At 39.3% G+C, this 288,358-nt stretch overlaps 5 protein-coding genes and 1 pseudogene across 5 annotated transcripts; 2 read left to right on the top strand and 4 right to left on the bottom strand.

The window, feature by feature from the left end:
* Positions 1-5,693: 5,693 nt before the first annotated feature.
* Neu3 (neuraminidase 3) lies at positions 5,694-25,610 on the bottom strand. Its single transcript, XM_027942686.2, has 4 exons — positions 25,535-25,610; positions 20,275-20,486; positions 14,446-14,658; positions 5,694-6,901 (listed from the first exon to the last, which is right to left on the bottom strand). The coding sequence occupies exons 2-4, from the start codon at positions 20,479-20,481 to the stop codon at positions 6,575-6,577; spliced, it is 747 nt and encodes a 248-aa protein (XP_027798487.2). The 5' UTR covers positions 20,482-20,486; positions 25,535-25,610; the 3' UTR covers positions 5,694-6,574.
* A 34,312-nt stretch (positions 25,611-59,922) lies between these two features.
* Positions 59,923-92,582, bottom strand: Spcs2 (signal peptidase complex subunit 2). Its single transcript, XM_071616485.1, has 5 exons — positions 92,447-92,582; positions 71,552-71,635; positions 70,675-70,834; positions 67,710-67,845; positions 59,923-63,373 (listed from the first exon to the last, which is right to left on the bottom strand). Exons 1-5 carry the CDS (start codon positions 92,558-92,560, stop codon positions 63,187-63,189), a joined length of 681 nt encoding a protein of 226 aa, XP_071472586.1. The 5' UTR covers positions 92,561-92,582; the 3' UTR covers positions 59,923-63,186.
* A 3,003-nt stretch (positions 92,583-95,585) lies between these two features.
* On the top strand, positions 95,586-158,221 carry Xrra1 (X-ray radiation resistance associated 1). The gene is made up of 18 exons (XM_027942746.2): positions 95,586-95,650; positions 100,894-100,991; positions 106,657-106,841; positions 109,818-109,889; positions 111,571-111,643; positions 114,764-114,861; positions 119,983-120,116; positions 134,571-134,699; positions 135,411-135,628; positions 142,517-142,557; positions 146,295-146,420; positions 149,211-149,304; positions 150,013-150,128; positions 153,002-153,343; positions 156,022-156,220; positions 156,939-157,054; positions 157,238-157,343; positions 157,718-158,221. The coding sequence occupies exons 2-18, from the start codon at positions 100,898-100,900 to the stop codon at positions 157,969-157,971; spliced, it is 2,397 nt and encodes a 798-aa protein (XP_027798547.2). The 5' UTR covers positions 95,586-95,650; positions 100,894-100,897; the 3' UTR covers positions 157,972-158,221.
* Positions 158,222-158,481: 260 nt separating this feature from the next.
* On the bottom strand, positions 158,482-271,240 carry Rnf169 (ring finger protein 169). The gene is made up of 6 exons (XM_027942565.2): positions 270,752-271,240; positions 218,687-218,760; positions 193,615-193,761; positions 184,475-184,593; positions 168,238-168,337; positions 158,482-167,790 (listed from the first exon to the last, which is right to left on the bottom strand). The coding sequence occupies exons 1-6, from the start codon at positions 271,233-271,235 to the stop codon at positions 166,627-166,629; spliced, it is 2,088 nt and encodes a 695-aa protein (XP_027798366.1). The 5' UTR covers positions 271,236-271,240; the 3' UTR covers positions 158,482-166,626.
* Positions 173,049-174,306, bottom strand: LOC114098369 (peroxiredoxin-1-like; annotated as a pseudogene).
* Positions 197,014-198,673, top strand: LOC114098534 (protein AF1q-like). The gene is made up of 2 exons (XM_027942787.1): positions 197,014-197,034; positions 198,404-198,673. Exons 1-2 carry the CDS (start codon positions 197,014-197,016, stop codon positions 198,671-198,673), a joined length of 291 nt encoding a protein of 96 aa, XP_027798588.1.
* Positions 271,241-288,358: the final 17,118 nt, after the last annotated feature.

The raw sequence follows: 288,358 nt of genomic DNA, 5'->3' as shown, positions 1-288,358 counted from the left end.
ATTAATAATGAAGCCAGGGGCTGGAGCTATACCTCAATGGTGGAGCACTTGCCTAACATGTGTGAGGCACTGGGTTTGATCCTTAGTACCACATAAAAAATGAAACAAATTAAATAAAGGCAGCCTGTCCATCTACAAATACAAAAAATAATAATAATAATAATAAAAGAATGAAGCCAGGCATGGTGGTGCACACCTGTGATTTAAGCAGCTCAGGAGACTGAGGCAGGAGGATGGTGAGTTGAAAGCCAGCTTCAGCAACTTAGCAAGACTGTAAGCTACTCAGCAAGATCCTATCTGCAAATAAAATATTTAAAAGGGATGGAAATATGGCTCAGTGGCTAAGTACCCCTGGTTTCAATCCTCGGTACCAAAAAAAAAAAAAAAAAAAAAAAAGAATGATACACAGATTTAACAAAAATCATGGAGGAGGCATGTGAATGAGAGAAGCTTGAGAACCCCTGCAATAATGGCCACACAATGCTTGCCTTCAGGAATTATTCTGTGCTCCACCCTCCTCCACTTGCTATAGAGGAGAATATGAGTCCCTTCAGATAGAAGGGGCCCTCCTGCTGAAAGCAGGCACACTGATTTAACACAAGGGTTGGGGTCACCTCAGAGCCCTTTGTAACCATCCCCAGGCTTGTTACAGGCAGGCCCCATGCTTGGTGCTGGGGACAAGGAGCTCCAATGGCAGTGCCTACCTCCAGGAGCCCCATCTTCTCCCTTCTGAATTAAACCCTGTCATGCTTAAGCAAGGTATCTGTCCAGATGTTTGCTTGACAGGATGTCAAGTAAGGTTGACAGGAGGTCTTCTATATGTGGAACTGGAATAACAACCCAAAGCTGAGGACAAAAGGCCTTAAGACCCCATCCGTAGAGAGGCATGAAGGAGTGTCACATAGTACACTTAGGAGGGAAGGGGAGAAGTCAGGCCTTGTGAGGAGTGCTGGTTCAAACCGTGAAGTTATTGCCATGATGGAGAGTGGGAAGCATTCCTCACAGAAATTGGTCATACCTGCCAGAAGGGGGAACTTGTCCCCATATCGAGGCAGAAAGTTTGCTGAACCAGGAACTCACAGGCCACCCTGGGGTATAACAGAGACTGTATAGAAGTTTCTAGTAAAGAGATATGAGAGGAGGAATTCACTGAGTGGCTCCATTTCATCCAGCAGTGATCAAAGGGAGCAAGGTAAGGAATTCCAAGAATTTAGATGACTCTCCTCCCAGTTCTTCCTAGCCATAGGCAGGCATGGAACACCACAGCAAATCCCATGCCTCTATACAAAGAGGCACATAAGTAAGAGGGGAAGGATCAGTGCGGCTCTTCCATGGCCCCAGACCAGCTAAGGGTGACTCTACATGAATGAGGGGTTGGGCCTTGGGTGTCTGGCAGAATCAAATGAAAACTCAGCTGCCCAACTCTGAGCAGGGACTTGGCAACAGAGTGGGCAAAGGGGAAACTGAACACTGTGCCAGGAAAATCAGCTCTGGGCCATCTGAAGCTCAACAGACCCACTAGTCTCAGATGGCAGCATAAGTAGATCCCATGCTCATGTGCACACACAAAACTTCTCTGGAAAGCCAGTGTTCTTCTTGGGACACCAATTTCCCCTTGGGGATAACAGAGTTAATACACGATGCCTCCAGGCAGTTTTGAAAACCTAGGCAGAGATGGATCTTCTTTTACCCACCATACACAGGCAGATTCTGTTGCCTGTGGCCTGAAGGGATTTAGGGAAAGATTGCCACCTAGTGGTTAATATTGACAGTCCCCTGGACAGAGCAGTACACAACTCATACAGATGACTCAAATTTTAGACTTTTGTCCTGCTATATCCAGATGGTCTTACAGATAACATCATCTGATTTTTAGAAACAAATTCAGACCTAATATCCTTTATCAAAAAAGAAGAATATCATAAGTTCTTTACTCTGTACCCAGTCCAGATGACCCTTTGAAGCCTGAGGGCAGGTTACCCGCCACTTGCCACTTACCAGAAACTCCCCATCACTCCTATCACTTTTTCACATAGGCACCTGCATCCAACAAGTCACACAGTGTTCATACTCTGTGCTAGGTTCTAGGTTTGGCTTGGTGACATAAAACGGACACATTTCACACAGCTGGTCAGTGTTGTTGGTCAGTACTGTGTTAAAGGGAACATGGGAGATCAGAGCAGAGCCTATCTCAATCTGGGGATAGGGCAGGCTCTTCAGTGAATGTGACCTTAAAGTTGTCTACATGAGAGAAAAACAGAGGGTTTTGTTGTTTCGTGTGTGTGTGTGTGTGTGTGTGTGTGTGTGTGTGTCTGTTGTTTCAAAGAAGAGAAATAGCTTTTCAGGCAAAGGGAGGCACACAGAGATATAAACAATATGGCCTGTTAAGGAATATCTGACTACACATATGGAGGACTGTTGTGGAGATGGGGTAGCTAGATTGGATCCTAAACACTAAGCTAAAGGCTTTATCCTATTGTTAAAGAAGGCATTAAGTATGGAGAATGGACTGGAAGGAACAGGAAGCTGGAGAGGCCATGAGGTAACTGATATGGCAGTCCAAACATGATGTGACAGGGCCATAATCTTCACATCTTCAGGTCCCCCCTTGGCCAGAAGCCAGATTTTCTCAGTGGGTCACTGTGGTTCCCTCAGATACAGAAGAGATCCCTCTTAGCCCCACACTCAGTTACAGACTCTGCTTCCAAGACCCTTAGCCTCACTCGGCTATGAGAGTGGGAAAGGCAGGGAGGGAGAACAAGCTCCTCTGGACTCTCACCCATGCGCATCACATAGATGGATTACAAGCTCTCACGGCAACAATGAGGTTAGTGCTGCTGTGCCCACCTTACAGAGGAGAAAAGGCAGGCTCAGAGTTCACTACATTGCCCAAGTTCTTACTCAGCTGGTTGTTTTTTGTTTTTTGAGAGAGAGAGAGAGAGAAGAGAGAATTTTATTTTAAAGTTCTCAGCAGACACAACATCTTTGTTGTATGGGGTGCTGAGGATCGAACCCGGGCCGCACGCAAGCTGGGCGAGCGCGCTACGGCTTGAGCCACATCCCCAGCCCCTCAGCTGATTTTAAAAAGCAGGGCTGGGAGGATGAGAAGAAAAGCAAGGAAGGGAGAGATAAAAAAGGAAAATCTAAACCTAGAATTAGAACTAAGACCCTTTACCTCTACCCCAGGCTGCTTCTTCATTCCCAGCATAATTTTTTCTATCTAGTAACGTTCAACTCAATAACTTCAATAAATAACATTTTACTAAATGCCATTTGTTTTCCTTCTTCCCTCCCACTTTTGTCATAGAAAATATATTTTATTAATGTCTGCCCTCTAACCAGAAATCCCATAGTTTCTTTTAAAGAGATCCAGAGTCCTCATTCAAGAGGATCTATATTTAAATGCAGGGCAGGTGTATTGTGGCCCTGAGTGAGGGTAACTCAGCCTGACTCACAGATCCAGGTCAACTTCTCTTAGATATCACAAGGAGGGGAGCCAGGCTTTGGACCCAGAATCCTCCAAAGAAGCCAGACATCATGGATTTCCCAGCCCAGAGTTCTCTGGCAGCAGTGATTAGTCCTAACTTAGCTACTCAAGACCAGGGTTTCTATGGCCCACTCGGTGCTACACAGAAAACGATGAACCTCTAAACAGTAGCAGCCTTAGTACTCTTGGCTGGATTTCAGGCTCTTCTTGCCCCTTGGCCAGGCACTTTTGAATGCCATCAAAAGCAGCAGCCTTGCCCTAACACTGGCACTGACCTGAGCTCCTGAATCTAGAATCTACCTGTTCCTAGCTGGCAGGATCAGCCCTAGCCCCACAGTAGGGGTGCATTAGCTTTTGACTCTGGATCCTTATCAGGCCCACGGAGCCCAGGAGGTCTATGAGGATTTGTCCCAACTCCTGATTCTGGACCTGTGTCCTCCCACTGGAACTCCTGGAGCACTGGGACACCCACTGGCCTAGAAAGCAAACAAGGATTCCCTACCCTCAAGTCCCTTTCTTTCTCACATAAAGCTCTGGCCTCCAGGGTCATCTTCCCCTTTAGGTCTTCTCTCACTGATAATTATTGCCATTACCAACTGGCCTTTGGAAACCCCACTGTTCATTTTCAGGGCTCCAGATGAGCTCAGCAACCATTCCTTAATGTCAGCTACATAGTAGATGTAGGACTGTAGTGTTCAAATCAGGCTTTCAGGCAGGGTTTCTTTCTGAGTAACAGCAAAGAGAATGGTAAGTGCAAGGGTTACTGAAATGCAAAGTAGATCTTCCTCAGTTCCAGCCTGGGGTCCTCTTAGTGGCACCTACCTGAATCCAGGGTTCACTTTAACTTGAGATGCTGGGGATCATCCTCTGGATCACTTTGATTCCAGGAAGTCTCAAATCAAAACAAGTGAGTCAAAAAGGGCAGGAGTGTCCCATCCTGTCTAAGACCTACCTTTGAGTTCTGAATTTTGTAGGATCTCTACTTCTCCAAGTGATGAAAATGGAACAGCCATTCAACAAATATCTATTGAGTCCTACTACATTAGCAGAATAAGATGATGAACAAATGGACTTAGTCTCCTCTCCTTAAAGCTCATACCAGCCAACAGGCCAAATTCTATATCCTAAAACCATCCTTCAATTTTAATACAGAAGTCTGAGCTTTTAAACCAGGCACACAGAGTAGCAGGAAGGGCACCATTCCCTTTTGTCAATTTCCCAATGCCTTGACCCCAGAGAAACTTGAGTCTAGAGTCCCCGAGTGGAGAGAGCTAGTATCAAAAGGCAGTCAGGAGGACCTCTGCCTTGTGGCCACACACAATGTAACCACTGAGAGGGAATATAACAGTCCAGACCTTACATAGTGTCAGGTTATTGTCTGATAGGAATCTTGTAACCCATCCTCGATTCCTGAGTCTCAGACTTGACTCACAAATCCATGGAGTTCAGCAATCTTTAGCTTGGCAATTCTCTAGACGACTCACATGCCCTGACCCTTATTCTCCCTTTTTGCAGGCATATAAAACCCCTTTTCACAGAACTGAGTCCTCAGCAGCTCAACTAACTCAAGGTCTCTTTGTCTACCACCTACACAGTCCTTGGCTGAGTCCTGGGGCCATGTAAACCTGTCTTACACATGGAAAAGCACCTTGTGCCCAACAGGCCCAAGTCTGTGTCCAAACTATAGTATCACTTTTATAATCTCCATGAGATTAGGTAGGAATATTAGTAGGAAACCCAGGCAATTGCCAAGTCATAGGAAAGCTGACTTTCTAACCCAGCAAGAATACAGCTGACTGGCAGGCTAGGGACTTAAGTTAGACACCTATTTGGGAAATGGAGCTTGGTTTCACATGAACATTCAAGTAACAGACACTGTTCCTCCTACCTCATGGGGAGAATGAGTAGAAGTTAGGTGAGGGAATAGATGGAGAGGTAAGCATTGCAACTGAATTCTATTCAAAGAGTGGTCCGTTGGCACGCAGCATCAGCATTCCTTGATAGCTCATTATAAGTGCAAATCCTCAGGCCCTACCCCAGATCTACTGAATTAGATTCTTGGGGAAGGAAACTTGAGGATGGGGGGCTGAGAATCTTTTTTTTTTTTAATCTACCCAGGTGATTCATAAGCAAGAATAAGTTTGAAAAGTACTGCTAATTACACTTAGTTCAGGCTGCTATAACAAAAATGCCTTAGGCTAGATAATTCATAAACAACAGAAGTTTATTTCTCACAGTTCTAGAGGCTAGAAAGTTCAAGATCAAGGCCAGCAGATTTTGTGACTGAAGATTTAGCAAAGACTTGCTTTCTGCCTCACAGCTTGCACCCTGTAACTGCATCCTCACATGGACAAAGGGGCTAATAAGCTTCTTTAGGCTTTTTATGAGGGCCCCAGTCCCTTTCTTGAGGACAAGCCCTCATGACTTAATTACTCCCTAAAGGCCCGTTTTCTTAATATCATCACCTTGTTAAATTTCAACATATGAATTAAGGGAGACACAAGCATTTAGCTCTAGCACCCACTGTGCACATGTGATGGGCTAATATAATTACTACAGGAAAAAACAAAAGTCCCAGAAGCTTCCATTCTCTGGACACCTACTATGTACCAGATACTTTTAAACTTTTATCTAAGTTTTAATATTGTATCACTTGATCCTCACAACACTATGAGGGACTTTTATTACCCTGGTTTTTATAGATGAAGAAACTATAAAGATACTTGCCCATTTAACCTTTTCAATGCTCAGTTTCCTCATTTGTAGCTTGGGGACAATGATGCCTTGCTTTTTTTTTGTTGTTGTTATTACAAAGATGAGAGAATATGGAGGACTATTCACCTTGCTTGGGAGCTCAGACCTAGCTACCGGGTACAGCTCAAGAGACTGGCCCACAGTGGGGAAAGACTGAGGCAGCACTGCTAGCTAAAGCCAAACACAAAAATCTATTTCCAAATTGTGGCTCAGAGAGCTGCCCAGTGCCTGCAGGCCCCTGGGCTTCCCATTGGCACTAAGTCGGCTTCACCTGTTATCAAGTTCTATGTTTACCCCTTCAGGGAATCCATGCTCTCATTTCTGGTTCCATTCCTAGTTGATGACAACAAAATCTATGTTTAGAATGACTCTGGATTTTGAAAAGGCAGCTGCTCTAAAGGTTGGGGACACTGGGATATGATTCCAGTAGATCTGGGCTTCCAAGGAGAAAAAGAAATGCATTTCTCTTGGATAAAACAAAAAAGGATGACTTTGGTTTGAGCACACAGTGAGACCCACTGCTCCAGGGACCATCACCTTCAGCTTCTTACCAGCTGCTAAATGCCCACCATGCTCCAAGGACTTAGGCAACACCACTCTCCTCATATCAACTTGTGAAGTAAGCATCATCCCACTTCTGCCTCTTCTTTGCTGAATGACCTAGACAGAGGTTTGGAATCAGTTCTGTCTTCATTACTTACTGGGTGTGTAACACTGAAATATATTTCTCTCTCTAAAGAGTTAACAAGAGAATATATAACTCAAAGCATGCAGTAGGCACTTTACAAATGTTATTCTCCTTGCACCTTTCTTTCCTATAATACGCTGGCCTTCTAGTAGGCACACAGGACAGATGAGGCAGACCAAGTCCCTTTCTGACTACTTGTGGCCTCTTCCATACCTAGATTAGGTAATTCCTTATAGTAAGGAAGCAAAAGATACAGGGAAAAGTCAGAAGGTTGGTCAAAACCATCAGGCCTGCAGTTTCCTCAAGGGATGGCTGTCAGCCTTTCAGTGCCCTCCTCAGTGGGCCCTGCCACCCTCTCTCCTCTGTAATTCATTCTTAGCACTCAAACATCACATGCTGCCAGTGCTGAGGGTCATGAAGACCAAAGGTCAGATAAAGGCAATTTATCTTCCCATTTATATAACATAAATTTCAGAATTTACTGGCCTAGCAAGCGCACACAATCCCTGGTGAGGCAGGAGGACATGGATGTGCTCATGCTAAAGTTGAATAAACTGCTTTCCAGAGAGAGCCAGTAACTCAGACAAAGCCATACAGCAGGTTAGTGGCTAACTCTAGAACAAGGATCCTAAGCTTCCTGTTCCTCCAAGTAAGGTCCTCTGCAGTCTATCCCAATGTCTCTCTTGGTAACGTACCTTTTACATAATACTGTCAAACTTTAGTAGACTGTATTGACAGCTAATTACTTACGGCTTATATTTCATCTGCAGGTAGTGACTAACAGGTCATGGTACCAAGTAATCAAATTTTCAGTGAGAATGGATATTTAAATTCTTTGGGTTGCAAGTTATATATATCCAACTCACAGTAGCTTAAAAAATAAAATAAAGGTCAGGGGGTCTTTGGTTCTCACAACAGTGAAGAGCCCAAGTGGATGGCATCAGGATGCTTCCTGACTCTATTCTGTTTCTAATGCATGCAGGCATTTTTCCACTGGTCAAGGATATTTGTCTGTGGTTCTAGCCAACAACTTACCAGTTCAATGTGCCTATTGGACAGCTTGTCTAAAATGGCAGGTATTCTTTTTCTTTGGTACTGCTATTACTAAATCCCTAGGAAGGTGAGAGTAGAGAGACCCTAATAAAGTTACTAAAAGCCTGGGGAGGTTTAAAAATTCGAACTCTCAAAATGTAAATCCATGGCATCAACTCTTGTACTCCATTTTGGTATAAGGGTATATTTTATGGTAACTGGATTAGTTATATTTTACCTATATTTATAGTGCTTGAACTTTTCAAAAAGGATCAGCTCTAAGCCAGGTGCAATGGTGCACACCTGTAATCCCAGCAACTCAGAAAGCTGAGACAGGAAGGTTGCAAGTTCAAAGCCAGCCTCAGCAATGGTGAGGCACTAAACAACTCAGTGAGACTCTGACTCTAAAATACAAAATAGGACTAGGGATGTGGCTCAGTGGTTGAGTGCCCCTGAATTCAATCCTCAGTATCAAAAAAAAAAAGGATCAGGTCTACTTAATTTATAATTGGTATTTATATTTAAGGCAGTTTTAATCAAATTTATTACTGTATAAATATTTTAAAGGTTTTAATATTTTGATATGAGTTCAATAATGTTCACTACTAAAGTTTACATAGCAGACTTGAGTATTCCTCTCAAGCCCCAAAGCCCTTCAGACATTAAGCCATCTAATAAAACATGTAAAAATAAAACAGAGCACCAGATTTTTAAATGATTATATAAGTAATTACTGTAAACTACTTTAAGAGGTAAATTATAAGGGAAAAATAAAACAAGGGGGACAAATGAATGTCAGTAGAGGGGGCAGAGAGAGAAGAGGGGAGGGGAGGGGAGGAGAGGGGGGATAGTAGAGGATAGGAAAGGCAGCAGAACACAACAGACACTAGTATGGCAATATGTAAATCAATGGATGTGTAACTGATGTGATTCTGCAATCTGTATATGGGGTAAAAATGGGAGCTCATAACCCACTTGAATCAAAGTGTGAAATATGATTTATCAAGAACTATGTAATGTTTTGAACAGCCAACAATAAAAAAATTTAAAAAAAAAAGAGGTAAATTAGTAGTTCTCCAAACTTTATTTGTTTGATCATATAGGACTCTCAGTATTATAGCAAAAGATTTGCCCATTTGAAGCCTTTTCAAAAGTGAATTTAACCGACTGATCTGACAGAACACAAGAAGTTGTGCTAAAATATATGGCCAAATCCAGTAGTGCCTTATAAGCATCCCAATGGAACTAACAGAAATTCGGTTAAAATCAGAAGTTAAAACTAAAGCCCATTCATTACGTTTAGGTAAACATTTGTGGGCTTTTCAACTACAGCTTGATAATAACTTTAAAGTGTTTTGAAATACATAAGACATGCAGTGATGAGCACTGGATCTGGGGTCATTGTGACCCTGTACACCCTGAATCCTCTATTTAAATAGCCTGCTATTGAGTTAGTCTTGATAGCCCCTGCCCTGCTTCCCTTCACAGTCAACTATGTTCAAATGGCAATGTGTAAAGGCACAATGGATTGTTATTATTAAGGTTTTCTAAAAGTAAAAGTTCTTGTGAAAAGAACTGCCTCAAATTCATTTTTGAAGTTGGGAATAGATAGTAGGATGATCATCATCTCAGTTTCCTTAACCAAAAAACAGTGGTCAACAAAATTAAGCTTTTTACTCTTTAAGAGTGGTGGTAGTTTTATGATACAAGGAGTATTTTTGGTACTTGGCATCATAAAGCCAAGACCACTCAGAACATGCTGAGTCTCAGCATCTTCCTTGGAGTCCTAGAAAAGTGGCAATTACAGAAAATCTAATCGGGGACAGAGGGGAAATACCTGTGAAATGAGAACCCTGAATCATAGCTTGGGTTTAGGCTTGGGCTATAATTTGGAGAACATCTGGCAGGACCAAGCCAAAGAAAAGCCCATTCCCAGGAAATACTATGACTAACATGGAAGCAGGCCAGGGCAGAGAACATTCATTTAGGGTGAGCATTCAGCAGGTTTTGAATATTGTGCAACTATAGAGAGACATAATATCCTCCTTGTAGCAGAACTCCCTCTGGGCCTCCTTAGTTAGTTCCAGAAGGCCGACTCATTCATTCACTTAGCCTGTCTTTTCTACTGTCCACTCTTTTCCAGACCCTATACTGGGTTCAGAGGACAAAGAAAGCAATCAAACAGTCCTTACTTTCAAGGAATTCCAAATGTAGTAGAAAAAGTATGTATTTATAGATAAGTCATTTCATATATATTTTTTCAAGGTAAAAAGGACAGAGAGTAGTCAGACAGACTTGGATCTCAGAAGTCTCCAGCCTAGCAGAGGCCTAGAGAAGTATATACAGAGCAGCCTGTGGAAGAATCAAAACGAAACTCAAGAGTACAGCCTCTGACAGCACAGAGATGAATGACATGACATCTCTTCCAATAATGCAGTAGGGACACTTATAGCCTACTGGGGAAGACAGCAGCCAGATCCAGATGGAGATATCAATCCTACAGCCTTGGGTTGACCCCTATGGGTCCTTTGGATTACCCAACAGGCAAAATGAAAAGTTTCTTATCTCTGGCTATAGTCACAAACATCTTTGGCCACCTGAGGGGAAACTGGTCACCAGGAAAAACAGGTACAAACAAAGCACAAAACAACAAGGACCTGAGATAAATATTAAAGAGCTGAGGAGTTAAGGAACATGAGTAGGATCAACAGTTTGAATGGGTGGGCAGTTGATCTGGGTGCACACCTAGTGGTAGGTCATGTATGCTGGATGCATCCATTCTCCAAGGAACAGGACGGTGGGCTTTGGAGGGCAAAGGATAATTTGGTCCCAAGAGGTACACTTCTGCTTTCCTCTTTTCTTCACAGCTGTCACCACTTTCCCTATCTTTTCCACTCTACCATCCAAAGTGTAGCTGAAATGAGCTTACTTAGGGTAGGTCCCAGGGCCCTAAAGGCCTTGGGTGATTGGCACCAGCACTGGAGTGCCTATAGCTGTATTTATTGTTCACTTAGCATGGCCAAGTTAAGTTAGCTTGGTATAGGGCTAGGTTGACCCTCCTCTCAGGCTAAGCTGCAGGCCTGTGCAGGGTTCTCTCCCTTCCCATGGGTTTCAGGAAACATCCCCAGCCTTTTGTCATTTCTTCTTCACAGCAGCTACCACCTACACCATCTCTCCAGCCCAGGCTTCACAACTGGGCCACATTCTCTCCCTTCCTAAAGGTGACAGACTCATATCTGCTGATCTTTTTCTTCACAGCTGCCATCACCCACTCTAGGCCTCATTCTGGATTTCCTCATTCCTTAAGTAAGCACATAAGCCCTTTTCCAGTTAAAAGTTTCACTGCTAGCCATTAAGGAGAACAAATGAGGTAAGGGAGGAGTACAGGGTGAGGGGCAATTAAGAGATGGATATCTTATGAATACTGATGTTACACAGCTTTGGCCCATGCTGGCACATGACCAAGATCCCTTCCTTGACTCCTTTAGACAATCCTAAAGAAGTCTGGATGTTCTTATCCCTGGTTTAGAATTAGCCATCCTTCCAGTCCCTATCTAGTTGGGGGTGTAGTGCTCAGGAAAGCTTTGCTGAGCAAGTCATTTCTACCTCTTAGGAGGAGGTAGAAATGCTTTTTTAACTCTCCTCTTCCTCAATTCCTCCCTATACCACCAACCCTGCCCACCCCTAGGCCCCTGCCACCCTTCACTTGGCCAGCTTGACAAAGGTCTTCCCTGATAGTGGGCTTCATATAAGGAAGAAAAGGGAAGTATTAATGTATTATTTTTAATCCCCAACTGGAAGGTCCTGCATGTCAGGCTGTTTAAACTTTAGTAAGCAATGGGAGCCACAAATGATTTTGAACCAAGAAATGACAACAGAAGTACCTTGCATTATGCAGAGCCACTCAAGAAATATTTAAATAAATGTACACACAAATGGATGAAGATCATAACTGTACTAAGAAGATTACTTTGGCAAATGTATGCAAGGCTAAGTGGATTTTTAAAATCCATTCAAAGTTACAGTCTTAAGCAATATGCTCAAGTATGACATTCTTTACCTGCCTTGTATAACTACAACTCTAGCCTCCTAGCTGCATCCCATAACTAGGCTTACTCTTCATGATCATTACCTAGCACCAAAAAATATTTAGCTTGAGTTTAAGGCATTATCCTCCTTAAATAGGGAGAAAGATAGAGACAAAAAATAAATCTCATGGTAAATTTTCTGTCATAAAATAACAGCCTATTAGGGAAACAATCTAAGATAGAAGCAATCATTGTAATATCATGTGAGATACCCATGACTGACTAAGTAAGTTCAGCCCCAAAAGTCTTAGATGGAGAGTCATCCCCACTTCAAAAGTAGCAATTCCAATAGGTCCAAACAACTAGGCCTGATTTAGAGGTTTACAGCCCATGACCTTCTAATGGGTGAGGACCTTCCCCAATGATAAAGGAGAGGCTGTGCCACAAAAACATTCTGAATAAAACCAACTTGGGGAAAACCCAGCCGCCTGGACAAGCCCTTGGACAGAGGACTCCAGGTATACTGAAGATGCAATTAAAACAATGACATCAGGAGTTACCATCATCCCAATTTAGAGCCCAGTATCTACCAACTATCCACCATCAGCAAATTTTTCTCAAATCTAATTCCTTTTCTAGCTCCATAAACTGTGAGCTCCTTGAAGGGACCATAGGAAGTTTTGTCCATTTTTTTGTTTTGTTTTTAGAGATATGGTCTCTCTATATTGCCCAAATTGGCCTTGAACTCCTGAGTTCAAGGGGTCCTCCTGTCTCAGCCTCCTGAGTAGCTGGGACATAGATGTATACCAACATGCCTGGTTTGTCCAGTGTTCTAATATCCTAAACCTATGTCCTTTTCCCAACAGGAATCACTCTGATGGGAAAATTAACATCAGGCTCATTTTCATCAAGATAATGATATCAGAAGCAGAAAGCACCATCATCAAGGGCTGCTGGTTTCTCATTTTTCTCCCAGGAAATGTTTTCTGGATAAGGAAGGGAAGGTTGAGCAGAGCTGCAAAGCTGGAGAAAGTAGGCAACCTCATGATTCTGCTGTCTTGCTCAATTCCTCTAAGATGGACAGCCTGCAAAGCTTGGAGCATGATTAGAAGGGTAAGGGTGTTTTGTTATTAAATATGAAAAACAAATCCAGGTCTTTCTTCTTGCCTCGACCCCTGTGTGTAACCTTATAAGATGATTAGGGAAGAGTCATTTGAAAAGAAAGTCCTCTGGTGCCCATTCTGAGCAGAATCCTTATGCAACCAGGACTTGCTAATCATGGAACATATAGGTTCTCTGCTTCTCCCAGTAATGGGAAGACAGGAGATCACAGAATCAATTCTCTCATTTTACAGATGGACACCTGAGGCCCAGAAAGTTCAGGTAACAAGTCCAATATTCTAAAACCGGCCAATTCAGTGATCTTTTGACTGCAGGAGCTATGGAGAATTTTTCATTTTGCTCTTTGGAGAAGAAATGAAAAAAAGGCAGAGAGCACAATATTAAGGGTTTGATTCTCTGTATACCTCAGTAACCTCTGTTATCCTGGCTGTGGCTGCCATTCTCTTCTATGGAAAAGTCAGTGAATTATTTGTCTTGAATTGGCTCAGGTTCCTACCAGGAATGGTGCAGATCCCCTATATGCAGCTCAGGATCTCTTGGTCTGAAAACAGACGGAAGGCTATTTGCTCACATTCACACTGGGTCCCACACTCAAACAAACATCCAAACAAGCCCTCCTCCTCCACAGCGGCCAGATCAGAGTAGCCACAGGGCCCGCAGTGCAAGATCCAAGGGTGAGACCAGTGGTCAATCTCCAAGGGGTTCTGGTTGAGGTAGATGCCCAGGTCAACTCTTCGTTTCTTACTAGTTGGGTGTGAGTATAAGAGCCATGTTTCTGATGCTGTTCCAGCACCTTCCTCCAGCCTCAGTGAATTGTCCAGCAGAGGGCTCTCCTGAATGGTAGGAGCATCTTTGCCACCTGTGTGCTGGCATCTAAGTGTGTTCTCCAGGGGCCGAAAACTCACTACACTGCCTTGGCAGCCATGTGGGGGCTCACAGAGCTGTGGGCTCAGGGTCTGTCTCTGAAAACATTCACCATGATCAGTGCTGAGAGCCTCTGCCCGGTACCTGTTTGGTGTCCGGGCACTGCAATAGAGCATAGGATGAGCAGCCTTCCTGGTCACCTCTGCCACTTGGCACTCCACTGTCACCAAAGGTCTAATGAGCTTACCATGATGCCATGTCACCCCGAAGTCATCACTGTAGATCATCAGGGAATGAGGCCTTGTTTTACATGGTAGTGTGAAACAAAGGCACCGACAAGGGAAATAGTAGGCATATGCAGGGATGACCAGCCTCCCTGATTGCAGCTGGATGCCATGCCCTGGGCCCACAGCAAATGTGGCCCAGTGCTTCAACTCTGAGCCGATGACATCTTCAGTCAAGTCCCTCACCTCACTCCACGAGCATCCAGCATCCTGACTGCAGACAAAGCAGAGGCGAGCAGCATTCTTGCCTGACATAATCTGTTGACGTTCGGTGACATGGTTCCGCACACAGATGAAGAACAGATACACACAGCCACTCTTTTGCTCCCACACAGGACAGGGGTTCATGGTCCGATGCCCAGGTAAACTGGCTTCCACCAGTGGCTTCAGGGGTCCCCACTAGTCAAGAGGAAAGGAGAGACAGGGGGAGTAAAATGCTAATGTAAGATATGAGGCTCATTAAAAGCATTGGTACTTTTCATAAACAGAAAAATAAATAATACTGAAATGTACAAAATTATTCTTTTTTTGTAGTACCAAACATTGAATCCATAGTCTCATGCATGCCAGGAAAATGCTCTACCACTGAGCCACATCCCCAGCCCTAAAATCTACAAAATTCTAAAGGCCCAAGTAGTCCCCAAATTCTCAAGTACTGTAGGATGACCTATAAAGTTGGAAAAAGACATGGCTAGATATCATAAATGTGGTCCCTTCTGTCTGAAATGCTGTTCCTTGCTTTCTCTGGATTTCCAAATCATCCTCCAATATCCAACTCAAAAGTCACCTCCTTTGTGAAGCATTCCCTGTAAGTTACAGAAATTATAAAACATTGCACATTTTTTGTAACTGTCTCCCTGCCTAGATTATGAGACATGTGAGGGTAGAAACCAAATTGCACTAATTTTGTTAAGTCTAGTGCCTGGCACATGACAGTAACTAAATAAAATTTTACAAAAAAGAAAGGCAAAAAAGGAAGGAGAATTGCAAAGAGAAGGAAAGAAGAGGGGAGAGAAAAAGAAAAGGAAGGAAAAAAGAGAAAAGGAAGAAAAGCAAGGCTAGGTGTAGTGGCACTCACCTATAATCCTAGCTACCTGGGAGGTTGAGCAGTAGGATCCCAGGTTTGAGGCCAACCTCAATTAATATAGCAAATTCTATCTCAAAATAAAAACAAATAAATAAAAGGGCTGGGGATATAGCTCAGTGGTAGAGTTCCTGGGTTCAATCCTCAGTACCATAAATAAACAAACAAATAAATAAATAAATAAGGGGGCTGGGGTTATAGCTCAGCAGTAGAGCGCTTGCTTCACACATGTGAGGCACTGGGTTCGATCCTCAGCACCACATAAAAATAAATAAAGTAAATATATTTGAAAAAAATATACTCTAACATAAAACTATAATTAAAAAATAATAAAAGTAAATAAGAAAGGAAGGAAGGAAAAAAGGAAGAAGAAAACAAGCAAAGCAAAGCCAGGCAGGAAAACAGAGAAGTTTTAGATGAATATAGGGAAATTTAAGACAAATTTTTTTTTTCCTTCCTGTGCTACCCTGGGGAGGCAATTCACAACAGCTTTATTAAAAGCTCAAGCACAAAATCAGAGATATCTCATTCTAACCCTGCTTGCATTGCCATTGTGAGACATTGGGTGAGCTTCTCAGTCTTATTTTCCCTCAATCTCTTTACCAACTAAATGAAGAATTTAAAAACATCTACGCAGAGGAGTATTATAAGGATACAATGAGATAATGCCTAATCAGACATATCACAAAGAAAGGCCTAATCTCCTTAATATATTTTTAAAATAATGCTATAAGTTTGTAGGAAATTTTTCAGAACCCTAATAAAAATGGGCTAAGGACAAGCTAATACAACTGAAAGAAAGAGGGAAAAAACTAAAGAATGTTCAATCTCACACACAAAAAAGAAATATAAATTAAAATTAAACTGACACAATATTTTCATATCACAAAATCATATGGCAAAAACCATACAGTTTGATAATATTCTATTGGTAAGAATATGAAGAAATAGACACCTTCATGTGTGTAATCATTAACTATCCAAGATAAAAAATAAATTCTCAAAAAATTTAATTTCTGCATGAATGGGCAAAGTTCAGCTCAGAATCTCAGTCATACTGGACCATAAGAGTTTTCTAGAGCTACTCCCATCCCACAGAGGGATCTACTCTAAGACTCCTGGATTAAAAACCCTTCCTTGAACTAGGTTAGAGACAGAAAACTCAGGATTTCTTGGGCAGCCCCTTCTGTTATCAGAATACCTTGCACACTCTAACCAACTCAAAGGTAAGGGATAAAGTCAACTTAATCATTGAGCAGCTGGGGAGTCAAAGAAGCTCAGTCATCCTTGTTGGCTAAGAAAAGAAAATGATTTGGGCCAGATATGTCTAATGCACAGTTGATACAAAAGTAGAAGAAACTGTAAACAAAGGACTGAAACTTTAGAATCCAAAATGATCTAAACCAACTGGAGCAATGGAGACATAACAAACAAGCTAAGGCTTGACAGATAAAACAGGTTGTGAGCTCAAGGACTGGGATAAGAAACCTGATTAAAGAATAGATGTAGGGGCTGGGGATGTGGCTCAAGCGGTAGCATGCTCGCCTGGCACGCGTGCGGCCCGGGTTTGATCCTCAGAACCACATACAAACAAAGATGTTGTGTCCGCCGAAAACTAAAAAATAAATATTAAAACAAAATTCTCTCTCTCTCTCTCTCTCTCTCTCTCTCTCTCTCTCTCTCTCTCTCTCCCTCCCTCTTTCTTCTTCTTCTTCTTCTTCTTCTTCTCTCTCTCTCTCTCTTTTAAAAAAAAAGAATAGATGGAATGGCTGAAAAGCATATAAAAAGATACTTACTGGAAAAACTGGAAAAAGGAAAAGAAAGGTGGGGGGTTTCCTATAAAAATTGAAGGAAGAGTAGAAGGGAAGAAAGGGATGGGGAGGGAGGAGGGATGGAAAAAGGGGGAATATTGGGGAATGACATTGGCCAAATTATATTGTTATATTGTGTACCTCATTACGTACAACTATAATGCACCAATAAAAAAGTGGGGGAAAAAAAGATGCTCACATCACTAACCATTAGGGAAACAAATTATATCCACACTATGGGGTTGTGGCATAGTGGTAAAGCATTTGCCTAGAAAGCACGAGGCCCTGACACAAAACAAACAACAACAACAAAAAAAAAACAATGAGATCTCATCTCACACCCATAAGAATGGCTACTATAAAAAAATAAGTTTGGGCAAGGGTGTGAAGAAACCAAAACACTTTTACACCATTGGTGGGAATATAAAATATTGTGGCCAATATGAAAAACAGTAGTTACTTCCTCAGAAAATTAAATATAGAATTATTTTATGTTCTAGCAATTCCCTTATGGAAATATATCCCCCCCCCCCAAAAAAAAACAGAGTCTCAAAGAGCTATCTGCACACCCTTACTCAATGTAATGTTATTTATAACAGCCAATAGGTGGAACAACTCAATGTCCTTCAACAAATGAATGGATAAGCAAAATTATACTACAATGGTATTTTATTCAGCCTTAAATACAAAGAAAATTCTGACATGGATGAACTCTGAGGACATTATTATACTAAATAAAATAAACCATCACAAAAAAATGAGCATTGTATGATTCCACTTATGTGGAGGTATTTGTAATAGCCTAATTTTTAGAAATAGAAAGTACAGTAGTGGTTGTCAGTGGCTGGGGAGAAGGAGAAGTGGGGAGTGTTTAATAGATACAGAGTCTCAGTTTTGAAAGATAAAAAAAGTTCTAGAGATTAGCTGTACAGTGTTAATAAAATTAACACTAAAATGGTTAAGATGTAAGTTTTACATTAGATATCTCTTACCACAATTAAAAAATGAAAAAAAGGAAAGAAAAAGACTTAAGAAGTTTCAGCTGACCATCTATTCAATATTAGTCAACTGTGTCATGCAGCTGTCAAAACAGTAGATGCTATTTCACCTTAGGCTGCATTAAAGGATTCAAGGTAAGACAGACATGAGTAGACAGCCTTCCTCATTGCTGAGCTGACCAGTCTATATTGAAGTTTAACTTCAATTCTGAATACTACACTTTTGAAAACAGACACTGACATCTCAGACCAGATCCCAAAGTCAGTAAGAGACCAGAAATCAAACTAGGACCACTGCCTAAAGAGCCACTAAAAGAAAGAAAGCTGCTTATCCCAGAAAACAGAAGACTCAAAGGGCATGAACATAGCTTCCAGGTACTTCAAAGAGTAAGCTCTCTACCAAAGGGACTTTATCTATATTATGTATAGATACTGACCGCTCTAGAAGGCAGAACAAGATCGATGAATAATTATAGAAAGGTAGAGATTACCTCATTTAAAAGAAAATTTAAGTTGCCACAGGATTAGAGTCTTCATTTAAAGAGTTATGCAAGCAGGCCCTTTCTGGGAAATAACTAGTGTTGTTCTTGTTGTATAATTTGTATCATCAGTTACATCCTACAGATGATGAAACAGTATTTAAGGTCAGACAGCCAATAAATGTAGGTCTTTACTAACTCCAAAGAAACAACTTTACCCACTAAGCTATTATAGTTATCAGTGGAATACATATTTCCAGATTGGAAAAGACATTGAGATAATGATTTTTCTAACTTCAAGACTCTTTGGTTAAGTAAAACAGAAGATGAAAGTAAATAAAATAAGAGAGAAGAGTTAAAATGGACAAATTTTGTGAATGTATTTGACTACTGGGCAGTGAGGTTATATAACAGATAAAGTTTGATTACAAAAAATGCTTAACAGTTCTCTGGCTTTGATAAGAAAGCAGACAACATGACCACAGGTCATGGCTGTCCGAAAGAAAATTAAATAGCTAGATATCCACATTCTGCTGGGATGCAGAAGTAGGCCTCTTTGGAGGCCAGTTATTCAAGAAAGGAGCCTTATCCTGGGGAGCCATGAAGATAACTCAAGGTTTCAGGGATTGGAAATGTGAGTCAATGACACCAAAAGCAAGAATATGGTTGTTGGCAAGGCCCATTTTAAACACAATAACATTTGCACTGTAACAAAAGAAGATATCTGCTATAAATCTGAAGGTTTAATGGTAAGATTTCAGATATCTGTAGGTAGAAAAGTAGGGTAGGTTAGGGAGATTAAAGTACCTATTATGGGCAGAGACACAGCCATACATTTTTTAAACAAGACTCTCAAAGCCATTGCCTTCTCTGATCCTCACTTCAGCCACTCTGGGAGTAAGGAAGGCAACAAGAAGAAATATGGGGTCTGAAATAACTTCGGGGCTTCCATGCCTAAGAGCAGCAATTATTCTTTCTTCCCTATATTTTTGGTATAAATGTGCTACTTAAGGGCAAGGGTTCCAGCTTCAATTATACCACTTATTACATGTGTGCCCAAAGCAAGTTGCTTTAATTCTCAGGCCCAGTTTCCTCCTATGAAATGAGAAGAATAATACATACCTCACATTAAGCATTTAGCAAAAGTAATAATATGGCTAATATTGTTATTTACTAACTGTGGTCTCAAGTAAGTCCAATAGCAAAATTGGACTAATACTGTTTACTTCCTTGGGTGATTTATACAAATTACTGGAAATAGAAATGAAAAGCTCACCATATGTTAGCTGAATCTGAATGAGCCATGGAGGCCTCTGGAGTTGAGACTCAGTTTGAAGCCTCCTCCTACCACTATATTATAGCTGCTTGGCCTTTAGCAAAAGGCAACCTCTCTGAGGCTCAGTTTCCTTATAGGTGAACCATGACTGACAACAGTACCTAGGACACAGAATAGCTGTGAAGATCAAATGTGTCCCTGGCACACAAAAAACACTCAGTTGAGAGACACTATTTTCACTGTTTCTCCCTCCTCAGCTCCCCACACAGGGTTTTTCTAGCATTGATGGGAAAAGGCACAAATCCCAAAGTGCACTGAGATCTGTGGAGAGAAAATAAGGCCCAGGCCTAGATCTGGGATGAGTCACCTGTACTGAGTGCCCAGTCCTCAACCCTCGCCTCAGCACCAGGTAGAGTGCATCCACATCCCTGCTTGTTGAACGCCTCTCTGCAAAGGCCAGGAACGTGCAGGTGGGGGGCACATAGAGCAGGGCCGGGATCCGGTAGGTAATCCCTTTCTTGTCTTCCTGCTGGAACAGAGGGTTGTTGAAGGAGGATGATGTCACTTCTTCCATGATCTCTGTAAGGACAGGAAGCAGCTCAATGTGTGTGTCCATACATAGATGCTAGCCTATATGTAAGTTTTCTTTCATTCCATTGCTGGTGGGCACAGGGAAGACACAGATGAACTGAAATGTTTATTTTTTCATACAAAAGTAACACCATGGTCTCAAAACACAAAATAAGCAATATGCTTGCTCTGACGTATCTGTTCTCAAAACTCTGTAGGAATCCTATGTAGCCTATGTCAAGAGTGTCTCTCCCCAGAGACATTCTGCATTTATTCTGCTCAGAATCCAGGGGTCTTAACAGCCTGGGATGGTTTTTAATGTCAATTTCTTGGTGCAGGGTTTCTAGAGTATTGGGTAACAAATATAAACCCAAATCCATTTGAGTGAATGTCTGTGATTAATAATTCTATTGAGAAATTTTCTCCCTGTACTGGAGCCTAAGATAAAAGGCGATCTTCTCTTCCCCCTTTTTTCCCCTTCTCATTTTTATTGGCACATTGTAATTATATATAATAGCAGGATGCACTGTGACATATTCATGTATGCACATAATTTGATCAGTTTCATTCCCTCATACCTCCCCTTACCCTAACCTCCTTCTTCCCAATTTCATTCTTCAACCCTATTGGTCTCTCTTCTTTTTTCTTTTTTTAATTTTTCTTTTTTTAATTTGTCCTTTTTAGATATACCTTCTATTTTCACAAAATCCATTTTTTCCTTTTTTTTCTCTCGCTCCCACATATGAGAGACAACATATTAAAACAGAGAGCTCCTGAATTTCTTCATGCTGAGGATAAAAACTTCCTCATACAAAGAACAGATGCCAAGAAAACTATTACTGATAAAATATCTAGCTAAGCATAGACTAGCTAAAATCTACATATGCATTGCCAAGAAAACTATCACTGATAAAATATCTAGCTAAGCATAGACTAGCTAAAAATCTACATATGCATATCACTTAGATTTTATTCTTTAATTTGTTTTATTTAGTTATACATGACAGCAGAATGAGTTTATGCACTTTGATATATCATACATAGATGGGATATAATTTCATTTTTCTGAGTGTATATGTTACAGAATCATATTGGTCACGTAGTTACATATATACATACAGTAATAATGTCTGTTTCATTCTATTATCTTTCCTATCCCCATGTGAATTAGCATCCACATACTGGAGAAAACATTCGGCCTTTGGTTAGAGAGCCTACAGACTGGGAGAAAATCTTTACCACATGCACCTCCGATAAAGCATCAATCTCTAGGATATATAAAGAACTCAAAAAACTTTACACCAAAAATATAAATAACCCAATCAATAAATGGGCTTAGGAACTGAACAGACACTTCACAGAAGAAGAAATACAACTGGTCAAGAAATATATGAAAAAGTGTTAAACATCTCTAGCAATTAGAGAAATGCAAATCAAAACTACTCTAAGATTTCATCTCACTCTTGTCAGAATGGCAATCATCAAGAATACAGGCAACAATAAATGTTGGCAAGGATGTGGTGAAAAAGGTACACTCATACATTGCTGGTGGGACTGCAAATTGGTGTAACCACTATGGAAAGCAGTATGGAGATTCCTCAGAAACTGGGAATGGAACCATCATTTGACCCAGCTATCCCACTTCTTGGTTTATACCCAAAGGACTTAAAATCAGCATACTACAATGACACAGCCACAACAATGTTTATAGCAGTTTAATTCACAATAGCTAGACTATGGAACCAACCTAGGTGTCCCTCAATAGATGAATGAATAAAGAAAATGTGGTATACATACTCAATGGAATATTACTCAGCTTTAAAGAAGAGTGAAATTATGGCATTTGCAAGTAAATGACTGGAGGTAGAAAATATCTTGCTAAGCAAAATAAGCCAATCACTTAGCTTTTGTTTCTATAAATTGTATTCATTTCTGTAGTGGATTTACCTCGTTATCTGTAGAATCCAGAGAGCAACATTCTAGCTGATTTTCCCCATTTTGATCAAACTGCATAAAATTCATTTTTTCTTTGTACATCCATTGCCTATTTCTTATGCAGGCAGGTGGCCAACAGGGATCCAGGCAGTTTCCTTGGTTTGGCTGCCAGTAACAATACAATCCTTGACTTTGAGTCTGGTTTATTTCACTTAACAAGATGCTCTCCAGCTCCATCCATTTTTCTGTGAATGACATAATTTGTTTTTCTTTATGGCTGAATAGAATTTCATTTGGTACATATACCACATTTTCTTTGTCCATCTGTTGACAGATACCTAGGCTGATTCCAATTGTGAATTGTGTTGCTATAAACATAGGTATGCATGTATCTCTATAATATGCTGACTTTAATTCTTTGAATAAACACCAAAGAGAGGTAAAGCTGGGTCACACAGTGGTTCTAGTCCTAGTCTTTTGAGGAATCTCCATATTGATTTTCGACTGTATTTTAGAGGTAAATGGCAATCTTCTTTGTTATCAAAGAAGCCGGGAGATTTTTCCCTAGTTCACCCTATCAGAGGGTGTACACCCAACAGTGTGGGCCAAGTAACCTCCTGCCTCATATAGTTAACATGCTCTGCCTGGAGCTCTTTTTCTGATAGCCACAGAGCTCATTCTCTTATCTCCTTCAGCTCTATTTAAACATCATCCAACCAGTGAGGACTTCCCTGACAACTTCCTTGTCTTCTCTGTCCCTTTTTCCTGCTCTTTTCTCCATTTCTTACCCTCTGATCGCTCATATATTATACTTGTTCAGTACATACTACAGAAGAGAAGATCCAAAAAGAGCAAAGATATATCTATTTTATTCACTGTTATACCTTCATACCTAGAACCAGCCCTGGTACATTATATGTTGAATGAACAAATGAGTGAAGTGGATGTTAGAAGAGAAGGAGAAGGGCAGAGCGAGTGGACCTGAAAAGCCTACAGGCAACAGAAAACAGCAAAGAGACTTTCAGTAGTACAGTAGGATATAAAGATAGAATGCAAATGCTATGAGCAGTGATGGGGCTGAAGAGGTCAGCAGACTCCTGATCCTGGGAGGCTCTGATACCTATTAAGGTGTTTAATCCCACAGATAGGGAGCCACTCTAGAGCTTCTGGCAAAGGAATGGTGTGATTATTTTAAACCAATCTCTCAGGCAGCTTTCTGAGCAATGAACTGTAAGACAAAGTAGTACTGCTTTTAGCGACAGTCCTCTAGTCAATTTGGAAAAATTTCCAATAGTGCATGAATGATTCATTTAGTCACTTGATTTTAACTTAGGAACTATGGGTCACTATCATGGGGAGTAGGGGAGATGGCCTCATTGAGTCAAAAGAAAATCTACCCCCCCTCCAATCTTGGGCTTTCAACAGTATAATCAAAAAACCGGCCAAGGTAGAGTGTCTTCTTTATGTACCTCTCTCCCCCAGTTCAGGCCCTCCTGCCAGGGAGGGTCAAGCTTTCTTCTGAGTGAGCCAGGCTGGTGTAATGGTTAAAAAACTATTTGAACCAAGAGGACTACATACCCTTGGGCATGTTACTTAATTTCTATGCTTCTCTTTGCTTCAGAATCCATGTTACCTGTCAGCAGTCTCACAAATCTCATGTTTACTGAGTCTTCTGATTTATACCATTTTCTTTTATATGTGATTTAATCTCATGTTTTGTCCATCATAGCTCTAGGAACAATAGGTTACTGTGTGTGTGTGTGTGTGTGTGTGTATCTATCTCCATATCCCATACAGGTCATTCAAATATAGGTACCATATAGCCTACTGCTATTCCATCTAGGTTTGTGTGTATATATATATATATATATATATATATATATATATATATAGTCATGATGTTCACCCAACAAAACTGCCTAATGATGCATTCCTTCGTAGGTATTGCCATCATTCCATGATGCATGACTGCAATAACAACAATTATAATTCCCCTTCTTAAGAGCATTTAAATCCTTCTTCATTTCTGGGAGAGATACTTCAAAATCTTAGAAGTTAATTCTTTAATAATGAGTTATATCTAAGTATTAATCATTTAGCCAACATGACTATTAACATCTAAAAAGGAATTCTCAAGGTGATAAAAATGAAGCACTGGATGAGCATGGAGTGTGATAGAAGAACTAGGAAAAGGAAAGGGAGAGGAAGTGGAGAGATGACCAAAGGAAAAGCATTTGTCATGTGACTCGATTCATGTCCCACCTCCACTTGGTACTGTGACCTAGTGCTGGTTACTGAATCTCTCTAGGCCTTAGATTCCTTGTTTGTAAGATGTGGATAGTACCTACTTAAGACAAACCATATAAAGAACCACTCAAAAGTGACTTTCAAACTTTAAAGCACTATACAAATAGAAGTCTTACTACAAATTCAGATGTCTTTACAATTTCACTTGTGGGTTATCACTATAACAATTAGCTATTATCAATAATTTTTTATTTATTATTATATTGATCACGTTAGCAGTGTTAATACAGATAGTCTGGCATGGACATCTATTTCATACAATGTGCTTGGAACTAAGGATGGAGAAGAATCTGCCACAGGAATGCTTTGGAACTGTTCATTTTAGCAAAGAATTCAAATTAATGTCTGCCATAGAATCCTCTTCCTATGAAATGCTCCCTGCTCTTTTACTGAGAAAGAGTACAGTGAGGAATAACAATAAAGTCTGACCTGGCTTTGGGGGTGGGGGGAGCTTATATAAGGACACTCAGTAGCAAAACATGGACCAAGCTCCAGATCTCCTAAATTCCAGCTCACGACTGTTTGTGCCGCCCACAGATACCTCTGTAGTTAGAGGGGTTTTCCTTGTCTCAGTTCTCCTTCATCTCCACAACGCTCATCTAAGGTTGAAGTTTGGCTTCAGTGGGAAGAAAACAAAAATAGCCAAGAATGCTCTCTGATTGTCAGGTCCTAACCAACCGCATGGCTCTAACCCAACATTTCCCAAAGGCTGGATTTCCAAAGCGCAGATGGTGCCTTGGCATCTGACCCTACAGTGACAGGGCCCCACTTTCCTGTGGGATGGAGTGGCTTTCCTGTCTTCCAACCTCGCTCACCTGCACGGGACCCAGGCTCCTCGGTGGCTCTCGAGGCTGAGCTGGGCTCGAGGGGCTCTTCCACGGGACACAGGGCAGGCCCTCAGGTCTGGACACCGAAGCCCGGGAGAATGGCTGGCACCAGGGGTGGGGAGACGGTGAAGGAGAAGGAGAAAGTGAGAACCTGGAGACAACCCCGAGAAGCGAAGAGCGAGGTGCTGGCCGGAAAGAGGACACCGGAGACACACACACACACAGACCCGGGACGGAAAGACGCTCCGGGGAGCTAGCAGCCGCAGTCCCCAGCCAGCCTGCTGGCGGTTGGACTGGCAGTTGGCATCAGCCCCCGCGGGGCGGCCCCAGCCTCGGCCACGCCCCTCTTCTCCACCCCCTCACCGCGCAGTCTCGGTCGTCCCTCCTCCTTTCAGTCCCGCATTCCCACGCTGGTGTCTATTGGTTGGACTTTTGGGAAGTCTCACCGCTTAAAACTTCCCTGGACAGCCTGAAAGTGGAGCAAAGGTTCCAGGCTTCAGCATAAACTGCAACAAAGACGGGGGACCAAAGCGTAGGGCACTCCTTGCAAAAAATACATGTAAAAAGATACAATAATACAATATATACATGTCTGTATAAATACATTTGCATACTTGCATTTGACATGGAACATTAAGTTCATTCTCTTGTTTCAGTCATGGAAACTAAGGACACCCTCCCCTAAGATGAAAAAGACCTCTCCAAGGTCAGTTTTAGTTGGAGCCAAGTAAAACATAATGGCAAATGCTAAAAAAGGGATAGACTGCTAACTTAGAGGATGTCAGAATTTTAAACTTCTGTAAGTTTGAATTCATGATGCAGAGAAAATACAGGACGTGCCTGGAATTTCCTCTGGTGCCATAAAGAACTCACAAAAGGGTGGGGTTTTGCCAAAAGAACACAAAAGCCAATCTGATGTGTTTTTCTTCTAAAGGGGGTGGGGTGGGGGGCACTAGAATCAGAGACCAACCCAGTCAGTACCATTGAGCTCCAAAATACTATTTCCACATAAAAGGAACTGGGATTCCATTGGGAGAAATGGCTGGTTCAGATTTGGGAAAGAAAATGCACTAGATTAACCTACCTTTTGTCTTGCCAGAAAGCAAAGAAGCCATAAACTGCTACTGAGATCATTTCACAAGAGTCAACCTGAAAGTGATCCCACTGGCTAAATACTGAAAAAATTGAGCATCTAAAAGGATGACTGGATAATATTAAATGATAAATTTCATGAGTTCATCTTGACATGGAGAATAAAGTCTCTGGTCACCTCAAAGGTTGCTAAGGAAAGAATCGAGCGTTTATTCCAAGCCCTTTCTTATACAAACCATATTTCAGTTGATGGGGAAATTTTTTTATAAAACAAACAACTGATGAGTGCCAAAAGAATGATAGAACGCCTTCACTTTGCAGCCTCTAATGAAATAATGAATCTAGACAATAATTATCAGTGGATGTTAACACCATTAGATGAAAAGTTTGGTACAAAATTTTATAATAGATCAGGTCAAAAACACCAGAACACATTGAATAATTATAACATCACAATGAAAGGCAAGAAGATATTATATGACAGTAAAAACTACACAACCTCCTCTGAAATCTTCTTGCCAAAAAAAATCAATGAATTGGGTGAAAAACAAATGACGCCATCCTGATGCAAGTAATCAGATCTACCACCTGGTAATTTCTACAGGAAAAATGACATTGTTTCTCAACAAATGACAAGGGAAAAAGGAGGGGACTGTTATAGATTAAAATTTAGGGGCTGGGATGTGGCTCAAGCGGTAGCGCGCTCGCCTGACATGCGTCCGGCCCGGGTTCGATCCTCAGCACCACATAAAAACAAAGATGTTGTGTCCGCCGATAACTAAAAAAAAATAAAATATTAACATTCTCTCTCTGTCTCTCCCTCTCTCACTCTCTCTCTCTTTAAAAAAAAAAGATTAAAATTTAAAATGTTATGATTTAGATATGAGGTGTCCTCCAAAAGCTCACATATGATATGATGCTAGAATTTTCAGAGGTAAAAATGATTGGGTTATGAGAATCTTAACATAGTGGATTAATCCACTGATATAGATTAACTGGGCAGTTAACTGTAAGCAAGTAGGATGTGGCTGAAGAGGAAGGTCACTGGGGGTGTAACTTTAGGGTTTATATTTGGTCCCTGGTGAACAGAGCTCTCTCTCTGCTCCTGGTTGCCATGTCCAGACCTGCTTTCCTCTACCATACCTTCCTGTCATGATGTTCTGTCTCACTTTGGGCCCAGAGCTATGGAATCAGCCAACCATGGATTAAACCTCTGAAACTGTGAGTCAAAATAAACTTTTTCTTTTCTATGTTGTTCTTTTCAGTTTTTTGTTTGTTTTGTTTTGTTTTGTTTTTGTTCACAGCAATGAAAAATTGACTAAAATAGAAACCAACTAAAAGAAAAACTGAACCTTGTTTGGATCCTAATTTGAATAAATCAACTCTAAAAAGACATTGAGACAATTTTACCATTGACCAGACTTTAGGATATATTCAGGAATTGCTAATATTTTTAGGAGTAATAATGGTAACATAGTGATGTTTTAAGAAAATCTTCCCAAGTACCAACAAGTCCCCAGTTTCCAGATCTTAATTTCTAACATTGTTCTTTTTAAAAAGGAACCAGGTTCCCTTGGGGAAATAATTGATTCCCAAGCTGGAACAGGGAAAAAGACTAGGTGTGGAACATTACATGGTTCCATAAAGTATGAAAGAACTCAAAAAGGACATGACTTTCTCACACAGGAGCCAACTCAAAGGATCTCCTAATGGCCAAAGCTAGAACCAGTTAGGTGAGAAAATATTGGTAGTATTAGAATATAACCCATAGACTAAAATAAAAGCTGAGTCTATAACAATATGAATAATAGAATAAATAAATTTGGGAGAAAGCTTTGCTCTTTCTTATAGAATTTCAAATAATAAAAATAGAAAATTATCATTAGTTTCCCTCTAAAGGCTTACAAGAAGACTTTATTTGCCCTAACAAGATGACACAGAAAATATAATTGCATTTATAAAATACCAAAATAACTCAGACATTTTTCAGTGCTTCATTCTGAGTCTGAGGCTCTGCCACCAGGATGGGTTGATTCTACTTTCCTTTGTGTGATGGACGTGGGGACACACTTCCCAAATCCTTCCTCAATGAAGGTCTGTGGCCACCACACCTGAGATATGCTGTTAGGAGTGTTGACATGCTGTTAGGAGTGTTGTCAGAATCGTCAGCTGTCACATCTTCCAGGGATCTGCTTACAGCTGCTTCATCCAAGGTCACGTCCTTTTCCAGGTGGGCCCACACCCAATATTGCATAATCAACTCTGGGGCATGAAGGTCTGGTTTTTCTGGCCCAAGTTAGCTCCAGAGCAACCCATGAAGTCAGTTAAGATTGTCATTGGGGCCAGGTGTGGTGGTACATGCCTGTAATTACAGCCCCTCAGAAGGCTGAGGCAGGAGGATTGCAAGTTTGAGACTAGCCTGTGCAACTTAGCAAGACCCTGTCTCAAAAACAAAATTAAGGGGCTGGGGTTGTGGCTCAGTGTAGAGTTCTTGCCTAGTACCTGTGAGGCACTGGGTTTGATCCTCAGCACCACATAAAAAAAATAACTAAAGTTTAAAAATAAAAGAGGAACTCTGGGGAATTTAAAAAATTTAGGTTAAATAAAAAGGAATGGGAGTGTATCTCAGTGGCACAGCACCCCTGGATTCAATCCCCACCACAACACACACACACACAAATTGTCATTAGGCCAGCACATCTCAATTCCCTCTGTCCCTCTACTACCTTGCTTGCCTGTCCCTCACTTCCACAAATGATATCCTGGCCCACTACCACCAATGAATGGGTACGTAATAAAATGTCCAAATCTTTCCTGCTGAGTCCTCCAAGTTCTTTCTTTGGAATTGAAAAGCAATACACTGGGACATTTGCAGTCCTGGGATTGAAAAATTGGCATAATGGGTAGGATTCCAAAGAGAAACTTGTCAAGTTGACTTCAGAGTTGTGAAAGCGCATGGAGTCTGCGAGGGAACTCCGGGAGCCACTTAGGCTCAGCTCCAGGGAGTATAGGAAGAGTTAGGAACTAGAAAAAGGCTCATTTTGAACAGGTTGACGGCAAGGATGTGCTGTCAAGGCATTTAGAACAGACAACTGTCTACAGGTCATGGCTTGCCATTAGGCTAAACTGAGTGAAATCACAGGCCCAGAGTCCAGGGAAGGGCATTGGTGACTAGTGAAAACTGGGACCTTCAGTGGAACCCACTCAGGGAATCCAGTATTGCCAGTCATTCAGAAGTGGCAGTAGAGGGCAAAACAATAGTGGAAGCTAGACCTGTAATGGTTCAAAAGTTAAAGACCCAGCAGAAGCAGGCTGAGGTTTGAATCCAGATCTGCTCCTTGCTCCACAGAGAGATTTACATTACCCCATGAGACCATATACTCCTGCAGAGCTGGTAGAACTGGGGTCCAAGTTTAGGCAAAAAATGAAAGGAAGTGTACCTGCATGGCTGCTCCACCTGTGGAACACTGGAGCAGATGGCATATGTTGAATGGTACAGAATTGTCTAAGATGGCTTCAGTAACTGCTCACTCTGCTTTATGTCAGTGGCACATCAGGGACGCTGATTGAAGAGTAGGGGTCATTACTAGCTTAGCTTCTTCTTGCCACTCACAATATGTGGCCAAATTCAGGAGCTATTTCTATGCTTTATGGGCCTCAATGGAAGAATCACAGAGCTATTTGTGAGAACTGGGAATGAAATATGCTATTTATGTGCAGCCTTTCCCAGGACCAGACAGTGTGGCTTTTACTGCCAGAATGAAGGATGCAGTGTCACATGCAGCCCTGCCATCCAGTTATGGTGCCCTCATGTCAATACTATCTATCCCTGTTAGTAGGGCAGCCCTCCAGCAAGTAGCATGTGATAAAGCAGATCTAGGAAAGACAGAAAGATTGTGACAGAAAGTAGGAGTCCATAAAACCCAGCCAAAATTGGCACCTCACGGAGTCTCCAATAGACAGATGTAGGTAGAATTACTATCAGCAGGAGTAGATGAAAGGAAAATAGACAACCTAATCCCACCCTGGTACAGTTGTGAAAACAATTGCCACAGGACAAGGTTCCAGCCTTTACCTCTCAATAAGGAGACACAAGGGGAGGCAATCAGAAAGGTAGAATGGATTCCTACTGTAAAAAAGAGACAGACACAAGCTTCTCCTATTAGGAGATGTAATGAAAGCAGAGCCCTTGACTACTCCTGAGAAGTCTTTGAGCCCTTGCGTATGAATGACTATGGAAAAGGTCAAGATTCAGGGACCCAAGCCATGTCTTTGGACTGGAGGCTATATATAAAACTGGCAATACTTTGGTCTTCCAAAAATTTAGAGAGTGGGGCTGGGGTTGTGGCTCAAGCGGTAGCGTGCTTGCCTGACATGCGTGCGACCCAGGTTCGATCCTCAGCACCACATACAAACAAAGATGTTGTGTCTGCCGAAAACTAAAAAATATTTTAAAAATTCTCTCTCTCTCTCTTAAAAAAAAATTAGAGAGCATCAATGAACATTGGAGCTAAGTGAACATTGACATATGGTAATCCTGATAAATTCTCAGGCAGGTTAACTGCTGTTGATGGATACAGGTGGTAAACAGTGAGAGTCCAAGCCAAAATGCTGACTCTGCAGCTTGGACACGGGTCACCCACCCTCTATCAGTGTTCCTGAATATATAATAGGTGTTGATAGCTTGTGGGGTAAATGCCTGCAAGCCACCATAGGGAAGTTCCATTTAAGCATATGTCAGCTGTAAAGCCAATATTGAGAGGGCATGCTGAATAACCCCTCGAGGTTTTACCTGTGATCCTGCCAAATTGTCGCACTAAACAATCAATATCCACTGGCTGGTAACTATCAGAGACATCAGAGCCCATATACAAATTGGCTAAAGTAAACATAATTTACCCAATCCACAGCTCTTTTAACTCTCCTCTGTGGCCAATAAGAAAGTAGGATGGGGGTTGGGGCTGTAGCTCAGTCGCTAGAGCAGTTGCCTAGCCATGTGTAAGGCATTTGGTTAGTTTCTTAGCACCACATAAAAATGTAACAAAATAAAGGCATGATGTCCGTCTACAACTACAAAAAAAATTTTTTTAAAAAAGTAGGATAGAACTTGGCTTTATGACGGCAGGGTGTAGAAAATTAAATAAGGTGATCCCTCCACTTTATGCAGCTGTTCCCAATATAGTCAATATTCTAGAAGAGGTAGTACACAATTGGGAACATATCACTGCGTGCTGGATTGTGCTACCCTTCTTTATCATAGATAAAGTTCTTGAGAGTAAAACCTCATTTGCCTTCATATAGGAAGGCCCACAATGGATGTTTTCAGTGTTACTTCAGGATATTTCCATTCCCCCATCTTGTGTCCTGGTATGATAACAAACCTTCACTAGTGAAAATGTTCACATAATGATCATATCTGATCCTTTTTCAGTGCTCACCAAGGCTACCCCCATTCTTTGACTCATTTGCAAAGACGGACCATAAACCTTGACAAAGTTCAGGGCCATAGCTAATTGGTGAAGCCCTAAGCAACTCAGCAAGACCCTGTCTCTCTATAAAATACAAAAAAAGGCTGGGGATATGGCTCAGTGGTTAAGTGTCCCTGGGTTCAATCCCTGATACAAAAGGAAAAAAAATTCTTGGATATTGACTGGTCAAGTAAGACAAAAGTTATATACCTCAGGTTGTAATAAAGTTCAGGCATTTCCACTTCCCAATACAGTAAGGCAAACATATGTGACTGCATGACCAATATAATTCAGCAACCTGTACACTCAGAAAAATGAGAAATTATATCCCATCTGATTCAAATGTACGATATGTCAAGATCATTGTACTGTCATGTGTAACTAATTAAAACAAGTTAAAAAAATAAAAGAATTTGTGGGACTACTGGGTTACTGGAGGGCTTTGATCCTTCATTTGGCTCAGTTATTACAACCCCTATTGTCGTGAACCTGCTATGTCATTAACATAACAACCAAACACTTTTGTCTTTCCACAATGTCAGAGTTTACTAAATAACAGTAAGCTCACAGGCTATCTATCCCACTTTCATCAGCAGCGGTTCACTGAATACTTGTGGATAACCTGGTAATGATAAACTGGGCAAACCCAAGTCCTTTTGTTCTAATCTTTCTAATATCTATAACATTCAAGACACACATACTTCACACAATGGTATCTAAATAGGTCACAGGAAGTTTAAGAAAGGGTTCAAGCGACCACAAGGTTACAGAGTACAGGCAAAAAGAGAAATACAAAAAGTCACTATACGTGGTCAGATAAGGATTTTAATAAACCAGTTTCACAGAGTTGTCCAAAGCAAAGGGTTTAGATGGATGACAGTTTTACAGTGTCAGTTTGGTGCGTCAGCTGGGAATGGCTATATGTGGTCATCACAGGGAGGAGAATGAAGATTGATGAGGATAGGAAATCAGAGATTTGTCACTATGGTGATTTTACTGAGCAAGGCTCATGAAGAGTGACCAGGTGATTAAGATGGGGCTCAAGATGCCACCATATTCAGTCTCAAGGGGATCCTCCTTTTATGGGTCTTGAGTGAGTGGTTCTCATCTGGTGAGGTTTTATAAGCTCCCGTGTCTGGTGTTCCTGATATGATTTGGGACGTCCACTTGTCAGGGTGCTCCTTGATTTAGTTTGATACATTGGCATGTGTAAGTTATCACTACTTATGGTAGTGCCAGGAGGATGGTGGCTGTTTACTGTACAAACAGTTCTACCTTGGCACATGTACTAAAAGGGAGTAACTCAGGTTTTGGCATAGCCTGAAAACTGCTTTATTCTACACATCAAAGAGTAATTCAGAGCAGAGCCTGGCCTGCTCTCAACACCTATATATAATTTGTGTAGAGGGTACAGTATGGAACTGGACTTACCAGCATACTTAGGCATTTAATAAAGCCAAATGAACAATAAAACAGGCACAAGCCCTTGGGACACTAGTCACATCAAAATCTACTGAGCTTACCATTTATGTAACTCCAGATAGCTTTTATGGATTAAGGTACATAAGACCCCATTGGATTTTGGTCACAGTTATGGAAGGGCACAGAGGAATGTTAAAGCTTAGAAAACAACTGTGTGCCACTTATGCTCTCCTTCTTTCCATAGAGTCCATCACCAGGGAAGCAGAATTCAAGGTTGTGACCACAACAGTGGTCAAGGCCCTACAATCAGGGATAGCTCAGGTAGCACCCGCTATGAAATGGGGTGAATACCTTCAACAATAAAGAATAGACAATACTTCACCTCTCAGCTTAGAACTCTGACAGTTCCTGGGACCAGTCACCTATGTAGCAAAAAAAGATGACATGCCAGAAAACATACCTTTACTCCCTTCACCTGTATAAGAAGGCCATCCTCCAATACCCCCAGAGTCAACCTGGTACACTGTTGGATCAGGAAAATGTAACCCCCCCCAGAGTGGAGAGCTGTAACCTATCACCCAGGGACCGAGGCTCTAATTGACAAAGGACAAGGACACAGCAGCCAGTGGGATGGATTGTGAACAGTATGGATGGTTCTTGCTCAGGAAAGTGGGCCATTAACTCTCTGCACTGACAGCTGGGCCGTACTTAGAGAACGCACAAAGTGGCAACAATGGCAGATGATTGATGGCAGGCCTCTGTAGGGAAAGCTGCTATGGGAGAATATATGGTGTTGTAGTCAAACCAAATTTGTCACAATGTACCATGTGACTGTTTGTTGCCCTTTCCAATTTCCAGGATATGATGAAGCTGACCAACTGAAAAGGTAAGCTGCTAGGAGACCCCTGCAGAAAAAATTGCCAATTGTCTACATGGTAAATTAAAGCACTTAGGTCAAAAGATTATGTGGATAACTGTGACACGCTGAGGGTGGCCCATAAATATATCTGATGTTGTTGCTGTCTACCAGAACTGTCTTGCCTGCTCTCAGCACTACCCACGACAAATGAATGGCCACTAAGGGGCAGATGATGTCCCTCTTCAACAATGGCAGATAGACTATATTGGCCTTTTCCCATCATCAGAAGGGGCCAAAGCAGTGGTTTGCCTTTTGAATACAGCCTTAGTTGCTCTGAGGCTTATTTTTAAAAGGACATGTGTTAAGAGCCACAGCCGAAGGGGCCCCAGCAAACTTCCAGCTGCCAGCAAACTTCCAGCTGCCGGCTGATGATTGGCTCACAGCAGCCCCAGCAACATCTAGCTGATTGGCTCCTCTGCGGTGATGCTCATTGGAGATGATCATTGAGCTGTTTCCCCGCCCTTTCAGACTGCCAGCTGATGATTGGCTCACAGTGGCCCCAGCAACATCTAGCTGATTGGCTCCTCTGCGGTGATGCTCATTGGGCTGCTTCCCTGCCCTTTCAGACCACGGAGCTGCTCATTGGGGGACTTTTTTGGCTCCACCCACGCGACCCAGCCAATCGGCCTCAAGAGCAGGAGGATGGGAGGAGGTGGTGAGGCTTGTGGTTGAGAGAGAGGCTTGTGGGAAGCTGGTGGTGGCAGTTGGGGCTCTGAGGGTTTTTCCTGAGGAGCTGTTTTGTTTGGCGTGTGTGGTTCTAAAAATAAAGTTAGTTTCTTTGGACAAGTGGCTCCTGATTGTGCCCAGCCAGACTGCGGCATTTGGTGGCTCACATGGGGAACGACTGAGGGTAAGTGATAAGGTAAAATGCTTGCCTCTGAGGGCAGGGCGAGAGGATGGGGAGCCATTTTAAGATTCCTCTTTTGTTTTGCTTCACTTTTGTTTTAAGTTGCCTGTCCCTGGAGATGAGTGAGACAGAAGAAAAACCGCTCACATCTGAGGAAAAACTATTTGCATCTGAGGAACAGATAGGGAGAAAGGCTATAATGATTTTTTGTTGTTCCATTTTTATTTCATTCTATCTCGGTTTTGTTTGGTGTTATCTTGTTGGGTTGTATTATAGTAGAAATATGGGATCAGAAATTAGTATAAAAAACAAACCGAAAGAGTGTTAAGTAAATTGTTAGAGGAAGGAGGCATCCCAGTAAAATCAAGAGCAGTCAGGGCATACGTTGATACAATACAAAAATGTAGCCCATGGCTTTTTAAGGAGGAGTTGTTAAATATATCACAATGGAACCATCATGGTGAAGATTTAAAAAGAATAGAAAAGAAAAGCCCAGGGACTCTGCCAGTTGGCACATTGCCATTGTGGACGTTTGTATCTTGTTTGCTTAGTCCAAAGCCTTCAATTCAGACAATGGTAGAGGAAGGAGAAGACATATTGATTCAAGTAAAAGAGAAGGTCTCTCGAGCTAGTCAGAGGAAAAGATTCAAGCAAAAGAGAAGGTCTCTTGAACTACTCAGACAGAGGAAAAAATTCAAGTAAAAGAGAAGGCCTCTCAAGCGAGTCAGACAGAGAAAGAAAGTGTAAAACAGAAAAAGCCATCAGGGGGAAAGTTACAACAGGAGACTGCTACTAACACCTTTCTATCACCAGAGGACGTAAGTGTCCAACTAACAAGGCCACCTCCATATGCTGGGAGGCCCCCAACCCCCGCAGTTGATAGTTGGGATCCTGAGACAAGATCTCAAATATTAACATGCCCTGTATTTGAGGCAGGAGGGCAGCGAGTTTACCATGCTTTAAATTTCAAAACAGTGAAGCAGCTAAAAGAGGCTGTAACAACCTATGGTCCTCAAGCACCCTTCACTGTAAGCATGGTCGAATCCATTAACAACTTGAACATGACGCCAGCAGATTGGGCTAATATGTGTAAAGCTGTGCTAAATGGAGGACAATACCTGTTATGGAAGGTTGCCAGTGAGGAATTTTGCAAGGAGACGGCTAGGTGAAATGCAGCAGCTGGTTATCCTCAGAGAAATCTAGATATGTTGTTAGGAAAGGGACCTTATGAGGATCAGCAGCAACAAATTGCATATGATCCTGGTGTATACGCACAAATTGCTGTAGATGCAATTAAGGCATGGAAGACTTTACAAGGACATGGAGGTTTACAAGGTCAATTATCTAAGGTAATACAAGGAGCTAATGAACCTTATGCTGAATTTGTAGATAGGCTTATTCAAACAGCTACCAGAGTTTTTGGGAATACAGAACAAGCAATGCCATTACTAAGACAACTGGCTTATGAGCAAGCGAATCGTTGGTGCAGAGATATCATTAGACCATGGAAACATGAAGATTTAAACACATATATTAAATTATGTAGAGACATTAATGAACAACAGCAAGTCGTGGCAGCTGCAGTAAAACAGGCTTTAGATTCTGGAGACATTAATGAATAAGGGCAAATTGTGGCAGCTGCAGTAAAACAGGCTTTAGATGCCAGGCCAAGAACATGCTACAATTGTGAACAAACAGGACATTTTAAAAGGAATTGCCCCATAGGAGGAGGGTTTAACAAAACTAGGTAGCAAAGGAGTAGAATACCAGGTATTTGCCCATGATGCTGTAGAGGGAGACATTGGGCTAATGAATGCCGTTCTCAAACCACCATAGAGGGTACTCCATTATCAAAAAACGAACAAGGACCAGGTGTTTATCAATGATATCATGGAGAAAGGCATCAGGCTCCATTGCCAAAAAATGGACAGGGGGGCCCAATGCTCCGGGGCCCAAAACCACAAATATACGGAGCACTGGAGGAACCCAGCAACCCCATCAGGGTAGTGCCCAGGACACATTGTCCATCAGATCCCTCATCAGACAAACCAGAGGGAGCGAAGGGTTGGACATCTGCGCCTCCGCCAGAGCAGTACTAACTCCAGAGATGGGAGTTCAAATCATTCCCACAGGGGTAAAAGGACCTCTTCCCAAAGGAACAGTAGGCTTATTATTGGGACGCAGCTCTTCTACTCTAAAAGGACTTATGATAAGTCCTGGGGTAATTGATCCCGATTATGAAGGTGAAATAAAAATTATACCAGTTCTCCAAAGGGTATATCAGTAATTTCACCAGGAGATAGAATAGCACAGTTACTAATAATACCCAGCCTACATGATAAATTTTCCAGTCGTACTGTAGAAAGAGGTTCCAAGGGATTAGGCTCCACAGGTGTAGATTGGGCTATGCTTTCTTTAAATTTAGATTCTCGCCCAATGCTAAAACTAAATATTCAAGGACATGAATTTAATGGGCTACTGGATACAGGTGCACACCTTAGCATCATCTCTCGTCAAGAATGGCCAAAACACTGGCCATTACAACAAGCCACTCAAACGCTTCGAGGCCTAGGAGTGGCAACTAATCCCCATAGAAGTGCAATGGTATTAGATTGGAAGGATCCTGAAGGATGTGAAGGAACTATACAGCCATATGTATTGGATCATCTTCCCGTAAATTTATGGGGAAGAGATGTCCTAGATCAATTAGGTTTGACATTAACAAATAACATCAACCAAAATGCACCCACTATTATGACTAGACAAGGTTTTAGGAAACGAAAAAGATTAGAAAAACAAGAACAAGATATAGCAGCACCAATAAAAATAGATCAAGGAACAGACAGACATGGGTTGGATTTTCAGAAAGGGCCACTGAGACATAAAAATTACTTGGAAATCAGAAAGACCAGTATGGGTTCCTCAGTGGCCCCTGACTAAAGAAAAGATACAAGCAGCCCATGACCTGGTCAAACAACAATTAGCGGAAGGACATATACAACCTTCTGTATCTCCCCATAATACTCCCATTTTTGTCATCAAAAAGAAATCTGGTAAATGGAGATTATTGCAAGATTTAAGAGCCATTAATAATGAGATGGTTATTATGGGACCTGCTCAATCAGGGATTCCTCAATTGTCTGCTTTGCCAAAAACCTGGTATGTTTTAGTTACAGATATTAAAGATTTTTTTTTCAATTCCAATTCATCCTGAAGATAGTCCACGTTTTGCATTTACTATCCCTGCACTGAATCATGAAGGCCCTGATCAGAGATATGAATGGAAAGTACTCCCTCAAGGGATGGCGAACAGCCCAACTATGTGTCAAATTTATGTTAACAAAGCAATCCAGCCACTTAGAAATCAAAATCCTGAACTACAAATATTTCACTATATGGATGATGTATTATTAGCACACAAAGCTAAAAACACATTGCTAGAATGTTATGCCACACTTACAAATTTATTAAAAAATTATAATCTAGAGATAGCAATAGATAAAGTACAATTAAATTTTCCAATTAATTATTTAGGAGTTCTATTATCCTCAACCATGGTCCGTCCACCAAAAATTCAAATACGAGTAGATCAACTCAAATCACTTAACGACTTTCAAAAGTTATTAGGAGACATAAATTGGATAAGGCCTTATCTAGGTATACCAACAGGAGAGTTGGGACCTTTATTTGATATCCTAAAAGGTCTATCAGATCCAAATACACCCAGCATGTTAACGCCTGAAGCAAGAAAGGCATTAAAAATCATTGAAACATATATGGAAAATATGCATTTGGATAGAATTGATATAAGTTTGCCTTTATTATTTATTGTACTACCAACAAAAAATATTCCTACAGGAGTATTTTGGCAAGAAGGTCCATTATTGTGGATACATTTATCTTATTCTCCTAACACTATTCTTACTAGGTATCCTGAGGCTGTAGGACAATTAATACTCAAAGGAATAAAAGCAGCAAAGGGAGTGTTTGGAATTTCTCCCAATAAAATTATTACTCCATATACTATGAATCAAATTGATGAGTTAGCTAATGAGTTAAATACTTGGGCAATAATCATGTGCAAATCTAATGTTTCATTTGATAACCACTTACCATCTAATCCTTTATCGTCTTTTTGGTCATCGCATCTTGTAATTTTTCCAAAAATGACAAGAAAAACACCTATCATGAATGCTCCAAATATATTCACTGATGGATCAAATAATGGTACAACAGCAATAGTTACACCTGATCAAACTTTTACATTTTTAGTACCCAAACAATCAGCTCAAAAGGTAGAGTTTAATGCAGTATTACAAGCTTTTGTGATGTTTAAAGATTCTGTATTTAATTTATTTTCCGATAGTCAGTATATAGTTAACGCTATAGTATCCCTTGAAGATGCTGGTAGGATTTCCCCTTCCTCTACTGTTTTCTCTTTGCTTTCCACTATACAAAGTCTAATCTGGGACAGAAAAGATCCATTCTTTATAGGACATATCAGGGCACATACAGGATTGCCTGGAGCCCTTAGTTTGGGCAATGATTTAGCAGATAAAACTACACATGACATACATATTTTCTCTACACTAGAAGAAGCTATAAATTTTCATAAAAAGTTGCATGTCAATGCTAATACTTTACAAAAGCATTTTAAAATAACTAAGGAACAAGCTAGACAAATAATAAAACAATGTCAAAATTGTGTGACCTTTTTATCACAAGTTAATCTTGGAGTCAATCCTAGAGGATTGATACCTAACCATATTTGGCAGATGGACGTCACACACTTGCCAGAATTTGGAAAATTAAAATATTTGCATGTTACAGTTGATACTTCTTCCGGATTTTTGATGGGCTCCCTTCATGCCGGAGAAAAAACTAAAGATATTATAGCTCATTGCTTACAAAATTTTGCCACTGTGGGCGTTCCAAAACAGTTAAAAACAGATAATGCCCCTGGTTATACTTCTACCTCTTTTAAACAAGTTTGCTCATCATTTGGCATTACTCATATAGCAGGAATCCCATACAATCCACAGGGACAAGGCATAGTTGAAAGAGCTCATCAAACTATTAAAATGTACTTATTAAAGCAAAAAGACGGAATTGGGAAGGGGTATATATTCCCCAAAGATAAACTTAAAATAACCCTTTTTACTCTAAACTTTTAAAATTTGGATTCATCAGGACTTAGTGCTGCGGAAAGGCATATGTGTCCCAAAAATGTGCATAAGCCCAAGGTACTTTGGAAGGATATTCTAACAGGACAATGGAAAGGTCCTGACCCAGTAATTGTCTGGAGTCGGGGGTCTGTTTGTGTGTTTTCACAGGGAGAACAGCAGCCGATTTGGATTCCAGAGAGATTAACCAAGGTCCTGACCCAGTGATTGTCTGGAGTCGGGGGCCTGTTTGTGTGTTTCCACAGGGAGAACAGCAGCCGATTTGGATTCCAGAGAGATTAACTAAAGTGATTTCTACAGACCAAAAAGAAGATGATTTGACTCAAGTCCATAACAGCTGATATCCAAAACTCCAGTTTGGCTATCCTTACATCTGCGATAGAACCAGGATGCTTTTTTCAATATCTATTTTATTATTGCCCTTTCCCACATTCTATTTTGTTTTTTGAGCTCAAACAGACCTAGGTTAATGTTTTGCTGATCAGTTCTATTTTTTGACTATAGAGTTTTTAAACATTGCAATGGAGATTTCACCTATAAAAAGTTATAAGGCCTTTACTATTAGGTTATGTGTGGTATGTATTATATTATGTGTGCAGACTTGTGTTTTGTGTTATATGTTTGAATGTACGTATGTCCATATATCATATATGATGAGCGCTCATGAAAAAATGGATCCAAATATATATATTTTTTTATTCACGTGATTTAAATGGTTTAATTTAAATTGGGTAAACAACTGTTGAGGATTGTTTTAATATGTGAACAAAAAAGGAGGTTAACAGATCTGTTTGTTTACTTTCACCTTTCCTTTTCATTATATTTAATAATTCTCTTAAAGATAATGTAAATTGTTAAGAAAATTGTTTTCTTTTAGTGCCTTCTGGAATGTTACATAATTTTTTCTTTAGCCATTATTGCCAGAATTCCTATCTTCATCCCAGTGCTGGTAAAGTCAAAGATAAAACCAACCTACAGCTTCTGCAATAGCCATCATTGAACTGCTTGCAGAACTTGCCTGGACACATTGTGAACTCACCTGTATGCATTGTGAACTATCTGTTGGTGCAGTGACTTGTGGTAGTGTTGGGGTATTTTTGCTGATGATGTCATCGGTGGTACAATTTTTCCGAAAGGAGCCGTCAATTGGCTTGGTGTATCTTCCTCCCTTCTGCTTGTCATGATCGTTCAGCTAAAATTTGGGGGCCAACAGAGGTGAGGCAAAGAACCTCACCCCCCCGCTGGTACAAAGACCTCTCCACAGGTGTGGTTGTATACTGGACCGGTAGTCAGTGATGGGTAAGATCCAATTGCAATGGTACCAACCTAACAGGTAAGGACCATATGTACTATTGGGCAACCTAAGGCAGGCACGGTCCCTAAGCCACATGCTTGTTGTTTAAACAGAGAGGGGGAGATGTTGAGAGCCACAGCCAAAGGGGCCCCAGCAAACTTCCAGCTGCCAGCAAACTTCCAGCTGCCGGCTGATGATTGGCTCACAGCAGCCCCAGCAACATCTAGCTGATTGGCTCCTCTGCGGTGATGCTCATTGGGCTGTTTCCCTGCCCTTTCAGACCACGGAGCTGCTCATTGGGGGACTTTTTTGGCTCCGCCCACACGACCCAGCCAATCGGCCTCAAGAGCAGGAGGATGGGGGGAGGTGGTGAGGCTTGTGGTTGAGATAGAGGCTTGTGGGAAGCCGGTGGTGGCAGTTGGGGCTCTGAGGGTTTTTCCTGAGGAGCTGTTTTGTTTGGCTGTGTGGTTCTAAAAATAAAGTTAGTTTCTTTGGACAAGTGGCTCCTGATTGTGCCCAGCCAGACTGCAGCAGACATGTTTGTTTTTTTTTTCTCTCTTCTCCCCTCGCCATCTCCCCAACAAGATTAGGGATATGGTGTTTTCTTCCCTTAGTTATCTTTTTCTTGAACACACCCACCACAGGAAGGAGATATTTGCCAGAGGATCTAAGAAGTGAATATCTAACACACCATCAGGGCACCCTGTGACCCCCTACCAGAGCACACCTGGAATGCAACCCTTGAAGAGCTTCTTTAAAAGCCCTCTGATTTCCTTGATGGATGGAACCACAGAATCTGGGACTGGAGCACACTCCCTGTGTTTCTCCTTTGCTAGCAAAGCAATAAACCTTCGTTTTCCTTTTTTCTCAAAACCATGTCTTCATTATTAAATTGGCATGACTTGGCATTGGGGACAAGGGCCAAGCATTCAGTAACAAAATTGGCACCCAGATGGGACCTGAGAGCAGCCCCCACTCTGGCTTTCTTGGGCAGGCCTGGCACTCCAAGCAAGTGCACTTCTCTGCTGAGGATGTAAGGCAAATTTTTAAAAAATATTTTTAGTTATAGTTGGACACAATAGCTTTATTTCTCTATTTTTATGTGGTGCTGAGGATCAAACCTAGTACCTCGCGCAAAGTGAGCGCTCTACTGCTGAGCCACAACCCAGCCCCCCACCCCACCCTCCACCCCAAGGCAAAATTTTTGAAAGCTGACTGCAGGAAAGTTAGAAGACAGTGTTGCCTTGGGTCAAACCAGCGGAGCTATCCCTGTGAGTAAACGGAGGGACTGAGGAACTGTCCCAGCAGCTGCCAAAATCCCTTTTGCTTCAGGGAATTCCTACCTTCCTTCCCTGCATGGTATGGATTGCTCCATCTTGTTCTGCTTTGAGAAAATGTAAAGTCAATGCAGTGAAGTCACAACACCTTGGCCAATCTGTAAGCTCCCCAGATGTGCACACCGAGACGGTTGATTTTACACATCTGGTTCCCCTTGTAGGAGCATGTGGTCCCTCTCCGTGAAGACATCTGTGGCATCACTGTTAAATGGGAGTTGGGAACTTGGGGAGATTTTCCCCTATGTGGTCTGTCTGTTTTAAAGGTTCCTATCTGTCAGCCATAATTTGGGGAATCCTCTCTATTTGTCTGCCTCTATGTTTTTTTTAATTTGTATCTGTTTCTGGCCTTTTAAGATGTGAGCAATTCTGTGTTGATCCTATAGATTGTTTCTTGGTGAAGATCCTGTGGAATGGGCCACCTGTGGATATAAACCTGTCTAAAAAAAATATGATGTTTTACTGTAACAATCTGGTCTTTGAATGGCTTTCTGAATTGTTATACAATCTTGCAGTTGGAGTTGATCTGTCAGATAAAATAAGTGAAAGATTCTGCATGTACAGGCATGTATGCAATTACATTATGAGTCTAAACAGTCAAACACTAAATTGGATGCAAAAAAGTTGCTGCCTCTAATGTGCAAGTATAAAATCCTCACCAAAAAAGGATTTAAAAAATTTTTTTTAATGATTTCAATTCAGTGCTGACTGTCCAAGTATTGCTTCTCAGCCTGGCCCAAGGCTGCTGCAGTCTGGCTGGGCACAAATCACGAGCCACTCAAGCAGGAACAAACTTTATTTCCAAACTCCACCAGCACCCTCCCCAGGAACTCTCCCGAACGCCACCCACGAGTCTCCTCTAGGAACATACCACACACCAATCGGAACTCCCACCACCGGAACTTCACCAACCAACGCGAACTCTTCAGGAATCCCCGCAAGAGCTCAACCAGAACTCAACGGGAACTCTGTGAGAAACTCAAAAGTCATCATCTTAATGGCTCACTGGCATCACCTCTCAACCACTACTTCTGGCAAAAATGCCATGCATCATCCTGACTCGGCTGTGGCCCTCAACATCTTCCCCCTTCTGTTTAATTAAACAATAAGCAATGTGGCTTAGGGACCGTGCCTGTCTTAGGTTGTCCAATACAACATATGGTTGTTACCCTTCATCGGATGAGCTGACCTCAAGGCGTCAGCCTCCTGTCTTAGGTTGGTACCATTGCAATTGGATCTTACCTGTCACTGACTATCAGTCCAGCATATAGCCATACTTGTGGATAGGCCTATGCACCAGTGGGGGGTGAGGTTCTTTGCCTCACCTCTGTTGGCCCCCAAATTTGGCCTTTGCACCAGTGGGGGGTGAGGTTCTTTGCCTCACCTCTGTTGGCCCCCAAATTTGGCCTTGGTGCCAGTGGGGGGGTGAGGTTCTTTGCCTCGCCTCTGTTGGCCCCCAAATTTAGACCATCACTAGCAGAAGGGAGGAGGATGCAAAAATGCCATGACACCAAGCCAAATGATGGCTCTTTTTGGAAAAATTGTACCACCGATGACACCATTTGCAAAGATACACCAGCACTACCACAATTTGCTGCACCAACAGATAGTTCCCAATACATACAAGTGATACCTAGTCCAGGCAAGTTCTGCAAGCAGTTCAAAGCAGAGGAATCCATCAATATGTCCATTTCCTCCCAAAGTAAATCGACTCCTTGATTGAGCATTACTTGTTGAGTTATTATTCATTGATGCATCAGTTTATACAGTTTGTTATAATAGCTATCGTAGAAGCTGTAGTTTGGTTTTATCTTTGTCTTCACCAGCACTGAGATGAAGATAGGAATTCTGGCAATGATGGCTAAAAAATATATATATATGTAACATTCCAACAGGTACTAAGAAAAACAATTTTCTGAACAATTTACATTATCCTGAACAGAATTATTAAATATAATGAAAAGGAAAGGTGAAAGTTAACCTCCTTTTTTGTTCACATATTAAAACAATCCTCAACAGCTGTTTACCCAATTTAAATTAAACCATTTAAATCACGTGAATAAAAAACATATTTGGATCCATTTTTTCATGAGCACTCCTCATATATGATATATGACATACGCACATACAGACATACAACACAAAACACAAGTGTGCACACATAACACAATACATACAACACATGATATAATAGAAAGGCCTTGTAGCATTTCACAGGTGAAATCTCCATTGCAACGTTTAAAAACTCCACAGTCAAAAAATAGAACTGATCAGCAAAACATTAACCTAGGTCTCTATGAGCTCAAACAATAAAATAGAACTTCATGATGTGGGAAAAGGCAATAATAAAATAGATATTGAAAAAAGCATCCTGGTTACCACCTGGGTTTGACTCTTCTTTGGATATCCCATCCTTTTTCCTGTAACTTGCATATGTGTCTGAAGGTATTCCCACAAGCAAGCCTCAAGGTTTTTTACATTTGAAATAGGCCTTAATGGTGTTGATTATTCATTAGCCTCCAGGTGTGGGAGAATCACTGTCGCAGATGTAAGAATAGCCAAGCTGGAGCTCTGGATATCAGCTGTTATGGATTTGAGTCAAATCATCTTCTTTTTGGTCTGTAGAAATCGCTTTGGTTAGTCTCTCTGGAATCCAAATCGGCGGCTGTTCTCCCTGTGGAAACACACAAACAGAACCCCAACTCCAGACAATCACTGGGTCAGGACCTTTCCATTGTCCTATTAGAATATCCTTCCAAAGTACCTTGGGCTTTTATGTACATTTTTTGGATACATATGCCTTTCCGCAGCACTAAGCCCTGATGAATCCAAATTTTAAAGGTTTAGAGTAAAAAGGGTTATTTTAAGTTTATCTTTGGGGGATATATACCCTTTTCCAATTCCCTCTTTTTGCTTTAATAAATACATTTTAATAGTTTGATGAGCTCTTTCAACTATGCCTTGTCCCTGTGGATTGTATGGAATTCCTGTTATGTGAGTAATGCCAAATGATGAGCAAAATTGTTTAAAAGAGGTAGAGGTATAGCCAGGGGCATTATCTGTTTTTAACTGTTTTGGAACGCACACAGTGGCAAAATTTTGTAAGCAATGAGCTATAATATCTTTAGTTTTTTCTCTGGCTTGAAGGGAACCCATCAAAAATCCGGAAGAAGTATCAACTGTAACATGCAAATATTTTAATTTTCCAAATTCTGGCAAGTGTGTGATGTCCATCTGCCAAATATGGTTAGGTATCAGTCCTCTAGGATTGACTCCAAGATTAATTTGTGGTAAAAAGGTCACACAATTTTGACATTGTTTTATTATTTGTCTAGCTTGTTCCTTAGTTATTTTTAAACGCTTTTGTAAAGTATTAGCATTGACATGGAACCTTTTATGAAAATTTGTAGCTTCTCCTAGTGTAGAGAAAATATGTATGTCATGTGTAGTTCTATCTACTAAATCATTGCCCAAACTAAGGGCTCCAAGCAATCCTGTATGTGCTCTGATATGTCCTATAAAGAATGGATCTTTTCTGTCCCAGATTAGACTTTGTATAGTGGAAAACAAAAACAGTAGAGGAGGGCTGGGGATGTGGCTCAAGTGGTAGCGCGCTGGCCTGGCATGCATGCGGCCCGGGTTCGATCCTCAACACCACATACAAACAAAGATGTTGTGTCCGCCAAAAACTAAAAAATAAATATTAAAAAAAAAAAAAAAAAACAGTAGAGGAAGGGGAAATCCTACCAGCATCTTCAAGGGATACTATAGCATTAACTATATACTGACTATCAGAAAATAAATTAAATACAGAATCTTTAAACATCACAAAAGCTTGTAATACTGCATTAAGCGCTACCTTTTGAGCTGATTGTTTGGGTACTAAAAATGTAAAAGTTTGATCAGGTGTAACTATTGCTGCTGTACCATTATTTGACCCATCAGTGAATATATTTGGAGCATTCATGATAGGTGTTTTTCTTGTCATTTTTGGAAAAACTACAGGATGAGAAGACCAAAAAGATAATAAAGGGGGCTGGGGATGTGGCTCAAGCGGTAGCGTGCTCACCTGGCATGTGTGCAGCCCGGGTTCGAGCCTCAGCACCACATACAAACAAAGATGTTGTGTCTGCCGATAACTAAAAAATAAATATTAAAATTCTCTCTCTCTCTCTCTCTCTCTCTCTCTCTCTCTCTCTCTCTCTCTCTCTCTCTCACTCTATCTTAAAAAGAAAAGATAATAAAGGATTAGATGGTAAGTGATTATCAAATGAAACATTAGATTTGCACATGATTATTGCCCAAGTATTTAACTCATTAGCTAACTCATCAATTTGATCCATAGTATATGGAGTAATAATTTTATTGGGAGAAATTCCAAACACTCCCTTTGCTGCTTTTATTCCTTTGAGTATTAATTGTCCTACAGCCTCAGGATACCTAGTAAGAATAATGTTAGGAGAATAAGATAAATGTATCCACAATAATGGACCTTCTTGCCAAAACACTCCTGAAGGAATATTTTTTTGTTGGTATTACAATAAATAATAAAGGCAAACTTATATCAATTCTATCCAAATGCATATTTTCCATATATGTTTCAATAATTTTTAATGCCTTTCTTGCTTCAGGCATTAACATTTGGGGTGCATTTGGATCCAATGGATCTTTTAGGATATCAAATAAAGGTCCCAACTCTTCTGTTGGTATGCCTAGATAAGGCCTTATCCAATTTATGTCTCCTAATAACTTTTGAAAGTCGTTAAGTGATTTGAGTTGATCTACTCGTATTTGAATTTTTGGTGGACAGACCATGGTTGAGGATAATAGAACTCCTAAATAATTAATTGGAAAATTTAATTGTACTTTATCTATTGCTATCTCTAGATTAAAATTTTTTAATAAGTTTGTAAGTGTGGCATAACATTCTAGCAATGAGTTTTTGTCTTTGTGTGCTAACAATACATCATCCATATAGTGAAATATTTGAAGTTCAGGATTTTGATTTCTAAGTGGCTGGATTTCTTTGTTAACATAAATTCGACACATAGTTGGGCTGTTAGCCATCTCTTGAGGGAGTACTTTCCATTCATATCTCCGATCAGGACCTTCATGATTCAGTGCAGGGATAGTAAATGCAAAACGTGGACTATCCTCAGGATGAATTGGAATTGAAAAAAAAACAATCTTTAATATCTATAGCTAAAACATACCAGGTTTTTGGCAAAGCAGACAATTGGGGAATACATCTCTTGAACCAAGGCATATTATAACTTGGCTCCAACATGTTGTCACTATTCTAACCAGAAATTGGCACAAATGCTACTGTGTGTCAGGGTTATAGCCAATTTTCTTAATGTAGGTACTAACTTCCTTAATGATTTCCTTGTATCTCTTCTGACAGTAGGATGGCTCCATGGAATCCATTTTGTTAACACCAACAATTAGTTGTTTCACACCTAGTGTGTAGGCCAGAAGGGCATGCTTACAGGTCTGTCCATTCTTGGAGATAGATACCAGGTCAAATTCATCAACACCAGTGGCAATAATCAGTACAGCACAGCCAGCCTGAGATGTGCCTCTAATCATGTATTTGATAAAGTCTGTGTGTCCTGGGGCATCAATGATAGTCACTTAATACTTGCTAGTTTCAAATTTCTATAGGGAGATGTCAATGGTGATACCACACTCACACTCAGATTTCAGTTTATCCAAGACCCGGCATTCTTGAAGAAACCCTTTCCCATCTCAGCAGCTTCTGCCTGTGTTCTGGCAGCAAACCCATTGCAAAAAAAAGAAAGAAAACATTGATTGCCCTTCTGGTAAGAAGCTAGAAGATGGTCCTAAATTCTTGAAATCTGGTGATGCTGCCATTGTTGATATGATTCCAGGAAAGCCCATATGTGTTAATTTTTTTTTAAAGACAGAGAAAGAATATTTTAATATTTATTTTTTAGTTTTTGGTGGACACAACATCTTTGTCGAACCCGGGCCGCACGCATGCCAGGTGAGCACGCTACTGCTTGAGCCACATCCCCAGCCCAAGCCCATGTGTGTTGAGAGCTTCTTTGACTATCCTCAGGGTCATTTTGCAGTTCATGATATGAGAGCATAAGAGGGTCTCCTTGGCAGCTGTATCTGGAGTCTGGATGTTGCTCTTTTTTAGCCCATGAATGAAGGTTCAAGACGTGAGAAACCACTAGGGGGTTTTGAATTAAAGAGACATTCTAATTACCTTTAAACCAGCTCCAGGACGGCTCCTCCTAGCTCCAGTCTCCAGCCACCTATTATGGTAACGAGGTTTACTGAAGAGGCCCATGAGCGAGAGAGAACACTCCAGGGAGTGGACTTTTATTGAAGAAAAAAAAAAAATTCTGGGGAAAATCCCATCCAATGAAGATTAAGGGGGGCAGCATCCCAAGGTCAGGGGCGATGATTGGGTCTCTGGGGCAGTGGCCAGACACACCTCTGCATGGACAAGCCCTCGGACCTGAAAAAGGTGGAGAAAGCTCTGACACAGCTGTGCCTAAGAACCTCTCGCCCAGCCAGGGAGGTAACTCAAATCACATGCAAGGATGGCCTCCCACACTCTTTAAAGACATTTAATAAAATCTTGTACAAAAAAAAAAAAATGAAGGGCTAATTGTTGGAATCTATGCTGTACAAATGTTGAGAAGGTACCAAAGCTATCGTATTGGCTCATGACTTTCTATTTGGCTGTGTGCTTTTAGTCCTTACGTCTGAATTTTTTGTAACTTCCATTTGGGTTCATCCCCATTTCCATTTTCCCACCACTTTGGGACAGAGGAGTGAACTGGAATGCTTAACCTCACAGAGTTGCCTTTACATTTGAAAAAACAAACAAACAAACAAACGTATCTGGGGCCCATCACACTCATTGTCTGATGATTAATAGCCTTTATTTATTTATTTATCGCTGTTGATGGACCTTTATTTATTTTTATGTGATGCTGAGAATCGAACCCAATGCTTCACACATGCTAGGCAAGTGCTCTACCACTGAACCACAACCCAACCCTAACTAGGTTATCTTAATGGAGGTGGGAGATGAAAGCTGCCAGACACAAAGAACAGGTCAATGGGTTCCAATACTATTAAATTACGACCCAGTGATAAAAAATTCTCTCCCCTTTTAAGACCTGACAGGATTTCCCATTCAGATAGGGGACACTTCTGGGCATAGCCCTGCCTGTTGCACATAGAGCTAAAAGACAGGGGCCTCCAAGAGTCCACACATATGCAAATGCTTGTGTCATGGCCCTGCTGATATCTGCAGAGAGAAGTCCCTAATAATCTCTGTATGGTCAATGTGACCTTCATTGGACAGAGGGCCCTAGATACATACTTATATAAAGAGAGAGCCTCTGGGTACAACTAACAGTGGGGGACCCACTTAAAGTTGATGATGATAAGGGAGACTGGCCAAACAACAATACCCTATGCTCCAACCCCTTGAGTGCAAAAATGGAAGGAAAAAAGAGATTAATGCTCAGTTTTTATTATATGCCAGACTGTGATCCCTCTTCTGGGATAAAATTTGTTGGGTAAATTAAATGTATAGATAACGTTCTCACCCAAAAAGCAACAACTTCATTTGCAAGTGCCTCTCAGGAAAAGAAAAGAGAACCTGCTCTGTCATAAGCCTTCTAGAAGTGAGTAAAGTCATTTTAGGCCAAAGGGACCTTGAGAAAGGTGATCAATGTTATCTTAACCAATATTTGTTTTAGGAGGAAATAGCTTGCCCTTGGGGCGAGTGGGTGCACATTAAGAAAAAGGCATTAATTCTCTTCTGGACAGTTGTTTAAAATGTGAATGGAGTCAGCTTTGTCATATATCTTCTGTGTAGTAGAGCTATAAAATATTTATTAAAGTGTGATGTCCATTGCTTTTAGGATTTTTCTTTGTCAGAGAAACAGATAACTTAAAATTTTGACCAGGCTTGATTTTCATGAATAACCTAAACATATGTAAATATATATATATATCTGAAATGAAATATGTTTGTCTGAGCCTTATCTAAATGTTCTGTAAAAGTTTATAATGTGAAAGTTTATATAGGCTTAACCAATAAGTGTTATCTTTTATAAGTTGCATCTGGCATAAAAGGGCCAACTTCCATTTGAAAAACTGGCTTATGGGGCTGGGGTTATGGCTCAGTGGTAGAGCGCTCACCTAGTGTGGGTGAGGCACTGGGTTCGCTCTCAGCACCACATAAAAATAAATAAATAAAAATAATGTGGGAGGCCAACCTTATGGGTGACTGAGTTACACTCCCCAGCTGGGTGCTGAGGCGCTCAGTCACAGAAATGGGTGTGTCTTGCTACAGCCCCATGGGTGAAGTTATGCTCACCTGTTCCTTTGTAATATAACCCCTTGCCCTGTTTAGGATAGAATCTTCCATGGAAGTGCCTTGTGTGTGTCCCCTCCTCTTACTGTGCCCTTGGGTGTGGCCTACCCAGGGGTCAGTCAACCTGCTGACAGTGGACATCATGAAGATAGACTCAGCCCCCTGAAACCTGACCCCTTGCCTCATTTGAATAGCTTCTCCTCAATAAAAGGGGTCAGCGTGTGTGCTCTCTCTCTCTCTCTCTCTCTCTCTCTCTCTCTCTTTCTGCGGACCCTTAAGGTCAGAGGAGCCGTCACAGCAACCCCAAAGAAAAAGGTATTTGTGTCTCTTGTGTGGTTATTTCGTGCAGCCCAGTTAGCCCAGTTTAACTAGAGTGACCCCTGAGCCTTTTAGTTGCGAGAACAGAAACCCTGCAATTGGCGTCCAACGTGGGCCGAAAGGTCTTTAAGCCGCCGGAGACAAAAGCGACAAATGCTGGCTCCTAAGGGGACTCCAATTTAAATATTAAAGAAAGTTAGTGAAGTTGAAAGTTCTCTCCAGAAGTTAAGCATGCTTAGGATTGCAGAGTATTGTGGGCAGAATTGTAGAAAGTAAGTGAATTAGACAAAAGGAAAATCTGTGACGTTAAAATTTTTAATATTGGGTATAATTGTAGAGACTCTAAATAAATATAGTTATTAAGATGATTGATGGGCTATGTTGTTGAGTTGAGTCCTCTCCATGGAAAGCACGCTTTTGTGGATTTTTTATACTTGTTTTTATAAATCTTTATAAAAGATTTTTTGGGGGCTAGGATTGTTGCTCAGCAGTAGAGTGCTTGCCTAGCATGGGCGGAACCTGAGTTTGCTGATCCTAGGGTAAATGCTGGCGTGGAGGCCACGGGGGCATTATCTATCAAGGAGACAGAGAGCCCTCTTGGGGACGATGCCAGGCACACTCCACATCACCCTGTTTGGCCCCGGAGAATGGCTGGTTAGCCAGTGACGGGTAAGATTCCTCAAGGGAGGGACAACCTAAGACAGGCACAGTCGCAGAGGGGCCATCAGGAGAAAATTTGGGGGCCAACAGAGGTGAGGCAAAGAACCTCATCCCCCCACTGGTGCAAAGGCCTAATTCTTCTCCCCTTCTGAGAGAGGTCTCCTGCCCCATGGTTGCTTTGCTCCCCACATCCAGCTCAGATCAGATCCCTAGTGACAGAAACCTAGTCAACAATGACTGCCTGCTCACCACAGCAGGAAACAAATGCAGCTACAGGAATGGGCCATGTCTGGATGCTTTTCTCTTTCTTGGTTCTCATTTTTTTTTATGCTCTTTCTTTTCCTTTCTTTTCTCATCAGGGTTCTCCTTTGACAATAAAATTAATAGAAGAGGAGAAAATGTTAGAAAAGCCTTCAATTGCAACTAACAGCTACGAGCATATAGAGTTTACTCACAGTGTGGTTACACTAGGCAGAAGATGATTGGCTTATGGATATTATCTTGCTTATGTAGATTGACAGGCACGCCCCACTCAAACCCTATCCCTATAATAGTTGTGTACATTCCAAAAAGAAACTGAGCTACTGGACATTGACTTGAGGTTTGTCACCAGCCAGTTATCACCAGCTTTCGGGACTGAGGTAGCCAAATAGCGGAGCAACAAATTGACCACACCAGTGACAGAAACTTATGCTAGACAGCAGATAGAAAACCCAAGCCAGCCAATTATGCTGGACTTTAGTGACTAAGACTACATTTACCTTTATGGACAATTGTTGGAAAGATTATTAAAATGAATTTTTCCAAGGGTATTTGTATTACTGACAGACCTAATTAACTCCTTAAATATGAGAGTGAAGAGAAAAAATGATAAATATCCTGTAGCCTATAAGAATACAACTCATTGCCTCATTAATTATTGCCAGCTAATATTTCAGAACTATAATATGCTGAAGTTAATATTCAGGCTTTGAAGCAGGTATATGTCTATTAACCAGACCTAGACAAACTACTGGTCTCATAATCCCTAAAGTGACTACTTTAAATATTATTCCTTGCTTGTTCAATTTTGGCCTTTGTAGCTATGTCTTAAAACTTACAATGTATGGATTTTCTTAATGTTTGACTTAAATTACATCCAACTTCCTTCATGGTCAGATAAGTGCTGATGGAAGGATGAGAACTAAGTAATGATGTTCTAGAAGACAATGTAATGAATAATGTGCTTGAGCCCTTTGCTCTATGGTTTATGGAGAGGCCTAAATGCCATGGCAATGAAAATGTCTGTTACTATGGCCAAAAACAATGCGTCCCAATAAAATTGGGAAAAGATTAAAAATCTTCTGATGAGTGTTTGGCAAGGTAATAATAATCCAGATTATTGTGTTGACTGTTATGAAGATAATATGTTTTCTACTAATTCTTTTTGTGTTTCAATAGCAGATTGTGATGACCTTGGACCAAGAGCCAAGTGACTGAAAGAAAAGTTCCCAGTTACATTCTTTTTTTTATATATTAAGAAAAATAAAGGCATTGTGTCGACTTACAACTACAAAAATTTTTAAAAAATTTTTAAAAACTGGCTTATAGGGGCTGAGGATGTGGCTCAAGCGGTAGCGCGCTTGCCTGGCATGCGCGAGGCACTGGGTTCGATCCTCAACACCACATAAAAATAAAATAAAGATGTTGTGTCTACCGAAAAACTAAAAAATAAATATTAAAAAATTTTCTGTCTTTTAAAAAAACTGGCTTATATCTGTCTGCTTTAACTAAGTCTAGTGCTGATCATTAATACTGTTCCCTAAATGTATAAGAAATTTAAAGCTATCCTTGATTTTTTCTAGTACTGCTAAACTCTGCAACCCTGTTATTATCTGTGGATTCTAAATTTTACTGTGAATATTAAACCTGGTTGGTATGGGGATATCTGTGTAATCACGTTTTAAAATATAAACCTTGGACGAGGACTTTACCAAGCTGGTATTCTCCAAACTAAAATTGTCTGTAATGATAATTTTAGATTTATAGAAACAGCAAATTTAATTGGGGATTTATTTACTCATTAATATTCTGTAACTGGACCTATTATCAATAAGATGTACGTACAATTTTATATCACTTTTTACACTAGGATGGAAATTTAAATGTATTTTTTGAAAGATAATGAGAGTTTGATTTGTTTAAAGGTTAATATTATGAAACATGGAAACATTTGTCACTTTCCCACAAAAAGAAGTTAAAAGTTCTCTTAGCTTTTTTCTGATTCATGTTCCAGATATAATGTTATATTGTGTTATTGCAAAATAAACAGGAGAGAGCTAGGGTTGCAGCTCAAAGGTAGAATGCTTGCCTAGCACATGTGAGGCACTGGGTATGATATGCAGCACCATGTAAAAACAAACAAACAAATAAATAAAGGTATTGTGTCCATCTACAACTAAAAATATTTTAAAAATAATCAGGAGATATGACTAAGTAAGATTTGGAATTATGAAAAATTATGTTTCTTTGATCATAAACTGAATATGTTTTTGCTCTTGTTAATTTCATTTTAGGTTCCTTATGAACTTTAACCATTATGTGTTTGTGCCTTACAAAGGTGTAACTTCTAATATATAACACCTGAGTTAATTTGAGATAATAACCATCACCTATAGACAGACAGGATGTAAGGCTAACTCCCCATACTAATACAGACCCAAATTAAATAAAAGGGGTAAATGACTGTAAAGTTCTAGACTAAAGTTAAAACCCTGTACTTTTACTTTAATAGTACAAACTGGTAAAACTGGCTTGTTGGATGTTTAAGACCAAAACTTGGAGATTAAAGTTAAGGAAGTAAAAAGGTCAAGAGGGGAAATGGCCAATATTTGGCTCTTACTCTCTGAGTCATGAACCTAGGAAATAAGGCGACTTCTCTAAGGGCTTTACAACTCTGGGCCACATGCCCTTCTGATGATGGGGATCACGGAGACGCTGGAGAAAAGAAAGCTGTCTAGCACTCATTCTGCAAAAGAGGAATGTCATTGGAAAAGGGACACATCCCTGATGCTTCCAAGGGAAGCCACATGGTCAGCAAGACCCTTGCCCTATTCTGACAAATGGCACTAAAGAAGCTAAGAGGCTGCTCTCAAGTTCTCCATGAGTGACCCCCTGAGGGAACTCAGCTGTCTCTCTTTTTTTTTATGTACCTTAATTTTATTTATTTATTTATATGTGGTGCTGAGGATCAAATCCAGGGCCTCACAATGCTAGGCAAGCACTCTGCTGCTGAGCCACAACCCCAGCCCCCTCAGCTGACTCTTAACAATAGATAGGAACTAGGTCAATTTGATCAGCTTAATCTTAAACACTTGGCAAAAATAGTTATAACCAAAACACAGCCATCTGTGGACATTTAAAATAAAGACAATAGTTATTCTAATGAAACTTAAGATGTACACTTGTATTAGCCCCACCAAGAGTAAGAAAAGCTGGAGACTGTTAAGAAAGAGGTTTTAGGGACCGGGGTTGTGGCTCAGTGGTACGGCATTTGCCTAGCATGCGTGAGGCACTGGGTTCAATGCCTGGCAACATGTAAAAATAAAATAAAGGTATTATGTCCATCTAAAAAAATTATTTAAAAAAAAAGGGGTTTATGGGAGTGCCTAATATTTAACTATCACAAAGAGACTCTTAGAGACAGCTTGTCCTGGCTGAAATACTAGTTGCTTTTGTATTAATTGTTTAAAACAAAGTAATGCTTTCCTGTCTTGTTTATTGTTGTCCTAGCATGAACTTTGCCCTATGTATAAAGGTGATGCTAACTATTAGTTCTTGGTATATTAGGTATACTCATGTTCAGTCACCTGCCAACTGCTACCATGGACCACTGTGATGCTGAATACCCCTAACTGTCCATTTCCCACCTGACAGAAAATAAGAACTTTGGGTTGTTGAGAGCCACAGTTTAGTCAGAATGAAGCCTGGCATTTTTGCCAGAGGGAATAGTTGAAAGGTGACGCTGCTCCGGGATTAGGGCGGCTCCAGGATTAGGGCGGATCCTGCTGCCTCGGGCGCCCTCTACTTTGGAGTTCCCAGTTGAGTTCTCGCGGGGTTCTGAGAGAATTGGCGCGCGGAGCCAGTGGAGGCAGTGTGTTCCCGGGAAGTGTGTGTAGAGTGCCGGTGAGAGTTCGGGAATAAAGGTTGCTGTTTGAACCTACAAGGCTGGTGGCGGCTCCGTTATTTTGTGCCCAGACAGACTGCGGCATTGGGTCAGCTGCCCTGCAACTTCACCCTCTTTCAGCAGGAAGCAGCTTGGAGATTTCATCACCCATTTTTCCATAGAAATGGAATGTAAAAATTGACAATGAAGAAATATATCAGTAGTTCACCTTTTGAATACAGTCCTGGTTGCTCTAAGGCTTATTTTTTAAAGGACTTTTTTTTTCTTTCTCACTTCTCTCCTCTCCACCTCCTCAACAAGATTAGGGAGATGGTGTTATCTTTTCTTTCCCTAGTTATCTTTTCCTTGAAAACACCCACCTCAGGAAGGAGATATCTGCCAGAGGATCTAAGAAGTGAATGTGTAACACGCCATAAGGGCACCCTTGGGACTACCTACCAGAGCACACCTGGAATGCAACCCTTGAAGAGCTTTTTAAAAGCCCTCTGTTTTCCCTAATGGGCAGAACTACAGCATCTGGGACTGGAGCTCTCTGTTTCTCCTCGTCTAGCAAAGCAATAAACTGTCTTTTCCCTTTTTTTCTCAAAACCATGTCCTCATTATTAAATTGACATGACTTGGCATTGGGGACAAGAACTGAGATTTTGATAACAGTTTGATGCAAGTCTTCTCCAGCAAAAGAGCCAATCAGAAAACAACTACTAAGGGACTGATCTTGCTGAGTTCCATGTATGGCATAACCACAGGTAATGGAGTGAACAAGGAACTCATTTCTTGGGCCATCACATACAATAGTGGGCTTAAGACCATGAGATATTATGGATTTTCCATGCCTTGCAATCCAACAGGAGCTGGATTCATTTAAAGAATGAATGGCTGCTGAAACAAGTGTTAAGGACTGAGAATGACTATGCAGGGATGGCTGTTCATCTGCCTGAGGCACAGAGGACACTAAATGAGAAACTCAGACATCAGTAGCCTATAGTTATGTTTATTATCTCACCCAAGACTACCAGCATTAACATAATAAATAAAGGACACTTCCGCTGAACATTTTTTTAAACCAGCCTGGGGCACAAGGAACAATTTACTGCTGCCAACTCCTTGAGACATCACATCATAGACAAGAAGTCATTAGTTGGCCATTGACTGTACACCCCCAGTACAGTATGCCTTATTGACTCCTTGCAGGGAGGGAATATCTAGATTTACAAGTAAAGCCTACTGTATTGGGAACCTGGCCCTCACAAGTATAGGTGATGTTACCTTAGGGTGTCATCACTAAGGAACACTTTGTATCAGTTTATGGCATTTATATATTCCCCCTGAAGAGCAAACAAATAGAATGGTATGGTACACTTGCCTTGGCAAGCCTATTGTGCAGGCTGCTTTACTAATAAAAGATCATACAATATCCTATGTACTGCTTCATAGAGCTGATCTGCCATTATTTTTGTCTATTAGACATTTGTCCAAATGTTAGCAACAAGTAACCTATTCCTGAATTGGGCAACAGAAGTTGCACATCATACCAATTAGATTGATTATTGGTTCTACAGAGAACTCCCGGTGACTGCGGTGCAAAGACTTCCCTGGGTAGTTTGAACTAGAAATGAGATGGAATGGACTTGGATAAAACAGAACTGGACTAAAACAAGATCTCTTACCTTATGCCACGTGTTTAAACAAATTAATACTTTCTTAATTACCTGAGCATGCTTGCTGGTAGGTTCTTGCTCTTTGTACTTCTGTTGTAAGATGTGGATAAAATGTGCCTCCAGAGCCCTGTCCTTGTGAAAGACATGGGATGGTCTGGGATTGTGAGGGATACGAAGGGGCTTCCAAGGGTAAACACTAATTGGTGCCTATCAAAGCTTGCAATGAAATAAGATCTCTAAAAGAATGTGATAAGAAAATGGAAAGGTAGAGCTGGCCATTTTCCTTCTCTCCAATCTTTAAGAAAGGATCTAAACAATGACTCTGATTGTAAAGTAAAAGAATATATCATAAAATATCTGAAGAATCCACCTGTGCAGTGGGCATGCAACCTATCCTGTATATTCCCCCTGCTTGTAGGCATAAGATGAAAATGCAACTGAAAATGCTGAGGAAATCATATCCACCAGCGGTACTGATCCAGTGTCTCATAGGAATTTGAGCATCTGGTCACACCAGCTTCCTCAAGTCTGATAATCTTCATTCAAATATTTTGTATCCTGGCCCACTGCCACCAAGGAGTAATAAAATGTCCAAAACCTTTTCATTGTGTTCTCCAAGTTCTTTCACTGGAATTGGTAAACAGTATTCTGGGATGTTTGCAGCCCTGGGGTTGCAAACACTAAAACTGAAGGCTCAAACCTATTAAAGTTCTGCAACAATCTGCCTGTTGTTTTCATACTAAAGATCACAACTTAGGTTGAAAGCGAGGAAAATCCCCAGTGGGCAGGAAGTGAAACAAACAGGAAACAAGAAATGATAAGGGCTGAAGCCACAGATGTCTAGAGACATTGCTGGTCCCTTAAAAGTAAAACAACTTTGTCAGTCTCTTATAGATTATTCTTATATTTTAACAACCATTTTACTATCCTGAAATGAAATTCATAAATAAGAGTCTACCAGGGCTGGGGATGTGGCTCAAGTGGTAACGTATTCGCCTAGCATGCGTGAGGCACTGGGTTCGATTCTCAGCATCACATAAAAATAAAATAAAGATATTGTGTCCACATGAAACTAAAAAAAAAAATAAGAGTCTACCTATATATTTTATCAAAGAAATAACAGTAACAAATGGGGAATAAGTGTCAATTATGATAATATACAATTCAATTTCAAAATGTAAATTCTTCACCATGACTACATTAGAAACATGATACTGTCAGATGTTTGCATCTAAACAGAATCACCATGAATTTGACAACTATAAATGCAACTGAAAATGCTGAAGAAATCATATCCACCAGTGGTACTGATCCAGTGTCTCTCAGGAATTTGAGCATCTTGATCACACCAGCTTCCTCAAGTCTGATAATCTTGATTCAAATATTTTTGTACAACTCTCCAGCAAAATTGAGATCCAGTTCCTCATAGTGGTAAATTTGCTTGATAATGTTCCCTTTATTGACCACCTTCTCTTCCCTCTCACTTTTTCACTTCCTTATGGGGCTCCCTGCATATCTCATAGACAAGATACCATTCTTGTTAATAAAATTTTCAGAGGTTATAAAGGGTCTAGAATTTTATCCTACTTGCAAGCTAGTTAGACTGCTGTTCTTTCATGATATTAGCAGAAGACATGAGACTCCTGGATCAGACAAAAAAAAAACTTTATTACTTATAGTACAATAAGAAACATGAACATAATGTTTGTGCCAGTTCCCCATGACTCCCATTCCCAAAAGTGCCACAGATGGGCCTAGATGGATTCCTCTACGGGCAGACCCTGATGTTGTAGACTCAACCCTTTTATAGTAAACAGTGCAAAACCCTGCTCACAAAGTAGTTTACTGCCAACAGAATACAGAGGAATGGCCTAGGAAGACAGTGACACATGTTGCTTTCATACAAAGCAAGAATCTTCAGGGACATTCAGGGCTCATGCATTACCTTTCCCAGTTCCTTTTTCTCCAGGTCACATAATCCAGTATTTGGTGACCAAATACTACTCACTCCTCATCAGTGATTTCCCAGAAAAGTCTGTTTCAGAAAAATCTCCCTGTAAGGCCCAAAGCTCCTTCATGTCAACCAAGATCCACTGCCAAAAATTCTGAGGCCTTTACTATTGTGTCTGCGATAGACCGTAGGAAGCTGGCTGTAAGATAGCTCAAAGTTGCCATTCTTTCTTACATACCTAGTTTCTTCCCTTCTTCTTATGCTCATGTAAGTGCATGTCTGCATCTGTCTTTTTCTCTCTATATATATATGTAACTAGTTAAAATGGGGCAGAAATGAGGCTGGTTGCCAGATTAATCAGGAAGTCCTCCTAACCAGAGGAGTTAAAAACAAATAACAACAAAAAGGGGCATCTTTTGAGCAGTTATCTTTGATAGTTTTCTGTTGTTGCGATAAAATACCTGATAAGTCAAACTTAAAGAAGGAAATATTTATTTTGGCTCAGTTTCAGAGGTTTTAGTTCATGGTCACTTGACACTGTGGCTTTAGGTCTGTGGCAAGGCAGAAAACCATGGGAAGGGAACGGAGGGAGCAAACTTCTTCACAAGTTGGGGGCAGGGTCCAGTATCCCCTCCAATTAATCACAAAGTAGTTTACTACCAACAGAATACAGAGGAATGGCCTCTGTAATAGCCTAAAAAAATAGCCTAACTTCCTGCCAGTACGCGCCACCTCCTAAAAGTTCCACCACCTTCCAATAATAGTACTACAGTTTGGGGAGCAAGCCTTCAACACATGAGCCTTCAGCGAACATTTCAGATCCAAATCAGAGCAATCTCTCAAGTTATTTCCCACTATTCAGCCAGTAACCAGTTCTCTAATTCCTCATTAACATGCAATGTTAAATTTAAGCATTCAAAACATCAGTCTGATAAGTGGACCATAGAAAAGAATATCAAGAAAATCCACGGTATTAAAAAAAGTTTATAAGAATCTATGTTGATTTTTAAGGTAGCATGGACATCAGAGGAGTTACCTGCACATAATGTTCTTTCAGCTGGGTTTTCTATTTAATAGCAGAGAAGATTGTTAATGGGGACAGGATATATTCTATAAAATCAGTGACACTGCAGCTTTCCCAGATGATTTCCATCAAGGAGACAACGGGATGTATAATGTGGTTAGTCTGGGTGGATATAAGGTAGAGTTGGTGAGAGGGCTGTAACCGGAGAAGGAACTCAGTTCAAAAGAAATACAACTTTGGGGCTGGGGATGTGGCTCAAGTGGTAGCGCGCTCGCCTGGCATGCGTCCGGCCCGGGTTCGATCCTCAGCACCACATACAAACAAAGATGTTGTGTCCGCCGAAAATTAAAATAAAAATATTTTTTAAAAAAAAAAAACAACAACTTTGTGTGTATGCAAACAGACCTTGCACCTTTTATTTCCCAAGGTTTTTCTGAAGCAGAAAATACTGTTTCTAAAAAATAAATAAAAATATTACAAACACTAAATAAGCATTAGCAACTGAAATTTGTAAATAATAAAAAACACTGGTGACCTTCTCCTTAGTGGTACTAAGTGTAGTTGGAACTGCACTTTTATAAAGCTGGAGGAACAATATTCCTAAAGGTCACAGGATCTAGGCAAGGCTGAACTCTTCTCGAACTAGGCTGCAGAAATACTGCAAAAAAATTTGTTTGTGTATGTGTGTATGATGGAGAATCAAACCCAGGACCTCACACATGCTAGGCAAGTGCTCTAGCACCGAGTCTTTTTATTTTGTGACAGAGTCTCACTAAATGGCCCAGGTTGATCTCAGATTTGCCATCCTCCTGCCTTAGCATCCCAAGTAGCTGGGATTACAGGCATGCATCAATGCTCCCTGGTGATGCTCTTTTGTTGCGTAGAAACACAAACTCTGGTGCTACAATGGGATCTATTAAGTGATGTGTGACAAATAATTCAAGTTTTATGTCTCAGCTTCCTCATCTATAAAACAGAGATAATAAAAGTACCTACCTCTTAGAAGTACCGTGGGCTTTAGTGAGTTAATACATGTAAGGTACTTGGAACACTTCCTGGGACCAAGTAATGAGTGTTCTTATTATTCTTACCAGAGAGCTACGAGTTTCTCAGTTATGGGTTTTCAGGGCTCTATGAATAGTTAAACAGCCTGGAAATGAAAAAAACCTACAGTAGTAGAGAAACTAATAACACTTGCTGCTCTGTTCCTTCCATCAAGACTATGACTCATTTTTTCACATCTTCTTTCCTTTTATTGAAAAAAAAATTTAGAAAATGGCAATTAATAAAGGTCGCAAACAAATCAACAGGGATATACTATGGAAAACAGACAATATAAAATTAAAAATGCCACTGGCTTCTTCAATTGATTAAGAACACAAAATGTGTTTTTAACAGGCAGGTCTTTTTAGACAAATTTAAAAGCTATATTTTGTGGGTTTTTGGAGTTTCCCCAAGTCAGATATATACACACCCACAAAAATGGTGTGTGAGGAAAGCTGTCATACACAAGAAGTTGTATCCTGAATTCTTTAGGAAACAGTTGTTGAAACAGAAATTAACATGAAGTCAGCAACAGGTTAACAATTTTTTAAAATTGAGTCTTCAAATGCTGCATGGCACAAAGCTATACTATAGAAAGTACTACTACGTACAAAAAAAAAAGTTTTATACAGCTTTCAGCAAGAATGCTTTTCCAAAGCAAGTCAAAACAACACAATCAGCAGACCAAGGAAGCTACAGCTAGAAATAAGAGCTACAACTTCTTGTATCTGTGCTAGAAAATCCTATTTTTCCAGAAGAGACTAAAATTTCAGGACAAAAAAAAGGGACATTTTAAACATTTCTTACTTTACCCATTTTAAGTTCTGTTTCTTCCCCCACCCATCCAGTAATTCAGCATGATCCAGCAGAAAGAGGGCTGCTTTTAGAATTGGCTATTTTATTTTTCTTTCTGTGGCAAGACTGTCATGGAGCCTGGATATTTCAGGCTCGTATGCATCCATGACCAGTGTCCCGCTGTGGTCAAAAAACTTGGCGATAGACTTAGTGAATTCGGCTTCCCGCTGCTGCTTTGTTCTCCCACTGATGAAGGTCAGTTTCAGTGTATATTTGTCATCAAACCTAAGCATCAGGGCAAAAGACAGAATATCAAAAACAAACACATTTTAGAAGATATTATAAAATATTATGCATACTGCTAAGTGTGATGGTAGTATTCTCCTAAAGTTATCTGTGGATGACTGATTATGATATCCAGGATTTGTTTCAAAATATTTCAGTAAGAGAAAAAAATGCTACATGCTTATGTCACAAGACTGGAAAATGCAGACAGTTACAGCAACTGGGAAATAAGCACATGGGAATTGTGTTATTTTGACTTTTCTGCATATTTAAAAACATGTATAATAAAAAGCTTTAAAATTGAAGAGAAAGGGAAAAACAAACAAGAGCACAGATGCAACCAGTAATAATACAGGCACCAAGTATTTCTGAAAGAACAAGGTGGGCACTGGTGATACAGGGAACATGCAAATACTTTATACTTGGGCCCAAAACTATTCTGGGAAAGCCTTCTCAAACCCTCATCTGGGTTACATGTGTCTCCTTCTTCTTCCACAGCACCATCAATTAATATTCAATTCAAATACTAACCCTTCTTCTTCCATCAATTAATATTCAATTCAAATACTAAATGCCTATGATATTCAGTTTTAAAGATAGCTTCCATGCTTTCAACAAAATTATCTGTACTGCAATGAGTTTGTGTATTTGTGTTTTTCACTAGATTGGGAGATTCCTGAGGGCAAGGATTTTTGTCTTAACTGCTTACTATCATCAGCATGGCACTTGGGTAGGCAACCACATTTTTCTGAATAAAGAACCCTTGCTATCAAGGAGGCTCCCCAATTCTAGGGTGCTTAGCCCTTGCAATCTGTAAAAATTGAGCTCTAGGCTCTACTGACTCCATACCCACTGCTTTACTTCATGAACTCCAGAGATTCCTGTTATACTTTAAGGTACAGGAAGGTCTTTATTATTTCTACCCATTAAGAGGATTTAATGATACCATTTTCTGGTAGGCTGATACCCCCTCACCACCTGCTTCTGTCCACTTATTAGGGCACATTCAGTGGATTATCATGCAGGTATTATCCTTAGTTGAAGAAATTTCTTATACACCTATTTCTGCATGCTTAAAACAGAAACACTTCCACTTACTTTAAGGATTACTATCATAGTCAGAATGGTACCTACTGTTTGACCATAGCCTCCCAAAGCATAAGTCTTCAATAAGTCGTTGGACATTATCCCAACTTGGATAATGACTAGTGAAGGCTCTTGAACTATTTTAATCGCCTCAAAAGATTTTTCTCAAGCTCTATTCACTTGTTGTTAACTGAATCACAGTAATTTTTTGACTTCTGGGCCCTGTTTTATTAGCAGTTACATTCCTTTGATGGCAGGACATGATCTGATGAATTGTAACCTGATGCATCTTAGAAATAGCTATCCTTAACTCAAACATTTATTGAGCACCACACCTAGTTTTAGATACTAAAAATATACAGCAATGAACAATATATATAAACCTCTGCCTTTTGGGGATTTTCATTATAGTGTGTGTGAGGGGACCAAAAAAAAAAAAAAAAATGTTCTTTTAAATATAACAGGGCAGGAAGCTTCACTAGGCAAATGTTTGAGCAGAGCCCAAAGAAGGCAAGAGAATGAACTATCAGAGAAATTGATATCCCATGCAGAGGAAGCTACAAGTGCAAAGGCCCTTAGGCAGAACATATCTGGAATAAAGAGTAGAAAAGGGTCTTGATGAACAGAATGAAGTGGGAGACAATGACAACCATTGATGAGGGGTACAGACAATAGATACATATTAACTTCTAAACCACCGTTAGAAACTTAGCTTTTTCTCTACATAAGAGTTTTGAGCTGAAGACTGAGGTGATCTGACGTTTTAGATGGATCAGTATGACTAGTTCAAGTACATTTCAGTCATTCACACAATAAAGCTTTCTATACATCTAAACTGTGCCAGGCCCTAAGCTAGCTCTGAGGACCTAGAGTTGAGACAATCCCTGCCTTGGCTTAAGTATCTAGTATGTAGTGAATGGTAAAGGGGCTCACACTGCGAAGGAAGAGGGCCTACGAGGAGACAAAGATAAGCAATATAGTTCCAAATGACCAGGGTAACAGAGATAAGCGTAAGACGCTCAAGAATACCTAGGTGTACCTAACCCAGACTAAGCTATGTCAGGGAAGACTCCTTAGGAGGATAACAAATAGGAGGCAGGTGACAGATAATCAACCCAGAGAAAACAATCTTGATTGAAGGCACAGGGTCAACTGGAAAACTCAGCAAATTAAAAACTCCATGATACTGCTAGAGTAAAAATACATGTTTTGAGAGGGGCACAAAAAGATATCATGAAGGACAGATGCTGAAAGACTGCACATGCTAATGGAGTTCAGGGTATTTAATAAATGTGCTGAGAAGCAAGTAAACTGCAGAATTCTTACACAAGTCACAAAGCTTGTATAAATCTGAATACGGCAAATGGTGGTCTGTGAAACCTTTCACTACCATTCCATACGGCAGTTATGGAACAAGATGTCAGAACCAGGAACTATTAAACCACTAGAAGAAGAGTTGGGAGGACAGAAGAATTTCTCCACCAACAATATGGCAACTGGCAAAAATGAGAAGGGAGTACAGAAAAATCAGAACCTTTATATAGTGCTAGTGGGACTGTAAAATGGTGCAGTTACTTTGTTAAACAGGTTGGCAAGTCCTCCAACAGTTAAAGAGTTACTATACGATTCAGTAATTCCTCTCCAACAGAAATGAAAGCATATCCACACAAAAATCTGTACACAGATGTTTATAGCAGAATATTCACGATAGCCCAAAGATGATGACAACCTAAATGTCACCATTAATTGATGAACGGGTAAACAAAATGTGATATATCTTTGCAATGGGATATTATTCAACCTTTAAAAAAGCAATGAAGTACTGAAGAAGGCTACAATGTGGCTAAACCTTGAAAACATTATGCTAAATGAAAGAAACCAGTCACAAAAGGCCACACAGGCTATACATTCTAAAATTTAATTCACATTAGATGTTCATAGAAAACATTTACATAGTAAGTAAGTAATTGGATATTGCTTAAGGTTGGGGGGAAATGGGGAAATAGGAGGTAATAGCTAAAATTTATAGGATTTTGTTTGAGGTAATGAAAATGTTCTAGGGTTGACTATGGTAATGATTGCAAATAACCGTAAATACACTATAAACTAATAAAGTGTACACTTTGGGTGAACTGTATGGTTGGTGAAGTATATCTCAATAAGGCTGTTAAAAAAAAAAAAACATGTCAGAATAAAAATAATGAAATCAAGATGTTGCCAGATTCTAAAATTATGCAACTCTTCTTCAGTGGCCTGGGAAGAAGTTCAGATTCACAACAGCTGAGTAAAAAAAGAGCTAGAAGCCCTGCTCCAAGGATAAGCAAGAACTCAGCTATAACATCAGAATGAAGGTCTGCTCCCCTTCTTCATAGACATCTTCACAAATCAGCAATGAAAGAGAGCATTTATTTGGTGCTGATGCTATGTTATCTTCATATATGTGAATAATTGTAACTTCAGGACCTACTTTTAGGAAGTATACCATGTATTTTTAGTTAATGACAAAGGCATGACTTCTGGACTTAAACCAGGTCTGGAATGCCTACTCTAAAACTTCTGGATTACATGATGCTAGAAGAATTAATGTAACCTTTGGACCTGTGTTCTTATCTATAAACATATGTTCTAAAGTCTATTTAGCACAATACCTGAAAAACAATAAATGTTTAATAGACATTTGCTATTATTATAACTGCTATCATATCTTCCCAACAACTCTAAAGAGTCCTTTTTGACTTCACTAAAGGCACATCGTTTATATGATTTATCAAAAGTCATACATTGAGAAACAGACTGAGCTGGCATATGGATTCCATTCTGGGTACTTACATGGACTCTGGACTGTATTTTACAAAGTCATACAGAGCAATGTTCCAGAGGTTCTTGACAGCATTTAGTGTGTAGTCAGGATCATAGAAGGCACAAAAACTAAACAGAGGTTTTTCCAAAGATAACTGATCTCATACCTTTGTCATTTGTTAACTTGTCACAAAGGATAACATTCTTTATCCTTTCACTAAAGTACTTTCTTAGAAAGTTTATCCTCAGAGGATTTCTGTGATAACCCAATCTCAGAACTGCAATGTTAGAAAAAACCTTTTAGATCATTCACATCCCTTTCTTCATTTTACATCACCAGCACTATGCATGATCTGCATAGAACACACATACAATATTTGTTGTTAATAATGACGACACCATGGGGCAAATACAACACCAGGATTTAAGAATTTATAAGGATAGTCATTACCTTTTGAGACTGGAGGACAGTTGCCAAATATCATCAGGATCCATACCAGTAGGATCTTTCCTGTGAGCCACAAGAAAGATGCTCTTCTCCTTATATGAGGTATAAATGGTCAGAATCCCCATCATCACGAAATAGGTTCAAATAAAGTTAAGGGGAAAATACACAAACAAAAGAGAAGTAACCCAAACTGACAAGAACACAAAAACTTTCATGATAGTTTAAAAAAAAAAAAAATTTTTTTTTGTAGTTGTAGATGAACAGCATGCCTTCATTTTACTTGTTTATTTTTATGTGGTACTGAGGATCAAACCCAGTGTGCCTTACACATGCCCTGCCACTGAGCTACTACAGTCCCAGCCCCTCATGATAGTCTTAAAGAAGATGGTCGATTTTGCCTTACTGCAAAAACACTTAAATTTTAACTATTTCATTTTCATCCTATGTTTATGTACCAAGAGAAGCAAGGCACTCTCTGATAAATCCTCCAAACATCTCAAAGTCTGTCAAGACTTTGTTATAATTTGTGCTATTTCTGTATTTAAAAAAACACAATAATCACAATGGACTTGACCAGGTTCCACCAATCTCAAAGGTAACTAGAATAAAAGTGACTTCAAATTAGTTACACTGTACAATTACTATTACATTCAGTTAACAGCATTGCCCACCATATCTGACAGGTACTTGCTGTACCTGGCCCAAGAGCTTTGTGTCCATTGTAATTAAAATTTCAAAAATAGGAGTCATGAAAGTATAGTGCAAAGCATATAGACTCTAGAGTGAGGTGATCCTAAGATGTGAATCTTGAAGGCCTTCAACGAACATAACTGTGATAAATTATTTTTTCTTCCCCAAGTATTCTCACCTCTTTTAAAATGGGGATAATAGTGACTTTTTCGAACTGTCATGAGGTTTATACATAAATATATACATATATATTGCATCTAGCACACAGAAGATATTTATAATAGTAGTTACTACTATTATATATAAAACTGACTTGATCTTGCTTTGTTTTAAACTCATATCGAGATCATCATACTGTCATATGTAACTAATTAAAACAAATTAAAAAAAAAGACTGAGCAATAAAAAAAAAACAAAATTCATATAGAGATGATTGATCTGGTTACTAAAAGGGGTCAGGGATCACACAGTGCCAATTCTGGGGACTATCATTTGACACCAATTATAATAATACCATTTTTGATCAAGGCCTGCTTATAATATATGACTTGCTAACTACCTGTGGGGGTAGAACCTTTTAAAATATTTCAGGTAATGGCAACAGTGTTTAATAATTTGTTTGAACTAGTACAATGATAGCACACAGCAGACATACAGTGACTATTAAAAATCATGTAAAGATAGGAGTGGTGGCACATGCCTATAATCCCAGAGGCTCAGGAGACTGAAGCAGAAGGATTACGAGTTCAAAGCCAGCCTCGCAACTTAGTGAGCCCCTAAGGAACTCAGTGAGACCCTGTCTCTAAATAAAATACAAAAAAGGTTTGTGGTCAACGGTTAAGCGCCCATGGATTCACTTACGCAATACAAAAAAAAAAAAAAAAAAAAAGATATAGAGATGCATGTACTAACATGGAAAGATGTCCACTATACTTTTCTTAAGTTAAAAAATAAAGTATAGAACAAATACACAGATGGTTTGGTTTGGGTGAGAGGACCACATTAAAAAAAAAAAGTTTCATGAACATAACTTTTGTAGTAGTAGTAACAGCACAATAAAATTTCTTTGTTTTCAACTTCTGAGAAATAATCAAGCTGGGTAGGTAAGGTCACAACCATAATTCTAAACTTACTATTAAAAAGGAGAGGGGAAATGCTCCTCAACTGACGATGGAATTATGGAAACACTGTTAGGTCAAAAATGCATTTAATATCCCTAACCTACCAAACATCCTAGCTCAGCCTAGTCTACCTTAAACTTGCTCAGAACACTTACGTTAGCCTGCAGCTAGGCAAAATCATCAAACAAAAAGCCCATTTTGTAATAAAATGATGAGTATCTTGGGTAATTTACTGAATACTGTACTGAAACCTTAAAAAAAAAAATACTTTCTTTTTTGCTGTTTGTTTCAGCTATAACTTGAAAAGTCAAAAAATCTTAAGATTGCAGGCTGGGGTTGTAGCTCAGTGGTTAGAGCTCTTGCCTAGCATATGCGAGGCACTGGTTTCAATCCTCAGCACTACATAAAAATAAATAAATAAAATAAAGGTATTGTGTCATCTACAACTAAAAATAATTAAGAAAAAAAGGAAAATCTTAGATTGGACCATTTAAGTTAGCAACTATCTGTATTCCATACCAAGTCAATTATAAAATCTCTCATTTAATTTTCATAATTCTGAATATTAACCATAAGTGAGATAAATTCAGTATCAAAAATTTAATTTCTTATTATCACAAGATTACACACACATAAGATTTCAAATTATATTCTGCAGTTCCCCCCAGGTTCTTAACTCTACTGTAACACAAGTCAAACTTATATCATAGTCAGTAGCTTCCAGTCCAGCCCCACAACTTCAAGGAAACTTGTCTTCTGACTCTCCAAACTCTAATGCTTGTCTAATATTCTGTGTAAGTGGCTTAAAGCAGCCTAGTCTAATGGGGAAAGTTTTGGGCTAGAAGTGAGACAAGCTGGGTCTCATTATTCCTGTATGTACTGCTATTAAGTGCTCATATTACAAATATAAGAATTTCTACATTAATAACTAAAATGAATTACAGATAAAACAACATATTAAGCCTAAAATATCAAAGACGCTAAACAAATGTAAATGCCCACAGCTTATTATTTTAAATTCTAACATAAGCAGATACCAAGAAGGAAAGTTTTTATGGGGAACAGAGAGGAATATTTCTCTGTAATATGTAAAGACTGTTATAAAGCCATATGTAAAGACCGTTAGTAGAAAACAAACCTGATAAGTAAAGGATATGATATGACGCACAGGGCTAAAACTGGCTTGGACTCTGGAAAGGGGTGCATATAATCCCAAATCAAAGCCACTATGGCAAAAAAACAGGAGATGGTACAGATGGTGAGGCGACCGTCAATTAGCCCAAAATTCTCCACATACTTGTACTTTTCCAGAAGTACCTAGTGAGAAGAAAAGGAATCAAGCTTCAGGAATGTTTTCTTCATGCTATGTGCTTTTACTCTTGATTTCTATGAAAAGGTTGTTAAAAATTATATGAATTAACAAAAAGTTCTCTCCAACAGGTATTTTACCATTCTAAACAAAGACAACTTAAGTCATTTATAAAGGATCCTAGGTAAAAAGTCCATTAACTCCTTACAATATATATATTTTTAAATCCTCAACTTTCCCGATAGGATATAGTTAAAACTTTTCTTTTCCCTTTTCAAATGGAGAAATGACTAACCATGGATAAATGACCAATCTTCTCTCAATCTTTTGTGCTCTAAGGGAATTCATCTCAAAAACAATAAATTACCAACTTTTCTGAGCTAGCCAACATTCACATTTAAAAAATTTTTTTTTTAGTTGTTGATGGACATACATACATTTATTTATTTATTTATATGTGGTGCTGAAAATCAAACCCAGTGCCTCACACATGCCAGGCAAGTGCTCTACCACTGAGACACAGCCCCAACCCCAGCCCCAGCCCCAACATTTACATTTTAACATACACCCCCCATCCCCAATTATTCTGTAAGAGTTCTGGAAACTGCTGTATGCCTTATTTTCTAACATTGAAAATTAAGGATACTTCAAGTTAACAGAGTAAAAAGATCTTCAGGAAATGGGCTGTCATCTGTATACATGCTCATGGACCCTCAAGAAAGTACCTTTTTGGCAGAATCATCCAAAGAGTTTTTCACAGCTGATCCATCCCATTTGTCAATTTTTACAGGCTTATCATCAATTTTCCACTGTAAAACAAAGAGAAAAATTGTTCATCAAGAAACCCGACATCTCAATTAAAATAAAACAGGCTGCTTTCTTAAGAGTATCCTCAAGTATACATAACATTTATTCTTTGCCTTTTGATGATGGAGAGCTAAAATACAAAACAAAACAAAAAAAAAGAGGCTGAAGAAGAGGAGACTAGGCCACTAGAATCAGTCGGTACTTCTGACATTCATGTGATGTTAATAGTCTCTAAGCAGAGAAGTCAAAATCTTGTACAAGCCCAGAACCAGAACACTTACACAGGCTAGTCTCTGTGAGCGTGTAATCATATTCTCCATCCCCATTTCACTCAAATGTGAGTAAAGAAAAGAATTCCATTTGTTCATCCTTTCATTCTGTAACCACAAAACTCAGAAAATACATGCAGGAATTTATACACTAAACAGAATGGGCAGGGTTTCCTTTAATAAATACTTCTTTGTCAGGGGTGATAGTACTTGCCTAGCATGTACAAAGCCCTGGGTTCAATTCCCAACACCATCACAAAATATAGACAAAAACAAGTAAAAAATAAACAAACAAAAAACCCCCATTAGTTGTCCACTAACAACTTTTACATTTTAACAGGATGTCTTAATTTTAATTTTACAGCATGTACAGTAATCTAGTGCAATCTGTTAGAGCACTAAATTTTCAATCACAAACCAAGTCCCTGACCCAGTCCCAGCATCAATTAGTTATGTGACTTCGGAGAAACCTGCTTTAATTTCGTTATAAACAGAGGTTTAGAAAAGTTTTCCACATACTGCTTGCTATTCAGAGATAACTGATGTTTCACATGTTGTGAGCAGATGTTCAAAATATTATAAGATCTACAAGTGAATTTAGCTACCTGGACTCAACATCCACTTCTGGAAATTTTTCTATAACTACACACATATGAAATAATATATAAAGCTACTCACTGCAACATTATAATATATAGCTTTATATATTATTTACATATAATATAAATAATATATTTTATATTATATATAAATATACAATACTTATATATAATATAAATATTATATATCTTTTCATAGAAGAAAAAAAAACTAGAAGTAACTCAAGTATTTATCTAAAGGGGGCTGATTAAATCAACTATGGTACATCCAGATATCCTACATGGGAAGAGAGAAGGAAATGGATGAAGAGTGAGCCACTAAAACTTTTAAAAACATGTGAATGTATTATATGGTTAAAAAAAAATCTCAAAATTCAACTGATTAAGTGAATGCAGCTTAAGTGAAACAGAGTGTTTATAAATAATGAGAAATCTTGGATAGATCACATTAGCCAACATTTATTCTTTTTTTTCCATTTTTTTATTAGCAACTCTTACTTAAGATAGAGTAAACAAATATTGTATTTCATAAAAATTCGAAATTGATTTGGCTTCAGAATGGATTAGTTTACTGAAGAACAGAAAACATTTATATCTTATCAACTTTTTAAAATTGGACTGTGATTCTATACACCAGTACACAAAAAGAACTGTTCTATAAAACTTGTTGAGGGGAAAAAAAACCCATGAACTAGAACAGTCATGCTTAAAAGTGATTAAGTCAATCAAAAATTTTCCCTCTGGTGCCTTATAAAAACAAAATTTTTCTTTCAGAACATTACTCATGATAGCATGCTGCAATACTGATTCTTACAACCTGCCAACCTACAAATCATACACAATATCAAATTCTAAAAATACCAATTGAATCATGAATTATAGGGTTTTCTAGCTACATAGCTAGATCACATGCACTCAGTCAAGTAAACCTCATTTTGATATATACAAGCAAAAGAAAAGACCTTGAAAATTCACAATAAAAATTCAAAATAAAATTTATGAAATAAAATCATTTAAAAGTTTTAAGTAGGGCTGGGGTTGTGGCTCAGCAATAGAGTGCTCACCTAGTACGTGCGAGGCGCTGGGTTCAATCCTCAGCACCACATAAAAATAAGTCAGACAGAGAAAAAAATTCAAGTAAAAGAGAAGGCCTCGCGAGCTAGTCAGACAGAGGTAAAAATTCAAGTAAAAGAGAAGGCCTCTCGAGCTAGTCAGACAGAGAAAGAAAGTTTAGAGCAGAAAAAGCCATCAGGGGAAAAGTTACAACAGGAGACTGCTACTAACACCTTTCTATCACCAGAGGGCGTAAGTGTCCAACCAACAACACCATCTCCATATGCTGGGAGGCCCCCAACCCCGGCAGTTAATAGACGGGATCCTGAGACAGGATCTCAAATATTAACATGCCCTGTATTTGAGGCAGGAGGGCAGCGAATTCACAATGCTTTAAATTTCAAAACAGTGAAGCAGCTAAAAGAGGCTGTAACAACCTATGGTCCTCAAGCACCCTTCACTGTAAGCATGGTCGAATTCATTAACAACTTGAATGACGCCAGCAGATTGGGCTAATATGTGTAAAGCTGTGGTAAATGGAGGACAATACCTGTTATGGAAGGTTGACAATGAGGAATTTTGCATGGAGACGGCTAGGCAAAATGCAGCAGCTGGTTATCCTCAGAGAAATCTAGATATGTTGTTAGGAAAGGGACCTTATGAGGATCAGCAGCAACAAATTGCATATGATCCTGGCGTATATGCACAAATTGCTATAGATGCGGTTAGGGCATGGAAGACTTTACAAGGACATGGAGGTTTACGAGGTCAATTATCTAAGGTAATACAAGGAGCTAATGAACCTTATGCTGAATTTGTAGATAGGCTTATTCAAACAGCTACCAGAGTTTTTGAGAATACAGAACAAGCAATGCCATTAATAAAACAACTGGCTTATGAGCAAGCGAATCGTTGGTGCAGAGAAGTCATTAGATCATGGAAACATGAAAATTTAAACACATATATTAAATTATGTAGAGACATTAATGAACAAGGGCAAGTCGTGGCAGCTGCAGTAAAACGGGTTTTAGATGCCAGACCAAGAATATGCTACAATTGTGAACAAACAGGACATTTTAAAAGGAATTGCCCCATAGGAGGAGGGTTTAACAAAACTAGGTATCAAAGGAGTAGAATACCGGGTATTTGCCCACAATGCCGTAGAGGGAGACATTGTGATAATGAATGCCGTTCTCAAACCACCATAGAGGGTACTCCATTATCAAAAAACGAACAAGGACCAGGTGTTTATCCACGATATCGTGGACAAAGCATCAGGCTCTGTTGCCAAAAGAATGGACGGGGGGGGGCCAATGCTCCGGGGCCCAAGACCACAAATATACGGAGCACTGGAGGAACCCAGCAACCCCATCAGGGTAGTGCCAGGACACATTGTCCATTAGATCTCTCATCAGACAAACCAGAGGGAGCGCAGGGTTGGACATCTGCGCCTCCACCAGAGCAGTACTAACTCCAGAGATGGGAGTTCAAATCATTCCCACAGGGGTAAAAGGACCTCTTCCCCAAGGAACAGTAGGCTTATTATTGGGACGCAGTTCTTCTACTCTAAAAGGACTTATGATAAGTCCTGGGGTAATTGATCCCGATTATGAAGGTGAAATAAAAATTATAGCCAGTTCTCCAAAAGGTATATCAGTAATTTCACCAGGAGATAGAATAGCACAGTTACTAATAATACCCAGCCTACATGATAAATTTTCCAGTAGTACTATAGAAAGAGGTTCCAAGGGATTAGGCTCCACAGGTGTAGATTGGGCTATGCTTTCTTTAAATTTAGATTCTCGCCCAATGCTAAAACTAAATATTCAAGGACATGAATTTAATGGGCTACTGGATACAGGTGCACACCTTAGCATCATCTCTCGTCAAGAATGGCCAAAACACTGGCTATTACAACAAGCCACTCAAACGCTTCGAGGCCTAGGAGTGGCGACTAATCCCCATAGAAGTGCAATGGTATTAGATTGGAAGGATCCTGAAGGATGTGAAGGAACTATACAGCCATATGTATTGGATCATCTTCCCGTAAATTTATGGGGAAGAGATGTCCTAGATCAATTAGGTTTGACATTAACAAATAACATCAACCAAAATGCACCCACTATTATGACTAGACAAGGTTTTAGGAAACGAAAAAGATTAGAAAAACAAGAACAAGGTATAGCAGCACCAATACAAATAGATCAAGGAACAGACAGACATGGGTTGGATTTTCAGAAAGGGCCACTGAGACATAAAAATTACTTGGAAATCAGAAAGACCAGTATGGGTTCCTCAGTGGCCCCTGACTAAAGAAAAGATACAAGCAGTCCATGACCTGGTCAAACAACAATTAGCGGAAGGACATATACAACCTTCTGTATCTCCCCATAATACTCCCATTTTTGTCATCAAAAAGAAATCTGGTAAATGGAGATTATTGCAAGATTTAAGAGCCATTAATAATGAGATGGTTATTATGGGACCTGCTCAATCGGGGATTCCTCAATTGTCTGCTTTGCAAAAAACTTGGTATGTTTTAGTTATAGATATTAAAGATTGTTTTTTTTCAATTCCAATTCATCCTGAAGATAGTGCTCGTTTTGCATTTACTATCCCTGCACTGAATCATGAAGGTCCTGATCAGAGATATGAATGGAAAGTACTCCCTCAAGGGATGGCTAACAGCCCAACTATGTGTCAAATTTATGTTAACAAACTAATCCAGCCACTTAGAAATCAAAATCCTGAACTACAAATATTTCACTATATGAATGATGTATTATTAGCACACAAAGATAAAACACATTGCTAGAATGTTATGCCACACTTACAAACTTATTAAAAAATTTTAATCTAGAGATAGCAATAGATAAAGTACAATTAAATTTTCCAATTAATTATTTAGGAGTTCTATTATCCTCAACCATGGTCCGTCCACCAAAAATTCAAATACGAGTAGATCAACTCAAATCACTTAACGACTTTCAAAAGTTATTAGGAGACATAAATTGGATAAGGCCTTATCTAGGTATACCAACAGGAGAGTTGGGACCTTTATTAGATATCCTAAAAGGTCCATCAGATCCAAATGCACCCCAAATGTTAACGCCTGAAGCAAGAAAGGCATTAAAAATCATTGAAACATATATGGAAAATATGCATTTGGATAGAACTGATATAAGTTTGCCTTTATTATTTATTGTACTACCAACAAAAAATATTCCTACAGGAGTATTTTGGCAAGAAGGTCCATTATTATGGAATCATTTATCTTATTCTCCTAACACTATTCTTACTAGGTATCCTGAAGCTGTAGGACAATTAATACTCAAAGGAATAAAAGCAGCAAAGGGAGTGTTTGGAATTTCTCCCAATAAAATTATTACTCCATATACTATGGATCAAATTGATGAGTTAGCTAATGAGTTAAATACTTGGGCAATAATCATGTGCAAATCTAATGTTTCACTTGATAACCACTTACCATCTAATCCTTTATTGTCTTTTTGGTCATCGCATCCTGTAATTTTTCCAAAAATGACAAGAAAAACACCTATCGTGAATGCTCCAAATATATTCACTGATGGGTCAAATAATGGTACAGCAGCAATAGTTACCCCTGATCAAACTTTTACATTTTTAGTACCCAAACAATCAGCTCAAAAGGTAGAGCTTAATGCAGTATTACAAGCTTTTGTGATGTTTAAAGATTCTGTATTTAATTTATTTTCTGATAGTCAGTATATAGTTAATGCTATAGTATCCCTTGAAGATGCTGGTAGGATTTCCCCTTCCTCTACTGTTTTCTCTTTGCTTTCCACTATACAAAGTCTAATCTGGGACAGAAAAGATCCATTCTTTATAGGGCATATCAGGGCACATACAGGATTGCCTGGAGCCCTTAGTTTGGGCAATGCTTTAGCAGATTTAGACATACATGTTTTCTCTACACTAGAAGAAGCTACAAGTTTTCATAAAAAGTTCCATGTCAATGCTAATACTTTACAAAAGCGTTTTAAAATAACTAAGGAACAAGCTAGACAAATAATAAAACAATGTCAAAATTGTGTGACCTTTTTATCACAAGTTAATCTTGGAGTCAATCCTAGAGGACTGATACCTAACCATATTTGGCAGATGGACGTCACACACTTGCCAGAATTTGGAAAATTAAAATATTTGCATGTTACAGTTGATACTTCTTCCGGATTTTTGATGGGCTCCCTTCATGCTGGAGAAAAAAACTAAAGATATTATAGCTCATTGCTTACAAAATTTTGCCACTGTGGGCGTTCCAAAACAGTTAAAAACAGATAATGCCCCTGGTTCTACTTCTACCTCTTTTAAACAATTTTGCTCATCATTTGGCATTACTCATATAACAGGAATCCCATATAATCCACAGGGACAAGGCAGAGTTGAAAGAGCTCATCAAACTATTAAAATGTACTTATTAAAGCAAAAAGAGGGAATTGGGAAGGGGTATATATTCCCCAAAGATAAACTTAAAAAAATAACCCTTTTTACTCTAAACTTTTTAAATTTGGATTCATCAGGACTTAGTGCTGCGGAAAGGCATATGTATCCAAAAAATGTACATAAAAGCCCAAGGTACTTTGGAAGGATATTTTAACAGGACTTGGAAAGGTCCTGACCCAGTAATTGTCTGGAGTCGGAGGTCTGTTTGTGTGTTTCCACAGGGAGAACAACAGCCAATTTGGATTCCAGAGAGATTAACTAAAGCAATTTCTACAGACCAAAAAGAAGATGATTTGGCTCAAATCCATAACAGCTGATATCCAAAACTCCAGTTTGGCTATCCTTACATCTGCGACAGAACCAGGATGCTTTTTTCAATATCTATTTTATTATTGCCCTTTCCCACATTCTATTTTGTTTTTTGAGCTCAAACAGACCTAGGTTCATGTTTTGCTGATCAGTTCTATTTTTTGACTATAGAGTTTTTAAACATTGCAATGGAGATTTCACCTGTAAAAAGTTATAAGGCCTTTACTATTATGTGTTGTATGTATTATGTGTGCACACTTGTGTTTTATGTTGTATGTTTGTATGTACGTATGTCCATATATCATATATGATGAGCGCTCATGAAAAAATGGATCTAAATATATATTTTTTTTATTCAGGTGATTTAAATGGTTTAATTTAAATTGGGTAAACAGCTGTTGAGGGTTGTTTTAATATGTGAACAAAAAAGGAGGTTAACAGATCTGTTTGTTTACTTTCACCTTTCCTTTTCATTATATTTAATAATTCTATTCAAGATAATGTAAATTGTTCAGAAAATTGTTTTCTTTTAGTGCCTTCTGGAATGTTACATAATATTTTTCTTTAGCCATTATTGTCAGAATTCCTACCTTCATCCCAGTGCAGTTGAAGACAAAGATAAAACCAATCTACAGCTTCTGCAATAGCCATCACTGAACTGCTTGCAGAACTTGCCTGGACTATATATCACTTGTATGCATTGTGAATTCACTTGTATGCATTGTGAACTATCTGTTGGTGCAGCGACTTGTGGTAGTGTTGGGGTATTTTTGCTGATGGTGTCATCGGTGGTACAATTTTTCCAAAAGGAGCCATCACTGAACCGCTTGCAGAACTTGCCTGGACTATGTATCATTTGTATGTATTGTGAACTCACCTGTATGCATTGTGAACTATCTGTTGGTGCAGCGACTTGTGGTAGTGTTGGGGTATTTTTGCTGATGGTGTCATTGGTGGTACAATTTTTTCAAAAGGAGCCGTCAATTGGCTTGGTGTATCTTCCTCCCTTCTGCTTGTCATGGTCGTTCAGCTAAAATTTGGGGGCCAATATTGGTGAGGCAAAGAACCTCACCGCCCCCCCCCCCCCCCCCCCCCCCCCCCGGCTGGTACAAAGACCTATCCACAGGTGTGGCTGTATGCTGGACCGGTAGTCAATGATGGGTAAGATCCAATTGCAATGGTACCAACCTAAGACAGGAGGCTGACGCCTTGACGTCAGCTCATCCAATGACAAGTAAGGACCATATGTACTATTGGACAACCTAAGGCAGGCACGGTCCCTAAGCCACATGCTTGTTGTTTAAACAGAGAGGGGGAGATGTTGAGAACCACAGCAGAAGGGGCCCCAGCAAACTTCCAGCTGCCAGCTGATGATTGGCTCACAGCGGCCCCAGCAAACTTCTAGCTGCCAACTGATTGGCTCCTCTGCGGTGATGCTCACTGGGCTGTTTCCCCGCCCTTTCAGACCATGGAGCTGCTCACTGGGGGACTTTTTTTTGGCTCCGCCCATGCGATCCAGCCAATCTGCCTCAAGAGCAGGAGGAGTGGGGGAGGTTGAGAGGCTTGTGGGAAGTTGAGCTTGTGGTGGCAGTTGGGCTCTGAGGGTTTTTCCTGAGGAGCTGTGCTGTGTGGTGAGTGTGTTCTAAAAATAAAGTTCGTTTCTTTTGACAAGTGGCTCCTGAATTGTGCCCAGCCAGACTGCGGCATAAAACAAAGATATTATGTCTGACTACAACCAAAAAAAAAAAAATTGAAAATTAAAAGAAAAATCATATTCTCAAAGAGACCACAGACCCTGTACTGTGTCAACTAAAAGACAATATCATCGCCTGCAGTACATCCCAGAAGAGAAACTTGCCTCTACAATTCATAAGATAATTTCTTAACAATGTTCAGGGATAACATACAGAAACAGGAGTGCTGCAGCACACAGCTGTAATCCCAGCTACTTGGGAGGCTGAGGTAGGAGAATGCCAAGTTCAGAGGCCGCCTCAGCAACTTAGTAAATTCTGTCTCAAAATTTATAAAATTTAAAAGGGTTGGGAATGTAGCTCAGTGGTAGACCACACTTCGGTCTAATCCCCCAGTGCCAGGGAGGAAGGAAGGGAGGGAGGAAGGAAGGGAAGAAGGGAGGGAGGGAGGGAGGGAGGAAGGAAAGAAAGAAAGAAAAGCAGCCATTTCAGCATGTGTTGAAATAGCCTCAGCACTAATTTCACCGTCTGGTACCTGAAAACAAGCAAAACAGTAATATTTCCAGTAAATGGCATAAGTTAAAGAAAGATTATAATTTGATTTCTGAAGAGATGGTAGCATCATCCATTTTGTATGCCTGAAAAACTTAGTCCATTTCAAAGTAAATAAAGAGGGCAGTGACTGACACAAGATGCTTATTTTTCTGATTGTTATTTTCCATCATTCTCAAAACTACTCTTAAGACTAAAATATATGGTATTCTCCATGATCTCTCTGCTGCTATTCAGAGTTATTTTAGAATCTTTTTTCCTCACTCCTGTCTTCCTTCACACTAAGTTAAAACTGCAATAAAAAGGGAAAAACTCAAGTTGGGATTGTGGCTCAGTGGTATAGTGCTTGCCTAGCATGAGTGAGGCACTGGGTTCAATTCTCAGCACCACATATAAATAAACAAAAGTCCACTAACAACTAAAAAATATTTTAAAAAAGGAAAACACTCACATATGACCTCAGAGGATAAATCAGTGGAGGACAATATGCAGAAAAGAGCACAAGAATGAGCCTGCCACCCTTAGAAAGGTCTGTTTGCAAAGTTGGTCTTGGAATGGCATCTGATAACAGTCCCTACAGTAATATAAAATATTCCCCAAATAAGAGTGGCTTGTTGTATATAAACTGTTTATATAAACAATTCAACTATGCCAAACACTTTTCCTTCTGGGAATCTGGCAAACACCAGGCTGAGGGTTGCCTACTTAATCAGCCCTAATAAAAGAAACCCAGACAGAATCCCTAATAAACTTTCGGTGCTGACACTACTTCACAGGTACTGTTGCCATCTCGCTGCTAGAGGAAGTAAGCATGTCCTATGGGACTCCAACAGCAGAGGACTCTGAATCCTGTGCTTGCTTTCCTCTGCATTTCATTTGTGCAGCTTTTCTTCCTTTGCTGATTTTGCTTTGTATTCTTTTGCTGTATTAATCTTTCCTGAGTAGCAGTATGTACTGAGTCCTATTAGTGCTTCTAGCAAATCACCAATCAGGGTGGTCTTGTAAACCTCTGATGGAGACAGTACTGTCCCTGTCCCGTGTCACCTAAAAGACAAATTGGATGTTGTGCTTCATACACAATTCCTCTTCCCTCATTACCTCCAGTATATAATAGATACGTGCATACTGGGCATAACCAATGATCAAATGTATTTACTTAGCCATTATTTGTACCAAGGTGATATGATATATGCACATGGTTTAAGGCCTAAGAGTTCTTAGTTTTTAAACTTAGTTCAAGTTAGTTCTTGCGGGAGGCACGCAAAAAACAAATCAAACCAAACAAAAAACCAACAACTAGCAATCTCTGCTTTGCCATAAGTCCGTAGTCATTTCCTACTTTCCAAAGAGAGACAACTATTCTCATCTCCTATAGTTGATATTGTGGGTTTTACCTCTAATATCCTTTCAAAACATATCGCTGTGGTGCACCACCTGTGAAGCTACTTGAGTGGTCTTTTACTGGGTACCGAGCCATGGGGGACTTAGGTCTCCCCTTGGGGACGATCCCTGGCATTCCCATGTGTAGAATGCCCAAGGCGTGAGATCTCTGCCCTTGCTCTACCAATGGGACAGCCCACTTCCTGCCTTATTTGGCAAAGAACATTCTGTAGAACACCTTTGAAGTTCCTTTGTATAAATAAACCAAACTTGGGCTCCCACTCTCTTTTTCCAGTGTGGAAGCTGGACCCCTAATGACGTAGAGCTGTCCCACCCTTGCTTTTCAAAGTTACTTCCCTGTCTTGTGGTCTTTTCATCACCTTCTTTTTCTCAGCCTTATTTCGCAGCCAGTTCACTCCACATGGAGGAACTGGGATCCAACTGCCTGTGCCAGATGTGGGTGGGATATTGCTACTAAATTTTTCAGTTTTTTGGCATTATATCTACTGATTTCTCACTATGAAAAATGAAATTTAGCCCCTTGCTACACAGTTATTCTTCCTGCCCCTTTCCACCATCTTTTTGATATAGTCATAGATCAATATGGATTTGGTCTTATATAACACCTTAATTTTTGTCAGATCATGAACTCAGAGTTTACAACCATAAATGCTATTAACAAATAAGTCATATAGAATACTAGATTTACTTTTTATTTCCTGCATAGCTTTTTGTTTTATTTTTAGCTAGTTTTTTGTTTTTACCATACAATATATTTATCAACAATTTATTCTTTAATTCTATGCCAATTGTTTTTCCTCTTCTTGGAGAAAATTCTTGGAGACTTCAGACTTGTTTCAATCTAAATGTTGCTGCTCTCCAACCTGCTGCATAACTATCATCCTGGACTCTCCCTTTACTATGACACTGGGGTTTTCCTTAATCTCTCTTAGACTGGATTCCCTTTTCTTATTATATCTTACTCTTTCCTTGGTTCACTATTCCCTTGATTTGGTGAAGCACAAATCTAGTGGTTTCCTTAAAAATGCATAATGGAAATAAAGTATGCATCTGAAAATGTCTCTTCTACCCTCTACACTTGAAAAATAAAAAAAAAAAAATATTTCTCTTTTAAAAAACTGCACATAAATCAAAACTACTCTAAGATTTCATCTCACTCCAGTTAGAATGTCAATTATCAACAATACAAGTATAATTAGTGTTGGCAAGGATGTGGGAAAAAAGGTACACTCATACACTGCTGGTGGGACTGCAAGTTGGTGCAACCCTTATGGAAAGCAGTATGGAGATTCTGCAGCAAACTTGGAATGGAACCATCACATTTGACCTAGCTATCTCACTTCTCCACATATACTCAAAGGACTTAAAATCAGCATACTACAGTGACACAGCCACGCTCAATTCACAATAGCTAAACTATGGAACCAACCTAGATGTCCCTCAACAGATAAATGGGTAAAGAGAATGCGGTTTATATACACAATGGAATATTACTCAGCCTTAAAGAAGAATGAAATGATGGCATTTGCAGGTAAATGGATGGAATACAGATTATCACTTTAAGTGAAATAAGCCAATCCCAAAAAACCAAAGGCTGAATGTTTTCTCTGAAAAGCAGATGCTGATCCTTTGGGGGGTAAGGGTGGTAGGGAAGAATGAAGAAACTCTGGATTGTGCAGAGGGGAGTAAGGGGAAGGTGGGGCTGTGGGGATGGGAAGGACAGTAGAATGAGACAGACATTATTACCCTACATACATGCCTATATATATATAATACGATTACACTGCTGGTGTGACTCTGCACCAGAGGAATGAGAAGTTGTGCTCCATTTGTGTACAATGTGTCAAAACGCATTCTCAAATATCATATATAACTAATCAGAACAAATTTTAAAAAGATAAAACATTCTAACATTTGATAGAACAATGACTAGAATACATTAAAATCTACCATCTATGTATTAACACTGAGTTGCATTTATCCTAATAAAATAATCCCTTTGAAAGATAGTTGTAAAACAACTAATTATTGTCAAACCTGGTAAATAAAGAGAAATAGCCATGTTTAAAAATATTTATTTATTTATTTATTTATTTATGTATTTTTTGCACAGTGGCACACACCTGTAATCCCAGAAGCACAGGAGGCTGAGGCAAGAGGACTGAGTTCAAAGCCAGCCTCTGCAACAGTGAGGCGCTAAGCAACTCAGTGAGACCCTGTTTCTAAAACACACACACACACACACACACACACACTCACAAATAGTGCTTAGTCATTATTTGTGCCAAGGGTGATATATGCACATGGTGTGGCTCTGTGGTCGAGTGACCCTAAGTTCAATCCCCAGTCCCCCCACCCCACAAAAGAATTTCATTTTTGAAGTGCTTGAGAAGGATGTTAAATGCAACCCAGGCTTAAAGGATACATAAATAATACAGGAAGTCATTTTCTGAATTAACTGATTTGGGGATTACTGCTTTCTCCTATTCCCCATGCACCTTTTGGCTTTAAAAGAGTTGGGGGTGGGGGAGACAGACAAAATCTTGGTCATTAGAGCATGCCCAGCAAATTGTCTTGAATTTAACATAACAGCATTTACACTTTCTATTCTTATTTTAATAACAGTGAAAACAGAAGTTCTGTAGTGATATCAAGGACCTCAGTGGACTGTTTCATAAATTTTCTTTGCTTGACATCAGTAGTAAAACTCAACGAATTCCTCAATTCACACAGGAGAGGTGAAGAATGGGGGCAAGAAGGAGTGATCAATGAAAGGACCCCACTCTGACTTAAAGAAATGTGCACGGCTCTAAGAGAAATAAACTTTTCCTCTTCCCTTCTTTGGTCTACCCATTTCAGAAATGGATATAAACTACAAGAGGGAAAAGTAGTAGGAAATGGGGCATATGAGAGAGAGACCATATTCTTCTACACAGTATTATTTACAAGGCTGAACAATTTGAACTTTATTCTGAAGCAGGCGATGGACAGTATCTTAAGCAGGGAAATGACAAAACTTGTTTTTTTTAAAAAGTCATTTAAGTGGCAACCTGGCAGATGGTCTTCAGAGGAGTAACCAACACAGACAAACACATCAGATGGTGCCTGATGTAAGTACAAAACCTGAATGCTCAACAATAGCAGCAGGGGGACAAAAAGGGAATACTTACAATGTAGAACTGGCAAAGCTTAGTGACAGAACAGTTATAAGGAACGTGAAAAAGAAACAGATCACCACCTATTAAGAATTAGGGCTTGGATGACTTGTCTGAGTCATGTGTCATTTTCCAGGAAAAGGAACATAGGAAGAAAAAGGATAACTATCCCTTTCTATATATGGAGCTTGAGATGCTTTAACTTATATTTTTCTTCCTTTTGATCTCATAAGGAGATAATGAAAACTAACTAAAAGTAGTCTCAGAAGCAGAGATTACTATTTTGAGCTATAAATATATATGAATCCCTACCCCCTTCACATGCCCACATTTAACAAGAAAAGATCTGTAGTAGTAAGTTGTTGGCAAGGACTTGCCTCGCACATGTGAGGTCCTGGGTTCGATTCTCAGCACCACATAAAAATAAATAAAAATAAAGATATTGTATCCATCTACAACTAAGAAAAAATTTTTTAAAAGAAAAAAAATGTTAAATTTGGGAAGAAAATGTCTATCTTGAGGATGTGCAGTCACCTAATTTACATCCGAATTCAGAAAATTCATGATAACCCAACAAAGCGATTATAGCTCTAAGCAACACACCAAATCTTCAATTTCAATCTTTTTTTTTTAAATAAAAAAACGGCCAAAAAATAATACAGCAAAGGAAATCACTGGCTTACTAGTGCTTATTAGTAGTTGCATATATGATTATAATTAGTTGGAAGTTAAAATTACCATGTGGCAATTAAATTATGAACATGCACATTAGTGGCAAGTCCAGAGAAACTGACTCAGATTTTTTTCATTTCTCTGCTCTGCCACAAACTATATTAGCAATGACCAGGCTGCTTCTACACCAGCCTGACCGTAACTTAACAAGCCTATACTACTACAGTTCTTTGAGAGCCAGCTCCAGATACTGAATCCAAGGTTTAAACATCTCACTACTGACTCCAGTATATATGAGGTCTAAGACTAAAAATGACTCAAAGTGAAACAACTGCAGTAAGGGTGTGAGATGAGTCCTTATTCTATAGAGGGGGCAGATCATATGTTCCAAGAACGATATGTAATCTGTTCAGAAAAATGTAGCTGTATTGTAAATTCCTTCAAACATTCCTAGTAGGGGGGAAAACCCAACCATTCCTACTGGGAATGTAAAATGGTTGAGCCACAGGGGAAAACACTTTGATAGCTGCTTTCAACACAGTATCTTTAGACTCAGTAATTTTACTCATAGGTTTATTATCAAGAGAATAGAAAACGTATAGCCACACAAATGTCTACAGTACAGTAATCAAAATAGCCAGAAGGTAGAAACAACTCAAAAGTCAGTTGATAAGGGGCTGGGGTTGTAGCTCAGTGGTATAGCGCTTGCCTAGCACATGTGAGGCACTAGGTTCAAGCCTCAGTACCACACAAAAATAAATAAAACAAAGGTATTTTTTAAAAGTCAGTTCATAAATGGGTAAACAAAATGTGGTACATCTGCATAATGCATTATAATTTAACCATAAAAAAAGAATGAAATAATAATATATGATACACTATGCATGAATCCTGAAAACATGCTAAGTGAAAGCAGATAGCCACAAAAGGCCAAATATTTTATAATTCCATTTATATGAAATGCCCAGAATAGACAAATCCCTGGAAATAAACAAACAAAAAAGTTCTGTAGGGGCTGGGAGGTAGAGCTTAGTGGCAAAGTGCTTACCTAGCATGTGTGAGGCCATGTGTTCAATACCCAGCATCACTTAATAAAAAATCAGAACTGGAGCTGGGACTGTGGCTCAGTGGTAGAGCGCTTGCCTAGCAAGTGTGAGGCACTGGGTTCGATTCTCAGCACCACATATAAATAAATAAAACAAAGGTCCATTGACAATTAAAAAAAAAAAAAAAATCAGACCTGTGGCTGCCAGAGGCTGAAGTAAGGAACAAGATATGCTTGCTAGAGTATGGGGTTTCTTTGGGGGGATTATAAAAATATTCTGAGAGCTATGGTTAGTGGCACACACCTATAATCTCAGCTACTCAAGAGACTGAGGCAGTAGGCCCCCAAGTTTGAGGCCTGCCTTGGCAACTTAGCAAGATCCTGTCTCAAATTAAAAATAAAAAGGCAGGGGTGGAGGGTTTAAGGAATTTGGGGAATAGAGCTCCCCTGGGTTCAATCCTCAGTACCTCAAAAATAAATAAATAAATAAATAAATAAAAATATTCTGAAATTAGATAGTAGTAATGGTTGTATAACCTTGTTGAGTATACTAAAACATAAAACAAAAAAAGGTGAACTTTAGCTTCTAGGACACGACTTGCCTTCCTCTCTCACTGAGGTCTGTCTTCTTTATTTGATTTTTGTCTTCTTCCTGATCTATAAATATTGGCAAGCTCCTAAGCTCATCTTAGGTCCTTTTCTCTGCCTATACTCATCCAAAGGTGATACCAAGTGTTAGAGCTTAAGTACCATGTACAAGTGGATAACTTCCACATTTCCAAACTGGACATCTATACATCATTTGCCCTCTCCACTTAAATGTCTAATAACATCAGACTTAATTAAATAGACTTTATTTTGCTGGTACTGGGGATGGAACTCGGGGCCTCAGACACGCTAGGCAAGCACTCTACCATTGAGTTACATCCCCAGACTTTTAAAATGTTTTCTTTTGAGACAAGGTCTCAGTAAGTTGTCCAGACTAGCCTCAAACTTACAGTCCTCCTGTCTCAGCCTCCTGAATAGCTGGGATTGGAGGTGTGTGTCACTGTACCAGGGAGAATCAAATTCTTGATTTCTGCTTATCCCTCAAAAGTGTTTTTCTCCCAGTCTTCCTCATTTCAATAAAAGACATCTCTACTCATCCAGTTTATGGAACAAAAACATGTTATCCTTGATTCTTTTCTCTGCCTTGTATTATACATTCTTACCATCGTTATATATTTTTGGCTGTACATTCAAAATATACCCAGAATCTGACCAGTATTTCTCAACATGAAGGACACTGTTAAAATGCAGAATAAATACAAGATATGTGTGAAAAATGCAATGTCCAGGCCTTGACTCAAGAGGATCTAATTCATGTGAGAAGAGGTCCAGAAATCTGTTATTCCTAACTAATACCCAAGGAAATTTCATGTAATCAGACCTCACACTGTGATGTTTATTTATCTAAGGAAGCTGAAACCCAGAAGAACCAGCGATAAGTGGGAATTATATATATTTGCACACGTGTACTTTTTTCTTGAGTGCTTACTGTGTGCCAAATACTAACTTTTAAGGCAAATATTATTATTATCCCCACTTTACAGGTGAGGCAACTGAGATACAGAGAGATTTATTAACTTGCCCAAGAAGCACATCTGGTAGGTGGCAGAGCCAGAATTCAAAGCTAAACAGATAAGTTTAGCTCCAGAACTTAAGCTCTCAACTAAGATAGAAAATCAGGCTGACAGCTCAGCCAAAGACAGACTCTAAGTATGAGGTTAAAAAAGCCTGGATACAGTTTCAGGAAAGCATAGTTTAACAAATCAACGTTAATAGCCAAAACAATTTATGCAAGCAGCTTTTATTTACAGCTGCCACTCAGAACAAAATGCCTTGATGTATTTTGGGTGAAGCAACTTTGTGCAATGAACTAAGTCAAGTCATTATGTAAAGGGCACTGGAAGACTAGATTTGCATACTTATTTTAAAATCAGGAAACAAGAATTGTTGTGTTCTTAAAAACAGTTTCAGAGGAGCAGAAATTCACGTCTGTTTAAGAGAAAACTAGAAGCATGTGCCTCACTTTATGACAATTCTTTATGGCAAATGAAACTACAGCTGCAGAAATTAAAACCCTCCCCCACAAAATCAAGATACATCAAAATAAAGGACTATTAAAGGTACCAACCTCTTGTTCCCACAAACCAAAAGCTTCTCTATTCACTCCAATCCTGCTCCACTGAAAACAATTTTCGCATGCTCTCTCCCACAGTACCCTCAGTTTTCATACAATTAAATACACCATCCTCTAAGCTGTTTCTGAACACTTAACGTAGTTTTTTTCTCTGCTAAAATCAATGCTATAAGTAGTTACTGTCTTGAGCACTATAGAGAATCCTTCAACGGAAACTGAACAAAAACAAAATGAGTGAAGAAATACAATACAGTATGACATATTAGGTGACAGCTTAATTCCCATGTGCAGTAAGAGTCAGCAAAATTCAGAATTCAATGTAAGGCTGAAATGAAATTTTCCAAGAAAAAGCACTTAAACAGTTCCTGAGTACTCTCTCTCTCTTCTGTCCCTCGCTTCTTGGTTAAAACTTTCAAGTGCTCCTGTGTGAGGCCTTTTTATCTATTTCTACTACTCAAGTTGGGGTTCTCATCACTTTTTATGTAGCCCTTTATAAAGAACACTTATCGATATTATATAATTTAATAAGACTATGTACATCCACAATACTTATTGTGATAAGTTATATATTACTGAACTGGCTTTTAGCATGCTACACAAGAATTCAAACTTACTTTTCTTTCCATGAAATCACTAGTATGGCATAGGTCCTTTGTTAGAAAACTTCTAATTTCTACCTCTCCAAACAATCTGAATAACTTCCTTTAAAATCACTTTATATCAAAGACCATCAACAACTTCTACTCCAACTTCAAGCAAACCATGCCCACCCCAATCTGATTTTACTTGTCACTATAATCCCCTTGGAGAACCTTCCAGTTAACTTACTACCTGAGAAACCTAAGGGACCCTCACATTCTGATCATCTTCACTCAAGGAGACTTTCTTGGCTGATATGCTTTTCCTCTCTCCCTCAAATTAAGGTCTAATCTCCACTCTCAGACCTAAGAGCCCTTCCTCTAGAGCCCTCACCCTTATCAATTAGATCTAAGGATTATTCTCTCTCACTTAAATTTCTGCAAAAGGTATACATTTGAGGCCGGACGCAGCGGTGCATGGCTGTAATCCAGCAGCTCAGGAGGCTGAGATGGGAGGATAGTGAGTTCAAAACCAGCCTGAGCAAAAGCAAGATGCTAAGCAACTCAGTGAGATGGTCTCTAAATAAAATACAAAATAGGGCTGCGGATGTGGCTCAGTGGTCAAGTATCCCAGAGTTCAATCGCCAGTACCAAAAAGAAAGTATACATTTGAATACACCATATACTTCTTAAATATATTTAACATTTTGACTACCTCATCTCTTACATTCAGTTATTTAGTATTCTGTAATAGGATTCTCTCTTTTTTTTGATATCAGGGATTGAATCCATAAGCGCTTGAGCCATATCCTCATCCCTTTTTATTTATTTTGAGAGAGGGTCTTTCAAAGTTGCTTAGGGCCTAACTAAGTTGCTAAGGTTGGCTTTGAACTTGCAATCCTCCTGTCTCAACCTCCCAACCCACTGGGATAACAGGAGTGCACCACAGAAATAGGATTATTGATGTATTTATTCCTCCACCATCACACATCTGTACTGGACACTACAGAAATCAGAGATTATTAATGTATATTGTCACATTTGATTCTCCCAAAACAATCTGTAATGTAGGTGCCAGAGACCTAATATTTCTGATGGAGAAAAGAAACTTAGTGAGATTAACTGGCTTGCCAGTCTTCATATTATTTCCAAGGAGCAGATATACTTCAATCCAGGTTCTTCCAATAACATAATGATGCCATGTAGTACCCAGCTGGCCCTCCAAATCCAGATTAATCAACCATGAAACAAAAACATTCTAAAAAAAAAAAAAAAATCTGTCCTAAACAGGTATACTTCTTTTCTTGTCATTATTTCCTAAAAAATACAGCATAGCAACTATTTACATACCACTTACATTATATACTATAAGTAATCACGGGTAATTTAAAGCATATTAGAGATGTGCAGCTCATATATAAATACCACACCATTTTACCTAAGGGACTTGAGCATCCTCCAGTTATCAAAATCCACAGGGGCTCCTGGAACCAAATCCCAGCACACACAAAGGGACACCTTATTCAGTAATCTCTGCCTCAGCAGAAGGCCCATGCTTAATATTTGATGATACAACTGGAAGGTAGAGGAAGGCTAGTGGGGGGGGGGGGACAATCACCAGCTGTGAGGTACTCAGAATTTGTATATAAAACCGTCCATCAATTCCCAATGCTCTCACATGTCTTGGAAAAATTTACTGTGCAGGCCTCCAGAATGCATTCCTGTCTTTAAGGGTTAAAAGTGTTAGAACCATGTAATTCAAACCTGGATACTCAAAAAAGACAAAAAGATCTGGATCTGAGCCTCTCCACACCATCATGTATTCATTTCTTAAGCACATACTATATATTAGGCACAGGAATATCTGACAGTTGTTGTTCCTAATGAAAGTAAAAAATCTTGTTTACTAGATGAAAGAGACCTTAGGGTACATTTAGGTTAAATCCCTCATTTTGCAGATGAATAAGCGTAGGAAGAGCAAGCGTGTATCAAGGTCACGGAGCTAAACGCAGAACCAATACTAGGATTCTTGTTTCCCTGAAACTATTTCTTCCTGCATACTGTACAAAGACTAAGAAAAGACAACCCAGGAACAGTTCTACCTGCGCCCCCCCCCGCCCCTTTTTTCCCTTAAACCCTTGTTGCTGAGTGTGCGGTTAAAAAAAATAAACAACAATTAAAAAAAAAAAAAAACTGGGCGGGCACAGAAGGAAAGAGGCAAGCAGTAGTATATAGTAGTGCACTCGCTTGCAAACAGGCAAAGAAAAGAGGGCAGAGGGTAAAGAAGACATGAAGGGAAAAATCTTAAGGTTTCCTTTCAGCCCAGCAGGTTAAGTCAACACTCAAATGTTTTCATTAATAGCGTGTAAACATGCCCAGAAACTTTAGCAAAAAGACTGAAGGAGCGTTTGGAATCTGCAGCAGCACACGAGGGTGATGTGGTGAGGAGTTTGGGTTTACCAACTTCGAGTAGATTCCTTAATTTCTTTGGGCTTCAGTTTTCCCCGTCAGTGAAGGGCACTTTGTACGGTGGACACCAGCACAAGGGAAAAGTGATGGCCACGTTGATGTGTGGGAGTAATCAAATTATGAAAAGCTGTGGTGGCCAGCATTAAGGACCAGGGACATTTCTGACAAAGAAGCCCTGAAGAGGTGAAAGTTCGGGCTTAAAGTGGGGAATGTGCGGGCTACAAGCCCGTGTCGGTGGGCTAGACGAGGGTTTTCCTCAAGAGGCCGCAAAAATAAGGGGGCGGGGATGGGAAGGTGGTCTCGCCGCTCCCCAAGCCTCCCCAGGATTTGACTGTCCCCAGGAACCGACTCCTTACCTTATCTAACAAGCCGCTGCGGCTGCTGCCTGTCCCACAGCTAGGGCCACCACCAGCCCCACTACTGCCTCCGCCACCACCACTTCTCCCGCCCTGTGCCGCCGCCGCCGCCATCTTGTCTGCTTCTGCGTCTCCCTCCCCTCCGACTTGTCCGAAGCCGATTGGCTGAATTTGCCGGCGTGACGCGCCGCTCGGAGTCCTTCGGGATCCGTAGTTCGGGGCGAGATGACGCGAGGTTATAAGCGGAAGTGACCGCGGAGCTTGCCGGGACTTGTAGTTAGAAGCTCCGGCCGCCGGTTGCTGCCTACACGGCCAGCCGCGGCGTCGCGGTTACTAAGGAGTAAGGAAGGTAGTGGCAAGCGCCACCGTGGAGCAGCTCCGAGATTTCCGCGAGCCTCGCAGGCTCGCGTCCCGCCTGACCCGGTCGTCGCCTCCGCGGACCCCTCGAAGGCGGAAGCGACGGCGGAGGCAGGTGCGGCTGGAAACTTCATTTGCGTAACTTAGTCTTCCCGCTCCAGATGTGGAGTCTCCAAAGGAGCGAGGGTAGAGCTATCCTTCATCCTTTCCTACCAGTTAGGGCACTTAACCGATTATTCTCTCAAGCGACTGTCATCTTAGCTGTAAGCAATGTTGCATGTAGAATTCACATTTCGGAGTGATAAATGTTTGCCAGGCCATGTTCTACATGCATATACATCCATCCTCTTATTTAGTCCCAGAACCACCCTATCAGATGAAGAAACTAAGGAACTTACCCAAGGCCAGATAGTATGTATCAAAACCCAGTTTGAAGCCAGGTTTTTTGTTGTTGTTGTGTTTTGTTACATAAGAGCTTTTACAATTTTAGGATATAGTCATATTCTAGATTTTAATCAATTATCAATTTGCTTTTCCACAAATATTTATTGAGCACCAATATTACCTGGCATTGAACTAAAGAATACAAAGGGAACAAAATACACCTGGTTGAGCCAGCTTGGTGACACACACCTGTAATTCCAGTGATTCAGGAGGTTGAGGCAGGAGAATCACAAGTAAAGGCCATCCTCAACAACTTAGGGGGACCCTCAGCAACTTGGCAAGAGCTCGTCTCAAAAAAATAAAACAAAAAAGAATTGGAGATGTAGCTCAGTGGTAAAAGGTCCCTGGATTCAATCCACAATACAAAAAAAAAAAAAAAAAAAGAAAGAAAGAAAGAAAAGAAAATCAGTTACTACTCTAGAGACCTAGAGTTATCACACAGTAATATTACATTATACTCTGTTACATTTCATTGTGCCTTTTTTTTTTATCCCTGTCTTAAGTATCCAAATGGAACAAATTCTTAATGAAGTGCTTAATATGGAGCATGCCCTGTTCTAGTCAGTCAGGATACATCCCTGAATAAAATGGACAAAAACCTGTCTTGAAAAAGTTAACATTCATATGAAAATAATGACCACTAAATAATATCAGATTAGATTTCTTCACCTCTGTTGGGAGAGGAAGGCCACTTGGATGGATTCTCCTGTAGCTCTTTGTTGTTGCTGTTCATCTTTTGTAATTTCTCATTTTTTCACATTTATTTCAGTGCAATATAATTGTACATAACAGTGGGATTTGTTTTTACATATTCGTGTATGCATACAATATGAATAATTTGGCCAATATAATTCCCCACTATTTCCCCTTTCCGTCCCCCCATTTCCTTTAGTCTACTGATCTCCCTTAAATTTTCATGAGGTCCCTCCCCACATTTCTTTTCCTTTTTTCTAACTTCCACATATGATGTCATTTCTCATTTTTAAATATCCAACTCTAATGTCACTTGCTCTGTGAAATCTTTCCTGACCTTTGTTTTTCCTTTTTTACGTATAGAATGAAGTGCTCCTATAGCATTTTGTCTGTGGCTCAGTTAAGTACAGTTAACACTCATTTAGACTCCTTTGTAGGCCAAATCTTGTATGAAGTTCTGGGAATAGAGATAAGTAGGACCCAGGCCAGGTTTTGGAAGGACTCAGCCTGAGGTTGGGGGAGAGGAACAGTCAAGGAAGCAGGCTGTTATAATACAGTGTGGCAGAGTCCCATCCTATGGGTCCCATCCTATTCTTCCTTAAGAAGTGGGCCTGAGGCGGTACACTGGCAAACATTTGTCACTCTGAAAATGTGAATGCTACATGCAATATTGCTTATAGCTAAGATGACAGTGTGGCAGAGTCCCATCCTATGGGTCCCATCCTATTCTTTCTTAAGAAGTGGGCCTGAGGTGGTAGCACAGAGAAGGGTCAACCTGAGACCTAGGAGGTACATGAAAGTTGTCTATGAGCCGGACAAAAAAAATAAGCACAGAAGTGTGATGTCCCAAAGAAATGAAACAAGAATATATGTGCAGAAGCAGATGAGAACATTCCTGCCTCTTTGTGTGTGTGCACATATACCTGCACAAGGAAGAGAAAGAGAATATATATTTATGTTTTGAAGACAGGAGGTACTACAGTCAGATTAGCATGTGTTTCAAGTTTGAGATAGAGACTGGAGGTAACTGACTTTAACCAGACAGGCAGCCTCAAGTCAGAAACTTTTGGTTTTCTACCATAAAGTTCACACTTCCCTTAGTATTACTTTCGAGCAAATCTCACCTGGGAGTCATGTCCCCTCTTGGCCCATTAGTTATAGATCTACACCTTCTCACCTAATAGTCCTTATAGGAAATTGGAATTTTTATTAAGTATGTCTGGGTCTGTATGCTTGAGTTTGATTTTCTTTTGCATTATATGCATAGTAGTATCTTTTCCCAGACCAAATCTTATCTTTCAACTTTGACTTCACTATTTTTATCTTATATAAATTTATTTCATTTAAATGATCATGTAAATGATCTCTTCCTTTCCTTTGTGCTTTTTATATCTTATTTAAACAATCCAGCCATACTTCATTGTCATTAAAAACTATCTTTCTATTCCTCTTCCCATCTGTGCCTCTGTCTCTGTCTATATCTATATCCAGCTATTTCTTGGATCTTTTATCTTATGGTTTTTCCCCTAGGCCCTTGCAAGACAAATTTTTGACCAGAAGGCTCACAGTAGGATATAATTTATAACAAAGTTCAAAAATTCTGAATGACAGACTAAGAGGAATTATAATATCTATTTTACAGGTAAAGAAACAGGTCAAGAAACATAAAAAACAAGAAGTCAAAGGGCTGTTCCCAAAGTCAAAGATCAAGTAAGTACTGTGTAGACCTGAAGCCAGGTTCAATATTCTATAAGTTACTGGAAACTTCTCTAGCAGTCATTATCTTTAACATTTCTTGGCCAGTGATTTACTCATTCATTCTTTTCATTTATCTTTCTAGCAGATAGGTGTAGTTGGTCACTAGAGAGATTTCCTGAAAGACAGATTGAATCTGAATCTATTCCTATCCATCCACCTACCCATTAATCTTCCCAACATATTTTTTGTGAGTTCTAGATTCTGCCAGGTACCAGAGTGACATAGGTGAATAAGTAATTAAAGGCCCCATAAACAAGTGGGAAATTGATGAGGGGAGTAAACAATTACAATAAAGTAATAAGTACCATATATACTAGTAGAAGTATGGGATATCATAAGAACACATGAGAAAGGGCTGGGGATGTGGCTTAAGTGGTAGCGCGCTCGCCTGGCATGTGTGCGGCCCGGATTGGATCCTCAGCACCACATACAAAGATGTTGTGTCCACCGAAAACTAAAAAATAAAAATATTAAAATTCTCTCTCTCTCTCTCTCTCCCCCTCTCCTCCCCCCCTCTCTCTTGAAAAAAAAAAAGAACACATGAGAAGAGCTTCCAACCCTTTGCAAGGGAGGTTAGGGATTAGAAATTTTATAGTGCCCCATAGTAAACCAAAGGAAATACCAACCTTTATTCATTTCTTCCATAGGTAGTTATGGAATATGTTATGTGCCAGATACTGTATTAGGGATAGATTATTGAATACCATATATATGTTGTCCTTTCCATTAAGGAGCTTAGAGTCTAATTAGAGAAATCAGTTTTGCATACACCTATGAGTCCCATCCTATTCTTCATTTGGTTCACACATGTCTTTTGTGTACTTTTTATAAACTAGGTTCCAAGGGTGAAGAGAGACCATTGGACATGTTTGGACATGTTTCCAAACTTTGTTTGTAATCCTTGAAGGACCCCCTTGTGAATTTTATTAATCTTATGATATATAAATCTTCCAGTCTATGAAATGTGAACAATAAGTAAACTAAAGAAATAACTCCAGAGCTTAGCAAAAGCACAATTATTTCCCCCTAGAAATGTCAGTGAAAGCTTTATGGAAAGGATGACAACTGAACTGGGTATAGAAATATGCTTTTTTCTATGCATGTTATTCATTATTTCATTTAATTCTTACTACAATTCTCTGAGACACAGAATTTTTATTCTCATCTGAGGTACAAAGAGGTAAAATGATTTTCCCAATTCATTGAACTTAGTCTTGGAAACTAGATTCCAACTTAAGCTTCCTACTGCACCAGTTAACTTTTCATATCAGTCACTTCCAGGAAACTTTTTCTCAGGACACCTTGATTCCACTTTTTCACCCTGCTCCTGCCTTGTACTGAACTAATAATCCCAAATCCTCCATTTCATGATCCTACATTTTTCATATGGCCTCCCTTACCCCAGCCAGGAACTTGCAGATTTCTAAATCTTTGCTATCTCAAATTGTCAGAAGATGACCCACAGCAGATTTGGGAATGGCTAGAACCCTCTAAAGAGAAAACTGTAAGAGCTCAAAGTTTAAGAAACTTAGGTTTTTGAAGGTGGCACTGGTACTGAATGTTAAAAGAAAGGATCAGCCAAGTGGATAAGAAGGAAAAGGATTTTAAGGCTGAACAAACATCAAGAACAAAAACTGTGAAGACCAAATGTGAATGGTGTGCTTTGGATATTGAAAATGACCTCATAGAGGCTGGGGTTGTGGCTCAGGCAGTAGAGCGCTCACCTAGCACATGCAAGGCCCTGGGTTTGATCCTTAGCACCACATAAAAATAAATAAATAAAGATATTGTGTCCAACTAAAAAATAAATATGTAAAAAAAAAAGAAAGAAAGAAAAAGAAAATGACCTCATAAGCCCTAATTGGGCAGGACTGACAGGAACTGAAAAAGTTAGGACTCTGGACACCAGGGAACTTCAAGACTAGGCTCAGAAGGGGGTGTAGCTCCATAGTAGAGTGCTTGCCTAGCTTGCATAAGACCCTGAGCTTAATCCCCAGTATTGGAGGGGCAGGGGGAAGGCTCAGGGATCTGCCCTTCTACCCAGTGGGCACCCAGTCAGAAGACAGTTGCAGTAGTCTAGTTGGATAAGCTGAACGTGGAGATGGAGAAGAGTAGAACATGACAACAGCATAGGAGTCAAAACAGTCACAGCTCAATGACCAGTTAAATGCATGGGATAAAAAAGCCAGGCGCTAGGTCTAGGATGATGTCCAGGCTGCCCTGGATAGTGCCCAAGTGTGCATTTACAGACAAAAGGAAATGTTTGTTACTAAATTTGAAAAGCCAAGTAATGGGAGGTTTTTTTTGTTGTTTTTTTTTTTTTTTAAATAAGACATTGTTTGATTCCCACACTATGAAGACAAAAAACCTTGAATTAGAAAAAACAAAGTGAGTTGAATCTCATTCCCAGATATATTTGGTTTGGCTGCATGTTGTTTCAAATGGCAGATTAGTTGTGGACACTCAAATAATCAAGCGATATCACATAAAAGGCAGATGTCTCTGGAAAAAAATGGGAAGATCTGGTCACATTGACTTATATTTTTGCATGGCGACCATTGGTGCCAGCTGAATAGTAGCTGCTTCTAGGCACTTGCACACTCACTCCCACTTCCCCACTTTCCCTCCCTTCTTCCACATCCAGCTTTCATCACTTTTCTTGTGGCCTGACTAACTCCTCTAAATGTAGGGTTTTGTGAGATCTGACATCAGATTGTTGAGGGGAAGGAGAAAGGGAAGGAAAGGGAAAAGGGAATGAGATTGATCAAGTTATGTCATGTGCATGTACAAATATGGCATAATTAACCTCACTATGATGTATAATTATAACACACTAATAAAACAAACTCACAGACTGTAGCAAAGTTAAATTTTTTCTTAACAAATTTGTTGACTTCAGAATCCTTAAATGACAAATGATAAATATAATTATGTTTGGGGGTATTTACTTCTTTGAAGAATTATTTTTGTATCCAACTCTTTATTTTTTTTAAAGAATTTTTTTAATATTTATTTTTTAGTTTTCGGCAGACACAACATCTTTGTTTGTATGTGGTGCTGAGGATCAAACCCGGGCCGTACGCATGCCAGGCGAGCGTGCTACCACTTGAGCCACATCCCCAGCCCCTGTATCCAACTCTTTAAAGAGAAGAATATTTAATGAAGAAAAGCTTGAGTCAGGCCCTAGAGTCAGAACCATACTCTCTTCTCAACTTCTGTGCATGTACATGTAGGCACATGCATACATAGCAGATAGGAAGTAACAAGTTATTTCCTTTGTGCCCTTTTTATTCTTGAGGTGTAAGGAAATAGGGCAAATGGGATATTTGAAATCTATTCCCCATCACACTGTCCCTGAGGGAGCCTCGCCTCCCTCCCTGCCACCATTGGAGGTACCCCTCCCCTTCCTCCTTCTCCTTCAGGGATGGCTCCAAAGGCCTGCCCATATTTCCCCTATACTCTGAATATTTCCTCCCTTACCACTTCTTCTTCTCAGTCTATAGATGTAGACTGTTAATAACCATCATAATAAAAAATTATCAATATGTGCTAGCTACGTGCAAGTTACTATTCTAAGTCCTTTCACAAGCATTTTCTCGTTTGATCATCAAAATAGCCTTATGAAGTCGGTTTACTTATTGTTTACATTTCAAAGGCATAGGAGAGTTAAGTGACATGCCCAAGGCTACACAGCTAGTTAAGTGGTGTAGCTAGATTCGAACCTGTGTAGTGTGATGCCAGAGTCCATGCTCTATAGTGGTGCTGGCCAGGACAAGGGTGGAGGCAAGTGCTGACATTGCATTTGTCCCCTCTGAGAGAAAGCAAGTGCCTCCTTAAAGGCTCCCAAGGCACCTCGCTCACTTCCCCTGTCTTGCCCTGCTGTTTACCCATCTCTTGACTTTGCCTTCCTTCCCAGCTGACTCTCTTCTCTCTCTCTCAGAGCCAACCTTCTTGGAAAACTTACACTCACTCTGTGCACTTCTTCACCTTCTACTTACTCTTCCATACATAGTAAAAGTCAGACTTTAATTCTATCCTTCCCTAGAAACTGACCTCCTACATCCTCACGGCCTCACCTTACCCAGCTTCTTAGCTCTTCACTTCCTTTCATTTATCTGACTGCTCCCTGCCCACCTTCTACCTTAGGTCCTTCTACTTCTCTAAAAATTTTTTCAGAACCCTCCAGGGACTGCTCCTCCTTAGTGCTCATACTTCCAGTTGGTCTTATTCCTCTTTTTCCTTTCCCTCTCTTCCTTCCTTTTTTTTCTTTTTCTTTTTCTTTCTTTAGTTCTTCAGTTGTCTACATGGGCCCTCCTCAGCTCACCCCGGAGTTGCCATAATCCTCCCCTACCTGCAATCACAGTTGCCAGTCACTTTACTACTATTTTTGTCAGGCCTTTCTTTCTAAAAGCACAGCTTGAGTCATGGCCCTATTCAGCTCAGAAATCATTCATGGCTCTCAGTCACCTACAGGATAAAGCCTGAGCTCCTAGCCTGACATAAATGCCTGTCAGGAGCAGGCACCATCCTTTCTGTCCAGCCTTACTGTCCAAGAGTCCCGAACACACATCCTTGCCCTTCCTGATATTGGTTGTTTCTTTACTGCACACCACCATGCTGTCCATCATATGGCTCTTTCTGTTTGGAATATTTATCTTTCTATCAGTAAACTCAATTCATTCCTCAAATCCTATGTATTTGTTTCAAATCCCATGAACATATCATCTGTTATTATAATATGAGCCCCCTTTTCTCTCAACTCTGTTAAAACATAGAAAAGTTTTAGTGATGACTTAGAATGTGTTAGGCACCTTTCTTACTTGACCCTCTCATATCTCTATTAAGGTAGGATTATCACCCTTGTTTTACAGGTGAGGAAACTGAGGTGCAGAAGGATAAGAGTAACTTGCTCAGACATAATAAGATTAAGACAGAGCTGGGAATCAAACCAGGTCTGTCTGAGCCTAAAGGCAATGCTATTTCTACTATCTGTATTGGGACTGATTTGAGCTGGGAACCCAGGGCCTTGTCTCCCTCTTCATCTAAATGGCCAGGCCATTTCTAAAGCAGGGCAGTGGGCCTCCTGGGCCTCAGAGGGAAGACATGGTGGTGGGCTCATAAGCTACATTGAGGTGAGAGAGCTCTGCTGCCCCTTCTTGCTCTTCTGACTCCTCACTGTCCTTGCCGGCCCTCAGGGAGATGGCCTCCTCTGGAGTCTACAAGCTGGATGAAGGGAAGCCTTACGTCAGCAACTGCTTTCCAGCCAAAAGTCTGCTTCGGATACCGGAGGAAGGTCAGGTGACTCTCAAATTGGTACCTTTTCCTCACATCCGCTCCTGCTTCACACTGCTCCTCATATCATGTCCTCTTTTCTGGCCTTTTTACTCCCTCCTGCCCCTTCCCGCCAGCCTATACCCTCCCATCCATCTTTTTTTTTTTTTTTTTTTAGTATTTTTTAGTTGTCAATGAACTTTCTTTTATTTGTTTTTATGTGGTGCTGAGGATTGAATCCAGTGCCTCACACATACTAGGCAAGTGCTCTACCACTGATCCCCAGTCCCAGCCCCTCCTATCCCATCTTTCCCAGTGAGACTTCTACAGTGTGCATTTAACTACAGTGCCCACTTTTGTTCAATGGCTCTCTTGCCTGACTCCTTTAGCAGGTATTCTGTCATTCCCAGCATAACCTGCCCTTACTGTCTTCTGTGACCCCATTCCCATACCCTATTCCACAGTGCTGCTTTCATGTGGCTTTTTTATTTTCCCTGAATGTTCTAGCCTTCATTCCAATTAGCCAAACTCTTTCCATCCATGAAGCTCCACCCTTCTCCTACTTTTTCCAATAAGTTATCTGACTATCCTAGCCTTCAGTCTTTCTTGTGTGTGTCTTTCTGCCTTTGTCTCTTATTGATGATATTCTACCCAGCTTCTAAATAAAGTGGCTTAAGCTTGACTTCTGCTAAATAGAGTTTCAAATGTTTATATAGTTAAAAGCTCCCCATGGAGCAGGAGCTCTTCTTAACAGTGAGCAGAAACCTGTAGATGGACCATGGTCATATAAATATGAATTATATTTGTTGCTTTGAAAGGGTAGGACAAGAGAAAAGAACATCTTGTTTATGCCAGAGTAGTGACTTGTTAGTCACTATATGTAGAAAGTAGTTCCCTCTTATCTGTGGGGGATATATTCCAAGACCTCAGTAGATACCTGAAACTATGGAAAGCCCAAACCATAGTTTGGTTTATAAAAATTAGATACAGTATGAGATTAACATATTTATTGTTATAATTGTTATACACATCAATTTTAACAATATAGTATACTAAAAGTTGTTTAAAACTTGTGAATTATTTATTTCTGGAATTTTCTATATAATATTTTCAGAGTGCTATTGATTGCCAGTAACTGAAACCACAGAAACCTTAGACAAGGGGAAACAACTTACATAGAATGTTGGAAGAACTTTATTCTCCATTCTTTTCTCCCCACTTCTATTGAATATTTTATTTTTCACATAGGAACCTTCCTTGGCCCCCACTTCCAATGGAGCTTATCAATATGAATTCGTGGTTGCTCTCTCTCTCTCTCTCACACACACACACACACTACAGATGGAGAGTTACAGAAATAAATATAGGCATATATCTGTGTGTGTTGTATGTTTGTCCACTGAGAGCAACAACACCTCAGTAGTAAAGAATGTAACTGTTGCTTAGATCATGGTTTCTAAATATTGTCTGCGCTGAAAGGAACAAGGGATCCTCAGAGAAAACGATGTTTGCAGGGCTGGGGCAGGAAAAAAATACAAGTTGAGCCTGGAACAGCTTGTGATGCCAGAAAATAAAGAAGTACTCAGAAAAATGACAGGAGCAGGTTGAAAGGACACAGGAACCAAACAAGAGAGCTTATGGCCAAAGCTGGAACAATCTGGGCAATGAAATAAATAACGGTAGGAGTGTGTTGTAAACCATAGGATAAATAAATATTCATGAGTCCATACTGATGCAAATAAGTATTTGAATAAGTAAATGGGGGAGAAGGAAAAGCCCTTCCTTACAGTATAATCCAATTAATAAATGTAGAATAAATGAAATAGGAAATCACTATTCAAACATCATAGTAATTTTTTGCAGGTAACAACCATGGATGTTGTCTCAGTCAGGGTTCTCAGAGAATCAGGACTAGTAGGGGAGAGGGGGGGGGAGAGAGAGAGAGAGATGGACAGACGGACAAACAGAGAGAGACAGACAGTTTTTCCCCCTGGAATTGGTGTATGTGATTGAAGGGGCTGAGGGAACCTTTGAGGAAAAGCTAATGCTATAGTTTTGAGTTAAGATTTATTTTTCTTCCAGGAAAACTTGAAGGAGAAACCTCAGCTTTTGCTCATAGGGTCTTTCAATGGATTGAGTGATAGCCACCTCCACTATCAAGTATAGTCTCTTACTAAACACCAAGTGATTGTAATATCAGTTTCACCTACAAAATATCATCATGGCAATACCTAGATTGGTGTTTGACTGAATAACTGTATATTATACCCTAGTGAAGCTGACACATAACTATCGCAAATGATAAAGTAAGTTTGATGAGAAACAGGACATTTGAATAACCTTAATGTATATTAGTTAATTTTGAAGGGAAAGATAGTAACTTCTCAGTAGAGAGACCAGGCAAAGACCACTTTAACTGATCAAAATTAACATCACCAGAAATAGGGTTCAGTGACCTTATGAACTCTCTGAAATGATGCTCTGAGAAAGGCACAACTTTGCTTCTGTGGTGGCTTTGCCAAGTGCAAAGCCTTAATCTAATCTTGGGGAAAAAAACATCAAACAAGTACAAACTGAGAGACATTTTACAAAAATATTTGACAAGTACTCTTCATAAGTGTCAAGATTACACAGGAAAAAGAAAGACTGGGGAATTGTCATGAATTAGACAGACTAAGGAGCCATGACAGCCAAATGCAATGTGAGATCCTGGATTGGACCTTGGAGCTGATGAAGGACATTAGTGAGAAAACTGGCAAAAGTCAAAGAAAGGCTCAGATTAGTAACCAATACTGTACCAATGTTAATTACTTGGTGTTTAGTCATCTTTTACATTGCTATGACCAAAATACCCAACAAGAAAAACTTATAGGAGGAAAAATTTATTTTCATTCATGGTATCAAAGGTTTACAGATGACTGACTCTAATGTTGTGGGTTCAAAGTAAGACAAAACATAATGTAGAAAGGACATGGCAAAGAAAGCTGCTCCCCTCATGACAGCCAGGAAGCAGGGGAAGGGCTGGGGGTGGAAGTGGTCACAGGGAAGATTCCTTCTTCCAGGCCATACCCCACCTGCCTGCAGTTACCACACAGTCCACTCATTTCACCTCTGAATATTCCTGCAGAAACACAGGAGCTTTGGGGGGACATCTTATTTCAAAACCATAACATTCTGCCCCTGCTCCCCCCACTCTCAGTCTATCTCAAAATGCAAATGCATTTAGACCCCAAGAGTCCCACAGGGATTAACAGTATCAGCATTGCCCAAAGCCCAAGTCCAAAGTCTCCTCTGAAACTCAATGTAGATAAGTTCTTTGCCAGAATGTAATACAAATGGCCTCAAGTCCAATTCCCAAGAGAATCCTCATTTCCCTCTGAAACTCCATGAGCAGAGTCTGTATTCCTATTGGCATTTTGGTCTTTTGTACTCCCATAGGAATTGCCCATTAAACTCTGCCTACAACGTGCTGAGGCTTTTCCAGCCTGCATTTCCAAACTTTTCCAAATTCATCCCACAAACCATTTCCAAAGGCTTTTGTACCACATGGTCATGTTAGTCTCAGCATTAGCCCCGCTTCTCAGAATCAATTTCTGTTTGAGTCAGCTCTTTTATTGCTGTGACCAATATACCTGACAAGAATAACAGTAGAGGAAACGTTTATTTTGGCTCATGGTATCAGAGGCCTCAGTCCATAGGTTGCTGATTCCATTGGTCTGGATCCAGGAGGAAGCAGAACATCATGAAAAAAGAGCAGCAGTGGAGGAAAGCTTCTCAGCTCACAGGCAGAGTCAGGAAGCAGAGAGGGTGGGGAAGGAGCCACAGGGAAGATGCCCGGAGTAACCTACCTCTTTCAACCACACCCTGCCTGCCTATAGTTACCACCAGTCCATTCAAACTGGGTGGACTGATTAGGTTATAGTTCACACAGTCCAGCCATTTCACTTCTGAATGGTCCTTCAGAAACACAGAAGCTTTCCGGGGACATCTCATGTCAAAATCTTAGCACTTGGTTTCAGTAACTGTGTTATGGTTATGTAAGATGTAAACATTAGGGAAACTGGGTAAAGCCTGCAAGGGAACACTGTATTATTTTTGAAACTTTTCTGGAAGTCTAAGATTATCTCAAAATGAAAAATTACAGAGGAACAAACAAGTAAAAAAAAAAAAAGACTCTCTCTGGATCCCCTTTCTGCTAGAAGCCACCCCATTACAACCTTTTACTGGGCTTAGGGGACTTTTCATGACTCTGCTGACCTCTCCAGCCTCATTTCTTTTTCCTCATGTTGATCTCCCGACACACTTCAGGCCTTTCCTTTTGGCCACATTGAGAATTTTGGCACCAACTTAAAAGTCTCCAGGAGTCAAGGATATGAGGATAGGGTAAGGGAGAATCAAAGTCCATACCCAGGACTTTAGGGGCAGCTTGTGAAACTGGTTACTTGGACTGCCAGGCCCAGAGTGGCTCACATAAGAAGCAGGATTGGCAACAGTGATCAGATTGGGGAGGGAGCCCCTGAGGCAAGGTAGGGGCTGCTTCAGAAAAGAGCTGGTGTTAGAGGCACCACACTGTTTTCCATAGCTATGCTGTTCTGATCTTTCGTACCTATAGTTATTTCTTATTCTTTTCGTTCTGCCTAGACTGCCTGTTTTTTTTTTTTTTTTTAAATCTCCATTAGTGAACTACTTTCAATTTACTAGATTTTGCTTATGTTCTAGGCTTCCAGAACACCTAATATATTATTGAGTTTTGGGGGGGTCAGGGCTTCTGTTTTATTTATTCATATAACTCCAGCTTCCAAAATAATGTAGATGCCCAGAAAAGTATAAATAGATTATTGTATTGTATTGCTATGTCTCAAGAATTCATTAAGTCACTCATTTAGCAACAATCACAACATGGTAAGCTCTATGCAGGCCTCAGGAATACTGAGATGAAGGAATCAGATTAAGTCCCTGCTGTTACAGAGCTTCCACTCTAGGAGAGAGATGGATACTAATAAGCAATAAATAAAACAATCACAAATTGCAATGAAGGCCATCAGTAAATAAACTGCTAATATAAGAGAAAGCAGGTTTCTGATAGGTGGACTTACCAGTAAACTTCATACTCTTCTTTTTGCACACATAAATTTTTCACTTCTTTTGATAATTAACATTTATTGTTTATTTGCTTGTTTGTTTTAAATGCCAACTGCCCTGTCATTTTCCTATTTTGAGTTCCTTACACAGTCTTTCATGCTGGTCTGGGAAGATGGACACCATTAAGGTCACACATTGGTTTTACCTAAGAGATGACAATGGGGGGAGTAACTGGGATCTGTTTTCCTAAGAGGGGATTGGGAAGACTTTACAGAACAAGAAGTACTTGATCTTGGGTCTCAAAGAAACAGTAGAGTTTGGATATGAAACACATTACGTAAAGAGTTGGGCAGTTTATTCTACCTCTTGTAGTCTAAGCCCTTTCATCTTTGAAAAAGGGCAGTAATATGTCCCTCACTGGGCTTGTGTGCCGGTTAAAGGAGATAAATATGTAAACACCCCTACCCAGCAGTGGTGCAGAGTCTGGTGCATATTATGTAATCAAGAGCTAATTTTTATTTTAGTGTTACAGATAACTGTCTTGTAATTGCACTCACAGCTTTGGAGGAGTGTAACCCTTCTCACTGAACTGATCTTCCCAACAGGACTAGGACACTGGTTAGTGACTCGGAAAGGTAACCTCAAGAAGAAGCCCAAGGGAATGGTTGAGGCACCCACTGAAGGTCAGGAATGCCCAAAGAAGATTTCTTTTGACGGTGTGGGGAAGAAAAGGATTCAGCGGGAAAGTCAAGGGGACGTTCCTGAACATCTCCTGGATCGTGCTTTTCTGGTGAGAGGGCCTCCTTTCCCAGTCATTGTCTTTGGCTTTCATGTCTTGCTGAAGGCTAAGAGCTGACTAGGTATTATTTGAAGCCTGGGCCAGGCTTTATGAAGACAGCAGGGAGGCTGTATGGGAGACGGAGCAGGTAATTTCACATCTGCTTTCTGCAATGCCTCAGTGGAGTTACAAAGAAAGACACATTTTGTAAATCAATATTAATGGCCAGTCCAATACTCAAGGCTCCCTGAGAAGAACTCTCTGGCAGCTACTTTGTTCCTAGATTCTACTTATGGTTCCCAAGAGATGGGTGTGTGCATAGATCAGAGGTTGAAAGAGATTTTGTTGGTTTTGTCTTTCCTCAATTGGGTAATACCAGCTCTTTGCAGAACGTGTGGAATTTGTTTCATTATTTCCATTTCTCATTGAGAATGAGGAGGGATATGTCAAGAGCTTTGTAATGTTTTGAACAACCAATAAAGAAAAAAGAGAGAGAGAGAATGAGGAGGACTGAAACAGCAGTACTGAGGAGGGACAAACACTTTCCATAGTGGTCTTTCCCCTCCTCATATCCAAATACAGTTGGCCCTGCATGTCAATAGTTTCCACATCTACAGATTCAAAACATAAAAACAAAAAACAAAACAAAAATGTTGCCTGTATAGAACATATGCAGATTTTTTTCCTTATCATTATTCCCTAAAAAATACAGTATCAACTATCATCTATCATTTACATTGTACTAGATATTATAAGTAATCTAAAGATGTTTCAAGTATGCAGGAGGATGTGCATACATTATGTATGAATATTGCACCATTTTATATAAGGGACTTTAGCATCCATATGTTTTGGTTTCCAAGGGAGGTCCTGGAACCGATCTGTAGCAGATACTGAGGGACGACTATACATATACGTTTCCACATTTAATCAGTATAGCTTGCTACCTGTGTTGCCACTTTGGGTGGCAGAAGCAACATCAATGCTTTTTAAAGTAATGAGGTATCCACGCTACCTATTGGATAGTTTCACTTGAGTTTTTCACTGGCAATTCATATTGAACTACCACACAATTGTCCTACTCCAAGTCCCAAGAAATTGCTTTTTTCCATTATTTACCATACTATCTCTATTTTGGCACTACTGTCTACTCAAGTTACCAAGCCAGTAACCTAGGGTTTCACTTTATCCTAGCCTCTCCTTCCTATCCAAGTCCTGGCAGTTAATAAGAAGTTATCAGTCTGTGTTTTCATCTCTGCTGTCATTATCCTTAGCTTGATCACCATCATCTATTATTAGGATAATCCAGTAATTTCCTAACTAGTTTGAACCAATTGGAATGCTTTTTTTTCCCATATAAAAACAAGCCAGAGACATTGTTTAGTGTAGACTAATTTACTAGTTTCATAACATCTTCCAAGAATCAGGTTCCTTCCATCTTTCTGCTCTGCCAATCTCAGGACATTGATATGTCCTTTGGCTAATTGACTTCATGGTCCCAAGATGGCTGCAGCAATTCCAGTCATTACATATAGAGGATAATATTCAGAGTAGAGAAGGGATGGTCATTGCTTTATGTCTATTTTTAGAAGTATTTTTCTGGTTACCTACCCCTACACTTAGCAGCCAGTATCTCATTGGCCAGACCTATATCACAGTCATCCATTAGAGGAATGAGACCTCTGTGATTGGCTTAGACAGATTAAAACTTATCCCTTGCAGCTGGGGCTTAAGAACATATCCACTTGGAGAAATGTGAATAACATTGGTGTTTATAATAAGGAAGGAATATAAAAGTGATTACTGGGAAGGTAACAATACCTGCAACAGTGATGTTTCCTGTTCTTTCGTCCTTTCAATGTGTATCAGACTTTTTTCCTTTTCAATGTGTATCAGACTTACCAATTTTTATAAAACTACTATAAGTCCCTGCCAAAAAAAAAAATCTCTGACAGCTTTCTATTGGTTATTGAATAAAACCCACACTCCTTCCCAGAGCCAACATGGACCCACATGATCTAAGGACTGCCTCTCTAACTTTGTTGTGGTTTTCATCCTCTCAAAAGCACCTCACTTTCTCTTGCCCATCCCTACCACCCACTCTCATGGGACCAACTCCTATTTAGCTTTTAAGTCTCAGCTGAATTTTACTTTCTTAAGTAAATATTTCCTCATTTTCAGGCTGAAGTTAGGACCTCCTGTTACTGTCTCCCATAGGATCTTGAATTTTTCCTTTAAAATATTTATCACATTGATAAATGCTTGCTTGCCACTTGGCTTCCCAAGAGATTGTAAGCTCCATGAAGTCATGACATGTTCCTGCTTTTTCTCCATTGTCTTCCCAATACTTAGTTCAGAGACTAAGTATAACAAAGAGGTATCATAATTAACAGAACAAAGGAATGAGGTTCCATTAAACACATATAGAAGTTCCAAAGCTGGGATTTACTTCTAACTCTTTAATTATGTAGTGTGATGTGGTAGGCAACAGAGCATAGTGTTTAAAGATTAGAGATTTGGATTCAAATCATAGATCTATCAATTAGTAGCTGTAGGATCTTAGGCAAGACACTTTACATCTCTTAACCTCATTTAAAAAGGAAGATAATGCTACCTATGTCAAAGGGTTTGGTTAGGATTAGAAGAAAGTTTGTTAATATATTTAGCATAGGATATGGCCCAAAGTAGTGCTAAGTAAATATTTGGTGAATGAATAGATAAATAAAGAATTTTTATAGTAGAGTGCTCGCCTAGCATGTGTGTGGCACTGGGTTTTATATTCAGCACCACATAAAAATAAATAAAGTCATTGTGTCCATCTACAACTTAAGAAAAATATTTTAAAAAATAATGAATGAATGAACAAACTAACAAGCAAATTATGACAGACTATGGGATTTTCCCAATAAGACAACATGGAACAAAAATAGCTTAATTAATTACATTTTATTGTGGCCTCAAGAGCTGACTCTCTGTCCTGTGTCCCAGCTGAAGCACCACCATGTGAGGAAACCATCAGACCTGTGCAGCATCAACGTGAGTGGATTGAAGTTATCCCAGGTAAGGCCAGCAGCAATGATGTTGGGTGAGCCAGATCTGAAGTGGCACTTGCTATTCTAGTTTTATTTGTTATGCCTCCGAAGTCCCTGGGGGCTGAAAATATGGTCATGTGGAAGGAGGGCAGAAAATACCAGCAAAGACTCAATGAATGAAAACAGTACTCAGAAACAAACTTTTTTTTGGGTGGGGGGTACTGAGGATTGAACTTAGGGGCACTCGACCATTGAGCCACATCCCCAGCCCTATTTTGTATTTTATTTAGAGATAGGGTCTCACTGAGTTGCTTAGCACCTCACTATTACTGAGGCTGGCTTTGAACTCGAGATCCACCTGTCTCAGCATCCTAAGCCCCTGGGATCACAGGTGTGCACCATGCATGGCACCCATCCAGAAACAAATTTTTTGTTTGCTATCAATTCAGTATTGTCATTGTCTCATTTGATATGAATTAAAGGAACTTACCTTATGAGTCTGGTTTTTGAGTTTGCCCTGTAGAATTTTGATCCAGTGCAATTCCTTGTATAACACTGAGTTTCCAACACAAGAGCCTGCAATCTGATAGGAGTATGTCATTAGAGAAAACAATTATTAGAGAAACAATTATTGTAATAATGGAAAATTAGAAATACATTAAATGTGCATCCATTGGGAAAGGATAGCTTTTAACATACTCAAATAATGGAACACTATCAAGGAATTTAGATGGATGAACTAGGGCTACATGTATCAACACAAATAATGTCAAAAAAGCCACATGTAGGGCTGGAGATATGGCTCAAGCGGTAGCGTGCTCGCCTGGCATGTGTACGGCCTGGGTTCGATCCTCAGCACCACATACAAATAAAGATGTTGTGTCCGCTGAAAACTAAAAATAAATATTTAAAAAAATTTCTCTCTCTCTCTCTCTCTCTCTTAAAAAAAGCCACATGTATCAATATAAGTCAATCTCAAAAACATATCAGTAAGTGAAAAGGCAGGTTGCAGAACAGATATCTATCATATGATTTACTTAATAGAAAGTTTTAAAACATGAAACAGTAATCCCAGCGGCCTAGGAGGCTGAGGCAAGAGGATTGTGAGTTCAAAGCCAACCTCAGCAACAGCAAAACACTAAGCAACTCAGTGAGACCCTGTCTCTAAATAAAATAGGGATAGGAATATGGATCAGTGGTCGAGTGCCCCTGTGTTCAATCCCTGGTACCAAAAAAAAAAAAAAAAAAGCATGAAAACAACACTATTTATGGTTGCTGAATATACCCCCATATTTGGGTATTTATACATAATACAACAGGAATGGGAATGATGATCATCAATTCAAAATTGCTATTATGGGATTGGGGAGGGAAACTTGGAGGGAGGTTATGATGGTGATAGTCATCCTCTGTAATGGTTTCTATCTTTAAAGAAATTTCAAGCAAAAAATTCATGTTTATTAAAACTGGATAAGATTTACATAGGTCTTTGGAGTATCCGTCACTATGCTTTTCTTACATTTGAAATATTTCAGAATAGAAAAAGCATAGCAGAAAAGCCCTCACAGCCCTTAACACATTGCTGCTCTGTGCTAAGGGTGGCTCTTGTCCCTTTAGGTCTTTGTTCATTCTGACAGCAGCTCTGAAGCTTCAACAAGGTTCCCTTTAGGGAACTAATGTTGTGTTTTTCCTGAAATGTCTTCCTACAGGTGAAGGAAAAGGACTTCAAGCACTTTACTTCTGTGATTTATATCAATGCCTCAGAAAACCTGCTCCCTCTAGGTGAGCTCTTTCTTCTTGAAAACTGTCTCCTACCTCCTGGCTAGCACAGTCAGTCACATGTGTTAAGATTTGTGTCTATCCATCCATGATTGGCCACTTGTCTGTTTTGTGGAATGCAACATTCTGGGTGCGGGGAGAGCACATAGACCTCAAGGGCAGTCCCGTATCGGTACATTTCTCTGTGAGCTGCTGCCTCTCTCTCTCTCTGTAAATGGGGATAATTCCCTTCTTCCTCCCTTTGCAGGCTACCTTGCAGACTGAGATGAGATAGATGTTTCAGCCTGTAAGTGCTCCTAGAGGAACAGAAAGCCTTCTTTCTTAGTTATTTAGCAAATCCACAGTGACCCCTGCTGGTGAGTGCTTGGCCTTTAGAAGGAAGCGAGTTTCTATTCCAATGAACTTGTCTGGTGGGAGACATGGGCTTAAATATAGCCAGAGCAGGATACAGTATAAGCAATGATAGAGGGAATCAGGAAATGCTACACAAGCATATAAGTGGGACTTAACCCAGGCTGGAGAGTTAGGAGGAACTTCCGAGAAGAGGAAGAATGAATTAGGGCTACATGAATTAATACAAATGAACCTAAGACAAACAGAAGGGGAAAAAAAGGAAAGGAAAAAAGAAAGGGCAATAAGAGTGACTTAGGAATTTGAAGACTTAAGAAGGTGGCAGGGACTCTGTCCTCAAGAGCCTTGAGTGACTCGGACTTAATCTAGCAGGTGAAAGACAGTCTTGGTAGACTTTTAAATAGAAAAGCTCTTGGTGGCTGTCAGCAGGGTGGACTACAAGAATAGAAGATGAAGGCCAGGAAACCTGAGAGATGAGACCTGAGCCAGGGTATGGCAAGAGGAGTGAAGGGAATTGAAAGAGAAAGACTCAGGAGGAAGCAGAAATTATAGGACTTGACAGGCAGTGGGAGTGTGAGGGGAAGGAGGGATCAAGGGGATACTCACTAAGATAGCATACTTGGGGGAGGCAGGTTAGGAGGACATAGGATGAGTCCGTTTTGTTGCATTGAGTTTGAAGGGTATTTTAACAAAACACCTAATGAGATCCCAGCCCTTGAGGAGACAGTGTGGTCTCTTGACTTACAAAGTGTGGGCTTAAAGTAAAAAGACCAACAGGCATGTGATTATCAGCAAGGCTGATAATCAAAACAACTCCAAGATGCTATTTTCTGCCCATCATATATTGGCAAAAATGAAAAGGACTCACAACCCATGTTGGTATGGAAATGGATATTTGTATATTCAACAGGTAGAAATATAGTACATTGTCATGACATTCTGGAGGTAGTTTTCCAGTGTCACTCAAAATTATAAGTAGGCATTGCTTTAATGGAATAGTTCAGTTCCAGGAATTTATTCAATAGAATCACTCTTGTGCAAGGAACTTCATTGAAATACCCATAGAGCAGTCATTTATTAGGCCTTACTGAACCTTTTGACTCACAAGCCTATTGTAGGCCACCCTGGACACTAAGCTCACTTAGAAGGCTCAAAATAATGCTACACGGTTGTGTAGTTCTCTGTTGTGGAATCCTTGTGGCCATCCATGAAGCTGTCCCCATGGCCATCCATGAGTCATTCTCGAAGGCCTGCCCCAGGTGTCACTTCAGGTGTGAGACAATGAGACTTTTATTGGGTGGATGCAGGGGTCATCCTGGCTTAGAAACCTCATTACCCCTGGGTGCAGTGGCACACACCTATAATTCCACCTACCCAGGAGGCTGAGGCAGGAGGATCCAAAGTTTGAAACCAGCCTGGGAAACTTCATGAGATCTTGTCTTGGAATAAAAAATTAATAAATAAAAAGGGCTGGAGATGTACCTCAGTGGGAGAGTACCCCTGGATGTAATCTCCAATAGAGGAGAGAAAGAGGGAAAGGGAGAAAGGGAGGGAGCAGGAGAGAGACAGAGAGAAAGCTAGCTAGCTTATTGCCTACAGGAGTCAATATTCCTTGTGATACTCCATAGGCATAGCTAGATGCCCCCCCCCCCAAAGGATATGTTACAGAAGTCACCACATACAGGGAAGCATCTTCTTCAGGTATTTATAGTTTATTCATAGTCTCTCCTGCTTCAGATGCAATATACCAATCTGAAGGCATTTTTACCAAAGCATTATTGCCTAGTAACACAGTTACCATAGCATTTGTTTCACGTTACCAGAGAAACGGGCAGAAAATTAACCCAAGGTCCAGTTCTCATGCAGAGGGGGAAAAGCTTAATTACCTTTTAACCACATAGCCTAAAGCCTATCAATAGGGGAATTACAGAAAATAATTAAAGTATTAGATAGATCTATATATTTTAATGTGGAATAATCTTCACATCGTACTATTAAGGGGAAAAAAACATCAGAATACAATGTGTATGGTATAATTCCATTTTTGTAAAAAGAAGTGTGTGTATTTTTTTTTTGGTAGTTGTAGATGAACAGAATGTCTTTATTTTATTTGTTTCTATTTATGTGGTGATAAGGATCAAACCCAGTACCTCACACATGCTAGGCAAGTGCTCTACCACTGAGCTACACTCCCAGCTTAAGAAGTGTATGTATTTTAATATATGCATGAGAAAAAGTGTGTGTATTATACATGAAAAAGTGGTGTATTATACATGAAACTTTTAATCATTATCTCTGGGTATTGGGATTAAAGGGAGCTTTTGTTTTTCTGTGATGTTTGACTACTTTGGGTAGACATGTTTAACTTCTGTAATCAAATAATAGAGATGGGCTCAGTGGTAGAGCACTTGATTGGCATGCACAGGTCCTGGGTTTGATCCTCAGCACTATAAAAATAGGTAAATAAAAAAAAATTTTAAATGGACTTTGCATTTGGATAGACTTAGATTCAATTCTTGTTTTTTCCATTTACCACCAATTCCATTTCTAGAAAATTATTTATCCTGTCTGAGTCTCCATTTCCTCAGCCATAGAATGGAAGTAGTAATCCCTGTTTTTGAGGGTTGTTAGAGATTTAGAGGTTATATACATAAAGCACCTTCCACAGTGCTGGACCTGATCCAGGGGGAACCCAGTGAATGGTCATTACTAATACATTTCTCCTAAGTCCTTTACAAGCTGCAGATTCTCTCTTTCTTTTCTCCCATGTAGAGGCATTTCACTCATTTCCAGCCTTAAAGGAACTGGAGCTCGCATTTAATGGCATCAAGAGAGTCTACGTGAAATATGGAGACTTTAAGTTATTAGAAGTAAGTTGGAGGTAGGGAGATTTTGGTGTCCACCTATTTCCCTGTAAGGTATGAATATGGGGTTCTCTACTAGTTACAGCTTTGTGAAGAGACTCTCTGGGCCTTTACATCCAGACCTTTACTTCATGGCTGGCTTCCAGAGATGATGGTGGTGATGGTGGGGCTATAGGTGTGGTGGTGATGATAATGGTAGTGGTGATAGCAGTGAGGAAGATGGATGATACCTATGGCCATTAGTATGTGGTCCTAGAAAATAAATGCTAAGGATCATTCATGTTCAAGAGAGTCTGTGCAGTAAAGTGAATTTAAACTGAGTATCATAGGAGGAGGAGTTTGAGGGGAGATCTGGATCCAGCGAGAGTTGAAGAGCCATAGAGGTTAAAAGCTAGGTGCAACGTATTGGGCCAGCTAAAATGGTGATATTATGGACTGATGTCAAAGACCCATCCTGGGCTGAGTGAGCTGGATCATAGTGGCCTGGGGTAGAGCAGTCTGTAGGCCTGGTTCATAGGCCCAGAGATAAGGATGAAACAAAGTAGGACTCCTGTGAGTTCTGCAGCAGACTCTAGACATATGCACATCTGCAACTATTCTCTAAACCCCACATCAAAAATATAGAAAATTTTGTTTCTACTCTTGTTTTTTTTTTTCCTAAATTCAATTCCCATAGTAAGACATTTTTCATGCATGTCATCATACTTCAAGTTAATTGCTTTTCAACTTTCACAGAGTCATGAGGGCCACTTTTCATGAAGGAATTCAATTTTTGTAACTACTGTTGGTCACTGCACATAGAAAATTAAGAGCAAGAGCCAGGATTAGGGCCGGGCACCTGGCCAGGCTCATTCTCACTCACTGAGTGGCCTCTTCCCCACATGCTGACCTCATGATAAAGCATTGCCAGTTCACACCTTAGAAACTGCCTGCATGTCATGATCTTAGTGTTCACCTAGGAATTGGTAATTTCAATGATTTAACCTGAAATCATCAAGGGTCAATTATATACACAAGTCTCACTTACCTTGGTCTTATCAGAGAGAAGGACCTTCCACCTTCCACAAGACTGACTTTTTTCAGTTGATGGCCTTTATATGCCAGAGTTTCTTAAAAGTTTTAACTTCTTGAAATGGCCATCTCCTAAGTTGAATTTTAACCACTGAGTTACATTCGTAGCCCCGCTTTTTTTCCGTTTTATTTTGAGACAGGGTTGTGCTGAGTTGCTGAGACTGGTCTGAAGCTTGCAATTAGCCTCCCAAAGAGCTAGGATTACAGGCATGTGCCACCATGCCTGGCTGCATTCTTAAAGAATGCTATATTGAATGTAATGGTAACTTCTCCCCCATGACTTAAAGCCACATTTAAGATAGCAGTGATTGACTATGTGTTGAGACAGGAGTGGCCCTCAGACTTGTCCTGGAAGTCAAGCTCTGGAAAGTCCAAAAAAATCAAGAGAAAATAAATTTACAACTTATGCAGTTTGGTGCTATGTTAAAAAAAATTCATGGTAGATTTTAGTGTAGAATGGGAAATGGGTCCTAGATGCTCTAAAGATACAGGAAGCTATTTCTAGCACTTTAGGCCTGGGGGCCTATTAAGACTTTTCATTTATGTGTTTTACTTTTTCAGAGAATAGTCACTGAGCTCTTATGTGATGGTTATTATGCCAGGCATCATGCCTTCCTTCATCCCACCATTCCAAACCCTTGTTTGAAGTGCCATTGGCCAGAATGGGGGACACAACCACAGGCTCTGCAACTGGCTAGTTTGGGATCTAATAGTTGCTCATGGTTGAGTTTGTTGGTAACCTACTTTATAGTTTGATAGAATCTGATGAAGATTATTTAGCTAGCAGATCCAACCTTACCCAAGGGTGTTTATTTACGAGAGAGTAGACCAAAGTTAGGGTATAGAATACAAATGAGAAAAGGAAATCTCCAGATTAGTCATTTGTTTTCTTCTCTGTATGATTTGCAAGAGCTCCCCAAGAAAAAAGGATAAACCTGTCATATATCATGAATTTGCAGCTCACAGTAATGAATACTTTGATGTATAATAAAACTTGATGTGACTCAGCAGATACACTAGCCAAGTTAGGAATCTTCTGTCCTTGTTTGTCAGAAAGGCTGCCCAGGAGGAAGAGCCGAGAGTAGATTTCTTGTTTTTTTCAGTTATAGTTGGACACAGTACCTTTATTTCACTTATTTATTTTTATGTGGTGCTGAGGATCGAACCCAGGTCTTCCACGTGTGAGACATGCGCTCTACCGCTGAGCCACAACCCCAGCCCATTCAGGAGTTAATTTAGAAAAACTCAACTTCACCATGATTTGATTCTCTGCTGACATATCTGAAAACAGTGCAGGTGGATCCCTCCCCAAGCAGTGAGAAGACCTTGTTTCTAATCAGTTCTGCCAGTATTTTGACATGCCTTCTTGACCAAGTAACTCACCTTCTCCAGAACTATTCTGTGTCAGCTCTGAAATTCCATGACCTGTGATTTTAAAAATGTTCATTTCTTTGAGCTGCCCTTAATTTCATGGAGAGCAAATTTGGATCCAACATTAAATCACCAAAGCAACTAGAACAGGAGTCCACAAACCTTTTATGTATGAGGCCAGATAGAAAATATTTTAGGTTTTGTGGTCTATGTGGTCATAACTAAGCATACATAGTCATACCTGTCATATCTAGTCAGTTCTGCTGTTGTAGAAGGAAAGCAGACACAGGTGATATGTACACAAAGACCATGGCCATCTTTCAAAAACTTTATTTATGATGCTGAAATTTGAATTTCACATAATTTCTACATGTAACACACGGCTCTTCCTTTATTTTAATTTTTTAAATGTAAAAATCATTCTTAACTTATGCCATGCAAACAGGCATCAGGCTGGATTTGGCTCACAGGTGTTGGCTTGCCAGCTTCTTCTGACCTGGAACACTGATGGAACAGCTCAGCCTGGTTGGAATGGAGAGTGAGACACAGTGTAGTGTAATGACAGAAGTGCCTGGAGAGGTGGCAGAAGAGAGACTGTGGAGAACACTGGAAACCTTGCTAAGGAGCTAAGACCTTATGGATAATAGGGACCCATTGGAGAGTTTTAAGCTGAGGAGTGGCATGGTTAGAACTGTATTTTAGGAAAACTATTCTGACTCTGTTCTAGGAAGAATTAGAGGGAACAAGTGGGAGGGATCTTAAGGCAGTTGATTAAATCCACAGGTCTTAATGACTTCACATATGAGTTATGAGGGAGAGAAATTCCCTCACTTTTACCTGGGCTGATCTGAGCCAGCTTTCCAGGCCTTCCTCCTCTCTTTGCTTCAGCCAAGTGGGAAAGGCCTCTTGGGTGAACCCTCAAATGTTCAATTTGCTGATGAGGGTGCTTGGGGGCTTTCCATGGCCTGATGTATCTTACCGAGCCTTGTCTCATCCTAGTAGCTCCTGTCATACCTCAACCACTGCAGCTCTTAGAGCAAGCCAGGTGGCCTCCTGCTTTATGCTGCTTCCCAATCCAAGTGTCTTTCTGCCCTTTACAATATAGTGAATACCTACTAGTCTCTGATGACAGCTCCGGTGACATCAGTTCTGTGATGCCTGCCCTGATCCCTGATAGACCTGACCATTCTTTCCTTGTGCCCTATGAGTTTGTGTCCAGACATCTGTTCCAGCAGCATTGCTACTTAACAGAAGTGTATGTGTGTGTGTGTGTGTGTGTGTGTGTGTGTGTGTGCATGTGTATAGCTGCTCAAGCCATTTGAGTGCTCCCAGAGCGCAGGGAGTGGTCTGAAGGAAGCCTTCAGCATATAGTTGACTTATGAAGGGATGATGATGACAGCCAACATTAATTAAGCACTTACTATGTGTTAGACTCCAGGATACAGGCTACAACTACTCAAGAACCACTTTTTTCCACTATATAGCTAGGAATCACAGGTTATGAAATTTGTTCAACTCACGTAGACATGACTTAAACCTTGATTTTCAGAGCCAATCAGTCAATTACTACAGCAGAATCAGACCAAACTCAGTGACCTGCAGCATGCGTTATGTCTGACTGACTATGTGACACTGATGAGGCTGATTAGAGACCTTGCTTGTGCTCCAGTTGCATAAGACACTGAAACAGCCCTTTCCATAGGCTTCAATGTGGAGGGTCCATACAGGGATGAGCACAAGAAAAGGGGGTGGAGGGAAGGAAGCCAGCTTGTATAGAAGAGCTAAAGTAAGTATCTGGAGAAGCTCAGGAGAGAGAACAGAGATTGGGCACATGTCATTTATCCTACTTGCCTTTATCTCTGTGGAGAGAAATAGCTTTCTGACAGGCCCCTGGACCCCAGGCAACCATATTATGAATCCAGGTGGCCAGTTAGAAGGCAGTTGATACTGGGGTGACCATTTGGGGACTTTATCTTTATAAAACAGTTAATTTCAGATAATTTTAAGTGTTTATCTACTTTGTGCCAAGTCCTATGCTAGATCACAAGAATACAGTGATCCAGTGGCCTGACCCTTGACTTCAAAGGGTTACTAGTCTACCACTATGTGCCAGACATTATATATGGCACATCCATATGTCTATAGTATAACATATTCCTATTATACAATGTATAATTGTATCATTATTCCCCATACATATATTCAGCTGTCTCAGATGGCCAACTTTGATAAATAACTGGGGCAGTTCAGATAAAACACTCAAAGTCAGGTGAGGAAGAGATGCCATCTAGCTGAGGAATTAGGAAAGTTTTTTTTTTTTTTTAATTTTATTTTACATAAGGAGGCAGTTTTCAGTTGGGGCTGGGGTTTGGATGCATGGAGGTTTCAGTGAAAAGCACAAGCCAGGAGCTGTAGGTGGGATAGGTGGAGCAAGGAACAGGGAGGGATCAATCTGGCCTGCACCATAGGATAAACAAAGGTTTGCAGTCGCAGCTAAGGCTGGAAAAGAGGCTGGGAACTGGCTCTAGTAGGCTTTGAACATTAATCCAGAGATGCTTTTGATCTTGTGGGTGGTAATAGTGCTTTCCAGAAAGGGAAAAAATGTAGCCAGCTCTCACCTCATGTAAGAACATTATGGTCATGCACAGTGCTTCTGTCCCCCCACCTTTTGTCTTCACATGGTAGTTCTTGGACCTTTCCTTCAACAGCCTGACTTCAGAGGCCATCTGTGATCTGGGGATTCTGCCACGCCTCCGTGTCCTGCTCCTCACAGGCAATGGGCTCACCTCCCTGCCACCCAATTTGGCTGTTACCGAACAGTAAGTTCTATATCCTTGAGTCTATCCTGTGTGTTTCCTCAGGAGCCTTTGTCTTGGAAGTGCCAAAAGACAGGCCATAAGTGCTCAAAACAGGGAAGGCCACTTACTGAAGCTCCCAGGAAAGGACTTGGATAGGTTCCTCCTCTTTCCTGTGTAATGTTAAGAGAGACCCAGGTGTTTGGTGAGCTGCTTCCTTTGCCTCTGCTGGTCATTTGTAAACTGTAGATATTATTCTTACCAGACACTTCCCCTTAATGAGCTCCAGCTGAGTAAGTCTATTTACTAGTTTCTAAATAAGCTTTGTATGTTCCTACTTTGCACATTTGTTGAAGACATTCCTTCTGGCTACAATGTACTGGACCTTCCTCTCTTAATAATAACACGTATGAGGTGCTTGCTATGTGCCAGACACTATCCTCAGCACTTTACATATGTTAAACCATTTAATCCTCAGTGACTATAAGGTACGTGTACTATTGTCATCCTCGTTTTTTAGATTTGGAGATTGAAGCACAGACAAGTTAAATGATTTCCCCAAATCTACAAAGTTAGTCAGTGACAGAATCAGGATTTGAGCTAAGTTCATCTGACTCCAGATTCTCTTTTTATTTTTTCAGTATTGGGGATAGAACCCAGAGCCATGTGCATGTTAGGCAATACACTACCACTGTGCTAGATGCCCCCCTTCCAGCCCTTCTCTTATGTAAATTCTGTTCATATTCCAAAGCCCAGCTCAGATTCTCCTACTTTCCTTGCCAGAAGCCTTTTCTGATTGCTTCAGCCCATGCCACTTCCTCCCTTCTCTAAGTATCAAATGAATTCAGTGTTTTCCCAATTAGTCTAGTCCTGAGCATGCTCTTTTGTGATTTATGTTTCATAAATGTATGTGTATATTTAAAAAAAAAAAATTTTGTAGTTGAAGATGGACAGCATGCCTTTATTTTATTTATTTATTTATTTTTTACGTGGTGCTGAGGATCGAACCCAGTACTATACATGTGTAAGGCAAGTGCTCTGCCACTGAGCTACAGCCCTGGCCCATCTGTGTATCTTTATACTAGATAGATGTGTGGATGGTATATATAGCCTCCCCAAGAAGGTTAGGAGTTCTTCAAGGGCAGGGGCTCTGTCTTGCTATCTCTGGTATTCAGCTCCTAGGTACAAATCCAGTGCACACAGTAGCTAGCCAATGAATGCTGATGTTGATAGTGAAAGTCATGTAGTGTTAATATTCATAGCCACAATGGAAAATTTGATGGAGATGATAGTGATAATGGTGGCTAGTTAGTTGCTTAAAGGGGGTTGGGATCATTATATTCGGATTTCATTAATTAGATTCATTCTTTTGTTTTCAAGTGACATGAGTCCAATTCTAACTAGTGTAAACAGAGGGAATTATTGGTTAGTATCTGAAAAGTCCTAAAATGAACCTGCTGAATTCATTTAGTTAGATATGAGTGGACAGAATGTTGTCAGGACTCTATGTACATCTCTTGTCTATTTCTTGGTCATATGTGCAACTTCTTTCCATCTGTCACCTGCTCTCTCACACACATGAACAAGTTTTTGTTTTCCTTTGTGTTGGCTCTATTTTTAAGCAAGCTTTCTCCCTGACAAGACATGTCTCAGTCAGATTCTACCACTCAAGGTATTACAAATAGAGGGATTTCTGCTTTCTTAAGGAGAGAGATAATAATTGATATTTTAATATGAAAAATTCAAACATATATAAAAGTAGAGTTAATAGTAAAATGAATTCCCATGTACCTATCACCCAGTGAGTATCACTTGACAGTTATGAAGTCATAGCCAATCTTGTTTTATCTATGCCCCATCATAACTCAGTCTAGATTATTCTTAAGAAAAATCTGGAATGTATCCAGCCATAAATGAATCCAGCTAAAAATGAATTAATCCATAATTGAATCAGTAGATTAATATAATTTTGTGTATAAATGCTCTAGCAGATGTCCCTAAAAGATAAGGGCTCTTTTAAAAATCACACCCAGTGGGGTTGGGATTATGGCTCAGCAGTAGAGCACTTGCCTTGCACATGTGAGGCCCTGGGTTCGATCCTCAGCACCACATAAAAATAAAGGTATTGTGTTCAACTACAACTAAAAAATAAATATTTTTTTAAAAATCACACCTAGTGAATCTTTATTTAACCTAAAGCATCACCAATGATAAAGGAAGGAGTTGGTTACTTAGTGTTAGAAGATCTGGACAAGCAATTAGAGAAGAGGGGCATGGATGAACAAAAAGAAAGAAGGATTGATACCTAGAGATCAAAAGCCACTAACACTGTTGAATTGGAGCCCACAAGTCTGTACCTGCTGCTGTGCTTCTAGAGAGGTCATTGCTTTAATTCTAGATATACTGAAGATGTGCTGCCTTGACCTCTGCCAACACAGTTGCCACTTCAGTACTACTACTGGGGTCATACAGGAAGAGATGCCTCTCCCCTGCTCTGCCTTCCAGTCTCTCTCCAGTCCCTTTCATTGACAATACCTAACTGGAAACCAATTGGAAAGTCAGTATGGGAAGTGTAGTTAGGGGGTATCTCCATATACATAGCAGAACATAGAGGAAGGGATAATGGCCGAGAGCATATAGTCTGATGACTAGCACCCCTGACCCCCAGGAACCCTAACATCCACTCTCCTTTTCTCCATGTTTAATTTCCACACAACAATAGTAACCACAATGTGCTTTGACCTAACCTAAAGAAACTTTTCCTCTGATACTAAAGACCTCTCTAAAAAGGGATGAGACAAGGTTTCATCAGTTACTGTATTCATCTCTGGATGACATTATGTTCTCTTCCAAAGAAATTTATGGTTATTTTATAACCTAAAAACTAAGTTGCAAAATCAATCACCACTAACAATTTATATATGCAGTATTTACCCACATGCACATACATATGCTTACAATAAAACTAAAAAAGAAGAAATGCATATGAAAATATTCATAGTTATTGCAATAATTTCTTCTTAATTGATCAGGAAACCACAGTGGATATTGGTGAAGCCTTCCATCACCCATTCAATGCTCCTTTGCTTTCACCTACCACCTCAGCTGATTAGGTTTCTTTTACTGGTTTAGTATTCTAAACCTTCACTCCTGAAGGAGTCCTGCTTTTATTGGGTTGCTTATGGCTCTTTACTTTTAGTAAAGGACATGGAATTGAAGGTGAGCACCAGATATTTCCCTAGATTTCAGGTATATATATATTACCTTCCTCAGTGTATAACAACAATCATGTTTACTTTAGGAATATGTATCAATCACCCAGCAAATACAGTAAGCCCTTCTTTGCCTGACTGTTGGTTTAGTGAAATAAGAGACCTAAGTGTCCAGTAACAATCTCAATTTCCAGTTCAGGGAACCATTCTTGTGTCCCTCGGAACTCCTCTCTTGTAAATTAAGACTTTTAAATTAGAAATGCCTTAAGTTGCAGAAATGAGAAGCAAAAATTCTCCAAGTGGATTATTAGATATAATTTTAAGAGGAGCCACTTCCACTTTTGTTAATTAACTCCAAAGTCCTTGCTATGAGAAAAACAGCATCAGTATTGGTTGCTGGTTTATGTGATGCACTATTCTATCTGTCAGGGCCCCAACTTCCCCATTATAGATACCTGGTGTAGTAAATAAATTATCAAAGGCTATTTCACCAGAAGATTCTGGGAAGATGGTGAAGTAGGAAGCACTAGAAATCTGTCTCTTGACCTAAACAACAAATGCATTGGTAGAATCTATCTGATGAAACAATTTTGGGACTCTGGAGTCTACTTAAGGATTACATCTTCCAAAGGAAGCCTTGGACAGCAAACTGAAGATAATTTCAGTTTATAGCTTATCCCCTAAGCCTAGTCACATGGCAGGTAATCATGCATGTATTCTTGAGGTAACTCATGTGCAGCTTGTAGAAACAGATGGAAAGAAACGTCTCTGCTCTCTAATTGTTGTGGATCTATGTTCTGATCATTGATTGCTACTTGTGATCATTAGGTGCAGACACAGGTTGGGCAGCCATTGTGACACACATGCACAGCTGTTGTAAGCCCCTTCTTTCCCAGCTGAAGGCACTTCCAGAGAATTTAAAGAACTGACCAGTTTTCTTTATCCACCTTCATTTGTCCCCTCACCCTTGGGAGCCAGACATTAAAGTCTAAGACAATCAAAAGCAACATCAGGTATGAAATAAAATAGAAAGTTACCACAAACATCGAAGGAAAGGCACAGATTTAGAAGAAACCTAAGACCTTAGGTTTTTACCTTGGAATGATTCTTGGCATGGAAACAGCCTACAACAGTCAGAAACAAAAACAGAAGAGAGCCAATCTTGGTGAAAGGGGAGAATCTGACTTCAGAGTTACCATATTAATAGATTCAAATACCCAGTTTTTAGCAAAAAATCATAAGGCATAGAAATATATAAGAAAGCATAGGACATTCAAAGTAAAATAAATAAACCAACAGGAACTATCCCTCAGATAGGTCAAAATAAGATACCCAAAAAACTAACAGAGGGCATGAAGAAGGTCTACAAGAGGATATACAAACAAAATGGAAGTAACAAGATAGAAAAACTAAAAAGAAATCAAAACTAAATTCTAAAGCTGATTATAATAACTGAAATGAAAAATTCACCATAAAGATTCAAAGGTATATTTGAAAAGACAGAAGAAAGAATCAGTGAATTCAAAGATAATTTATCAAGTCCAAGGAACAAAAAGAAAAAAAGGTTGACTTGAATGGAGAGTAAGGGACATGTGGGACACCATCAAGCAAATCAACCTATTTATTGTGAAAACCCCAGAGGAGGAAAGAGAGAAAAAAGAGCCAAGATATGCTTTAAAGAAATAATGGCCAAAACGTCCTAGGTTTACATGAATAAAAGCATCCATGAAACTGAATGAACTCCAAGTAGGATGAACTCAAAGATATTCTTGTAGAGCCACATTATAATCAAACTGTCAAAAGACAAAGAAAAATCTTGAAAGCAGTGCAAGAGAAGTGACTTGTCACATACAAGGGATTCTCAATAAGACTATCAGCAGATTTTTCATCAAAACTTTGAAGGCCAGAGGCATTAGGCTGATATATTCAAAGGGCAAAAATAAATAAATATTGTCAACTAAGAATACTATAACCAGCAAAACTGTTCTTCAGCAGTGAGGGAGAAATTAAGACATCCTCAGATAAATAAAAGCTAAGAGAAGCTAAGGGAATTCATTACTTTTAGATCTGCTGTGCAGGAAATGCTAAAAGGAGTCCTGCAGATTGGAAGGAAATGACACTAGACAGTAATTCAGACCTATAAGAAACATCATTGTAAGTGAACTAAGACACAGAAAGTCATGTGTAGTTTATCTTCTCTTATATATGGAAACTAGAGGGAAAAAGAAGGATCTCACAAAAATAGAAGGGAGAGGAAAAGATGGATCTTACAAAAATAAAAGGGAGACCAGTAGAGCAAAGGAATGGTAGCAAGGGAAGGGTGGAGAGGAGGGAAAGGGTATGTACAAAGGAATGGAATTAACCAAATTATGTACTGTGAATGTACAAATATATCACAATGATACATATGTATACTTTTATGTATAACTTTTTTCTGTTGGTTTTTTTTTTTTTTTTTTTTTTTTTTGGTGCTGAGGATTGAACCCAGGGCTTTGTGCATGCAAGGCAAGCACTCTACCAACTGAGTTATATCCCAGCCCTATGTATAAATTTAATGCATCAAATTTTCAAAAAGTAAGAATAATCTCAGTAAAGGTAGATACATGGGCAATTTTTAAAACTAGTATTATTGTAACAGCAGTTTGTAATTCCACATTTAAAATATTATGGGCAGAGAAGAACAATCTGTATCCAAAAAAATACACGTGTAATTATTCCATTAAGAAAAAATAATTGCTGCTATTTTTTGAAGGAAGGTATCTATGGCAGTCAATCTTGTACTATTAAGCTGCTCACTATCCCCAAAATAGTGAGCAATGGCTTCTGCTACTGCCAGATTGTGTTTTCAGTAGAGGTGATAACCAGATTAGCTTTGGTGAGGACAAGTGCATAGCCTTTATCTGTACTTCTAAGGTCATTTTTCAGTCCTGAATATCCAGGAGAAAATGAAGTGACATTCATGTAATGGATCACTTTTCTACCTAATCATTGAGAGTCATCTATAGTCATATGGCATATAATTAAATCTTCATATTCTCTATTCATTCTGAGAGTCCATTCATGTAAGTTTTCTCCAGACCTCCCTGTTAGCATTTTTCATTTTTTTCCAAGCTTTCACTATTCAACTAAACCATTATGTCACTGCCCATGAATCAGCACAGATCTGTGCTTCTGGCTATTTCTCCAACCAACAAATATAACAGTCAGATATATACTGCTCTAAGTTTTGCCTACCTGGAGGATTTATCTTACCCTGTCTTTTAGGTTGCTACTGTGTGGGGCTATAATAATTCAGTAGTTCAGTTTTGGTTGATGTCAGCATATCATGCAAAATCATGATAGGTGCCACTGGAATTTGAGTCATATATTCTCAAAACTTTTCCAGACTTGCTGGAGACTGATCTCAAATAATGTTTTCTCTACACACAAAAACAAATAGTATGTAATCTCACCATATGTGAATATGTTAATCTCATAGAAGTTGAGAGTAGAATAGAACAGAGGCTTGGGAGATAAGGGGGATGAAAGGGATAAGGAAAGGTAGACCAATGAGTACTGAGTTATAGGTGGATAGGAGAAGTAAGTTCTGGGTTCTATTTCACAGTAGGGTGATTATAGATCGTAAATGTGTTCTATATGTTCCTGAAAGCCAGAAGATTTGAGGAGATAGCTCTGCTTATCCATATTTAAATATTATGCAATGTATATATGTATCAAAACATCACATGATACCCCATGAATATGTACATTTTTATATGTCCACTGAAAAAAATTTAAAATATTGCTTTCACTTGATAAGGTAGTTCTGTTGCACATTCAATTCATGATGAGTGTCTCAGGTCACATGGTCACTTAGTGTCCCATGGCCAAGTGATTAGTCTGTACCAACATGCAGTTGTAAGCCAGAAACTTTTCAAAAAAGAAAACAATTATCATAATAGCACATAATTTTGCTCAAAAATGATTTATCCTCTTGGTACCTACAAAAGATTCTATTCATAGCATCTTGCCATTTATCATCCAAGCCAGAACATATTTCAGAGGGAAAAAAAGACATTATTGATAACTATTTTGGAACAACAGGTGAAAACTCAAACTGTCCTTGAAAAGCAGACTGTCCTGTACACCTATTTGCTATAGTCCAGTTGGATCAGTAGAGTGGTAATCCCAATGGAGGAGCAACTTGTGCTGCAGTCTGAACCTAATCTTGCTGTGGGTTACAATGAAAACTGATAACCTTACAGGATGCTTAGTAAATGGAACAAAACAACCCAAATGTTTTATGTGAAATCCAAAAATATTTCAGAAGGTGCAGGACTTTGTATTTCACATTGGAGTTATATTCCAATGCAGACACCTGGACACCAAGAAAATTAAACAAGATGGCAGTCCCCTGAATTTGTGTGGGGTTTCTCTCCATCCTGTGCCACATATGTTTCTTACTAAGATATATAGAGTATGTGTGACTTTCCCTGATCACTAGGTTCAATCAGCATGATGGTCTGTAGGATATCAAAATAATCAAGATCCCTGTGTAATAGATTATGATAGTGTTTAAGAGTTGATGTAGCCCTGAGGGAAGAGGACAAAGGTGCCTTTCAGGTGAAAGCAGGGTATTTCTGATAGTTCTTGCTCATTGATAAAGAGAATACATCTGACAGATTCTTAGCTGTATCCCAAGTGCCAAGAACTGTGTTGATTTACTACAGTAAAAAGATTCCAGAGGACAGGGGTTGTGGCTCAGTGGTAGAGTGCTCGCCTAGCACGCACGAGATGCTGGGTTCGATCCTCAGCTCCATATAAAAACAAAATAAAATAAAGGTATTCTGTCCAACTACAACTAAAAACTATTAAAAAAGGTTCCAGGACTGGGGATATAATTCACTGGTAGAGCATTGTCTAGCAAGCATGAAGCTCTAAGTTTGATCCCCAGCAAAAGGGGAAAAAAATCCACTTCTGAAACAGCAGCTAAAATTGGAATTAGTGCATGATTAACCTCATAGAAATCTACAAGTCTTCTGCCAGATGTGGTGGTGCATGCCTGTGATCTCAGCAACTTGGGAGGCTGAGGCAGGAGGATCTCAAGTTCAAAGCCAGCCTTAGCAACTACCAAGAATAAGCAACGTAGCAAGACCCTCTCTCAAATTTTTAAAAAATAAATGAATAAATAAATAAAGGGCTGGGAATGTGGCTCAGTGTTTAAGCACCCCTGGGCTCAATCCCTGGTACCAAAAACCAAAAGTTTGCACAAGTTAAATAAACACTGGGTATTAAACAGGACTATCATAGGAATCACTATCCTTCTATCTTTTTTTATTGATTGATTGATTGATTGATTGTGTGCTAGAGATTGAACCCAGGGCCTCTACCAACTGAGCTATATCCCCAGCCATCTTTCTAATCTTTAGTGCTTATAGTCATCTCTGTAGTTCTCTATGGGCTATAGTATTATTTTTGGTTTACTGTTGGGGAAGAAAAGTCCCTGGGGTTTCAATTGACACTTTCTTCTACCTCTTTCACTTTGTTGGTCAATAAACAAATACAGGTATTCTACCAGTTGTTTAGTATGTCTATTTCAATTACACATTTAGGAACTAACTACAAAGAAGGTTTATGGCTTCACTGGGTCTATTTAGCCTAAGTCTAAACTTCTGTTCTTTTGTCTGACCTTCATCCCCCGCTTTGAGTGATGGACCACCATGCCATTCATATCCCCAGACATTAGTACCAATTTGCAGATATTGTCTAGTAATTTTATAATCCTAGTTTAGCACTGCTCAGTGGAACTTTCTGCAACATTGGAAATGTTCTATACAGACATTGTTCTACGTGGTAGCTACTTGCCACATTGTGTAAAAAGTGGTTAGTGTGAGGGAGGAGCTAAATTTTCAATTTTATTTAAACTTAATTGGTTTAATTTTAATGTAAAAAGGAAAGTGACTGAGAGGCCTCTTCTTGTGGGCAACTTGCATTACTTTTTTCCTCACCAGATTGAGAATTTCTGGTGTTCTACACTAATAACTCCAAGTCCTCTTAATCTCTATAATTAAGTTATAGAGATTGAAATTGTTGGGACTGGGGTTGGGGCTCAGTGGTAGAGCACTCACCTTGCACATGCGAGACCCTGGGTTCGATCCTCAGCACCACATAAAAATATATGAATAAAATAAAGGTATAAAAAAAAAGAAATTGTTTGAAGGTCGCCTTCAGCTTCTGAAAGGACTGCACAGTTTCTAGTGCACACTTCCTCCCAGGGTATGTCCTTCAGTCCCCTGAGAGCATGGCCATTTTATAATGCTTCCATTCTGTGGCATACCTTGGACTTCTGTTTTTGGCCCTTGGACTAGTAAAGTTGTTAGAATCTTTGCTCAACTTCTCAGCCTCTCTGCCACTTCTTGAGACAGCAGACAACCCTAGGGAAAAGTGGCACAAATGTAACACAAACTCCTTTGGATCTCCTCCTTCTTTCAAATCTTGGTCCCATAATTCTTCATAGCTCATTATTTCCCAGGTAATCTTAGAGCATATTACTTTAAAGTATATATTTTGCTTGGTTTTTCTCATTTTTATTCAGGGGAGAGTTAGCCCACATTTTGTAGTCTGTAATATCATAAACCTTTCCATTTATTTTGGCCAGGTGTTTAGGGGCACTCACAAACTAAATTTCTGACTAGTATTTTGGTGATCACTCTGATGATACACATTTGGGCTACAGTTTTGCAAGAGGACCAGTCTCCCCAACTCCCCTTCTCTGTTCACTCTAAGATAGTTTTTCCTAGCTGTGGGTTAAGGGGAATGGATTCAGTTCTGGTTTATGCCATCCTGAGGTTTATTGCTTTAAGATCCCAGATTCATGTTGGTCGTCTCTGATTAGATGCCCTACCATCATTGTGCCCCGGGGCTTTCATTCTTTGGCCCCACTAGACTGTTAAGACACAGTTCAATTTCAGTAGGATCAGCAAATTCCTCTGAGGCCCAGCTGACTTCCTATGCCTTTTTCTCTCTGGCATACTCCTTCCTGCTGTCTTCATATCTCTTACATCTTTTTAAATTTTATTCATTGTTCTAGTTGTTGTCAGTAGGTAGCCTTGTTGCATAAAGTAGGGCAAGTCTCCACCACCCTGAACTTCTATTTCCTTGTGTAAAGATGGGGAGAATAAACATGCTTCTGTCTACACAGAGTATCAACTGAGCTCATTGTGCTTTGAAGGCAGGTTTCATTGTCATTATTTTCTTCACAGCCACCTGTCCTTGCTCAGCATGCTCTGAATTTCTCTTCTTCTGCCAGCCTCTTGTATATTAGTGCTCTGCAGTTTCTACCTTTACCTCTACTTTTTAAAAGTAATTTTTCTCATCCTTTGCAAGTATATGGGTTATTTTTCTACTTCACTTCTGTCTTCTGAACTCTAAGCCCATATTGCCTATTTATACCAGGCTCATCACAAACACCCCACGCCCAAATCTCCTCCTCGTCCCTCCCTGGCCCTAGTGCCTGGCACTGCTCTCTTATCTGCTATGCCATTGTCCAGGCTGGAAACCTGGGAATCCACTTGAGCACTGCCCTCTCTCCCCCCAACATGCATTTCATCACCAGATACTGTGAAATGAACTTCATAAATGTTTCTGGAGCCTGTTCATTTCTGTTATCCTCCTGATTGATCTCAGTCTCTAGCTTCTCATTTCCCAACCCATCCTTCGTCCTATCAGCCAGGGTGAGCTTTCTAAAATGCCCTGTTTAGGGTCCTTCAGCAGCTTCCCAATATCCTAAACTCCATTAACATTGCTCACACAGCTTTTCACGGCCTGCCTCTTTTATCTTCCTTTCTCTTCACTAATTTATGCTAAAAATCATCTGTTCTGAACTCTTTGCAAGTTTCTTGACCTTAAATCATGCTATCATCCTTGTCTGCATGGGTTAAGGGAATCGTATCTGACCCACTCCATCTTTAGACTGCTCTACTCCTTGTTTTGAGCCAAAATCTGCTCTCCCAGTAGGCCTATTGCCTTTCTGCCTTGGACCATGTAAGATTCTTGGGAGTGACCAGTACGGAGTGGAAAGAAATTGTTACCTCCTCTTTTCTAATCATTCTATTCCTAATAATGCCACATAAATGGCATTGGCTTTTTAGCAGCCACATCATGAGTTCTCTTTTATGCAAACAGTCTGTTCTGCTCTGTTTCCTTGTCCTGTGTTTGCATCCTGGATTTTCTGTATCTTTTTTTTTTTTTATTGGTTGTTCAAAACATTACAAAGCTCATGACATATCATCTTTCATACATTTGATTCAAGTGAGTTATGAACTCCCATTTTTACCCCAAATACAAATTGCAGAATCACATCAGTTACACATTCACAATTTTTACATAATGCCGATTTTCTGTATCTTCACATTTATACTGATATTAGAGGTTTCTCAGTTTTATTTTGCTTTCTGCAGTGCTTAGCTCGGTTCATTAAGCCAGATATTTTACCTAATTCAAACTTTTGAGAATGTAAAATAAAAAAAAAAATCCCTTTTGCCATGTACATAGAGGATCTGAGCCCAGAGATGCTCAACACCATCTAGAAGTCATGCAGCAAGCAAAGCAGCAGCAGCACCAGAGCCAGAGCTCAAGGCCCCTGATCCCCATTGCCATGCTTCTTCTCATGTGACTCACAAATTCCCCTTGCTGGATCCAACCACTGGGTATACTCTTAGCTTCTAAAAAAAAAATTATGTTAAATCTGTCACATTTTAATTGGTATTAATTCTGTTTGCTGAGAGAAGGGATAATAAAAATCTTCCCCTCTGAACAACTGGAAATATCAGCTTCTCCACCTGGCAGGCCCTGTCACTTCAAAGAGTCCTTCTTGCGAGAGGCTGCTGCAGGAGAGCCTCTGAAGCCCGCAGCCCCGCTCTTTTAAGACACCTATTTTATAGACAAAAATGAACCTTTCCCATGTTATAACTAGGGCAGAACTTTCAAAAAGCAAGGCAGTGTAACTTATCACAGAGACAAGACAGAGCTAGCATCTCCATCATGAAGTTCAAGAGGAATTTTTTTTTTAATCTTATCTCTTTGCTGTTTCATTGGAGTAAAATAAAGATTGGCCAACTATCATAAATCTACAGAGCTGCTGCACAGTGTTCTGTTCTTGCTCTCAGGCAGAGATTTAAAATTCAGTATTAAAAGTTGGTCCTTCCAGGAAGGGGAAAAGCTCACCTGTGACCTTGAAATACCGTGAACCAAAGGCTCCTGCCTTCCCTGTTGAGTGTTTCTGTCCTTGGACTTCAAGCCTATTTCCCACACTGCTGCCAGGGCTCTTCCTGAATCCTTTTCCGCCCTGCCCCTTTTTTTTGAGTTAGATCTATTATGTTTATCATCTATAGAAGTCAGAAATCTGTTTTACAGAAAGGGAAATTTCTTATAAAAACACTGGGGAATCTCACAGCCATGTATGAGAGACATATTTAGAGAATGTAGGTCCTGAGTACTGTGGAGCAGCCTGGAAGTCCTGTCTCTCAATCTCACATCTGCTCTTTTCTGTAACTTGCCCCGTTTCTCCTCATTGCTGGGATGTGTTTGTACTTCTGAGCCTCATGGTAGGAAAGATACCTGTCTAGCACTTCTAATTATGTTACAGATCCAGCCATAAAGAGGTGATTTTGTCTTCGTTCTTTTTCACAGTGGTTAAGAGCATGGCAGATTCCCTCTCATTCTTTATGGTCTAGCTTAAGTATTGCCTTCCCTGAGCCTTCCCCACCTGCTTCTGTTAAAGCACTTGTCCCACTATGTGTAGCATATCTGTCTCCTCATGAGACTGTAAGCACCCTGAGGGTAATAATATATTATTTTTCTTTTTGTATTCTTAGTACCTGGCTGTACAAATGTATGTTAAAGAGACTCATGAGTGTGAATGAATGGATAAATGAATGAATGATTTCTGTTCCCCTTTATCAGTGAACTCTCTTGATTTCTGTGTGTGTTCCTGTGCTAGGTTTTGAACACTGTCTACCTTTGTTAAACTCTCTCTTATCTAGCCCAGGCAACAGCCACCCCTCCATATCTACACCCTTTAAACCCACATGTGGTTTGAAGATTTGCAACTGTGATAAGTGGACAGCGGGAATGGAAAGAGGCTGGGGTTTGGAGTCAGGGAAAACTAGATTCTAGTTTTCACTCTACCACTTTCTAGCTCTGAGACTTTCAGCATGTCACTCTGAGTTTATGTTTCCTGATCTGAAAAGCAGAAGAATAATATTCATCCTCCCCACCGAGATTCTGTGGTAACACATAACATCTAACACAATGCCAGGAATATAGCAAGCTCTGAAGGAATGTTTGTTTCCCGTCTTCTTCTTGTATTTGTGTTTGTGGCATATATATATATATATATATATATATATATATATATATATATATATATATATATATATATCTGTATGTTTGTGCCTTGTCTCATGTCCATGGGTGTTTTTATCTTGGTGTGTGGACAGGATGGAATCTGGAGGGAGGAATGAAAATGGGATTTGAGTCATCTGCCTGTGTATTTACATCGAGTTACCCAGGCCTCATTCAGCTGGAACACAAGATCACATTAATAGTTGTACCTAAAATGCCATCCCTTCCTGCCTGCCTGTGTAATTCAGGACCTCAGCCTCTTAAATCTCACTCTTAGGTTTTTCTGGAATCCTCTGAGAGTTGAGTTTAAAAAGACACTTCTCATTTACTAACATGTACATTTTATAGAGTCACTCGAGAGGAGATCCTCACTACAGCCAGGCACAGTGTCCTTTATCCAGTCTCCCTTAATCCCACTTGGTGGCAAAGCTGTGGTCCATACCAATACTAAAGTCATTGTCTCCTGGTGCTTATATGGTTACCAGTCCTTGGGGTGACACAGCATTCCCAGGAGTCAGCTCTGAGCCACAACTGTGCAGTGTTCTACCTGCAGGATGCTTCCCACTCCTTGGCCATCCATACCTTGCTGACCCAGGTATCATCCAAGAGCACCACCAGTGCCCCTTACCCTTCCCCAGCCTGGCCTCATGATGTGTGTAAACTTTCTCCACACAGAAGATTTTGTGTACAAGTGGGGCTTGGGAAAGGGGTCAGTGGGGAGGAATCTCACCTGTCTATCTCTACAGGGACCTCTCTTGGGAACTAGAGAAGTCCCCGAGCTGGTTAGTCCTCCCAGGTGACTCCCTGTCCTCCATTTCTTCCTGGGGATGGTAGAGCATGTGTCCCCTACTCTGCTCAGTACCCAAGATCTTTACACTCACAGGGAAGCACCCATAACATCGCTGACAAGCAAGAAGTATATCCTGAGGTTCCCGGCACTGGAGACACTGATGCTGGATGACAACAAACTCTCCAATCCCAATTGCTTTGCCAGCCTGGCAGGGCTCAGGAGGTAAAGCCACAAGCCTGCCTCCTTAGGGCCCACCCTCTCTCACCCCAGCCATGCTCATGCTCTGAGTGCTGTTCTGCAAACCCAATGACCTGGTTTAAGGCCCAGCTCCTCCACTTATCTCTGCTGTGTGGCCATGGGTAAGTGATTTCTCCCCTCTGAGCTTTAGCTCATCATAATATATATATATATATATATATATATATATATATATATATATATGGCATCAGTAAGAACATTTCTGATCATGTGACTGGATGAGAAGCAGCAGAGAGAAAGGAGGGTAGGAGGAGGTATTACCCAAGCCAGCATCCTGACCCAAGAAAGAGAAGGACAACAACATCAAATCAGAAAGAGAAGTTTAACTGCTGAATTCTATGTATTTGGTTGAAGTAAAGAAAAGTCTAGCATTTAAATGGCTAAGTTTTAGATCCTTAAAAATTTCCTTTGGATTCAGGAAATTTTCTGACTTTGTGACAGGACATTTACATATTATCTCATTTAATCTTCACAAGAACCTTGGAAGGTTAGAAGTATTCTCCCCATTTAGAGAGAGGGGTATTGAGACCCAAAGAGGAGAAGTCACTGGCTCAAGGTCACACAAGCGAAGGAGGTATCCAAGATGGATTCCCTGTTCTTTCCCTAAGTTGCTCGGTGCATATTCCTGAGGTGTCATTACTGCTGTGATTCTGTATTCACTTTCCTTAATTGAAGACTGAAGAAGTTAAGCCTGGACCAAAACAGGATTTTCCGGATCCCGTACCTACAGCAGGTTCAGCTCCGTGATGGGTCAGGGGACTGGGTTGGAAGCCATATAAGTCCCCAGAAAGAGTCCCAGTTCACACTGCAGCCCAAATCATGGATCTATGAGCCCTCAGATGAGCATCCGGACTATACCATACTGCCCATGAAAAAGGATGTTGATCGGACAGGTGAGTGATGCCCCTGTTCCAGTCGCTAGCCCCATAATGGGAGTAAATGTCTGGGAGTTTATCCTGAAAGTCTGTGGTTTCCTGGGGAACTGTTGCATTTAAACTGAACTAGTCGATGACTCCCCAACTGGTTCTGTCAGTTAAGGTGCTTTTGAAATCCAATGAAAAGTGAATAATTTCTTTAAAATCTGAAGTAACAAGAACTCAGAAGGAAGGCTTTCCAGAGATGGTTAATTCTATGGTGTGTCAGTGTCCTCATAGAACTCGTACCTTCTCTGCCATCCTCAGCCTGCCCAGTTGTTCTTTCTTTTAGCCTTGTTTCCATTGAGGTCTCAAGGTGGCGACCACAGTCCCAAGAATCACACCCACATAGCAACATTCAAAGGCAACAAAAATAAATGTTACCTGTATTATAAACCAAAATCCCTTTAATGTAGGAATATATTTCTGGATTATATGTTTTGTTCCACTATATTATATGTTATTGCACCACTACCATGCTGTTTGATTTTTTATATCTCTTCTAAATTGAGAACATAATTTACTTTAGGTAAAATACAGAGATATTGTGCAGGGCTTGAATTTTTACATATATCCTTTTTGTACTCCCCATATTACAGTGCAGAACATTTCCAGTGTCCCTTCCAATCAGTACCTCCTCCAAGAATAGCCACCATTCTGGGACTTCTAGCACCATAGATTAATTTTCCCTGATTTGAAATTCATGTATATGGAATTGTATGGCATGTGCTCTTTTATGTCTGATCTATTTCACTCAGTGTTTTGTCTGTGGGATTCATTAATGTTGCTGCATATATAGATAGTACAGTCTTTTTTCATTGTTCTTGTTTATTCCACAATTTAATGACCCTTTTTACTGTTGACAGACATTCTGGTTATTTCTATTTTGGCTATTATGGTAAAGCTGCTGGAGCATCCTCTTCATATCCTTTGGTAGACATAAGCACCAAATTAGTGGGTCATGGACTATAAAAGTATGTTGAGCATTAGTAGATACTGCCAAATGCTTTCCCAAAGTTGTGCTTGTGTTTACTCCCACATTGATCTAAGAGATTTCCAATTATTCCAAATCCTCACAAATGCTTGGTAATTCAGTCTTTGTAATTGTAGCTGTCTTGGTGGCTATATAATAGTATTTTGTTGTGGTTTTAATTTACATCTCAAATAACTAATGATACTGACTACCTTGTCATGTGTTCATTGGTCACTTTGGCACCCTTTCTTGGAATTGACTGTTCAAGGATTTCTATATACATATTGAGTAGTCTGTCTTTTTCATGTTGATTTATTGGGTTGTTTATATATCCTGGACACAAGTTTTTCATAGATGTGTATATTATAAAACTCTTCCAGTGTGTGACTTGTTTTTTCATATTCTTAATGGTGATTGTGTGTGGAGTGGAGGGTCCTGGAAATTGAACCCAGGGGCATTCTACCATTGAATTATACCCCAAACCTTTTTAATTTTTATTTTGAGACAGGATCTTGCTAAGTTGCCAAGGCTGCCCCCAAACTTGCAATCCTCTTGCTTCAACCTCTCAAGTTGGTGGGACTAGGTAGATGCCACCACACCTAAGTTAATAGTGACTTTTAGTGAACATAAGTTTTAATTTTAATGAAGTAAAATTTATCAGTCTTTTATTTTGTGGTTAGTGCTTTTCCTTTCCCATTTGAAGAAGTTTTTTGTTTGTATTTGTTTTTGTTTGTTTGTTTGGTACTAGAGATTGAACCCAGGGGTGCTTAACCATTGAGCAACATTTCTAACCCTTTTCATTTTTTATTTAGAGAGGGTATCCTAAGTTGCTGAAAGCCTTGCTAAATTGCTGAGGCTGGTTTTGAATTTGGGATCCTCCTGCCTCAGCCTCTGGAGCCACTGGGATTACAGGCATGTGCCCACATCTGACTACAAACAAATTTTGATACTTAGTAGTCTTTTAGCTAGATCATTGTCCTTCAGAATTGCTGTGCGTACTATAAGGCTTTTGCATTTTCACATAAATTTTAGAATCAGCTTGTCAGTCCCCATATAAAATGAATTTGATTGAAATTTCACTACCTTATAGGTCCATTTGGAAAGACTCAACATTTTTGCTACCTGGAGTTTTCTAATACATTAAATAACATATCCTAGGAATTTTTAGGTCTTTTCTCAACAATACTTTATATTATTCAATGGTGAGATTGTACATATCTTTAATTAGATTTATTCCTGGGTAGTTGTTTTGTTTATACTGTTGTCATTGATATTACTTTTTTTTAACATTTTATTTCCACTTATTTATTGCTAGTACATAGAAAGACTGAATTGTATCCAGTAACCTTTCTAAATCTATTATTTTTTCTAATCATTTGTAGGTTTTTATGGATTATCTATGTTCACAACCATGATCTCTACAAATTATGATCATTTTATGTCTTCTCTTAATACCTCTATACCTGTTTAATGCCTTATTTTGCTGGTTAAGACTTCCAGTACGATGTTGAATTGAAGTACAGGGCATAGTGGCACAAGCCTGACTTGGGAGGTTGAGGTAGGAGAATCACAAGTTCAAGACCAGCAAGACTCTCAGCAACTTAGTGAGACCCTATCTATAAATAAATAAATAAATAAATGTAGCTCATTGGTAGACCACCCCTGGATTCAGTCCCTGGTATCCCCTGCCTCCAAAAAAATGTCAAATAGAAGTGATGATAATAAATATTAAAGAAATTTTCTTGCATTCCTGGAGAGGTTTTTTTTTTTTTTTATTGTGAATGGGTATTAAATTTTGTCAAATGCTTTTTCTGGGACTGGGGCTTTAGCTCAGTGGTAGAGTACTTGCTTAGCATGTATGAGGTCCTGGTGTTGCTTGACTGCTGATATCAGATGGGCTTTGGGGAGCTGAGAACCAGGTCTCTGAGGACAGAATACTGGCTAGTAGGCAAAATCAGACTGATTTATAAAAGTGAGAAACATGCCAGGTGGACTCAGGTGCTGCTGGGGTAGAAACATGACTCCGCCAGCATTCATAGGAACTGCCAGCAGTCAGGAAGCGCATGGGAAGCAAAGGAGGAAGCCAGCCCTTCCTCTTCTAACTCTGCAGTCTTCCTCTCCAACCACCCTATTGTCAGAGTCTAACAGGAAACCAACTGGCAAAAACCTGGCTTTCAGGTTTTCTAAGCCCCAGCTCCAGCATCCTAAAGCAGAATAGAGAAGAGTTGATTTGCAAGTCAAACTTGGAAATTAATAATTGACATGATTATGTTATTCAATGAGTTCTCCAATAAAATTTTTCAGCCTACTTGGTTTGTTAACTTTGGAAACAGGCATATTAAGTCTCTCACCAGCCAGGCACAGTGGTGTACACTTACAATCCCAGCAACTTGGGAGGCAGAGGAAGGAGGATTACAAGTTCAGAGCCAGCCTCAACAAGATCCTGTCTCAAAATAAAAAATATTTTTTAAAGGGCTGGGGATGCCGGACATGGTAGTACATGCCTGTAATCCCAGCAGCTTGAGAGGCTGAGGCAGGAGGATGGAGAATTCAAAGTCAGCCTCGGCAATTTAGTGAGGCCCTAAACAACTCGGTGAGATCCTGTCTCTAAATAAAATACAAAAAAGGGCCGGGGATATGGCTCAGTGGCTAAGCACCCCTGGATTCACTCCCCAGTCCCAAAAAATGGGAAGGGGGCAGGGGATGTGGCTCAGTGAGCTCCTGAGTTCAATCCCCAGTACCTAAATAAATAAATAAATAAAGTTTCTCACCACTAATATGGATTGTCAATCTCTTTTTGCATTTCTGGCATTTTTTACCATGAAGTTAGTTATCTGTTATTAGGTTTGCAGCTTTTATCTCAGTAGATTGTGCCTTTTAATCACTGTAAAACATCATACCTTATCTTTTTTGGCCTTGACTTGGCTTTTTATTTGATATGAATACCTATGTTAATGTATCTCAAAAACAATATGGCATTGCACACTCAGGGGTACTTTACCATTAAGCTATGTTCCCAGCGCCCCCACCCTCTTTTTTTTTTTTTTTGAGAAGGGTCTGTCTACATTGCCCAGGCTGACCTTGAACTTGCAATCTTCCTGCCTCAGTCTTCCAAATTGCTGGAATTACAGGTGTTCACACCAAATCTGATTCTATTGGTCTTTAGTATATGTTTCTATGTATCTAAGTTTTTTTCTTCTTTTGTGCCTTTTTGTGAGCATTAACTCTTCTTTTAGTTCCATTTTTCCTCAAATTGTTAAAGGTAATACATTTCATTTCTGTATTTTTAGTGGTTATCCTAAGATCCTATTTATATATTCAAACTCACCTTTGTCTGTCAATAACTAGAATCAACCAAAAGTAAGTCTTCCCTTTAATAAGAAGAAAATCTTAATGTGCTTTTTTCTGCTAAACCCCACCCCTGTTACTTCCCATAATGTAATAAACTCTAATAATAATTTAGATTGGTTTTGATTTTTTAATTATATATCAACTATTCTTTAGTTGAGATATTGAACTGTTAGTTTTACTTCTTTCTTACCCCACTGTTTGTATCTCAAAGCTTCCTCTTTGTTAGATTCTTTATTGTGTGTATAACTTAGGTGCAAAGTTGAGTCTTTATGGCTGAATAAAACTCCATTGTGTATATATACTACACTTATCTATTCATCTGTTGATGGACACCTAGGCTGGTTTCATAGTTGGGCTGTTGTGAATTGTGCTGCTATTACAGACATGAGTATGCCTGTGTCACTACAGTATGCTGACTTTAATTCTTTAGGACAAATACTGAGGAGTGGTACAGTTGGGTCATATGGTGTTTTCATGCCTAGTCCTTTTTTTTTTTTTTTTAGTACTGGGGATTGAAATCAGGGGACTCAACCATTGAGCCACATCCCCAGCCCTATTTTGTATTTTATTTAGAGACAGGGTCTCACTGAATTGCTTAGTGAGTTGGATATCCATTGCTGAGGCTGGCTTTGAACACTTAATTCTCCATTCTCAGCCTCCCGAGCCGCTGGGATTATGGGCATGCACCACCATGCCCGGTTCCGTGCCTAGTCTTGTGAGGAATCTCCATATGGATTTTCATAGTGAAACCACACATCTTTGAAAGAATTCTCAAAAATGAAATTATATCCTTTGCAGAAAAATGATTGGAACTATAGACCATATGTTTAGTGAAATAAGTCAAACTCAGAAGGTAAAGGGTCCTATTTTTTTTTTCATATGTGGGAGCTGGAGAGGAAATTAAGGGGAGATCAGTAGAGGAAAAGGACCAGGGGCAGGAAATGGGGAGGGAGAGGGGAAGTGCTGGGGAATGATAGTGTCCAAATTATATTGTTATATTGTGTGCATGTATGAATATGTAGAACAAATCATATCATGCACCAATAAAATAATGTGGGGGGAAAAACAGAAAAAAAATGTGTGGTTTCCTTCATCTTGGAGAAAATCTTTTTATTTCCCTCTTGATATTCTCTATATGGTCTTCCTCTGAAATTCTCTTGAATTCCTTTGGCCTATCATCAGCTACTCTTTTCTCTCATGCTTGAATTTCTTTGCATTTTGTACTGTATTCTGAGAGAGTCCTCAGGTCCATCTTTGACTTTGTGAATTAGCTCTTTAGCTGGGTCTGTTCTTGTATCCAGCATATTTATTCAGTCCTTTATTGCATTACCATATTTTAAATTTATGAAAGTGTTAGTAGATTCACTTCCACAACAACCTACTTTTATCTTAGAAATGAAATAGCTTTTCAAATTTCTCAGAGGATGCTGATTATTCTATTTTAAAGTTTTTACTCTTTTTGTTAAACTATCTGTTGTTTTTTTTCCAGTGCTAATTTCATCTATATTTCATGACTTTGTTCTCAAGGTAAATTTTCATGAAATATTTGGAGATTCTTGATTGTTCCTTTTTTCACATAAGAATCCCCAATCAGAAGCTTAGAATGCAGGTTCTGACATCCAGAGTCACTCTTGACGATTGTGGAAGGGCAGGCTTGCATGTAGGCATGGTGTAGCCCACCTTTCTAGAAGGAGGTGCTCTCTGTTTATCAAGGGATTATTGCTCAGGACCCACACTTGCCACCATGGCCCATCCACCTACAAACTCTCAACTTTGTTCATTGTACAGACCTTTCCCACATGGCTCACAGACCCTCATCTATGGTGGGCTTTGTTTTACTTCTTACTATTTATTTATATGTGACCTTTCTCATTATAATATCATTAATGTGGGGAAGGGGTCCCCTTCACCAGGGTGAAGGCAAGTGACATCTACACAGGACCCAGTCTCAGTGATTATTTGTTAGGGTGAACTCAGCTATTTATTGGCACATCTTAGTCAGATGGTCCTAAGAAATAAATCTTTCCACATCCTCTTCTTTTGGCCTATGCGGCTGACTGTGCTGGCTATCTCTCCTGAATTCACTGACTTAACACATTCTATTTCTACTAAAATGACAAAGAGTATTTTCAAATGCTTTGCCAGGATTTTTATACATATATATTTCTCTCTTCTAAAACAGCTGGTTAGCTTTTTGCTCAGTGTGGACTCTAATAGCTCTGAGGCTAGAAAGAGCTTACATGTTGCAAAGTCAGAAAGAAGGTCAGTGTGGTTGAGATACAGTGATGAGGGCAAGGTAGAATGGTATGAGATGGGAGGCAGGGCGGGGAACGACCTTGTGGGGCCTCCCAGGCCTGGTGAAGTCCTAGTGCAAGGGGACTTATTTCCTGATGGATATCACAGCTTTTCCTTTTCCCATTTAGCACTGGAACTGGTCTAGAGGTTATCCTGCTGATGTAGTGGGGGGCAGATGCAGACCCTGGCCTCTCTGGGAGTCAGTCTGTGCTCTTACCAACCTTCATTCTATTTCTCTTTTGTTTCAGAGGTTGTGTTCTCATCTTACCCAGGATTTTCAACCTCAGAGGTAGGAACTGCCTAATTTATATTTGCATACTTGAGTTAGAACAACATTTCTATTTATTTAATTACAGTCTCACATATGCTAAGTAAGCACTCCTCCACTGAGCTACATCCCTAGGCGAGGAACATTACTTTTAATAGGAAAAAAATGTTAAAAAAATAAAAGGAAATGAAAAAAAATGTTTTTTGGTTCCTGAGAGGCACTTCTATAGGCCATTCGTTGAACAGATGTGTGCTGGGTACCTATTAGGTACGAGGCACCGTGCTGGCCCCTAGAAGGGCAGTAGTGAGCTGAGCAGATAGGCCCTGACCTTGTGGGCCCACAGTCTAGCTTTCGCTGTCCTCAGATGCCATTCAGCATAACATATTAACAGTGGCTGCTTCAAGTGACAAAGCTTGCTGAAGTGCGGCTGCCACCAGCATGAAGCCCAGAAGGTCTCTAACAAGAATCTCCAAGAGCTGGAAAAGTTCTTACCAAATATACCACTACCCGGATCCAATCCTTATTGTCAAAGGCTTGGATGCTTGATTTTTGTCAGCACAGAAAATTGGATTTTCTTTCAGGGCAGATGTTCACAGACCAAGCTCATGGAGACTCATGTATATAAACTAAATATTGATTTGTTCACTTAAAATAAGAAGTACAACTCTACATTTACCCAGCTAGTTCCTTGAGAGGCAGCTCAGTACACTGCCTCCTCACACAGATTAAAAAAAAAGTATGTGAGAGATTGTACCAGTTTCTAGAATAGAAATATTAACTGTTGCTGCATAAGATACCCAAAATTACTGACTTCAAACAATCAATTTGAAGGCACTTATTATTTCTCACAATTATCTAAGTGAGTTGGGTGGTTTTACTGGTTTCACCAGCTCATTCATGCAGCTACATTCAGCAGGCAGCTTAGCGGGGAGCTGGACTCATTCAGGTGGACAGATGACGTGGCTTGGCCTTTCCATGTGGTCTTTTCCTTATAGCATGGTGGCAACTGGGTTTCAGGAGTGCACAAGAAAATTTCAAGATTCTGAAATTCAAAGAATGTCACTTTACCACGTTCTCTTGGCAATATAATAAGATTGCATACAATACAATTCTGACACTGACTGTATCAGAATTAGTACAGAATTAGTAACTGCTCTCACTTTACATACCAGCCACAAATCTGGGGGTCCCCAAGCTGTCCACAGATGAGCTAAATAAAAAGACACATGAAGTGAGATTTAGAAGGGCAAAAATACAGAGCTTCTACACTCTCTCCCATGGAATCAGGACACCTCACCCTCCCAGCACATGGATGTGCTCACCAACCAGGAAGGGCACCTAAGCCTGAGCCAGGGCTTTTATTTATATATGTATATTTCTCTCTTCTAAGACAGCTGGTTAGCTTTCTGCTCAGAATGGACTCTAATAACTCTGAGGCTAGAAAGAGCTTGCATGTTGCAAAGTCAGAAAGAAGGTCAGTGTGGTTGAGATACACTGATGAGGGCGAGGTAGCATGGGATGAGATGGGAGGCGGGGGCGGGGGGACCGACCTTGTGGGGCCTGTTGACTTCATGCTTGAACTCAACCTCCAGCCCCGTTTTCCTTGCAGGTTGTTCTTTCAGGACTGGTTAGCCCCCATCCTGAGTCATCTCATCAAATTCTGGTGTGATAAGTAACAGAGGCATTCCTGTCACTTAGGAAATTCCAAAGGTTCTAGAAACTATGTCCCAGGAACCTGTCACAAAGATCAGACAAATTATTTATATATAGTCACCAGTCAAGGGGGTAGAGATATGGATTCCCCTTTGAATGAGAGGAGCAGCAAAACCACACTGCAAAAAGGTCACGCATCTGGGGATGAGGGGCTTGTGAATGCTGAACTGTCTCCCATGGAAAATGAAAATTGGTAGGATTGTTCAGTGATTAGATCCTAGCTGTCTGGATCTGAGAATCTGGAGGATGAGTTAGATGGTTGCATCAGAGAGGCCCAGGACAGGGCCCTCTCTGTCCTCGGGAGGCCAGTCATGCCCTCATGTCGGGACACTCCGGCTTTTCTTTTTCTGTGCTCTAGTCGGACTTGCCCACCTTCAGCTCACCCAGTTCCCTCTAAGCAGGGAGTCGCATGGAGCTGCCTGCCTTATTACTAGATTCAGGTCTGGGCTGCTTGCCACTTGAAGGCCAATATTCAGGAGAGAAGAGTTGGTAGGAAGGAATCAGGTTTTTTCAGTGGCTGGCACCTCGGAAGATTGGGAGGGGTGTCATCCTCAAAGCTCCATCCCGAGGAACTCTGGGCACAAAGGGCTTTTACAGGGAGGGAAATGAGATCCAGGGAGACAGGGGGCAGAAGGCTGTGTGCTGAGCAGGGTCTTCATCCTCAGGGCCATTTTATTTTTTCCATTAGTCAGAACGTCACAGTGGACCTCAGAGTCTAGGGGCCAGTTCCTATATTTTCTTAAAACAGATATATTATTTTCCTGCAAGTTAAACCTCACAGTAATTTGCATGCTTTGTGTTAGTTGATGTATACAAGTAAAGATTAAGGAGGGGGTGACAAAGGTCACCAGATGTTCTGGGTTCTGTAAATTTAAAGAAAGATTATTTACCAGTTAACATCTTATTAACTTTTTAAGAATTAAGAATTAAGAATTGAGAATGCTGGGGAAAGGCAGGGCATAACACACTCAAAAGGACCAGGGAGAGGAAACAGCCTTGCAGAAGGGCGCAGGGAGGCAGCCACTCTCACATGAGCAGACTGTCACCACAGTCGCTCTCTCAGGGCTTCATGTTGGGATCACCTGGTCAGGGGAGTCATGTACATTTCCAAACAATATCATTAACTTTACTCTTTAGCCCATGACTGATATCTCAATTGTATGGCTTCACAAATTGACTCAGAAGGACAGAAAAATATTTGTCCCACAAACACTTATTGAATGAACAAATGAAAATTGAAAATTTGCCCAAGATTATATAGTGGTTAATGGAGCTCAGGACAGTATTTAGTTCCTCCTAACCTTACCATCAGTATTTAGTTCCTCGTAACCTTATCCTGTAATGTCTTTTGGTCTCATGTAATTCAGGGCATCAGTGAATGAACTGAGTTAGTAGGCATGATTAATCTAGCAGTTTCATTTTTCTGCTTATCAAATAAATATGTTGGCCCTGAGGCAATCTGAGTTGTATGAGAGACCATGCCCTCAGGTGACTCAGATGGACCAGGCCACATTCAGACCCTAAGGCCTGACTCAAGTCATTTAGGATTTAACTGTTGTTTCATCCTTGAATGAAGAACCTCCACTGGGGGTTGGGACTGGCCTGTCAGACAGGTGTCAAGGCTGCTCACTCCTGCTCTCCCTCTCTCTAATAAGAAAAAGGTCCCTTAACAATGCAAGGGGCTTCTCCAAAATATGAGCCCAGCTGCATAGAAAGGCCAATTCAGGATCAACTGCTGTCGTCAGAGGGTGGGTATGAGGCAGAGTGCTGATGAGGTCTGCAGGGGTTCGCTAGTGTCCTGTGGCCCCAGAGAACTCTGAACTGGGTGTTGAGAGTTTTCCACGTGTGATCTCAGAGAACTCAGAGCCAGAATTCTAGGCCCTTGGTGACATCTGCCCTTGTGACCCTAGATGTGTCTATGGCCAAGCCTCTCTAGGAAGGTTGTTCTTTTTACCTCACTCAATAGGAAGGTCTTTGGCCATTGGCAGCCTCTACCTCCTTATCATTAGGGCACTTTGACCTTGACTTTTTTTTTTTCTTCTAAGACAACCAAGGTATGTTCACTTCCACCCATATTCGAGATTCTTCCAGTGAAGTCACTGAAGGCCAGGAACCAGACACTGGCCCCACCCTTCCCGGAGCTGAGGTACCTTAGCCTGGCCTACAACAAGGTGACTCTCTGTTTCTCTACCTGCTTCCTTAGGGGCACAGATGGGAGGTGGGATGGAGAGCATTATGGCCTGAAGACGAATCCTTCCATTCCCTGATTCCTTCAATTCCACAGTCCTTCAATTCCCAGGAATTCTCAAGGTGGGGAAAATAGACAGAGTGCAGCCAGGGCAGGAATCCCTCTATCCAGTCATGGATATGTACTTAGCGCTTCCCAAGTGCCAGGCCCTGAGCTAGGCATTAGGGATACAGCTGTGAAAACAAAGTCTTGACCTCTGATCTTTTGGAGCTTATCAACTGAGGGGAAGATGGGTACTGGACAGTCAGTCATTATAATCATCAACATAAACATGCTTAGTGTTATAAAGAAATTCCCAGTCATATGATGAGGGAGGGCAACCTCATATTTGGCATCAGAGAATTTTCTCAAGGAAAAATGGTGTTTGAGCTAAGATCTGAATCAATAAGTATAGTCAAGTGAAGAGGGTAGGAACAGCAGATATAAATCGCTGGGACAGATGTCACAAATTTTTCCTGTATTTTCCCAATATTCATAGCCTATTTGTTTTTCTGTAAAATTCCACTTATTCATTTATTTGGGGGTACTGGAAATCAAGATTCAGGACCTCGTACATGCTAATCACATGCTCTATCACTCAGGTACATGCCTGGTCCATGTTTTTATTTTAATTTAATTAAAATATTTTCAGGTTTTTCTTGTGATTTTGTCTTTGACCTATGTGTTGTTTAGAAGTCAGTTGTGTAATTTCAACATCTTAGATTTGTTGATTTCTTTGATTTAATTCTCTTGCAGTCAGATAACATAATCTGTAAGATTTCTTTCTTTTGACATCTATTTAAATTGCTTTGTGTTCCTCTTTATGGTGACTGTCCCATATGCATTTAGAAAAACTGTGTCTTGTGCAGTGTGAGGGGAAAACATTGGTAAATGTCAGTCGAGGGGTGGCTGGTGTGGCTCAGATCTTCTGTGCTGAGGAGAGTGTTAAAGTCTCTGATCCTTAGTTTGGCTCTCCTTGCATCTCAGCTCATACCCAGAACCTGCTTCCTCTCTGCCTTTAGTCGCAATAGCCTTCTTTCAATTCCTCAGCCGGATGCGGGCCTCCCACATGCCATTCTTCCTGCCTGTGTTAGAGTAACACTATCTGATGCAACAGACTTAACATCTCCATCATGTAACGCAATAAAAGTTTATCTCTTGCCTTTACAAAGTCCACTGTGGATAATCCTGGTTGGCAGGTTGTGGCCTTCCATATGATTATCCAGAGACCCAAGTCCCTCTGGCCATGGCTGTGTCATCATGTGGGGTCTTAAGAGTCCCCTTCCTGGTCCTGAGTATCTGGTGGGTAGATGGTCGGTGGTGGGAGTGTGGTGAGAAAGCGGAGGCTCTGCGGGAGGTTTGGGTGTGGGCTGTGCCTGACTTGTGCCCACATTGCACTGACCACAGTTGAGTCACATGACCACACGGAGGGGCACCAGAAGCTAGCTGTGGGCTGGGGGCCCAAAAATGGTCTTGATGCAGACGTGTCTCCGTGACGCACTCCATCCTCCACTGCACTCACTAGTGACCTCCGGCCCTCCTTCAGATCTCAGGGTCACCTTATCTTACCCTCTGGCTGGGTCGAATGGCCCTAGCACTTCGTGCCCCTTTCTTTTGCGGCACCATCACAGTAGTCAGGCCACTCTCCTTTGTGTTATTGTTCCTCCCGCACTGGTTTCTCAGTACACAGCGCTCTTTGACGACAGGCTTCCTTGCTGTCTCACTCACTACCAGAACAGTGCTTGGCACACAGTAAGTATTCAGTAAATATATGTTGGTTGAATGAATAAAAATGAACATGAACAAATAAGTTAATTGCCCCGTGGAAATTCAGGGTCATCCAGTGAGGCTCCGGAGGAGTCCAGCTCAGGCGTGCTCTCTTTCCTGCCCTTGGAACCTTAGTACCTTCGATGGGCCCTGCACCCCACCCAGCACCTTGCAGTATGTCCAGGGGCCTGAGAAGCCACTGCTCCACTCCTGGCCCCTCTGATATCCATGGCCCCGTTACTGCTCCCTACTGCTGGTAGATAGCTTCCCTGAGGTAGTCCCCAAGTGTTCCAGTCACTCTGCTCAAAAAGGAGTGTGTAATTTTTGTCTTCAAGGCTGGTTTGGCCAAAAAGAACCTTCTTAGGAGTAGAGCAACCTCTGGGCCCCAGACAGCCATGAGATGTCCCTCATACTGGCTCTGCTTATCTCTTAGTTTGGGTAGATTCCCTGACAGCCTGCCCTCTGCCCTCCCCAGAGCAGTGCCTAGGACTGGCCTCAGGAAAGAAGCCCTTGGGAATGCTATTGACAGGCTGGGTGGGGTGGGGGGTGGGGGGTGGAGGTCTGCCTTGCGGAAGGTGAAATGTCAGGTTGTATACTGAAATCAAAGTCAGTGCCCTCGTCCTTCTGGACTCTGTGAGACAAGTACTCTGTGTGTGTTCTTATTATTTGTCACTGTCATCCCTAAGACTTGTCATGGGCTACATATCTAGTATGTTGAAGAGGGAACATTCATAACTCTCAAACATGAAACAGGGATGGTGGAACTTTGAGACGAAGGGCAAGGTGTTCTGAGCATGAGCGGCTGATAGTGCAAGGACAGGCACTTCCCAGAGTGAGGTCCAAGCACAGCAGTGTCTCCTCCTGACTCCGCCCCCTTCTGTCCCTGCAAAGCAGGGCCTATCCCCTGTATCCCTGGGTGGAGGTGAGGAGCCTGTCCACCTAATGGTCTCTCCTGCATTTGTTACAGATCGCAAGGGAGGATGCCATTCTGCCAGTAGCTCTCTTTCCATCTCTCTGTGAGCTCATCTTTCATAACAACCCTCTGGTGGCCCACACACGAGGTATGAGGCCTGCACACTTGCCCCCAACTCAGTGTTAAGGAGCAGTGGAGGCCAGGCCCGGGCTCTGCTCATTGTTGGGGTGGAGGAGATTCCCAGTGTGTTTGGAAATGGAGAAAATACATAGCTATGCTGCTGTCTACTGGCATATCCAGCAACTGTGTGATGCTGTCATTATTGTCCCCATGGACTTTGGTGGAAACTGAAGCCTAGGAAGGTTCATGATCTGCCCAGAGTCACACAGCAAGAAAGAGTTGGGAATCCAATACTGGAAGATCCCCAGCCCTGCATTAGCTCTCTAAGCTACACCCTGCTTTGCAGAGCAGGTCTGTGTGGCCTCATTTCCTACTTCCCTTCTAGGGAGGGGAGTGGGCCAAACCGCAGTGCTCTCCCCTCCCACAGAACACTGAATGCAGCAGTGCTGTGTCATAGGGGACACCACTGTCCAAGATGTGTCAGCTGGAGACATGCGGTCTTGGGCCTGGAGTGACACCTGGGCATTCCTAATCCTTGCTCCACACTGTTACCCTGGGACTATTCTGTGCCTCAGTTTTCTTAACTACTGAATGGTAATGATATGGTACCTACCTCCTAGATAAGAGAATGAAGTAAATTACATTAACACACATGAAGCAGTTGAACTGCCTGGCACATGGCAGTCCCCAGGAGATGCCAGCTAATAGTCATCTTATTTTCCCATCATGGCACCAGGCGTCCCTCCACTGCTAAAGAGCTTCCTCCAGGAGCGACTGGGGATCCACTTAATTCGAAAGAAGGTAGTAAAGGCTAAGCATCACATTTTGATGCCTCGGAAGGAAACGCGGAAGGTAAGTCTTCCAGGACAGGACCCAGCCCCAGGGGAGGCGTTGCCTGTTTTAATGCCTGCGGACTTGCCTGGCAACAGAACCCCCCCCCCCAATGCCTGAACCCCTCCACTAGATACAGGATTGCCTCCTCCCTGCCCTGCTCTGATGAATAGGATAGAATCAGGAGAGAGAAGACAGTCAAGAAAAAACCCAAAAGGTAGGCAGGAGCCTCAGAGATTATTGAGTTAGTGACTCCCTAGTTTTACAGAAAAAGTAAAGCCCAGAGAAGAAGTGGGGAGGAACCTGCCTTGAAGTTGGAAAACCCAGGGCCTGGCTCCGACACCTCCCACAGCTACCTGATCCTGGGCGACAGTTGCAAACTCAACCTGAAGCCTCCCAGAGTTTCTGAGAGGACTGGATGAAACAACAGACATGAAACCATATTATAGACTCCCCAGACTCATCCCCATGTAGGTCACGTCCCTCCAGCTGCTCCAGGACCAGAGTGCCTCTCCTGCCCACGTCCACTGTCCAGGTCGGCCGCTTCCTCTGCAGGTGGAGCCAGGGCTCTTAGGCTTGCCTTCTAGGGTGCCATGAAGTCAGTCACATCTCTCTTTCATCTGAAGAATCTCAAAAAGTTCTGTGAAATGCTCCTCCCTCCTGAACTTTAGCTTTTATACAGCCAAAAGCTGGACTAGCTTGCTGATTCCCAAAGCTACATACAGTTGGCCCTTGCCCTGCCCCACACCCTTTCTCTGTCCAGCCACGTCTTAGATATCTAAGTCCTGAGAGGACAAGAGCAAGCATTTAAAGTCAGAAACAGACAAATTCCAAGGATTTCCATAATCTTCCCCCAACTCTTGCCTTCTCTAAGGATTTCCTACCTCCCAGCCCATCCACCAGCTGGGAAGGAGGAAGAATCCAAGAGAGCTGAGTGCTGAGTACACAATCCTCTCCCCACTTTACAGAGCACCCAGCCCAGCACTCTGCTGAGCACTTGTACACATGCTGTCGCATGATATTCAGCCCGTAAGGAAAGATTCAGAAAGGTACGCTAAACTACTCGTTAAATGTTAGTACTGGCAGTGGCTAGGGAAGCTGAGGCAAGAGAATTGCAAGAGAACTTAGTGAGGCCCTAAGAAACTTAGTGAGAGACTATCTCAAAATAAAAACAAAAGGATTGGGATATGGCTCAGTGGTAAAGTGCCCCTGGGTTAAATCTCCAGTACCAATAACTAATAGATGATAGATGAATGGATAGATAGATAGTATTGGGATCCAGAGACCTCTCCTCCCATCTAAGGTTCTGAATAGTAGAGTTAGATAAACACAAACTCCAATGGCCAAATGGGAAACAAATCAGTGCTTTATTACTTTGGACAACACCCTGTAGGCTGGACTGCAGACCTGGCTTAGGCTGGGGACCACCTAGGCATACCTGTCTTCCCCACCATGCTAGGCCATCTCCTTGGGCCTAGGCATGGGCAGGTCTGGGGAAAATGGAGAACCTGCTGGGGCAGGCCTGCAGTCCAGAAGTGCTAGTGAGAACAGAAGTGGAAGATGGAACAGCTGCTGTTAATGTCAGGCAGTCCAGCCCAGCACGACGCCAGGCCCAGAGACTGTCAGCCTCTGACCAATTACAGTATCCATTCTTCCTGTAGCCATGGCTGGGAGTAGTAGATAGAGAGTGCACCATCCTACACTCCTCCCCAGTCCAGGAGAGAGAGATGAGTATTTTTTTTTTTTTTTTGACTCTGCATGCCTTAGACTTCATTGAGGTTTTATGTATTTTCAAAAAGAAAAAAAAAATTTCGCACCAGGGATTGAACCCAGGGTGCTGAACTAGATCCCTACCCACCCCAGTCCTTTTTAAAAATTTTTTATTTTAAGACAGAATCTTGCCAAGTTGCTGAGGGTCTTGCTAAGTTGCTGAGGCTGGCCTCCAACTTATGATCCTCCTACCTCAGTCTTCTGAGTCACTGGGATTACAGGTGTGCACCAAGATATTTTCTTTAAAGAGAAATTTATTAAAATGACATCCATCATACTCCTGTCTGTTGAGTAGCCTTGCATACATCATCCCACTTGGGAGGACTCTGAAATTTGGGCAGGGTGGGAACTGTCTCTCCTTCATGGGAGGAAGTGGAAGTACAGAGGGTAGAGCTGTACTCCAGCACCAATGTTCCTGACTTGAGTGCTTGGGATCTTTCCACCACACTACTCAGACTGTAAAGGTATACATATAAGTGCACCAGATACCTTTGAAAAAGAATGTAAACAACCTACCATGTTACAGGAAGGGAGGAGCACAGGGGCCTCAGCTTGGAGTCAGAGGAGGAGAGGACGGTGACAGGCTTTTGCTGGTTAATGAAAGGGAGCAGTTCAACAAGAAGGAAATTATTTTGGTCCTAAGCCCTGCGATAGATTTGCCTTTTGGATCTTTACATAAGGTACACAGGTCTGGTGCTGCCACCTTCCAGAAAATGCAGGCCACCCCTTAAACCCCGCCTGGGACGCCCTGAAGAAAGTCAAGGGCATGGTGGTAAATGTTGATTTGAAGAGTAAGGCTGCTGAGGGCAGGGATGCACGAGGCCTGGAGCCAGGCTGGAATTAACCAAGCTGGCCACTCGTCACTCTGTGACCTTGGCCAAGTCATTTCGCCTCTGTGTTCCAGCTTCCTGATCTATAAAATGAGGATAATTATTCCCTGGGTGGTTTTGAGGTGTACATTTTTGGGCATGCAGCAGATGCCCAATAAGTGTGACCCCCACCACCTCCCTGAGCCCTTACCCCGTGCTCTGGCCACTTGTGTAGTGGCCAGAGGCTGGCGACACTCAGGAGCAGAGACTCCTCACTTGCAGAGCAAATCCAACCCAGTCTTTCTCCCTCGGCAGGTGAAAACCCAAATCCCCAAGGTGCCAAAGCAGCCTCTGGTGCCCCGTCACCAACCTCTGACTACAATCAAGTCTCTCTCAAGGGACACGCCTGAGGCAGAGCTGCCGGAAGAGCTGCACCCCGCCAGTAGCACCTCTCTGAAGGCACAGATAGCCATGGAGGGGCTGGAAGGCCCCAACCTGCCCTGTCGGACTTTTGTGCCTCTGCCTCCCATCTGCTCTGACTCCACTCTGCATAGTGATGACACGAGGTCCCACGTGAGCAATGCAGCCAGCCACCCCAGCCCAAGTCACCTGTCAGAAGAGGACACCAAGAGCACAGAGTCCATCTTCCTGACCCAGGTGCCTGTGTCCAGCTGCCTATTGTCAACAGCACCACAGGCTCCTGCACAGCCCTCAGCTGGCTGGACGGCTGCGGGCAGTGGGGGCAAGCACAGGGGGGACTGGAAACCAGAGGGCAGCACAGTTGGCAGGGCCCCAAGCCTCCTCTGGGAGATCCATTGATCTGAGCCTACTGGTGGGGACACAATTCCACATGTGAAGACCCTGTGGCCCAGACAGTATCTGAGATCTGGCTGGGGAGTGCTGCTGTCCAGTTTTTAGAGAGCTTTGTCCCTACCTCTGCTTCCCTGCTTGAAGTCCTCTCACTTTTGATGCTGCCTCTGGATCCTGGGCAGATGGCCCAGATGTAGGTCCTGCCCTCGAGGCGTTCACAGTCTGATGGGAAAGTTGGACAGGGACAATACCTGTGATCAGTGCTGAGACCTGGGGAGACCCAGGGCTTGGAGCTGGAGGAAGGAGGGATGCCTCTGCCCCAGACAGGAGGGCTTCCTGGAGGGGGGGAAAATGAGCTGAGCTGTGCACACTGAGTGGGAGTTACCAAGCGAAGAGATGGTTAGCAAGGGCATTTTAGGCAGAGGGAATGGCAGGAACAGGGTAGAGAGGAGAGAGATTGGAATGGAAGGGGTAGGAAGCATGAGTGTTCAGTGTCACAGCTGCAGAAGGGGAGTGTGTAGGGGAAGGGAATTACAGGTTGAGCACCCCTGACCCCAAACTGAACTCCATCATGGTCCAAAATTTGAAACTTTCAAGTGTTGACATGACCACAAGTGTAAAATTCCATACTGTGGAACTTCGTTTCATGCATAAAATCATTTAAAATATTGTACCAAGTTGCCTTCAGGCTGTGTATATAAGGTGTTTAAGAAATGTTAATAAATTTTTTGTTTAGACTCAGATTACATCCCCAACATATGTTATTGTGTATACGCAAATATGCCTCAATTCAAAACACTTCCGGCCCCAAGCATTTCAGAGAAGGGATGCTCAACCTGGGTAAGGCTGGAAGAGGTCAGGGTCCCCTTAAACTCTGTTATTATTACATAAATTTCTCTGATCTCCCTGGCTCCAGTCTTGCTCCTCTAATATACCCACTGCCAGATCTTTTCAAGTACATATTGATCCATACATTCATATCTCATTCTCACCTGCCTCTTTCTTTACTCCACACAGGACGTGTAAATTCATTCAGCATAAAAGATTATAATCAAATAGTATTAAAAAAATAAACCACCTAGTTTAGAGGAAAGGAAAATATGGACAGGAAAGGAAATAGTCCAATGATAACCATCACTCAAACATACACTTCCTACCCTGCTCTCATAGTATGGGTATTGCCAAAAGGCAGTTCTGAGCTTCCTAGCAGCCAGAGCAATACAATCACCTGAGTCAACATGTTGTTTAAAAAAAAAGTTTTAACTTTTTCTTTGCCTAATTTCCATGGCTATTTTCTCCAGTTCAATGTTGGGTAGAAGTGTCAGAAGCAGATATCCTTGTCTTCTTGCTGATTTTAGGGAGAAAGCATTCAATTTCTCACCATTAATTAGGACAGTAGATGGCCTTGATTGGGTTTAGGAAGTTTCTTTCTATTTCTAGTTTATTGAATATTTTTTTAATCACAAATTTTGTTTTTGTATGAGTCTATTGAAGTAATCATATGGTGTTTATCTTTTATCCTATTGATACAATGTATTGTATTAATTGATTACCAGACGTTAAGTAACCCTTGCATACCTGGGATAAATCCTGCTTGTCATGGTGTTTAATCCTTTTTACATGTTGCTGAGTTTGATTTGCTAGTATATTTTTGAGGATTTTGGCATTGATATTAATAAGTGATGCTAGCATCTGGTTTATTTTCTTGCGATGTCTTTCTGTAGTCTGGGTTTAAGGGTAATACTGACCTCAGAGTATGAGTTGATGTGTGTTCTCTCTTCTAATTGCTTGGAAGTGTTTGTGAAGGTGTGGTGTTAATTCTTTCAATGTTTGATTTACCAGTGAACCTAGCTTGTGGGAAGTTTTTAAATCATTAATTCAACCTTTTAAGTTGTTATAGGGCTATTCAGATTTCAGCAGGGGGTGTAACTACATCCCCACATCAAGTACAGGTTCTGTCTTATAAGACCAGTGGGGTAGGCTCAGATCCTCCATAGCTTGCTATGGAGTGAAGACAAAGAACATGCAAAGCAAAGTAAATACCCTTGATGTGGGATTGAAAAGTCCTGAGTAGTCTGAGCCCTGCTTACCACTATAGTCTGTCGCTCTCCATTGCTCTCCCACTGGACCCACCTTCTATTCCCCTAAATGCACTGTGATGTGTCCTCCCTCTGCACCTTGACATGCTGCTCCTGGCCTGCTACATTCATCCTTTCTGTCACCTATAGTCCATCCCTTTCCTCAACCTTGCCTGGAGACCCCCCCTTCTGGCTTAAGACTTAGCTCAGGCTAAGGAATTACTTCCTCCAGCGAGCTTCCTGGCTGTGTTACCGCCTCCTCTAGGATCACCCAAAACCACCATTCGCCCTTCTGTTAACAGCGGTTATGAAGCTGTTTGGTCCTCACCTCTTTTCCTATCTTCCTCCTCCACCTGTGTCTTAGTCTTGCCTGTCACACGGGCCCAGCACAACACAGAGCTCGGAAGCATTCAGGGAGTGAGTGAGTGTGTTTTCTTCCTGGCACAGGTGAGTGAGCTGCCTTCCCACATGACCCACAGGGGTGATTTACAAGTGAAGGAGAAAGACCAAAGGAGACCAGCCACGGCACCCAGAGAGGTGAAGAGGACTCGGAGGAAGCTCCCCTCTACCTCCATCCCCAGCAAGTACCATGGCTATGAGGATCTGCTGACAGCTCAGCCGGATTCAGCCTTCATCGAGCCAAAGGGTATGTGAGGGTCGGGGCCTTCTTCACTGCCCAGAGAAGGCATGGCCAAAGCAGGACTGGTGCCGAGCCTTCTTTTCTCAGCCTGGTGCTGTCCTCTGTCTAAATGTCAGAGGCTCCTCAGGGTGTCCTGGCTTGCAGCCCTGCATGTCAGGACCCCTGTCCTTTATTGGGCTTTCACTGGCTCGGGGAAGACACTACTCATTCGGAAATTCCAGCCAGGTAGGCCCAGCTGCTCTGGTAGGAAGTCTTTCCTCAGGAAGGGCTTCAGGAACAAACACCCAGACTGTCAGATTCCTGAGCTTGTCTCAGCCCCCTTAAATTCAAAAATGAACATCCCAAATCCTCCCTGGTTGGTTTGAGGCAAAGGAAGCAGCTCCCTCCCTGAGCCCCTTATTTCAGTCTGCTGTGTTAGAATATCTGTGCTTCTAAAGGAACGGCTCTTGGGTATCAGCCCCCACAGTGTGATGCCTGAGGTTAACGGGGTCCACTGGGGTGGCCTTTCCTCCACACTAATGCAGTGTTTCCATTAGGATCTGTACTCATAGGGGACATATTTACCAACTGAATGATGGAACTTCAGAAGTTGGAACAAGATGAGGGAGGTCTGGGAGTAGAGCTTTCATATTGGGGACTCTTGAGTCCTTTTACCAATGTCTGCTCTGAGGCTGGGGAAGGCAGGAGTCAGGAGCTGTGTCTCTGTCTCCCCCTTTTGCCCTAGGCATCCAGAAGAATGCACAGGCCCTGCAGCACATGTTGAAGCACCCTCTCCTCTGCCACCCCTCCAAGCCCAAGCTGGATACTATTCAGAAACACTGTGTCCCCAAGGAGAAGCGGGTAAACATTCAGCCTACTGAATATGTGCATGACCCTGGAGGACCCCCACAGGCACAGATGTTGCTGTCACTTGGGATCCTCTGAGGCCCCAGTACTCCCTGCCTGGTGCTGTGATAGCATGAGGTGAGGCCAGGAGACCCTGTGCCTGAGCCTGAGATAAGCCTCCTGCCTACCTTCTGGCAGGCTCAGAGGATCCCAATCCCAGCCCAACGGAAGACTCGAGCCCAGATGTTGGACGACATCCTCATTCGCATGCGGGATCCCCGGAACGTTACCGAGGCTCCACTAGGTATGGCTCTCCTCAGCTGCCAGCACCCAGTCAGCAGTTGCTCATCTGCTGGTGTGAGGCGGAGAGCGAGCTTATGTCAGAGCCAGAAGTGCTCTTGGAGGGCATCTGCGCCAACCATTCTGTGTGCAGATGGAGAAACGGAGAAGCGGCGTGAAGCGGGGAGTTTCTCAAAGTCACATAGTGTGACAAGGACCTGAACCAAGGCTTGAGATAGAGTCGGGGGTGGTGGTGGGGGATGCCACTGACTTCCCACTGCCCCAGGCTGCAGAGGCCATTTTCAGTCCCTTTAACCTCCTCTCCCACGCTCTCGTCGGGGCACCCCGGGAATGAGAAGCCGGCGAGCTGGGCACTGATCACTGCTTTTGCCCCCGCAGGCGCGGTGTTGCGCCGGCGCGCAGACCAGCGCCTGGTGAACCAGAAACAGTACCTGGAGGCCAAGAGGCTGCTGAAGGAATACCGCGCGCGCTACCGGCAGCTTGTGCGCGGCTCCCTGCGGAAAGTGTTCCGGGCCACCCCACCGCCCCAGGAACCCCCGGCCCTGCAAGAGAGCCAGCCCAAGTTCGGCCGTTTCCTTGAGTTCATGGATGAGTTCTGCCAGGAATCCACGGCCAGTGACTTAAAAGGCTAGGGCTGCGCACGGGCCCATCCCGAGGGCTCAGCGCTCCGGATTGCCGAGGCTGCTAGGTAGGGCGCAGGCCTGGGGCCTTGACTTGCCTCCAGACCGGGAGCTCGTGGGAACCTCCCGCCTCGGGCCAGGCAGGACCTGATGCCTAGCTCAGCAGTAATAAAGAGTGGGCACATAGAGCAATCGAATGGGTGCCAGGCTTTCTTCCTTGGAAGCCGGCCCAGGGTCACAGCAGTGTGGTCCCACTGGAAAAAATCCGTTGGTTCATGCATCCCAGCAGCTATGATTGGTGCTAGGACAGAAAGTGGGAGTGTTGAAACAGAGCAGCAGCATATGTTAACTCTCGTGTCCACTGCCAATACAAGGCAGAGGGGCCAAAATCAAGGTCTCTAAGGCCAAAAAATATGTGCTTTTTCTGTTGGACAGCTTTTCCCGTTGTGTAGGGGCAGGGTAGAGAAGATTGTGTTCCCTTATTAGATGGCTATGATTACAGAGGTGGGATGAGCCGAGAGGGAGGGTTTACATGGAGTTTCCCAAGGTTCTTTAATCCAAAGCACAAGTTGAAGGCACGAATACAAAAACATGGAGCTATGGCTCCAAAATACACACTGGAGCTATGCAATCACTGGGCTCCTGGTAAAGTAACGCTCTGGCAAGGCACCCTGTGGGTTGCCCCATTCTTGAGGGTACAGAGGAGCATCTGGAGAGGGCCCCCTGGGCTGGATTGCAGGATGCACATCTGGGATAAATGCTGGGTGTAACATAATCCCCTGGGCAATCCTTCCTCCCGGGGATGCCTACGATTCAGACATGGGTAACAGGGGTTTCCAGGACCTGGAAAGCAGTTATAAGGATTAATAGCTTCAGCAAGGCAGATTCCCACAACCTAAACTGCAGCTAAATATTTACATACTATCACACTCAACTGCACAGTCTTAACACAAGTGGCCAACTGTTTACTCTCAGCTGTGGTCATACCCAGATACACTCATCATCATAGCATACTATACAGGTCACGCCAAGTGACCTGCATCTTGCCCATTCACACAAACATCTGAACAGATCTGAATGCAAACACACTGTGACCCACCGCAGTCTTGTACTGGGGCATAGTGCTGACTCATCAGCTTGGATCTCCTGCCCCCAAATCATCCTTCCTCTATTGTTAAGAGAATCCACCCCAACAGTCACACTGTCAACTTCACTGGTTCCACCTGGGCTACTTCCTTCAGTCAGAAATCCCATAAAGTCATAGGCTCTTGGGCCTAAAAGGCCTGTAGGCATGTCTCTGTCACAACACCCATGCCAACAGCTTTTTGCAGTCTCCCCAATAACCAAGCTCCTGTTTGCACATCAAGTGATAGGGAGTTGTGTCCTCCAAAGGGTGACCCTTCTTTCTCAGGAAGGCTGTTGGACAGTTCTAGCACCTGGCTATGCTATCTAAGTCCCTCTGCCTTTTTTTTTTTTTTTTTTTCCCTTGGTCCTGGGGATTGAACCCAGGGGTGCTTAATCAGAGCCAGGTCCCCAGCCCTTTTTTTTTTGTATTTTATCGAGAGAAAGGTCTCACTGAGTTGCTTAGGGCCTTGCTATGTTGCTAAGGCTGGCTTTAAACTCACAATCCTCCTGCCTCAGCCTCACAAGTGGAGGGATTACAGGAATGTGCCTCTGTGCCTGGCAGCCCCTCTTTTTGGCTAAGAGTATATCTGCTTTCTGCCCTCCCAGATCAACCCTTCATTTATATGAGAAAATCCTGAAAAGGTGACACCTAGGTGGGCCAAACAATTAACTTTTTAGTTAAGGACTGTCACCTCTCCTAGACTGTGCTAAATTTTTGATGATCATTCTGAATTCCTGATCTGATTAGCTTCCCCATCTTGGGAGAATTTTGTAGCGAATAGTAGAGAACTGGCTCCTTCTCCCTCACATATACCCAAATGTCATCAAAAGTGTCCCCCAGAAGGGAGCCACCATGCAGTACAGTGACTGCTATCCCTCTAGACCATATGGCAGCTCATATTTTTAACTCATCCTTTCAGCTTCAGCGTGAACTATTTTTCTAGTCACTTGTCCAAGTTGCCAGTGAGCACCATGGGAGTCAGATGTGGCCAAAAGAGAACTAAAGTAGGTACAGATCATGCCTCACATCTCATGTTGCCTCCTAAAGTGGGGGTGCAAAGGGAAAACAGCCTGGTCTCTAGCCCTGCCAGTTCCAGTCCAGAGGAGGGGACACCTATCCCAGAAAGCAACCAGTAACACATTTAAGGCTAGAGGTAGAAGGTGGCAATGCCTTAAGGTGGCAGAAAAACCAATTGGTAGCTTTGGACTGAGATGCTGTCAGGGCTAGTTTTCATGTGTAACTGAAGACCTCCCTGCCTGCCACACCTGGCTATCAAGGAATTAATGAGTGGTGTGTAGAGCATTTGTTACTCGATGGGCCAACAGATATGTGAGTCCTGTTTCCAACTTGTTCATTTTAACCATCCTACTTTTGAAGGTCTTGGCCAGATGATTTTAAAAATCCCTCACATGCTGATTTAATCATGTATGACACCAATTCTTCCAACAGTCTTCCAAATTGGAAGAAATGAAACAGGATACGTTTGTTCACTGTTGGATAAGAAACTGATGAATTCCTGAACAAAGATTCCAAAAATGGGGTATTTTTAAAAATCAGATTTGTAAGTACAGTCCTAATATGACAGTGTCATCCCATACATTCTTTCTTTACTCACACTTTTTCTTGGTGCCTTCATTAGGAGTATGAATGTGAGAATGACAGTAAATTGTAAATTGGTGATAACTACATCATGAGTTACATCCGAAGATATAGTACCATGGAAGTCCCATCCCAGCTCCTAATCTCCCCATCATTGTGAATGGCCAGCACAGAACATTCTAACATAAGGTATCTCCCTTTGCAAAGGCAGCAACAAAAATCAAATAACACGTGGTCTAAGCATAGCCCATGTTTGCCTGAGATTACTCTCCAGAGACAAGACTTTGATTACAACAGAATACTCAATTTCATGAATTTTTTTTACTGTAGTCTTAACTTGGGTCTTGCCTCAAGAATACATACATTGAAAGATGCACTTTGGTACTGTGTAAATAAACAACACATCATCCCACTTGATTCCACGCCATTTTGTTGTGGCAGAAGCATCCCTGATGGGATATGCCCTGTTTGAGTCCTCTGTCTTTGTCAAAATGCTCTTTATGATGAGTTGGAGGGGGAACAGCCAGCAGTAGCAGTCCACAAGGATCCAGGTTCCCTCTCCAATTGTAGACAGCAGGTTGAATAAATTATAATCACTGGACCACCAGGGAGCCACAGCAGGTTGAATAAAACCAATAGACAATGCATTTCCTATTTTTAGGTGGGAGGGGAAAAGGCCCTTAGGGCAATTGTATTTGTACAGTTAAACAGCACAGCAGTTGCAAAAAGAAAACCCATTGGTTGGCATTTAAGATAATAATTTCCCCCCTTTGCATAATACCTACTCTGTTATTCCAACTTTAACTGCTCTGCTGGGAGCTCAGGGTTAGTGATGCCCAGTTTGATTCAGACTTGACTCTGAGGGACAGCTCTATTCCCATCTGGCATTATGGCTTGGTGGATGGGTGGTGCCAACCAGGGAGAAATCTGGCTGCCACCATGTTAATTTGGAACCAGGGTCAATAGCTATTCTTGAGCTCTAACAGCATGATATTTGAAGAGTGCATTGTCTGGGTCTCATTAAATGAAAGGAAAGAAAAATAAACAAGCCTTGACCTTGGCTTTTTCTGGTGTCTTAAGACACAGGAAAAGGTAGGGAGACAGCCTGGCCAGAGTTTGAGGTTGCCTCTCACTAAGAGTTACCACTTTCCAAGCCATTAAGAAAGCATTTACTCAACAAGGGGTGCCCCCTAGAAAGGAAAGGAAAAGAAAATACTGTAATACATAGAGCAGTCTGCACATTCAGTCTTGGCACTTTTCCTTGTCATCCAATATGACTAATCACTAAACTGATGACCTCCGCATATATCTAAGTCTCTTTTCTATAGAACAATTTTCTTCAGAAAGCTACAGTGGATAATAATTGTGCGAAGATGCATTTCTGGATCATCTTCAGAAGAAAATCAGTTCCGCTGCCTCTTTCCCTAGAACCTGTCCCCCACAGGCCTACTTTCTCATCACCACAAGAATTCATAACCAGCTATGCTAGAGCTAAAGACCTGGCCAAAAGATCACTCTATGGGTTGATGGGCTAAAAAAGATCTAAGACCCTAAGGAACTTCTGATTTTGAAAGACAAATGAAGGGCTGGTTAGCTTTTAACCCTTAGTAATTAAAATGACAATCATCCCAATCAAAACATATTACTTCCCAAGATTCCCCATTTACATTACTCAATACACTGTGGGGAAAGTTTTCCCTACCTAGTGTGTATTCAGGAGATATAGGAACATTTTCATTTTAACTGAAAACATCAAAACAAAAAAACTATTATAAAACTTTCCACATCATTGGAGTATCCTCCTCATTCCTGAATTGTGTGTGCAGAGACATCTGTGTGTAATTTTAAGGGTTATTTATTCAGGTCCTAGAAAACTGGAGGATAAAATAGTATACAGGGCACTGAATCCTCATTTGTTAAAGAAAAAAGGGGGTGGGGGGCTTTAACTTGATTTGCATGCCTACTCCAACCACATTTTAGAATTATGATCCACCCCACCCCCACCCCCGCGCTCTCCTGCTGTCCCTCCACTTTAGTGAGAAGCCAGGTAGGAAAAAAAAGAATCCCAAGTTGCCACCAGTTCTTGATGAGAGGTTGGGCTGGGAAGACATTAGGATGTTACTGAAGCGAGGGGTGGGCCACTTTTGACCATATCAGTGATCCACAACCTGCCTCATTTCTTGGCTCCTGAGCTAAAAGCTACTAATGAAGAGAGGCCATTGTTCTGTAATCACAACAAAGATGATTCATTCTCCCCTGGTAAAATTACTTAGGAAATGGAAAGTAGTGTTACAATCAAATTCATGAATCTGACGATCTCTAAAAGTTCAAGGCAGCCTGCTGGGTGCTGAACATCCTAATGAGACCTTTGAAGAGCACTGCTATTAAAAAAAAGAAAAAAAAAAAAAAAGAGCCTTTCATAAGACCATTAACATAGTCTCCAGCCACACACACATTCAAATACATTCCACTGGACATTGAACTCCTCAAGAGCAGAGACTATCCATCATTGTATTTCCAGCACAGGGTTGGCACAAGTTTAAGAGTTCCGGAAGCATCTGTCAAATGAGCAGAAAGGATGAAGAGCACAGCCTTCACCAGACTAGCATAATGGCAGCTTCCCATTTAGGCAATTTGCCAGTTTATAATAAGACAACAATTAATTAAGCAGCTTTTAACCTCCCAGAGGCATTTTTTCCTTTAGGTAAAAAAGAATAGAAACCTACAAGGCATTATTTATGATTAATTCTTCCTCCAGGCAAAAATTTAAAAATTAAAAATTGTAAAAATAAAGGAAGCCACTTAGGAAAGGTTTCCTGGGCAAGCCTCAGCTAAGACTTACCAGTTTTCAAAAAGAAAGAATAAAAGGAAAGGGGCCACAGGCTGGGTACGTAATCCTTTGATCTGTTACCAACCCAACAGACCCAGATGACTTCTACTTGATACAATCAATGGTTGTAGAACATGTTCCCAGTCTTTCCTTCTCTGCAGAAACAGGCTGAGAGCCCTCTTCTGAGGGGGCCACATTTCTTGGATTTCCCGTCAGAATGACACCTACTCTCCCACCTCTCATAACTTACCCTTAATAAGAAAAAACAGAAAGCCTATATATACACAGGAACACATTGGTAGGATGTGGGAAATCTGTATGAGTTGGACTTCAATAGTAAGAACATATGTTTTCTGAAATACTATGTGTCTCATTCAAGTTCATTGCCCGATCATTCTATTCTCCTTCTTTGTCTTTTTCTCTCACTTCTGTTCCCCAAAGAATTCATGTCAACAACTCTATTTGTGACCAACTTCATAGGCAATAAGAAATGAAATTTTTTTCAGAAAAAGTGTTCAGATTTTAGTTTAAGTATGTGAAGCATCTTAAAATACAGATAATACCTTAGTGGTTTTTTTTTTCCTCTTCCAAAGCCAAGCAGATGAAAAATTAATAAGTCTCTTCCTTCCTTAACCTAACCTGCTATGCCTACATTTAAAGGACTACTGTTCAGCAGAAGTGTACAAGGCAGCTGTCATACCATCCTTGGCATCACAGTAGGTGCACGGGGGTGGTCAGAAACTGGGACTGGAATATCCGCCTAACAAGAAATAGCTTTTTACTCTTCATCTGAAGTCTAAACTTGTTGCTACTGCTATGCAAGTTCTTAAAATCAAAATATTAACTTGGGGAAATATTTAAAATATATATTTTTCATCTATTAAAAATATTTATCTTTTTTACCAAAAACAAAAATCAATTCAAACTGAAAATGTTTTTCAAATTATTGGTGCTATAGAAAAAGGTGGGAAGTGGAAAAATAAGTATCTTCACCACTACCAATAAGACTAGCCTTTCCAATAATATTTATGAAGATCAAAGAGGAAATACATCAAATGGCAGTAACTGAAAAGTTTTCTCTATGGGCATTTAGTAAGGTCACCGTCCCTGTCCTCTGCAGACCAGTGCCAGCTCTTTTATTTTGGGCACTAATTAAACAAGTTACACAGGACCTAGAATTGAAAGGGTGTGAATATAAAGTCACGAGATTGATGTATGTTTTTTAAACATACATCTGCACATGTGCGTACATGCAGAATACATACATTCAGGTGAGATGCTCCCCACCAGAGTTGTCACTGAAGAGGTCCCATATATCTCAGTAATGACCATAATGCTTCAGTCATCTCTGGAATTTCTCTTTGGGAACTATTTGGGAACTGTGAGCTGCACAAGAAAATGGCTCTGTTTTTCAGTGGTACCTCATTTATGACTCCAAACCCTATTCATAAATTTTCTTTCCCAGAGGCTTCAAATAGCTTCTGGCTAGTTTCAAACTTAAAATTCTCTTTCCTGTAACTCCAAAAGATTTAGGATCTGTCCTGAGAAGAAAGTACTATAAATTACTTCCTTCAACAGTGAGTCTGATCTGGACCCCATCTTTTGCCTTAGTAGAAGGAGGCTGGAATACATGATCATTAAGGTGCCTTCCAGTTCTTACATTTTGGGAGTGAATCTATGTCTCTAGAAATTTCTAGACTTTGAAGACAGTTTTCAGAAATGTTTCACCAAAGACAACATCATTGGAAAAATTATGCATATGCTGTGGGGGCTAGTCAAAGGAGATATCATATATGGGAATATATAAGCTCTGGAAGGTTTGTTAAAATGCCAGTCATGTGACTATAGTAACAGCTCATACATACACAGGGAATGCCAGCCCATCTGAGATTCCCTAAAATTTTCTTTATCTCTATTCTCAATGAGCCCAGATGGGCAGAAGCACCAAGCACCACCAGGGATGCAAAAGACACATGGTGTCAGCTGCTAAGGAAAATAAACCCCAAAGGTCCATGGGACTGAATTTACCAGCTGAATCCAGCTAGATACCTTGTTTCCACAGTATGGAGTTTCAGCATCATTCTTTACCTGACTTCAGGGAATTTAGGATTTTAGATCAACATTGCAGATAATCACTGGCCATGAGGAAAGTGTTAATGAAGCCTCACTACAGTTGGTCTCACGGGCTGGAACCCCTATGAAAACACAACATGTAAACCGAGGGAAGGAGAGGAAATGGCACATCCTGTCAACTTAATTACTTGCATATGGATTTTTCAATGCTCAATGCGCAGCCTGCTTTTCTTAGGTGCCCCTGGATTGCAGTCTATTTGGACAACCTGTTAGTATAGAATACCCATGAGACTTGTGGTCAGTCTGGGCAATGGCACTTAGTTGTTGAGAGAATATGAACATCTGCACTTCAGTTTCATTATCTGAAAAAAAGGTACCACTTATGAGTTAGGTCTCTTAGAAAGACCAAATTAAGCTGTTTGGAAATGTCAACCATGCAGCATTAATCACATTATTTTTTTAAAAAGAGAACGTAAATTAACTTTTGTAGAAGCACATGCTCAACTGATTTAGGTAGGTAAAGGTACTTGTGGCAAAAGCAAAGAGAAAGAGGGATATAGCAATATCATTTTAGGTCTTCCAAAGTACTACACTGCTCCACTTCTTTGAAAGACATGGAATTAATTTTTATCTGCAAGATTGATTTAAAACAACACCCTGTTGAAAGAAGTCAGGAGGTCTATCAGCTTGAGAAGGTATCTCCTCTTTCCTCTACCATTTCTAACTGTGTCAATTATGCTCCTAAATGAGGCCATTCCAAATCTCACTCCAAGTGGGTGCTGTTAGATTTGGCCCAGAAGCCCTCAGAGGTGGTCACTTCAATGGGGATGATTTGGCGGTGAGGAGTGCTTCTGGTCTGAGTCCCAGAGAAACAGACACAGTTCCCTTGTACTTTGACTACCAAGGCCCTGAACCCTCTCAGAACCATATTAGACAGTGTTTTGCCATAAAAGAAACCCAAATGAGAACACTCAGCTCTTCTGGATAAATGATCAAGGTCAAAGACCTCTTAAAAATAGGTAACACTGTTCATTAAGTGCTACTTGGCCCCAGCCATGCTGCTGGACCGTAGGAGATACTGATCCACGCTTCCTTTTCGACGACTCACAGTCCGCCTCTCACTGTCAAACATGCGTTGCAACTGCAGAGCCAGCTGTCGGTCCTCTTCCTCCTGCTGTAATTTCTGCTCCATCTCTCGCAGTGCTGGGTCTGTTGGGGCCAGACCCACCTCACTGCTGGTTTGTCGCAGTTTCTTAAGGGAGCCATTTTGTTCCAAGTGTTTGGTCTTACAGCGTCTTTTTCGACCTCGCCGCAAGGAAGGAAGTGGCTCTTCACCCAGGCTGTCTACCAGAACACCATTAGCCAGATCAAAATGATTTAATGTCTTCAGCTGTTTCTTTGTTTTGAGGACTCCACCCAAAACATTGTTTTTGGGTAGCAATGAATTAACTGTTGAGATTTTCACGGCTGTGCTTATGTAAGTTTTGTCTAACCTGGTATCTGGGATTGACCCTGACCCCTCAAACTGTTCCCCCTCCAAAGTCCCACTGGCTCCCCCTTTGAGTTCCAGTGGGATCTCAGTGCTCCTTTTACCATCACTGTCCTCTTCAGCTTTTGTTTGGCTAACTGAGGGGAAATACTCAAGGTCAGTGGGAGTGGGTCCAGTCTCCTCAGAGAGTACCTGCCTACTGCGGAGTCTTGTATTTGAATCCAGAAGTGGCTTTTCCTTGCTAGAATGGATAATTTCAGAACTTAGTAAGTCTTCGCCTGTTTCAGATGCCAGGGAAGTTAGAGTGGCCTTTGAAAGGGTCTTTTTAATCTGCCGCTCTTGAAAGATCTGTTCCCACTTTTTGAGGATCCGGGGACTAGCCTCATAAGAAGTCTGCTTCTGCAGGCTTCTGTTTAGGTTGCGAGGTGTTGACTTGATGATGAGGGGACTTAGCACACGGCCATCAGGGAGTCTCTTAGGAGGAGTACATGGTGAGCAAACAATGGGCTTGAAATGGTTCAGTTCTTCAGAGATGCTGTCATTGCTCTCAGGACTGATAGAGCGCTCTGGCTTATGTAGGGAAGCCAAGGAAGAGAGGGAGCTGAAGGGCAGACGCTTTTCGATGGTTAAGTCAGGGGCTGAGAGACAGCGGTTATTTTGAGTGGACAAGAGGACACCAATGATGGGGTTGGAGGCTGGAGTCATAGTTGTGACCTGAAAAATATTTTAAAAATTACATAGACATGTATTTTTTTTTCCACATAATTTCTTCAGGACAGCAGAGAATAGGGACAGAGAAGGAAATAAAAAGAAAAGCAAGGAAGAGTGATGTGAGACCAAGAAAAGGAAAGAGTCTCAATCTGAAGTGCATTCTATTTAGCAGAAACTTCTATGCACTTGGATCAAATAATAACATTAAAAATCTGAAGTAAAGAAACATCTAGAGCTTTTAAAATGCTTCCCTAATGGTTCTGATATCACTCATGTGGCTATTAATTGAAACCTTCTTTCACATCTGTATGTAGAAGTTTCCAACATAACTAATATGCCTGGGACCCATTCCCCATTCTGCCTCTTCTCATAGAAATTGTTTCTTCCACATGCAGAAGATGCTACAGAGAAGGACTAGAGAGCCTCAACAGCCTGTGGCTGTGATTGTACCTTGGCTTTGATGGTTGGAGCTGCTCTGAGTCTGTTCTTCACTCTGTCCTGAGCTGTGTCACTGCAGCTCTGACTCCTCTGCACCTTGGAGTTTAGCTTCCTAAGAAAATAAAGAAAAGACAAAAAGTGAAAATTAGTTCACACTAGTTTAGGAAAAAGATGACAATCTCTTTTGTGCATTCTAAACCACTCACCAAGAAAGACAAATCTCTTGGGCAGCTACAATAGAAAATGAGTTAATTTATTAACAAAACACATTCCAAGAACAAACCTTCAATAGACGAATGGATAAAAAAAAGTGGCATTTATACACAATGGAGTATTACTCTGCATTAAAAAATGACAAAATCATAGAATTTGCAGGGAAATGGATGGCATTAGAGCAGATTATGCTAAGTGAAGCTAGCCAATCCCTAAAAAACAAATGCCAAATGTCTTCTTTGATATAAGGAGAGTAACTAAGAACAGAGTAGGGAGGAAGAGCATGAGAAGAAGATTAACATTAAACAGGGATGAGAGGTGGGAGGGAAAGGGAGAGAGAAGGGAAATTGCATGGAAATGGAAGGAGACCCTCAGGGTTATACAAAAGTACATACAAGAGGAAGTGAGGGGAAAGGGAAAAAAAAAACAAGGGGGAGAAATGAATTACAGTAGATGGGGTAGAGAGAGAAGAGGGGAGGGGAGGGAAGGGGGGATAGTAGAGGATAGGAAAGGCAGCAGAATACAACAGACACTAGTATGGCAATATGTAAATCAATGGATGTGTAACCGATGTGATTCTGCAATCTGTATACGGGGTAAAAATGGGAGTTCATAACCCACTTGAATCAAAGTGTGAAATATGATATGCCAAGAACTATGTAATGTTTTGAACAACCAACAATAAAAATTAAAAAAAAAAAAAGAACAAACCTATCAAAAGAGAAGGAATGCTCCAGAGAGTACATCTTGTTCAAGCTTTTGTTTCCAAATTAGACCCTGCCTAAATGAGGCAAGACCAATGGCTATTTTAGAGACATGTAGGGATACTTTCCTTAACATGCTGCATTCAGCATTAAACCATCTTTACAAAGTTTCTTTTTATTAGACCCAAACCCCTTGTCAAGCAATCTAAATCAGCCATGAAATAAATATTGAAACACTTATAAAAATGCAGAGCAGCACACTGTATTTTTATGTAGGGAGTCAAAATTAAATGTAGTCCCTCCCTTGACCCTTTTACATTGAGTTTTCTAGTGACTTAAGAGACTTTAAGAACACATGATTTTCTTTCTTATTTCCTTCCTTCCTTCCTCTCTTTTTTGTAGCGTTAGGGACTGAACCCCACAGCCTCACACATGTTAGGCAAGGGCTCTCTACGACTGAGCTACATCTCCGGCACTTTTTTGTTTGTTTGTTTTTAAATTCTGAGACAGTCTCTCTAAATCGCCCAGATAGGCTCTCAGATTTGCAATTCTCCTGCCTCAGCTTCCAGTGTAGCTGCAATTACAGGTGTGTACCACCACACCTGGCTAAGAACGGATAATTATTCTCTTATATATTACATCATGACTTTACAATACAAATCAAACTCCACAGTACCTGTATTGAATACTGAAGTCTACAACACTAAATTTTGTATATAGTGTGAGAGTGGGGTCTACCTTCATACCCAGCACTATATATGAATTTTACTCTTAGAATCACTTTTAAATAACTGTCACCTGCCCCACAGACTATAATTGCTTACCTTCTCCAACTCCTCCCTAATATGTCTGCTCATCAAGCTTTTGTCATATACTTACTATATGCCAGGCACTGATGAGCACTATCCAGGCACTGGGAATGCAGAAAATAACAAGTCACAGTCTAAAACTTCAAAGAATCAAAGTTCAGTGGGGCAGATGATTAAATAAGGGAATACAATACAGTAAATGGGCACACACAGAGAAAAAGTATGCTTGAGGGGCAGAAATGGCATAAAAGAGAGGGTTACTAATAACCTATGATGGAGTAAGAACAAAGTTGGAAAAGCCTTTCTGTAGCATGTGCATTCTGTTGGACAAGTGTTTGCTGTAAGTCAAGAGATGATCCCAAAACACAAATTGTCTCCTCAAGTGACTCTATTCAGCTTTGGAATGAATTGCATCTTATGTAGCAAAATATCTGCTTTTAAATTTTTACTATGTCAGGATTAGCTCAGGAAAAAACTTATGAAGGAAGTTAAGGAATAACTCTATATAGAGTTCCTCTCCTCTCTTGCATCTCTAGTCAAAGTCAGCTATACCTACCCACAATGGCTTCTATTCCAACATTTCTGTGATGTTCCTTCCATTCAAAATTCTCCCAACCTATGTCTCATGGCCACATGATATTGTCAAGAGAAAGGGAGGGCCATGCATCACCAAGTTCAACACTTAACCCAACCCAAATGACTAATATGAAAATTGTACTACTAATGGGAGGTACATTTGAAGCAGATGGAAAATTTCAATGTCATCCTATGAAGGCAGCTGCTTAGAAGTCAGCCTGATAGGTATTTCACTTAGAAAAATATTAAAATTCATTTGCATTCCTAGAAGTCACACTAACTGCCAGCTGTGTAAGCAACGAAGAAGTAAACTGGATGACATATTAAAATACTATGGTGAATTGTATATTTCTGGTCAGGAGAAAGGGATATAGAGCTTGAGACAGGCAGCATTATTTTAAACATATGAGTTTTTGGTGTAAATCCCATGGAAAATCACACAATATGAGGAAGAGATTTTCTTATCAATGTAAGAAATATCTTTGTAATTTTTATAATCAGACTGACTGCTGTCCCAGCAGATACTGGGCTTGACTCCATCAAAAAGATGTTCCAGCTGAGGATGGACCTAACCTAAAGTTTCAAATACTCTATAATTAAGAACTAAATTAATATAATTTTTAAGAACTTAATATAATTTATGAGTCTATCTTGTCAAAGGTAAGAAGGTAAAAGCCACTGGTTCCATGTCCAAGCTATTGGGTACACAAATGACAACTAACAGTAGCTGGGAGAACCTGTTCACATGCTTCCTAAACTTCACTATGGTGAAAGAAAAGGCCCAAACTCACACTTATAGTGACCAAGCACACACTGAGGACACCCAAAGAGTTTCAAAAATCTTTTTGGTAAACCTTAGTACAGCATACATTATCACTGTCTCTTCCATTCATTTGGTTAACACACTTTACAGAGCACCAATTCTATACAAAAAAATAGAGGTTGATGAGAAGATAATCTTGACCCAGAGGAGCATGGAATCACTGAAATCTACTACACTATAAGAGCTACAAAAAAGACACAGATAATACATACAGCTAACCTCTCCAGGTATTTTCTCTTCAGAGTTTTATCGAGTTTTAGCTCTTATATTTAGGTCTTTGATCTATCTTGAATTCCTTTTTGTCTATGGTGCAAGGTTGTAGTCCAATTTCATTCTTTTGAATGTTGATATCCAGTTGTCCCAGCACCATATGTGAAAAGACTATTGCTATCCCCCAATGAATGGTCTTGCCACCCTTGCTGAAAATCAATTGACCATAAATATATAATTTATTTACAGACTCAATTTGATTCCATTAATCTATATGTCTACCCTTATTCTAGTATCACACTGTTTTGACTGTTACCACTTTGCAGTAAATTGTGAAATAAAATAGTATGAGTCTTCCACCTTTTTCAAGATCACTTTGCATATTTGGGATCCATGCAAATTTCATACATAAATTTAAGTATTAGTTTACTGATTTCTGAAAAAAAAAAAAAAGCCCATCAGAATTTTAATACACATCACATTGAATCTGTAAAACGTTTTGGGGAGTGCTGCCATCTTGAAAGAATTAAATATACCAATCCATGAACACTGGAGGTCTTTCCCTTCATTTACATCTTACATTCTTTCAACAATGTCTTGTAGTTTTTAATGTTCAAGTCTTGCAACTCCATGGTTAAGCTTATTTGCAAACATTCTACTTTTTTGATACTAAAAATTATATTTTTAATTACAATTTTGGATTGTTCACTGCTAGTGTATAGAAATGCAACTGAGTTTTCTGTGATGCATCCAAGGAACAGGGCCAAATCACAGACCGAAACCTCTGAAACCATAGCACACCCCTATAATCCCAGTAACTCAGAGGCTGAGGAACAAGGATCGCAAATTCAAGGCTAGCCTCAGCAACTTAGCAAGACCCTGCCTCAAAATTAAAAACTAAACAAAGGGGTTAGGGATGTAGCTCCAGAGTAGAGTATCTCTGGGCTCAATCCTCCAGTGGAAGGAAGGATGGACAGAGAGACTGAAGGAAAGAAGGAAGGAAGAGAGAGGTAGAGGTAAGGGGGAGAGAATGAGAAAAGAAGGGGGTAGTGGGGAGGAAAGAAATCTCTGAACCTCTGAAACTATGAGCTCAATAAACCTTTCCTCCTTATATCTCTGCCTCTTAATTGGTGAAGTTATTCAATTTACATTTAACACAATTACTGATAAGGAAGGGCTTCTCCCATTCTGTTATTTTGCATTTTTCTTTTTGTGTTGTGGACCTAACTCAGGGCCTTATACGTACTGGGCAAGTCCTAGCCAATCCCTCATGTCTGTTTGCTATTATACTTTTTTGTTCCTGAATTCCTCCATTAGTGCCTTCTTTTTTGTTAGATTATTTCCTAATGTACCATTTTGATTCTTTTATTACAAATGCTTTTATATTTTCTTGGGAACTATAATTAACATCTTAATTTATAACAATCTATCTTGAATACTAACTTGGTTTCAATAGTACACAAAAACTTTGCTCCTACAGAACTATGCCTTCTTCATGTTATTATTGCCACCAACTTATAAACTGTACCTATCAACACTATAATCACTATTTATGCACATGCAGTTGTCTCCCTGCCCCCCCAGTTCAAATTTACGATAGTACAAAAGATCATTGGGTTGATGCCCCACTACATGAACATCCTACACATCAGATGGCTTGCTCCACAACACAGCTCAAGCTATTCCCACCAATGGAAAAAAATCTGGCCTCCCAATCCCTGTAGGAAAGGCATGTTTTGTTCCCCACTGCATCTTGTGTTTTAAACATGAACAAAGTACAAAAGGGTTTTTTGTTCTCATGGCCACCCACTGCAGCCTGGCACTAAAATAATCTAGCACTCACTTCTGCTTGGAGAAATATTCTTTGCTCTTTTGGTCATCCGGCTTGACTGATATCACTGCTAGGCTTTCAGCTAGCCAGGTACACTTTCTCATATTTGTCAGTGAACTGGAAAGCCTGAGTCTTATCCACAGAGTGGTCCACATGAAGGTCATTTACATTGATCTGCTAAAGAATATCCTTATTATCAATGTCAAAGAGGCACCTGAATGAGATGCATTCATCAGCTTCTAAAAACCCCATAATCTTGAACAAGAGTGCATTTTGTGTCTGATACTATGGGAATATTCATTGGTCTCAGTCCTCCTTGTTTCTTGCTTGGGTGTGTTAAAAGCAGACCAGATGTTAGAGATGAGAATCCACAGAAACAATAATTACTTAAAAGCTGAATTTCTTAAATTCATCTGCCCTATCATTGAAACTAATGATCAGTGGGAGGTATACACAGGTGAAGTCAAGAGTAAAACGATACACCATACTTTGCTCTGTAGTTAGGCTGATATCCTGGGGATGGTGTTGTTGTTTTGGGGATGCTGAGGACTGAAAATGCTAGGCAAATGCTCTACCACTGAGCTACACCTCCAGGGGCTGACATCTTTCTCTTGTTTTCCCCCCTTCCCCCCTCCCCCCCTCCCTCCTTCCTTCCTAGTGGGGGGAGGACTGGAGAACTGGGGACGGAAATGAGGGTGCTTTTACTTCTTTCTATATTTTATTTTGAGACAGATCTCAGTAAATTGCCAAGGTTGGCCTCAAACTTCTGATCCTCCTACCTCAGCCATTCCTGGAATTACAGATGTACACTATCACACCAGTTTGACTGATATCTTTGAACTGACCATCTGGGATAACAGTTGTGACTTTGAAGTTAGGGGTTGGGAGCCCAACTTTGGCATTTCCTAAAAACATCTTGCTACAGGCAGTACTGACACAGAAAGAAAAAAGACATCAAGACCAGCCAATAATAGTATTTTTTTTTTTTTTTAAGTTACATACTGCCAGGTGTAGTGACACATGCCTGTAATCCTAGCAGCTCGGGAGGCTGAAGCAGGAGGATCTCAAGTTTAAAGCCAGCCTCAGCAACAGCGAAGCACTAAGCAACTCAGGGAAACCCTATATCTAAATTAAATACAAAACAGGGCTGGGGATGTGGCTCAGTAGTCGAGTGCCCGAGTTCAATCCCTAGTACAAAAAAGAAAAGAAAGAAAAGAAAAAGAGTTACATGCCAAGAGTAGATTAATATATTTATAATATTTCACTGAAGGATTTCCTTTTGTATTTCTTGTAGGCAAGTCTACTCAAGACAATCTCTCAATTTTTGTTTATTTGGAAATATTTTAATTTTTCCTTAATTTTTTTGGGGGGTCTGGTACTAGGGAATGAGCCCAGGGCCTCACATACACTAGGCAAATGCTCTCCACTAAACTACACCCCCAGCCCTTTTTATTTGTGACAGGATCCTGCTAAGTTGCTCAGGCTGGTCCCAAACTTGCAATATTTCTATTTCAGTCTCCTTAGTAGCTGGAATTAGAAGCATGTGCTACCATATCTAGCTATTTCTTCTTAAATTTGAAAGATAGTTAGTCTGAATACAGAATTCTTGGTTGACATTTTTTTCTTTCAGTCCTTTGAAGATGTCATACCACTGCCTTTTTGCATCCACAGTTTCTGGTGAGAAATCTGCTGTTTAGCTTATTGAAGCTCACTAATATGTGACGATTTGTTTCTCTCTTGCTGTTTCCAGGATTCTGTTTGGCTTTCAACAGTTTGATTATGATGTGTGTTGATGTAAATGTCTTTATCTTATTTTAGGGGTCTTTGAGCTTTTTGGATGTGTAGATCTATGTCTTTTATCAAATCTATAAGTGTTTGGTCATTGTTTCTTCAAGTATTCTTTTGCTTCTTTTTCTCTCTTTTCCTTCTGGGAATCCCATTTTGTGTGTATTGGTATACTTAATGGTATTCCTCAGATTTCTTAAGCTCTGTTCATTTTTATTCATTCATTTTTCTTTCTGTTTCTCAGACCAGACCATCTCAATTGACCTATCTTCATATTTTTTGAACTTTTGCTTGCTCAAATCTACTCTGTCATTGTACTTTTCATGTCCAGAATTTCTATTTGGTTCATTTTTATAGTTTGAAATTCTCTATTGTTCTCAGAGTTTTCTTTAGTTCTTTGTTCATGAGTTCCTTTAGCATTTGAGCATACAATCTAAAGTCTGTATTGGAAAATCAAATACCTGGGCTTCCTTCAGGAAGTGTTTCTATCCATTTTTCGGTCTACATATAAGCCACACATTTTTCTTATCATGCCTCATTATTTTTTGTTTAAAATTTAATATTTTGAATAGTTATGCATTATTTAATGACAGGGGTATAATCTGAGAAATGTATTATTATGCAATTTCATCACTACAAAACATCATGAGTGTGCTTACCCAAATCTAGATGGTTTATAGCCTAATACAAACCTAGGGCTATATGGAAAATACAGTCATACATGTGGTCCATTGTTGACTAAAATGTCAACTGTACATTGCATGACTACATCATAACATGGCAACTATGAAAATCAGACTCTTTCCCCTTCCCTGGGTTTGTTGTTGCTGTATGCTGTTGTTGTTTGCTTGTTTACTAATATTTTAAAAACTGATTTTATAAGATCTACCTTTTAAATGTCAAAATGCCAAGATCTGCATTTTTTTTGCTTAATTAAACATGACTTATTTGCTATCAACTTTTGATTAATTTCAAGAGTCCCACAAAAGTTAATTTTGACTGTTTCTGCCAAAAGGGATAGGCTTCTGGAGTTCTCTATTCTGTCATTTTTGTTAATATCACCAAGCAAAGTATCTTTTTTAAAAAAAATTTTTATGGGGCTGGGGTTGTGGCTCAGCGGTAGAGTGCTTGCCTTGCAAATGTGCAAGACCCTGGGTTCGATCTTCAGCACCACATAAAAAAATAAATAAATGAAATAAAGGTGTTGTTTCCAACTACAACTAAAATAAATATTAAAAAAATTTTATATATATTTTGGTAGTTCGACACAATTCCTTCCTTCCTTCCTTCCTTCCTTCCTTCCTTCCCTCCCTTCCTTCCTTCCACTGAAGATTGAACCAAGGGCCTTGAATGTGCGAGGTAAGCGCTCTACCACTGAGTCATGACCCCAGCCCCACATAGTATCTTTTAAGATACAGATGAGAGAATTATAGGGTAAGAAAGAGGTATTACCATGGCACTGCTCTGAAACCCAAGAAGTACTTCTACAGATATGGGGTTGTGAATTCTAACACTAAAACTCTCTAAAACAATGAATGTACAAACACTGTATAAAACAGAAACATATTTTACAGGTAACATTATCAGTATATTATTTGTAATATTATAACTATTAATACTATTATTGTTGGAGCATTTGGTTAGATACAGAATCTTCAAAATGCTGGCTCAAATAGTCAAGAACAGTAAACTCAACTTTCCTAGGATTCAAAGAGCTCAAATAACAGCCTCACTAAAAACTGAGGGAGGGCCGGAGATATATTTCATTTGGTAGAGTTCTTGCCTTGCATGCACAAGGCCCTGGGTTCAATCCCCAGCACCACACACATAAAAGAACAATAACTACTACTCTGTCATTTGTGTACATTCATTTTGTACCTCCAAACCCAAAATATATTCACAATGAATATATTCAATAAATTTCTTATAAATGAGTAAAAATATGTGCAGAAATGTCTCTCTCCCTTTGGGAAATACTTTTAACATTAATCAGACCCTGTTACCTGTCAGGCACGTTGCTAAGTGTTTTAAATATACTGTACTGCATTTAATCCATACTGAAACTCTATGAGATAGGTATTATCATCCCCAATTTATAGAAAGGAAAATGAGAGACATAATCTTCCCTTTAGTACACACATAACTGAAACAAATATTTAAACCCACAATATCTCTCTGATTCCAAGTCCTGTGTTCTTACTGCCACAGCACACTGACCTAACATTTTACTCTGCTCTGTCATAGAACAGACCAAACACATCTAGGAAAGCTCTTTCTATTTGAACACAAAATGAGTCATAAACAAGAAAAAGCAGCACTGTAGGAAAGTCAACTGGCTTAAAATTTCCACTGCTAAGAGGCCAAGAGGGTTTTCTAAATTTTTTTTTTTTTTTTTTTTTTTGGAGGGGTACCAGGGATTGAACTCAGGGACACTCAACCACTGAGTCACATCCCCAACCCTATTTTGTATTTTATTTAGAGACAGGGTCTCACTGAGTTACTTAGCACCTCGCTTTTTTCTGAGGCTAGTTTTGAACTTACAATCCTCCTGCCTCAGCCTCCTGAGCCATTGGGACTACAGGCATGTGCCACTGTGCCCATTCCAAGATGGTTTTCTGGGATGTCTAGTGAGGCTAAAAAAAAACCCACAATTTCAATAAGTCTGACTTACAAAGAAAAGAGGACTAGTCAGTATAAACAATCATCTGGAAAGCTAGAAGTTTTAGTAGTTATAAAACACTGTTAAAAGGGTTTCAAATGATAATACATGATATAAAATTTGGCTTATGCTCTTGATTGCCTATTTATTACTCTGTCTCTCACATACTTACGCTACATTAGCTTCTTAATCATATCTTGAGGGGACACATACACACAAATGAACGTGTGTTATATTATAGGATTATAACAGAATCTCACCCATTTCTGCCACATACCCAGAAATGGATGAGATTCTGTTATAATCCTTCCCTGTATATATATCATCTGGTTTACCTGCTTTGTCCATATTACCATTTTTTCTTACAAGTGTATAATTTAATGGTTTTTAGTACCTCCATAGACTTATTTTTAAAAAAATTTTTTTAGTTGTAAATGGATACAATACCTTTATTTTATTTATTTTTATGTGGTGCTGTGGATTGAACCCAGTGCCTCACACATACTAGGTAAGTGCTCTGCCACTGAGCTACAATCCCAGCCCCTCCATTGAATTCTTTTAACAATCACAACAATCTTAAAATATTTCCCTGACCTCAAAAAGAAAGCCTATAACCTTTAATTATTGCCCCCAAATTCCCCTCCTCCAACCTTAAGCAATCATTAATCTATTTTATAATTTATATAAATTTGCCTATTCTGGGAATGCACTAATATAGTAGTCCCCCCTTATCCATGGCTTTGCTTTCCAAGGTTTCAATTACAATGTGGTCAACTGCGGTCCAAAAATAATAAATAGAAAATTCCAAGAAAAAACAGTAAGTTTTAAATTGCTGCCATTCTAGTGGCATAACAAAATCTCATGCCCTCCAGCTCCATACCACCTGGGATATGAATTGTCCCATTGGTTAGCATATTCATACTGTATATATTATCCTCCTGTTATGGTTTAGATATTAGGTATTCCCAAAAAAACTTATGGGTGAGATAATATAAGAATGTTTAGAGATGAAATGATACGGTTATAAGAGGTTTAACCTAATCAGTGCATTAATCCCTGGTAGGGATTAATTTGGTGGTGACCTTAGGTAGGTGGAGTGTGACTGGAAGAGGTTGCATGCCTTTGGAGTTTATATTTGTCCTTGTTGACCATAGTTCTTTCTCTGCTTGTTGAATGTCATGTCCTCAGCCACTTTTCTCCACCAAACTCTTCTGCCATGATCTGCCTCACCTCAAGCCCCAAGGAATAAAGCTGGCTATCTATGGACTGAGACCTCTGAAATTGTGAGCTCCAAAATAAATTTTTCCTTCTCTACAATTATTCTTGTCAGGTTTTTAGTCACAGCAGTGAAAGAAGTGACTAAAAAACTTCCTATTAGTCACTTTGTAGCTGTCTCGGTTATCAGATTGACTACTGGGGTAAAACAGCGCTTGTGTTCAGAAAACTGTTATGCACTACCCTAATGCACATCACAATGCCTGTGCCGTTCATCTCATTCTGTATTGTCACGTAAGCATTGCTTCTTCTCACATCATCATGAGAAGAATGAAAGTAAACAGTATAATAAGATGCTTTGAGAGACAGAGACCACATTCACATAACTCTTATTATAGTATATTGCTAATTGTTTATTTTATTGTTATTTTTTGTGAATCTTTTGCTGTATCTAATTTATGCTTTATCATAGGTATGTTATGTATAGAAAAGAAAAACAGCATATATAGCATTCAGTACTATCCACAGTTTTAAGCATCTACTGGGGATCTTGGGATTTATCCCCAGCAGGCAAAGGCAGGGGGTTTACTGCATTCTCCTTGTGGACTGAAAAACTCTGTGTTTTTATAGCTCTATTCCAAAATTCCTAGCATAATGCAAAAGGATTTATTCATACCCTGGCCTCACTCCCTACATCCTTTAAAACTGTGCTCTAAGTCACTGTTAAGGTTTAGATATGAAGTATCTCCCAAAAGCTCATCTATGAGACAATACAAGAATGTTCAGAGGTGAAATGATTAATTAATTGAAAGAATTAACTGGATGGTAACAAACGGGTAGGGTTTGGCTGGAGGAGATGGGTTGCTGGAGGCATGACTTTGGGGTATATAATTTGTTTCTGGTACACAGAATCTCTCTTTCTGCTTCCTAACTGTCATGTTCTGAGCTGCTTTCCTTCGCCACACCCTTCCACCATCATGCTCTGCTTCACCTTGAGCACAGAGCAATGGAGTCCGCTGTCTATGGACTGAGTCCTCTGAAACAGTTGAGTCCCCAAATAAACTTGCCCTCTCTAATTATTCTTATCAGGTCTTTTGGTCACATAAGTGAAAAAAACTGACCAAAACAGTTACCTATAGACATTTTGATTTTGGAGATGACAAGAAAGAAATCACTGAATAAAACCATCAGCTTAGCTTGCAGGTAGGTCATAACAACCTACATTTTACATAAATGAGACAGAAAGTCAACTGATTTTATTCAGGGTCCTGCTGCTACATCTTCCATAACCTCCCCTAGGCTAACATACCTGAGCCCCTTACCAACTCTGGCTTTGCTTGCTTTTATAATTCTACAGATGGTTCTTCAAAATCATACCACTTACACATCTGCTTGTTTTGTGCTACCTGAGAGCTTCTGTATTCCTTTTGTTCATTTTAAGGAAGCGAGATATACTTCCAAGAGGGTGTGCATATTTTAATGCACTCCAACACTGATTGGGCATGCATTTAGTATCACTAAGATTCTCAGTCTCTGTTTTTCTCCTTATACACACAATTTATAGAAAGTACAGCTCCTCCAGCTCTCATATTGCCACACTGTGGAGCACAGGCTCAGGCTTAGAGTATATAGATATTAGAAAACAAAATGGTACAGCTATAGTTAATTTCTGCTAAGTGGAATACAAATCATTTTTATAAGACTATAAAAAGTATCATCAAAAACCACTGCTAATGCATTAGAAGGCTATAAGCAACTTCACAATATAAAAGTTTTATCAATGTGGTCACTAGACTCCCCCTCCCATCCCATATTACTCCTATAAAACTGAATCTAGAAAATAGCCACTAGCCAATCCATCTTTCTATGCTCCCAGAACTCTCCTCCTAGAAGCCCTATGCTACAACTTTGACAATCAGTTCTGACAAAGTCCCAGTTTAGCCTACCCAGAAACACAAGGCCAAGCTCACTCAAACATTCCACAAATATTTCTGAGGATCCCAACTATATGCCAGCCACTATACTAATACTGGAATTATAATGATGGAAAAGATGTTGTTCTGCCTGCAAAGAGTTTAAAGATTAGTTGGGGAGATAAGCAGAGGCAGCACAGGGACCTACACAAGAAGGTTTGGGCACAATGGAGTGCAGTGGAAAGGACACTCAACAACAAGAAGCCTCAGTTTTAACTCAGTTTCCTACTATTCCAGCAGTCTAAGATTGGCAAACCATGTTCTCTCTTTGGGCTTTAGTCTTCCCATCTAAAACAAACAACAAAAAAGGGGTTGATAAGGGCTTGGGCTGTAGCTCAGTGGCAGAGTGCGTGCCTAGCATGTGTGAGGCACTGGGCTTGATCCTTAGCACCGAATAAAAAATAAAAACAAAATAAAGGCATTCTGTCCATTAATAACTACAAAAAAAAGGTTGAATAAGATTGTATGTCAGATCCTTTTTGATATGTCATGAATCCATTTTTCAAAAAATGACAAAAAAATAGCAGCAGCACCAGCAATAATACTAAAGGTTTATCATGTGCCAGAAATCTTGCTAGGTACCATTTACTTATGATACACTTTTTGTGTGGCAGTATTGTCATTACTGTATCACTTGTTTTTCAAACTAGAAAGATGGCAGATTTGACTATATTTCTTTTTATGGTTACACCATATTTCCAAGAACAATCTGAATCTATTTAAAGTAAAAGATCTATAAAAACTAAATTTCAGTGGAGTAACAGAGACCACTTAGCAAATGTAAAAAGGGTACAAAAAAAATACATTTTTTAAAAAATTTCAGGCCATGTTGGAAAGGCACAGTGACTGAACTAATCCCAATACTAAATTGACAGCCAAAGCATTGAGAAAAATGCAACTGGATATGGAGCTCTTGTGGAACAGAAAAACAGTAACTCAAAAAGATTTTCCAGACTGAGCCTTAAGAAGAATTTGCCCTCTTGGTTTTAGTTTGATTTTGGTGGGGAAGATAGGAATGAGGCAAGAAGGGAAATAAATTTTTTGAAATGATTTAATAAGCTAAACCAGTTTTCAGTTAGCTAAAATGAAAATTTAACTTTACAATTATACAACCATTTACTATTCAAATTAATTTTTTCAACTAACAAATATTTTGAGATTAACCTAGAATTGATCCTGGATTAACTATAATTCTATTGGCCTATTTAAAATAAGTTTCCTTTTCAAAGGGCTACAGAACTTTATCAAGTGACTACAAAGCCCTCTTTGAACTTTTAAAGTAAAAATTAGCTCATCTGCTGGCAAGACTCACAGCCAGAATCTATTGATATATTTTTTCAAAATAATATTCCTATCATTCATGCCTATTCACTATTACCCTCATGCTTTTATGCTTAAAAAAGTTCATAAAGTAGGTATGAAAAACAAATGGTAGGGATTGGGGCTGTAGCTTAGTGGTAGAGCACTAAATAAACAAATAAAGGCATTCTGTCCATTTACAACTACAAAAAAAATTTTTTTTAAATGGCAGATTCATTTGATTCAAATACACTTATTAAAAACTTAAGTTTTTTACATATGATCTCTTTTCAGAAAAAAACTTGCAGAGAAAACTTATTCTTTGGTTGTTGCTTAACAGAAAAAAATATATATTTGAAATATTAAAAACTATGAACAGTGCTTAACTTTTATTGTGGTAAAATATACATAAAATTTACCATTTTAACTATTTTAAAGTTATAATTACATTATTGTACAACCACCACCAATTGAATTATTTTTAAATATGTCTATTATGCTGGATTTTCTTGTCAGCACTAACAATTCCATATTGTTCTCCTAAAAATAATTTGTAACTGAAACTTAACATTTTCTTATCTAAGGAAAAAAGTACATTATAAATAAGAGATACAATTTATGGTATTACCATAATTGATTTTCCCACCTAAGGTTTCTATGACATCAGCAAACTATTTCACTAAAGGATAACTCTACCAACTAAATTCAGCTTTTTAAAGCCATGTTTATTCAGCATATAATCAGGATATTAAATTTAGCAATCAACAGCATGGGTGCCAAAAAAACCCCTACATCAAAACCCTTTGCTGGAAAGCTTTACATGTTCCACAGAACAGAAACTAAAATAATCTGTTATACAATTAGTCCTAAACACAGTCCTTGAAGGTTATTTGCCTACACACATGAGTTTTGTCTAAAATGTGTCTTCCTAGTAGCAGTTAAGCCCTACCACCATGGTGCCTGGCTGAGTTGAACAACTGGCTGTAACCTCTTGCTTCCCTGTCACTTCTCTGGCTCGCCTCTCCCGCTAAGCTTTGAGTCAAAAAAATGAAGACCTTCTGCCACTACCATGGATGGCTACTGCGGTTGCTGGAACTGCTACAGCCACGTTGATTTCAGGATTTGACAAAGTACTTTTTGGCCTCCACCACAATAGGGGCTAGAGCTTCGGCAGTCAAAGTTTCCTCCCTCATGGGTCCAAAATTCAGACTGATTGTTGTTAACTACCAAATCATGGTAGCTACCACCAGCTCCAAAATTGCTTCCATCATTACCAAATTCACTATAGCCACCTCCACTGACATTATATACACCACCACCATGGCTGTCACCAAAGCCACAGGATCACTGCAATTTCCTCAAAACCAAGTTGTCATTATCAATGAAACCACCTCCACAGCCATCACCAAAGTTTCTAGAAAGACTTCAACCTCTTGTGCTGATAGGAAGGAGGAGCTGAACCCTAGGGATGAAGGTAAGCAATGCCAGCTTTAAACAAAAAAAAGACAACAAACTAAAGATTGTGCCTTTGCATTTCTTTTTTAAAACAGAGTATGGCACATAGTATCTGCTTTTTCCAAAACATCTACTGAATAAATGATTCCTTCCTTCCATCCTTTCCATCTAGCCCTTCATTATCCCTCCAACATCCAGCATTCAGTATCCATTCAGTTTCTCCCTAGGGTCTGCGAAATCTAAAGGATCAAGAGGTTTGTTGATAAGGGTCTTAAAACTTTTCAGTCCACTTTCCTGAAACCCATGAAAATACAGTTAGACCTAGAAATTGAAAAATAAAATCAACTCTGAATTCATTTCCTACTGAGTTTTTTAAGTTCAGAGGGAGAATCCATGGCTACTGTCAGAGTGAATAAGATTTTGTTATTGTATTTTCCCAGGATAAAAGATTTAAACTTTGCAGGAGAAATTAGCATAATTCTACCTTAAAGATGTGACAAATGGGTAAATATTATTTTTCTTTGAAAATTCAGATCGACCCTTTCTGATTCATATTTAAAAATCCAATTCCCACTTCTTTTTACCCCTTCCACCTCCCCACAAAATAGCTACAACAAATACATTTGCTCTCCCAGTTCCTTTTGTCTCACACCCCAAAATGGAAGAATCCTGACTGAATTCAGTATCAGTTTCTTACCCTGCCAGGAAAGCTAAGGAGTAGGAGTTGTTCTTGGAAACAAATGCCGAGCGATGTGTCTGTATCATCTGGCCTCCAGAAGGTTCTTCATTCTCTGAATCTGAGAGACGTGCAGGACACTGTCAAGGAGACAAGGGAGACAAGGGAGTCCATGTGGGGTTCCTGTGGAACCTAACCTTGCTTTGTTTCAAAGCTCTTGTTCTCTAAGTCTTTTTAAGTTTCAATCTGTTTTCCAAATGCCTCCTAGGGATCCCAATCTCAAATGTAGCTTAAATTCAATAGATCCAACATCAAAATCACTGTTTTCCCCACCACCAATCCATCTAAAAAACCTCAATCTCATCTATGATTCTTTTATTTCCCTTACTTCTAAGTCATAATAACATCTGTATAAAGGTCTTGGTATTCCAATACTTCTAAATATTTATTTTATTAATTATTTATATCAGTCCCATTAAAACAGATTATTATCTGTCACTGATGGCTAACAAGGTCAGAGTAGCTAATTTGCCTAGATTAGGATTATACAGTTTATGAATGGCTAAAAAAGGTTCCTAAATTCAGAGCAACAGTCTCTGAGCAATTTATACTCTACTACTAAAATGTCTCTCAAATCTTACTCCTTCCATTTATACAGACTGGCATTGCCTTACTTTATCATCATCATCTTTGCTTCAACTATTACAATAATGTATTTACTGGTCTCACTTCCTTCAGGTTTTCTTTCCTTGAACACCCTTCATACTACCAAGAATTATCCTTCCAGCACATGAATTCTCTCACATCCTTGCTTAACTGTTGGTGATCTCAGGATGAAGGCTAAACACTCAGCATGATTCAATAACGTTCATAACCTAGACCCAACATTCTTTCACATTTTTTCCCCACCAATTCCTCATATGAAACTCCATGAACTCAAAAAAAAAAAAAAGAAACTCCATGAACTCCAGTCCAATCAAACTGCTTTCACTCTTTATATGTACCATAGCCTTTCAAAACCATTGTTTTATATTTCCTTTTCCTAAAATTCCCTATCTGCATTCTTTGTCAATAAAAATACTTATCGGTCTTTCAGAGTCATCTGAAAGGCTACTTTCTCTACAAAGGCTCTCAAATTCCTCTAGACTTGGTTTTATCTACCTTGTCTATATTCATTCATTTATCTTCATTTTCCTTTGTAGTCCTTTTTTAGACTTTTTCTATTCACATTTGAAGTATTTTATTTTTAAATACACCTTCTGCATACAACATATAGTGAGGTTGTATGTCATGATTTCATATGAGACTCTTTTCATGAGTAGCTGAATTGTAGCTTCTTATTTAGGAGTCATTCTTCATTAGACAATAAACTGTAAGAGCAAGTGACCACCTTTTCAAAAAATTTCCTATACTACTATATAGTAGGTAAACAAAAAAATCTAATCATCTAATGATTAACTCTCTCTGATCAAATGATTACCAAAGTGTAAGTTACACACATAGGTATGCCAGGCATCATGTGGGTCACAGTGCTCTGCATTCCTTAAACACACTGTTACTCTCTAGTCTGGTATACACAATAGGCTATGTCTCCTAACAGTGGCCTTTGAGAGAAGAGTTGAAGGATTACAACTCACAGAGAGGCCTTTCAGTTTCAAAGGATATAATTCCTTAGAGAATTCTACTGCCCAAAATATTCACTGCAGAAACTTTAACAGCACTGACCCAATATCAAATTTGATATGATATTGTCCTCTGAACTTTGGAAAAAAGAAAAAGCTTTGATACCAATAATAATAAATAATGGCAATTCCTATTTGGGCATCTCTTTGTAATCAGATCAGTACTAAATTAAAGACTTCAAATCTTGGCTCTATTACTTGCTATCACCATCAATGTAGGTTAGGTGTTTTATCTTTCTGAGCCTCAGTTTCCTCATGTATAAAATTAAGATTGTTCTACTTAGTTTCTGATAAGCCAATAAAAGTACCTCATACATTAGCAAACAAATACTCAAAAAAGATATTTATTTATTAATTTAAGTACTATTAATATTTTTAAAATTTTAGTTTTATAGCAAATATTCAAGTTTATTTTAATTGTTGAAAATAAATTTAATTATTATAAATAAGTATCTATTTACCCAAAAGCTATGCTACCCCTACACATTTCTACAACCAAAATACCTTGAACCTTGAGAGAAGAAAATATTTACCTCTCATCTTTCCCTTAGATAAAAGTTAATTTTGGGGATGGGGAGTTTACAGAGAAAGTGACCTTTAATATGACTCTGAAAGGTCAATGAATAGTTTATAGGCAGAGAATGAAGATAGGGAATTTTAGACAAAAGTAATAGCCTGTCCAAAAGAACAGTTCTGAAAGCTCTGGTACATGTAAAGAGTGGAAAGTTGTTTGGTTGTGCTAGAGCTCATGGAGTTCCAGTGAGAAACGGAGAGGAGAAAAGCAATGACCGAAAGTTGGATCTAGATTGTGAAGGTTACTGTATAAAGCACTGTGGATTCTTAAAAGGGTACAAAGCATGCATAAATGGAACTCCTGCAGCAACATGTAAAAAAAATGTTGAACCTAAAAAAATTAAGAGACTGAGCCAGGCACAGTGGCACATGCCCATGATCCCAGTGGCTAGGAAGCTGAGGCAGAATTATAAGTTCAAAGCCAACCTCAGCAACTTATCCAGGCCCTAAGCAAGTTATAAAGACTCTGTCTCAAAATAAAAATAAAAAAAATAAAAAAGGCAGAGGATATGGCTCAGGGGTGAAGCACCCCGAGTAGACAAAGAGTGAGGAAATTAGTTTAATACTCTCCTGTACTACTGGAAGTAGTGTAATTATATACAAACTAGTCTAGAGGCCAAATGAGTAATAAATATTAAAAATGTTAAAAAGTATATTTCCTTTGACCTGGTCATTTCACTTCTGGCCATTTATTTCTAAGGTACTAATAAGACAAATGGATTTCATCACAATGGTATTTAAGATAGCAAAATATCAACAGATTAATTTAGTTAAATAAACTCTACAGTCAAGAATACTAGGAGAGGGTTAAATCTCCAGAATCACACACACATAAAAAAAAGAATACTGGAAAAAAAAAAAAAAAAAAAAAAAGAATACTGGGAGATCATTAAATAATGATGTGGATTCTTAATTTACAGGGAAAGATGTCTACAATTTATAGTTAACAAAAAATAGGTTATAAAAGGGCTGCATTTTCTGGAAAGGCAATAACATATAGTATGTATATCATGCATGCAGAAAAGAGTTCTGAACAGATATTTACCAAATGTTTATAAGGATTACTTCTAGGTTATACATAGTGATTTTTCACTTTTGCTTTATGATCTTTAGTGTAACAGTACCTATACTGAATCTTTTTCCAACAACTCATACTATTATTGGATTAGCTTCACCATAACAAATTATAATAAACATTGTGTCTATTTTATTTCCATTCTGAAAAAAATAACACCACATGATAATCTCTCTCCATCTAAGTTGTATTGCATAAACATATTATCAAAATCTTGTCATGTACAAGGTACTTCAGGAGACTTAAAACCTGGTAAGACATATTCCAACAAATTTGTGGTCCCACAGAGAAATACAAACACACACACACAAAAAAACACAATGCAAGGGAGAATGAAATACTTTCTGTAAGTTACAAAGTGTGGGGGCAAAGAAGGGAGGGTGAATGACAGAATTGGAGAAACAGGTGAGGAATCCCTTTAGCTTCCATGAAGGTGACTACTTTTGAACAGGACATAGGGAGTTGAATAGCCTTTCAACAGGTAGGATGGTGACAATGCACCTTGAAGAGAGAAAGCACAGCGTATATATTTTGGAGAAAGCAAACACCTCTGTTCCCTAGAGTTTTGGGAAATAATCAAGGATGGAAAGATAATCTAGAATCATAGTTAAAGAAGGACCTAAATACTGGGGTGAAAAATTCTCATTTAATTCCATGGAAAAAATGAAGTCACTGAGGTTCTGATTAGGAGAGTGATATGATCAGTCCAGCTCTAATCAGAATAATACTTATATAAAAAAAGAATCACTGAATCATTCGGGCTAGCTTTCCTCTGGGACCACTGGAGATTCTCTTGTGTTCCAATTTGAATATAGCCTTGGCTAACTAAATGAAATTATTTACCCAATACCAAAACTCTTTAAAACATATTTAAAGTACAATTAGGATCATTTAAAAGTCCTCAAAAATATAAAAGTAAACAGGAAAAAAGGCAAAAATCTAAAACCTTAGGTTAGATTTTATTCATTGTGGTTTTGCAAGGAAAATTTTGTGAAGCTGGCTACTACCAATAAAGGAATCTGAGAATTTGTACCTTCTTATTCCTTTTAAGATTTCAATTAGGTTGATGCACTGGCTTTCTAAATGAAAAATAGTAGTGGTAAAAGAAAATATAATTAGAGCAAATTCCCAGTCTTGGCATGCATTAATATTAGATCAGTTCTTAGAGAAAAGCTGAATCTGGCAGGCCAGGCACAGTCAGCTCTTTCTGTCAGAGGACTATGGTGAAGAATAACTCTATCAAGGCTGGTTTGGGGCTCCAAATTCCTCAATAGGACACCCATAGCACAAGAGTTAATAACTAGAATCAACAAATGGGACTTACTCAAACTAAAAAGTTTTTTCTCAGCAAAAGAAACAATAAGAGAGGTAAATAGGGAGCCTACATCCTGGGAACAAATCTTTACTCCTCACACTTCAGATAGAGCCCTAATATCCAGAGTATACAAAGAACTCAAAAAATTAGACAATAAGATAACAAATAACCCAATCAACAAATGGGCCAAGGACCTGAACAGACACTTCTCAGAGGAGGACTTACAATCAATCAACAAGTACATGAAAAAATGCTCACCATCTCTAGCAGTCAGAGAAATGCAAATCAAAACCACCCTAAGATACCATCTCACTCCAGTAAGATTGGCAGCCATTATGAAGTCAAACAACAACAAGTGCTGGCGAGGATGTGGGGAAAAGGGTACACTTGTACATTGCTGGTGGGACTCCAAATTGGTGCAGCCAATTTGGAAAGCAGTATGGAGATTTCTTGGAAAGCTGGGAATGGAGCCACCATTTGACCCAGCTATTCCCCTTCTCGGTCTATTCCCTAAAGACCTAAAAAGAGCATGCTACAGGGACACTGCTACATCGATGTTCATAGCAGCACAATTCACAATAGCAAGACTGTGGAACCAACCTAGATGCCCTTCAATAAACGAATGGATAAAAAAAATGTGGCATTTATACACAATGGAGTATTACTCTGCATTAAAAAAATGACAAAATCATAGAATTTGCAGGGAAATGGATGGCATTAGAGCAGATTATGCTAAGTGAAGCTAGCCAATCCCTAAAAAACAAATGCCTAATGTCTTCTTTGATATAAGGAGAGTAACTAAGAACAGAGTAGGGAGGAAGAGCATGAGAAGAAGATTAACATTAAACAGGGATGAGAGGTGGGAGGGAAAATTAAAAAAATAATAATATCATAATTAAGAATGTGGATATTTTAATAATCACAGGAAGTTTTGAAAATAAATTTCAAGAGTACAGAGAGTAAAATATTAAGCATGTTCAGTGGAACTTGTTAGGATTTCAGTTCTTAATCTAATATTGATTAGACCTTCTCTCATAATTTTTGATCTGTCTCAAATCCTGGCAACTAGTTGAAATAATATAAAATGTGAGCCTTCTTGGAAGCGTGACAGACTCTCTCCAAAGCCACATGCCTTTTGCATCAGTTATCATTTGGCGACTGCTGCAATTATCAAGCTCAGATTATCTCTAATTCTGCACCAGCATTCTTCTCACTTTAAAAAGAAAGAGTTTGTGAAATGTAGTGATTGATTCTAAGAAGTGGTTCTAGATTAGTCATTAGTATCTTTTAAGTTTCTCCCTGGTATTCCCTTAGAGATGTAATCAGATCTGATGCTCTTCAGCAAAGTGTTCAGGAAATATTCATATATTCTGTTTCCAAAATTTATTTTTAAAATGATGGTACTTGAAATACACTGGTAACCGAATAAACAAGTACAGAACAGGAAAAAAAAAAAAAAAAAAAGAATTGCTGAATAGAGGATTTTCTTCAGGGGTAAACCACTTCATGTCTGAAGTCATGTTCAATATCCAGCATTGAAAAATGAATAAACATACATACATACATACATACATAAATACAAAAATATTACTTTTATGTCCTAATAGTCATTTGCATTATTGCCAGGAACAACAACAGAAAAATCATTACTTAAAAAAATTTGACTTAATATCTACCATATCATGAAGTAATTGCTAGTATTATTATTTATCCAATTTTATGGATGAGAAAACTGAGAATAAGCAGTCTAAGTCAGTTTATCATAGTTACAAATTAGGTATTTGGAAGACCTGGTACTAAAACTCACTTTTGCCCAACTCTACAACAAAAAACTAAAACCTCTTCAAGGAAAGAACATGAAGTCAGATGTTCTAGTGTGGATTTGGTAACTGTAAATCCTGTACAAGTTTGTTCCTCATTAGTTTCCCTCAACTTCTTGATATAAAAGTGAAAGCTTTCTTGTAAGAATGTTGCAACAGGGCTGTAGGTATAGCTCAGTGGTAGAGCTCTTGCCTAGCATGTGTTAGGCACTGGGTTTGATCCTCAGCACAGTATAAAAATATATAAATAATATAAAAGTATTGTGTCCATCTACAACTAAAAAAATAAAGAATGTTGTGACAATAAAAAAAAAAAAAAAAAAGGCTGGTTTGTCCTAAAAAGAAAGGCACTTCTGTGTTGTTTTGCCTGAGGGCTCTACATATGGTCCTGATGAAGTGAAGAGGTGGAGCTGCAGTCTTCAGAGACCACAGATCATAGCCAGGAATACCGGTCAGAAGACATACTATATGCATAAAACCACCATGTATCTTATTGTTGCCTTTCTAACTAAACTGTATCCTCATCCAGTAGCAGTCTTTTGACCTTTGTGGTTCCTTCAATACAGAGCATTAAAAGTACACAGCACTTCATGCTTGTTAAACTGAATCTTTCAGAAGTATGGAATCTTCTAAAATTAAAGTAGTTATTTTAACAATAATTACTATTGTTATTATCATTGGAATCAGAAACCCTGCTGTATGTAGCAATCAACAAATACCAATGACCCAAGAAAGCTTAATTTCAATATTTCGAGTTCAAGAAAAATACTTTCACAAAAATCAAACTAAAAGCTTAGATATTAAGTAACCTAGCCTAAGTGGTACACTTAACTATAATGCTGGAATCCAAGAGTTAGACTTCTGGGCCACAGATTATTTTTCTACTCTGCTATGTTGCCTGTCATTATATATGCTAAAGCTTTATAATTCCAGTTCATTAGAAAGATAAACTAAAATATCAACAAGGTGAATCAAAGTATTTTAGAAGTTATAACTCTAAAGATATGTTTAGTACGTACAGCAAGCAACAAATGTCCAATCCAATATGACTTACTAAAGAAATAAAACTCAATTGTAGGGGCTAGGATTGTGGCTCAGTGGTAAAGCACTTGCCTAGCACATGTGAGGCACTGGGTCCAATCCTCAGCATCACATAAAAATAAATAAATAAAAGAAAAGTATGTGCACATCTACAACTAAAAAAAATTTTTTTTAAACTCAATTGCAATTGTCCATTTGAATGTAATTAGTGGATCTTCGCAAAGTGCTTTCTTTACAAGTTAAATTCATAACTTACAACTCTTTCCAGTAATTTACTTGGTAAATAAGTAGTGAAAAAATTCAGTCAAGATTTGACTCAATTGGGTTGATTGGGTTATAAGCCTTAACCTAATCAGCACATTAATCCACTTGAAGGATTAACTGGATGGTAGAGATAGCTGAAGGAGGTAGATCACTGGGAGCATGCCTTCGGAATATATATTTTGTCCATGGAGAGCAAAGCTTTCTTTCTGGTTCTTTGTTGCCATGTCCTGAACTGCTCTCTTCTAACACACTCTTGAACTGCTCTCTTCTAACACACTCTTCCGCCTTGAAGGTTTATCTCTCCCCAGGCCCAAAGCAATGGAGTTGGCCATCTATTGACTGAGACTTCTGAAACTATGAGCCCCAAATAAACTTTTCCTCCTCTATGCTATTTTTGCCAGATCTTTTGGTCACAGCAGCAAAAAACCTCACTAAAACAAATATATAATTAGATTAAGCTTAAACTAATATTGAGAATGTACCTTATGTCTAACCATTGTTCTATCTAGGGTATTATAAAGAATAAAGGCAAGTGAAATATAAGCTTTAAGGAAATATAGTTGAAGATATAAAATGTATAAAACTGAGGAGCCAAGCTTAGTGAGGCACACCTATAATGCCAATGACTCAGGAGGTTGAGGCAGGAGATCATAAATTTGGGGCCAGCTTCAATAACTCAGCAAGACCATCTCAAAAAAAGAAAAAAGAAAGAGAAAAGATAGAAGGAAGGAAGGAAGGAAGGAAGGAAGGAAAAAGAAAAGGGCTGGGGGTGGGCTGGGAATGTAGCTAGTGGCAGAGTGCTTGCCTAGGATGCATGAAACCCTAAATTCAATCCCCAGCACCACAAAAACAGACAAATAAAAAGGGCTAGGGGTGTAGCTCATGGGAGAACATTCCTGGGTTTAATTCTTGGTACTGCAAAGAAAAAGAATATAAAACTTAAATGTCAAAGAACAACATGGGGGGACTGGGGTTGTGGCTCAGCGGTAGAGCACTTGCCTTGCACGTGTGAGGCTCTGGGCTCAATTCTCAGCATCACATAAAAATAAACTAACAAAATAAAGGTATTGTGTCCATCTACAACTAAAAAAAAAATTATAAAACAACAACATGGAAGTTAAAATGTCAATATACATATAAAACATAACCATGGTATATATACTAGACTAGGTTTTTCATCTCACTCACCATTTCCTGCCCCCACACTGTTCCAGATCTCATATCCCATTCAAAAATTATTTTCTCTACCTCTCATCCAGAGGCTACAATATTCACTGCATATAATGACCATTACTGGTCTCATAGTTCACTAATAAAACTTTCAGATTCATTTCCCCTGGGTATTTGCTGATTTTTGAGGCAGATGTCCATCAAGAAGGTGATCTACTTACATGTTCCAGATTTGTTTTCATTACTAATGGCTCATCTCTTTTTTTCTGTTCATCCATTTTCCTTTTCCCTGTTTCTGTGTCCTCTGGTAACAGCTTGTGGATTTGGTCTTCAGAAGTTTTTTCCTCTTGCAACTTTTCTTCTCTCAGCTAAAAAATGCAAATTACACAGACAGTAGTTTTAAGCAATTCTAGACTTAAAAACCTCTTTAGTCAACAGAGTACAAACAGATCACAAGGCAGTTTTAAAGACTGCTTTTCTTCTCAGATATAGCCTTCTTGATTTTCAAAATGTAAATCTGCCTTTACTTGGCTCTTACCAAATATATACTTCATGATTTAAAAGATTTAACTGCTCTGCATTTTTTTTTTTCTTTTCTTTTCTTCTTTTGGCAGTGCTGGGGATTAAAATTCAACCTATGGTCTTGTGCTTGCTATACTAGAGCTCTACCATTAAGATATATCCCTAACCCTGCTCTGCATTTTTAAGTAATATGAAACCATAAGAGCTAATCAAAAAATAGCCTCACACAAAAAAGTAAACCTAAAAATTCTCCACACTTCTATAATCCCAGTATAACTATATTGGACAAGAGCAGAAGCAGCCAAAAACCAGAGAAACTGGACTAGATCTCATTAGCGACACCAAAAACATGACTTATTACAGTTCCAGTGTTCTACATTTTATGCTCTTATCCTATGGTTACAGGATACATTGAGATCCATGGTCTAAGATGCATGCTTACAATCCCAGCTACTCAGGAGGTTGAGGCAGGAGGATTGAAAGTTCAAGGCCAGCCTGGGCAACTAAGAGAGAGACCCTGTCTCAAAAATTAAAATTAAAAGGGATGGGGTGTAGCTCAATGGCAGGATGTCCCTGAGTTCAATCTCTAGTGCCAAAAAAGGACACAGGCTCTACAAAGAAATTTAAAGCAAAGGCACATGTTCCTCATTTGGGGGAGATAGCATGGCATTTATGAAAATAGCATGGGTTTGGAATAAAAATCTGAGTGATATTGAGGCAAATGAATCACCATTTGCTTACTCCAAAGTAGGGATAATGCTTTTTTCTTTGCAGAGCTTGCTGGAAGGAGTAAATGAGATAGCATAAAACATAGTATTTAATATAGTTCCTTGCGGTGCATCATGAATCAAGAGCTTCAATAAAATTTAAATGATAATATATATCAAGTCAATTATAGGATATTAATAATTTCAACCATTCTTGCAAAAAAAAAAATTCTGATAGGCTGTTGCCTCAAGGTTAACAACAACAACAAAAACACCATAATAATAAATAACAATAGAACCTTAGTTTTATCTTTCCAATTTCTTTCTTTTTTTTCTTTAGGTAAATTTCTTTAGGCCTGATTCCTGTAAGCATGAACTAGTCTTTAAGACACTGAGTCTAATTCAAGAGGTGCAATGGCTCACACTGAAATCCCAGCAACTCCAGAAGCTGAAGTAGGAGGACTGCAAGTTCAAGATGAGCCTTAGCAAATTAGTGAGGCCTTAAGGACTTAGTGAGACACTGTCTCAAAATAAAAACATTTTTAAAAAAGAGCTGGGGATATGGATCAGTGGTTAAGTGACTCTGAATTCAATCCCCAGTACAAAAAAAAAAAAAAAAAAAATTATGAGTATGCAAAGCACACCATGCACAAATCAAACAAGAACACAAGGGAAAGAAAAATAAAATAAAACCATAGCTGGGGAGAAAACAAAACAAAAGCCTATGTTGCTCACATAAAGGAATCAATGTCTTTTAAGATCTTGGAAGTTCTTGTTCAACAATTTGATCAAATACTACACTAACGGGCATTTTACTTCATAAGATAAGCAGAACAGCACAAAAGAAATTGGGTTTTACCATAATAATTTTATTATTTAATAAACTCTTATGTGTCAAATGCTAAGTTCAGCATGATACGTGTGTGTGTATACACACACACACACACACACATATTATCTAAGAGTCAGATAATGTGTTCAAATTGATTCACCAATAGGCCCTAGAATTCAACTCTAAATCTGTCTCAATGGCTCTCAACCAAGGATGATTTTTGCCCCCAAGGGAACATTTGTCTGCAGACACTTTTTGTTGTCATTACTGGAGGAGTGGACTACTAGCATCTGGTGGACAGAGGTCAGGGATTGTTGCTAAACATCCTAGATGCACAAGTTAGTCTCCTCCCGCAATAAACAAATGCTATCTTCTAAGTACAAAATTTAGTTTTATACATTTTAGTACGATTTTGTTTAGTGTTTAAGGATGTATGTTTTTGCCCCCTAATAATCTGTATTGCTGCTCCAAATTTTTAATAATAGACTTGTTGGCAAAACATAGTTTTCATTGCAATGGAGAATCACTGCTAAGAAATCATCATCTTAACAAAGCTAACAGTTTACAAAAGTGAAAGTCATTCATCCATTTAAATCTTTTTAAAATTTTTTGTAGAGATCATTGGAATTTATTCTTTCAAAAAAATATATTTTTTTTTAGTTGTAGATGGACATAATACCTTTATTTACTTATTTTTATGTGGTGCTGAGGATCAAACCCAGTGCCTCACATATGCTAGGCAAGCGCTGTATCACTGAGCTACAACTCCAGCCCTCCATTTAAATCTTCACATGAATAATGTTGGTGTTTTCTTCTATATGGGTGAGATACTAAGATATATATTTTTTTGGTTTTGTCCTTTTCTGACTCATAACTCTCATAGTCCTTGTTATTTCCTAAGTAAGTAGAATAATGTTGGGGCATTTCAGGCCTCAAGAAATCAAAATCGCTTTTTCTCTGACCTTCTCCTGCCCCCCATACACTCCGCCTGTCACCTTTTCTGTGTTGGACCTGACCCTAAAGAAATTCTCTTGCCTACTTTGTCTAATAGTAGACCACACAAAGACCTCTCCATTTCAGGAGGGGTCCTATCTATACCCAGGAAGGCTACACAGAAATGCCAAGAAGAATGAACAAACAGGCCTCGCTAAGTTTCCCCAGGTAGTATAATAGCATTACATCATACCCTTTTTGCCCACTCACATTTGAACACAATTGTCCATGTTTCAATCATGCTCCACATGAGCATGATTGAAAAAACCTGAAAGTACAGGGTTCAGAGAACTTCTGAATAGCTAAGCACAGGAAGGCTCCTGTGGGATAGGATATCTGAGAGGGCATGGAAGCTCCACATTCCTTTCCACATGATTGGCCCTATGTAATTCTTCATTTTTATATCCTTTGTGATATCCTTTCTGCTTCTTAAATTTTTTTAAGTCATAGATGGACACAATGCCTTTTATTTATTTATTTATTTTAATGTGGTGCCAATGATTGAACCCAGTGCCTCACTCATGCTAGACAAGTGCTCTACCACTAAGCTGCAACTCCAGCCCCCTATGATATCCTTTCGAATAAACGTAAGTTAACGTAAGTATTTCCGTGAGTCCTGTGAATCACCCTAGCAAAATAATCAAACTATTTTAGGAGGGAGTTTTGGGAACAGCAATTTACAGCTAATCAGTTAGAAGCATAGGCAAACCAACCAGAGGCATCCATGGGGATCGATCCCTGAACATATGGAATCCGACACTATCTCCAAGTAGACTCTGTCAAAATATAAATAAATTAGGGGACACCCAGGTGGTATTCACTGTAGAACTGATTACTTGCTTGGTGACTGGAAAAGCGTCACATGCTTGATGTCAGAAGTGATCTATGCTGTCAGAGTGTAGCAGGAAAAAACAAATCTGAGTTGGAGGTTTGTTTTCACTATATCTTCATAACCCAGTTCTGTAGAAGGTGAGTTTTTTGTTCCTTGGTGGTCATTTATAAGGATATGAGAACTTTGCTAGCCATGGTAGTGTATACCTATAATCCCAGCAGCTCAAGAGGCTGAGGCAGGAGGATGGCAAGTTCAAAGCCAGCCTCAGCAACTTAGCAAGGCCCTAAGCAACTTAGTGAGACCCTGTCTCTAAATTAAATATAAAAAGGGCTGGGGATGTGACTCAATGGTTAAGTGTTCCTCGGATCAATTCCCAGTACAACCCCCCACCCCCAACAAATGATATGAAAACTTGGGCTCTAGGAAAGTATTTTTACACTGAAAACTCCTCAGGGAGGGTCAGAAAGTAGCATAATAAACATGAATAAGAAATATCAATAGCTACTATTTACTGAAATCTTCTCTGTTCCAGATATTAAGTTTATAAAGCTTATCTCATTTAATCCTTATGGACTGTATTTGTATCTATTTATAATTACCATTTTATAGACCTGAAAAGTTGACTCTGTTATTTCCAAAGTTACAGAGACTGAATACTGAAGAGCTTGGATTTTAAAGTAAACCTCTTGACTTCAGATACTCAACTTCAGAGCTACTGACATTTTGATTTAGGTGATTTCTATGGTGGGACCTGAGCAGTCTGAGAAGGTATTTTATACATTAATACTTTCTTGGGAAGCAGGACTTGATGATGTAGTAGCATAAAAGGGAAAGAGAGAGCCAAAACAAAGTGGCGCAACAGTTGGCTCAGCCGTCAGGGACAATATGAGAAACTGTAGGAAATTCATTACAAGATGGTCAAAGAAAAAAAAAAAAAAGATAAGCATAATCATTCAAATTAGCCAAGAGGGCGGAGAGGGCGGAGGGAGAGGGAGTGAGGGGACAAAGCCTTCCAAACCTCAGCAGCTTCCTTTTCCTCCTTCCCCAAGCAGACCCCAGAGCTCCTGAGGCCCTCTCTCCATCTTTGGAACACGCTGGTAATTCACTGATAACAAGAAACTAAGAGGGACCCTGTGAGTAGCCAGTACCGCTCCTTTCTTTTCTGGAGGACGCCTATACCAGAACTGGATCTGTTGGAGCTGGAAGGCCTGGGTCTGTCAGATACACCCACCTACAAGATCAAGGACAGCAGTGTTGGCAAAATGATCTGGCAAGCAACAGGAGTAGAACATGAGAAAAAGGCAGAAGGCGATACCCTCCTAGAGTACAGCACCTTCAACTTCTGGAGAGCTCCCATTGCCAGCACCCACTCCTTGGAATTGGACTTGCTCTAAGGCCAAGACTTTTCTTTCCCACCACCTTGCCCTTATTGTCTTCTCTTTCAAGCCTCTTCTTTCTCATTCCTTTCCCAAATTAATCTTGTTCTCTTCCCTCTATTGTGTTGATAGTGCTGATGAGTCTGCCAGTTGAGTTTTACTTATTTATCTATCTACTCTGTTTCTATCAAAAGCCCTCAAACCAAAGTAAAAGGTTCAAGCAATGGAGTATAGGATCACAGAAATCCCACCCCCACCCCCTGGATTATTAACCCCAGAAAATAAGCTTTGTGGAGACATCAGGGAGTAGTAGAGTATTACAAAATGGAAGACAGTTTTGATTCCATTTTTAATCAGCTTCAAAGATTGCTCTAATCAGAGGGTAGAGCACTTGCTTGGTATATGTGAGACCTTGGGTTTGATCCCTAGGCACCACAAAAAAGAAAAAGATTGCTCAAAGCTTTGTAGTTTCCTGTAGTTACCAGTAAATTTAAGTATTTTTTCCCAGGGTTAATGAAAACCTTCTAATTTTTAAGATGATTTGCCACAACAGAATGATTTCCAAAATGTAAGGTGACGATCTTCTTTTTTAATCCTGCTCCTTCTTATAATACATTCTTTTCTCCAGAGAAATTGGGGTAAAGGTATAAAACAAGGAAACAATACATTATGAAAATATGGAAAAGCACTAAATCATTTCAGAAATAGTTGAAGCTCTTTCCTTCCAAAAAGCATTCTTTGTTTTCTGCAGTACTGGGGATCCAACCCAGGGGCATTCTACCACTGAACTACATCCTAGCCCATTTTATTTTTTTAATTTTGAGACAGGGTAGTGTCTAAGTTGCTGGTCTTGAACTTGTGATCCTTTTGTCAGCCTCCAAAGTCCAAAAGGATGTTCTTCAGCTTACTCACAACTTTGCTAATTATGGATTGATAATTCTAGCTGAGAAAAATCAGATTTCAAATCTTAAGAAGAAACCTTGCTATTAGGATAATTTGCAAGGTTCTGATTCAGTCTTCTAAAAAGCATAAGGTTTGGTCCTAAATATTTAGTCTTGCCCCTTCCTCATTTGCAATATATAATACTACTAATCAATGAGCCTGATGCATAGTTCTAAAGCTACCTTAAGACCATAATATGAACAATTACATTCTGCCCCTACACCTTGTTCCCACTCCTTCCAAAATTATTGCTGCTGATTTGTGCTAATTACTCATTTATTTAATAAAAACATTCAATCCTCCCCACCCACCAAAAAAGAGAAGCATATATCTATTGGCTCCCACATCCCACCGATCAAAGTTCACTCCAAGGAGTGTTAAGTATCCCTCAGAGTAACTTGTACAGCCTGAGTCAGTTCCCATGATGGGCCCAGTAGCAGGGATAACAGAGAAGTCCTGGAGCTAGAAATAAGATGTAAGCAGTAGGAACCTAAACAAGAAGTTATAATGCAGCTGCTCACTACTATAAATGGAATTATTTTTATAACTTCTATTTACAGGTGCCAATTACCAGAGAAAAAGTTTACTTCTATATGTTAATCTCATACTCAGCCACACTATCAAGAATACTAGGGGTTGCATTGTGGCTCAGTCATGTGTGAAGCACTGGGTTTGATCCTTAGCACTGCATAAAAATAAACAAAATAATGGCATGCTGTCCATCACAACTACAAAATTTTTTTTTAAAGAATACCATACATTTCCTGAAAATATCTTTGCTTTGCCTATTTTTAAAATTTACTTATTATTAATAAATTAATTTATTTTTGCAAAAACTAGGGATTGAACCCAGAGGTGCTCCATCACTGAGTTAGATTCTTAGCCCTTTTTGTTTTTTATTTTGAGACAGAGTCTCAAACGTTCAGTCTTTCTAACTCAGCCTCCAGAGTGCTGGGATTATAGGCATGCATCACCACACCCAGCTAAAAATTAAACTTTAAAAAATCAAAATATGAGGCTGGGGTTGTGGCTCAGTGGTAGAACGCTTGCCTAGCACGTGAGAGGCCCTGGGTTCGATCCTCAGCACCACATTAAAATAAAGTTATTATGTCCAACTACAACTAAAAAAATAAATATTTTTTAAAAATTGTATTTTACATAAATGAAGTTTTATGTTTACTGACTATCTTATATCACACAACATTCTATTTGTATGATTAACCCATAATTAACCTACTCAAACAGTAGCTTATACCTTCCCATTTTGTTTTATTGTATTCTATTATTGTATACAAACAATTTAACCATTCTGTTGGTGACAAATATGAATTCATAGTTTCTAGTTTTGGGTTATTTATAAATAAATAAGGATTTATTATATGGATTATATAAGGATTTATTATATTTGTTATTATATAACATTTTAATCTACAATTTACTTGGAATTGACTTTTTAAATTCAGTTATGTTAAGGTACATACTCAACATATGCTAAAGGATACACAACATCCTTCAGTATGTATGTATCCAGGTGTATGTGCACTATGGAACAGTGTCTAAAAAAGAAACTGCTAAGACATAAGATATAGGCATGCTGCCACAGTTTCCAAATTGAACATACAAGTTACACACTCCCACCTTCTAGTGTAGAACAAGAGGTGCTTCCAGCTTTACTAACACCCAATACTGTCTATTTTAGCCATTGCAGTGGGTTGGTACTGCATTATTTTAATCTGCATTTCTCTAAAAACTAAAGGTACAGAACAATCTTAAATTTACTACTTGGAAATCCCCTTTTATGAAATGGCTATTCATATCTTCGCTTTCTTAGATGTTTGGGTTTTTTCCTTTTAGTAAGTTTAAGTTTTATTCTTTGGATATGAGTCAATTGTCAGGAAAAATACACAGACATGTAAGATATGTAAGTATGCTACAATTTAAAGGTGTTCCTCAAAAGTCCAAGTGTTGGAAACTTAATCAAATTCATATGTTAATAGTATTTGGAGGCAGGGCCTTTGAGAGATTAGGATTAGATGAGGTCGTAAGGGTGGAGTATCATAACTGGCTTTATAAAAGGAAGAGAGATAGCATACTTACTGTCTCACCATGTCATGCTCTATGTCACACTGTGACACAGCAAGGTCCTCACAAAATGATAGGCAGATGCCAACACCATGCTCTAAGACTTTGCAGTCTCCAGAGCCAAAAGCCAAATAAATTTCTATTCTTTATAAATACCCAGTCTCAGATATTTTATTATAGCAAGAGAAAATGGACTAAAAATGAAAAGACACACACATGTATGTGTATGTATGTGTGTGTATGTATGTATGTATATATATATATATATATATATATATTTTTTTTTTTTTTTTTTTCCCCTTTCACATAGAAGTTTACCTTTTTCACTCTTAGTACTACCTTCTCCACCCATGCCCTTGGTACTGGGGATTGAATCAAGGGGCACTTTACCACTGGACAATGGTTGTCACTTCTAATTTTTTATTTTAAAAATAATTTTTGAGATGAGTCTCACTAAGTTGCTGAGACTGGCCTCAAACTTGTATCCTCCTGCCTCAGCCTCTTGAGTAGCTGGGACTACAGGAGTAACCACCGTACCTAGTTTGGTACCATCTTTTGAAGATAAGAAATTCCAGGTTTTAATACAGTTAAATTTATTAATCTTTTATATTATGGTTAGTGCTCTTTATACACCATTTAAGAAATTTTGCTTTCCATGAGGTCATAAGTACTCTTCCATGTTATCTTTAGGAGCTTATTATATGACATTTTAATCTACTATTTACTTAGAATTAACTTTTTAAATTCAGCTATGTTAAGGCATATAATCTACATATGCTAAAATGAACACATGGAATGTACAATTCAATGGCTTTTGACAAATGTATATATCCATGTAAATATTTGCCTAATCAAGATATAGAATAATTATTACCACCCAAAAAAGTCCCTCTGAGCACATCAGTAATCAATCTCCTAACCCACTCAGCACTAGGCAACCACCATTCTAATGACTACAGATTAGTTTTGCCTATTATAAAATTATATAACATGTATTCCTTTGTGCCACATATCATTCACTCAGCATATTTTTTGAGATTTGTTCACTTTATTAAGATATCCCTTTATATGGATGAGATATACTTCATTGTAGGAATATACCCAAAAAAAATTTTTTAATCCATTCAAGTATTGAACAATTGGGTTGTTTTTTCATTTGGGGCTATTATAAATAAAGCTATGAACATTCATCTCTCTTCATAGACCAATGTTTTTGTTTTGGTTGGCCTAACAGCTGCAAGTATAATTGCTGGATCACACAGTAACTATGTTTAAATGTATAAAGCAACCTGCCACTTACACCATTTTAGGCTCCCACTACCAATGTGTAAAAGCTCCAGCTGATCCACATTCTCACATTTTCTTGTCACACATGGGAACTGTTAGTCTTTTAATTTTAGCCATTGTAGAGGATACAAGGCAATGTCCCTATGGTATCAATTAGTATTTCCTGATGGCTAATTATGTTCACTGACTTTTCATGGGCTTACTATTATATCTTCTTTTGTGAAATGTCTGTTCAAACCTTTTGCCACTTTATTATTCATTCATTATTTATTTATTACCTTATTAGTAGTTACAAGAGTTCTTTTTTAAAAAATATATACATATTTTTTTAGTTGTAGATGGACCCACTACCTTTATTTATTTATCTTTATGTGGTGCTGAGGATCAAACCCAGGGCCTCACATATGCTAGGCAGGCACTCTACCACTGAGCTACAACTCCAGCCCTACAAGAGTTCTTGAAATATTCTGATAATATACACATTTTGCAAATATTTTTTCTAGTCTTTGCTCTTTTTATTTCCTTAATGACAGATTGTTTTTTAACTATGACAAAGTCCAATATATAATTTTTTTCTATGATTATAAAGTCTAGAAAGTCCATGTTCCTTCTAGAAAATCTTTGCCTATCTCAATGTCAAAAATATTCTTTTTACTTTATGGTTTCTGCATAGTTTTAGCTTTTACATTGAGTTTTTAAAATCACCTTTTACATATGGTATAGAGATCAAGATTCACTTTTACTTATTCATAAGATGTTCAGTTTATTCCAGCACTATTGTTGAAAGTCTTTTCTTTACTATTGAAGTATTTTTGTGCCTTTGTGAATACCAGCTGACCACTGTTATATACTGTAAGTTTTTGTCTCCCCAAAATTCCTATTTTGAAAACCTAACCCCCAATGTCATCATATTAGGAGGTTGGGGCCTTTGGGAGGTAATTAGGAAAAGAAAGTGCAGTTCTCATGATGGATAAAGACAAACTGTGGAACATACACAATGGAATATTACTCAGCATTAAAAGAGAATAAAATCATGGCATTTGCAGGTAAATGGATGGAGTTCAAGAATATAATGCTAAATGAAGTAAGCCAATCCCAAAAAAACAAATGCCAAATGATTTTTCTGATATAAGGATGCTGATTCATAATAGGAATGGAGCGGGGCATGGAAGTAATAGATAAACTCTAGATAGGGCAAAGGGGAGGAAGGGGAAGGGAGGGGGTATAGGGGTAGGAAAAGATGGTGGAATGAGATGGACTTCATTACTCTAAGTACATGTATGAAGACACGAATGGTGTGACTCTACATTGTACACAACCAGAGATATGAAAAATTGTGCTTTATATGTGTACTATGAATTGAAATGCATTCTGCTATCATATAACAATTCATTTAAATTTTTAAAAATAACAAAAAAATTTTAAAAAACTCATATCCACTCATACCCAGAATATACAAAAGATATCTTACAATTTAACAGCAAGAAAGTAATCCAATTTAAAAACATGCAAAAGATTTAAACAGACTAACATCTAAGAAAACACAAAGACAAATAAACATGAAAATATACTCAAATTATTAGTCATTAGGGAAATGTAAATTAAAACCAATGAGATGCCATTTCATACCCACTAGGATGACTATAATCAAAAAGCAGAAAATAGCAACTTTATATATGAAAAGTATTTTTGTTTATATATATATATATTTTTTTAACAGCACACTTAAATTTTCAAGTGTCATACAATCTGTTCTATAAGTATCATCAACTCACTACCAGCTTTCTATTCTTTTAAACACTACAATAAACATTTTGCAAGATAGGTTCATTAAGGCAATATTTTAGTAACTGAATTCAACTGATTTTCTAGTTGTAATCAGCTAGTTGAATTTTCCACTAACAGCCAAACACAGAAGAGGTCTGTGCTCACTAAATTACTTTTTCTAGTTTTTTATTGTGAAAAAATACCAAATGTAACCACATTAACTATTATTGATATTAAATATATTCTTTATGTTGTACAGCCATCAGCAACATCTCCAGAACTCTTTTTCATTTGTATAACTAAAACTATACCCATTAATTAAATAATACCTCCCATTGTCCCCTTCCCCAACCTTTTCAACCACATTTCTCATTCTGTTTCTCCAATTTGACTACTCTGAATACCTCATTATATGGAAATCACATAGCATTTGCTTTCTTGTGACTGGCTATTTCACTTAGCATAATGTCCTCAAAATTCTTCCATGTTGTGCCATGTGTCTTTCCTATTTTATTTTGGAACTGGAGGTTGAATCCAGGGCTTTGCGAATGCAGGCAGATGCTTTCCCACTGAGCTACATCCCAGCCCAAGATTTCATTCCTTTTAAAAACTGAATAATCCACCATTGTTTACATTTTGCTCACCCATTGACACTTGGGTTGCTTCCACACTTTAGCTGTGTACTGTGGGAGGTCATCCTCACACGTGATTTGAGTTACCTCCCTGGCTGGGCGAGAGGCGCTTAGACACATCCTTGTGTCCAGAGCTTTTCCCACCCTTCTCAGGTCCGAGGGCTTGTCCATGTATGTGGAGGCGTGTTTGGCCACTACCCCTGAAGACCCAATCATCGCACCTGACCTTGGGACACTGCCCCCCTTAATCTTCATTGGATGGGATTTTCCCCAGAATTTTTTGTTTCCCAATAAAAGTCCACTTTCTGGCATGTTCTATCCCCCCCCCCCCTGGCCTCTTCAGTAAACCTTGCTACCCTAATAGGTAGCTTGAGGCTGGAGGAAGGAGACGCCATCCTGGAGCTGGTTTAAAGGTAATTAGAGTCTGTCTCTTTAATTCAAACTCCCTTCGGATTTCTCATATAACTGAACCTTCATTTATGAAGCCTGTGTGGGCTAAAGTATACACAACAGGTGTACCACACAGTTACCACTTCAAGTCCCTGCTTTCAGTCCTTCTGGGTATATAATAAGAAAGACTATTGCTGGATCATATAATAAGCCACCACATTATTTTCCACATGGATTTTATATTCCCAACAACAGTACACAAGAGTTCCAATTACTTCACGTCCCTGCCAGCACTTGTTATTTTCGGGGTTTACAGTAGGCAACCTAAAGGGTGTGAAAAAATAAAGGGCATTTCATTGTAGTTTTTAACTTATATTTCCTCAATATTGGTGATGTTGAGCATCTTTTTATGTCTTTTGGTTTTTTGATATCTTTAGAGAAATGTCTATTTAAATCCTTTGCCCATCTTTGAATCAGGTTGGGTTTTTTGTTACTGAATTTTAAGAGTTCTTTATATATTCTAGATAATCCCTTATCATATTAGGATTGCAAATATTTTCTCTCATTTTGTAGGTTTTCTTTTTACTTTGTTGATAATGTCTTTTGATGTATTTTAACAATTTTGGGGAAGTCCAATTTGTCAAATTTTTCTTTTGTTGACTGTACCTTTAATGCCCTATCAAAGAAATCACTACCAAATCCTATGTCATGAAGTTTTGCTGTATGTTTTTGTCTTATTTATAGTTTTAGGTCTTTACTCATTTTGAGTTAATTTTTGTACAAGGTTTAATGATCCAAATTCACTGTTTTTCTTAATATCTGTTCATACAAGAGCATGGATGCCTATATAATACTTCTAGACAACCCATGAATCTGGAATAATGTTCAATTCACAATAAAAATTATTGTTTGTCAACTGATTATGAATCTGAATCTAGGTTATAGATACATGGAAGTTCATTTTATTCTCATTTTTACATTTGTTTAAATATTACAAAAATTAAAAATTTAGAAATTATTTATAACATTTATTATGCTAATTAACAAGCCTCACATGCTGGCTGATAACAAAAATAACTGAAGGACTTAGCCCATGAAATGCAAGTTCTGATTATGATCTTTTGAATGTTAAGTGTGGACTCCAGAGTGAGAGAGTGTGTGTGTGTGTGTGTGTGTGTGTGTGTGTAAACACATCCCCAGAGACACACAGACATATACACACACACACCACTATTTCAAATGAGACCCAATCTTAAAATACATTTAATAGTACCCAGAACATTGACCTATCATGGACTTTCTTTTCCTCACATTTTCTATTGATGTATTTAGTTGTACATAATGGTGGGATTTGTTGCTACATATTTATACATGAACACAACATAATAATATAATTTCAATATCATTCCTCACTATTTCCCCTTTCCCTTCCCTCTTACCTCCCCAGGTTCCTTTCCTCTATTCTACTGATCGCCCTTTGATTTTCATGAGATCCCTATCCCCACCTTTCTTTTCCATTTTCTTCTCTAGCTTCCACTTATTTATCATGGACTTCTAACACTATCTGTGTTCAGTTATTTTGTTTCCAAATCTCTATTCTCCCAGACTCTGTGAGCTTCTTTTGATCAGGGACCCTTTATTTCCAGATACTGGGTGTACAATAAATTTAGTTTCACAAATATTTACAGAGCACCAGAATGTGTGTGTCTGGCAAATTTCAGTACTGAGGATATAGCTCTGATCAAAGAAGCTGAAGTTGTTCACATAGGGCTTACATTCTAGTAGAATGCTATTGAAGTGAATGATGAAATTGAACAGACAAAAAAAAATTACATGACACTATCAATTCCACTATAAAAGGTAACCAATCTGACCATGAGCCCTGAGTCCAGGGTTGGTGGAGGAGTGCTACCCAATGGCAATTAGAGACTAGAAGATCACTAATCATTTTCTTATCTGAATTAGTAAAATAGTCTACTACCTATAATACTAAACTATCTTATGAGAACTGTAGGATCATACAGCTCCATGTTGTTTAATTTTCCTCTAATAAATGATATCAGATTTTTCTTAGAAAAATATGATGTGAAAACATTCAATAAATTATGAGTTATGCACATTTCCCTCTCTAGTCATCTCTGGGCCAATACTTCTCAAACTGGGACTCCAGACACCTAGGGTGCTTTACAAAGAGAGTATTTGGGAAGCTTTAAGTTAATTTTCAATATATTTTTGGAAAATATAACAAATAATATGCTTATATTCCATAAGATTGTACCCACTAAACATCACCATCTTAATAAACAGGTTTAATACATTTTTTTGTTGATTTCTAGGGCTTATTCTCAGTAGAAGATATTTTTAAGTATTTTAAATTCATACAGGGATTTTATAAAAATAATATAGGGATAGGGTTGTAGCTCAATGGCAGAGTGCTTGCCTAGCATGTGTGAGGCACTGGATTCGATTCTCAACACCATGTATCAATAAATAAAATAAAGGTACATTGACAACTAAATATATATATATATATATATATATATATATTTTTTTTTTTTTTTTTTTTTAAAGGAGAATACAAACTGGTTAAAAAAAATAAAAAGAGGCAGGAGCTGGGTGTGTAAGGCACATGCCTATAATCCCCAGCAACTCAGGAGGGTGTGGCAGGAGGATTGCAAATTCAAGGCCAACCTCAGCAATTTAGTGAGACCCTGTCTCAAAATAAAAAATAAAAAGCACTGGGGATGTGGTTCAGTGGGTAAGCACCCCTGAGTTCAATCTCCAGTACAAAAAAAGAATTGGGGTCTACTACTTCAAAATCATGCTTCATAATATAATGAAATTATTAGATAATCAAATAGGCATCAGAACATTTCAATTTACTTTGGTATCTAAAGCAATCAATACTTTGTATCCTCTGTCTGGTTCCTAGGCTCTCATTTGACACCAACAACTACCATTTCTATTGGGTCTAATAGCTGACTACTATTGAGGTTGTCCACAAAAACAATGTACTATGGGTGAACTAGGACTATTCTCAGCTTCAATTTCACAGTATCCTCAAATTCTAGTAAATGTTCTCTGGCACACATGGTAAAGCCATAACTTTTACTTGAACAATCACATAAAGAGCATCAAAGCAAATGATTTGTTCTTATGATTCTTACAAAATTTTAAAGACACCACACCGATGATTCTCTTTCCTTTAAATTCTCGAACACCTTCATATTTAAATGTTAGAATTAAGCATATCTGAAACATTTAAGCTAAAATAACATTTTTCTAATTTTCTCGTTTATGTAATGAATAAGGCATTTAAAATTATCTCAGTACCAGTTTTAGATTCTTACATACATTATGAAGAAATGCATATGAAATTAATTGTAGATGTTTAAGTTTACTCATAAATTGATCCAGCAATTACTGTATAACTCATATGTTTAGCTGCCAATCTAAAAGGTTAAAAAATGAGGAAGACACTTAGGTCAAGTTCTAAGTTGTTGATCATTAAAAGGCAAAGACAGGCCTTCACTCCTCAAAGTTCAAGGAAATTGAGAATCCATTTGTGCTTCACATCCCTAACTTTTCAGCTTCCAACTACAATCTTTTGTCAATCTTCCATTTTTTATCCAAATATATTTATAGCACCAATGGTGAGGGTTACTTTGTAGTAGACTTTTTAGAATTCCAAGTAACAATAATTAATACTTAACATTTCTATGTGCCAGCACTATTTCACAATAACCTTAACAAGCAAGCTACTATGGAATACATTTTAGAGACCAGAAAGCTGAGACATGGCAAGAGTAAATGTCCCACTTCATGTACAAGGAAGAGACAGTTGTAGGGATTTGAATACAGGCAGTCAGCTCTTAATTACTATAGTGCTGCCTCTTAAGTTAGGGTAAAACAACCACATAATCTCTATTGTGATTTATTAAGTACTTCAATTTGTTTCTAAAGTCTTAGATAAACAAAAAAATGATTCTCAGATATAAATAGTAAATAAGTCTTTAAGCTTTCACTTAAATCTAGAAAAAATATAATGAAGTCCCAATTCAGAGTAATCAATACCTAAAGCAGATTACTTATGAAGTTTTACACAATCTGGCTAGAGATGGGATATGAAAAATCAATTTACCTGTGGAATATTTTTATATATTGTCTTTTTATTTTTTTTAAATAATTTTTTAGTTGTTGATGACCTTTATTTTATTTATTTATATGTGGTGCTGAGAATCGAACCCAGTTCATCTCACATGCTAGGCAAGTGCTCCACCACTGAGCCCCCAGCCCCAGTGTGTGTGTGTGTGTGTGTGTATAATTCTTTTTAAAAGTTATTCCTGATTCCTGAATAGTTTTGGCTTTAAAGAAAACACATGCATATATACATATCACAATATTTTCTATAATTCTATACAACCTTTAAAATGTTGACATAGATCTATATAGAAAGCTAAATTAAAAGGGGGCAATAAAAATAGCATGCATAGCTGATCCTAAATCTTTTTTAAAAAGGTCTTAAGCTTAAATTTAAGACATTTAAGTATGGTTATTAGATATCAGGATTACTGGTAATTTTTCTTTTAAACCTTTTTAATAAACTGATATTTTCGTGGGTTTTTTTAACAATTCTTTTGTAAGTATGAAAAATAAAGCTATTTTGTTTATTAAAAGACTCACTAATTGGAAATTTTAACAAAATATTTTATTTTTTATAAGAGGATTAGTTGTAGCTACTTCTAGAAGATTCCTTAGTTTGGTTTCCATATAGAAATCAAGTGGCTTTATTTAAATTATTCTCTAAACCTTGAAAACAGTTATAATAATTAACTTAAATGTATAACTGCTGGTCTTCCTCATAAATATAAAAGTAACAAGGATAAATAGCACAGTATAAAAATAACCTAAAAAACTTTCTCCTCTAATTAAATTTATTTAGATCATGTTTTGAATTTTCCAAGTATGACTTTTTTTTTTTTTTTGAAAAGCTCATTACTTGATAAAGCTGTTTTTCCCCATCTGGGTAGTTGTGAATATAAAAATGTCTAACATTCTTCAGATTTTGAGCATCCTACAGCTAACCGTTTTTCCCTTGTGGAGTCAAAATTAAAATTTTTAATATTGAGAGTTTTTCTTTCTCCATGGTTCCACATATTTTATCTGTTTTTAAAGATATGAGATCCTGGAACTATTTTCTGGTTCTAGAAAGAAGCATGCCAACACATGCCAAAAGTGGGCATTTCTTCAAATATTACGTAACATTTTAGAGGAGAGAAGAAAAAAATAGCAAATAGTGTAGCAACAAAAACCTCAGAAATCTTAAAATGCTTCAAGCTCTATCATGAACCAGCTGTACATCCATACATAAATCATTTGTCATAAAAGATGAGGCTTCAAAATTAGATGATCAACAATTTAATAAGCATTTGATGAACACTTATATGGAAGATTTTAGATGTGGTCGAGATAAAGAGACTAAAAAACAGATCCATCTTGAAAGATTTTACCATCTAATAGAAAAAGACATGTTTACATAAACCCACAACGTGCTTTCTTCTTTAGTGTAACAAACATATTTTAAACTTTCTAGGTAAATATAAGCTTATTTTAAAATACATAAACAAGAGAAAAAAGGGGACGTTAGTTGAACATTCTGGCATGGACAAACAGATTTAAGATACATTGCACAGCCAAACAGATTTAAGCGAAATGTTCAAGTTTTAATCAAGTACATCTTATTTTACGTTCAAGGCAAAAAGATAATAAAATTTTTTTAAATACAATTTCAACTAGACCCTAAAACTTTACATTCTTTTTTTTTTTAAACTTTACATTCTTAAAAAAAAAAAAAAAACTCTTCACAAAAGATAATGACTCCCTTATCACGCTATTTATTCACTTCAGCAAGCCACTGACCGCATCTTATTACTCTTGTTCTCTGGGTAGGGGCTATAAATGGCATGTTTACTACTTAAATAATATAGTCAACAGTGGGGAGAAAATATTTCTCAAAAACAAGGGGAGAGGGAAAAAAAAAAAGAACCAATTAAGAGAAAGCCTATACCATTCATGTGAAGCACAGAATTCTAAAAAGCAGTTCTATCTTTTTCACTACAGAAACCAGGGAGATATGCATAAAAAGACTGGTTTTGGGGTCTTTCCCTCTACATTCAATTTCTCAAGAGTCCAGTAATTCAAAGAAGACAAACAAGAACATACTGGATTACATGTTTCCCAACTCCAATGTAAAGAAATTATTATAACCATATGGTCAAAATCAAGCATCTCACAAGCTGAATAAGCAGAAGAAATAATGGTATAAGCAATAAGCTAATCTAACCATTTATTGTAATCCTTTATGTAACAAAAATTAATACAACAAAATTCTTTCCCTTAATCAATGTGTTAAGATGGAGGACTGAGCATGTGTTAATACTTTCCTTCCACTTAGAAAAAAGAAAACTTCTTTTAATAATATAATAAAAACAGAAAAACAGCCAGGTGTGGTGGCACACACCAGTAATCCCAGCATCTTGGGAGGCTGAGGCAGGAGGATTTTGAGTTCAAAGCCAACCTTAGGAACTCAGTGAGGCCCTAAGTAACTCAGACTCTGTCTCCACATAAAACATAAAAAAGGGCTGGGGAGGTGGCTCAGAGGTTAAGCACCCCTGGATTCAATCCCTGGTAACAAAAACAAAAACAAAAACAAAAAAACCACACACACACACAGAAAAACAAAACTATGCCATCGGAAATCAAGATCACAAATACAGAAATGGTTTTCACATCTAAATGTAATAAACAAGAAATCCTAGACAAAAATAGATGTATCATTTTTCTTTTCTTTTTAAGAGCAAAGTAACAGAACTTATTTTTGAAATAAAAAGGAACTGGAGCTACCACAAGGTGAGGGGGGGGTTCCCGGGTGGGTTCCCTTGTTTTTTAATAACAGTATCAAAAACAATGAAAAAAGTCTGGCAAAGATTTGAGGAAAAAGAATTATTTTCAGTGTTGGTGAAAGAATAGTTTGAAAAAGTCTTTTTAATGAAATGGTTAAGTGAATTATGCCTCACCTATACTATGAAAAATCATGCAGGATAAAAATTGTGTTTTTTTAAAATGGTTAAACAAAAAAAGCAAGTTACAGATCATAATATTCCTCAAAAATCCTAGCTCCTGTGAACTATTTACCATCATATTACCATGACCCCTTTTTGTCATTCCCCCCTCATTCACAGAAAAACTAAATTTCACCTAAATTTTAGTCTCTGTTCAGTACAGTATTACAGTGGTCATTCCTGAAAACTTCTTTATCAGTTCCTTCACCTCTTCCTTAAACCTTTTACTCTATCTACTTCACCTATTTACTCCCACTTTCATACCTTAAACCTTGTGCATGATATGCAATAACATAACACCTCCCAATTTAACTACTTCCCATTTAAGCCTCTCACATTTAAACCACCACTTCCTAGTTTCCCAGTTTTACTTGTTCAGTAGTGGTCTTCCTTTTGCAATTCTTTCTCACCATCAATACTTCCCATCAACTGGCCCTAATACCCTCATGTTCTCAATCCCCTCCTTAAATAACCTGGATTCATGAACCAAAATTATAACTCTCTTATATACACCTTCAATTTTACTGTATCTGTGTCATACTTCTGACAAAACTAGTTAATCTTAGCATATTGCTTACCCCCAAAATATCCTAACTGGTCTTATTTATATTGTTGTTCCACAATATAGAAACTGCTAGTTACTTAGCTCGCATCTATTTTGTCTTTCCTTACTACCCATAGTAAGGATTTTACTGATTATCTTCCTGACTCTGGAAGATAATCTCAAATTTATTTAGTCAGGAAGATAATGTTCCTCATTTAACACTATGTTTCCCAGCCTCCTTAACAGCAAAAGGGAGTTTGTGACAGTGGACAAAAACAAAAATTTAGGTAAAGGCAGGAGGTTTTTAGGAAAAGCTCTTTAAAGGAACTTAAATTTGAGTTCCTTTAAATTAAATTAAACTTGAATTAACAATTCAGCTGACTTCTGCCTACAGCCTGGATGTGCTTCTAGAGAAAAATCAGCCATCTCATATTACAAGGAGACAGGCACTCTTGAAGATGTCTCAACAGAAAAACAAAAATTCAAATTACAATTTTTTTTTTTTTTTTGATACTGGGGATTGAACTCAGGGGCACTTGACCACTGAGCCACAACCCCAGCCCTATTTTGCATTTTTTAAAATTAGAGACAGAGTCTCACTGAGTTGCTTAGTGTCTCGCTTTTGCTGAGGCTGGCTTTGAACTCGAGGTCCTCCTGTCTCAGCCACCCTAACTGCTGGGATTACACCTGGCAAGTTCAAATTTCTAATGTCACTGAGCTATCTTATCAGCCCTATATTGCCTACTTCTCATATTCTTACACTTGATGAAAATAAAACCCTCATTTGTTGTTGTTTTGAAATAAATTTATTGTGCATATTTAAGGTATACAATATGACATTATGGGATACATACAAATAGTAAAACTTTATTACAGTAAGCAAGTTAACATATCCATTATTTCACATAGTTATCCTTTTTTTTTTTTGGCTAGAGTAGCTAAAATCTACTCACTTAGCAGAAATTTCAAATTTATTTAGAGATTTCTGCTATTTACAGTAAATACAAATTCTGACTCCTAGGCTCACTATAGTTTTTTTTCTCTCATAGCAACATAAAACCTTTTAAAATTATAAGTGAGACTGTATTGCCTGTTTCCCATCACACCTAAATTAAATTGAGGTCCTTTAAAAGATAAACTAGGCCTTCTCTGACCTGGTCCTTCAATCTCTCCCAACTGATCTCTTTCTAAATCCCACCACAATTCTGCTTCCACTATTCAGCTCCAGATATACTGAAACTCTTTAACACTTGAACAAGCCAAACTTTTTGTGTCTCAGAGCCTGTGTTAGTCAGCTTCTGTGATAAAATACTTGAGAAAAACAAAGGAGAAAGGTTTAGTTGCTCAAGGTTTCAGTCCAAGGCCACTTGGGCCCATTGCTATGGGCCTGTGGTAAGGCAGAACATGATGGCAGGGAACACACAGCAGAGCACAGCTACTTAATTCATGGCAATCAGGAAGTGGGGGAAAAAAGAAGAGGCCAGGGATATGATATACCCTTCAAGGACATTCTCCTAGTCACCTATTTCCTCTAACTAGGCCCCACCTCCTAAAGTTTCTACTAGCTCTTAATAATGCCATCAAATTGTGAATTTATCAATGGATTGATTAATCCATGATGAGGGTAGAGCCCTCATGATTCAATCACTTCCCCCAAAGAGCCTCACCTCTAAATACTTCTGCACTGGGAATCAAGCCTTCAACACATAAGGCTCTGAAGGACATTCTAGATCTAAACTATAACGGAGCCTTTGCATTTGTTGCTTCCTTTGCCTGGAATGCTGTTCCCTCATTTCTTTCACATCTCAACTCAAATGTGTCTTCTCCAAGAGACCTCTAACTTTTTATATGAAACTGACTTTTTGTGACTCCTCCCACTCTTACAATTCTTCTTACCCTGCTTTATTTTTATATGTTAAATACTTGTTTGCTTATTTATTTTCTGTCTTTATCCCTAGAAAGGAATCTCACTGAGGTAAAGGAACAATGTTTTCTTCAGCACTATATCCCTAGTGTCTGGCCCATACTAGGGCATCACAAAAATCTGATTAATAAATGAATACACATCATGATCTCATTTAAACTAAAGAAGACTAAATGTGTGTGTGCATGTGTATAACACATAAACAGTCTAAGATATACAATATTAATACCAATAACCTTGGGGAAGAGAGTGGGAAGAAAAGTAAAGAGGGACTTTCACACTTTGCATATTTCTGAATTTATTTTTAAAAAAGCAAAATTAAGTACAACACATAACAGGAAGAAAAGAAAAATTAACATATTTAGAAATACAAACCTATCTTTAGGATCTTAAAATTTAGAAACTCATACTAACTTCAGTAAGCATAAAACTCAAAGGTCCTTGGTTAGAAAAAACATTGAGAAACCCACCTCTCTATCTATATAGTAAGCCCAGAACCTGCTTCAGTGTCTGAAAAGAATCACTTTCATTCCATAGTAGTCCAGTCATTCCAAGCTTGTTTTCCCCAAATCTCCCATGAGTAGTAGATTCTATGATTATCAAATAAAATTAATGCCCTTTAAGCAAACTAGAATTATAGGAATAAAATTTCTTGTTAAACTTCTTATAACCCTCATAAAAGTTTTTATTGTCACTTAAAAAAAACAAAGTCTACTAAATAAAAAGTATATATATATATTTTTTTAAATTTTTTGTAGTTGTAGATGAACAGAATGCCTTTATTTTGTTCATTTTTATGTGGTGCTGAAGATCAAACCCAGTGCCTCACGCATGCTAGGCAAGCACTCTACCACTAAGCCACAGCCCTAGCCCAATAAAAAGTATATTGGTAGTTTGTTACATATCAAATTAATAATGAGTTATATAGAAATAATTACCATCCACTTACTATCCCATGCTCATTAGAAACATTTAAAGGTGTTCCTCTCCAGAGGATTCATCTTGATAATTACTGCTTTGTTCATAAAATATGCATCCTAAGAGACATCTTTTTTCTCTATCTAGTTCTCCACCCAAATTTAGTGCCTTTTAATATTTTTACAACTTTATTATATGATATCTTACATATCATATAATTCATCTATTTCAAGTATACAATTCAGCAATTTTTAGTAAATTTACTAAGTCGTGGAACACATCACAAGTCAGTTTTAGAGATCTTTATCACTCCAATAATATCCTTCATGTTTATTTACCACTAATTTTTGTTCCCACCCCCTGTTCCAATCAATCACTAATCCATCACCTGTCTCTATATATCTGTCTACTCTGGACATTTTCTATAAATAGAATCATACACTATATGATTTCTTGGATCTGACTTCTTTCATTTAGCATCTTTTTGAGGATCATCCACATGGTACCATGTATCAGTGATTCATTCCTTAATATTGCTGAACAGTACTCCTTTGTATGGATGTGCCATATAAGTGCCCTTAGATCTTATGATTTTAATGTTTATTTTCCAAGTTGTACAATGGATGTAGGATAACTTAAATAATTAGAGTAGGAGATAGGGTCCCAGAGGTTTTTTGGTTTTGTTTGAGTGTGTTTTTTTCTTTTGGGGGGGGGGGGGGTTACCAGAAATTTAACCCAGAGGCACTTTACCACTGAGCTACATTCCCAGCCCTTTTGGGAGTTGTCAGTTTGAGACAGGGTCTTACTAATTTGCTTAGAGCCTAAGTTGCTGAGTTTGGCCTTGAACTTGTGATCCTCCTGTCTCAGCCTCCTAAGCCACTGGGATTATAGGTATGTGCTGCCACACCCAGCTAGAGCTAACTTGTAACTAACCTAAAATAACATAGGTGAGTGTTTCTCAAAACCAATCCAGTTTACACAGAATAAGATTGTCCTAGCTTCACTCAACATCATACCATCAAGTACGATGTTTTTAATATGCCTGCCCTGTCCCTTTCTCAGACAAAAACAAAAGGATAGTTTCTCTCCTATGACTCTTACTATGCCTCTGGTTTCTAACCCCAACTCCTTGTTTTCTCTCTCTTTAAGATTATCTTCAAACTAATAGCTTTAAAATGTCCATATTATCAAAGTTTCTGAAAAGACATATTAGAAGTAAATATCTACATATTTTGGAACTTTATTTAAGACAATCTGTTGGTCTTCAGATGTGTGATCCCTGTAAATATTTTCTTCCTATATAGAAAAAAAATTATGATTTAAAACCTCACAGTAAAAATATTAAAAAATCATAAGGATCAAATCAATACTTGGCACTCTCATTTAAGAGAATATCAAAGAAAATATAGTAATCAAGCACAGTTTTCCATTATTTTCTCTTTAGCATGATCTTATTACATATTTTAAAATTCAATCCTATTGAAAATGCTACAGTATCATTATTGTCTCACCTGATTTATGTTGCCTAATTCAGGTTAAATGGATTATTTAAAACATTAAGTAGAATGATTACCTAATCAATTATAAAGCTAGATGAGCAGTAGTAGTGCAGGGAAAGAGCTATACAAATCCAGCAACATACATCTTATTCCTAGACTTTCCGAAGTCTGTCTTCTACAGGTGGTTCCCAGTTAGTTTGAAAACAACAAAAATAAGATTTATGTGAATACAGCCAAAAGCTTCCTCAATATAAAACATTTTCTAATTAAGAAATTATTTAACTACCCCCTTACTGGTCTCCATTATAATTCTTTTGGAGTACTTAATAGAATAAAAGCAATAAAAAGACAGTATTAGCTACATGTAATTAGAGTAACCTTACAAGATAAGAAAAAATAATCAAAGTGAGTATTAGCAAGGAGAATTGTTAAAGATGCCAAGAAAAAATAAAAAACACATACACACAAATATATGTTGGGGGTTTTTTGTTTGTTTGTTTGTTTGGTAGACTGTTACTGTTGCAGGTGTGTGATAGGCCCTATAAGCTACACTTGCATTTTTAAAAAGACAACTGAAAAGTTGTTTTTAAAGTTTATTTCTATTAGAGCTCCAAATCTAACCAGGCTAGAATAAATATTATGAAGGAAGACAGGTTCTGCATTGTAAATTTTTAAAAACTAGTTAACCATACTCTCATTAAACAATCTTTAATGTCATTATTTTGATTTACTCTTAAGAAAATTAATGTCACGGGGCTGGAGTTGTGGCTCAGTGGTAGAGCACTTGCCTAGAGCATGCGAAATCCTGGGTTCAATTCTCAGCACCACGTAAAAAAATAAAGGTATTGACAACTACAACTAAAAATGAATAAATAAATAAATATTAAAAAGGAAAATAAATGTCATGATAATATGTATACTATACCTTTCTCAAGCATTCATATTCCTCACGAAGTTCCCCAGGCTTGCTTATTTTGATTGGTGCTCTGAATATAAATTCTAAAGGTGAAAGGAAAATAAAAATACTTTTAAATAGGATTTTCTAGGAAGGAACCAAGACCTTGTCATACTGTTACCCCCACATTATAAATTACATAAAAAATTGTGATCGTCTTATTTTGAATATTAATTTATTCATTTAACAAATATTTATTAAAGGTTATAAATCAAATACTATTCTAAACACTGGAAGAAGTACTCAGCAAATATAGTCTTTGCTCTTACAGAGCTTACAACCTCATGGTAGAAACAAACAAGTATGTATGTATGTATGTATGTGTGTGTGTACGTGTGTATACACACATACAATTCACACACACAGAATAAATGCTATGGGAAAAAAAAATAAATGTAGGGTGCAAGGAAAAAGTTGTTTCATATAGAGCAGTCTAATAGGAGCTCACTGATAAAAGTAACATGTTAAAAGACCTTAAAGGAAAACTATATTTAAAGCTCTTAGTTTAGCAGTACACAGTGATGCACGTCTGTAATCCCAGCAGCTTGGGAGGCTGAGGCGGGAAGATCTCAAGTTCAAAGATAGCCTCAGAAATTTAATAACCCTGAGTAACTTTAGCGAGAATATGTCTCAAAAAATAAGGACTGGGAATGTAGTAATGAACTAAAAATAAAATAAGGTTCCTAGGTTCAGTGTTACCAAGTAGCATTTTAAATGAGCTAAAGTTTTACTCAGAACCTTGTATTTTTGTATTTCTTTCTCAACACTGCCAAAGTGTTTTCCTGCATATAACCTGTATACAATCTTGTATATATTTTCAGTATGTTACCTGATATTTTTTTATCCTTAAAGCTTTCAGTGGTTTTGATCAGACTACAAAATAAAGTCAAAACCTCTCAATATATCCTTCAAGGTTCTCCACAGACTGATTACTAATTCTTTCTAAAATACTGTTTTCTCTCAACCCTTGACTATCTAATCACAACATAAATACATATACTGTTAAATTTTTATGTTGTTTTCTCAGCTGTAGTTATGTCTTCTCTCCTTCTCTAGACAATTTTAAATCTGAGCCATTAGGTCCATAGACAGCACACATAGTTAAATATATGGTAAAAACCAAACTGTAGAATAGGAATAAAAAATGCTATCAAAAAGGAGAAGAAAGCACACACCTTTCTCTCCCTAATCGGGTATTACATCATTTCTATATATTTAATTATCTAACTATAGTCATAATTTTAAGACTTCCTGATAATTCTATATCCATTGAGATTGAGAAATCTTTGCTCTAGAAATATAAGCTACTCAAAATGTTGCCTATTGTCCTTTTTCATTTGTCTCAATTATTTTATTAAGAGTATTTAGTAGTATACTGAAGAAGGCTGGGGCTAGGGTTGTGGCTCAATGGCAGAGCACTTGCCTCGCATATGTGAGACACTGAGTTCGATCCTCAGCACCACATAAAAGTAAACAAAAAAAAAATAAAGATATTTTTAAAAAAAGAATGCAGAAGACATTCAGAACCATTAGATTAAGAGGAGGAGGAGGAGGAAGAAGAGGAGGAGGAGGAGTCTTCTGTACTATCTTTAGGGGAAAAAAGGAAGGCAACTCATAAAAATAATATTCATGAATTTGTACAAATTCACAACACAGAAAAACAAATAAGATTATAAGAAATTAATCCAAAATTATGGTAGGAAGTTTCAACATATCACAATTAATAAATTAGGCAAATCAAGTAAGTAAAAATATACAAAAACTGGGACAATAAAATCAACAAATTTAATCATGTATATTTATACATATTTATACATACATACACATATGTATACACATTTTTTTTACCCAACAAATAGAATACATATTCCTTAAAGCAAAAAAGAAACAATTTAAAATGCTGATGATACACTAAGTCACAAAGCTATTTCAAAAAATTTCAAAGAATTCACACTATTCAGACTTTGATCTTTGATCCTGGCTGCCAAAATATTTCCCATGCCTCGCTTTCTAACTATCTGGTTGGTGACTATATTATACAATATTCTTTCTCAATAAATTATTTTTAGAAATATGTTTAGTTGTAGATGGACCCAATACCTTTATTTTATCCACTTATTTTTATGTGGTGCTGAGGATCAAAATCCAGTGCCTCACACAGCTAGGCAAGTGCTCTACTACTGAACTACAGCCCCAGCCCCTCAATAAATGATTTGTATTATTAAACTTTCAGAGCAGATTTCTGTCTAACAATTTTGGCTGATCCAATTTTTCACTTGGTACTTTGAAATAACCAGTAAACAGAATTTAGAAAAACTGGTAAAAGAAAAAAAAACTGAGAGAAAATAAAATACTCAAAACAAAAAGAAGGACTTATATACAGACACTTCTTCAGAGATTATTAAAATAATTCTGTAATGAGTGATACTGTATATAGATCACTTTGCATGTCTGCAAATACATCCATATAGAGAGTGCTGGAATCAGATGACTGGGTCAAAAAATAATGTGCTTTTTAACAGACAATACCCAATTGTCCTTACTAAAACCTTTATCAATTAATCCCACTAGCATTATATGAGAGTACCTTTTCTTCACATCTTTTCCAAAACAACTGTATTGAAAATTTAACTCTGTCAATCTAAAATGTGAAATCATTTATTTAATTTTGTGAGTGAAATTAAGTACCTTTCATCCTTTATTCTATTAACTGTTTCTTCTTGATTTGTTACAGCGCTCTATATTAGGAAAATTAGTTCTTTGTTACATGAACAGAAGTGCTTTTCCTACTGTATCAATTGTCTTGACTTTTCTTAGAGGTTTTTTTTTATAGTTACATTATTCAAACTTTTCTTTTATGTCTTCTGCATTTTGTATCATATTTGCAAAGACCTTTTTCAGGTCAAGATATAATAAATTTTGCCATAGTTTCTTTTGGTACAAACCGTAAGATTCAACTCAGATCTACCTTTAAAAAAATCTAAATTTTTATTTTTCATTTGGGGAGCAACACAAGGAGAATAATCTTATTCTGGCTTGTAAATAAGTCTACTATCCAACATAAGAAACCAAAAATATTTGTAGAGATATCCTTGTAAAAAGTGATGATTTTTTTAGGGCTAGGGATGTGGCTCAAGCGGTAACGCGCTCACCTGGCATGTGTGGGGCGCTCGGTTCGATCCTCAGCACTACATAAAAATAAAATAAAGATGTTGTGTCTACTGAAAACTGAAAAATAAATATTTAAAAAATTCTCTCTTTCTCTCTCTCTCTCTAAAAAAAAATGATAATTTTTAACTAACTGTTGAAGAATTTGCTCTAAAATGGTTCTTGGCAGGCACTGCAGTACATGCCTGTAATCCCAGCAACTGGAAGGTGAGACAGGAGGATCATAAATTCAAAGCCAGCCTCAGCAACTTAGCAATGCCAGCCTCAGCAAAAACCCTAAGCATCTTAACAAGATCTTTTCTCAAAATAAAAAATAAAAAGGGCTGAGGATGTAGCTTAGCGGTAGAGCACCCCTGGGTTCAATCCCCAGTACTAAAAATAAAAAAATTTAAAAAAAAGTCTCTAGCTGATTTTTAGTACCAAATGTCTCAAGAGCTTAATATCTTTCCCAGCGCAGCGCTGCACGCCTCTAATCCCAGTGCTCTTGAATTATATTCATCTTTTTTTTTGGGGGGGAGGGGTACCAGGGATTGAACTTAGTAGCACTCAACCACTGAGCCACATCCCCAGCCCTATTTTGTATTTTATTTAGAGACAGGGTCTCAATGAGTTGCTTAGTGCCTCACTTTTGCTGAGGCTGGCTTTGAACTCATGATCCTCCTGCCTCAGCCTCCAGAGCTGCTGGGACTATAGGCATGCAACTGTCCCAGCATCATCTGTTATATAATGTAAATAAAATAAAGTTAAAAACCTGAACCCCAGAATATAAGGTTCAGATGAATATAATTCTGATTAATAATATTATGTCAGGATATTATAAGAGTGAAAACATTCTGTAAACTATTTTAGGAAGCAGAGTGACATACAGCATAATCTATTAGGCATAAAATTGTCTCTGGTGTTAGTGGGATCACTTTGGGACAGTTACTAAGAAATATCAAAGTTTATATAATGCTATGTAGAAACTAAGCATACTGACTGAAATCTCATTATGCCTCTGATGTAAGATCAAAAGGTAAAGGATGGGCTGGGGCTGTAGCTCAGCAGCAGAGCGCTTTGCCTAGCATTTGTGAGGCACTGGGTTCGATCCCCAGCATCACATAAAAATAAGGAAATAAAATAAAGGCACTGTCTACAATATCTACAACTATAAAAAATTTTTTTAAAAAAGGTAATGGATAGGGGTAAGGGTAGGATACCAATTTATACTCACAAGAATTAGTAACAATATAAATAATCTTGGGTTAGAATATAAAATGCTGAATAGTCAAGATCATTTTTGCCCCAACAAGATTATACTACATTAAATGGGGAAAAAAAAAAAAAAAAAGCTTAAGAATAGATAGCTTAAGGTAATTCTTGAATACCAAAACAGTTAAGCATAAAAAATTGTGAATGGATCCAATGTGACATTAACTTAAACATTTAATCCTATTTCCCACTTTAGAAATGCCTTCTAGCAATGCCAAGATGGAAAAATAACCTCTTTTTCCCTCCTCCTTCCCATTTAGGCTTGGAAAAGGGGGATAATATTAGGTTCAGATACTTGCTCTGTCAATTAAGTGAAAGTATGTAGAAATGTTATTTTGGTCTCCTCACCTATCAAATGAGGACAAAAATACTGACCAACATAACCTCAGAAAGCAGGAGAACACAATTAAAAGTATTAGTAGTGGTGGTAATTGATGAAGAATCCCTATAATAAATAAAAACAGCTAACATTTAATGATAGCACACTATATGCTAACTGTTGCATTTATACATACCCACACATTGCAGAAAAAAAGAGTTGATATAACAGATCTAACTGCCTAGTCAATGCTTACAAAACTGGCCCTTGGCCAGTGTCAAGAAATATGGATTTCAGGAGGGCTCTTACCCTCCCTAAGTGGCAATAGTAGTTCACTAAACCTAAACTGTTTATAGAAACAATATAGCTTATGCTGAACATCTGCTTTCCTGCTAGGAGTATGAAATTTTGGTAGGTGCCAGGCAGAGAATATTATATGATCAGCTTTCTATAAAAACTTTAGGTACTAAGACTCTAACAAGGATCCCTGGTTGGCAACCCTTCGTACATGCCGTCACATCGTCTAGCTGGGGAATTAAATACACAGTGTGCCTCCACTGAGAGAGGACTTTAGAAGCCTACACCTGCTTCCCCTAGACTTTGTCCCACATACCTTTTTCCTCTGCTGATTCTGTTCAATATCCTTTCACTGTAGTATATCGCAGCTGTGAGTACAACTACCGAGTCCAAGCCCAGCACAGTGGCTCAGGCATGTAATACCAGCTACTCAGGAAGCTGAGGTAGGAGGACCATAAATTCACAGCCAGCCTCGGCAACTTAGGGAGACACTGTCTCAAAATAAAAAATAAAAAAGGCCAGGGATATAGTTCAGTGGTAGAGCACTCCAGGGTTAAATACCCAGTACTGACAAAAACTAAACAACTATGTAATGAGTCATATAAGAGTACTTAGTGAATCACTGAAACAATGGGTAGTCTAGATCTTCCAAAACACACACACGTACACGTGTCATAAACTAAAAATCTCTTTACATCTTGGTTTCTGAGAAATGAAGACAACACATTAGATAACTTCTAAAGTTAATAATTCAGTAATAATATTTTTATTTCAGTTCTATTTCCTACTCAAATACGTTTCTCTAAATTCTATAACACTCATTTGAGTTTAATATTATAGGTTAAATAATATTAGAATTTCTATAATTTATATAAGAATAGTTATAGTATCAAAATAATTTCTTTGAAACCTTATATAATGTTTCAATCCATCTAGATTAGTATGGAAAATGGACCAGAAAATGGCCAGAAAAAGTTAAAATCTCCCTTTAAATCAAAGTCTTTCACAATGTCTCTTACAGCCAAATGGAGAATATATATGTGGCATTAACATTATTAATTATACTAAGATAATATTAACCTTTCAGGTTCTCTGAGTTTTAATAGAGAAAAGAACAATCATCTATAATCAAAGTCTGTATCAGCTTATGTGGGACTTAATTCTCTTAACTTTCCTCACCATCCTAGGATCATATGTCAGCTTCCTCCTCCCCAAAAGAGGAAATGTGACTGAAATGTTAGCAATACTACTACAAAAACAGAGCAATAAAATGTCAATTTAGAATCAGAAAAAGGTAGCACAACCTTCTTAGTCCAATCCCTCCACCAGATGTTATAGGAATTTCAAGTGTCTCAGTAGCACAGAAACAATCACTCATGCTTCTTTCTCCTTAAAGAAAAGAAATCCTGAGCCAGGCACAGTGATACACGCCTGTAATCCCAATGGCTCAGGAGGCTGAGGCAGGAGAATTGTGAGTTCAAAGCCAGTCTCAGCAATTTAGCAACGTCCTATGCAACTCACTGAGACCCTGTCTCTAAATAAAATACAAAATAGGGCTGGGGATATGGTTCAGTGGTTAACCACCCCTGAGTTTTTTCCCAATACAAAAGAAAAAAGAAAGAAAGAAATTCTAGCCAGGACTGGTGGCACATTTTTAATCCCAGCGACTCAGGAGGCTGAGGCAGAAGGATCTCAAATTCAAAGCAAGCCTCACCAACTTAGAAAGGCTAAGCAACTTAGCAAGATCCTGTCTCAAAAAAAAAAAGGGGGGGGGGGGACTGGGGATGTGGCTCCCTTTGGTTCAATGCCCAGTACCAAAACAAAACATTGGCTCTGAAGCCAGACTCTGGATTTGTGCCAATTTATCCCTTTCCAGACTCTAATACAGTATATTTTTAAAAAACAAACAAAAAAAAATTTGGAAACTACCACAGGTGTCATGAAATGCTGAATACCTTAACATTCATAAATGAATCCAAAGTTTGAAATATTTTCTTAATGCCTATCCCTCTGACTACAACTGTACCTAACAGGAAGAGAAACTCTCTAAGGATATAATGCCTTAAGAATGACACACATCTGTGGCCAGTGACCTAAACTAAGTATTGCATTAAGTCTAATGTGAATTGTTGGAACAGTCATATTTGGGTCCTTCCTAAAAGAGGATTTTCTTTAGGGTGTGGTGACTAGTTATTAATAAAGGCAAACAAAACAAACTTTGAGACAGGCATATTGTTAAAGGCAAACAAAACAAACTTTGAGACAGACAACACACTAACTGTCATTATCAAAGCATACACACAAGACATTAGATAAAGAATCTTACTCAACTATACTGAGAAGATGCTATGCTAACAACTCTCAAATCCCCCCCCCCAAAAAAAATCATTTTTTGGTACGTTGGAAATGCTTCATTTTTTATTCCCCCCTAGGTTTAATTTCTTGTGAGTACATCAGAATGAAAAAGAATTTTGGACTTATTGTATATTTTGTGTATATATGTGTTACAGGGGATTGAACCTAGGGGTTCCCACATGGCTAGGCAAGTACTCTAGCACTGAGTTAGTGAGCTACATCTCAGCCCTTTTTACTTTTTATTTTTGAGACAGGGTCTCACTAAATTGCCCAGGCTGGCCTCAAATTTGCAATCATTCTGCCTCAGCCTCCCAAGTCAGTGGGATTACAGGTATGGACCACTATGCAATGTTTACTGAGTCTTAAAATCTACTTAATCTTAGATCCTCATTTGAATATTCCCACTTATTAGTTATGTGTCTTTGGACATATAAAAAAAATCTATTTGTACTTGAATCTCTTCATTTATAATTTGGCAAGAATACAACCATATCTTCAAACCAAGAACAAGATAAAATTAATAAATTCAAAAGCTTTTACACTGGTAAGCGTATGGTGAATTATTAGTGTGCTATGCAAACATACAGTTATACTAATATCTGCTGTAAAACAGCCAGGGAGTAATGCATTTTCTTTAAATGTATAGGGATAACTTTTGGTAATCATAAAAGTTGATTTTGCATCACTAATATTTCATTATGACATCAGAAGTGATCCAAGAAAAGGTCTCTGCCTACTTCTTCAGTTTTCTATCACTTCATTCCCTCCCTACTTTCTATTCCATCAACAGTTTAAGGTTTCTGGGTCAAACCAATCTTTCTACCTCCAGACCTCTTCCTGAAATGCTCATATCTTCTACCCTTACTCTCCACAGCCACCTCATGCCAGGCTAAAAGCAACTCATCCTTAAACCTCAGTTTAAATTTCTGCAAAGCATAAAATAATAAGACAAAGCTGAAGATAAATCTGGAAAAGGTATTTGCCACACATATAATAAATGGTTAACTTCCATTTCTATTACCACCAATAGCATCATTATGATGGCAGGTAGTTATATAGCATTTATGGTATGCAAGGCCCATTTCTAACTCATTTAATTTCCATAATCTCTTTAAGGAAGTGCTTTTATTATCACCATTTGATGAAGAAATTGAGATACATAGAGTTTAAATTGCCAAGCCCACACTGCTATAAGTGAAAGGTATGACTAAAACCCAATCTAGAAAAGATCAAAAAGTTTGATACAGAGCTGGGAAGGATATCTTTTATCTTAAAAACACATTATAGCTGGATGCAGTGGAACACGCCTGTAATCCCACCAGCTCAAGAGGCTGAAGGAGGAGGATCGAGAATTCAAAGTTAGCCTCAGCAAAAGCGAGGCGCTAAGCAAGTCAGTGAGACCCTATCTCTAAATAAAATACAAAATAGGGCTGGGGACATGGCTCAGTGATTGAGTGCCCCCAAGTTCAATCCCCATTACCAAAAAATTTATGTATAAGACTGTTAACGCAGGTTGCTCACCATACCCAGACCAGTAACAACCTAAACAATTTTCAAACAGAGACTGATTAAATAAATTATTAGATGACTAGGACACCATGGATCTATTTCTATATTATCTGTTTTTATTCCAGGTCTGGTTTCTTGGTTTACCTGAGGATTTTGGTTAAAATGTGTCTGATTTCTTGGTTTACCTGGCAAAAATCTGAAAGGTTGCAAAGGCTTTGGATGATGTTATTTTCCTACAGAAAAACTACTATTTCCTCCTCAACTCTGATGAACTGCTAAAAGTCTGCCCCCTCAGACCCCTCAATAGCTTTCTGTGAGGCTTCTTAGCCTTATATCCTGACTCACTTAAAAACCAACAAATGCCTCAGGGAAAAAAAAAAAAAAAACAGGTGGAGGGGTGCACATCCTTTATCCCTGGGATCTTGGCCTCTCAGGTTCTGGTTGCCTTGGCAGCCCTGAACTAAAATTTTTGTATCTCAGTTCCATGAAGAAAGCTCTTCTGATTTTTCTGCCTCTTCAATAGCTGCTCTCTCCATTTGGCAAGAATCCACAAATGTCTAAAATCCTGGCTGCCTTGGCAACTTACAGTGCTTTCATATAGTTTTTTTTTTTTTTTAAATCATGCTTTTTCTAGCTGTTCTCAGTAGGAGTTTTTGTCTGCTAGGATCTGCTTTATTGCAGCCAGAAGCAAAATCTACATACTTCATAAGCAGTGAAGAAAAAGATTTTCATGATGAAACTACAAACCAAAAATCAGGCAAAGTATTTTTAAAGTATGAGATAAAACATATCATAAGGCAAATGTGCATTCATAAGTAAATCTGAAGGAAGAAAAAAAGGATCAAACAAGGGCTGACTTTAATAAAGGCAAGGTTTCCTAGAGGAGGAGAATTATGTTAAGCATCAAGAAACAGTATCTGCAATGAAAAGAAAGCCATTCCTACCAAAGGAAACCGCTTCAGCAAAGGCAGATATGAGTGTGTTGTGTGAATGAAGTGGAATATGGTAGAGAGTAGTGGGAGGCAATGTTGGATAAATGAGGTGGAAGCAGAAAAGAAAGTCTAAATGTTTACCACTGGAGCCTGAGGATTAATTCCAGAGATAAAACAATTACTTATATATTCCTAAGTCTGAGGGTATAAGTGTAGTATGAAACCTTTCTTTCTTTGTTTGTTTTTAAAGAAGGAAATGGAAACTTTATTCACCAGTTGGTGGTCTGGATACACCGGCTGGCAGGCCAATGGGTAGGCTGCAAGTCTACAGCCTTCAACACCCTCCTGGGGTTTGAGTACACCTTTTATAATTCAAAACCATATTAAAACATAAGTGGCTGTTGCTATGATTTAAAACCATAAACAAAGTTCATGAGATCTATAATCATAAGCAGAAAAGAAAAAGGGCCAAAATGTCCCTAGTTGTGTACAGTTAAAAAATGGTTACTGGGCTGGGGTTGTGGCTCAGCGGTACAGTGCTCGCCTCGCATGTGCCAGACCCTGGGTTCGATCCTCAACACCACATAAAAATAAATAAGTAAAATAAAGGTATTGTGTCCAACTACAACTAAAAAATAAATATTGAAAAAAAAATGGTTACTAACATCTAGACAATCAATCTCTGACAGGCACACTGTCCAAGAAAAGAGGGAACCACAGAGAGAACACTTTTACACTGTATAAGAATTGTCATTTTGTGATGAAGCCTTTCTTTAAAATTAATCTAAAAATAAGAATGGAATGGAGTGGACAACAGTCAATCATTATTGATTGAAAGTAATAATAAAGACATAAGGTAAGAAGAATGAAGGAAGGAACAGGTCTAACAGAACTATGGGGAAATGGGAAGAGGAAGTAGTCTCTAAAAGGGCTAAAATGGTGGTAGTAAGAATAGAATAGAGGAAGCTAAGAGAGCCTATTTGGATCTTATCCATAAAGAAATTCTGATGAGAAAGGAGATGAAAACAAATATCTTGTGGCAGCTGAATAAAGTACTGGAACTAATTTAAGAGGATTAGAGCCACATATGTTGGCAGGTTCACTTAGACATGTTACCAAAAACTCTAAAAGCAGATAAAATTGGATGAATCCTAAAAGGAATAATAAGAGTAGAAAAAAAGAGGCCTATGGGGTTTTCAAGTCAGGTAAGAGAAGATAAGAAACCAGAAAAGAATAGAACAGGAGAAGAGCTGTTAAAAACCTAAAAATAATAATACTGTTTCTCAACTAGAGCAGAGAAATCGATCAATGTGACTAGAAGGAAGTTCTTATTAACAGGTCATTTATGAAGATGTAAATAATTGCCAAGGATTAAGAGATCAAGGAGGGAATGAGAAATGAAGAAAAATACAGAAGTAGAAAACATTTCTTTGAGAATGTCAAGGAATATTATAAAAAGTAGAACATATGTAGTTTAAGTCCTAAAGATAGTTACAACATTACAAGGGAAGAGATAAAACAATCACAGAACGAAAACCTTACAAAACTAAATACCTCATTGCCGCATAGCACAGCAAGAGGTAGAGGCACACAACAGCAAAACAAAGACAATGACTCAAAGTTTAGTAAGGGTCTGCCCTTTATCCACAATTTCACTTTCCATGATTTCAGTTACCCCTGGTAGACTGTGGTCTGAAAATATCATATGGAAAATTCCAGAAATGAACAATTTGTAAGTTTTAAATAATTTTTACTACAGTATATTGTTATAGTTGTTTTACTTTTATTTTTGTTTACTTTTTTTTTTAAACACAAACCCAGGGCCTGACACATGCTAGACAAGTTCTCTATCACTGAGTTATACCCCCAGCCCTTATTTTATTACTGTTATTGATAACCTATTACTGTGCTTAATTTATAAATTCAGCTTTATCACAGACATGGACATACAGGTAAATACAGGGTTTGATACTATTCATTGTTTCAGGCATCCACTGGGTTTGTTTTTGCTTTTTGTGTGTATGGTACTGGGGAATGATTCCAGAGGCACTTTACCACTGAGCTCTTTTTTATTTTTTTACATAGAATCTGGCTAATTGCTGAGGTTGGCCTCAAATTTGCAATCCTCCTGCCTCAGCCTCCCAAGTCACTGAGATAGTAGGGTTGTGCTACCACACCCAGGTGATATTCTGGAACATATCCCCAGAAGATAAAAGGGGATTACTGTTATCTCTTAAAAAATGAAATATGCATTAAATACTCAGATACCCAGAAAACAAAAGGACATCATCAATATCAGTCTCAAGTTAACTTTATACTATCTACCACACTTCTGAGAACCACTGCCAAATGGAATATGTAAACAAAGGAACTTTAATGTTAATGTAAGCATATCATTTAGAAGAAGGCAGAAATATAGGAAATGAACCACAAAATGAACTAAAGTGGTTTCCACTTAACCTGCTACCAGGTTAAGATGTCAATTGAGTATCCACTGCTGTATTAAACTAATACAACTTCTCATTTACCCACTTGACCAAGACAAATAACAATTTACAGTAGGCAATACCAAGAGTGTTTACCTAGGAAGAACAGGAACTGCACAGAGAAAAAAAATTAAAAGCTAATAAAATTTAATATTAAATGTTATGACTGCTTACCTAAGTATCATAATTAACACCTTTAAATACAACTACATTAAATTTCACTGTTTTACATCATCCTTTGGCAAAGAATTAATCAAACCAAAGTGTCACAGCCCACATACCAAGAACTTACAAGCTCTTTGTAGCTTTCAATGTAATAATTTAATGCACAGGAATCTAATAAAATCATTTGAAATATAGAAAAACTTTTACATAAAAATATTTTCATTGCAACACTTTTCATAATTGCAAAATAAAAAAACAAGAATAACTACAATATCCAAAATTGAGGCTATGTTCATATATTACTCAGTTATTAAAATTATATAGAAATTTTTAAATGAGGTATTGCTTTAATAAGATGGGAAGCCACTTAGACTAACTGAAAGATGAAAGGTGCCAAATTGAGCATGCCTTATAATCTCAAATATGAAAAAATATTAAACATAGAAATGGCAATAACATGATAGAAAAAGAAACAAAGATATAATAGTAGAATTCACAAAGCAAGAAATGCAAAATAATAGTGATAACATACCAAGTCATCATAGGTAAGTGTGTAAAAATAATGGAAATAGTCACCAGGGATTAATACAGAGGGAAAATATGAGCAGTTAGGAAAGGAGGTGTTGTGGGAAGAGAAAATACCCAAAGACAAGGCAGGAGACTTTTTCCCCAAAGCGTTCATAATGTAGTTTATTAACTAAGACAAATTCATAACAATTTTTTTCATAATAAGTTTTTAAAAATATATTTAAGTAACTATTGAGATGACAGATTCACAAATAAAACGACTGCCAAATCAAGCTTACAAAACAAATGTTGCAGTAAGAATCTATAGGAGGAAGAGAAAAATGCTGGGAAAGAGAGCAATGTTTTTAGAAGATGGGATGAAGCTGGATCTAGTAGCCTGCTGGCCATAGTTTGCCAATCCCTAAATTAGAGAAGGCAAAGACTGACAAGATCAACAGGATTTGCAAAAGCAAATAACACAAGAGTAGAGTCAAAGCAAATAAATGTCGTGTTGACTCCAGAAATGGCCAAGCATCAAGGCTTTGTTTTTAGATAACCTGCACTGGATCAGTACAGCCAAAGCAACAAGAGATACATATCCAAGACATCACAGAATCAAATGGAGGTATAAGAATGCTGCTGAGATGAAGGGCTTGGATCTAATGGTCTTTTACCTAGGTGGACAAAAACATTGTGGCTGTCCCTACCACCACATCCATCACCAACATGTTACAGAATCCTTTGAACTTCATTTCTACTGTTTGAAGCAAAGCATCATTTACAATGGTCCATAAGAAAGAATGATACCAAAAATCAGAGAGTGCAGTATTTGAAACCAGTCAAACTGCATTCAAGTCTACTACCCACTGGCTATGTACCTAACAGTATTTGTCTTTTGTAGGACTGGTTCTACATTCATAAAATGGGAGTAACACCTACCCAAACAGAGTTCTTCATCTCCTGTAATCCTCCAGTACTATTTGGTACAGTTTCTGTATCCATTAAATGGTAACCTTACCTGGCCTCCCTATCTCTCAAACTCTGTCTTTCCTTTTATCTTCAACATTACTGCCCTACTTCTGTCTAAAGAGACAAGACCCTATGACCCTCCTGCTTAATAACTTTTAATGGCTCCCTGATGCCTCCAAGATTTATAAACAGGACCCAATCTACCACTCCAGCCATATCTTCAACACACCTTTAACAGTCCTTTCCTCCCCAGCCCTCATGCACCTATTCCTAGATATGTCACACCTTATCTCCACTGACTATATTCGCCACTTCTTCCCAGAATGCTTTTTCTGCCTTTCACCAAATGATTTCCTGTTCATACTTCACAACTCTGCTCAATGCCCTCTCCCATGCAAAGTTTTTTCCACTTACCCACAGAGAATTACACTGGCTCCTATAGGCCCTCACAACATTTTATACTTATCTTAATTGTAGTAGCATTTATCATGTGTTAAAGTTACTTAAATCTGTTTCTGACTCCCTAAACTTGAAGATAGGAATGATCTCTAGGTCTGTATCTCAGTGCCAGACAGTGTCCTTAAAAGAAATTTTGTTGAATGAACCAATGAGAAAGCCTGCTTTAATACCAACACCATTTTGCACTATAGTCTTTTAAAGAATTTGTTGTCTGGAGGGAGATGAATTCAGTAAAGCTTTTCTTTTTTTAGAGGCATGTTTAAAGATGACCAGAATGGTAAAGGAATTATGACATATAAAGAAAAACTTTTTTAGAAGTTTTTAGGAATCTCTTTCCTTCATTAAACATTTACTAAGTGTCTAATACATTCTAGGTACTATATTAAGTGCTAAATTCACAAAAACTTACTCTCTGACCTCTGGGACCTCAGTGTAGTGCCACAGACACAGAAACAATGAACTGATATCTAATGAAATGAGGGATGCACAAGCTCAAGTGTGGCACAAGTAAAAGAGTAACCAATCCCTATGTGAGTGAGAAAAAGTATTTTAAATAACTTACATTTTCACCTTGGTCTTAAAAGATGAATATAACTGTGTATGGTGGTGCACACCATAATCCCAGCAACTCCAGAGGCTGAGACTAAAGGATTGCAAGTTTGAGGCCAGCTTGAGCAACTTAGTGAGACCTGACTCAAAATAATAAAAAGGGCTTGGGGGCTCAGGAGTGAAGTGCCCTTGGGTTCAATCCTCAGTGTGTGTAGGAACACACAAACAAAAGAAGAGGAGGAGGAGGAGGAAGAAAACAGAAAACTTCCACATAATTAAAACTGTCCAAAAATAGAGGCACAATAAGTACAAATTCATTAGAATGGGAGAAATATCCCTATTCATGAATATAATCACTCTCTCCACTGGTGTTCCAAATTGCATTTTCTCTTGAAGAACTTACCTCAGTGTTCTCCACTTTCTGCTGCACCATCAATTTCTCCCTCTCTATGATACACAAATACAACACATACTTTTTCGGCAAGTTGATATCAGGTATCTTAAAAGTAAACACTCTTAAGCTTTAGTCCCCTTGCAGAGCCATTTCTCTGCCCTCTTTACAGAAAATTCCTTTGAAGACATCTACATATTAACTGTTTCTGCTTTTCATTTTAACCTTACTTCAGGGTAAACATAAAGTATATAGGCATGAAAGAGTTCAATGGATGGTTATAATCTGATATGTGAACAGAATTCTTTATTTAAACTAAGGACTAAGGATTTTTTAAAAAAAAAAATTTTTAGTTGTAGATAGACACAAGATATTTATTTTATTTATTTATTTTTATGTAGTGCTGAGGACTGAACACAGTGCATCATGAGTGTGAGGCAAGTGGTCAACCACTGAGCTACAACTCCAGCCCCAGAACTAAGGATTTTTAAAGTGAAAATAATGCTAGCCTATTGAAGGTATCAATATGGGATAAATTGGCTCAGCTTTATCATACAACTATCTTTACAATAATACTATTCATTTCCTCCAGTGAAAGAACAAGAAAGAATAGTGAGATGGTGAAATTCATAGCTTTGCATTATCTTCATCAGGGTTAATAATCAACAAAGTGTTTTTTGCTTCCACATCATCACAACTGTCTTAACACTATTTGTACAGACTAAAGCACACTTATTAAGTGCAAAAAGATAATTATTCTTTCAATGTTCCTCCTTCTTATACATTCTTACTCTTTTCAAGTCTGTCCTTTAAAAGAACATACTTTAATGCCTTACACGTAGTAAGAACTCTATAAGTGTCTATTAAATCTAGTATAAAACCTAGCACATAGGGTATGGTACAAAGTAAATTTCATAAATGTTAATTCTCCTGTCTCCAAAACTATCTGCCTTTAAGAACAATGTACCAATCTGAAAAATCCTTCTTATTCTACATGAACAAGTTTATCTATTTCTATGTCAGAAGTACCTGCATTTTAAGAGAATCCTAATAATAGGGGACCTACAGTTATTTAATATCAGATACTACAGAATACATATGTGATATATTAAACATAAACCTGACCCTACCTACCAGAAGAAAGTAAAACCATTTCTTTTAATAACTTTTATAATTGAAAAGCCATATATAGTATTTATACATATTTTAAATACTTATGCATATTTTAAAAGTCTGGCAAGTTGAGGATGTAGCTCGGAGCTAGAGTGCTTGCCTAGCAATCCCCTGTATCACAAAAAAAAAAAAAAAAAAAAAAAAAAAAGGTGTGACAGGAAATACAATCATTAACAATGGTTGTTCTCTGGACTAAGACAATATTACATAATATTTCACTTCATTGTGCTTTTGTTTTGCAGTACTAGGGATTGAACCCAGGGATGCGCTACCATTGAGCTGTATAAATTCCCAGCCACTTCTATTTTTTGAGACAGGGTCTCACTAAAAGTTGCCGAGGCTGGTCTCAAACTTGGGATCCTCTTGCCTCAGCCTCTTAAGTAGCTGGGATTACAGGTATTCACCACCCATGTGGCTGTGCTTTTCCTTATTGTTCAATTTTTCTATATTGAATTCCAAATGACTAGCAAGCCTCTCTAAATCCTGGATTTGCTTTATATAAACCCATCTTGCACACTTATTGTCATAAACAAGCATTGCCGTTTGTTCATTTCCCTGGTACCAGGGATTGAACCCAGGGACACTTAACCAGAGCCACACCCCCAGCCCTTTTTTTGTATTTTATTTAGAGACAGGGTCTCACTGAGTTGCTTAGGGCCTCACTAAATTTCTGAAGCTGGCTTTGAACTCATGACCCTCCTGCCTCAGCCTTACAAGTAGCTGGGTGCACCACTGCGCCTGGTGATAAACTTCGTAACATTCTTTCACAGAAGTTCATGACTTACTTATCTTTGTACCCCTTATCACCTAGCAGAGTGCTTTGCACAGGAGACATGCACTCCATAAATGTGTACAAAATGAATGCATATAATAAGAACTAATTTCTTACGCATTTCACACTATAAGTACTTTACCTATATCATCTCATTTAATTCTCACAACTCTGCAACATAGTTGCTATTATCCACAAATTAACAAATTAGGAAATATGGCCTTTGCATATATGTATTCCCAGTGGCTAGGGAGGCTGAGGCTGGAGGATTGCAAGTTCAAGGCCAGGTTCAGCAACTTAGCTAGGCACTGAGTAACTCAGTGAGATCCTGTCTCAAAATAAAAAAATATAAAAAAGCTGGGGATGTGGCTCAGTGGTTAAGCACCCCTGGGTTTAATCCCTGGTACCAAAAAAAGAAAAAAAGAAGGAAACGAGGAAATATAGGCACAGAGTTTAAGCAGCTCATCCAAAGCCACACACCTACTAAGTTGTAGAACCAGGACTCAAATTCAGATTCACTAACTTTCAATCCTGTGTTCTTTCCAGACCATTATTTAAAATGCAAAATGTTATTATACTGAATTATTAAACAAAAAATCTTATTTGTCATGCATGTATTTTACAATTCTTTGGATCTCACTAAAATCATAAACATGTCAGAGTATCGCTGTGAGGGCTGGGGATGTGGCTCAAGCAGTAGCGCGCTCGCCTGGCATGAGTGCGGCCCGGGTTCGATCCTCAGCACCACATACAAACAAAGATGTTGTGTCCGCCAAAAACTAAAAAATAAATATTAAAAAAAAAAAAAGAATATCGCTGTGACTGGGAATTCAGTAAGTGAAATATTGAGGCAAGTTTAAAAAGAAAACTGGCCTGGTGATACATTTGCAGAAATGACCATCTTCTCTCTTCTTTCACATTTAGCCTACACTGTACAATAAGCATCTCATATCATCCTAAACATTATAATCAAGTTGTCTCTGCTGATACACATATAAGAGGACTTAATGTAGTATGAGAGAAATAAATTGTAACAGAACAGTGCATCTCAGTCAACAAACCAATTAGGCTGGTGTTAGAGATTGACTAGTTGGGGGTTGGGGTTGTGACTCAGTGGTAGAGTGCTTGCCTAGCACGTGTGAAGCACTGGGTTCTATTCTCAGCACCACATACAAATAAATAAAATAAAGGTCCATCAACAACTAAAAAATTTAAAAAAAAAAGATTTACTAGTTGGGAAATTCTGAATTTAGGTTATAATAAAGTCATTTAGCTCATCCTTCCTTCAAATATTTAAGAATCTATAACATGGGCAGAGCATAGTGGTACACGCCTGTAATCCCAACAGCTTGGGAGGCTGAGGCAGGATGATCGCAGATTGAAGTCAGCCTCAGCAATTTAGCAAGGCTGTAAGCAACCTAGTGAGATTCTGTCTTAAAATAAAAAATAAGCCAGGTATGGTAGCACATGCCTATAATCCCAGCAGCTCAGGAGGCTGAGACAGGAGAATCATGAGTTTAAAGCCAATCTCAGCAAAACCAAGGTGTTAAGCAACTCAATGAGACCCTATCTCTAAATTAAATACAAAAAGCAGGGCTGGAGTTGAGTGCCCCAGTACCCAAAAATATTTTTTTAAATTAAAAATAAAGGGCTGGAGCCCTCACTCGGCGCAGCACGGACGGAAGCCCCAGCCGTGCGGCACTCGCTCAGCGCAAACGGAAGACGGCGCAGAACAGAGGCTTTGCTTGCGGGTCACCAGACCAAGCTCTGGACACAGCACAAGGATACCCCAGCACCCTCACATCACCAAACACGCTACTCAGACAGAATCCATCTGAGATAACCTTTCTCTCCATCTATCAGTGGGTGTGGCTACCAGCGTGGTTCTGCGGCTGATCAGGTACCCAGTTTCCAACTCCCCCACCCCCAGTTTGATAACTCGAAGTTTTCCCACAAGCTTTTGGGGGTTGATAGCTATCAACGCAGAACAGTAACTGTACAGGTACCTGGTTTCCAACTCAGAGACTAAGAGAAGGGAGGCTCCAGGTAGAAGCTCAAGCCCTCTCACACTGGCTACCTCCACAACCCTGAACGCAGAGACTCAAGCTAGGAATAGACAGCTCCACCTACTGCAAGAAAAGAAAACAGATTTCTGAGACTTTTTCTTTCTTTCTTTCTCTCTCTCTCTCTCTCTCTCTCTCTCTCTCTCTCTCTTTCTTTTCGTTTCTCGCTCTTCTCATCCAATCTCCTCTACCCTTCCCCTTCTGGTCCTCACAACCTCAACATATGTGAATCCAAGAACTTTGCATGAAATTAGACTTAAGGACTGAATCACCAGAATAATATAATATAGAGGAATTGCATAGGCCCCACCTCACCCCCCCTTTTATTTTTTTTTCTTCTTATTTTCTTTCTCCCTCTCTTTCTGTCTTCGTTATTTTTTTATCTCTTCTTCTATTTTTTCTTTTTTTTTCTTCCTCTCTCTATCCCACTTTCAACCTCCTATCTTTTACTATTTATACGTAGGGTAATGTTCTAAATAGAGATAAAGGAATTTGAAGTTATACATTCTTCCGTAAATTACCCCTATCTATTCATTAGCGTTCTTCTCTAAATTGCTAAATTAGAGTAATCCCACACCCTCACTCCTTTCCCCCTTAACATTATGTCCTACACCTGACCCTAAGTTCTCTATACATCACCAGAAATGGTATGCCTCTTATGAAACTAATGACTACATTCTAAATAACAACTGAAACCAACATTTGTAGACATAGAGTCTAACTATAAATGTATTAATAATGAAAACTTGCTCATAGATGATGTACTATTGATATTAAGAACTGTTAACATTGTTTTCCTCCACAAAGGAGAGATTTTGGAACTATATAAGAGCAATATAAATATACAGAGGGAAAAATATTAACACAACAGTCACACAGAGCTGGAAAGAAATGTAAGCAATATGAAAAGACAAGGAAAGAAAGGACCACAAACAATGCAGGACATGTCAACATTACAAGAGGTAAAATCTGCAGTAGAAGGAATGTCAGATAAAGATTTCAGGATATACATGGTTCAGATGATCTGGAGTTTAAGGAAGACATTAGACAGCAAATGCAGTCAATGAAAGTTCACTTTGACAATTAATTACATAAACAAATCAAAGAAGCAAAAGATCAACTCTACAGGGAGATAGAGGTTATACAAAAAAAAAAAACAGAAATTCTGGAAATGAAGGAAATTATAAACAAATTAAAAACTCAAATGAGAGTATCATCAGTAGAGTAGACCAATTAGAAGTCAGAACATGGGACAACGAAGACAAAATATATCATCTCGAAAAGAGCCTAAACAACTCAGAAAAGCTGATAAGAAACCACGAGCAGAACATCCAAGAAATCTGGGATACCATAAAAAGACCAAATTTAAGAGTTATTGGGATAGAGGAAGGTATAGAGGTCCAAACCAAAGGAATGAGCAATCTGTTCAATGAAATAATTTTAGAAAACTTTCCAGACATGAAGAATGAATCAGAAATCCAAATCCTAGAAGCCTACAGGATGCCGAAATGTACAAAACCACAAGAGACCCATGCCAAGACACATTATAATGAAAATGTCCAACATACAGAACAAGGAGAGAATTTTAAAAGCTACAAGAGAGATTGTTGAGTAAGAAGATGGCGGCGAGGGGAGTGCATTGACCCCGTGTGCCGCGTCACTGTGTGGGAGTATGACGAGTCAGGACTGCTAAAGGCTATCTTGTTAGGAATTTCCAGCAATAGTGGGGTGCTCCGGAACCTGGAGGAAGGATTTCCATCGCACGAGGATCGGCTACGGGGACTGAAACGCGAGAGATTTGTTGCACGGAGGGTAACACTGCTTATTCAGCAAATCGCCCCGCGGCTAGAGTCTGCAGCGCGCGCTGGGAAACGAGGAGACAGTGGCGCAGGGATACAGCGCTGCAGTTTCTGCCAGCCGTGCAAGCGCCGTACTCAGTGCTGAATTCTGGGTTCGAGACGGGGGAAGGAAGTGGTCCATCTCGGTTCTCCACACCGGTCAGACCACAGAGGAGGCCAGCGGCCACCATATTGGAGAGCTGACGTCACCATCGCTGTTTTCGACTGACCGCAGCTCATTCAGCCATAGAACAGGTAATTTCAGGCTGCCATTCGCCTGCGGCTTGCAGACAGATTACTCAGGCTCAGTGCCTGAGTGCTTCTTGGAGCCTGCTCTTATCAGAGCATACACCGAGCACGGAACGGCCGAGTTCTGACTCCCGGAGCGGCCCTGGCCCAGGGCGTAGGAGCCCGCGGAAACTGCTGCTTGGAGCCTGCTCTTATCAGAGCATACACCGAGCACGGAGCGGCCGAGTTCCGGCTCCCGGAGCTGCCCTAGCCCAGGGCTAAGGAGCCTGCGGAAACTGCTTCTTGGAGCCTGCTCTTATCAGAGCATACACCGAGCACGGAGCGGCCGACTTCCGGCTCCCGGAGCTGCCCTGGCCCAGAGCTAAGGAGCCTGCGGAAACTGCTTCTTGGAGCCTGCTCTTATCAGAGCACACACCGAGCACGGAGCGGCCGAGTGCCGGCTCCCGGAGCTGCCCTGGCCCAGGGCTAAGGAGCCCGCGGAAACTGCTTCTCGGTCCGGGTCCTGATGAGGACCAGTCAGGAATCACCCGTTGCTTTGGTTACCCGGCAAAGGGAACGAAATGCTGCCATTCGCATAGGATACCAACATGGCAGAGATCTGATGTCATCAGAAAGCGGCGGAGGAGAGAACTTCATCAATACCAGCGGCGACAGAAACAGTTGGTCTCCTCGTAGGGAGGGTGAGGCAGAGACACCCGAGTCTCTCTCGATTTGTCGTCGAGCCAGAGGGGAGGAGCCAGGCCGCCGCCCGCGCCCGGAGCAGGCCCAGCGGCTCGCCGGCGAGGTGGTCGCGGAACCCCAATTGGAGAGGGGGCGGAGCGGAGCCGCCACCCACGCCCGCAAGGTGGGCAGACCCGCGACCCAGTGGTACACGGGCGTGGTAGGAGGGGCAGGGCAGGGCAGAGCCGCCGCCCGTGCCTGCAAGGTAAGCAGACCTGCGAAAGACTGGCGGGTCAGGCCCAGCGGCCTGCCAGCGTGGTACACACGTCACCCCAACTGGAGTAGGGGCAGAGCAGAGCCTTCGCCCGTGCCCGGATCAGGCCCCGCCGGTGTGGTGGTCACGTGACCCCAATTGGAGTGGGGGCAGAGCGGAAACCGCCACCCGTGCCTGCAGGGTGAGCAGACCTGCGACCAACCTGCAGATCAGGCCCAGCGGTCCGCAGGCAGGGTAGGAGGGGCAGGGCAGAGCCGCCGCCCGCGCCTGCAAGGTAGGCAGACCTGTGACAGACCGGCGGATCAGGCCCAGGAGCCTGCCGGCGTGGTATACATGTCACCCCAATTGGAGTAGGGGCAGAGCAGAGTCGCCGCCCGTGCCCGAAAGGTGGGCAGACCTGCGACCGACCAGCGGGACATGCCCAGTGGCCTGCCGGTGCGACAGACACGTCACCCCATTTGAAGTAGGGGCAGAGCAGAGCCGCCGCCTGTGCCCGCAAGGTAGGCAGACCTGCGACAGACCGTTGGAACAGACCCAGCGGCCGGCAGGGGTGATAGGCACGTCACCCCAATTGGAGTAGGAACAGAACAGAGCCTTCGCCCGCGCCCGGAACAGGCTCAGCGGTCCGCAGGTGTGGTAGACAAGTCACACCAATTGGAGGGGGGGGCAGAGCAGAGCCGCCATCCGCGCCTGCAGGGTAGGCAGACCTGCAACCGACCGGCGGATCAGGCCCGGTGGCCTGCCGGCGTGGTACACTCGTCACCCCAATCGGAGTAGGGGCAGAACAGATCCGCCGCCCACGCCCGGAACAGGCCCAGTGACCTGCCGGCGTGGTAGTCACGACACTCCAATTGGAGTAAGGAGAGAGCAGAGCCGCCGCCCGCGCATGCAAGGTAGGCAGACCGCCGCCCGACCCTGCAAGGGAGACTTTTCAACTATACAAGAGCAATATAAATATATAGGGGAAAAAAACATTTCAAAAACACAACAGTTTCACCAAGCAGAAAGAAACGCAAGCAGTATGAAAAGACAAGGAAAGAAAGGACCACAAGCAATGCAGGTCAACTCAACTTTAGAAGAGGTAACAGCTGCAGCAGATGGAATGTCAGATAAAGAATTCAGGATATACATGCTTCAGATGATCTGGAGTATCAAGGAAGACATTAGACAGCAAAATCAGACAATGAAAGATCACTTCGACAATGAATTACACAAACAAATCCAGGAAGCAAAGGATCAACTATACAGGGAGATAGAGGTTATAAAAAACAAACAAACAGAAATCCTAGAAATGCAGGAAGCAATAAACCAACTTAAAAACTCAATGGAGAATACTACCAGCAGAGTAGAACACTTAGAAGATAGAACACCAGACAATGAAGACAAAGTATTTCAACTGGAAAAGAACATAGACAGCTCAGCAAAACTGTTAAGAAACCATGAGCAGAACATCCAAGAAATATGGGATAACATCAAGAGACCAAACTTAAGAGTCATTGGGATACAGGAAGGTACAGAACTCCAAACCAAAGGAATGAGCAATCTATTCAATGAAATAATACGAGAAAACTTCCCAGACTTGAAGAATGAGACAGAATCCCAAATCCTAGAAGCCTACAGGACGCCGAATGTGCAAAATCATAAGAGATCCACACCTAGACACATTATAATGAAGATGCCCAACATACAGAATAAGGAGAGAATTTTAAAAGCTACAAGAGAAAGGAAGCAGATTACATTTAGGGGTAAGCCAATCAGGATAACAGCTGATCTTTCAACACAGACTCTGAAAGCTAGAAGATCCTGGAATAACATATTTCAAACACTGAAAGAAAATGGGTTCCAACCAAGAATTGTGTATCCAGCGAAATTAAGCTTCAGGATGGAAGATGAAATTAAAACCTTCCACGATAAACAAAAGTTAAAAGAATTTGCAGCTAGAAAACCATCTCTTCAAAACATCCTCGGCAAAACATTACAGGAAGAGGAAATGGAAAATAACAATGAAAACCAACAGTGGAAGGTAGGACAGTAAAGGGGGCGAAAATAATCAAAGAGGAAAACAAACCATGTTTAGTAACAGAAATAAACAAATATGGCTGGAAGAACAACCCATATCTCAATAATAACCCTAAATGTTAATGGCTTAAACTCACCAATTAAGAGACACAGGCTAGTAGAATGGATCACAAAACAAGACCCAACAATATGCTGCCTACAGGAGACGCATTTGATAGGAAAAGACATACATAGTCTGAAGGTGAAAGGTTGGGAAAAATCATATCACTCATATGGACTTCGGAAACAAGCAGGAGTGTCCATACTCATATCAAATAAAATAGATTTCAAGCCAAAGTTAATCAAAAGGGATAAAGAGGGACACTACATACTGCTTAAGGGAACCATACACCAACAAGACATAACAATCATAAATATATATGCCCCAAACAATGGTGCAGATATGTTCATCAAACAAACTCTTCTCAAGTTCAAGAGTCTAATAGACCACCATACAATAATCATGGGAGACTTCAACACACCTCTCTCGCCACTGGACAGATCTTCCAAACAAAAGTTGAATAAGGAAACTATAGAACTCAATAACACAATAAATAACCTAGACTTAATTGGCATATATAGAATATACCACCCAACATCAAGCAGTTACACTTTTTTCTCAGCAGCACATGGATCCTTCTCAAAAATAGATCATATATTATGTCACAGGGAAACTCTTAGACAATATAAAGGAGTAGAGATAATACCATGCATCTTATCTGATCATAATGGAATGAAACTGAAAATCAACGATAAAAGAAGGAAGGAAAAAGCATACATCACTTGGAGAATGAACAATAGGTTACTGAATGATCAATGGGTTATAGAAGACATCAAGGAGGAAATTAAAAAATTCTTAGAGATAAATGAAAACACAGACACAACATATCGGAATCTATGGGACACATTGAAAGCAGTTCTAAGAGGAAAATTCATTGCTTGGAGTTCATTCCTTAAAAAAAGAAAAAACCAACAAATAAATGATCTCATACTTCATCTCAAAATCCTTGAAAAAGAAGAGCAAAACAACAGCAAAAGAAGTAGAAGGCAAGAAATAATTAAAATCAGAGCTGAAATTAATGAAATCGAAACAAAAGAAACAATTGAAAAAATAGACAAAACTAAAAGTTGGTTCTTTGAAAAAATAAACAAAATCGACAGACCCTTAGCCATGCTAGCGAAGAGAAGAAGAGAGAGAACTCAAATTACTAGCATACGGGATGAAAAAGGCAATATCACAACAGACACTTCAGAAATACAGAAGATAATCAAAAACTATTTTGAATCCTTATACTCCAATAAATTAGAAGATAGTGAAGGCATAGATAAATTTCTTAAGTCATATGATCTGCCCAGATTGAGTCAGGAGGATATAGACAACCTAAACAGACCAATATCAATTGAGGAAATAGAAGAAACCATAAAAAGACTACCAACTAAGAAAAGCCCAGGACCGGATGGGTATACAGCAGAGTTTTATAAAACCTTTAAAGAGGAACTAATACCAATACTTTTCAAGCTACTTCAAGAAATAGAAAAAGAGGGAGAACTTCCAAATTCATTCTACGAGGCCAACATCACCCTGATACCTAAACCAGACAAAGACACTTCAAAGAAAGAAAACTACAGACCAATATCTCTAATGAACCTAGATGCAAAAATCCTCAATAAAATTCTGGCGAATCGGATACAAAAACATATCAAAAAAATTGTGCACCATGATCAAGTAGGATTCATCCCTGGGATGCAAGGCTGGTTCAATATATGGAAATCAATAAATGTTATTCACCACATCAATAGACTTAAAAATTAGAACCATATGATCATCTCGATAGATGCGGAAAAAGCATTCGACAAAGTACAGCATCCCTTTATGTTCAAAACTCTAGAAAAACTAGGGATAACAGGAACATACCTCAATATTGTAAAAGCAATTTATGCTAAGCCTCAGGCTAGCATCATTCTGAATGGAGAAAAATTGAAGCATTCCCTCTAAAATCTGGAACAAGACAGGGATGCCCTCTCTCTCCACTTCTGTTCAACACAGTTCCCGAAACACTGGCCAGAGCAATTAGACAGACGAAAGAAATTAAAGGCATAAAAATAGGGAAAGAAGAACTTAAATTATCACTATTTGCAGGTGACATGATTCTATACCTAGCAGACCCAAAAGGGTCTACAAAGAAACTATTAGAGCTAATAAATGAATTCAGCAAAATGGCAGGATATAAAATCAACACGCATAAATCAAAGGCATTCCTGTATATCAGCGACAAATCCTCTGAAATGGAAATGAGGACAACCACTCCATTCACAATATCTTTAAAAAAAATAAAATACTTGGGAATCAACCTAACAAAAGAGGTGAAAGACTTATACAATGAAAACTACAGAACCCTAAAGAGAGAAATAGAAGAAGATCTTAGAAGATGGAAAAATATACCCTGTTCATGGATAGGCAGAACTAACATCATCAAAATGGCGATATTACCAAAAGTTCTCTATAGGTTTAATGCAATGCCAATCAAAATCCCAACGGCATTTCTTGTAGAAATAGAGAAAGCAATCATGAAATTCATATGGAAAAATAAAAGACCCAGAATAGCAAAAACAATGCTAAGCAGGAAGTGTGAATCAGGCAGTATAGCGATACCAGACTTCAAACTATACTACAGAGCAATAGTAACAAAAACAGCATGGTACTGGTACCAAAACAGGCGGGTGGACCAATGGTACAGAATAGAGGACACAGAAACCAATCCACAAAACTACAACTATCTTATATTTGATAAAGGAGATAAAAGCATGCAATGGAGGAAGGATAGCATCTTCAACAAATGGTGCTGGGAAAACTGGAAATCCATATGCAACAAAATGAAACTGAATCCCTTTCTCTCACCATGCACAAAAGTTAATTCAAAATGGATCAAGGAGCTTGATATCAAATCAGAGACACGCCATCTGATAGAAGAAAAAGTTGGCTACGATCTACATATGGTGGGGTCGGGCTCCAAATTCCTCAATAGGACACCCATAGCACAAAAGTTAATAACTAGAATCAACAAATGGGACTTACTCAAACTAAAAAGTTTTTTCTCAGCAAAAGAAACAATAAGAGAGGTAAATAGGGAGCCTACACCCTGGGAACAAATCTTTACTTCTCACACTTCAGATAGAGCCCTAATATCCAGAGTATACAAAGAACTCAAAAAATTAGACAATAAGAAAACAAACAACCCAATCAACAAATGGGCCAAGGACCTGAACAGACACTTCTCAGAGGAGGACATACAGTCAATCAACAAGTACATGAAAAAATGCTCACCATCTCTAGCTGTCAGAGAAATGCAAATCAAAACCACCCTAAAATACCATATCACTCCAGTAAGATTGGCAGCCATTATGAAGTCAAACAACAACAAGTGCTGGCGAGGATGTGGGGAAAAGGGTACACTTGTACATTGCTGGTGGGACTGCAAATTGGTGCAGCCAATTTGGAAAGCAGTATGGAGATTTCTTGGAAAGCTGGGAATGGAGCCACCATTTGACCCAGCTATTCCCCTTCTCGGTCTATTCCCTAAAGACCTAAAAAGAGCATGCTACAGGGACACTGCTACATCGATGTTCATAGCAGCACAATTCACAATAGCAAGACTGTGGAACCAACCTAGATGCCCTTCAATAGACGAATGGATAAAAAAAATGTGGCATTTATACACAATGGAGTATTACTCTGCATTAAAAAATGACAAAATCATAGAATTTGCAGGGAAATGGATGGCATTAGAGCAGATTATGCTAAGTGAAGCTAGCCAATCCCTAAAAAACAAATGCCTAATGTCTTCTTTGATATAAGGAGAGTAACTAAGAACAGAGTAGGGAGGAAGAGCATGAGAAGAAGATTAACATTAAACAGGGATGAGAGGTGGGAGGGAAAGGGAGAGAGAAGGGGAAATTGCATGGAAATGGAAGGAGACCCTCAGGGTTATACAAAAGTACATACAAGAGGAAGTGAGGGGAAAGGGAAAAAATAATACAAGGGGGAGAAATGAATGACAGTAGAGGGGGTAGAGAGAGAAGAGGGGAGGGGAGGGGAGGGGAGGGGAGGGGGGATAGTAGAGGATAGGAAAGGCAGCAGAACACAACAGACACTAGTATTGCAATATGTAAATCAATGGATGTGTAATTGATGTAATTCTGCAATCTGTATATGGGGTAAAAATGGGAGTTCATAACCCACTTGAATCAAAGTGTGAAATATGATATATCAAGAAATTTGTAATGTTTTGAACAACCAACAATAAAAAATTTAAAAAAAAAAAAAACCTACAAGAGAAAGGAGGCAGATTACATTTAGGGGTAAACCAATTAGGTTAACGGCTGACTTTTCAACACAGACACTGAAAGCTAGAAGATCCTGGAACAACATATTTCAAATGCTGAAAGATAAGGGGTTCCAACCAAGAATCTTGTATCCAGCTAAATTAAGCTTCAGGTTTGACAATGAAATAAAAACCTTCCATGATAAACAAAAGTTAAAAGATTTCACAGCTAGAAAACTGGCTCTGCAAAGCATCTTGGACAGAATATTACACGAAGAGGATATGAAAAACAACAACGAAAATCAACAGTGGGAAGTAGTACAGTAAGGAGAAAAACTAATCAAAGAGGAAAAACAAATCAAGTTAAACAACAACAACAAAAAAAAACGGCTGGAAGTACAAACCATATCTCAAAGTAACCCTAAATGTTAATGGCTTAAACTCACCAATCAAAAGACATAGGCTAGTAGACTGGATTTAAAAAAAAAAAAACATCCAACAATATGCTGCCTACAGGAGACTCATCTGACAGGAAAAGACATACATAGACTGAGGGTGAAAAGTTGGGAAAAATCATACCACTCACATGGACCTCAGAAGCAAGCAGGGGTATCCATTCTCATATCAAATAAAACAGACTTCAAGTCAAAGTTAATCAAAAAGGATAAAGAAGGGGCTGGGGATGTGGCTCAAGCGGTAGCGCGCTCGCCTGGCATGTGAGTGGCCCAGGTTCGATCCTCAGCACCACATACAAACAAAGATGTTCTGTCCGCCAAATACTAAAAAATAAATATTAATAATTTATATAAAAAAAGGAAGGACACTACATACTGCTAAAGGGAACCATTCACCAACAAGACATAACAATCATTAATATATATGCCCCAAACAATGGTGCAGCTATGTTCATCAAGCAAACTCTTCGCAAGTTCAAGAGACAAATAGACCACAACACAATAATCATGGGTGACTTTAACACACCTCTCTCACCACTGGATAGATCTTCCAAACAAAAGTTGAATAAAGAAACTATAGAACTCAATAACACAATTAATAACCTAGACTTAACTGACATATATATCAAGCGGATATACTTTTTTCTCAGCAGCACATGGTTCCTTCTCAAAAATAGACCATATATTATGCCATAAGGCAACTCTTAGCAATAATAAAGGAGTTGAGATAATACCATGCATTTTATCTGATCATAATGGAATGAAACTGGAAATCAACGATTAAAGAAGGAAGAAAAAATCCTTACATCACTTGGAGAATGAACAATATGTTACTGAATGATCAATGGGTTTCAGAAGACATCAAGGAGGAAATTAAAAAATTCTTAGAGTTAAATGAAAACACAGACACAACATATCGAAATCTATGGGACACAATGAAAGCAGTTCTAAGAGGAAAATTCATTGCTTGGAATTCATTCCTCAAAACCAACAAATAAATGATCTCATACTTCATCTCAAAGCCCTAGAAAAAGAAGAGCAAAACAACAGCAAATGCAGTAGAAGGCAAGAAATAATTAAAATCAGAGCTGAAATCAATGAAATTGAAATAAAAGAAACAACTGAAAAAACTGACAAAAGTAAAAGTTGGTTCTTTGAAAAAATAAATAAGATCGACAGACCCTTAGCTATGCTAACGAAGAGAAGAAGAGAGAGAACTCAAATTACTAGCATACGGGATGAAAAGGGCAATATCACAACAGACACTACAGAAATACAGAAGATTATTAGAAATTATTTTGAAACCTTATACTCCAATAAAATAGAAGATAGTGAAGGCATAGATAAATTTCTTAAGTCATATGCTCTGTCCAGATTGAGCCAGGAGGATATACACAACTTAAACAGACCAATATCAATTGAGGAAATAGAAGAAGCCATAAAAAGACTACCAACCAAGAAAAGCCCAGGACAGGATGGGTATACAGCAGAGTTTTACAAAACCTGCAAAGAAGAACTAATACCAATACTTTTCAAGCTATTTCAGGAAATAGAAAAAGAGGGAGTACTTCCAAATTCATTCTACGAGGCCAGCATCACCCTGATTCCTAAACCAGACAAAGACACTTCAAAGAAAGAAAACTACAGACCAATATCTCTAATGAACATAGATGCAAAAATCCTCAATAAAATTCTGGCAAATTGGATACAAAAAGATATCAAAAAGATCGTACAGCATGATCAAGTGGGTTTCATCCTGGGATGCAAGGCTGGTTCAACATACGGAAATCAATAAATGTAATCCACCACATCAATAGATTTAAAGAACCATATGATCATCTCAATAGACGCAGAAAAAGCATTCGACAAAATACAGCATCCCTTTATGTTCAAAACGCTAGAAAAACTAGGGATAACAGGAACTTACCTCAACATTGTAAAAGCTATATACGCTAAGCCTCAGGCCAGCATCATTCTAAACAGAGAAAAATTGAAGGCATTCCCTCTAAAATCTGGAATAAGACAGGGACGCCCTCTCTCACCACTTCTATTCAACATAGTTCTTGAAACACTAGCCAGAGCAATTAGACGAAAGAAATTAAAGGTATAAATATAGGAAAAGAAGAACTTAAACTAGCACAATTTACTGATGATATGATCCTATACCTAGCAGGTCCAAAAGTTCTACCAAGAAACTTCTTGAACTAGTAAATGCATTCAGCAAAGTGGCAGGATATAAAATCAACACCCATAAATCAAAGGCTTTCCTGTATATCAGTGACAAATCGTCTGAAATGGAAATGAGGAAAACTACCCCATTCACAATATCCTCAAAAAAAAAAAAAAATACTTGGGAATCAACTTAACAAAAGAGGTGAAAGATCTATACAATGAAAACTATAGAATCCTAAAGAGAGAAATAGAAGAAGACCTTAGAAGATGGAAAGATATACCTTGCTCATGGATAGGCAGAATGAATATTATTAAAATGGCCATATTACCAAAAGCACTCTACAGACACAACACAATTCTGATCAAAATCCCAATGGCATTCCTCACAGAAATAGAAAAAGCAATTATGAAATTAATACGGAAAAAATAAGAGACCTAGAATAGCTAAAGCACTTCTAAGCAGGAAGAGTAAAACAGGTGGTATAACTATACCAGATTTTAAATTATACTACAGAGCAATAGTAATAAAAACAGCATGGTACTGGCACCAAAACAGGCTGGTAGACCAATGGTACAGAATAGAGGACACAGAGACCAATCCACAAAATTACAACTACCTTATATTAGACAAGGGTGCTAAAAGCATGCAATGGAGAAAGGAAGCATCTTCAACAAATGGTGCTAGGAGAACTGGAAATCCATATGTAACAAAATGAAATTGAATCCCTTTCTCTCACCATGCACAAAAGTTAACTCAAAATGGATCAAGGATCTAGGAATCAAACCAGAGACTCTGCATCTAATAGAAGAAAAAGTTGGCCCTAATCTCCATCTCGTGGGGTTGGGCTCCAAATTCCTTAATAGGACACCTATAGCACAAGAGTTAAAATCAAGAATCAACAAATGGGACATATTCAAACTAAAAAGTTTTTTCTCAGCAAGAGAAATAATAAGTGAGGTAAATTCCTGGGAACAAATTTTTACCCTCACACTTCAGATAGAGCACTAATCTCTAGGATATACAAAGAACTCAAAAAGTTAAACAAAAAAAAAAAAAAAAAACAAATAACCCAATCAACAAATGGGCCAAGGACCTGAACAGACACTTCTTAGAAGAGGATATACAATCAATTAACAAATACACGAAAAAATGCTCAACATCGCTAGCCATCAAGAGAAATGCAAATTAAAACTACTCTAAGATACCATTTCACTCCAGTAAGAATGGCAGCCATTATGAAGTCAAACAACAACAAGTGCTGGCGAGGATGCAGGGAAAAAGGTACACTCATACATTGCTGGTGGGGCTGCAAATTGGTGCAGCCAATTTGGAGGGCAGTATGGAGATTCATTGGAAAGCTGGGAATGGAACCACCATTTGACCCAGCTATTCCCCTTCTTGGACTATACCCAAAAGACCTAAAAAGAGCATACTACAGGAACACAGCTACATCAATGTTCATAGCAGCACAATCCACAATAGCTACACTGTGGAACCAACCTAGATGCAATTCAATAGATGAATGGATAAAAAAAATATGGCATATACACAATGGAATATTACTCAGCACTAAAAAATAACAAGATCATGGCATTTGCAGGGAAATGGATGGCATTAGAGCAGATTATGCTAAGTGAAGTTAGCCAATCCCTAAAAAACAAATGCCGAATGTCTTCTCTGATATAAGGGGGGTGACTCAAAACAGAGTAGGGAGGAAGAGCATGAGAAAAAGATTACCACGAAACTAGGAAAAGAGGAGGGAGGGAAAGGGAGGGAGAACGGGAATTGCACGGAAGATGGAAGGAGAGACCCTCATAGTTATACAAAATACATATATGATGGTGTGAGGGGGAAGGAAAAAAGAGAGAGAGAGATGTGTCACCGTAGATTGGGTAGAGAGAGGTGATGGGAGGGGAGGGAAGGGGAGGGGAGGTGGGTATAGGGAGGGCAGCAGAATACAACAGACACTAAAGTATTGCTATATGTATATACGTGGCTGTATAACCAATGTGATCCTGCAATCTGTACACGTGGAAAAATGAGAATTCATACCCCATTTGAATCAAGTGTATGATATGTCAAGATCATTGTATTGTCTCAGGCAACTAATAAAAAATAAAAATTAAAAGAAAAAAATTAAAAATAAATAAATAAATAAAGGGCTGGGGTTGTGGCTCAGCGGTAGGGCACTAACCTGGCACTTGCGAGGCCCTGGGTTTGATCCTCAGCACCATATAAAAATAAATAAACGGGAAAAAAAGGTAAAAAAAAAAAAGGTCAAACAATAAATTTTTTAAAAAATTAAAATAAAAAGAGCTGGGGATGTGCTCAGTGGTTGAGCACACTTGGGTTCAATCCCTAGTATGAAGAAAAAAAAAAAAAAAAGGTCAAACTAAAAAATTAAAATAAAAAGAGCTGGGGATGTGCTCAGTGGTTGAGCACACGTGGGTTCAATCCCTAGTATGAAAGAAAAAAAAAAAAAAAAGAATCTACAATATGCCAGGTACTGCAGCACCACAGAAATCAAGGCCATCCTCCCCAAATGCCATCCTGGTCTTAGCATTTCAGGTTAAATCCTCTATTCAACAAAAGCTCAGTTTAAGTGTTTATAAATTGTTTTTAAAAATTATTTTTCATTGGCAAATGTTATAAAAATCTGTGCAACTGGTTCCCAAACCAATGCATATCTATTTTATTTGATAGTACATATCCCTTACAGATTTAAAAATTACTATTGTCATTAACATTTACTCATGTCATAGTATGAACTGCCAGCCAGTAGCTTTCAAACATTTTGAACACAATCCACAATATGAAATACATTTTATATTATTCCTTAGTTTATACCCAAACACACACATAAAACTTAAAACAAATCATACTATTTGTATTCTATTCCTTCCCTCCCCAACCCCTACACTGTGTTGAATGCCCCCAGCCCTATTTTATTTTTGAGACAGGGTACTCAAGTTGCTGAGGCTGGCCTTGAACTTATGATCTTGAATTACTAATGACAATAGTAATAGGGTCAATCAGAAAATCATAGCAAGGCTGAGATTCAAATCCAGGTTTTCTGACTTCAAATCTACTTCCCTTCCCTAAAACACATGACTTGAAGAAATAAAAGTGAATTCCATGAAAAAAAAAAAAAAAAAAGACTTTACCTTAGATTAGGTAAGAAAATAATTTATAAAGCTTTGAGTTTTATAAATTTACAAAAATTTGGCCAGAAATAACTTTTTATGTTTTCCAAACTAGTTTATACATTACAGAAGCATTTTTCATAATGCTGAAAGTAGGCAGAGCAAATATCTCAAAAACAAGCAAGGGGCTTAGAAAAGTTTCAGACACTATAAAAACTCCAAAATCCACTACACAGGAGGGAAGGCAGAAAGATCACAAGTTTGAGGCTAGTCTGGGAAATTTAGCAAAAACCCTGTCTCCACCAGGCCCAGTGGCACACGCCAGTAATGCCAGCGGCTCAGGAGACTGAGGCAGGAGGATCATGAGTTCAAAGCCAGCCTCAACAAAAGCGAAGTGCTAAGCAACTCAGTGAGACCCTGTCTCTAAATAAAATGCTGCAGATGCGGCTCAGTGATCAAGTGCCCTTGAGTTCAACCCCCAGTACCAACCCCCATCCCCCTGAAAAAAAAAAAAAAAACCTGTCTCAAACATAAGAAGAGGGTTGGGAATGTATCTTGGTGGTAGAGTACCTCCAAGGTTCATTCCCCAGGACTGAGGTGGTGGTGAATCTACATTCAACACTAAGTAATGTCAAAACAAACATGTGGTCATTTCCCTAACAAGTAAATTTTATGTTAATATGGCTAAATACCAAAAAAACAGACAATATGTCCCTGAGCAGGCAGAAAAATGGATGAAAGAAACATACAATTGTAATATTAGAGTATACTGATTTAAGTGACTTGTTAACAAAATTCGGTTCTTTCTAGTCATTTATCTAGGTGCTATCTAAAACAGCAAATAAACATATTCATGTACATTATTCATGCAGGAACTACAAGTAGTTATTCCACAACAAACAGCTACTGGTGGGTATGTTAAGATGCCAATAACCATGTATCCATATCATTTAACAATTTGGGAGCGCATCTTCCATATCTACAGCTAAAATGAATTTCAGACAGCTTCAAGAGTTTTAGGCCCAGTTCTGATCTTCTGCAGTGAATTATAACTCATATCTATTATCTGCTTTCTACCAAGATAATTATCTCCAGTATCTAGAAAAACTAGTGGCAACTTATACCCAAACTCGTAGTTATTGTTCCTTCAGTATATAGCTAAAAAGAAATATAACTTCTATCACTTTGAATATTTTCAAGTTCTGCTCAAACTCCAGGAATGCGGCTCTCCAAAAGTACCTTAAATCCAAATTCTGAGTACAATTTGTTCTGCCCTTGATTCTGTACAATTGTATTTTTCCTCCCTCTTCAAGCACTCTATGTCCTTCCTTTCACTATCAAAATCCTTGAAAGAATATGTTGGCTGATTTTTCCCTTCATTTTTCACTCCTTAACATATTGTGATTATTTTATGGAAGTTCCTCAAAAGACTAGGAATGGTATCACCATATGATCCAGCTATACTACTCCCTGACGTCTACCCTGAAGAATTAAAGTCAGCATTCTGCAATGATACATGCATACTCCTGTTTATAGCAGCACAATTCACAATAGCCAAATTATAGAATCAGTCTAATAATTGACTGATTAATAATGATCTAATAATCAGTCCATAAATTGATGAACAATAAAGAAAATATAGTATATATACACAATGAAGAGAATGAGATTATGTCTTTGGAGGAAAACAGATGGAACTTGGAGAGCATTATGGTAAGTAAAATAAGCCAAACTCAGAAACTGAAAGGTCCTATGTTTTCTCTATTTAGAAACTGAAGGGAAAACGGAAAAAAGTAGGTAGGGAGTTGTCTCAGGAAAATAGAAGGGAGACCAGTAGTAAAAGGGTAAGTACAATAGCCCTTTATAAATGAAAATGCATGTACACCTATGTAACAACAAATCCCATTACAAATAATTACAAAGCACCAATAAAAAATACCAAAAAAGAAACATGACTATTTTGTGTACCTGTTTTATTTATAGAAATGATATAAAGTGGTACATATCCTTTGGCAACTTTTTCACTTAACATTTTTTCAAGACTTATCCATGTTATTACATGAGGACCTAATTCATTCATTGTAATAATTCTAGGATCTGTAGTTCATTCCTTCTATCAAGGACAACTGTTTCTTTTTCTAGTACTTCAGTGCTGTCATATGCAATAGGGAGGGGCGTACATACAAGCTTCCCTAAGACAAATATCTATCAATGAAATTGCTGCAGGGTAAGGAATGTTATCTCTTCAATTTTACTAGATATAATCAATATTTCCAATGAATTCAATTTTGGACTTGTTAATCTTCTTCTGTTTTCTATTCCATTGATTTCTGCTCATATCTTTATTCTTTCCTATCTCTTCCTTCCTTTGGGTTTAATTTGATGTTACTTTTCTAACTTCTTTGGTTGACCACTTAGTTTTGTTCTTTAACATATTACTTCGAAGCTGGCTTTAAAAAAAAAAAAAAATTCCAAACATGGATTGGAGGAAAAAGAAACTGCTTATATTTCACTTATTAATATCTAATTGTATCATACTGGGATCAGATGATGTGGTTTCTATAACTGCTCAACTTATAATGGGGTTGTATCTCAATAAACCCATTGTGAGCTAAAATAAGTCAAAAATATATTTAATACACCTAATCTACTTAACATCACAGCCACAAAATGCACTGAAGAGTAACCATTTTTTTACTATTGTGATAGCATGGCTGAGTGGGAGGTGCAGCTTGCTACCACTGCCTAGCATTGCAAGAGAGTTATCATACTGCATATGAGAAACTGATGTGACTCCATTTTTGAGAAACCAGCTTCTACCTCAAGGCCTGTCCTAAGGAAGGGGGCATGACCCTTGTCTGGGAAAAACCCACAGAGCACTCCTAAGCACATACCCACCTGCTGAATTGTTCCTCTGCAAACAACAGGAGAGATCTGTGGCGCCAGGTGTCCCTGACTCAGTAAGGCTAGGTAAAGACCCATAGCAACCCCCTAGCAACCACCAATCAGCATGAAACAGGGAAAATACCTGGGATGCCAGACGACCCCCCAGTAGTTTACAGTGGTTGATAACATGTTGGAAAACCATGTAGTTTAGCACGTACACCCCTCGTGGTTTAAACCAATCAGTTCAAAGGAATCCCCCTCATGTACTAACCAATCATCCCTACCCAACTTGTTCCCGCCAGTGAATGTGCTAATCAATGTTAAGAATTGTTGTTTTGACTTTCCCGCGGTATGGAATGATTTGCTGTGTGATGTTGTGATGCATCGAGTATACCCCCAAAACCTATAAAATCTCACTGAACAAAGGACCGGGACTCCACTCCCTGGGACCGATGAGGCGGGAACGGTTGCGAGTCCAGGCTCTAGCTTGCAATAAAGACTCTTGTGTGACTGCATCGGATTCAGCTCCTGGAGGTCTACTGGGGTCCCAAGAATCTGGCATTACACATATCACTAGCTTCGGAAAAAAATCAAAATTCGAAGTATGGTTTCTGCTGAATACGTTTTACTTTCATTATAAAGTCAAAAAATCTTGTCAAACCATTGTAAATAAGGGGACATCTGGCATTACTATTTCATATCTGTTGAAACTTTCTTTATGCCTAATTATGAGTCTTAAAAAGGTAACATGTTGGAAAACCATGATGTGTTGTTTAAATTACATGGTCCACATTTGCTTGTACACTTCTTAATTTGGATGGTATATGGTTCTATATATAGAGAGAGTAAATCAAGTTATCTATTAGTTTTTTCCCCCCCACTACTATACTGGGGATTGAACACAAGGGTTTTTTACCAATGAACTCAGCCCTCTTTTATGTTTTATTTTGAGACATAGCCTTGCTAAATTGTTGCAATTAGCCTCAAACTTGAAATCCTCCTGCCTGTAAGGATGGCCTTAGGCCTTAGCCTAAGCAAATCCATTTTAAAAACTCCACTTTGTTATTTTGTTGTTGTTGTTTATTTTTTAGTTGTAGTTAGACACAATATCTTTGTTTTATTTATTTATATGTGGTGCTGAGGATTGAATCCAGGGCCTCACACGTGCTAGGCGAGTGCTCTACCACTGAGCCACAACCCCAGCCCCATAAAAACTCCACTTTGAAACCTGCAGTCTCACCAGGCACACCTACAGAGCCCTCCAATATGGCCCTCAGGCACAAACAAGTCACTTCTCCCCACCCTGACAATCTCAGAGTGAAGTCTCTGTCCGATTGTCCTCACCCCATAAGGGGGGAGAAGCAAAAAAATCAGGATGGGAAAATCAGACCAGATGCTTTAACCCCAGGGCAAATGACATCACTGAGAAATACAGTAGCAGCTGATAGGGATTGAAAGGGTGGTCAGAAGCCCCCAAATTTAGTATAAATGATGGACCAACCAACACTGCTACACACAAGCCTGAGAGCCTGATGAAGACCTGGACTGAAATCCCAATTCTTCTCATCTGCCTGATCCTCTACATTGTTCTCACACAGCTCTCAAACTCTACAGCAATCTCTTGACTCTGGTAAGAAAAGGACTTCTCCTTATGACCGCCTTCTCAGCCAGCCATCAGCTCCATCCCAGGAGAAGCCTGCCTTGGTTCCTGATCTGATCACCACAGTCTGAGTGAGTGTGCATCTATCTGCTGGAGTCTAAGGCTTGAGACTTTTGATCTGACACTTGGGCTTAGCATGCAGAGGGAATGTCTGTCATAAGCCTATCATGAGTAAGTGTGTTTACAGTTCTTAGAGTTAATCTAGAATTGTTTGCTATGAATTGATTGTGTCTATTGCAGTACCTAGCATTCAGGATTGTCAATTTCTTGATTAAGAACTTATAAGGTAAAATTGTATTGAGTGATTTGAGTGAATAAAGCATTGGAAAGGGCAGAAGCATGTGGACATTCTTTATTTCTCACCTTCTATTGTATAAGTTGCACCTTTGCTCATCGCAACACTCTCTCAGCCTCTTGAGTCACTAGAATCACAGGCATTCACTAAATCTAGCTAACCTTAAAGTCTAAAGTTAATCACTATCTTTATTATCTTACTGACCTATATACAGAAATTTAGAACCCATTAATAATGACCACTTTTCTTCCCCATTTATATTTTATCTTTGCCTAGTATTTTATTTCCACCTTGGTTATAACCCCTTACAAATTAGTCATAATTATTTTTTCTTTATATAGTCAATGTTGGCTTAGTTTACCTACTGACTTCTTTGTCCACAATAACTACTTACATCCTATATTCTCCCCTGGGATACATTTCATTTCTTCTGTAGGACATTATTTAGTATTAACAGTTCTTTTAGAAACAGTGCAGTAAATTTTCTACATTTTTGTCTGAAAATATTTTTATCTTGCCCTCACTCTTAAATGACAACTTACCTGAGTATGAAATTCAGGTTTCTCACAACACTTTGAAGATAATATTCAATTTCTGTGCTCTATGATCAATTTCTCTATGATTAAGAGAGCTCTGCTCTCAATCTGATTGTTGTTCCTATTTAGTTGCATTTAAAAGTATCTTTGGTCCTACAGGGACACAGCCACATCAATGTTTACAGCAGCACAATTCACAATAGCTAAACTGTGGAACCAACCTAAATGCCCTTCAGTAGATGAATGGATTAAAAAATGTGGCATATATACAAAATGGAATATTACTCAGCAATAAAAAGGAATAAAATCATGGCATTTGCGGTAAATGGATGCAGCTGGAGTAGATAATGCTAAGTGAAATTAGCCAATCCCGAAAAAAACAAATGGCCAATGTTTTCTCTGATATAAGGTGACTAACTCATAGTTGGGTAAGGAGAGGGAGCATGGGAAGAATTGATAAACTCTAGATAGGGCAGAGGAGGGGGAGGGCAGGGGAGGGGGCAGGGGGTTAGCAATGATGGAGGAATGTGACGAATATCATTATCTAAAGTAAATGTATGAATACATGAATTGGTAATGAACATACTTTATATACAGAGATATGAAAAATTGTTCTATATATGTGTAATAAGAATTGTATGCATTCCGCTGTCATGTATTTAGTAAAATAAAACCAATAAAAATAAATAAATAAAAAGAATCTTTGGTCATAACAAAACCAGATAACGACACATTAAAGAAAGAAATAGGGCTGGGGTTGTGGCTCAGTGGTAGAGTGTTCACTGAGCACGTGTGAGGCACTGGGTTCAATCCTCACATAAAAATAAAGACAGGGGCTGGGGTTGTGGCTCAGTGGTAGAGCACTTGCCTAGCATGTGTGAGGCAGTGGGTTCGAGTCTCAGCACCACATATAAGCAAATAAATAAATAAAGATTCATGAATAACTAATATTTAAAAAAAAAAATAAAAATAAAGACATTGTGTCGGCGTAAAACTAAAAAATAAATATTAAAAATAAAAGAAAACCACAGACCAATATCCCTGATGAACTTAGATGCAAAAATCCTAATTAAAATATTAGCAAATCATGCTCAACAACATATTAAGAAGACTATATACACCATGACCAAGTTGGTTTTATCCCAGAGATACAAGATGAAAGTTTAATAAACACAAATCAATAAATGTAATCCATCACATAAATAGATTTAGAGACAAAAATCACATAGTCATCTCAATAGATGCAGAGAAGGCCTTCAACAAAACTCAGTACTCATTCATAATAAAATCACTGAAGAAACTAGGGACAGAAGAACCTACCTCAACATCATAAAGACTATATATGAAATATCCCAAGCCAGCTTTATAGTAAATGGGAAAAAGCTGAAAGAATGTCTTTTAAAATAGAGAAAAGACAAGGATGTCCACTCTGACCACTCCTATTTAACAGAATATTAAAAATTGTAGCCAGAGCAATTAGGCAAGAGAAGGAAATAAAAGGGATAAAAATAGGAAAGGAAGAAGTCAAATTATCACTGTTTATAGATATAATGCTATACTTGTGTTTTTTTGTTTGTTTGTTTTGTTTTGTTTGTGGTGCTAGGGATTGAACCCAGGGTCTTATGTATGCAAGGCAAGCACTCTATCAACTGAGCTATCTCCCCAGCCTAATACTTGGAAGATCCAAAAAACCTAAACCAAAACACTTCTAGAGCAGGTTATAAAATCAACATACAAAAAGCAAAAGCTTTCCTATATACCAACAATGAATTTGCTGAAAAAGAAATCAAGAAAACAATTTCATTCACAATAGCCTCAAAAAAAGAAAAACAAAAACCACAACACCTACAAATAAATCTAACACCAAGGGGTCAAAGACCTCTACAATGAAAACAATAAAACATTGAAAAAAAGAAACTGAAGAACATGGAAAGAACTCCCATGTTCATGGATAAGCAGACTTAATATTTTTTAATTTTTTAAATGACCATATTACATAAGCAATATACAAATTCAATGCAATTCCCATCAAAATACCAATGACATTCTTCACAAAAATAGGAAAAAGTCCTAAAAGACTATTTGAAAGAAAAGATCCAGAATAGCCAAAGTAATTCTAAGCCAAAAAAGCAATGCTGGAGGCATCACAATACCTGACTTCAAATAAATCTACAGAGCTACAGTAACAAAAACTGCATGGTACTAGCAAAAAACAGACAGATCAACGGTACAGAATAGAAGACAAGAGACAAACCACATAACTACAATCTTCTGATTCTTGACACAGATGCCAAAAACACTGGAGAAAAAAACAGCCTTTTAAACAAATGGTGCTAAGGAAACTGATTACCCATATGTAGAATGAAACTAGACCTTTATCTCTCACCCTTAACAAAAATTAACTCAAAGACATAGGAATTAGACCAAAAATTCTTAGAAAACGAAAGGGTCAACACTCCAGCATATAGGCACAGGCAACAACTTTCTCAATAGGACCCCTAAAAGCTCAGGAAATAATGCCAAGAGTTAATAAATGGGATGGCATCAAATTAAAAAATTTCTACACAGCAAAGGAAACGATTAGGAATGTGAAGAGAGAATCTACAGCATAGGAGAAAATCTTTACTATTCTACTCTTCTGACAGAGGATTAATATCTAGAATATATAAAGAACTCAAAAAACTTAACATCAAATAGCCCAATTAATAAATGGGCAAGTGAATTAAACAAACACCTCTCAAAAAAAAAAAAACACAAATGGCCAACAAATACATGAAAAAATGTTCAACATCATTGACAATTACGAAAACGCAAATCAAAACTACACTGAAATTTCATCTTATACCAGTCAGAAAGGCAGCCATCAAGAACACAAATAATAATAAATACTGGAGAGGATGTAGAGGAAAAGGAAGACTTTTATACTGTTGGTGGGATTGTAAATTAGAAATTTACAATTTACAATGCATTTAATAACCACTATGGAACTCAAGTATGGAGGGTCCTCAAAGACTAGCCATGAGGCCTGGGGTTGTGGCTCAGTGGTAGAGTGCATGAGGCACTGGGTTCAATCCCCAGCACCCCATAAATAAATAAATACAGGTTAAAAAAAAAAAAAAAGACTAGTCAATGGAACCACCATATGATCCAGCTATACCACCCCTAGATATTTATTCTAAAGAATTAATCATCTTACTACAGTGACATATGCATACCGATGTTCATATTCCATATAGCCAAACTATGGAACCAGCCTAGATGCCCATCAATGGATGAAGAGATAAAAAAAAAAAAATGTGGTATATACACACAATGGAGTTTTACTCAGCCATAAAGTAAAAATTATGTCATTTGAAGGAAAATGGATAAAACTTGAGATCATCATGTTAAGCAGAATCAGCCAAACTCAGGTCAAGGGTCATATATTTTCTCTCATGTGGAAATTAGAAAGAATGGGCAGGCGGATCTCACTAAAGTTAAAGGGAGATCAATAAAGGAAAGGCAGCAGTTGTTGGGGGAGGGGCAGGGAGTGCTGGGAGTAATGTTAGCCAAATTACATTGTTATATCATGTGCATGTATAAATATGTAACAGTCCGGTCACTATGTACAACTATAATGCATCAATAAAAATTGTGGAAAGGAAAAAAATATCTTTGATATTATGTAGTTTCACTATAATGCATTTAATTGTGGGGATTTTTGTTGTTGCTGCTGTTGTTTGCTTACTTTTAAATTCTTGCTAAGGTCTCGTGAGTCTTAAACCTAAAAATTCAGGTCTTTTTTTATTAATTCTGAAAATTTCTCAAGTCATCTTCTCTTTAAATTCCATAACTCCCTCATTTTATCTATTTCCTCCTGGAATTAATACTATATGTTGGAACTTCTTGATCATTCCTTTTCGCTTCTCTTTCATATTTTCCTTTAATTTACTGTTTTTTATTCTCATTATTTACCACCTACTGATTTTTTTCTGTGTAAACTCTTACTTACTGAGCTTTTTAACCTCATGTTTTCATGTTTAGTTATTTTTCAAATGTGCCCGTTTCATAATCTTATTCATTCATTGGAATGTCAATTAACATATTTAAGTGACTAAATATATCACTTAAATATGTTAATTTAACTTATCTTTCAATTATCTTTAACTTATCTTTTAACTTATTTGCCAATTCTACTATCCTAGTCCTCCTTGTTATTTCTGTTCTCATGTATGGCATAAAACTGCTCCCATGCTGTCATTTTTTTTTTTTATTATTATAAGCCCAACCTCAGTTAGACTTATTTCTTCTGCAAAGAATCCCATTTAATTAAGGTATGGGAATACCCATCAAAGTCTTATTTTTCTCTCTCTAGGTGACTCAGGTTTGTCAATAGTGTGGAGTCAATTTTTATATTAATTTCTTGGCATAAGGATATCCAAGATCTCAAATGCGAGCAATTTCTCACATACCTTGTGCTTCAATTTCTCAGGGAAACTTTTTTGTTTCCCCCATCTCTTCTTTGCATAGAACCCAGGCAAATCCTAGTTTATAGGGCCATGGGCATAGGTCAGTGTATAGAGTATTTGCCTAGAAAGTGCAAAGCCCTGGGTTCAATCCCCAATATACAAATACACACACACACACACACACACACACTCTCACGCTCGCTCTCTCTCTCTCTCTCTCTCTCCAGCTTTATGCACAAAAGTCATCTGTTTCCTTTTACACAAAGCTAAAACTCAATCCCCTAAGAACAGAAAACCAGAATCTCACTCCTCATTCAGAAAACCCTCACTTCTGGTGCTTCAGCCTGCTCCAAGGGCTCAAAGGTTTATAGTTTTGATTTTAGTTCTGTTTCTGGAACTAGAGAGAACTCTGTCATTCCTGCAAGTTCAGGAATGCATTTAAAAGACTAATATATTATCCATTTTTCTGGATATTTGTAGCAGAGGCACTTTCAGCTTATCGTCCAAATAAAATTTGCTCTCCAATCCATTTGTTATATTAACCCTGTGAAAGTGATCTCTCTAAAGTGTAAAACTCTTCAACAGATCGTCTCTGGCATAGTATTAAAAATCAACTATTGCCCAGCTCCTGCAGATCCTTTTACTTCTACTCTCTCATGCACACTCTTGTGTTCTAACCACTCCTATTTACAATTCCTAGAACTCTCCTTGTTGTTTCATGCTTTTTTTTTTAGATTTTATTTTTTTTAGAGAGAGAGAGAAATTTTTTTAATATTTATTTTTTAGTTTTCGGTGGACACAACATCTTTATTTTATTTTTATGTGGTGCTGAGGATCGAACCCAGCGCCCCGCGCATGCCAGGCGAGCGCGTTACCACTTGAGCCATATCCCCAGTCCCTGCTTCTGTCTTTAAATGTACTGATTTCTCTCTCTCATCTTTATCCTGCTCTCATCCACCTACTGAACACTCATGGTGAAATGTCTTTCACTGAAATTATACCTGACCCATCTGAGTTCTCCTTTGTAAAAATAAGTAACATTTATTGAGCTCTCTATATGCCAAGCATTGTAACAACTTATTTAGTGTTAACAACAACCTTACAATTTTGCTGTTATTACTATCCCTGTCTTCCAAATGAGGAAACAAGATACAGAGAAGTTAAGCAATATGTCCAATAACATGCAGCTAAAAGTGGCAGAGCTGAAATTTGAACCCAGAGAGCTGTCTCCATACCCCCTTCTGCTAACCTATTCTATTAATTTATATCATATTGCCTTCTATAATTATATCTTATATTACAGATATTATTGTACTTATATTTTACATGCACATTTACATGCCAATCTTTCCAACTATACTTTAAGAGACAGAATCATGGTTTTATCTGTTTGTAGCTCAAATGCCAAGTACAAAGAAGGCCCTCAAATGGTTACTAAATCAATGAATGACTGAAAGTAACATCTCCACAACCACAATTTTAGTCTAGTCCCTCTTCATCTCTTGCCTGAACTATTAAAATATTCCACTAAGACTCCCTCCCTTCAGTTTCAACTCACAGCTTTTCTTCTCCAACAAATACTGTCTTTCTCAAGCATATTATGATCATATCATTCACTACTTACAAATCTTTAAGGGTTCTACACTATATATAGGATAAAGTCTAAAATTCTCTTAGCATGACCCACAATGCCCTTCACCATCTAATTTCTGTAGTCTCCTCTCTTCCCAACTCCAGTCCCACACTCCACCTTTATTTAACTCCATGCAGTTTGTGAATACAACAGCCTTCTGTCTTTGGCTATGAAAGCTCTTATGCTTGAAATGGCCATCCCTCCTCTTTCACCCAGTGAAGTCCTATTCTTTCTTCAACATACAGTTCAAATGCCTTTCTCAGGTTTCCTCTACACTGTTCACCCATTACAATACCATTAGCATTATGTATTACTTCATTTACCACTCAGAATTATCTGACTGTGTATTTCCCCAATATAGAGTCTTAAAGAACAGGAACCAGCCAGACATTGGCACATGCCTGAGGCTAAGGAATGAAGATTTCAAGTTCAAAGCCAGCCTCAGCAATTTAGTGAGGCCCTAAGGAACTCAGCGTGAGATCCTATCTCTAAGTAAAAAAGAGTAAGTAAAATATAAAAGAGTAAAATTAGTTAAGACATGTCTTACTAATCTTTGTAACAGTGTATGCCCCCAAAAGTGCTCATTAAATTAATGCAATGAAATTTGCCTAGTAGATATTATATCAGATATTTAAGCAAACTCAGATATAAATTCAAGGTGGGTAATTAAAGATTAACTGGAAGTTAGAGAATGGAAATATGAACGAATAAACAACAATAAAAAAAGAAAACACCTCTTAAATTCCTACTGCTCAATCCTAAATTCTATAAACCAGAACAATTCCTTCAATGTTAATTATTCTAAGTCACAAAATATATGGTGAGGTAATCTAAGCATAAGTTTTGAAAAACATAAGCAAACACAAGGCACATGTTTCCAGCATTAGTATAATACATAAGGACATTCTCAAATTCTAGAATACGTGTCATTAAAAATAAAAGGATGAGTCATTTTATACATTTTGAAACAAATCCTTACAGACCAGGGAAATTCCTGTCCTTTTACACTACAATCACAAGGTTTCATTATTCATCAGTCCTAAATGCAATTTAGGGTACACACATAGCAAACACTTTCTGTCAATTGAGTAATAAACAGAACTCTCTGCGTGTCACAGAAAGAGGAAATTTTTTAAATGTATGCTAGGGTAAAGAAAAAGAATAAATGAGACACTATTCAATTTTTTTTAACCTATTGCATTTTTTTAAAATATTTATTTTTTTAATTGTAATTGGACACAATATCTTTAATTAATTTATTTATTTTTATGTGGTGCTGAGGATTGAACCCAGGGCCTCGCCCATGCTAGGGCAGCACTCTACCGCTGAGCCACAACCCCAGCCCTTGATCTATTCCACTTTGAAATGTACTTTGACACAGAAGTAGGGGGGAAAAAAAAACTGTCGAATTTTTTTTTTTTTTTTTTGGTACCAGGGATTGAACCCAGGGGTGCTTAACCACTGAGCCACATTCTCAGCTCTCTTTTATATTTTATTTAGAGACAGGGTCTCACTGAGTTGCTTAAGGCCTCATTAAATTGCAGAGGCTGGCTTTGAACTTGAAATCCTCCTGTCTCAGCCTCCCAAGCTATTGTGATTATAAGCATGCACTACCAACCATGCCCGGCCAAACTGTCAATTTAAAAGATTCATCAGGCTTTGTCCAGCTTTTCTATCATTACCTATGGTAAAAGAAAAGAACTGTCCTAAATCCACAAATCATTTTCAATGAAGCTTCAGTGCAGCTGTCATTTATAATTCAAAATCAACCTGTGTATGTCTGTGGTAAATGTTTTTAAAAATCAATAGATCAGGACTGTCTCTAAATTTAGAATGTAAGTTCCATGAGAGAGTTATCTTTAATATTTCATTCAATAATGTTTCCCAAGGACCTAGTATAGTGTCTGGCACAGAATAAGCACTCGTTGTAACATCACTGAATACTGCTCAAGATGGTCCAAATACTTTTTTTTTTTGAAAGAGAGAGAGAGAGAGAGTTTTAATATTTATTTTTTAGTTTTCGGCGGACACAACATCTTTGTTTGTATGTGGTGCTGAGGATCGAACCCGGGCCGCACGCATGCCAGGCAAGCGCGCTACCGCTTGAGCCACATCCCCAGCCCCCAAAATACTTAATATATCAATATAATGATGTGCAGCAGATACTCAAAGAAGATGAAGTTTTTTGACATCTTGACATGATCACTGACATAGCCTTCACAAAAATGTTTTCATAAATCAACAAAAACTTATATTATATCTACACAATCAAACCGACACACATATTAAGAAATAAACCATTTACACAAGGGTCATTAAGGTTTCAAAACCTTAAAGCTGGGCTGGGATATAGCTCAGTTGGTAAAGTGCCTGCTTTGCCTTGGGTTCAATCCCCAGAACTACCAAAAAAAAAAAAATTTAAATATGCTGGGCGCAGTGGTGCATACCTGTAATCCCCCGGCTCAGGAGCCTTAGGCAGGAGGATCGTGAGTTCAAAGCCAGCCTCAGCAACAGCAAGGTGCTAAGCAACTCACTGAGACCCTCTCTCTAAATAAAATACAAAATAGGACTGGGGATGTGGCTCAGTGGTTGAATGCCCTTGAGTTCAATCCTCGCTACCAAAAAAAAAAAACTTAAAGCTTACCAAGAAGTTAGCAAAACACAGAAATCAACAGTACAACCAAACTTTTCAGCAAGGACAAACTCTTGCACTTTTTCCAGACAATCCAATTCCAAAACACTGGATGTTAAAAAAAAAAAAAAAAAAAAAAAATTTCCTTGTTTGTTTAATTAATTAAGTCAGGTGTAATAGTGGTGGATGTCTGCAGTCTTCGCTACTCAGGAGGCTGAGGCAGGAGGATCACTTGAACCCAGGAGTTCAAGACCAGCTTGGGCAATACACAATACAGTGAAACCTTTTTCAACAAAAAAAAAAAATGCAAGACACAATGGCACACACCTGTGATCCCCGAGACTAGGAGGCTGAGGCAGGAGGATGATAAGTTACAAACCAGCCTGGACAACTCAGCAAGATACTGTCTCGAAATAAAAAATAAAAAAGGACTGGGGATCTGGGGATATAACTCAGAGATAAAACAGCCCTAAATTCAATGCCCAGTACCAAAAAATTTTAAAAACTTAAGAATTTCATTTTTCCCAGTATTATAAAGCTCTAACTTTCCCTTATCAGTTGACCTAACTATGCCAAAATACCAATAAGCTATATACTTCAGAATATTCCTAAAATTGCTATACTGTTGCTGTTTGTTATTCATACAAGTGCAATGTAAATATTTAGGAAATTGGTACTTGTAGTTTTCTCTGTAAAAAGCCATCATGAAACTTCACTGTGAATTAAGCTGTGTTTCGGCCCTTTTTATAGGATTACTCTTTCAGCCCTTGTTTACCCACTCACAAAAACCTGTAACTAGTAACTTTCTTCTCTGTTGTATGTCACAAGTTTTCTCTTCTATATAATGAGGGACCTGGATTAAAACAGTAGTTCTCAATTTTTATTTATTTATTTATTTGTGGTGCTGGGGATTGAACCCATGGCCTTGTACATGTGAGGCAAGTACTCTACCAAGCTATATCCCCAGCACTCAACATTTAAAAATTAGGAGAATCAGTTGAAAGCTACAAATGACCTACCCATAAAAATGCAAACACATAAAATTTTATGAAAAAATATTTATAACAGCAAAAGGTAAGAATCAACCTAAATGTCTACAAATAGATGTACTCAATGAAATTCCATTCACTGTAAGAATGAAAACATTTTCTATATACTGATATGTAAAGATTTTCATCATGTGTTGTTAAGCAAAAAAAGCAATTCACAGAGTATGTAAATACAACCTTTTATCTAACAGGGACAAAAATCAGTTATTCTTGCATTTTCTGTAGAAAAATAAAGAAGAATCTTTGATGGAAGTGGGAAGTAAGGGGTAGGAGGATATCTTTTATTGTGTACGTTCTCATACGTTTATTTGAATCATGTGAATGCATATTATTTTAAATTAAATTTTTTAATTAAAAAAATACTGTATAGGGCTGGAGTTGTAACTCAGTGGTAGAGCACCTGTCTAGCATATGTGAAGCACTGGGTTTGATCCTCAGCATGACATAAAAATAAACCTATCAAATAAAGGTATTGTGACCATCTACAACTAAAAAACAATTTTTTAAAAAGATACTGTATAGGAAGAACTTCAGTATATTCAGGAAACCCACTGAAGCTAAAAGATAATTCCCAAACCTCATTCAGGAATATATTTCAATCCTTTATGACAATTTTTTTAAAGACAATAAATTTGCACAAATTAGCAAGCCATACTTCCTTTAAGTGATTCAAATTTCAGACCTGATACTTCTGTAGTGATTTCCAGGCTTAGAAAATAAAATTAAAAATTTCTAACTGCCCGCATGGTGGCCCACATCTGCAATCCCAGAGACTACGGAGGCTGAGGCAGGAAAATCAAAATCAAAGCCAGCCTCAGCAACTTAGCAAGACCTAAGCAGCTCAGTGAGACCCTGTCTAAATAAAATATTTAAAAAGGGGCTGGAGATGTGGCTCAGTGGTTAAGTCCCTGAGTTCAATCCCTGGTATCCCCCCCACCAAAAATAAAAATCTAACCTATTTGACCACACCATATAGTCAATAGTTCTGATAGGAAGACCAAACAAGTATTATCTTATATTTTGACCCTAATCTCAAAATCTGAAGCAAATTAACTGAGCAGGAATTAGATGGATCTGAATTTTCATCATTAGTTAAGTTACTCAACTTCTCTGGACCTCAGTTTCATTTATACAATGGAAATAAAAGTCCCTATCTTATAGGGATGTTATAACATTTAAAAGGAATAACAAGGAGCATTGAAAATAAGATGTAGGGCTGGGGATGTGGCTCAAGCGGTAGCGCGCTCGCCTGGCATGCATGCGGCCCGGTTCGATCCTCAGCACCACATCAAACAAAGATGTTGTGTCCGCTAAAAACTAAAAAATAAATATTAAAAAAATAAAATAAGATGTAGATCCCCCTCAACCCAAGAAATCAAGGCAAGGTTTCCTAGAACCGTGGCAGGTGTTTCTGACCAGTTCCTGAAACAGACTGCTTTTAGGAACCCGAAATTTCTAGGGGCTGCCCTTTCATACACAATGCTTCCCTTTCCCCACTTAAAATAAGATTTGTGTTTAACCTAGGACTCTATCTCAAAGCTCAGCACCAATGATTGGTAGGCTATTGATGATAAGAAAGGAAAGAAGTTAAGGCAAGGGTCCTGCAACAAACTTTTCAACTGCCAGGATAACAGAAGAAAACAAACATTGCTAAAGAATTAGCAGCGGCCCGCAGCCAACCAATCTTCATTTCCAAACCTTTTAAACCCCACCCAGCTTTTTTGTGGAGCACTACTGGCTCTTATTGTTATAATTAGCATAAATATAAATAGCTGTCAATTATCGCTCCCTCATTATACGCCATGCTCTTGTGCTAACCATGCACTTTTCGAGATGTTATGAAAAATTGCACGTGGGCTTATTCTCCAACACACTCTGCTCTCAAATCTAAAAATCTTCTTTCACATCCCCAAATTCAACCTGTCCCCTAAACTCCAGCTACTCCACACCCCTGGCCGAACCACTCAGGCCCAAGACCCACATCCCTCCAAGCAGCAAGACCTCAAGCTGTTGATCCACCACTAAAACCAAGTGCTTCTGCGATTCTCCAGGGCCCCTCCCCTCCACACGCTAATTCCAACCTGTCCCTAACTTGTTCCAAGAATTGTTTCCCTCCAAACTTATGACGTACGTAAGATGCGAGGTCTCCTCACTGCCCCTCCAAATCCAACTTGTCCGTAGTTCATTCCAAAGTTCAAAATTCAGAAACATACTACACCTGGGCAGAGCCCAGTTGCAACTCCATAAGAACTCTCCACAGCCGCCCGAGTGGGGCCCGGGACTCACCACCCCCTAACCAGGCCAGGCCACAACAGCCGGGCAGTTCTCCAGACCCCTAGGGAAGGAGGGGAAGCTCCACCTGACTCCGCGGGTGCAGCGCGAGGTTCCTGCTCCGGCCTGGGCCCCGCAGCGGCCGCGCCCCCGTCCCGGCGCGGGCGGCAGCGCTCTGGCTGGCCGCGGCGGGCGCGCTCGCCCAGCACCTCCGAGTCGGCCTGGCCGTCGTCGCGGGCTCGACGGCGGGCCCAGCCCGGGCCGCGGGCGCGGCAGCGCGGACAGCCCGGGCCCGCCGCGTCGGCGGCGCGTTGGGCGCAGCCTCGGCACAGCGAGTGGCCGCACGGCAGGGCCGCCGCTTCCCCTGGGGTCTCCAGGCACCCGGCGCAGCTCGACTCCTCCGGCAGCGGCGGTGGCGGTGGCAACACCAACAACGCAGGGCCAGATCCCTGACCCGGGGCCCCACTCTTCGTTGCCGCCATCTCGTCACAGCGGCCCCGCCGGCCCCGCCGACTCAGAGCCGCCGCTGCCGCCGCGGAAGAGGCCCGAGTACTCGGACCTGCCGCCGCCATCTTGTTTCCCGTTTGAAGGGAGAGTCCGTTGCGAGGGAGAAGAGTAGAGGGCGGGGCAATGCGCGGCGGGCAACGTTATCTGCATATTCATGAGAGGGCGGGGCTCCAATGGGCCAGGAAAAGGTTCTCCCTCGACCTGATTGGTCGGAGGGGGCACCTCATTAATATTTATTAGTCATTCTTTATATATCCGGGCTTTAGCCTCGCCTTCCATAATCTTGGCAGTTTTCTACTACTGAACCCAATGAGGATGAGAGCTGGAGGGATTTATTTGGAAATTCTAAACTTTCTGAAGGAATTACACTTGTTCTTCAATACCCTGATAACAGGTTAAAGTGAGTGGGGAGCCTGTGAAGTATCCAGAAACCTGCCTTAGTACTTTATTTGATGTGAGGGCCTGTGCTTTCCCGTAAGGATTATGGTGATTTGTGACCAAAATGAGGCCTACCATGACGAGTGTCTTCAATTCAGTAACTGACTGCAGAGAGTAACAACCTCTTGTCAGACCTCATCTCATCTTCTGTCTCCATTTCCCTTAAACTCTCCTCCCTTGACTGGCAAAACTACACTTTTCCATTCCCCCCACACACCAACACACACACACACCTTTAGCTCCCTCTCCTTCCTTGAGTAATCTCTATATATCTCTATCTCCCTCTTCTTCTCCCCCCCCCCTCTCAGCTTAAATGCAAATGTTTCTCCAGGCTCAGGACTCCACCCCTTCTCTTCTCACTCTGCAAGCTCCCCTGGTTTACCTTGCCCCTTTCTCCTGAAACTCACAAACTGTTATCTGCAGCCCAGACCCTGAGTCCAACCCTGCATATTCAGCTGCCTGATGGAAATATCCTTGGAGGTCTGCATCCTTCATGTACAAAACTAATGTCACTGTCTTCCACCCTCCTTTCAAAACAGCCCTTATTTCCCTCATTCTGTTAAAAGTCCCATCCTCCCAGGTCCTCAAGCTCTAAACCTGCTCATCTTTAACTTCATCCTCATCTCCCATATCTTTTTAGTTACTTAGTCCTGTCAGTTTCCCACTAAAATGACTATTTTCCCACCTATTCCCTCCTCTTCATCCCACTCCCACTACCCAATCATCGTCTGTCCCCTAGATTATTGCAGTAGCTTCTATTGATAGACTCCCTTCCCATAGCTTCCTTTCCTCTAATCCATCCTCCACAGCTCTTAAAAGTTGCTTCCTAAAAGCCAGCTCTAACCATGCCATTCCTGCTTGGGCTAGGGTGAGGTGCTCAGACTTTGATGTCAGTTCCCTTTCTGGATGCAAAGGGTATGGGGAAAATGGCTCCCCTCTGATAGAGTTCTACAGCAGAGTCCCACTCTTTGCTTTCTTTGCCCTAACACAGATTTTGGAGCAGGAAGACATTATATAAATGGCATTTCCTGTTGGGAATCTTTATAGAAAAGCAGAAGTTTAGAAAAGAGAACAAAATTTAAAAAAAAAAAAAAGCAACTTAATGTAATTAATAGAAGGCATCAGAGGCCCTGGGTTTCCATGAGATTGCCCAGAGCTGGTGGCAAATCAGTCCAATGACGTGATTGGTCAAAGTCAGAGAGCAGAAATAAAAGATGGATTCTCATGATGAGAACCAGATGGCTAAAGGACACTCAAGAATTGAAGAAGGGTCAGTGAATAATTGAAACAAATATTTGTGTGCACAAAGGCCCAGAGACAATCCTGCCAGACACAGAAGTGTGGCCTTGGCTGGGGGACTTCCTCACTTTCTTCCCCACTTAAGGTTCTTAAAGACATTTTCCCCAGTTCTACAACGGAAGACCTGTGGTTCAGAGATCAAGCTGACAACCATTAGAAACAGGCCCTTCATGTGGGCTATTCATTCTTGATGACTTGGGCCTCTTAATCTGAAGGACCTGTTTATTGTTGGAGGAACTGAGCCACGACAGTGTAGCATACTTTCTTCAATACGAATGAAACCAGGAAATTTTCTTTTGCAGAACGGAATAGCAAGAGGCCTGAGTAGCACTAGACCAGATGCCAGGAGATCTGTGCTTGCTTCTGACCATTTTCATTAACTGATGGTGTGATTTCAAACAGCTACCTCAGTCTCCTCATCTTTAAAACAATTCAGACACATAAATACACACACACTGTCTGTCTGTCTGTCTGTTTCTCCCAGCCTCCCAAGATCCTACCTCAGATCTACTGAACTCAAAAAAATAGATGGGGAGGGCCAGGATGTGCTATAAAAATTCTAATACATACTCCTATGAAATACCATTTTTTAAAAATATTTATTTTTTAGTTTTATATGGACACAATATCTTTATTTTATTTTTATGTGGGGTTGAGGATGGAACCCAGCACCCGCACATGCCAGGCGAGTGCGCATGCCAGGCGAGTGCGCTACCACTTGAGCCACATCCCCAGCCCTAAAATACCACTTTGTTAAGTTCAAAGGTCTATCCCAGCTCTAACACTCTAGAATTCTGACCCCTGATTTCTAATTCCTCTATGCTTTAGCAGTTGCTAAAGTAATGTTACTAAATCAGTAGTGGTAAGAAAGCAAGGCAAATCCTGATGAGAAAACAAAGGAAATGAGGATGAGTCTAAAGCTTTAACCTAGGAGCCTGGGATTGTGATCACAATTGACAACCGGCCAAAAAAAAAAGGAACTACCAAGAAAGAGCAATATGAAAGAAGAGGAAAAATGGGACACGGTGGACATTTTGTTTTGTTTACCACCAGATCTAAACTCCTTCCTATTTGGGGAATACCCCTTTCTATGTAGTATCGATGACATGAGGGAAGCTGGAGCAGGGGGCTACTGCCTCTCCCTGTTCCCAGCAGCTAGAACATGACACAGGGCCTAGGCTCAGCAACAACCCCCCCCCCCACCCACCCCATCACTCTTGAATGTTCAGCAAATGGAATCTTCAGCAAATGATACACAGAAATAAGGGCTAGAAGCATAACCCAGAGAGTGCTTGCCTCACTTGCATGAGGCCCTGGGTTTGATTCCCAGCACCACAAAAAGAAAAAAGAAAAAGAAAAAAAAAAGAGATGATTTTAGAATTTGTCATAGCAACAGAGATAGTAGGTGTTCAACAGCAGTGACTCTTAGGTGAGGGTTGGGGTAAGGGGTGGTATCCCTATCGTGGTGATGGTGGCATGCCAGATTGTTCCTGAGGCAAGGATAGGGTTGTGATGCCTGCTACCTGCTGCCTGGGCCTTCCTAGATTATTGCCCCATTGCATATCTGACTCTCCAGGCTTTCTGTCAACTCTATATCCTTTTAGTAAATTCTTTCTCTACATCCCTCATCCCCATACTGGGGATTGAACCCAGAGCCTTGAACATGCTAGGCAGGAGCTCTGCCATTGAGCTACACCCTCAGCCCCCACTTTTTTCTTAAATCATTCACAGTTTCTTCATTTGCATTGCAGTACTCTGACCAAGATATTGGCTTGTTGTTTTTGAAGTGTCATCTGAAAATGCTTGTTAGGATGCTTTGTAGATTATAAAATGACACAAGAAGCTTGGGCCAACAGTCTAGAGCAAAAGTCCAAATAGCATGTGTTGCTCTTTTTTTCAGCCCCACTTGTACCACAGGCCACCAGAAGTAGGACTCACAGACTCGCTTTAGTGCAGGATGCCAACTAGAACAAATGGCAGTGCAGTCACATGTACCAGTGATTCCTCCAGCTGCTTTCAGTCTGCTACCCTTGCCATACTTTCTGAGAATTGCATTGCTGCCAGAATTCCCTGCCATCCTTCCCACAGTGCCTCTACCCAAATAGCTCTCCGTGGTTCCATACCACCACTAACCCTTCATCACTTCTCCTCCACATCACTGCAAATCTTCTCTCTTCCCTGCAGCTGGTGGCTCTAGCTTCTCTCTCCCAAATTGACAGAATCTGATGTGAATCAAGGCAATCAGTCTAGTTCCAGGTGGAACGGGCTTTTTCTCTTTGCAGGACCAAGAACCCTTCTGGCCAGCCCAGGCATTGCTGGTTACATTCTGAGACCTCACACATCTATGAAGAAAAGGGGTCAGACCACACCATGTGCCACTTCTCCTTCACTCCCCTTATCTCTTCAGGTAGCCTCTTCTTCCTGAGGTCTTCCTCCCTTAGGAGTTTTTCCCCTCGAGAGTTCACCCCTTCCTTTTGGGTTTAAAGATGCTTGCTACACTCAGTGATAGAGCACTTGTCTAACACATGTGAGGCACTGGGTTAATTCTCAGCACCACATAAAAGTAAATAAAATAAAGGCCCGTCAACAACTAAAAAAAAAAATGCTTCCTACATTCTTACTATCCAGACATCTACAGTTCTTTCCCTTTTGTTTCAGAGGAAGAATTTGTCCTTTTATGAAAAATGAATCCCTCTAACCATGATTCTCACATCATTTTCCCAGCCTCCTCCAGACCCTTTCCTAATGCTGTATGAATACAAATAAGACTTGGTCTCTGCCTCCTCAAAATCACAGCCTAATAGAGAGGCAAAAATATAAGTAACTATAGCAGACTTTCAAGGGCTATAACAGATGTATACGAGATGTTACAGAAGCTGAGAGCAAAGGTGGGGGTATGGGGGAAGGTTTCACAGAGGAGGGGAGATTCAAGTTGTTTTGAAGGAAAAAGAGGTATTCACCAGGTAGAGACAGAGAAAAGTATTTCAGGTGGAAAGAAAACAAGAAGTAAGATACAAATGTATAAAAAAAAAGTTTGGGGTCTATATGGGACTGATTAAGGAATTCAATGTGCTAGAACATTGGGTTGGATTATGAAGCTAGAAAATGGGAGAAAATTTATTGAGCAATTACTATGTGACAGGTATCATACTAAGCAATAATATACCTATGATTTAAGCCCATAAAGTGAGTGTGTGGATATGTGTGTCTGTATATATGTTATACACACACACACACACACACACACACACACACACATATACATACCAGGGTTTGAACCCAGGGGTGCTTAACCACTGAGCCACATCCCCAGCCCTTTTATGTATTTTATTTAGAGACAGGTCTCACTGAGTTACTTAGGGCCTCACTAAGTTGCTGAAGCTGACTTTGAACCCATGATCCTCCTGCCTCAGCCTCCTGAACTGCTGGGATTACAGGCATGCACCATCGTGCCCGGCAAGGTGGGTTTAATATTAACTCGATTTTACTGAGTTGGGACCTTGGGAAACAGTGAAAGATTCAGTATATGGACCAAGGGAGTATTATCTATATTTTATCAGGTTAATTGTTCATCCTATAATCATCAGTGAGAAATAAAAATCATCAAACTTCATCCCACCTCATAGAGTCAAGATATCATTGGAGAAAGTATGATGTAGCTAACATTCATTCATTCAACAAATATCTTTTGAGCACCTATGAAATGACAGGATTATAGCTGCTGAGAATTCAGCAGCAAACAAGGAAGGCAAAGTATGGATGCTGAACCAGTTTGGGTGGGGTCCACTTTACACATGGTATTTGGAACATTCCCAATGATGTGGAATGATTGGATATTATCCCCTTAGTCATGCCATTAATGAATTTCAAAATACAGTGCATAGAAACAAAATTCTATTTAACCAACAAGCACAGTGATGGTACAAAATAGTTCTTTTATGTCTCTGAATTTCCTATTCAGATACTATAAATCCACTTAGAATTGCAGCTGGTCTCACTTTCTCTGCATCTCCTTCCCATCCCATCAGTCTTTCTCTCAGAGTGTTCTTCCTCTACACTCTGGCCAATGATTCCAAGCAACCAATTACCTCTTCAATTTAGTTGTTCTTTTTTTTAAAAAAAAAATGATTAGTAAAAACTCTATATATGTATGATGTATAGTTGTTCTTTTAGCAGAGTAGAGAGAGGTGACTTTAAGAAGTCCTTTAGCAGCTGCATGTGGTGGCATATGCCTATAATCCCAGCTACTCTGGAGGCTGAGTCAGAAGGACGATTGCAAGTTCAGGCCAACCTAGGTGAGAACCTGTCTCAAAGTCAAATTAAAAGGCCAGGCATGGTAGTGCCTACCTGTAATTCCAGCACTCAGAAGGCTGAGGCAGTACGATCAAAAGTTCAAGGCCAGCCTCAGCAACTTAGTGAGACTCTGTCTCAAAATAAAAAAATAAAAAGGGCTGGGGATGTGGCTCAGTGGTTAAGCCCCCTGACTTTAGTCCCTGATACCTAAAAATAAATAAATGAATAAATAATATTAATAATAAAATAAAAAGTACTGGGGATGTAGCTCAGTAGTAAAGTGCCCCCGGGTTCAATCCCCAATACAGAGGGGGGAAAATAAGTTCTTTAAGATTCATGATATAGAGAATAAAGGGGGAAGTGGACAACCAGCTCTCCCCAACTGCATTTCAGAGTGAAACATCTAAAAGACAAAGCTCTGTCTGCTCGTATTGATCACCTTTTTCTGGTGTAAATCACATGTCCTATTCTAAGTCTGTCTCTTTTCCCAATGTCACCAAGAAATCCTTTGCCCAGACCAAGTCCCCAAGCAAAAAGTGAATCATGGTCCTACTTCCAGAAAAGAGAGTCATAGAAACTCCATTTTGTCATTAATAAATGGGTAGATAATTTTATGGAGCAGAATGAAGAATTTGCCTCAGAAGAAAACATCAGGGGAGCTACAAAAGAGCCTCTCAGAGCTTGACCTTCTCTAATTTGGAAAGAAACAGATACAAGATGAGTTCCAATGAAGGCTGAGAATAGCATAATCTCCCATGTTCCTTTGCTCTGAAGGGAGACAGGATTCTATATCAATTTACCAGTAATCAGTGAGGAATCTGGCTGATTCTGTTCTAGAATGGTCATTGTCCCACAGTTCTTTGTTTACCAGGCTCTGAGCTCCTCTATCCCATCCTTAGGAACAGATGTCCCAAGTCTGTGATGTCACCTAGTGACCACTAGGGGGCAAACAGAGACTACACAGCCTCTTCCACCCAGTTTCCATGGAGCCAAACAGAATGACTGGAATCAGCTTTAGAAATATTCTGAGGCTTCTGACCAAACCTCTTTGTTTACAGAGATGGATGGGGGGAAGCAACTAAGGTTTAAATAGGGGAAATAATTTGTCAAATCTATATAGTGAGTTATAGGAACTAGAAACCAAGTCTTCTGACTACTCCAATTCTATACATGTTCCAACACACTAAGCTTTCTCCTGTCTCATGTTTAATTCTAGGATACACTGAGTTTTTTTGAGGGGGAGGATGGGGCAGGACATACTGGGAATATGTCTACCACTGAGCTATATCCCCAGCCCTTTTATTTTTTATTTTTTTTGAGACAGGGTCTTACTAAGTTGTATAGGTCCTCGCTAAGTTCCTGAGGCTGGTCTGGAACTTGCGATCCTCCTGCCTCAGCCTTCCAAGTCTCTGTGATTACATGCTTGACTATACTGGTTTTTAATATATTTTCTATGAAAGGACTTGTCTACCGAATTTGATTTTAAGAACATGGGATCAACACTGTACATCTTCCCTCCAGCACCTGTTACATTGCTCTTTGGGAAGCCTGTGCTCAATACAAGATGGAAGATTTCAACAAACACTGTGAAATTTCTATGTGACAGGTTCAGCAATGGTTCCTGAACACACAGATTTAAAAATATACCATCCCTGCACTCAAAAAGCTCAATTACTAAGAAGGAATACAGATGTGAGTTCAGGAGAGGAGAGGTGAATAGTGGTATAAACAATATAGAAGCACAGAAAAGGAAGTGACCAACTACTGAATATATATAGAATTGGGTCAATGAGAACTCATCAAAAAAGGGGAAAGGGAATTTAAACAGAAGTAGCAGCAGAGGAAGCCAACACAGAGACATGAAAATATGGTGTATCGGGCGAAAATGGCTGGCTCTGAGCAGCCAGAGAATACTATGTGTAAAAAACTGCTCCGGGGGTGGAGGAGGAGTAAATAAGACTACAAAACAAGTTTGCAATCAACTGTAAAGTTGTTGTTCATTCTTCATTCATCATTCAATAGGCGTTAAGTACTCCCGTGTGCAAACAGCACTGTTGTTGAGAATGATAGTGGGGAATGATAATAAAAAAGTGAGGATAGTAATAATAATGAGGAAAATACTATGGTCTTGAATCTGGGATTTACGCCTCATATGAGTCATATAACACAAATCAGTGTTCTACCTTCCATTTATTTTAATTCACTTTTCCTGCTGCATTGCTTCCACATATATGATGAATGTTCCTAAAATCCACTGAACTTTCCATGAAAAGTGTGGCAAGCCCAGCCTCACAAAGTGACACAGTACAAAGAGGTCAAGGATTCTCTGTGTGTCCAGAGAGACTGGAGTTATGACAGGAAGCAGAGTGGCTAGGATGGGCAGACTAACCTGATTTCTCAGGACAATGAAGATTGTGCTGAAACTTGGTTGCATTAGTCCAGCTGCAGACCTAGGAGGTAAGGCTGGCTATTGAGAAATGCAAGCATTTGGGGTTTTGTTTGTTTGGGTTTTTGTATTATTGTGGTGCTGGGAATCAAACCCAAAGCCTGGTACATGCTAGGCAAATGCTCTACCACTGAGTTGCATCCCCAGCCCATGAGATGCACGCATGTTGAACTGGGAGGAGATAAAAGGAGAGAGGGATGAGTGATCCAATTCTGAGCTTTATCTTTTGTTTAATTTAATTTTTCATTTATTAGTTATTTTTTCAAGTACTGGGAATTGAACCTCACACATGTAAGGGAACTCCTCTACCACAGAGTTACACCACCCATCCTTTTTTTAAATATTTATTTTTTAGTTGTAGTTGGACATAATACCTCCATTTTATTTATTTATTTTTATGTTGTGTTGAGGATCGAACCCAGGACCTCGCACGTGCTAGGTGTGCGCTCTACTGCTGAGTCACAATCCCAGCCTCCTTTTTTGTTTGTTTTTTAAGACTTTTCTGAGTTGCTCGGGCTGGCCTTGAACTGTCAATCCTACTGCTTCAGCTTCCCCAATAGATGAGATGTGTTAGCCAGCTTTTTGTTGCTGTGATCAAACTAAGAACAAATAGAGAACAACTTCTCTAAGAACAACTTCGAGAAGAAGAAGTTAATTTGGGCTCATGGATTCAGAAGGCCAGTTTATGGCTGGTAGACTTCATCACTCTGGGCCCAAGGGGAAGAGCACATCATGGGAGCACAGCTCAACTCATGGCAAGTTCATGGAAGCAGAGAAAGACAGCAGGAGCCAGAAACACAATATCCTCCCGAAGGCATGCACCAGTGTGCTACTTCCTCCAGCTACACTCCACCTGCCCCCAGTTACTACCCAGGTAGTCCATTCAAATTATTAATCCATCAAATGGATTAATAACCATAGCATGGGATTACAGTCACGTGCCACCACACTTGGTACATTTTTCATTTTATTTTGAAGACAATAAAATCATGAGGTACACACACACACACACACACACACACAATCAGTAAATCCCTACTATGTGCTAGTTCCTGTTCAAGTTGCTAAAGATATAGCAATGATCAAGAATTAAGGTCTAGCTGGACTTAATGGCACACACCTGTAATCCCAGTAGCTTGGGAGGTTGAGGCAGAAAAGATCATAAGTTCGAAGTCAGCCTCAGCAACTTAGTGAGACGCTGTGTCAAAATAAAACATAAAAAGGGCTGGGATTTGGCTCAGTGGTTAAGTGTTTCTGGGTTCAATCTCTAGTACAAAAAAAAAAAAAAAAAAAAAACATGAATTAAGGTCCAGCCTGTCATGGAGCTCTCATGCTTATGGGGGAGAGAGATCATATATAAGTGAAAAAATAGACTTCAAATAAAAAATGACATAGAGGAGAAAAAACAAGGCAATATGACAGAAAAAGACAGGAAGACAGACATTGTTAGAGAGGTTAGACCAGGAAACCTCACTGAAGATGTGACAGTTGAGTTGACTGAAGTATCAGCTGTGGAAAAAGCAGAGGGAGGAGTATTCCAAGCAGGATAAAGAGCAAAGGCAAAGCCCGTGAGGAGGGACTGGGTGACTTGGCGTATCCAAGGGGATAGTAGAAAGGCCAGTGTGCTGCAGCACAGGGGAGAGAGGACTGAAATGGGAGGTCAGGCAGGGGTAGGTCCTGGAAGGATTTACAAATAGTAGTGAAAGATCTGGAAGGTGTTCTACCTGCATCCAGAGGTTTAAGGTTTATCATATTTACATTTTTAAAAGATAACTCTGATGGCTCCTTAGTCTCACCTTTGGGCTCCTTAGTCTCGCTTTGGTTGTGTGACCTGAGTCATATGGCACCATTATCAGGCACTCTAGCTACATCTTTACAGACCTACTGAAATAAGCCTGAGGACAAACTGCTTTTTTAAAGTCCCTCTGAGTGTAGAGAAAGTGGGAGCAGAAGGTTCCTTCTCCATGGTTCTAGTGAGAATGCCTGCAGTAGAGGAGGTCCTGGGGGGTGGCAGAGCTTAGGACCTGGCCCACTAAGAAAGGAAAATCCCACTTCATGGATGCTGTTAAAGACCTTTGTCCCCACCCCATTCCCCTCCTCAAAGGGCTCTTCAAAATTAAGGGCTATTTATGTGTTCTTCCACTGTGGTTCCTTGATACAACCTTGACCACACTCGGATTGTCCTGGGAAGAGAAATCCCATGGAGGGAGGTAAACCATCTAGGGATGTTTACATAGTCCCATAAAAACCATAGAGAGATGGGCCAGTGGTGCACACCTATATCTCAGCCGCTCGGAGGCAGAGGCAGGAGGATTTTGAGTTCAAAGCCAGCCTCACTAACTTAGCAAGGCTTTAAGCAACTCAACTTCAAGCAACTCCTGTCTCTAAATAAAATACAAAATAAGGCTGTGGATGTGGCTCAGTGGGTGAGTGCTCCTGAGTTCAATCCCTGATACCTGCCCCGCCTACCCACCAAATCCCACACAGATAAATAAAGTGAGCTTCACTTTAAGAAGATCCACTCACTCATTCACATAGATATTTATTGAGCACTCAATGCACTGGTCATAATTTGGGTGTTGAGGATTCACTCATCCCTTCTATAAACATTTACTTAGGTCAGCTAAATGCAAAATATATGGATATCCAAATGAACATGTCGTACAGTAATGGTGAGTTTTGAATAAATATGTACTTGATTGGGAAGTTGGGAGTCGAATGAGGATTATTCACTTTACAAATTAATTATTGAATAAGCTCCTTGAATAAGATTTTCCTCATAACATATAAATTGGTCCCAGCTTTAAAGAATCAATTTAGCCAGCTGTGGTGGTACATGCCAGTAATCCCAATAACTCAGGAGGTTGAGGCAGGAGGAATAAGTCCAAAGCCAGGGTAACTTAGTGAAACTCTATCTCAAAATAAAATTTAAAAGAGGATGTAGCTCACTGGTAGAATGTCCTTGGGTTCAATCCCCAGTACTAGACACACACACACACACACACAAAGAGTTCATCTGTTTACTCCTTTGTAGGACATAATCAAGTAAAGGCAGTGTACAGTCATTCTTTACTTTTGATGCAAAATTGGTTTCAGGACCCCATTGGATACTAAAATCCATGAATGCTAAAATCCCTGTCATAAAAAGACATAACATTTGCATATAACATACACACACTCCTCCTGTATGCAGACTTTAAGTCATCTATAGATTAACTATGATAGCTAATACAATGTAAATGCAATGTAAATAGTTGACTGTATTGTTTGGGGAGTAACAACCAAAAAATGTCTGTACATGTTCAGTCCAGTCAATGTTTTTTTTTCTGAATATTTTAGAATCACAGTGAGTGAATTTCTGGATGCTAAATCCATAGCTAGGAAGGGCAACTGTGCTACAGTCGGCTCAGGAGAGCCAAGTGTTAAATTTTCAGACATTTTGCAACCTAATGACTAAACACAATTAGTACCAAAAATTAAATTACAAAACCTACAATTAAATAAGTTATATTTAAAACAGAGGTAGTAAATACTCAAACACTACTACTATCATGCCCTGGAGGTTATAACATCTCTTGTGTCTATATAGAAGAAATACTGTATAATAGTGTCCTACTGTGCATCTCTTCTCAACTGTTCAGTGACGTCACATAAATAGTTTCAATTCACCATAGTGGGAGTGGTTATACCACCATGAAAATAGCAACTGTAAAATTCAGAACTTTGCAAGGGGCAGTGAGTGGTACAAAACTGTAATTCCAGGGACTCGGGGAGGATGAAGCAGAAAGATTGCAAGTTCAAGGTCAACAACTTAGTGAGACCTTGTCTCAAAATAAAATATAAAAAGGACTGGGGATATATCTCAGCTACTTAATGAGACCCTGTGTCAAAATAAAAAATAAAAAAGGGCTGGGGATGTCATCTTAGTGGTAAAGTACCCCAGGGTTCAATTCTCTGTACCAAAAAGAAAGAAAGAAAAAATTCAGAACTTTTTTTTCTACTAGAGAGTTGGTTGTTACACATTTACCAGAAAAACACCAGTGTAGTCTCTAGTATGTAGGTCTCTTATATTTACTGCCTTGTGGTAAATCTTCTTTTAGAATTTTATTGATAGAATTAAGTAGACTAGTTTGAGAAGTCTTTCCTTGACTCTGATCTCTATGATTCATACTGCTAGGCTAACTTTACATAATTAAACAATCTGCAGCCTAGGAGAAAACTTTTAAGCCACAAATAACATGTTGTAAGAAGACTTTGAAGGAATAAGGATATAACTCAACACACTTTCATTTAGCAGCTACTATAAGCAAAGATATGTGCTGAAGGCTGAGGGAGATTTGAGATGAACAGTAGTTTATACTCTCAAGGAATTCACTGTAAACAGGTTATACAAAACCTGTGGATAACACAATGTGGTCAGTGCCATACTAGAGAAACAGAAGCGTGGAGAAGCTAACTCAGAGGTGATCAAAGAGACTTCAAAGAGATCCTGGACTCTACACATCAGTATCTGTCTTGTTCTCTGTTGTGTCCCTAGCACCTGGCACACTGCCTGGCACAAAATTGCCACTCAATAATTGTTGCATGAAGGAAGTAGATATCAATGGCATTGATCTTTGAAAAATAAGTAAGCTTACCAGACAGAAAAGAGCAGTACAGGAAGAGCACCCCAAGCAGAAGAAACAGAATGTATAAACCGGGCAATGCCTGTAATCCCAGCTATTTGGAAGGCTGAGGCAGGAAGATCACAAGTTGGAGGGCACCCCCAGCTTAATGAGACCCTGTGTCAAAATAAAAAATTTAAAAAAGGCTGGGGATGTCACTCAGTGGTAGAGTCCCCTGGATTCTATCCCCAGTACCCATCAAAAAAAAAAAAAAAAAGAAAGAAAGAAAGAAAAAAGGAAGGAAGGAAGAAACAGTATGTTCAGAGGCATGAAGGAAAAAGAGCTCAGCATATAAGGACAAAGTTTAATGTGGCCTAGGGGTCCAAGGCCCAGAAATGGTAAAGGTTAAAGCATGAAAGAGGGATTCTCTGCTTCAAATTTCTGCAGAGCTCTCAAAAGACAAGCATTATACAGAGCTGTGAGAGCAGAGCTAGGCGCAATGCAGGGGGTCACCGAGAATTTTATATCCAGTTTTATATCAAGAACTTCACAACAGAGCTGCCCAACAGTGAAATGGGCTGCCTTGGAAGCAATGAGCTATTCCTAGCAAGGAAGCAAGTACAGTCTGATGAATTCTTGGTGCAACTAATCGCTATGGATAGATGAATTTCCCTCCTAAGCAGATTTCAGAAGAATTTATCAAATCTCCTTTTCTAAAGGAGATTAAATAATAGATGGACATCTATCTTCAATAGTATTACTATAGAAGACCCAGAAACTTTCCTCAAGTGCTTGTATTTCGGTTGGTTTTGTTTTTGCAATGATGGGGATCAGCCTACAAGCTAGATAAGCACTCAACCACTCAGTGAAGTCCCCAGCCAAGAGCTTGTTTCTTATGCTTCTTATTGATGAACACTGAGGTTAACAGTGGTGCTAATGGCACTCCCATGAAAGAATGATGTCTTTTCAAATCACTGAGGTCTTCAGCCCTTCCTACACTATTTATTCAGTGTCTTTGTGTGTCAGAGACTTTGCTAAGTGCTAAAAACAGATACAAATGAAAAAAAGGCATCCGCTCCCACAGAGCAGGGTAGAAATGCAGATAAATATTTGGACTCCAGTAGCTACAATACCAAGTGTTGTGAGACACACAGGATTCAAAATTATTCTTTGAAGGAATCAGGGATGGCCTCAGAGGGGAAGTGATTCAGCTGACTCTATTTATTTATTTATTTATTTATTTGGTATTGGGGATTGAACTCAGGGACACTCAATCACTAATATATATTCCCAGCCCTTTTTTTGTATTCTATTTAGAGACAGGGTCTCACTGTAAATTGCTGAGGCTAGCTTTGAACTTGTGATCCTCCTGCCTTAGCCTCCGAGTCACTGGAATTTCAGGCATGAGCCACAGTGCCCACCTCAACTAACTTTTGATAAGAGGGATTCACTAGAAAGAGGAAGAACAATATTTTCTAGGCAGAAGGAGAATATCTGCAAAGATATGGAGACATGAAAATACATGGCCACTTTTGGAATGTGAGTGGTAGGTGAAAGTGTAAATAAAGCAGGCAGCAATGACAGGAGGCAAAATATGTATGGTCTTGAATCTAATGTTGAAATTGTTGAATTTTAATATGTAAATGATAGGAAAACCATAATGGGAAAATAATGCACTCAGATTTGTAGTAGAAATGATCAGCATACCTCTTTATGGGAGATGTGAGAAAAATACATTGGAGGGGCCCACACTAAGGGCAGGAGACCCCGTTAAGAGGCTGTTGGAGTGCTGGGGTTATGGCTCAGGGGTAGAGCATTCACCTTGCACGTGCAAGGCCCTGGGTTTGATCCTCAGCACCATGTAAAAATAAATAAATAAATAAAATAAAGTTATTGTGTACAACTACAAAAAATAAAAATAAAAAAATTTTAAAAAGAGGCTGTTGGAAAAGTCCAACAAAAATGATGATGGGAGCCTGGGGTTGTGGCTCAGTGGTAGAACTCTTGCCTAGCCTGCATGAGGTACTGGGTTCAATCCTCAGCACCACATAAAAATAAATAAAGGTATTGTGTCCATGTATAATTAAAAATATTTTTTAAAAAAAGAAGAAATGATGGGGCTGGGGATGTGGTTCAAGCGGTAGCACGCTCGCCTGGCATGTGTGCGGCCTGGGTTCGATCCTCAGCACCACATACAAAGATATTGTGCCCGCCGAAAACTGAAAAAAATAAATATTTAAAAAAAATTCTCTCTCTCTCTCTCTCTAAAAAAAAAAAAGAAGAAGAAATGATGATGGGCTTAATTATGGGGATAATGAAGATGGAGAGGAGAGTTGATTTGATAGACACACTTTGTGACATGAAATGAGAAGGATGCAGGGGAAACCAATCGTAATTCCCTCTTACACCTAAGACATGAAGCACTAAATTTAACTCAGAGTTCCCTGAAAGCCAAGGCAAGAAGGGAAATATGATGACACACATAGCTCTCACTTTTAAAGTGTTGTACCTTTATGGGAGAACATGATTGGCCAGATTCCAAGGGGGAGAAGGCAAGTGGAAAGGCACTGGGGCCATATCATGTTTGCCCCTGATTCTGAGAGTGGGAAAGGCTATTTCTGGGGACACTGGTTCCTCCTACTGCTCACTATTGGGCAATGAGTGGCCAGCAGCACAGTGGAACAGGCAGCCCAGCATTGGCCCAGGATGGTATCTTTACAGACAGGCAGTCAGAAATGTTTGAACCTGGAAACCTGCCTTGGTAGGAACCCATTCTCAGTGCTTTCTCCTCCCAGTGTTCTCCCTCTAGCACTCACCACAGCCTCCAGTGGCTCTGCAAGAGAAGATGGGGAGAAAGTCACAGTCAAAAGCAAGGATGGATATATTTATCTAAAGTGGCCCAGCAAGTTAGGGATAGAGCCAGGACAATGACTTTGCCTTTTTGATTTCAGAGTATTGGCTTTTTGTTTCTGTGACCAAAATACCTCACAAGAACATTTTTATTTTGACTCATGATTTCAAAGGTTCAGTCCATGGTTGGCCCACTCCATTGCTCTGGGCCCGAGATGAGGCAGAACATCATGATGGATTGTTATAGCCAAAGAAAGCTGCCCAGTTCATAGCATCCAGGAAGCAAGGGAAGAAGAGTGAGGAGCCAGAGATAGAATATTGTCTCCAAAGGCATGCCCCCAGTGACCTACTTCCTCCAGCCACACTCCACCTCCCCACAGTTACCACCCAGTAATCCATTTAAATTATTAATCCATCAACTGGACTAACCCACTGATGAGGCTACAGTTCTATAATCTAATCATTTCACCTCTGAACATTCTTGAATTACCACATGAGCTGTTCCAGAGCCATCTCATATTCAAACCATAACAGGGTTTGGGTGTTTCTTTAGCTCAGTCCTCATTAGCTTAGTTCACACAAAAGGTGGTACACAAACCTGGGCTGGTGTAAAGCTCTGCTCTCAGGAAGCTCACCTTCTGGTGGGAAAGACAACACTTTTGACAACTTTAACAACTGAGGATGCCATTTCTCTAAGGGACATGTGTGCGGGCCTGAACTGCTCAGGCAAAAGAAAGATCATGTTGTTTTAGGAGTGGGAGGTAAAGACCCAGGGGAAAGTCAAAGGATTCCACTGGGCTCCCTTTCAGCCAAGGCATGGCAAACGGGGGTGAAGGCCGGGATGGAGGGCAACTGGGATCCTAAGCACCTGCAATTATGACAGCTTCTCTAAGAGGTTTGAGTGCTTCAACGTTCATTATCTCATGATTTTCACAACAATTGTGGGAAGATATTAAATATATTTTAAAAAATTAAAACTCCCATTTTAGAGCTGGGGGAACGGACTCAGGTGGCATGCAACTCAATTAAGAATGGCAAGTGTCCTGACTCCATCCAGATGCTGAGTTCTGTGCACGCATCACTAAGCACCCTGCCCGGAGCTTTCCCTTTCCAGCTAGTCCACTTCCCCACCTCGACCCCGACATCTCATCCTTTGCCACCTGAAAGTTCCACCCGAAGTCTAACGGGGCTCCGCCCGCCTGCACTCTGGGCACCGCGGGGAGTCAGGGGTTAAAACCCGTGGCCCGGGTGGCCCCTT

Source organism: Marmota flaviventris, chromosome 9, assembly GCF_047511675.1.
Source record: "Marmota flaviventris isolate mMarFla1 chromosome 9, mMarFla1.hap1, whole genome shotgun sequence".
Taxonomy (NCBI): Eukaryota; Metazoa; Chordata; class Mammalia; order Rodentia; family Sciuridae; genus Marmota; species Marmota flaviventris.
The sequence above is the reverse complement of the archived record's forward strand: the minus strand, read 5'-3'. Positions and strand labels throughout refer to the sequence as shown.

Bases quoted from the DNA above. Each gene is read 5' to 3' on its own strand.
- Neu3 (XM_027942686.2), bottom strand. From the start codon at position 20,481: ATGGAAGAAGTGACATCATCCTCCTTCAACAACCCTCTGTTCCAGCAG. The intron at 14,659-20,274 runs GTGACTCATCCC...CCTCTTGACTAG, and splicing joins GGACTGGGCACTCAGTACAG to TGGGGACCCCTGAAGCCACT. The intron at 6,902-14,445 runs GTGAGGGACTTG...ACCTCTGTCTAG, and splicing joins CTGGATGCTCGTGGAGTGAG to GTCATTCAGCAAAGAAGAGG.
- Spcs2 (XM_071616485.1), bottom strand. From the start codon at position 92,560: ATGGCGGCGGCGGCGGCACAGGGCGGGAGAAGTGGTGGTGGCGGAGGC. The intron at 67,846-70,674 runs CATATCCTTTAC...ACTTTATTTGAA, and splicing joins TTTAGCCCTGTGCGTCATAT to CCTATTTCGTGATGATGGGG. The intron at 63,374-67,709 runs GTAATGACTATC...CCTGATGCTTAG, and splicing joins CTGTCCTCCAGTCTCAAAAG to GTTTGATGACAAATATACAC.
- Xrra1 (XM_027942746.2), top strand. From the start codon at position 100,898: ATGGCCTCCTCTGGAGTCTACAAGCTGGATGAAGGGAAGCCTTACGTC. The intron at 106,842-109,817 runs GTGAGAGGGCCT...CCTGTGTCCCAG, and splicing joins TCCTGGATCGTGCTTTTCTG to CTGAAGCACCACCATGTGAG. The intron at 114,862-119,982 runs GTAAGTTGGAGG...TTCACATGGTAG, and splicing joins GAGACTTTAAGTTATTAGAA to TTCTTGGACCTTTCCTTCAA.
- LOC114098534 (XM_027942787.1), top strand. From the start codon at position 197,014: ATGATATCCTTTCGAATAAAC. The intron at 197,035-198,403 runs GTAAGTTAACGT...CAAGAAACTAAG, and splicing joins TGATATCCTTTCGAATAAAC to AGGGACCCTGTGAGTAGCCA.
- Rnf169 (XM_027942565.2), bottom strand. From the start codon at position 271,235: ATGGCGGCGGCAGGTCCGAGTACTCGGGCCTCTTCCGCGGCGGCAGCG. The intron at 184,594-193,614 runs GTAAGTAGATCA...TCTCCTTGACAG, and splicing joins TGAAAACAAATCTGGAACAT to TGTCCTGCACGTCTCTCAGA. The intron at 167,791-168,237 runs GTACAATCACAG...AATATTTTTCAG, and splicing joins CTCCAACCATCAAAGCCAAG to GTCACAACTATGACTCCAGC.